The sequence below is a fragment of the Myotis myotis genome, unplaced genomic scaffold (assembly GCF_014108235.1).
Source record: "Myotis myotis isolate mMyoMyo1 unplaced genomic scaffold, mMyoMyo1.p scaffold_m19_p_1, whole genome shotgun sequence".
In the NCBI taxonomy this organism is placed as follows: Eukaryota; Metazoa; Chordata; class Mammalia; order Chiroptera; family Vespertilionidae; genus Myotis; species Myotis myotis.
Window position 1 is genome coordinate 81325396 of NW_023416313.1, and position 288358 is coordinate 81613753.

Consider the following 288358-nt stretch of genomic DNA (forward strand, 5'->3'; position numbering starts at 1 on the left):
AATGCAGAAATCATGAACTCTCCAATAAGAGAGAGCTTTCTTTCTAGAAGGAAATGTGACTCAGGATACAGAACCCCCTTTGTTTAGAACAAGTGAGCCAATAGGAAATCAACAGGCACAGATTCATGGGACCTGGGTTTTCTCCTTATTTGCTAGGTGACACCCAACAGATGATTCTCTGTGTCTCACCTTCCTCATGAGTTGTTGGGAGCATTTGCCCAGGTACTGCTCACTCTGGCTGTTACACACCTGTATATCCCAGAACAATTAGGCAGCTGGAGAAGGTATGGTTGGGGCTCCTGGAGCCTGAGGGAAGGACTAATTTCAGGGGCCTGGGGAAAAGGGTGGGAGCCACCATGAAGGGCCTCTTGGGCAGGGCTTGAGGATGGAGTTGTTGGAGGTCAGACCATGCTCCGGCTCTTTCTTTGCTGCCTTAGGTTGCTGGCCACCTCTATATATTGTCCAACACAAAACAACCTATTTAAGATTTTGATAGAAGAATAAGGGTATAAAAGAAACAAATGGCCTAAGTACAGGCAGACAGGAGTTGACCCGGAACAATCTGTCCTCACACCCAGGCTCATTGCTTCTTCTGGCCAGGCCTCACTTCCCTGCTCTGGCTCATGGTTTTGGGGAAAAGCTCTCCCAGTCTCAGAACCCCAGCTTCTTGAGCTTCAGTGCCTCCTGTGGTAAACGTAACAAAGTCTTCCCCTTCTCCTCGGGCTGTGGGCTCAGGGCCAAGCTTCTTTCCCTCCACCCCTACAATGGGCTTTATGGGGCAGAGTGGGTGAAACAAGACAAAATTGGAGAATTCGCAGGGCTTGGGGGACTTTCCTCCCATTTCATCCCAACCTGTAAAGAGGAATATGTGTGTGCACCAATTGTATTAGTTCTCCAGACCATTGTGTAGGAGAGGTCTTTTGTTTCACACCAGCAATGACAAGTAAATTGAAAAAGGGAAAAGAAAGGATTTAAAAGGTTGGTGCCTAGACAGATGGTAGGTCTCTCCTTGTTTATTTCTCTACTGTGAAATGCCCGGTTCATTCAAAGATGACGGAACTACACATTTCAAAGAATCCTGCAGTCCTGCCTAATGATGCCAGCACCCTCAGGTGTGTTGTCCCACGAGCATAACCTGTCTGCTGCCTTGCTAAGCCTTGTTCCCCTGACCTGGGCACCCAAAATACCACCCTTTTTTTAAACCACGGGTTCTTTTCCACGGCACTATACTGGCTTTGTTTTGCCACTTCAGGTCAAATATAAAACATAAATGCAACCTTCCCACAAAGGCAGCCCACCTTCAAATCGCCTGCCTAACAGTAGAGGTAAACGGCATAAGGGCTTTAAGAAAATGTTTGAACATTTCTGATTAAGGCTGCTCCAGGAAATTCACCCCACTCATTCTGTTCCACACCAAGTCCTCCTCGTTCCTCCTCCCTTGCACACATTTCCCTGACAGCTGAGTTACAGTTGGAGGCTACAGTGGATTTTGGCAGGTGTCAGCATTTGCTAGTCTTTTCCAGCATGTACGCTACCTGCCCAGGATGTCTTCACAGAGATTACAATGCATCCAACTCAGTGATGTAACTCATATTACAAACCAACCTACTGACAAGTGAAGAAATAAGCAGAAGGCTAGAGTGGAAGGTCACCAAATCCAGAGCATTGGTTGACAACTTAGAGACCTCAAAAGACTTAGCTAAGGAAAGCGAAACTTCCCAGAGCCCCTGATCATTCCCTATGAGTCACAAAGGGAAATGAGCCCAGTATTTTTCACAACAGAGACCTGCCGAATGCATAGAGAGACAGGAAGATGCAAAGGGATCTTTGGAACTCTGAACAGCAAGCAGTTCGTTAGGTATAAGAAATCAGCACACTTCACATGTTACTCAAAAGATATCAGTTTAAATTAACTTAATCCAAATGACATTGGTCAAGTGTATCTATTGTGTTCCAGGGCAAAGTATAGTCTCTGTGCTCTGAGAAGATTAAAACTTATTCAGGGAGAAAAAAATTTAAACAAATGCATGTCATTTAGCATAATATGTCCTGAGAAGCAGGTGGTGAATGAGGTACAGTGAGATGAGGAGGGGACAACCATGACCAGATTATACCATCGTGGAAGCAAATGAAGCAGCATAATGAAATCTCAGTTCTTGTGTCTACAAACCAAGACAAATTACGGAATAATGCAATGTTTCCTTTGACCAGAAAGCCTTAAAATACCCAGGAGCAGGACAGAGCTCCCCTTCTCTTTGACGTCTGGCCACCCATCATTCTATTGTTTCTCCAACCAGTACTAAGGGCTGGACTCACATACACACATACACACACACACACACACACACACACACACACACACACACACACACACTCTCACACACCAGGACATGAGGAGGAATTTCGTCCTCCTGTTCCAGTGATTAGCTTTTTTTGTGCAGCTGCTAAATGCCTTTGTAAAGGTTACGTTGAAATTTCAGCTTTAAAAATATCACAGTTGATGTTCCTAAGAACAGCTGGCAGTTTCCGCCACTCGCTCCCGGGTGGCCAGAGTTCCAATTTGTGGCTAGCCTTGTCTTCAAACATCTCGGGGCAACCAAAATGCGACAGGATGACAGATCGTCCTCTCAATGGATACTGACAAACAAATTAGTGCAAAGATGCTTTTCGTAGCAGACCAGATGTGTTGAGTTCTATCATATGGAACCAGCAATGAGAAACTGTCCAAACCCCATCTGTGCCTTTATTCTCTCTCCCTCCCTTTCTCTCTCTCCCTCTCTCTCCCTCTCCCTTCCTCCCACTCTCTCATTTTTCAACCTCCTGGTAAAGGCGCTGTGTTTACACATGCACTAAATGATCATGTTGGAAAGCTGGCCTTATTGCCAGGTCTGAAACTTTCCTAGGATGGGATCCAGGAAAATTCGGCCAATCTTTGATAGGACTCTCCCGAAGCATAAGAAAATCATTTGTAAATACCCCAGGAGGACGTGAAGCTTTATCACAAGTCAGTAAACAAGGGAGTTTACTGCCTCTTGTGAGAGTGAGAACCATGGCTCGGGCACCCACTCCCATGTGGGATCACAGCATTTCTTCTTGCCCCCAGACAGACAAATAGAGGGTCCACTCGATTAGGAGGTAGTGAGGAAGTTAACTTGGCCCTGGACTCCTCTTACTCCCAAAGCCACACAAAAATTTTGATATTCTCCTGTTTCTCAGTTGAGATCAATCAACAAAGCCTTTAAGGATCTACTGTGTACTTAAAGCCCCACTAGGTGCTGGGAAGATGTGAAGATGAGTCCCTCCCTCCTCTCAAGAAGCTCAGTGTCCCCTTCAGTACAATGAACACACACGAAAGATGCCTGCCATGCAAAGCATTGCATGAGGCAGGATGGAAGCTTAAGACCATGAATGTTTCAGGAGAGAGGAGGGTGGGGAAGTTTCTGCAAGGCTCATAGAATTCCTCAGAGAGGACCCTGGAATTGAACTAGGTTTATAGATGGTGCCTTCTCGCTGGGTCCTCGCATGGTGGAGGGGCCAGGGAGCTCCCTGGGCCTCTTTTATAAAGGCACCTATCCCATCATGAGGGCTCCACCCTTGTGACCTCATCACCTCTCAGAAGCCCCACTCCTAACAGCATCACATTAGGGATTGGATTTCAACATATGAATTGGGGGGGCAGGGAGGACACAAATTTTCAGTCCATAACAAAAGCTTTGACTCATCTCCAGTGTGGGAGATTCCTTTTGTCTAGATTAAATCAGGGCAGATCCAAGGAAGTGTCTAACTCCCTTCCTCCACCACCCAGTATCCCACCCGTATGGGTGACAGGGCCACCATCATGACTCCTATCAGCATCAGCGGTTTACTCAGAAGTGGAGGGTGTGAGCTTGGAGCACCTTTTAAAGGCCTGGCTCTCATAAGCACCATGGATGGAACTCAATAGAGGCCACCACGGTGCTATGAGATCAAAGTGGAAGACAGAGCGATTTGGAGCTGATGAGTCATTTTCATCCCCATCTCTACACAGACTCACTCAGAATAGATGCACAGTGCAAAGTGCTGGGAAGCATAAGGTACCGAGGAAATGTGAACGCTGATTCCTGGAGGACTGTGTTCTCATTTGTGTTTGGCCCTCGCAGCTATTAATTGACATGGCCCTTCAGAATTCATCATCCCGCCCACATCTTCCTCTTCCCAGAATCCCACCCTGCAAGCAGAGCAGCTCCCGAGCGGGCTGCCCCTCGAAGCGGGAACACGGCATCTCTCTCCCTCAATTTCTCAGCCAGGCTATTTCATTTCCTTGCCTTTTATGTTGATACCTCTTTCTGGAAGATGAGGACCTGCCACCATCCATCAGAGATTTTATTCTTCAGCGTGAGAAACCACAGCCCCGAGGCCAGCTTCTATTTGGTAGATAGAGTCAGGAGATCAGCCCCAACTCCCGATCTTAGAAACCTCTTCTAATGAAATCCCCTCGATGTAAATGTGCTGTCTCCATAATTAGATAAAGGCCCGTCCTCTGGTTACCAGCCTAGTGATGGATCTAATCATATCATTGTCCATGTCTGCTCTGGCCCGACCGTCCCGCATCGGACATCTGTCTCTGCCACTTTTTGTCAGCCTTACACGGAGCTGTTGATGTAAAAGTACTTATAAAAGTAACTGCACACACATGGCAGGAGCTCATTAAACAAAGAAACGGCATGAGCTGTGCAAGGTACCAGATTAGAACTTTAAGTGATATTTCCTGCACCCAAGGCAGGGACAGGGCTTTTAAATATTATTATTCTCATGTAACCGTGCACCGAATGCTCCTGCCTAATTGCTCAGTGTTTTCTCTTGTGCTTAAATTCCATGCCACATGTTATTAAAAACTGACTTTACAATATTTATTTTACTTATCTTCCCAAGCCAGGTTGGGCTTAACCCATAGATTCTGTGAATTATTAATTTTTAAAGTCAATTTGTGCTACATTTTACACTTGGATGGTGTCCAAGGAGACACTGATTTCTAGTCCAAAACCCAAGCGCTAAATCCCTTTGATTCATCTTTAAACAGTCTTAAAGCACAATCCCAACCATGTCAGAGCTAATGAATGCCTCCGACATAATGTGAAAAGCTAACAAGTACTTAGTTAACATTTAGATCCCTGCGATAAGAGAGGAAAACTACCATTTTCTGTAGATTATCTGAGCAATAACCTTGGACAATATAATTCGCTTGCTTACATAACAAGAATCAGGGGTTCTCAACCTTCCTAATGCTGCGACCCTTTCATACAGTTCCTCATGGTGTGGTGACCCCCAACCATAAGATTATTTTCGTTGCTACTTCATAACTGTAACTTTGCTACTGTTATGAATCGTAATGTAAATATCTGATATGCAGGATGTATTTTCAGGGGTTGCGACCCACAGGTTGAGAACCTTTGGTAGAGGCACGATGAGGAGTTAATAAAATCACGGTGCCAATATCATCTCCGTGTCAACCTTCATTCTCCAAGGTGGCTGCACCCTGACCTTCTAGACATGGTGTCTGGTGAGGCTGTGCCCTCCAAAGAGTGGCTCTTAGTTTTCCTAGAAAGCAGCCCACTTGGTGAGAGCCAAGGTAAACCTCTCTGAGACTGATTCCCACCTGATTTTTTTAAGTATATTATTGATCTCTCCACATGCTAAATTCTAAATTAAAATTATATATTGAATGGAGAGTTGATTCCTAGACCCTGAAAAGGATGCTCCACAGCCAAATGGCATGTCCCCTGACATTCGGTGTCTCTATAGACCCTGCTCTGTCTACCTTCCTTAAGACCAAATTTGCCTTCAGACCCTTTTTCTGAGTTCCATTATTTGCCCGAGATCAGTGTTCAAGGAGAACCTCTTCCTCCCCTAAGCTATGCAGCTACACGTAGGAAAGGAGCATGGGACATCCCAACTGGTTCACAGCATAACATACATGCCACAGAGGAAAGTCACAAAAATGGAAGTGTACATTCTTCCCCGTAGACTGAATTTTACTAAAAAATAAAATGACTAAAACCAGGCATCATTTGACAATGCCAGCGTCCTGTTGTGTGTTTCAGGGTGTCTTCAGAAACTTATTAAATTTATATATATTTGGAAGACTTCGCATATTTACAGAAATTTGAATGCTTTGTGAGCTTAAAAATCACTATTTTAATCGATGTTGTTCAACCCAAAACTAGCTGGGCACCACACCAGAGGTGTTAGGATCAGTGCACCGTCCACAGCTGCTCTTCCCAAACACAAGGCTTACCCTCGGCACCCCTCCATGTCACCCTGGATCCTGCTCAGAGCCACATCACCAGTCCCGAATTCACTCTGACCCCCTCTCCTGCCTGTGGCTCCTCAGGGGGAGCGGGTGTTCACTGATGCTTCCAGACTATTCCAGACTATTCAGCACCAAGTCTCGGCCAAGCTGCCCACAGCTTCACCTGCTGAGAAGCAGCCGTGTCATGAGGATCACCTCAAGTCCACAGCCCCAGGGTCCAGCGCCTCCTGTCGCCCCAGACAAGGAGCAGGCCCGTCTCTAAGGGATGGGACTCAGGTGGGAGGACGAGGACATGCATGGAGGAACAGGAGACCATGCCTCCAGAGCAGTGGTTCTCAACCTTCCTAATGCCGCGACCCTTTGATACAGTTCTTCATGTTGTGGTGACCCCCAACCATAAAATTATTTTCGTTGCTACTTCATAACTATAATTTTGCTACTGTTATGAATCGTAATGTAAATATCTGATATGCAGGATGTATTTTCATTGTTACAAATTGAACATAATTAAAGCATAGTGATTAATCACAAAAACAATATGTAATATATATGTGTTTTCCGATGGTATTAGGCGACCCCTGTGAAAGGGTCGTTCAACTTCCAAAGGGGTCGTGACCCACAGGTTGAGAACCGCTGCTCCAGAGGATGCCACCACACACTAGGCATGGATTGCCTTATTAGATGCTCATGACAACTTATGAGGCAGCTGCTCTTTTTATAGAAAGGGGAGAAAACTGAGATTTAACGAGGGAACTGGGCTTACAGCCCAGAGGAGTGAAGCCGGCAGCCACACCTATATTTCAGTGGAGACCCAGGGACCTCGCCCAGAGTACAGAGCCCAGTGCCCTCAGCCACTGTTGATTTGCACGGTTTCACAGCCCATTTCTCTTTGAATCCTTCCACTGCTCCAGAGCTGCTTACCTACAACACTGCCTGATCTATTCTCTCAGTCAGGGGGCTACTGGGGATTTTGTGCAAAGAATATTTTCTGCTTTTGAACATTTTTGAATGTATAGATATAGTAGCTTTAAAGAAAAAATGGAGAGCTCTCTTAAAACAAAAGTCAAGTCCCAAATACATAAAGTTAAAGCTCAAATGGAATTTAGATTTGCATGTATAGAATTTTAACGTTCATTTGTTCAGCGAGCACTTCTATTAGTGACACACCTTGGCCAATCAGCCCTCGGTGAGAGCAACCAGGCTGTGAAATACAGAGGCACCAGGGTCTGGACGAGACACTCAGTCTGCTCATGAAGATAAACCCTCCCAAGCAGGCAATTTTGGAAGGAACTATTTGTAATCAAAGTCTGTAGGCAGAGGGTTTAATAAACTGTGCATTGTGGCACATGGCTTCTCAGAGACTAATATTCATTGTGAACATGTGGGTGTGATGGTACATTTGCCCGAAATACTTCGCTCATGGAGACTCATTAGTGGAGATCTCTGTGGAGGCTGGGAGTCAGCAAATTGCTAATCCCTCCACCCTTCAGCTTTCTTATTAATGAAAAGGAAGATTATAATAGTGGCTGCCCTGGCCGGTGTCTTAGTTGGTTGGAACATTGCCCCATCCAGTAAAAGGTGATGGGTCTGATTCCCAGTCAGGGCATGTGCAGGAGGCAACTAATCAATGTTTCTCTCTCTCTCTCTCTCTCTCTCTTCTCTCTCTCTCTCTCTCTCTCTCTAAAACCAATAAAAAGGCATGCCCTTGGGTAAGGATTAATAATAATTAATAATAGCAGCTAACTCATAAAGTTGTCAGGATTATTGGTTGAGGTATACATGAAAATCTATGCTTTATACCTTTTTTGTGAGACATAGTCAATATGCAATAAATATTGGCGCTGATGAGCACTGTGCCTGTCACAGACATGGAGCACCATGAAATGTGCTCTCTCTCATCAGCTGCTAACTACACTGTGTCACCCCAAGGGCTCTGAGCCACAGCTGGGGGAAGGGGGCAGGCATTGTTCAAGAGATGCAGGAGAGCCCTAACCGGTTTGGCTCAGTGGATAGAGCATCAGCCTGCGGACTGAAAGGTCCCAGGTTCGATTCCGGTCAAGGGCATGTACCTTGGTTATGGGCACATCCCCAGTAGAAGGTGTGCAGGAGGCAGCTGATCGATGTTTCTCTCTCATCGATGTTTCTAACTCTATTCCTCTCCCTTCCTCTCTGTAAAAAAATCAATAAAATATATTTTAAAAAAAAAGAAAGAGATGCAGGAGAGGTGGGTGGAGCTCAGCATCCCTTGCTGGGCTCCAACACCAGAAATGCAGTGTATGATGCTTCTGCCTGAGATTTAATTTAATTTGGGCTAAAAGGGAGGTAGGGCTTTGCTGCTTACACAAGTCACATATTCTTAAATGATTTAAACAAAAAGAACCACTAAGAAATATCTGCTCTGGGGGATTAATCCACTTCTTCCTTGGTGATGGGGACCATGGTCCTAACTATATTTTGTTCCATCTCACATCTCACAGCTGTCACCACGTTGCCTTTGGGGGTCTGCTCAGCACCCCTTGGGGAGCACGGATTCCCCTGAAATGATGAGAGGCTCTCTCAGTGACCGGAGCCAGGTGCTGGGCTCTGCGCAGCGTTAGTAACTCACAGTGAGGCCAAGAGAGTGTGCCCCTGAGCACTGTGGCCATGGGAAGGGAGTACAGTGATGTGCTTTCACCATCAGCACAGGTGGCAAAAGAGGAGTCAGCTCTCTGAAACATACATGGGTCCCCACCACCCCACCACATGGCGCTCTCCGTGGCCGCTCCCACCCTGGCACACTATGCACCGGGACGCTGAGAAAGGCCAGCAAGGCAGTGACACCCAGCAAATGAGTAGCTTGGTCTTTGCAGAGTTACTCACCGTCTTGACACTCCAGGGAAGACAGCTCCATGCCCTGGGACCCAGACCCACAGCCCCCATTATCACTCCTGATGCGCATCACAGCGAGGCAGGGCCCACCAGACACACTCAGAAACGCGTCCCCAGAACCTTGACAGGCCCCGGGAAGGCTCTTCAGCTGCGCTCTCTCCGTGTGAATCTTTCAAGTTTTAATACAACCCTCCCCTGGTGGCGGCTTTCTGCACAGCCATGCTCCAAGGCAGCTCCAGGCAACACTCTGTTCCTTCCAAGGAAAGGACCTTCCTCTTGTTCATCCTCTCTTTGGACCAAAACACTTATGTTTTAATTAAATAAAACATAGGTCCCTCTAGACCTGTCGTCAAGAAGACACTGATGGTGCCCTGTGTTGTGTGGCTCAGTTGGTTGGAGCACCATCCTGTGCACCAGGTCATGGGTTCAATTCCCAGTCAGGGCACATACCTAGGTTGTGGGTTCCTTCTGGTTGGGGCATGTACAGGAGACAACCAGTGGATGTTTTTCCCTCACCTCTCTCTCTCTCTCTCTCTCTCTCTCTCTCTCTCTCTCCCTCCCTCCCTCCCTACCTCCCTATCTAAAATCAAAATTAAAACTTACCTTTTTTAAAAAGAAGACACTGATGGAGCATGAGCCCGTTGGCTGGAAGGTAGTTCTCATCCTGGTAGGCCTCCAGCTTCCAAGCTTGGAAAAGAGGATGAGGCCTCCGGATTTCTGTGAGCCCCAGGGGTGGCCAGCACCCCAACACCTGAGTCATCACCGTCTTTGACTGACATCACTGTGACAGCAGCTCTACAAACACACCCAAGGCACCGTGTGCGCCACCTACCAGTGTGTCAGGGACTGGGGTAGGGGGGAGGAGAAGGGAGACAGGGCCATCCTTGTGATGCAGACAATATGACACCCGCCCTGTCAAAGGTGTGTGTATGGTGCTGAGGAGCCAGGGGAGGCACATAATACTGCATGAAAAGGAAAAGCACGTAGGGAAGAAAATAAAGCGAGAGGAAATGCGCCCATGGCTTGTGGAGCGGCTCCGTCACAACTCTGTGAACGCCTCCACCATCTCCAGACGCGGCTGCTGTGAAGCCCTTGCATTCTTGTGTTACTCTGAGCTTCTCAAACCAGCTTCTCATTCCAGCTTGGCCCAAGTGGCCGCATAGGTCTATTCATTCCGGCATGAATAATCCACAGATAAAGGCAGGATTGGAAGATCATGGCCCCTACTGGCTGCAGGAATAAAAGATCTTTTAAAAATCACATGGCAATTTCCAGGATAGTAGCCAGACTAAGCAATGATTCCTACATCTTCATTTGAGGTTCCAGCCTTCATCCAGCACATGTCGGACGATGAACCAAACAGACTTTCTCAGGTGGAGCAGTAGTCAGGACACGGTCCTTTCTCACCAACTGACCTGTTAGCAAATTCATCCTTTTGTATCTACTTGTCCTTTGGACATTAAGTGACTCAGGGAGACAAGTTAATTCCCATTTTACAAATGAGGGAAATGAAGCCCATAGAAAAAGTGTGAATGTTTTAGTAACGAGGGGTTCTGTGAGGGGATATCCTGGTTGCTGGTGTCAAACACGGGTGGTGGCTCATGGGACTGGTGAGTGTGTGCAGGCTGAAGGCAGACCCCACCCCCCGCCAACAGCCTTTCTCTGGCCTAAGCCCCTTCGTTCCACGTGAGCCAGGCACAGTGGCCTGAAGGTCCCAGGCTCTCCCACAGCTATGGGGCATCAGCTCCAGACTCACAACCTCACTCCCAAATTCAGTGAAGAAGGGGCTGCTTTTGCCCATCAGCAAAATAAATCTTGGATCCCACGCTCATCAGCCTGAATGGAGCTAGGTGCCCACACGTAAAACAGCCCCCAGGCGAGGAGCATGGCCTCATGGGCATGGGCCCCTTGTCACACTGCACCCCCACTTAGAAAAGCCTGCTCTTGGCTTAATGCTCTGCTGTTGCCCTCTTGAAACTCTTAATGATTTTTGAACAAGGAACCCCACCTTTTCATTTTGCACTGGGCTCAACAAACCCGGTGGTCTGTTCTGGCCAGGAGGGAGAGGTTGTGCTGATTAGGCCATCAGGGCCCCCTTGGAGCTGAGAGGGGGTCGGCCTCACCCAACCAGTAAACCAAGAGTCAGAAATGTGTGTTCCCAAGGACATGGAGGTTCTGCTGGCTGAAAGGAAATAGGTGCTGAATGAAAAGACAGCATAACCCCCTGAAGTGGGAGCCCATATGTGACTCTTGAATGTGAGCCTTTTCCTCTGTGTTAGCCCGTTTCAGCAGATTTCTATATACAATGAATATAGTTTATAGCTAATGGTTAATGCAAAACACACAACAATAGTAGAATCATTTTCAGGTTTGTGTGGGTGCTAGCCCTTGTGCCCAAATCTGCATTGCATGGCTGCTAGGGGAAGCATGTCCCGACCTTAAACAGACTAAAGTGTCTGTTCTGGAGAGAAGGAACATCCTCTGTTCTGTTTTCTGCTGCCCCCCAAACCCCTGCCAAGCATACAGAGCAGCACCTGGCACGTAGTAGGCTCTCCACAAATACACATGGAGTGGCTGTTGGTGAATGAACCACTCACAATTAAGACTTGAGACCCCCTGACCATACCATCTGCACATGTACTCCCCTTTTAGTACCAAATACAAAGTTATTTAGGCTCCATCCACTGCCCCTCATGCTAAGCTCAGACGCACAGGAGTGTCTCCACTGCCGGACTTGGGACATTCCCGCAGGGCGGTGCTCAGGACATGGGGCGAGGCCTGCCACCACCCATCTGGCAGCACTCTGTGAAAAGCATGCGCCAAGGTCATGAGAGAGGCTGTTTTCTCACTGAATCCTGGAGAATTTCAAGTTATATGAGCATGTCACACATTACAAGCCCTCGGTGGTGAGGTTTGGCCTCCCACAGTCCCACCAGTTAGAGCGAGGCCCCAAACCCTCCTGGTACCCATGGGGCTTGGTCCCCTTTCTCATTACAGCTCATACTCTTTCCGAATGATTACCCTGCTGAAAAGTTGAAAACTGGAGAACCAAGGACCCTCCCCTGGCTGCCCCCCTCCAACCACATGTCAGTCACCTCCCTTCCAGGGCCTCTCCCTGCCTTTGAAGTGGGAGGATGCTGCTGGCCTGGCCACGGTCAGGGCTGGTAGACACTCTGTCTGTGAGACACGGGCGGTCCAGCAGGGCCTAGGATCCTAGCAGAGTGCGAGGTTAATTCTAACATTACCATCAGGAGAGAAAGGTACTGTGGTTACAGCTGGTGCCTGCCAGGTGTTCCTGGAGCTCACCAATCATTCAATTATTGTCAGAGCCCCAAATGTGGAAGCTTCCCATTGCAGAAGTAATGATCTGAAATCACCCTTACTCCTGTTTTTTTAAATATATTTTTATTGATTCAGAGAGGAAGGGAGCGGGAGAGAGAGAAACATCAATGATGAGAGAGAGTCATTGATCAGCTGCCTCCCGCACAGCTCCTACTGGAGATCGAGCCCACAACCCGGGCATGTGCCCAGACAAGGAATCGAACTCGCAACCTCCTGGTTGCCATGCTGGCCAACACTCTTGTTTTTAAGCATCATCCCCAGGCCAGACCAGACTGGGCCCTCCCTCCCACACTCCCCCTCCTCCGCTACCCCAACCACCCATCCCCCAACTAGTTAGTCTCTAGAGCGTTCATTTTAGAGGGTCTGACTCCAAAAACAAAACGCATCCTCTGGCAAATTAAAACCATCCATTTGCCACATCTTATTACCAATCCATGTGGAATGCAAAGGAGCATAAAAAATGGGCCTTTCGGTGCTGAGGAAGGCTTCCACTTAATCCCGGGCGCCAGGCCACGGAGAAAACTCACAGCACTGTGTGCGTCTCTCCCAGACAGAGGTTCGGTGTGCGGGCCGGTAATAACTCAGGGTGTTTTATCACTGTGTGTCCTCAGGCTGGGCATCAGATGGGGAAAACACTCTTGAAACAAAATTAAATAGTTTTAGATCTAATTTTACCAGGCTGAACTAGGTTGCAGATTGATTTTCAGAGAATCTAATAGAGAACAGTTGCCGGTCGTACAGAAAAATCCATCCACCACTGCTTTCTACTCACTCTGCTGTTCAGAAGTAATAAGAGCCTCACATTTTACAAGGCTGTGTGTTTCGCCCTGTAAACCGCCTTTCATTCTGAAGGCACCTGACCGGCCTCCGAGGCAGGACTGCTCAAACGCCCGCTGATGCTGGGAACTGGGGCCAGCCTCGCTGTCGTCCCCTCCAATGGAGAAGTCTACAGGGTCTGCCTAGGGGCCTCCCATCTCTCCATCCCAGTCTCACCGTCATCCCTGTCTCACCAGCCCGAGTTCCTGCCGGGCTGATCCGCGCCCACGTCCCGCATCTCTGGCAGCGGTCACCTCTGCCTGCCACATGCCACACGCACTCTTTTCCATTCGTTTTCCCCTCTTTCCAAACCGGCTAGGTTCGCTGCTCTTACTCTTCCCCATCCTTCAGAGCCAACAGATCCAGAGGCGGAAGGCGCTGTGGTGCTGGCCTTTCCGTGTGCCATGACCATGGCCACTCTACCCGCACGCCGTCAGTTCCCGGGCACAAACGCAGCTGCCTTCGAGGGTGCACCCCCTCTTCGTATGGTGCTCCCTAAGGGCAGACACCCACCTGCTTCTCTCTTTGTTTTTTATTTTATCATCACGTTCGGTCCTGATTACATGACAGGGATAGGTCTTATCTGGTGAGTCATTTCCCCAGTTTTCTCAGTGACAGAGTTCAGGCTGGTGCACCTCCAAAAAACGTCACAAAGCCTTCGAACACGTGAAAGCTGATTTACAGTCAATCCTGGGGCACGGCTTATCCATCCACACAGCAGCGCGGTGGCAACCCCCTTCCGTGAGGCGGGGTGAGGTGCTGCTCCTTGACCAGAGTTCATCAGAGAGAAGGGACATGCTGCGTCACGGTGAACACTGGGAGTGAAGGGAAAGGACGTGGCTGACCCACGTTCTGTCCAAACCCATTCACTGATGCCCTCCGCCCTGTGACATGGTCCCATCTGCAAATGGCAGGTCTTCTGCACCCTCGGGTGGCGGCGTCTTAGCAAAAGGGAGGCCAGTGTCCCCTCTCTTCCGATTCTAACGGTGAAGGAGCCACCTGAGCACAGACAGAGCTCTCCCAGTAGCCCCCTTCCGCTCCTGAACCCTTAGAAGACGCGGACACTCACACATGGTGATGGGACTCTGAGACTGCGTTCAGGAGGTCGGGACTTTTTGTCCTGTTTGCTGACTGGCGGCCACCTCCAGCAAAACGGTCACCTGAAACCAATGACTGGGGACCTTCTGAATTCATTTGAATCATTTTTCCTGTGTCTCGCATGTTTCATTTATTTATTTGGGGAACATTCTCGGGCCTGTGCTGAGTGCTAAATCTGCACTGGGGTCTGGGGTCTGAGGGAAGATTTTCCGGGGAAATTGTGCTCGGCAGGCATTCCTGGCTTAGCTAGCAGGCTGTCCCTGGTTCTGCAGTAACTTGCTCCCCATTGAGTCCCCGTAGATCGCAGCCTGCTTTTCTGGGAGCAAGACTCGTGCAGGCTCTGCTGCTGACGCAGGGGAGAACGTGTTTCTTCCCCTGGTGTAGACATGGGCTTTCGTATAAACTAGGACACAGACCAGCTCCCAGGCCATGTGCAGGCAAGGCTTGAGGATCACAGCAAGGTGCGAAACCTCTCCCCCACTATCCCAGCGCCTGAAAGTCCACCATGAAAACTTCATTTACTCGTATTAATTGATCGTTCCATATTCTGTTTCAAATGCTCCAAGGAAAGAAATGGCAAGTGAATATGTTTTGTGGTTGTTTTACCTGCATTCCAGAACTGGGTTCTGAAGGGTTTTAGGGAAAGCAAGGAAGGTTAGCCTGGCACATGAGGCTGGGAGACTCATGGAGGGGACTCTAGTCCACTCTGCAGGGGAGGGAGGAGACTGCTCATCCTACTGGGAGACACGGTCAGCACAAAGAGGTGGAGTGTTTAACATATGAGACGGAAGAGACCCAGAAACCAATTTGCTTGATTCAAGGTGAAATGTTTCCAGTGGCATTCATTCAGTCATTCAGAAAATATTTTTGAGCACCAACCATGTGCCAGGCAGTGTTGCAGACACTGGGGATATGGCAGCAACAATGAAAGTGGACAGAACACTCTGTACATGTAAAGTCTGTCAGGAGAGGTGGACAGTCACACAAGTCTGACACATTTCATTGAAAATGATGATACAGGCTGTGCAGAAAAGAGGGCAAGAACAGGGAGTTCTAGGTTCTTCTGTGCTGGGTCCTGGGGCACAATAAGTGCTCATGCATCTTTGTTGAATAAACAAATGATGGAATGAATGAATGACAGGCTGTTTCCACTCTGGGTCCCAGTAGCCAAAACTGACCAGGGAGCATACTTGACATGATGGATATGCACCAGAGTGGCACAGAGGCCAACATGGATTGGGGGCCAGGACTGAGGGGATCTTCTCAACATTATGGAGGACCTTGTGTTTGCCAACACGTGTGAAGCCACCACATATGACTATCATAGACCATCACATGCATGGAAACAACAGAGGGCTGTTAATCTTATGGTCAGCCTCAGGTCAGCCTCTGGGAAGATAATCTAGCAACATTAGCTTTGAGATGGGCTGCATGAATAAACCAGTCTGTTAGGGAGCTTAACAATAATGAATATTATTTTCACACTTTAGCCAGGAGTTCCATTCTAAAGGGAAATAATTCAGACTTGCCAGTTCAGAGGCTAACACTTTGATCTGCTCTCTAAACAATGACTTATGTGCCGAGTGTTCTATTTTTGTTATAGGGCATCTAATTCACATAAGAGATGAGAAATTAGCAAATTTTATACACTATTGAAGAACACATTAGTGCTGACAATGGGCCTAGACAAAGTCAGCGGGGCACAGGGTAACCTGCCAAAGGCTCTATAATATATTACTTCTAGTTGTCAAATGAGCTCAAGTCAATACCTTAACCAATAAAAGCAATGTTAGAAAATAAAATAAAGGCAGCACTACTAGTAGATCCAATGGCCCTCAGAAATGCTAGAGGACATAAACATCACTGCAAACCTCACAAGTTGAAGAGAATGATTATATCCTATGAGATGTGGGAGGTTAGTCATCATGATCATCAATCACTGCTCACTGTACCGAGTATGTGTCACATGTCAGGCACATACTGTGTCACTTCCCCATCACATTTAATTCTCACAGAGCCCTGTGATGATGACGATGACAATGACGATGATGATGATGATGATGATGATGATGATATATAATAGATAAGAGATTATTGCAGAACCCATATGAGAGCAGCTGTGGAAAGAGCAAGGTGAGGAAGCAGGAAATGGCAGGAGGAACACTGCCGGAAGCCAGTCCATCCTTGCTGCTTGACACAGTCGCTGCAGGGAAGAAACATCTGCACAGCATATGTTTCAAGGGACCTGGCGTATATGGCATACTGTTCTTAATATGTTTGCTCACCTTCTTGGTGCTATGTGTTTTAACCAAGGTCACCTCTCTGAGAAAGGTTGTTTTCCCAGGTAAGGATTTTTCCCTGAAGTTAGGGAGGGAATAAAACCCCTTAACTAAGTGCCAGGAGGGTAGTTAATCACTTTACGAACAATCATGCTTAAGCTACATAATCTTTACTCCCTGGAATGGAGATAAGAAACACCCTAACCTTTGGAATAGAAATTGACAGGATTAAAATCAACTGGTATAAATACAGATGTAACAAGACAATAAAGAACAGAACCTGGCTGGAGATCCTGGACAGAACCTGACTAGAGAACCTGGCTAGGCTGCTGATCAACTGAACGCTGTCTCCATGTCATTCCTTCTTCGCCGACTCTGTCCACACCTTTGGGGACCCCTGGACCTGCTGGGGCTGGACCCCAACATTTGCCACAATGTATGATGCAGATGAGGATGAGTACTGCCGGAAGCTGGTCCAGAACCTGGATGGTCGCAAGATGACGGCACTGAAGGAGGATCAGAGCTACAGGCTGTCTTTTGGGAGGGTGAGCAACAGCAGCAAGGTGTCCATGTTTCACGTGTGCCACGGAGAAAGCATTCACACGTGAAGCTCACCGACAGTGCCCTGAGAGCCTTTGAGACCTACCGCGCCAGCCAGGATTCTGTTTCACTGAGACCATCAATTCGATTTCAAGGAAGCCAAGGGCACATCTCCATCCCCCAGCCGGACTGCCCCTCAGAGGCTCGGATCTTCTCCTTCTACCTCTCCAACATCAGCCGTGACAGCCCCCAGGGCAGTTTTGACTGCATCCAGCAGTACTTCTCCAGCTATGAGGATGTACGCCTGGACTGCCTGGGTAGCATCCAGGACAAAATCACAGTGTGTGCCACCGACGACTCTTACCAGAAGGCACGGCAGAGCATGGCACAACCCGAGGAGGAGACATGGAGTCGGGGTGCCATCGTCATCAAGCCTGGAGGCCACTACCTGGGCAAGAAGGTTCAGTTTAGGAAACCAGCCCCACCGGTGACGATTACTGTGCCCTCCCAGAAGTGGGTGACCCCCATCAACCTGGCAAATGTCCTCAAGAAAAGAGGTGTTAGCAGGGGCGTTGGGGTATCTCAGAGACCTTTCCATGACCGGGTGCTACATCTTCTGGCACTGAGGCCCTACCGGAAGGCTGAACTGTTGCTGCAGCTACAGAAGGATGGCCTGGCGCAGGCAGACAAGGACACACTGGACAGCCTCCTCCAACAGGTGGCCAACATGAATACCAAGGATGGTACTTGCACACTGCAGGACTGTGTGTACAAGGATGTGCAAATGAACTGGCCTGCCTACTCAGAGGGGGACCAGCAGCTGCTAAAGCACATGCTTATCAGAAAGCTGTGCCAGCCACAGAGTGCAGGTGGCCTCCCTGGAGACCATGCTGCCGCCAGCCCTCCAAGAGAGCATGGGAGCTCAGTCTCACCCCCCCAGAAACGTCCTCAGCCTCCTGTTTTCATTGACCCCCTGGCCAAGAAACCAAGGATATTGCACTTCATCCAGAGAGCTCAGTCCGCCGCCAATGGGAAGTTGAATGTGCCCCATGGCCGGGAGGCCCTACTGCCCACCCTTAGCCCACTGGCGGGCTCAGATGCCCACCTACCCCCATGGCTGGATCCTCCGAGGGCACATGACCCTCTGGCTGATGTCAGCAATGGCCTGGGCCACAGTGGCCGGGACTGTGATCACTGGGAAATGGCCACACCAGCCCAAACTTCCTGCCTTAGCCTTCCCCTGCTGAAGGACTGTGCCCAGCCCAGCAGGCCCCACAGTGGCTTGTCTCACGGCAAGTCCAAGAAGTCCAACAAGCACAAGGACAAGGATAGGGCAGCTGGGGACAGGCATCGAGCCAGGCCGCCAGAACTTGTGTCTGGCTCCCTTGGAGCCCTGCCAGTCAACCTGGGTTTAAATGGGACCTGCAACAGTTCAAGCATCCCCACATCAACTTCAGAGACACCAGACTACTTGCTAAAATATGCCACTATCTCCTCCTCAGAGCAGCGCCAGAGCTACAAGAATGACTTCAACGCCCAGTACAGTGAGTACCGAGACCTGCACGTCCGCATTAAGCCCAGCTCCAGCAGCTCTCCCAGGGCTTCGAGGAGTACAAGACTACTCGTGGGCAGATTTTACAGGAATATCGCAAAATCAGAAAAACCAATACCAACTACAGCCAGGAGAAGCACCGTTGGGAGTACCTGCACAGCAAGCTGGCCCACATCAAGAGGCTCATTGCTGAGTATGACCAATGGCAGCTGCAGCCTTGGCCCTAGCCTAGCCCCAGCCATAAGGCAGGAGCTTGCCCTCCCTGGATTGACCCTTCTGGATGGCAAGGGAGCTGGGGCTCTGGGGGTGGGGAGAGCTAAAAAAAAGGGGGAAAATTTTTATTTAACAAAATAAACATGAGGAAGACACGAAAAAAAAGAAAGAAAGAAAGAAAGAAAGAAAGAAAGAAAGAAAGAAAGGAAGGAAGGAAGGAAGGAAGGAAGGAAGGAAGGAAGGAAGGAAGGAAGGAAGAAAAGAGAGAACCTGGCTGGAGATCCTAGCTACAGAACCTGGCTAGAGAGAACCTGGCTATGATGATCACCTGAACGCTGCCTCCGTGTCATTCATTCTTCACCGACTCCGTCCACACCTTGGGGAACCCCTGGACCTGCTGGGGCTGGACCCCAACAGAACACCCTGGAGACCCACTTCACTTATGGCAAGAGGAAAACAGGTGCGTCAGAATGACTCAAGGGTTTCAATTCAGCCCCCTGTGTGGATGGCATTAAACGGATCAAAGAAACACTGGGCAGGTTAGTTCTTGACAGGAGATACCCATTCAGTTTTGAGCGAATGGACTCAGAAATGCCTCTAAAGCAGCGGTTCTCAACCTGTGGGTCGCGACCCCTTTGGGGGTCGAACGACCCTTTCACAGGGGTCGCCTAAGACCATCGGAAAATACATATATAACTACATATTGTTTTTGTGATTAATCACTATGCTTTAATTATGTTCAATTTGTAACAATGAAATTGGGGGTCACCACAACATGAGGAACTGTATTAAAGGGTCGTGGCATTAGGAAGGTTGAGAATCACTGCTTCTAAAGCAATCCAGTACAATATCTTGGAGGAAGTGAGGAATTTGGATTTCAAATTGCAAGGGAGTTAGAGATTCAGGCGTCCAGTTGCCTTCAGGCTACCCACCTCCAAAGGAAACCTTTGTTAGTAAGTAGGATGGCCTTATGCTTCACCGTCCAAACTGGGACACTCCTACTCATCATTACACCAGATTTACAGGGACAAACTGGGCTGGCCAGGGCACACTGGGCAGCCTGGCACAGAGTATCTGGATAAGGAAGAGCGGCAGCAAAGCTATGGAGATGCTGCTCACAACAGCCTCGCCCTCACTATGCCCAAACTCCTCACTCAAACGAGGACACGCACCCGTACAATCAAAAAAGACATTGTACACGTTAAAGAAAACTTAAACATACCACCCACCCTGGCCACCATCCAGGACAGTGAACAGCACTCTCTGGAGTACACACCCAGCTCCAGGACTGAACTACTATGGCTCGAGGAGTGGGGGTGGGGGGGAGGGGATGGGTTATGAAGAGGAGGCAACATCTATGGTTGACACCTGGGTTCTTCTACTAGAATGCTGTGATAGCTTGTGTATAAAAAACTCTATCTCAGGAATATTGGTTCAGAAAAACAGAACCAATAGAATAAGAGAGAGAGGTTATAAGGAATTGACTCACTTGATTGTGGAAATTGAGAAGACCCACAATCTGCCATCTGCCATCTGCAAGCTGAGACCCAGGAAAGCATAGTAGAGACCCAGGTGCAATAATTGGAAGATCTGGAAACCAAGGGGAGACAATGGTGTGGATTCCAAGACTCTAGTCTGGGTCTGAAGACCCAAGAACCAGGAGGGCAAAGGAAGATGGACATCCCAGTCCAACAGCCAGGCTGAGTGAGAATCTTTCTTTCCTCCATCTTATATTCTATTCAGGCTCTCAACAATTAGATGAGGCCCACCCACATTGGCAAGGGCCATCTGCTTTACTCAGTTTACCAATTTAAATGCTGCTCTCTTCCAGAAACACTCACACAGACACAACCAGAAATAATGTTAAATCAAATACCTGAGTATCCCATAGTCCCATCAAGCTGACACATAAAGTTGACCATCACAAATACATGACAGTGCTCTAAGAACCTGCTGAGCTGGAGTGAGTGATCAGACACTCATACAGGAGTAATGATTTAGGGTTGAAGCTTCTAGCACAAGAAAGATAGGAAGTGTCCAAAAGAACTGGCCAGAAGAAATGAATTAGGGCGATCTTTATAAAATAGAAATAGGATATAAAATTGCAAAATAAGAGTATTTGGATTTAGTACATCTCCAAAGAAAAGGGAGCAGGGAGGCAAAAGGATGCTAAGCGAGGAGGCCGCAGGACTTATAAAGAACCAATGATATTGAAGAAGGGCTTTGGGAGAAAACATGTCTATAGGGACAAGAAATTCAAAACCAGTGTAGGATTAGCACTTATTATGTGGAGAATTACATTTCTCATTATCTCTATGGTTCAATAATTATAGTCCTCAGAGGATCTATGTAGGTGTGTGGGGTTAAGTGTTTGTTTTGTGGGATTTTCCAGCTTTGAGCTGATTATCTAATACAGCGGTTCTCAACCTGGGGGTCGAACGACCCTTTCACAGGGGTCGCCTAAGACCATCGGAAAACACATATATAATTACATATTGTTTTTGTGCTTAATCACTATGCTTTAATTATGTTTAATTTGTAACAATGAAACTGGGGGTCACCACAACACAAGGAGCTGTATTAAAGGGTTGCGGCATTAGGAAGATTGAGAACCACTGAAATAGAACTTCTGACCAGAATCATAGCCCGAGCACGTCTTGGAGACTTTCTCATAGACTTGTTGGTCCTTGAGCCAGGTGAGCAATGAGGCTCTTCAACTTGGCACAAATTTCCTGTGATTTAATCCATCACTAGAGCCCTTGGCCACCTGCTCTCTCTAACCAAAAACTCTCTCAACCCCCACAAACAGTCTCACAATAGGAACAACTACTCACAGAGTCAAAGACAGACACAGTCAAGTTGTTCTTTTAGTCTCAGACCATTCAGAGCTGACCTCAACCTTGTCCCCAGTGAGAAACAATAACTACCAACCGAAAATGAGAAGGTCCCAGAGCTGTGGGGAATTCTGACAACAGATGCAGTGCTCCTTCCAAATTAGGGCAGGGGCCATATCTAGGAAGCGAGTAACATGAGGGCGAGTGTGTGGTCATTTCAGTGTGTGAGGGCTGGCGTGTGGAAAATGAGTTAAATAAAGCAAGAACACATCTATTTTCCCAATTTGAGAAATGCACTTCTAATTTTTGCCACTTTCTTAACTGCCCAGAAAATTCTAGAATTCAGTTACTATCAAAAACAAATTGCCACCCAGCCACACATTTGCATGTGGAGCATGAGGGGTCTGCTGAAGGAGTGACTCCAGTGGACCTCAACTCCACTGGTCACAGCAGAAGGAAAATCTTTTTAAAGAAGCTGTAGGCTTTTTTTTTTTTTCTTTTTTGTCTGGTCTCAGAGTCTGGTGGCCTCAAATAGTGTGACTGCTGAACCCTGACCTTCTCACCTCACCACATTATCTGTTACTGGGGTGGACCTTCTGCTGCCCCAAGCAGAGAAGGCAGTATACAACCATGCCCAGGCTAGATGGCCAATAGGTCTGAAACCACTAGCTGTCCAGCATGACTTATTGTCCTTGCAGTAAAGCGACAGAACTTAAAGTAACCCTCAAACCTCAAAGTTCATGGAGGATGCTGAACCAACTCAGCGACTGTCATCCACTTCACCATGCATCCACTCCCCAGTGGAGCATTAAATGAAAAACACTTAGACTTTGCAAAGCCCCTGAGTGCCTTGGCAGATGATTTGGAAGGCTATGAGTCTCTCTAAGTGAAGTCTGAACACATCTTTAGATATATTTGTATTTAAATACACTTTCTTGCGAAGAGTCACCTTGCTCTGTCAATCATTTGACAGACCATCTGTGTGTGTGCCCCCCATTCACGTCAGGAGAGCATACAGTACAATCTGGTGTGAGCTTGTTTTTTTTTCCCCTCACCTTCCAAAAATAAATCAAGTTTCGCTGGGCTGTGGCATACACAGTCAAGCCAATGTGGTCTACAAGAGCTTGGTCAAAAACCTGCCCTGCAATGTGCCCCACGATGGTATGGAAATGTCTTAATGCTGTGACTTTGTGGGGAAGCAATCTAGGAGAACAACATGCCTTCGAAATTAAACTGTGACAAAAGTAGGGATTCCATAAGAGACCCCTAATTTTGCCAGACAACTCATTGAGAGCCATGCTTCTAATTCCTGTGAATTAGAAGTCATATTTTCTCATGTGGTTAGTAGATCTCAGAACTGCCAGGAGCTTAAGCAGCCTTCATATGGGGACTGCTTCCTACAGAATTGAGGAACTTTACAGAGAAATTTACAAGTTCTATGTTCCCTGACTTTCTTTGGATCTGTACAGAATAAAAAAGACCTCTCTCCAGGCAGCAAGGCAGCATGTGGGTCCTCACAGAGCAGACTCGCTGGTTCTTCCTGAAGTTTCCATATTGGAGTAGAAATCTGGAACAATTAGTGTGTCTTTTCCATTTTGCTCCTTTTAACCACACTCTGTTCCTTCCCCCTTTTACTCTCCCTCAATGAACCTCAGGCAGAGCCCATGACTTTCTAATCATTTTCAATCTGTGAAATTCAGTCCAGTCCAGGTTGGAATGTACCATGTCACAACCAATTCAAAGCCCATCAGGGGAGAGGAAAATAGGAGGAAAGAATATCTGTTTAGTTGGCCAAGGTTGCAGTATGACCACCCGCAGGTTCTAACTGGCCATTATGTCCCCTCAGTAACAGTAGCATATGTCCAAGTGTTGGTTATCCCATGGGACAAGTGTGGGATGATTCTGAGGACCCATGTCTGGGTTTCAGACTGATCTTGAATGAGATTTTCTCTCTTTCCTCTATCTCAATCTCTTCCCCACTCTGACCCCCACCCTCCCTCCAGCTCATTTCTCACAACCCAGAGTTTTATGTGCTTGTCCCCTGGGGTCCTCAATTTAGAATCAAGTCCTATATTACTGTCTCAGGTTTTATGTCCAGGGTAATTGGGGAGCCACTCAGACAGTGTTGTCAAGTTTCAGAAGCTTAACTAGGTCCTGGGGAACTACTCAGAGCCTTCTTCCTGGAGTGAACTCCCCTCCCTTAACTTGGTGGACCCGTACTTGCCCTATCAGTGGAAGTATACTTGTCTCTGGAGCCAGACCATGTAGTTCAAAGATTGTCTCTGTGCTTAATCAATGGTAGACAATATTATTAGCTATTAGGTCTCAGCTAACCAGTCTCCTCCTGAAAGATGCCTCCCTGACATGAGGTCCCCATGGCCAGATTCTGACTCTCTGCATTGGTTCTTCTTAGTCTCAGACTTTGAATTATTTGCATTCAGTAAATATTTGTTGATTAAATATATTAGTCTGCTCTGGCTACCATGAAAAGTACCACAGGCTGGGCGACTTAAAGACAAACATTTATTATCTCACAGGCTGGAAGTCTGAGACCAAGGTGTGGGCACGACTGGTTCCTTCTAAGGCCTCTCTCCTTGGCATGTAGCCCTTCTTCTCTCTGGGTCCTCACATGTTCATCTCTCTGTGCATGTCTGCATTCTGATCTCTGATTCTTATAAGGATACTAATCCCAAGATCTTAGGGTTCACCTTAAAGACCTCATTTCAACTTAACCACCTCTTTAAAGACCCATCTTCAAATTCAGTTTTCATTCTGAGGTCCTGGAGCTCAGAGCTTCAACATGAATGCTGGAGGAGAACATATTTCAGCCTTTAACAATGCGTGAGAAACATACTATGGGATGGATGGCTGCCTGTTTGCTTAGATCCTTTCAAGACCAAATTCATGATTTTTATCTATCTGGAAACTGCCAGGAGAGATCCTTGCTTTCCTGTGAAAATCGAACCCTCTCATGTTATGAAGCTCAGGGCAGAGCCAGAATCTTTTTTCCACTGAACAACCCTTGTGTTGCTCATAGAATGGCAGCTTGAGAACAGTGTTTTGAAACGTGTTCCTGAAAATCTGTGAGAAACATTCTTTACCTTTACTCAGAAACATTCGTTCTTTCTTCTGCCTGCGTGGACATTAATTATTTTCATATTCAAACTGACTTGCATTTCTGTTTGGGTAGAAGCTGCATTTGGTAACACACATACCTGAGTTTGATTAGATTGTACAGTTTTAAAAGAAAGTGGGTCAGCTTGAGGGAGGCCATCTGTCAGAGTGCATTTGGCAAAAAGAAAACAGATGGGGGGGACTTATAAAAGAGGCTGAGGTTTGTAGCCCAAAGGTACCAACGGAGTTCTGTGGCTTCCAACTGCCTCCTTTTTTTCGAGTTATGTAACTGTTCGAGACAGCTGAACTGCGCTAGGTGTGGGATGCGTGTGGCCTACAAATGCCAGACATGGGACAAAAACCTTACTTTCGGTTATTGAAATGAGGACAGAACGAAAATGCTCAATGTATATAATTTTCTCAAATAAACTATTCCAGAAATATTTAGTGCTTTTCAGGAGGCAGAGTATAAGACCAAATCCTTGGGCATTTTAGCAATTAGTGTGTTTTAGTTTTGGTTTTGTTTTAGTTCATATATCCATTCACCTACTGAAACTCATCTTGGCTGCTCTGAGTTCTGGCAATTATGAATGAAGCTGCCGTAAACATCAGTGTGCAGGGTTTTGTTTGTGGACATAAGTTTTCAACTCCTTTGGGTAATCACAGATATGCTCTTAAATTACAGTTTTTGTTAAAATTTCTAACAAACATGCTATTTCACATGAATGGATTTTCTGGATAACTGACGTGTGGTGTGTTCACACACCAGAGGAGTTGTTCACATTTTCATCTTCCTTGGTAATAATTATTTGATCAATTGTTTATAAACAAAACAGTTTGTGAAAGCAATTGCTTTCACAACATAGGCTCCAAAAATTTGACCTTTTCACAATTTCTCAAGTTATCATTGTGGGTAAACTGAGTCATCCCCCATCTCCCAGCCCCTGGAACCCACCATTCCATTTTCTGTCTCTATGAGTTTGATTGTGGTAGGGACCTTATATGAGTGAGATCATACAGTATTTGCCTTTTTGTGTTTGGCTTATTTCATACAGCATAATGTCCTCAAAGTCGGTCCATGTTGTAACATATTACAGAATTTCCTTCCTCTTCAAGGCTGAATAATATTCCATTGTGTGTATTTACACCACATCTTGTTATCTATTCTTCCATTGATGGACACTTGGGCTGCTTCCACCTTTTGGTGAATATTGCTGCTATGAACATTGGGGTACAGATGTCTCTTGTAGTCTCTGCTTTCAGTTCTTTGGGGTATATAGTCAGAAGTGGGACTGCTGGTTACATAGTGGCTGAACCATTTTACAGTCCCATCAGAAGTGCACAAGGATTTCAACTTCACATCCTCTCCAACCCTTGTTATGCATTATCTTATTGATAATAGCCATCCTAATGGGTATAAGGTGGCATCTCATGGTAGTTTTGGTTTGCATTTTCCCAATGACTATTGATGCTAAGCATCTTTTCGTGTGCTTATTGGCCATTTGTATATCTTCTTTAGAGAAATGTCTGCTCAAGTCCTTTACTTTAAATCTAAATTTCAGATAAATAATACATTTTTGATAATATGTCCCAATATGAGAGATGTATATGCTAAAAAAAAAAAAAAAGCATATTGCTTATCTAAGACTCATTTTTAACTAGTTGTCTTGCATTTTTATTTGAGAAATCTGGCAACCCTAAAAAGCGAGAACTTTGATGGATCTAAAACAATCTTTAAACATCTCACATTTTGCTCAGGTGAGCTCCGAAATGGCTTAGTGTGTTTTTGTGGGTGTTGGGCTGGTAGCCTGCTTTATTAGAAAATTGTAATTTCATTTTGAGATGCTCCAGACTAAATCATTTGAGCTTCACACTCTTTGTGTAATATTATTGGGCTGCCTTAATGAAATTATAACTCAAGCAAGAGATTTCATTCCCTGGTAGTAAATTAGCTTGGGCCGTGCAGGCTCGGGGAGAGCCAGTCCTCCCTGGCTTATTCTTCTTGTTCAGGGAATGAAGAAGGAGCAGGCGTTTTGTATTTGAGTTATTTATTGTTCTCTTTGAGTGAACGTTATATTGTTACCCGTCCCTACTGGAAACAACAGCTGTTAACAGGCTTCAGAATGAATTTCAATGTGAACTCCCCTGGCCTCTGGGAAGCTTGGCTAAAGAGAAAACAGGCTCATAATGGAAAGAAAAAGAGCGGGATCCAGGCCTGGGTCTGGACGCCTCAGGCCAGCTGCATATAAAACCGCCAGTCACGGGGTCCTGGGACATCCCATTCAGACGTGTGCTGAAATGGGAGTGCTGTCAACAGTCCTTTCTGACCACAGAGGCAGACAAAGGCAGCCTGAGGCAAATAGTGACCTTGCTCAACACGCTGCCCTCATATACCAGAGGAGACAGAAAGTGTCCCGCAGGGCAAAGTAACCACACCCCTGGCACCGGGGCCCTGGATAACCTAACCACAGGGGGAACAGGGATGACTCTTTCACAACAATGTAACACAACGGCTGAGCAGTGGTGGCGTTTCCAGCTCTCATATTTTTAATAATGCGGTCAAGATGCCTATGGGATATAATGAATCATACAGACTTGGGGGGTAAGAGGACGCAAGAGGCAGGAATCTGAGAACAGCGGAGGACTCCTCTGCAAGGCCGTCGGTTCTGCTTATGGACAAGTGCTCCCACCTCCTCTGGTTAAATCTAGTCGGTGGAACCCCTAAAAGCAGGAGCTTTCCTTTGGCTCCCTTTATTAGTCATTTCTTTGTGTCTCCCAATTGTACATGCAACCTGCAATTCCTCCATCTCTCAGCTGAAGAGAGAAATTGCTGAGACCGTGGAAGGGACATCTCTCATTGATCACGGGTGGTACTTCCCACTTGGGTCCATCTTCCCGCCGGCGGTACTCAGGGGTGTCCGGTGCCCAGGATGCCTGACCAGTCTTGCTTGGCTCACCCACCACTGGGGCTGCAGGCAGAGGGCATATCCGGGGAGTCCTTCCACTGCTGCAGTGACACGGTGCCCCTCCCAGGAAAACCTCCTCCGGGCAGGGACCCCGCACTACTTCCTCCTCCACCTGCCATCTCTCCTCTCCCTTCCTCTTCCTCCCCGAAATTCAACTTCTCAAATGCACACTAAGTATATTTTACAGCTTTGAGTCCATTATTTTCATGCATGTCAAGCCCACAAAGCAAGTTCACTAATGGTGGGAAATAGTGTTGGCTTTTTTTGCACAGATGCTCTTTTCATTGTGGAATTTCTTTACTTGCTTTAGCCACTCTCTGTGAAATGACCTCAGTCTAGCAGACCCTGCCCCACCCAGCATCCTCTAAGCTCCTGCAAGGCTGTTGCCCTGGAGACGATTACTTCGAGTTTTGAGGGACATGGAACAAAAGGAGGGGAGATGCCAAAAATAAGAAAAGAAAAAAGATAGAAATCATAACGTTTAAAATTGAATGGAGAGGGGAATTTGATAAAATGCTGTCAGAAATCCAATAAAAGACTGAACCAGAATGAAGTGGCTGAAACCAAAACGACCTTTCAACCTCCCTTGTCCAAACCTTCAGTAATAAGAGCATATGAAAGCACTGAGTTTTTCTGAAACTCGATGTCAAAAGAGCATTTCTGTTCTTTTCTTCCCAGACAAAGTGAGCATGTTGTCAGCCTTCATCGCTCCCTTCAAGCACTTGAGCCCCGGGGCCACTAACACGGAGGATGACGACAATCTAAGTAAGCAACCCCATCCCTGACAAGGGGGTTCCCAGCCTGATGTCCCCAAAACTGGGATCTTGGGGTGATGTGGGGGCGGGGAGGGAGAGAGGGGTACTATCTGGGTTTCCCAGAACAGGAGGTTTTCTTCCTGTCCCCATCTGGAGTCCTACCCTCACCTGGGGGGTAGGGAAATACTAGTTGTATGATTGAGAACTCCAGGGGTTTTGTGTGTGTGTATACACTTTTTTTTTTTTAGTTATCTTAGGCCATTCTTCGTCTCTTTCCTGTGTTTTTCCTTCAAAAAAAAGAAGAAGAAAGAAAAAAGAACATAGTCTCTTTGAACACAGTTCATACAATTATTTAACATGGGAAGAGCTGGCCGGGTGCCTGCCTGTTGAAACATCTCTGGCACGTGAAACTGGAGAGACACCCGCAGTGTGGTGCGGGGACCGAAACTCTGGCTTGGGGAGTGGACCTCAGCAGTGTCCCTGCGCAGACTACTGAGGAGGCAGAGCCCAGGGACTGGGGTGGGAGGGTCTGGGTGTGACTGGCATGCATTATACTCGCCTGTGGTGTGTAGCATATTGTCAGGCATTTAAACAAGGGGGTGAACATTCAAAGCCATATGAACACCTATTACATTTCAACATTACCTAACAGAGGGGTCACCTTCTCAGCCAGAAAGAGGTGGGAGTGTGTTTGCTGTCCTGGGATGGGAATTACTGGCGGTCACTAGGATCATTGACCTAACCAAGCAGCAGCAGTGGGTGTGGGAATTGCACGGGAATGTTGTCCATTTGCCATCAGCTCTTAAAAAGCACGACACATCTGCATAAATAGCCCCTTCCCACAAACATAACTATCAACAAGACTGAAAACCGAGGTGATTGCCCTGGGTTATCCCACTGAAGCAAAGTTGAAGAATCACTGGGTGTCAAACCAGAGCAAACCCTAGAGATGCTCTAGTTTTAGTCCTTTGTTTTCTAGATAAGGAAGGTAAGGTGTGGAGGATGCAGAGAAAGTCATGTAGGAAACAGAACACAGGTGTCCTGGCTATCTGTTCAGGGCTCCTTCCTCAGCGAACACCTAGGTCACAGTGGAATGTGAACAAACAATTGTTTCTGTCTCTCATGACTGGAAAACTCCTAGAATGTAGTCAACGTATTGCTAGCAGGAGGAATAAAATCTTACTGTTTCCATGTCTTTCCCACCGAGCTGTGGAAGCCCTGGCTGTTAGCCTCTCCACGTGGAAGTAGCTCTCTCCTTCCAACGGCTCCCAGGCTAATGACTTGTGATGCCAGAACAGTTCTGAAAGCAGAAGCCCAGTGGGCACACCTCTGGTGCCATCTCCATGTCACTAGCCCTGTGCTCTATGGTCACTAGCCCTGCTATGAATATCACTGCTCAGACTCTCAGAGACTCGTTCCTAAGACAGGGACAGTGACATGGAATTGAGATCAGAATAAAATAAGATAGCACATGAAGACATTTTAGACAAGGACCTGGGACATATAAATGCTCTATCCAGGTTGGTTAGTACCAGTAATTAAGTCTATTTTTTCCTAATTCAGCTCACTGACTAGTAGGTAAAAACTTACAGATAAGAGTGAATTTTAGAGAGAACCAAGATGGCAGCATAAGGTATAAACTTGTACGTGCTGCCCCCCACAACAACATTAAAACTACAACTATAAGACAAAGCAGCTATCATCCAGAACCACGGGAAAGCTGACCAAGTGGAAGTTCTACAACTAGAAGGAAAGAAAAAAGTGCATTGAGACCGGGTAGTAGGTGCAGAGGCACCAAGAACAGAGGTACAAAGGCACGTGCAAGGCAGCTGCACCTGGGTGCGCGGTTTTTTTTCAATTGGAAGGGGATACAAGCTCTCAAATGCACTGAACTCATTTACGGGGAAACTCTGGGGTCCCAGACTCCTACGGGGAGAAACTGGACTGTCTTGCAGAGGGTCAGAAAGCTAGGGTGGCTTTCTCACAGAGCTGCTCATAGGGATCATTGTTGCTGTGGGGGCACGGGACTTGGGGATGCAGAGGGACTAGGGACGCAGAGACGCGGAGTCGCGGGAAACTCTCAGAATCGGGGAGAGGCTGATGACAACCACTGTTGTTTTCTCCGCCCTGGTGATTCTCTGAGACCCCGCCCCACTCAATTTACATCCCCACCCAAGCAAGGCAAAGGAGCCGCCTGCCCTTTTGCAGCCTAACTTAACAAACTGCAGCTGGGTCAGAGAGCTCCAAAACTTCCAAACCCCAAACAAAGAGAAGAAATCTGCTGATATCGCTGTAGCTCCTGCTGGGTGGACTCACACAGTGGTTGACTTGGAGATCCAGGAGCCAGGGTACCCCTGGTCCGATACCAGATTTCAACTCCTCACATCCATAAGGGACACACTCAAGAAGCAGACTCAGTGAGCACCAAAGCCCCACTGAAGCAAGTCTTACCCCATAAGGGTGTCTCCAGCACAGAAGTTCTTCCACTGTAGACACAGTGGGTCATCACAGTCAGCCAAAAATGCAGAGACAAAGAAACATGTCACAAATGAAAGAAATGGAGGAAAGCAAACTAATGGAGGACATAGAGTTCAAAACCACAGTTATAAGGCTACTCAAGAATCTTCTACGAATCTCTGAGGAACTCAGTGAGGCCTTCAAGGATCTTAATGAGAATGTCAAAAAAATGGAAAAGGACCAGTCAGAAATTAAACATACACTGACTGAAATTAAAAATAATATACAGAGATCCAACAGCAGACTAGAGGATCCCAAGAATCAAGTCAAAGATTTGAAATACTAAGAAGCAAAAAACACCCATCTGGAAAAGCAAAAAGAAAAAAGAATCCAAAAATATGAAGATAGTGTAAGGAGCCTCTGGGACAACTTCAAACGTACCAACATCCAAATTATAGGGGTGCCAGAAGGAGAGAGAGCAAGATACTAAAAGCCTCTTAGAAGAAATCATGACAGAAAACTTCCCCTACCTGATGAAAGAAATAGACTTACAAGTCCAGGAAGCGGAGAGAACCCCAAACAAAAGGAATCCAAAGAGGACCACACCAAGACACGTCATAATTAAAATGCCAAGGGCTAAAGACAAAGAGAGAATGTTACAAGCAGCAAGAGAAAAACAGTTACCTACAAGGGTGTACCCATATGACTGTCAGCTGATTTCTCAACAGAAACCATGCAGCCCAGAAGGGAGTGGCAAGAAATATTCAAAGTGATGAATAGCAAGAACCTACAACCAAGATTATTCTACCCAGCAAAGCTATCATGTAGAATTGAAGGTCAGATAAAGAGCATCACAGACAAGAAAAAGCTAAAGGAGCTCATCACCACCAAACCAGGATTATATGAAATGCTGAAGGATATTCTTTAAGAAGAGGAAGAAGAAGAAAAAGGTAAAGATAAAAATTATGAACAACAAAGTGACAACAAATAAATATCTATCAACAAGTGAACCTAAAAATTAAGTCAGAATAAACTCGTGAATATAATAGAAGCAGGGGCATAGAAAGGGAGTGGACTGACAATTCTTGGGGGGAAGGAGGTGTGGGGGGTGCGGGAAGAGACTGGACAAAAATTTTACACCTATGAATGAGGACAGTGGCAGGGGGTAAGGGCATGGGGTGGGGTGGGAACCAGGTGGAGGGGAGCTATGGGGGGGAAAAGAGGAACATCTGTAATAATCTGAACAATAAAGATTTATTAATTTTTTAAAAAGTGAATTTTATTTATTACATGTTAAAATGCCTTTGAAATGCTTGGAAAGTCTTATTTTCTATCAGTGGATTAGTCATCCCCTTTGTAATATGTGCTGTTAATATACTTAGAAAACCCTATTTTCATACACTGTTCAAAGATACACCTCCAAATGAATGTGTTTGTCTTACTCAACATTTCTCGCTACTATTACCCATGCAGCTCCTCAACTTACTGCCCAAATGCCACTGGGTGGTGAAAGAGAAAGAGTGCACCTCCCCTAAAGAGTGTGTGTATGTGTGTGTATGTGTGTGTGTGTGTGTGTGTAAAGTATGTGCGGTGTGCATGGTGTATTGTGATGTGTATGTGGTGTATGTTCTGTGTTTTGTGTGTGTGATTTGCACATGGTATATAATAAATGTGATGTGTACGGTGTGTGTGTTCATAGGTATGCTGTATGTGCAAAGTTTGTATAGTGTGTGTGGTATGTATGTGTGTCTGTGTGTGTTGTATATAATGTGGGTGCAAAGTGCGTGTGCATGTAGTATGCATGGTGTATGTAATGTGTGTCTATATGTATGTTGTGTGTGGTGTATGTGGTGTGTGTGATGTATGTGTAGTATGGTGTGTATAATGGATGTTCACTGTGTGTGCATGTGTGTACACACACATATGCAGGGAGGAAAGGTGGGTGGTAGAGGCAAGTGTGTCCTTGCTTTGAAGTCTCTTGTTTGTATCTACAAACTAGGTAACGGGTGTGTCTGGGTTGATTTAGGATGAAGTTCCACGATTGAGGACCATTTCCCTCCCGTGGCTCCGGCGCTCACCTCTGCTCCTTCCCTCAGGCTGAGCTCCAACGTCCAGGGCTGAGCGGGGGTCGGGGATCCATAGCCAGACAGAGACTCGGCCTGAGAGGGGCCAGTGCTGGTGAGCCCACCTGGCAGCCAGCCATCAGCAGGCTGGGTTCTGGCTCACAGTCAGCCAGATAATGCCATGTTTCAGCCCACGCCTATGCTGGGAACCCTGAAAGCTTTCTACTTTGGACACTGAGGAGAGTGGTTGCTGGCCCTGCCCCATCGCCTCTGCCCCTAACACCGACCAGAGGTGTCACCTGAGGAGGGTTGAGATGCGGATCCGGGCAGGGCCACAGGCCTGCACAGTCCATGCCCTTTGCATGGGTCTGAGGGAGGGCAACCCCGCCACCATGAGATGCCGGCAGCTCAGCTTCCAGGCAGCAGGACAGGTCTTGGAAGGAGGCCGTGCTGTCCTACTGCAGAGCCTGATCCGAGAGCATCAGTGACTGGCCAGTGTATGACCACACAGCCGGAACCTTGCAATCCATATTGCGAGTCACCAGGCCCGCCGAACTGGGCGCCACAGCCTCCCCGCTTTCTTTTTTCTTTCTTTTTGTTTATATTTTATTGATTTTTTACAGAGAGGAAGGGAGAGAGATAGAGAGCTAGAAACATCGATGGGAGAGAAACATCAATCAGCTGCCTCCTGCACATCTTCCACTGGGGATATGCCTGCAACCCAGGTACATGCCCTTGACCGGAATCGAACCTGGGACCTTTCAGTCCGCAGGCCGATGCTCTATCCACTGAGCCAAACTGGTTTCGGCCCTCCCCGATTTCTTACCCTGAAGCACAAAGACCTTCTTCCTGCACAAATGGAGAGAAGGCCCCCATTGCTCCTGTCACTGCCTGGTCTGGGTAGGATGGGTGGAGCGGACGTTGCCCTCTGACCTGCAGACACAGTAGTGTCATTATTAGTGAGGCAGCATGAAGAAAAGTTCCCAACAACTCAACTACTGCAAACACCAGCTGCATTTTGACCAGACAGGGACGTGGTGGAGGCAGATGCTGGCACCTCACAAGGGCGCCTGCATTCCGAGCGGTGATAACACAGCGAGACGGCAGCCGGGACCTCGCCCCAGCAAATGCAGCCCAGTCATTGAACTTCGTTCTGAAAGATGTATTTCACCTGGAAAACAAATGTTTAACCACAGCCATGATATATAAAATTCTACCCTTTCTCCCCAAAACGCCCATTAGTCACTTATCAGATAGGTTATCAGAGAGAAAGAGAGAGACACATCCACCTAATGTTCATTACAGTATAATTGTTATAATTGTTCTCTTATTGTTATTGTTAATCTCTTACTGTGCCTCATTTGTAAATTAAACTTTGTCATAGGTAGGTATGTATAGGAAAGAATATGGTATATATATAGGGTTTGTGCTATCTGAGATTTCAGGTAGCCACTGAGGGTCTTGGAATGTACCCCCCACCAATAAGGGGGAACGACACTGTTTTCTGATGTGTCAGGGTTTTTCCTGAGCCTATTATACGTGTTCCTTCAGTTCAACTTCATAATAATCCTGTAAGTCAAGCGTTATTAAAACCCACATGTTCCATCTTAAGAAAATGGAGTGTGGGTAGTTTGAGAGACTTGTCCAAGGTCACACCTACAGGAAGGATGGAGAGGGCTTTCCCTAGAGCCAGTGGAGTGGCCCCAGCCCCCCTCTGCCTGGTTCAGGCTCAGCACCCCAGCGGAAACCAGCATGTGGGCTGTGCTGGAGGGAGCTGGGCCCCCAATCTGCTCACTTGCAAAACCCAGCGGGTAACATCGCTCCAGAGATTGTAGCTAGTGGATCCAGGAGAAGGCCAGAGCTCTGCCTTGTTATCAGTTATTAGATATTGATCAATTTGGAAGGATGCTTCCTGCCACCGTCTGATCATCATGTCTAGGCCGTTGAAAACTAATAATGACCATCGTCATCGGATACTGAGTGCATGGGAGAGAAGAGCCCAGAAGCAATCTTGGTGAGGGGAGGGGAAGTCCCCACCGGGAGGGCTGTTGCTCCAAGATAAACCTTTCTACTTGAAAAGGCAGCCGAGGTCATCTGATACGCCGGCCACCTTCATCACAGGCACGGCTCCCTCCATCCCCACATCGTGAGAAATCAATAAGAAATCAGAGCACCCAGTAAGTTTCAGGCAATCTGTTGTGCAGCTTTTTGGCCGGGTTATTTTTTTTTTCCATCGTTATGTCCAATCTGGGAAGCTGTGTGGTTAATCCGACCCACTGCCCTGGGCCTGAGACACCCACATGGCGGAGCTCCTGGCAGCGGGACCCAGGTGCGTAATGACGCAGAGAGGGACTGAGTGGGCGCTCGATACCTGCAGGTAATTATTCATACAAAATAGTCTGAGCGATGCCATCCACCTCTAACTTATAAAAGGCTCGGGTTTACTTCTTTGGACAGAATTAGCTCTACAGACCTAACATCCTATAGACACAAACCACCAGGGGACATATAACAGAGCCGCCTCGCAACTTAGAGAACAGAGCCAATACGCAGCTGACGGATCTGCAAACAGCCCTGACTCTCGCCACAGCCCTGACTCTCACCACCGCCTGGGGACTGCCAGGGCTGGTGGCCAAGGTGTTACCAAGAGCCCCCCGAGCTGGGAGGACGCACAACCCGGGACCCAGAGAGGAGCCTTGCCCAGTGTGAGACACCGCCCAGAGGCACCCATTGGTACTTTCCCATTATTCTCCACTGCAGAGCCATGAGGATGAGGGTCTCCCCAGCTTGGGCCAGGCTGAGGGGAAAGTGCTCAGCGTCCATTTATAAGCTGCAGGCTGGCTGTAAAAATCACCCCAAATTCCCACTTGCTTCACAAGAGAAAACTCATTGCCAACCTGCTGCCCAGCCACCTGGAGCCCCTGAGATCCTGGTTCCCACGGAGAAATTGAAGGGCTCAGAGGTGCGTCTGCCTGGGGTCCCGGCTCTGCGTGGAGTCCCGGCCCTGCCTCCTTGCCTCACACATCCGCCCTCTCCAATGGCAGGCTATGCACTCTCAGCACCTCATCCCCTCCCAGAGGCGGGCGTCCCTGTGAAATGGCGAAGGAATGTGGCACTGTCGGTGCCCATACATCCACCTTCAGAACAACACATTCCCAGGGTGAAATGCTTCTCGGCCAGGTATCCACCTGGTCTGCCTCCCTGAGCCTGGGTTTCCCCTCCGAGAAAATGCTGCTGTGACACCCACCACCGCAGAGAGGTGAGGAATAAGAAAGGTGCCGGAGTGGAGGCGCTCTGGGCTCGGTGACAGGGACCTGCACGGTGGGACCGTCACCCCGGAGCGTTTTATAGGACACTGGGTCAGCATTCCAAAAGCATCTTCGCCAGGGACTCTGGTCCTGCGTTCTGTGACAATCCAAGCTGAGGTTTTCTAAACAGAACAGTTTCCCTTGCCAAGAGTGACCCAAGGGAGCCGAGAGCCTGTCCAGAAAAGCTAAATCCCTGCACACATCCACCACGTGTAGTTTGCAAGGGATGACTTTGCTAAATTTAATGCCTTCCTCTTTTTTTTGCAAAAGATTAAAACATCACAGATACAAATGAAGCCTCCACCTGGGTCCGCATTAGTTCCCTCCTTTTCTCCCAGGAAGGTTAGCATCTAAGCTTCACCATTGTGACTGATCCCACAAACCGCATGCAGTGCCTGTGTGGTTATAATTTATATTAACGGCATCGCACTCTGTGTATTACTTTCCAAGTTGCTTTTATGATGCAAATTATGCTTCTGAGCTTCCTCTATGATGAAGCAGGTAAACCTGGCTCATCAACCGTGAGTGCTATCAAGCGTTCCATCCTATGATCGCGCCACAACTCAGTTACCAGTCCCCACACAGGGCAGGCCCGTGTGGCTCTCAGCGCTGGCAGCAGCGGCTAGAAAGGGCCACCTGTGATTTGGTTTGGGGGAGGCCTTAGGAGAGGGGAGCAGAGGGCCTACGACAGACATCTCAGCCACACTCAGAGTAGCAGATGGGCGCCCCTGTGAGCAGGTCAGGCTCACCACATCCACACGCCACATTCTCAGAAATGCAGGAACTGCTCAGGGCTGGGTGTCCTCCCTCCTCCTGAGCAGTCGGCCCCACGTTCAGGGAAGCTTAGTAACTCCTGTCAGCCTAGAAAGGAAGTGGCTGGGCTCCTGTGCACAGCGCAGTCTGCAGAGGTGTCTGTCTCCAGGTGCGCTGAGACCCCTGGTCACCGCTGTCTGTTCTCACCTCCAGGTACCAGCAGCGCAGACGTGAAGGAGAACCGAAATGTGAGCAACCTGGAGGCACGGCCACTGCCCGCGGGCGACAGAGCCCGAGGCGGTGCGCCTGGCGTGAAGAGGAAAAGGCCCCTGGAGGAGGGCAACAGCGGCCACTTCTGCAAACTGCAGCTGATCTGGAAGACGCTCTCGTGGTCGATGACGCCCAAGAACGCGCTGGTGCAGCTGCACGAGCTGCGGCCCGGCCTGCAGTACCGGATGGTGTCCCAGACCGGCCCGGTGCACGCGCCCGTCTTCGCTGTGGCGGTGGAAGTGAATGGGCTCACGTTCGAGGGCACGGGGCCCACCAAGAAGAAGGCCAAGATGCGGGCAGCCGAGCTGGCCCTGCGCTCCTTCGTGCAGTTCCCCAACGCCTGCCAGGCCCACCTGGCCATGGGCAGCAGTCCCAGCCCCTGCACGGACTTCACCTCCGACCAGGCCGACTTCCCCGACACGCTCTTCAAACAGTTCGAGCCGTCGGCACCCAGTGCAGCCTTCCCGGGCCACCGCCCCGCCGAGCCCGAGCTGCTGTCCCCCGTCTGCCGGCGGGGACGGCTGCTGCGCAGCACGCTGGACCTGGTGGCCCCGGGCGAGGGGAACCCGGTGGTGGTGCTGAACCAGCTGCGCGCCGGCCTGCGCTACGTGTGCCTCTCGGAGCCGGCCGACAGGCAGCGGCCGCGCAGCTTCGTCATGGCCGTGAGCGTGGACGGCAGGATGTTTGAAGGCTCGGGACGCAGCAAGAAGCTGGCCAAGGGCCAGGCGGCGCAGGCGGCCCTCCAGGCCCTCTTCGACATCCGGCTGCCCGGCCACGTGCCCAGCAGGAGTAAAAGTCACCTCCTGCCCCAGGTGAGAATTCTCAGGTAGCTCCCGGCAGGTGGCATCTCCCGGATGCTAGGAGACCATGAGCTGGGACGGGCAGCAGGCAGCCCCCGCTCCAGTCGCTGTAAGTAGAGAGCGCCCACACGCACCTCTCCCAGAACAGCCAGCTCAGCCCCGGTTCAGCCTCACCATTAGAACATTTGTCAGGCTTAAGGGGAGAGAATCGTGTGCATATAAAGAAAGAACGTCAACATTCGGACTTAGCAGAGGGGCGGGGGAAGAGTGAAGTCAGGTGTTGTCCATGGTGACACCAATGTTAGGAAACAGGGCAGGGCGACAGCAGGGCCCGTCCCCAGACGGGCTGACAGGGAAAGACAGCGGTATCGGCGGCTCTGCCGTTCAGTGACTTGGTTGCTGAGTGTTCTGCAGCAGGAGCACTAGAGGAGGTGAAATGCATGTTAGGTAGCAGTTTGGGTGGAGTGTCTCACTGGGGAGTCTGGAGAAAGGGAAGCGAATGTGATCATTGCCTCAGTCATTCCACCCAGAGGCAGGGGCCTGAGCGGCAGCCACACGGAGGGAAGGGTCAGGGAGTCCAACCCTCACCTGGGAGCAGAGGGCTCCGAACAAGGGCAGGCTGGGACCTGGTGTCAGCAACCTCCCTCCGGCCCTTTCACACCAGCGACAGGTCTGCTTTCTCACGCTGGTTCACCTTTGCTCATGCAAAGAACACTTTCGTAGCGCCGTCCATGTGTCAGGAACGAGTCTTATCCCTTGTCCTTCCAAGTCTTGTAACTGCTTATATATGCAAATTACCTTCTGTCTTAGCATTTTCAAAATTGCCGGTAGGTATCACTAATGTATTAGAGGCAGGGAAGTATCTTTATTCACTTTGGTGTCAATCACGGGGAGGAACATAGTTCAAATGCACTCAATGCAGTGCAGGTAAGTCTCCGGTAACTGTGAGGTGTTGCTACCGTGGCTGTCCGGATCACCTACCTCGCAGCCCTGGGACAGAACCTGCCGTCACCTTGGGAAGCCTCGTATCAGTGGAAGGAGGCAGGGTGCCGCCCAGACCTCAGGGAGCAGGAAGGAGCTACAGCGACCAAACCTAACGCAGAGGACACATGCCTCGAGCTGAGTCACAGTGCTCAGTAAGCACTGATGGGATGGGGGTCCTCTGCTCGCAGCTCATTGAGTGAGAGAGAGAGACCGTCCAACAAGAGCCCAATCAAGGGACGGCTGTTTCTCCTGCTATCTCTGCCCCCAACGCCGTCAGTCATTTCCACATATTTGTTGAACCTTCTCGAGAGCGGGTTGCAGGGATTTAGACCATCATTTCCATCGGTCTTGCCTTTCAGCCCACCCCCAAACAACACACAATCCACGTAGAAACAGGGTGTTGGAAAGAAGCTGGGGATCGAAGGTCCCTGAGCACCTCCTGCCAGAAGAATTCAGCCTCATTTCTCCCTCCTGGCACCTCCATTTTATGTTGTTTTCTCTCTTTTTCCTTCTGATCCTGTTTCTCCATTAACTGTAGCTTAAGCTTGCCACCACGCCCAAGGAAGCCACTAGGCGCCCCGCAAGCTGGCTGAGCCCAGGTGGCCCAAGGCCTCCACATCACCTGTCCTCTCACCTCCTCCCCCAGAAGGCCCCCCTGCAGGGCGCACAGTGGTGTGTCCCCTCATCTTCCGTCCTGTCGTTCCTGGTGTGGCCACCCGGCCAAGGGCCCTCACGGCCCCGCATTTCCTGTTCAGTAAGAACCGCTCGTTCCCCCCCTTGCACCCACTCTCCGCCCACCCGCCCCAAATGAGCATTGAGGGATGTCAGGGAGCTGCAGCCGAGACGTGTTCCTCTCGTGTCGTCACCCCCGAGCTCGCGCGGTGGAGGAGCCAGGCAGCACCACTGCTTCGTAACAGTCGTTTGACCCCAGAAAGCAGCACATCAGTTAAAGCCACGGCTGCTAAATTATTTTTCTCTGACAGCCTGCTAACCACGCCAACGGGATGATGGAGGGCTCGGAGCAGCGAGAGGGCTGAGGGCCATCCATCACGCCCGGGCACTGCCGCCCTGAGGCTCGTTACCGGGCCCTCGACCCGTCCCCGGGCTGGGTGGGGCCCAGTGGGTCAGGGGACCCAGGACCAGGCGCCACCAGCGGCTTCATTAAATTCGAATCCTGTCTGGCACACAGTCTGGATGCAGGGACTGATCTTTACAAAGCAATTCCAAGAGTCCCTGTAAAGGCTGCTCTGCTCTCCTGCTTGGCCCAACACTGTCTATGTAGCAGGCGCCTGGTCTGGCTGGTCCTGCTGGCACCGTGGTCCTGAGCTCCCGTTTCTTTTGCCATCCTGCCTAGCTGCACTCTTCGCACCTGCTCGGGGACATCATGCCCGGGCACCCTGTCCTAGCTGGGGTCCCAGAACCACCACCCACACTCCCTGAAGGCAGGTCCCCCCACCACTGACCATGGAGGACACTCCCCAAGGCCATCCAGGGGGAGGCAGACAGCCGACAATGGAGAGACGTAATTTCAGGAACTTGGGTACCGGCACCAATATTTAATGTCCTTTGCCCCAAGTCCCAGGTTCTCTCTACACAGGGGACAACAAGCCAAGCGTCTGGTTCTGACACCCATGTTGGTCACACGTGTACAGAAGCAAACATGTCTCTGCTTTACCCAAAGGCTCGGTCTCGTGTGAATGAAGCTTCAGAAGCAGCCCTCATGTTACCTCTGTAGGGAAGTAATGAAATTAAGTAATGCTGCCGCTTTAAGTAGTATCAAGAAAAAAACATTTCAGACGTGACAGTGCCTAGGGGCACCCACGAAATGCAGGGGGTGCTAGAAGGAGGGCCAGGGACCTGCCCCGCGATTCTCAGGCGGGTGGCTCAGACGACTGCACTGCCAGGTAACCTGCCCTTTGGAACCTCAGGGCTCCCGGCCTCGGCCTGGGGAGCAGGACCAGCAGAGCGGGCTGGACGCTTGCTCGTCATCAAGACAATCCTGACTGAGCATCACTCCCAACGCCCCTCAGGTAAAGAGGTTGGTGCCACTGTACTCGTCGTCCAATCACCGACTTTCATCATCCAGTCATCGAAAGAGAGCAGGCCTCCTCCCGGGTAACACCGCATCCTTCTCCAAGCAGCTTGTTTCCGCCTCGATTTTGGGCGGAAAATTCCGCCAGCGATTTCTAAAGAATGATGTTCTCCATAAAGATGAAGATCACAGGCTTGGTTTCTCCAGGATCTGGTTCTCACCATGTACTCTCTCAGAAGGAGGCTAGTTCTGCTCCTACAATTTCATGAGGTATGGCTTCAGGTCTCATAGGCAGAATGCTGAGGTCAAGGCTTTATTGGTTTTTTTAAACCGCAGTACAGACCTAACTGTGCAGGGTCTACACTGCTCACCCAGTGCTCCAGGAGGCAGCTGGGCCCAGCCCCTCAGACACTTTCTTCATCTACGGTGCTGTCTCCTCTGGCACAGAATTCCTCTCGGTTAACGAGATACTTGGGAGTAATAATAAGACCAAGTCAGATTACAAATGCCCATTTCCTGGAAGCATCATCTTAAAATAAAAGAAGAAAACCACACAATTTACATCTTTCTCCTTCTTCATTTCCCAGCCTCTGGCATGAGAAGAGTTTAATTCATAACAGCATTAAATTCACCCAGAAATGGCATATCTCTATGTTCCCTTCCCATGGAAACAGGTCATTGGGGGGAATAACATACATGTGATGGGAGTAAACAGAAAGTGAGGAAAAGGCAAGCTAACGCTACAAAGGGGGAGACATCATGAAGCATCACCCATTTCTTCTAGGAGGGGCAGAAACCGTGGGATTATATAACTAATGTAAAGGAAACCATTTATTTTTAATTTTCAATATTTCATAGTAAATTGGATCAGAACTCCGGCATGGGCCCCATTCCATGGAGTCCGCCCCCAGAATTAGCTGCAGAGATAGATGGAGGACTGGCTCTTGCTCCACGCGTGACAGCTGTGCTGCAGGCGCTCACAGGATGGTTGCAAAAATTCGGTTTCCTTCTCCCAAACACCAGGGTGCCCAGCTGCCTCTGGTCACTTGACAGACTGCCTTTCCAATCTCGTACTCCCGCTAATCTACTCGCTCAGTAGATGCAGCACCCTAGCCGCTGTAACAGGACTGGTCATTAATATTGCTGTAACAGACTAGCAGTAGAGGGTCCTCAAATTTTCAATAAGCTTCCATTAAAAGTGATTTGATGTGGAAGCCACACACACTGGGCTTCACACTGCCCACCGTGTGCCGAGGACACCCTGGAACAGCGGCCGATGCCACAGCGACATCCCCTGCTCTGCCAGACCTTCACCAGGTCCCTGTTCCCTCAGAAGCACTGATGGCAGGAACGACAGTGACAGTTACTTCACTGTCATTGCACATGGAAATTTCTTCTAAAATCCCTCCCTCATGAGGGTTTTGCAGGCTTTGTAGATGCTTAACAATACATTTATACAATATACTAGAGACCCGGTGCATGAAATTCATGCACAGGGGGTGGAGGGGGGGGGCGGTTCTTCAGCCCTGCCTGCACCCTCTAACAATCCGGGACCACTGGCTCCTAATCGCTTGCCTGCTTGCCTGCTTAATTGCCCCTAACCACTCTGCTTGCCTGCCTCATTGCCCCTAACCACTCTGCCTGCCTGATCACCCCAACTGCTCACCTGCCTACCTGACCGCCCCTAACTGCCTCTGCCTGCCTGCCTCATTGCCCCTCATATTACACTTTTATTATTTTAGATATGAAGTGTGATATAATAAATATTTATACAACACATTTACACAATGTATATACAGAATGCACATATAAATAAACACTTATACCACGATATACAATGCGCAATATACATTGATAGAATAGCCTCTACCATCTGACTTCCTACTGAAACAAGTTTGGTGCCCTTTTGGTAAGAGCTAAATAGGTATTTAAGTCTGTGTGTTCTCAATACTGTTTGGCATTTTCAAATGTAGTTAATATTTCTTAAGCAGAGTCTATAAAGCAGGCCTTCCCACTTGCCTTGTTATTCTGCAGCCACGATTCATGCTGGTGACGGTGGTGACTATGGGGAGATTTTATTAGGAGCTGATATTCTCAGGCTCGCTGGGCCTCGTATTGTTCTAGGTGCTTTACATACAATAACACTTTCAAGACTGATAAACACCTGGGAGGGGCACATTCACGTTCCAATCACCCAGATGAGGACACTGAGGTGCGGGAAGGCTAAGTCCTCTGCCCAGAGTCCAGCTGGTGAGAGCGGGGCCTGGAGGGCAATAAGGGAGCCCTCAGACGCCAGCCTGCCTCTGCCCCGACTCCAGCACCTGCACAGGCCTGTTCAGGAGACGCAGCACCGTGTGACTGGCCACCGTGACAGTGACTCAAGGGTGCGTGTTGCTCATTCAAGACAGGGAGCAAGAGGCGCTGACTGACTGAGAGGTCCCAGAGCTTGGCCACATGATCGGGAAGTGGGCCCCCAGGGCCAGGGCCCCACTCCCACAGCTGAGTCCCACAGATGGAACACCGGAGCTCAGGATCGGGCGGACTTGGGGGCACGTTCAGAACTCTCTGTCAGGGGATCCCTCACTGGGCTGACCCCCCTCAGAGCCCGGGGTGGCTGGGAGCTCGCCAATGGCCCCACACTGGGAGACCACCTCCGTCAGTACAGAGCTTGCCCTTCTCTGGGAGGCTTTGTTGGGCGACCAGGTCCCCTCTTCCTCAGGGACACATTCTTACACTGAAAGGAGAGGGACGGCCAATGGGAGAATGCCAGCATGTAAATGAGCCAGAGACAGCGAAGAAGACTGGCCAAGAGGGGGAGGGGCTCCTGGCAGCTGCAGGGCACCCATGAGAGATGGGGAAGAAACGCAGGGAAGGGAGAGGTCCAAGCTTGCCATTTGCAACATCTTGGAAGGGCTTTGTTCCTTGCAAACTTCAGCTCCTTGGCCCAGCAGTGACCTCCCGCTCTGTGCTATCCTGGGCTGTGGGGGCATGTTGCTACTTGCATCTGGCCTCTGGCCTCTGCTCCCCCAAGGCCCCAGGAGTCCCACGGGGAGGCCAGCTGCCTGTAGAGAAACCCCTATTCTCAGGATGGAGCAGAGAGCTCCCCGTGGTGCTGACCAGCTGAGCAGCCCTACAGCTGCTCCATCTCCATCAAGCATGTCAAACTCAAAGGCTAACACGGGTCAAATAAATAAGGCATGCAGCCCGCAGGCAGCAAGTTTGACATGCTTCACCTACATGGGTGGTGCATGGTGGGCTGTGCACACTGGGTCCAAGAGGAGGCACTGGAACCTGGCTCCTCCTTGTCTCTGCTTCTCCTAGGCCTCACATTCCAAACTCTTGTGTCTTCCCACAAGAGTTCTGGTTCCCTGGGAAGAGAACGGTAAGGTGCAAGAGAATGGTGGGGTGCAGGAGGTGTCCTGGGTGAGAGGGAGTAAGGTGTGTGGCGCATGCAGGCCGGAGCAGGATTGTGCAGGAGGCCCGCCAGCCACGATGCAGAGGCCATGTCTGGGCTAGGCCACGAGGCGGCACAAGTCCAGCCACAGGGGCAGGGAGGCCGGCTGCAGATGTGGCATGGCTGGGCAGCTGCCACTGGGACTCCTGCAGGCCTGAGAGGCACTTTTCTGGGTGCTGCCCAGTGTTTGCTCTGCAAGGGGCAGGGCCCTCTCAGGAGTTAGAGCTCTGTTCCCACCGGCCCATGTGGGGGACCCACACCTCAGGCCCCGGCCCTGTCCTAAGGAAACGTGAGCAAAGCAGGCAGTGGTGATGCCTTGAGAAGCATTAAGGCCGGCTTCCCTTCTTGGAGCTTTTAGACTCTCAGGAAGCTGCAAGGAATGTTCTTCCCATCAGACTATCTGGTAGTCACTCCCACTATGTGGTGCTCAGCCAACCCACCAGCCACCATGAGTGCCCTGGGGCCATATGAAACCTCTCTCTCTCTCTCTGTCTCTCTCTGTCTCTCTATCTCTCTGTCTCTCTGTATCGCTCTGTATCTCTGTCTCTGTTTCTCTGTCTCTGGCTTTCTGTCTCTCTCAATATCTCTATCTCTCTACATATCTCTCTGTATCTCTGTCTCTGTGTCTCTGTATCTCTGTCTCTTTCTGTCTCTTTCTCTGTCCCTCCCTTCACTTTTCCACCCTCACTTTTCAATTACCCTGAGTTTATTCATCCCCTTTCAGCCATCCTGGTGCACATACAGTAGCAGTATACAGGGGTTCGCAAAAGTAGGTTCACAGCTGTAGTATGTTAAACAGTTTATTTTGTATTATATCTTTTTCCATATGAAAAACTGTAAACCTACTTTTGCCCATCCCTGCATTGGGTGCTCTACATACATGTGATTCTATGTAAGTGCTGTGTCAGGGAGCATGTATGCAGCAGGTACTATGGGCTTGGCCTGACGGACGTGCCTCCAGGATTACCCAGGTTCTGGCAGAGAAGAGCAGACGATCTGAGCATCGACATCGTGTCCTGGGCTTTGTGACCTGTGTGTTTGCATTTCCATCTCGGGCAGCTGATAGGTCACAAGATGCCCATCCTGAGTCAGGGGGTGAACATGGTCCTGGGAGATGGGAGTTGGCATGGCCTCCCCCATCAGACCGCCTGCGCCCTCACTCACTGTAGGGCCTCCCCCTTTCCTCTCAGTACCTCGTTTCCTGGCCTGTAAAGTGAGATGATCGTGAAAGTGTTTACCTTGCATAATGGTGGGAGAATGAACTGGTTAATATATGCAAAGTGCTTAGAATAGCACTTGGCACAGGGAATTCCCGTGTTTGTCATTCTTACTCCAGGGACGCTGGCTGTGGGCATGTGGACACACAGGTCATCGGGAGGAGGCAGGGCAAATGCTCCAAGAAAAATTTAGATTTGATCCTCTAATCCCATTGAGGGGGGCGGGTGGCAAGGGGAGAGAGTGGGAGTGGGTGCATCTTCTAAAATACCAACCTGGGGCTCAGGCTGGGTGAGGAGTGGGGAGGTGGGAGCCGGGGCCTCGACTGCCCTTAGCTGCACTAAGAGGCCCTGGGGCTTCTTTGGGCCTCAGTTTCCTCGTCTTGAAAAGACAGGACTGTGAGTAGATGTTCGCTTTCTGCCGTCATGCTCCAAGCAAACAGAAGCCAGTGTGAGAGGCCCGTATGTCAGCACACTGTGTACAACATGGGCTCAGTATGCTAGCGGCCACTTACTGTGTAACGTCTGAGAGTAACACACACAAACACGCCACCGTGTTGACACGCATCTGCAGCATTCTGTCCAAAACCAGAGCTTGCATTTTCTCACTCCAGCAGTGTTTTCCATTACAGACTAGTTTCCCAGACCGAAGGGGACAAAACTGGGGACAGCAGCAGGTGGAGGAAGCTGAGGTGACACAGCGATCTGTGCTCATCGTGGCTGTCCCCGGGGGCCTCCTCTCCTCATGGTGGTGTCCAGAGAGGGACGTGAGGGAGAAACCCCCTCCGATTCTCCTACCTTTTGCTCCTTGCACCAGGGTCCTTGATAAGGCTTGCAGACTGGCTGCGTGTCCAGGCTGTTTAAATCTATTGCATCCTGAGGTCATTCATGTCTGTTCCACCCTCAGCTCTCTGGAGCAGTCTGGAATGCAAGGACTCAGCGATGTTCAGATCCAGTTTCTCCTTCCTCATATGGCCGTATTTTTTTTTTTTTTAAGTAAAATGCAGTGACTACCCCTGTTCTCCCAGGGCTGGAGTGAAACCTGGGTTCACAGTGTCAGTGTCCTTCCTGTCACTTGGACCTCTCTGAGCTCACATGCCCTCCTGCCCCCTCCCCATCTTGTCACCTCCATCTGCACTTGCTAGGGCTCAATGATGGAGGGTGGAACTACAGTTTGTGACAATAGCACCACAATTAAACATTTTTGAAATGCAGTTTTCTAAATTCATGCGCCCAGTGGAACTGTGCGAGCACTTGAAAACGTAAGCCTTCAGAATAAAAACCACCCTACAAACCCCACGCACGAGAGGCTGTTGTAAGGGAGGTGGGGGGGCACTTTCCCTGCGGTGGTGATTCCAAGAAGGCAGTGAAGACGCCGTCTTCTGCCCGCAGGGTGCGTCTCTCCATGGCTTAGCCATGTGTGATGGTGTCAACGTCAGCATAAGGAAGAGTATTTGGTAAAGTGACTCAGTTTGCCTGGTTTGGGGAGAGTTTTGATTCGTTTATCTAGACTGAAAAGCTGGAGTGAATAGGACGCTTCCGTTAAATGCCCGTGTTGGCCGGCAGCTCCCATGGAGTGTCACTCAGGGCCCCAGCGCCAGGAGACAGGAAGCAGGAATGCCCAGGACATGGAGGCAGCTATGCAGCGACTGGCCTTCCTCCCATAGAAGCTCATCCCCACTAGAAGGGACACATCTGAGCCCCAACCATAGGAGGGCAGGAAGGCTCAGGCACTTCAGGCCTTCGGATTGGGGTCCCCATGCCTGGAACCTCCAGAGGGCCAGGGAACAAGTGCCCCCCAGGAGGACAAGGCAACAGCTACAGGGGCCTTTGCTGTGAGAATGGCGTCACAGGCAAATCATGGGAAAGTGAAGGGTGGGGGAACCTGATGAAACCAGGGAAGAAGAAAAGCCTTACCAGAGGAGGGCAAGTTTGACATGCAGGTCTGGAAGCACCCCCAGACGACTGGAACAGCGTGAAGAAAGGCCCGGGGAGGATGTGTGTCACAGCACAGGGCCGAGCTGGCAGTGCCCGCTGGAAGGAGAGGCATCAGTGGTTGCGGAGGGGCTGGGTCTTCCCAGAGGAGTTGTTTACAGCTGTGGGAGCCCCTGAGGAATCTGTGGCCAGGAGAGGACTCGGGGGGTGTGTGGGGATGGACAAGAGTGGGACAGAGACTGCAGTGTGGTTTTAGGCCATCAAGTTTTAGAAACCTGTGGGACAACCAGGTTAAATCCAGCTCCACCCCATACAGCTGGGTGCCCTTGGGCACCTCCCTCAAAACCTCTGCGTGTCCTGGTCTGTGAAATGGGCAGCTTCTCCGCAGAAGGAGGGGCTGAGCGCCTCTGAGGCTGAGGGCAGTGGCGTGGGAAGGCTAAGTGACTGGTCCGTGTCTACTGTCCTGTGACTTGGTCTTTGGTTCACCCAGGAGGTCAGGCAATGGTAGCACCTTAGAACCGCAGACCCAGCCCCTAATGGGATAGAAAAGGTCCCAGGTCCTGTGGAAGGGAGAGAGTTGCCCACAGACGGGGGCGAGTGAGTGGGAGAAGCAGGGTAGTACCTTGCTGGTTTCATGAAGTGAAGTTTGCTCCTGCAAAACTTGGATTTTATGAGGAGGCTTCAGTGACTTCGAAGTAAGAAAAGCCCAGAATTCACTTTGTATAGGCACTGTGTCTAGTAAACCTAGAGGCATCTTTATCCAGAATTTTACTTTGCACTTCAGATTCCAAGGAGGTAATAACTCCAGCAGCCTGTGCCTGGTCACCATGCAGACAGCACCCTTCTCTGTCTGAACCAAGACCCACAATCAAAGAAAAACAAAATTCTGACCCATGGGGAGAACACAGTGAACTGAGACCATGTGTTGGCAGAAACACATTTTTAAAATCCGACCTCTTTTCCCAGTTGACTTCTCACCCAGTTGAGATGGAGGCGCCAGGTAGACAGGGATCAGAATGTCAGCTGCTGATGGAGATGCTGGACCAGCTCAGGTGCCTTGAGGACGGGCTTCCTAACCCTAACTGCGCCAGGTTCCTACCAGTCACAGGTGTAGCTGGACGCTGCAGACACTTCTCCACCCAGCCCAGACCCGCCTGGGCATCGCGAGCACGCCCTCTGCAGGTCTGCGACCCCAGAAAGGATGAGGGAACACCAGGCCCCGAAGACCCTAGTCAGATGAATCACTCTCCTTCACCCCTAAGCCCAAACCACAGGGCTGTTTTAATGAGTAAATGAGACATCCTAGCACACTTAGCTGCGGGAAGGAGTGCCATAGGACAGGTGGTTTTCTGGATGATGCTAATTGAGTTCTAGACCACTGTGTTTGGGGCCAAAGAACACGTGAAGGCTGACAATCCCATGTGTGACGTGCTCCCTTTCCAATTAGCTGTCAGTGTCCCAGCTCTCTCAGGAAACCGCGTTAGAATGCAAGAGAGTAAACGTGATGCCACAGAATAGCCTCGAAACGCCACGGTTTATGTCAAAAGCAGATCATCCCAAACCTTTGTGTTTTGTTGTTGGGAATACTTTTTGCACTCTGCACATGACCTGCGAGAGGTGGGTGCCTGTCATAGATGAGCGCTCCCTCCGTCTTAGCCGGACAAGGACAACCTGTGGGGACAGCACCTGCTCAGCTTTGCAAGGTGAGGAAAGCTCTCTTTCTTACTGAAAGGACTGACTTAGAAATTATTCAAACTTTGGCACCAATCTACTCTGAATGCCAGATATTTTTTCGTCATTTGTCTGTGTTAATCCCTTTTGTAATCAAAGCAGGTGGGAGGAGGGAGGCAAACAGGAAAGTGAGACCAACCAAAGCGCAGGCCCTGGTCTGAAAGAGCCACTTCATAACCTCTAAGCGACAGAGGTTCTGACGACCCCACACAAAAGTAGCGGTTGGCAGGACTGGGATCCAAAAGGGTGGCCTCTGTCATCTCCTCTAAGAGCTGGGTCAGTAGAAGGGAAGGGAGACACTTTGCAGCTGTGACTGTGTCATGGCTGTTTCAGACTCAAACCTTGTCCATGTTTTCAGTAGGGAAGCCTGTTAGCTCTGCAGAAAGGCTGCTGCGGGCTGGGCAGGGAGCCAGGCTGGCGTCAGGGCTACACAGGAGAGATGCTGGCAGGCAAGGAAAGCTCCAAGATATCCAAGCAAGAATCAGAAAGGATCGCAAGAGAGGAATGATGCTTCAAATCCAGAGCACAGGGCCCTACAGAGACTGCTGGCGACTGGGATGTGGACGTGAGTTAGAACTGAAGTGGACGTCAGCGTGAGCGAGCTGGCAGGCAGCCTCCGAGCCCTGTAAAGGAGCAGACAGCCTGTCCACCACTGGGCACCACTGGCTACAAGAGCAAAGGGGGCCACCAACTTGTCCTCTCCCAGCTGAGAAGTCCCTCACCGCACCCCTCCCTTCTCTCACGCCGGAATTCAGGAGCCATCCAGAGACTGGGACTCTCATTAAAGGAACCCACCCCGTCCTCATGGGAGCCATCCCACAGGGAAAACTCACACAGTTTTTAAAGTCTGCATCATTCTAGACAAAATCATTCTGATTTTCTTGATTTAGTACTTCTTCTATACAGTATAGGGATATTGGGGGCAGGGGGCTAGAAGAAAGAGGGAATGGTTAAAGCAAAACATTTTATTTGACAGCAATTAGAAGAAGAGAAATTGGAAATGGGGAAAGAATGATACAAATAAAGTTTTTCTGAAATGCAGTTCTTGGGGAGCAGAAGCAGCGAACTGGCTGACAGTCCATTGAAACCGTGCAGCTCCAGGCAGCTAACTTTGGGCCGGATGAGTTTACTAGTAAGTATGCAGGGCTGGGCTTGGGCAATGGCCTGTGATGAAGTGCTCACCAGCCGGCAGGACTGAAAGGAGAAATGGCTGTCATGTTGTCAATTGGCTTCCTGTTCCCAACACTACGCCCCAGAGTTGGGAGCTGTGGTTCTCCCTCCATGTTTCTCCACGTGGGCCTGCCTCACTGACTGTTTCTCGTTTAAAATAGATGGTTGTGTTCAGGACACGATATAATGTGTGCAATGATTCCAGTTCGCTGTGCAAAGCACCATGGCCACACTAAGGGACAAGGCAGAGCAAAGGCAGTCCCAGCAGAAAACACCCATGTGCAGTGTCACAGTACATGGAACTGGCAGGACCCAGAGACGCCGGGATTGGACTGTGACTCAGACATGAACTCCACGATTACACATCTTCATGAATAAGGGGTCCTTTTTATAGTCTGACTGGTCATCTTGGAAGATTTTATGATTCACTCCCTTAAGGTCTCCTGGAAGTTGAAAATTGGAATTAAATACAATGAAGTCGATATAGTAAGATGGTATGGATGATTGGAATGACCTAAGAAAAGAATCAGTGACATAGATTCCATTCTAAGCCTTCCACCCACCTCCATGACAATGATGAGGAGAGGAGTTGGGGGAAGGGAAGAGCAGTGAACTCCTGCCTGCACACAGGCTGCATGGCATCAAAGAAACCCGACTACTGGCCCAGCACCTGGCAATTCACAACAGCCCCTCGTTCACCTGTCACAGGAGCCGTGTCTACCTGTCCATTCCCTTCAGTGACACAGCTGTGCCACTAGTTTGTAGGGAGAGTTGGGATCCTGAGTGGAAATCACTCTGGGCATTGTGTCTTTCCCAATCCGTGTTGGGTTTTGGGGGGGTTTTTTGGCCAAGTGTTGGAATCTAATTTGTAGACAAGTACACACACACACACACACACACACACACACACACACGGACACACTCGTTAACATGGACTGTATGGCTGTACTTTATACTTCTCTCCCAGTAATTAAAAACTTTGTAAAAGTAAATATTTGGTTATACATAAAACTCACACAGCAAATCTTACATACAAAAGAGAGACCATTTTCTTTGAATTCATGCTACAGTCGCCCAGTTCCACAGGTTCCTGCTGGCTGATGTCTCGGGCACCCTCTGCTCCCAGGCTCAACTCTGCTTCCCTGGGAAGAGGAGAGGAGCGGGGTACACGGCCACGGAGGCAGAGTGTGCCGCAGAAAGGCCACTGCCACTGAGAATCGCTGGTGAAGACCAGACGTAATGAGCTGAACCTTCCTGGCGGTAATTCTTCCCAGCACTGAGGACCGTCATAAAACTCCGCCTGGCAGCCCTCAGTGGACGAGAAGTGTAATATGTTCTACAGAGAACTTCTGTGGTCTCCTGGGGGCGAGCAGACCACGGGAAATGGCCTTTCCTGGAGGAACACCTTGTAATTCAGAAGTAGCTGAACCTAAATGGAGTTGCAAAGGTCACTCTTATTTTATAACAAGAAGAAATATCCAAGGAACCTTCAAACCCTTCATTCCCCTTCCACAGCCATGCGGTACTCATACATCATAATATGGAATTATCTGCCTTTCTACAGCAAGGATATGCATTTAATAAATATTTGGGGTGGGGGTCCGACAATGTAATAAGAATCTCAAGGGATGCAAAGATGTGCAAGAATTCACTAATTACAGCATTAGACACCAGTGTTTAAGAAACTAAGGAAACAAAGGTAAACCTGATAAAGCTTATTAAGAAACTCACGGTAAGCATGAGACACAGACCCAAAAAAAATCACCTGACAATGAGATAATCACCTTCATGGAGGTGCTACTACATCCCATAAGTGTCTGATTATTGCAAAGTGAGTAACATTTTAAATGTGTTACAGAATCCAGTTGTGTGAATGCCCCCTGAAGTGAACAGCCTAGGGTACAGCAAAGAAATTTTGAAATGAGTTTGCGCTGAATTTATGCATTCCATAAATTTGAATGTTTTCCTGTTGGAGTTTCTTGAAATGGGGGACACGTTTAGAAATCAGTGGACTTTAAAAACAAATTATTTTTGAATAAGGGCTAATTATGTTTTCATTTGTTATGAAGATATATGGAAACATGCTGTGAATGGTCATATTAACCACAATAGCCAAATGTGAAAACACATTTAGCACCATTCAAATCCAAATTCAGTGTGAAGGCACTTGGAAGGCAGTTTATTTGTGATGTAAACATATCTCTGACTTGTTTGCACGAAATAGGATAAACCAAGCAGTAAGCTAGTTGCAAAAACAATGAGATAATCAAGATGTGCAAATTTTGCTTTGATGACTTTTGAAATCTGAGAAAAGTGACAGTGTTTCCTATTTAGACAGGAACTTATTTATTCTTATTTAAAACATATAAAAATGTTCCTTGCCCGGCCAGTGTACTTAGCAGTTGAGCATCAACTCCGGAACCAAGAGGCCACCAGTTCGATTCCCCAATCAGAGCACAGGCCCAGGTTACAGGCTCAGTCCCCGGTGGGGAACATGCAGGAGGCAGCCAATTAATGATATTTCCCTCTCATCTTTCTATCTCTCTATCCCTCTCCCTTCCTCTCTCTAAAGACAAAAATCAATAAAAGATTTTTCAAAAGAAACACAAAATTTATATTTAAAAAATGAAATAAAAATGATCCTTAAGGTTTAGAAAAGACATGAATGACTTCCAAAGTTTGTTCATAGCTCAACTAATGGGTTGCAAACAGTCAGGCGTTCTTGCAAAGAGACTGGTTCCATGGATCCATCCATACATCTGCCTATCCACTCATCCATCCATCTATCCATCTACCCATCTGTCTGTTCATCCAACCAAACATGCATCTATCCATTTTACAAATACTTAATGGGCAGGACTCTGTCATAGGTCACGTGCCAGGTCCTAGGAGTACATAGAGGTGAATAAGATAAGATCCTTGCCCTCGAGAATTGCTCATAACTTGGTCAACAGCTTCCCAAATTGTGGCCAAAAAACTCCCTGCAGACGCTCTGACTGGGTATCCTATTCAAAAACACAGACACTGGGCACCAGCCCTGGACTTGCCAAATCAGAATACCTTGGGCTGCATTTTTAACAAATACCTTAAATGATTCTTAGTCGTGCTAAAATTTCAGAATTAAACTCTGGGAAAGGTTTGAAATGAAAACAAATAATTACATTTCATTGTGTTGCTGTAGAGATGTGTTAAGAGTTTGGTAAAAGCGAGGAAAGAGGGCTAACTCAGACCCCACGAAATAAAGACCCTTTGTTAGCGATAGATAACACAGCTTGGCTCCTACACACAGGAGCTGCACAAAGAAATTCCACACACCCTGTAAAAACTCAAATGGTAAAATAGGAAGTTAATTTTAACTCTATACAAATGTGTTTGGCTTTGTGGAACAACTTTTCTTATCAAAGGAAAACCCCAATACCCAAGAAATAACCCACCTTGAGATCTTAACGATTCATTTATTAAGGTGGTAAATCTTAATAAAAAAAAATCCTTATGGAAGTACCCAAATTGGCAGATGTGAATCACAACTATAACTGTATATAAACATATGCTGCATGCAGCCCAAGGTATGCATGTATAAATTGTGTGTGTGCAGATGCAAGGACATATTCTTAACTCTTCTGAAGCACACTCTCGTTAAGAATCTCAGAGGATTGATCTGTGAGCTCACTTATGACAGCTTCAGAGATTACTGCTGACGGCAGGCACCCAGCACTAGTCACAACAATCAAGGCATTTGACAAAATATTTTCAAATGTACGTCACCCCAAAGAGGACCTGATCTCTTTCTTACTACATGTCGTCAACTAGTTAATCAATAAGAAACTGATCATCTGGATATCTGATGAGCACCCCCTCAACAGCACACATTGTCCTCCTCCTCTATATTCTCCATCCATGGCTGATGCAAGGAGGTGATGCAGCCAACAGCCTCTCTCTTGTCCTGGTCTCACCCATCCAAAGGTGAAAGGCACATTCTCATAGAAAACACTGTCATTGTGCTTCTGGTCTCATTGTTCCCACTTTTTCCAATAACCTGATGTATAAGCATTTCCATTATGAGGTTATCTGCATCTGTGAAAAGAGCATTGGTGTCCGTTTTTTTTATTGTTTGTTTGTTTGTTTGTTTTAAATATATTTGTATTGATTTCAGAGAGGAAGGAAAAGGGAGCTAGAATGGAAACATCAATGATGAGAGAGAATCATTTATAGGCTGCCTCCTCTATGCCCCCCACTGTGGACCAAGCCCACAACCCAGGCATGTGTCCTGACCAGGCATTGAACTGTGACCTCCTGGTTTATAGGTCCATGCTCAACCACTGAGCCACACTAGCAGGACAGGTGTCTGTTTATTTCATCTGGTTGGTGGCAGAGGGAACAGGCCTTGTATTGGAGTTGGGCTGCCCTGGTGCCCTTTGCATCCATGATGGCGGTAGCATCACCAGCATCGCCAGGAAGCCTGAGTGTGCAGGAGCGACAGGGAGGAGCTGACCTTCAGCAGCAGGTATTCCCCAATCCAATTTTTGCAAAGCAGCTGCTCCTCCTGATGCAACATCTCCCTTTCACCTGCTAGACTCTGGTCTGAAGTTGGTGACTTGCCTCCCTCTCTTCCCCAGCTGTCACCTTCCCACCGACACACACATTTCTGTGTTCCTGTGTGACCTCCTCTCTGCTAATCACACATTTTCCCTATTTATAAGAACTATGTCTTAGCATGATGAGAAGAACACGCTGAGATAGAAGGACAATTACCTTCTGAGGCCAACCCCCTCTGAGTTACATGAGCAGACAGTCTGCACAAGGGTGAGGACCACAGACTTAGGAGCCCGCAGTCCTCGTCTCAATCCTGGCTCTGCCCCGTGGCACTCGGCGTGACATTGGGCACATTGCTATTCACTGTGTTCTGAAAGGTTGGGGATGTAGGAGGACCTACTTCTTAGGGCTGTCGGAGGGCAAATGCAAGGGCCTGGTGCACAGGGGGATGCAACATCCTGCCCAGGATGCAATGCCAGTCACTTAGCTATTGTGTAATATTGGATAACTCCAACGTAAGCCATTATGGCACCAAGCTAATCACAACCAAGGGAAAAGTTAGTAAAAATTGAGTATACTCAGCTAAGCCTGGGGCGCTTCTAATGAGCTTGGCAACTGAATGAGAAACGGATCAAGCACTTTGTGTTAATGAGCTTAGGGACTTGGGTTCTGGGCTGGTCACTTGCCATTGGAGTTAGGCACGGGTTCCCTACAAACAGTTCTGCGCTGTCAACAAATGCAACTGCTAATAGGTTCCTGGGTTTTTCTGATCTATTTTTGAGGACAGGGAAGGAGATGGTGTGGGTTAGGTGGGAGGAAAGATCAATAACCCAAAATCTAGAGAGAGGGGAAAATATCAAGTGTGCTTCCCTATGTAATCAGATCAATTATTTTGACTTAATAAATCGCCCTAGCTGGTTTGGCTCAGTGGATAGAGTGTCAGCCTATGGACTGAAGGGTCCCAGGTTTGATTCCGGTTAAGGGCACATGCTTGGGTGGCAGGCTCGATCCCAGGTAGGGGATGTGCAGGAAACAGCCAATCAATGATTCTCTCTCATCATTGATGTTTCTATCTCTCTCTCTCCCTCTCCCTTCTTCTCTAAAATCAATAAAAATATATTTTTTTAAAAAAATACAAAGAAATTTAAAAATAAATCAATTTAGTCAAACAAATCATTTGAAAGTTTGGGGAATTTTTTTCTCAAATGAATTGATAGTCCTATCTGAAGTAACTTAACCAGTTTTTCTGTATTGACTAGGTAGTATCACAGAACCAAAATTACAAAAATTTACAAAAGAGGGGGAGGGACGGGTAGAAGGATTTGTTGCTTAACTTAGTGATTTCTCTCTTATATTTCTCTCCTCCACCCTCAGTGGGCAAGCATCTGTGCTATCTTGAAGTCCCTTAAATTCTATGTCAAAATATCAAAAATACAGCATTCTTTGTTGGAAGGATTTTCATTAATCAGCCAAAGGTATTTCACATCTGTCAGATGTCAAAAAATTATGCTGGCTAATAAGCATTTCCATCCTTGCCTGTTTGCAGACTCGGGATTTTAAGTCGCAGGTGCACTAATCCTACGGTTCACATGTATAACCAGAGGAAAAGGAGGGGCCATTCTGAGTCAGATCAGATCCAAGTCTTGTAGCCTAGCTGACAATCATAAAGGTAGCTTTTCTGAAAGTTAACAACCACTGCGTCCCAGGTAAAAGAGATTTCTGACACACCCCTAAAAGCTTGCTAAATAATTCCAATGGATGGGTCCATAATCAAATAGCTTAGTGTGGTAAAGTCTCCAGAGTATGGAGTGGATAGATGGTTCACTGGGGTTAAAAAAAAAAAAAAAGGAAAAAAAAGAAAGAAAGAAAACCTAGAACTTTTAAAACTTTGTATTTAATATCATTCTGTATAATATAAGGCTAATATGCAAATTGTCCCCTCAGGAGGTCGACCGACTGTGAATTCAACCTCTCGCTATGACATGCACTGACCACCAGGGGGTGGTGTGGAATGAAGGCAGGCCCTGATCGGCAGCAGGCAGCCAGGGGAAGGAAGATCAGCCCTGATCACTGGCCGGGCCTAGGGACCCTACCGTGCCTGAATTTTGTGCACAAATTTTGGGCCTCTAGTTAGTTTCATAACTTCATTGAGATATGAATCAGATACAGTCAAACCTTGGTTCACAAACGTCACCCATCTTGAACAATCTGGACCTGCTTGTTCATGGAAAAAATGTCTCAGTTGTTGAACAACCCTTTCACGCTGATACATCGTCAGCATGGCAAAAAGGATCTCTCAGGCCACAAAGGAGAGAATGCCAGTCAGTTTACCGCTAAACCTCAGCTTGTTGGCATCTCGGGGAAATTGTGTTGTGAATACTTTTGTAGGTTTTTTGCTTTTGCTGCTGGCAAATGGACAATTAGGACAGTTTTAAAACATAAAGAGGCCATCAAGAGTGCTAATGTTGCTAAGGGTGTGAAAGAAACAATGATCACAGGCAGTTGAAGAGGTAGAAAAACCATTGTTGATTTGGTAAAGAAAAAGCAGTTAGCCATTGACAACAGCATTTTGGAGGCAATGATATGTGAAAAAGCAAAGATTGTGCATACTGACCTGAGAGACACCCCTGGAATGAGTGCTGAAAGTGATTCCTTTAAGGCTAGAAGGGAATGGTTTGATAACTTTAAGAAAAGAAGTGCTTGTTTATAACGTAAATAGTACATTAGACTGTTCTATATGTAAGAAAGGCTAAAACAGGGAATCATTTGGGGGTCTGGAATGAATCAATTAAATTTGCATTATTTCAAATGGGGATAATTGATTCAGTTTTCAAACAAATCACTTCTCAAACAACCTTCCAGAATGAAGTAAATTCAAGAACCGGAGTTCCACTGTACCATAAAATTCTTCCTTTTAAAGTATACAACTCAGTGTTTTTTAGTATAGTCACAGAATTGTGCAGCCATCACTACTACCCAATTTCAGAACATTTTCATCACCCCCAAAAAAAACCTATTAGCATTTTCCCCTTTCCCCAAACCCAAGAACCCCTAATCTACTTTCTATCTCTAAGGATTTGCCTATTCTGAATATTTCATGTAAATGAAATCATACAATTTTTGATGTTTTATGGCTGGCTTCCCTTCTCTCATTAGCAGAATTTTTTTCAGTCTATCCATGTTGTAGAATGTATCACTATTTCATTTACTTTTTATGACCTAATAATATTCCATTTTATGGATATACCACATTTTATGCATCCATTCATCAGTTGATCCATTCCATTTGGGTTCTTCCACTTTTTGGCTGTTATGAATAATGTTAAATTTAAATACACATTTTTATTTAGGCATATGTTTTTATTTCTCTTGGGTATATGCCCAACAGTGGAATTGCTGTTTCAAATGTATTTAACATTATGAAAAAATTCCAAACTGTTATTCCAAACTGGCTGCATCATGTTACAATCCCACCAGAAATGTATAAGAGCTTTTTTATTTTTTAATTAAATTTATTGAAATGACCTGGCCTCTGTGGCTCAATGGTTGAGTGTCGGCCTATAACCCAGGAGGTCATGGTTCAATTCCCAGTCAGGGCACATGTTCAGTTGCAAGCTTGATCCCCAGTACAGGGCGTGCAAGAGGCAGCCAATCAATGTTTCTCTCCCATCAGTGTTTCTATTTTTCCCTCTCCCCTCCTCTCTCTAAAAATCAATAAAAATATTTTTTATTTATTGGAGTGACATTGGTTAATAAAATTATATCAGTTCCAGATGTACAATTCTATACTACATCATCTATATATTATACTAGAGGTCCGATGCACAAAATTCATGCAAGGGGCTCGGCCCTCGCAGCCCCACCTGCCTTGGCTGGCCCTCACAGCCCTGGCTTCGTCCAGAAAGTCATCTGGACGGTTGTTCTGCTGTTTGGTCTAATTAGCATATTAGCTCTTTGTTATATAGGACTAGAGGCCCAATGCACGAAATTTGTACCTGGGTATGGTCCCTAGGCCTGGCCTGCGATCAGGGCCATCTTCCCCAGCTGCCTGCAGCCAGCCCCGCCCCCTGCCACCACCCACCCCCAGTTCCCCGTTCACCATTGGGTGATCAGTGCCTGACAGCCAGGGGAAGGGACTGAGCAGTCAGCTGCTCCTGCCCACTTGCTGGCCCCACCCCCGCCACTGATGGCCATCAGGCAATCAGAGCCTGCTGGCCAGGGAAAGGGACCAAGAGGTGGTCAGTGCACCTCATAGTGGCTGGTCCAGCAGTCGTTCTGGTCATTCTGCCCTTAGGGTCAATTTGCATATTACCCTTTTATTTATATAGGATTGTCTGTTCACCACCCAAGATACTGGATATCTTTAAATGTGCCTTTGCCATGTATACTAGTATATATTCTTTGGAGAAATATCCATTCAAATTCTTGGACTGTTTTGATTTTGATCTTTTTCTTACTAATAAGATTTCTTTATGTATTCTGGATGCTAATCCCTTATCAGATAAATGACTCCCATTCTGTATGTTGTCTTTTCACTTTTTTAATGATATTTTTTGTTGAAGTACAAAAGTTTTCCATTTTGATGAAGTTTCATTTATCTATTTTTCCTCTTGTAATTTGTTCTTTTGGATTCATAGCTAAGAAAACTTTACCTAACCTAAGGTCATGAAGATTCACTCCTAGGTTTTCTTCTAGAACCTGCAGGAAAGTAGTCCCCCCTGATTCTAGGTTTTGCTTTCTGTGGTTTCAGTTACCATGGTCAAACTGAGATCCAAAAATGTCACATGGAAAATTCCAGAAATAAACAATTCATAACTTTTAATTAGCATATTTGCTCTTTATTATATAAGACTAGAGGCCCAGTGCATGAAATTCATGTGTGGGTATGGTCCCTAGGCCTGGCCTGCAATCAGGGCCATAAACAATTCATAACTTTTAAATTGTGCACTATTCTGGGTAGTGTGATGAAATCTCTCACTGTCCTGCTCCACCCCTCCCAGGACATGGATCACCCCTTCTCCTGTGTACATGCGCTGTATATGCTCCCCCCACCCCATCCCATTAGTCACTTAGTAACCATCTCAGTTTTCAGATCAACTGTCACACTGTCACAGTACTTGTGTCAAGTAACCCTTATTTTATTTAATAATGGCTCCAAAGGGCAAGAGTAGTGATGCTGGCAATTTGATATTCCAGAGAGGCTGTGAAATGTATGTAGGTATAGGAAAAAGCACAGTATATATAGGATGGTGTACTATCTGTGGTTTCAGGCATCCATTGGGGATCTTGGAAGGTATCTCCCCTTGGATAGGGAGGATAACTGTATACTGTTGAGTAGAAGGGGGAGAGCAGACACCCTTGTCTATTCCTAATCTTAGGGTGAAAGTGATTGGTCTGAGCATGATGTGAGTTGTGGGTGTTTGCAGAGGCTCTTTATCTGGTTGAGGAGGTTCCCTTCTGTCATTCTTTTTTGAAGTGTGTCTCATAATTTTTTAATGTCTATGTTTGTCTAAGTTTAACAAATTATATGAATAGAGGGGTCATTATTATCTATAAATAAATTCATATGCATATGTGGAGTAAACGTTCAAAGCTACGTTAGGCATAATCACATACAATCAAAAAGTTTGAAGATCGCTGGGGTCAAGCTTGGCATCTTCAAGGCCATGGCCATGACTGGCCCACAGCAGGACAGCCGTCTCACGGTTCCACGTCATGCTCCAAACACCACCAACTTCTGTGCAAGTGCCTGGGAGGAAACCAAGCAAGCGTGTGGCTGAATCAGCCCTAGCTCATCCCTCCTTGCTAAAGGAGTCTTTTTCCCATCTTTGGACAAAAAAGAACATGGATAAAATTCAGCAATTATCTATTTCCCACTTTTAAGGAAACACCCAAATAATAAGGTGTCATTCAAGGGAAGAGACCATTGAACACTGAACATGTCACTTCAGTCCAGGAAAAACACTCCAGTCACTTCTCTATATATAATTAGGAAAAACAGAAGAAAAAAAAATGTTTTCTCTCCTTCACAGAGCTTGACTAGTTCTAACCCTGAATCACAGCCCTTACTCGAGCCTTCTCAGCAAGCAGCAAGAAATCAAAATAGGCAGCCCTCCATGGCGCCCTGCTCCGCCACCCCGAGAGCACTCTGTCCAGTCCGGTTTCCAGGAGACTAATCAAGTGTGCAGGCTGGTTTGTGACACCCAGAATCTGGGGCCTATGCTTGGCTGAGATGCTATTTGCCCCAAACTGCCACATATGGACCTTAAAAGGGGCAAAGAGTCAGTGTTTTGGAGAGCAATTAACAAGATATCTATGCCCTAGCTGGTTTGGCTCAGTGGATAGAGCGTTGGCCTGCGGACTAAAGGGTCCCAGGTTTGATTCCGGTCAAGGGCACATGCCTGGGTTTCGGGCTCGATCTCCAGTAGGGGGCATCCAGGAGGCAGCTAATCAATGATGCTCTCTCATCATTGATGTTTCTATTTCTCTCTCCCTCTCCCTTCCTCTCTGAAATCAATAAAAATATATTTTTTAAAAAACAAGATATCTAGACAGGTGTTCTCAAGACCCCTCAGCTTCCAAAGTAACAAGGTTGAGCAGGGAAGTTCATGTGGGAGCTAATGGGGCAGAAAGCATGGCCAGAGGGAGAGTAAAGGTGTGAACCGGAGAGCAAGCAATGGGGAGGCTGGAAATGGTCAGCTGGTCAGCATCAGGATCTTTCTCGGAAATCCTAGGGCCAAAGGAGCTGCTGAGGATGCCAGCCAGGCCTGGCCCGCCCTTCCCAGGTAAACAATTGCTTTCACAGTTAAAAATGCCAGGATGTTCCGTTTCCAGTCTAAAAAATTGTGAATAAGTGATACATTTTAATAGATTTAATTATTCAAATTCTTAAGAATCCCTGGAACAAATTGAACAGCAGAGATTTTTCTCATTATTTTATCCACATTTTCATTATTGTCAGTGCCTGGCTTTCCATTTAGAAATAAATAGCCTGACAATTTTTACATCTCAACTGGCAGCAGACACAGAATGCGAGGCAGCTGCCAAAAAGCTCTCTGTCATGCTGGAATGTAGTATTGCCGCGTGCTGTTAAACCCTTTATCGGCATAGCTGCCACACGCTGCCCGCCTCAGAGTGTGCACTTTGTACTGGCTCAGAGCAATGTGTCTGAGCTCGACATGTCATAGGTTAGCCCAGCGACAAACTTCTGGAACCCCCTTTCTCTCACGCCGGTTCTTGATAAGCAAAGTGAAATAAGGGTTTTATGGGCCACTGTTCTACATGGTGATTGAGACACAGACATAACTCTGTGGGGAAGGTAACAGGGCCTTCTCCTCCACTTTAGAAAAAATCTGGGGGAGCCACTCCCTACTCTGGAACACCTGCAAAATATAATGGTAACAGTAATCACCAACTAATGGAATAATATTTGAAATGCTCCACAAAAAGAAGCATTAAGTTGAAGAATTGAGCCTTCTTGATTTATTTCCAACTGATACTAGTAGCACAGGCCACCGTTTTCCCTGTCACATTCTAACTACCAAAGGGCACATATATCCTCTCCATTAGAAGGTCTCCCCTGTCTTCTGCCCATTTTCTCGTTCGACTGTTTGTTTTCACTGAAGAGTTTTGCGAGTCCTTTGCATCCTCTACACACCAGTTCTTTGCCAGACCTGTGATTTGCCGATGTTTTCTCTCAGTTTATACCTTCTCTTTCATCCTCTTCAGAGGGTTGTTGTCCACAGGGCAAAGGCTTTCAATGGTGATGAAATCTAATTCTTCAACTTTTCCTTTTATGGATTGTGCTTTTGGTGTTGAGTCTAAGGATTCTTTGCCTTGCTACAGATCCTGAAATTTTCTCCTATTTTTTTTTCTAAAAAAAGTAATTCTAAGATCTATTTTTAGGTAATTTTAACATAAGGTGTGATGGAGCTTGGGGTTTTGGGGAGAGGGGGTGCCTATAGAAGTCCAGTTGCTCCAGCCCATTTGCTGAAAAGGTGATTCTTCCTCCATGGAATTACTCCTGTACCTTTGTCAAAATTCAGTTGGGCATACTCCTGTGGGCTGGGTTCTCTTTATGTTCTATGGTGTACACATCTGTCTCCTCACCAATACAAGCTTGATTACTGCAGCAATACCTTATTTTCTTAAAAAGAGTGTATCAAGACTATTTTCTGCAGATCATCCATCATTTTGGACTTAGAAGATCGTATTCTATTACAATGGAATGAGCTCTCCATAGCTATTAAGATCTATTTGACTCTTTCTTATTTTTCTTTCATTGAAGAGTCCCAGATGACAAGATGTTTTAAATTTTCTTGCCTGATATTTTTTAATGCTTCTTTCTCCTTCCTCAGTATTAGCCTAGTAGACATCACTTTGTCACTGTTTTAAATTTTCTTGCCTGATATTTTTTAATGCTTCTTTCTCCTTCCTCAGTATTAGCCTAGTAGACATCACTTTGTCACTTTCTCATCATTCCTCATTTCGGTGAAGCTCTCTAAGCTAACTAGAATAATCTTTGGGTGGCCTAAACCAAAAACTCATGTAGTAAGCAATGGGGGGGGGGAGAAATCAGCTCAAATACTTAATAGTTTAAAGAATTGGAAAAAATATAAGGACATAGAGACCAAGAGAAAGACATGGAGAGCAAATAAGAGCAGAATTTGAATTTACAATTAAAGTATACCTGGCTCTGAAGCCCAGGTTTTTTCTTCTATCTTATACTGAGCTTGTTGGAAGGGACAAAATAGTTTCCAAGATAGAGAATGTCCACCAAAGTTTTTATCAAATGGGTTGAAGTTCTTCCTACCCGAAGAAAGTGAGATTTAGCACCAAACTCGGGAAATCAAGTTTATGGGCCATCCTTAATGATCTCCATCTCCCAAGGCCTCTCACCAAGCTTCAGAGACTTGCATTAAACAGATAGCGAGAGATGATGAGACCTGCACTTTTCTCTGGTACTGAGTTGTTTAGAAGCATCACCAGGGACCCATTTCTGTCTCCCGAGCCTGATGCTTGGGTTGATCCAAGGAGGAGAGAGGACAGCAGGGAAAGAAAGCAGGAGGAGGGCCCAGCTCTGCTCCCAGCTGTTGTCTCACCAAGAAGACGAGGAACCCCTCTCACTCCCACTCTCTCCCCCACCCCATGTCCACTCCACAGGTAGATGTTGGTCCCTGAATCATCCCTGAGCAGCTTCCTCTCGTGTTGGAGCACAGGGGTCCCTGGACCTGTGCTGTTTTCAGCCCTGGAGGAGGGTCCTAGCAGCTAGGAAAGTCTCCTGAGAACAGAGCATGGTGTTTTTATTTGCAAGGAGGGTGTTCACTGCAGCACCATCCTGTATCTGAGAATGGCAGGTCGTGCCATAGTCTTTGATCACAATAGGGCTTTTTCAAGCAGTGTGGGGTATAGTCTTTGAAATAAGGACAATCCCTCTGGGCTGGTTCTGGGTGGACCCCAACTACAAGGGGAAGGATGTGGGCCTGCCCTGCAGTGTGTAAGCGGGGGGGGGGGGGGGGGGGGGGGCCAGGGGGAGACTCACATGATCACAATCACATGGGGCACCTGTAGCGAGCCAACCCATGGGCCTCAGCTCCAAACCACTTATATTGGTGTTTAACTACAGAACCATATGATACATCTGTCTGACAGGTGGAAGTCGAAATGAAACCTGTTGTCTAAGAAATGGGAATTTTATATTTTGGGTTGTAACCAGAATAATTGACAATAAAATACATTCCTACTGAAGAACTATCCCAATAATCCTATGCCGTCAAGGGATTTCAGTCTTGGGCCAGTTCCGCTCTGTGTATAGTTACAATATCACACTGCATGTCCACACCGCCTACCTTCCAGGTGCCTAAAAACCAGGACACAGATATTTTATCACTTGCCTGGCAGTTCCTAAAGGAACTGTTGTATCAGCTGTCACTTATTTTGTAGTTCACCAAATCATCTTCTCCCATTAAGGAAAACGAATGAATTTATAGGGCCCAGCAGCTTGTCCACAAATCCTATCTTATCTGGGAAAATGACAGTTGTCAAGTCAATACCAAAGTGACTAAATAACTCGTTGTGCAAATGCCCTCTCCACAGGAAGTGGTTACACTGTGTATGCAATGACCTCTGTCTTCACTAAGGAGACCTCTAAGACGGAAGGTCAGCCCTTGCCTGGGCTCATCGTAAGGACAATTCACCCAAAATCAATACGGCACCTGTAATGTGTCACTGCAGAGATGCTGGTCACCAGACCCTCAGTCTGCCTGATTTATTTATTTAGACAAGTCACTGCCTCTCTCTTTTAAAATTTAAATACTCCTGGGAGCCCACTTTGTGTCAGCATTCATTGAGACCTGCTATGTTCTCCATAGCATGTTGCTCGAAGCCGAGGTTGGAACGACGGGAAACATTGGTAGCACCTCATGCCAGGGATGGGTGACTCAACTTCCAGATGCCGTCTCCATTCTGCCAGGAGGGAGGGGGCAGCTGGGGACCACTGAGTCTGAGCCGATGAGACCAGTGGTACAGGAACGGTGCAGATGCTGAAAGGGCTGGGATGGGGGATCAGAGGCAGAGCCAGCATGAGCCCCAGGCCCACCAAGGGTGGGAGTGCCATGCGGTTTAGAAATGCCCACACACACACACACACACACACAGTGATTCCACTCTGGGAGCCCATCCAAATGAAGTAATTTATGCTGGTAAGGAAAAAGAAAAGACAGTCACTGTCTAAGCAACAGAAATTCAACCACAGCATCGGAGAGTATTTTACTCCGATTCCCAGAGGGATGGTGACATCCCAGGAACTAGAAATAGGAGCTACAAGGGAGCACAGGGCAGTTAACATTCAAGGCAAATCAGGAAATGTGAGTTTCAAGATTCCCATTGCTGTATAACAATAATAATAATAATAATAATAATAATAATAATAACCATAACCTGTACCCATTGAAATTTGACTTTTTTTCAAATTCTGATATGAAAGGAATTTATGCAGTGAGTTCTTACCAAAAACATCATGATCATAATTGTTGTCTTTTGAGATCTTTCTAATCCATTGTCATTGAGTGCATATATCTTTTGTTTTGCTTTTTATCTTGATTACAATGGGGGGTTTTTGGTGCAGAGAAATTTTTAATTTCTAAGTAATCAATTTGTTGAAGCTATGATTCGTTCCACTGTTCTGACACTTTGAAAGATCTTCTCCACCCCCAGGAAGTTTAGTAAACATTCTCTTTTGTTTTCTTCTGCTATTTTCATGTTTTATTCCACCCCCTATATATATTTTGAGGCATGATTCAAAGGCCAGATTACGCTTGCTCTCCAGTCAGCCTGGGAGCCTTCACTGAATAGTAATTTCCTTCCTGTTCCATCATGGCCCTCCCCTCCTGTGACATATATTGCATGTCTATATGTAATAAAGCCTGTTTAGCACAACGGTCCCATCTCACAGGCCTGGGCTTATGCTTGTCCTACTTCCACATTGTCTTAGTGGCTGTTACTTTATCGGGTGTGTAACGGGGAAGGATAGATGTCCCTTTTCATTCTTAGATTCTGGGATTTTAAAAAATATTCTTCAGCCAGTATTTTGGAAGGAGCCATAGGACAGACATCAGTAAACAAGGCCAGTAGCCACATTTATAAGTTGTTGGAGCTGGCCCTGTCCATTCTAAATAATCTTCTACTAATATAAGTGTGCGTTGGAGACTGGGACTTCACAGGGCATGCCTGAAGAGAGCCCTTTCTAGTGGTCAGGGCGAGGATAGGTTGCTCTCTTTTGTGGATACTGACACAGTCATGAGGGACCCCACACTCGCTGTTATTTTCTGACAAGAATGGATTACATGTGAAGAGACTTTAGAATTCACAAACTTTCCCCCAAATGTTGTCTCACCTGGTCTTTGTGTCAACCCTGAGTGGAGCAAGCACTGACAGATGAGTAACTGAGGCGCAAAAAGGTCCCCTGGACTGTCACCTCCACCAGGGCAGGTGGCGCTTTCTCCTTCGCTCCCTACCTCCCCAAAACCAGCACAGTAATGCCGTGCTGAGCTGAAGATGAATAAACAAATAGCTGAATAACAGACGAAGGCGTCAAAGCCACTCTTCTGCTCCAAACCAGGAGGCCATCTGGTGTTTCTTGTCTCCAGCAAAGGGTTTGCCTTTCTGACATCACCTGCTGCCTGAACATGGCCACTCTCTTCCACTTGGGGGTCGCTGTCAAGTCCTGCAGGGAGCACTCAGGGCTGGAATTTAATAGGAACTCCTGGCTGTTCTTTGTGTTCCTGTGGAGCTCGTGTCATGATAAGCCCTGAGAGGTCATGTGTGTTTACTTGGGCAAAATTCCACATATTCTTCACCGTCTTCAATGGCCCAGCCAGGCAAAATATAGATATATGGATAACAAACATTTCAACCCCCATTTGGCCATAGTGGGGCCCTCTCCCACTGTTAATTAGCTGGGGTCAGCAGGAACCCCCACACTCACACTGGGTGGAGTGAGGGGACCTCTTACCAAGGTGTGGCCTGGGCTGGGAAATGACAGAAAGGGCATGTGGTAGGGAGGCTGGGGATGAGGGAGGGCAGCTGCAGGTGCTAAGGATGTTCCTCACCCCAGAGGCAAGCTGACACCTGCCCAGGCCCCCAGCTCCACCTATGCCCCCACTTCAGGCTCCGAGGATACAGGCCTGGGAGGCTTGGCATGCTCTCGGACCCCCAGCAGGCATGGAGGGGCAGATAGAAGCAGCTAGCAGTGCTTTGGGCTTACAGGCACCTCAAGTTCCTGCACCAAACCCAAGCCTGAAGATGGTGCCCAAGAAAGGAGTGTCTTCTGAAGGGTGAACTTACTTTTACAAGAAGTCCTCCAGATCCATTAACCCCAAGTCATATTTACTCAGGTCTTTAACAATTAACCTACCCTGGGAATAAAATTATGTGAAATCCCCACTCTCCTGGGAAACGCTAGGCCACGTGATCACTCACAGAGCCGCAGACTCTGATGCTGGGGATGGCGTGACACCCCAAAATCACACTCATGTTGTGTGACCACCAGATGCCACGCGGTCACTGAGTCTCAGGGCGCGTTGCCTCGTTCCCGGCGTAGAAGATGTGTATGATCACTGTTTTTAAATTATATCTGCCTGCCTCCATTGTCATTTTTTTCTAATAAAGCCGAAAAGTAAGATGTAAGTGCAACTGAGAAAAATACAAACCACAAAATAGGCTGAGATAAAAAGTACAGCAGAGACAGGCAGTCAGCAGACATGCTGGGAGGAAGGGCCCGTTCCACACACTTTCTAAAAATGGCATTACTTTATTTTGCCACGGCGATGCACACAAAAATGATTTTCCTTGCAGCCCGAGCACTGCAGCGCAGGAGGAAATGGACCAGATCTTAGGCTGGAGGTTTAACTGGGAGAAAAATGGCAAGGCTGAATTTTGCACACACGCACGCACACGCGTGCACAGGCATGCACAGACCTGCCAACACCTGCAGCCTGTGCTTCAGGACAGGGAGCGGCACTTGCAGCAGAAAGACTGGACATCGATCATTTTAGTATTTGTTTTCAGGGCTCAATGCAATGGCAATCTAGTTAAGTTTTAGCCAGATGGGGTTCTCACTCATGCAAAATGCAGACTTCTGGGGCCCACCACACCACGTTCTTTAGGCCCCAGTCGTCGAGCCACAGGAAGGGAAACCAGGAAACCCCGCTGCACCGTTCATCCAAGGGTCGCCCGGCTTTTACAGATTGTTAGTGAGTGAAAAACAACCCTCTGCTTCCTGGATACAAAGGGTTTAGAGGCACTGCCGTTTTTTAAACCGTCCTGTTCAGGGCAGGAGGACAGTTGATAACGCAGAGCGGTGGGATCGTGTCAGGCCCTTGGAAAACAAGAGCACAGCCCAGGACGCGCGTGCCAGGGCCAGATGCTGCTCCAAGCGTCCGACCGGCTCCCTCACTCGCGGCACCGCAGCCCCACAGCCCCACAGATCTTAGGGAGGAGGAAACTGATTGTCACAGGCTGTAACTGGCCCCACGGCCCCCAGGCAGGGGCGGGCTCCGGCCCCACCGTGCACCCCACCTAGAAGGAACGCAGGAACTAGCTTACAAGTAGAAGTGGATTTACCTTGGAAATACAATGACGAGTGGGAGCATCTCCATTTTTCAACCTGAGCGAGAATGAAATTAAGAACTGTAAAGTTCAGGCCGGTGTTTCAAAAATTAAACTTTCAACATTAATTGCTCCTGAACATTTGTGAGTGCCCAGAAATTCTGACATAAAAGCTTTAATTTCTATGCAAAGCAGATAGGATGATTGAGTTATAATTAAAATGGTAATTATACCCTTAATGCTCCATATTTGACTTTTTAAAAAAAAAAAAATGTTATGCTCCAAGAAAAGCTATTTAAAGATCAGAGGAATATGCTTGAAAATGAATGTATTCAAGACATTTTAAATCTTTTAAAATCAAGTTATTGATTTTTACATGCTTCCAAGTGCAGTCTAAAACATTTTCTTCATTTATTTTGGTTGATGGAAATAATAAAAAAATCATTGGGACGTGAAAAGCTTAAAGGAAGGCAATATTCTGAGGTTGATATTTAATGTGATAAATATTTGAGATGTGGGGGTGCAGGGGAGGCCTGAGCTCAGGCTGCTCTGAGCCCCACCAATGGTGGGTGGGGAGGAGCGGTCGCCGGGAAGCCAGCCCCCTCTCTTGCTTCCCAGGTGTCACTCTGGGCTTGCAGGCTGCAAATATGACATTTCCTTTGATCCTTCATTGACTGTTTAGAATTAAAAAAGAACACCTAAAGCTATAAATCAAATGTCAGGGGCAGAAGTCTAGTGGAACCATGTCAATATTTCATGATGTATGGCTGGCTGGGAGCCTGGACACGCCAGCCCCGACAACAGTGGTTCTCGGGGTGCTTTGCGCTCACTCAGCCATGCCTTGTGCCCTGAGCAGCAGTCAATGAACTTGGAAACCAGGGAAACCTGCTCGTGGGCCGGACCTGATGGCACTGTGGGCCCCGCACAGTTCCAGCTTCCCTCCCGTCTGCGGCTGGCCAGCTCAGCTGGTGCACAGACCCCACTGCTCCATGCTCCCTGAGCTCCCAGGCCTCCGCAGAGTGGAGCGGGAGCGTCCGTGTGCCAGTGCTGGGGGGCGAGGAGCAGAGGGAAGGGAGAGGGACTCCGGTGTTTCCATGTGGGGAGGTGCTTGGGAGGGGGATTGTGATGGTGGGGGAAGGGCAAGGCATCCGGTTTATAAGGACTAGCAAGGGCCTGAGTCACCAGAGCAAGGGCCCCTCACCACCCTCATGGGGCTTCCCGGATGGGCCTTCTTCCTTCATCACAAGCTGGTGCTAGAAATGGCCCCACGGGGCATGCTAAATGATTGCGGTCCAGACACAGCGGCTTTCAGGAATATCACCCCTTACCCAGGCTCGCGTGTTGCCAGTGGCAGGGACCATGTGAGAAGCAGCATGCACGGCCACGAGCATTTGGAGTATCTACCGACTCCGCAAGAAAGTCTGAGGACCAGCACATTTTTCTGAAAGCTTTGCAGAACAGAAGTGGGGCACAGCTCACGGCCCTGGAGGGAGCTGCCTGTGGCCTCTGTGCCATGAGGATCCTGTGCCCAACACCTTCCCTGGACCGGGGGAGCCCTGCTGTCTGTGCAGCTCACTGCTTGTCTCCTGTTTGTTCTTCTTTCTCCTGCTTTCCTGTTGACTAAAACTGAGGCGGTCCTACTGCTGGAAATGTTTGTGACTACATTTAGCAGGGACCCTTGTCACCAGCGTTGACACACACCTGAAAGGTCATGTCTTAGAGTCCAGCAACACTTTGTATGACGAGCACTTATATTCTGCTTCAGCGCTTGGCGACCGGAGCCCAGACGGGCCCAGCAAATGTCCTGCTCCTCACACACAAATCCAAGCCAGCAGAAGTAGACCCCGCTCCAGTGAAAAACTCGGAGAAAAGTTGCACAATGTCAGATCACACGCTTTACCTGGGAGCCGTGTATTGTCCATCAGTTCTACCTCAATACAGAAACAGGAGCATTGGGGTGGAGCCTGAAGGGTGCCGGGCTGGCTTTGAGTCCTGGATCCAAACGCTATCGCCATGAGGCTCTGGTCAGCCGCCCACCCTCCCTCTCTGCCTTCCCCTCTGCTGGTGGGAGAGTAGCAGTGCCAGCCTGGACGGGTTATTGCCACAATTAAATGAGAGGATTGTATAAACTGCCCGCATAAAATTAACCTTAGTGCTTTTCCTGATACAACAGGAATGGGTAATCAAGGAGACACCTCAGAGAGGGTGGGGTTTCAGCTGAGCTTTGAAATCTGATCAGGAGTGAGACAGAAATGTGAAGACCTTAAGAGAAACTGCACAGTGTGACCTAGACCTGCGGTGGCCTCCATGGGGTGGCCAGACGGAGGAGAGTAGTCAGAGCCCGCCCGGGGGCGGGGCCCATGGCTCCTGAGGAAGTTGCTGCTGGGTTTCCAGCAAGTGCAGGGTCAGAAACGCAGACCCCACACCAAAGCGCGGCGGGAGTGCTTTGCCCGCATTCTGGGGTTCGGCCTGGGCCGCCTGCACGGCTCTCTGGGGGCAGCGGCGTCAGTGAAAAGTGGCCGCCCGGGACCCAGGCGCAGGCCAACGGGCAAGTTATTTTTCTGTTCCATTTCACCTCCAAGTTGAATTATTGATTTTAATACTTTATTTTCTCATGTGTGTGTTTGAGCGACAGATGCTCCTCAGGTCGTGCCTCGGAAGGAGGAATGAGATTCTGGTAATTAAGGATTCCACCCGGGGTCCGGGGCCGCGGGGATTAAGCTGCTCACTGGAGTGAGCACAGACACTCTCGGGGGATTAGGACGCGGACTCAATCACTTCTTCTCGTTTCTTAAATTACACTTCAATTCTCAGGAAGGCTTAGGACTCGGCCCATTGGTTCCAGAAAGAAGTTCATTTAACTACGCCTCCATCATTTCAGCGAGGGGGTGGGGGCTCCGGCGCCCGAGAAAGCCAGTCCCCAGGAGGCCCAGGACTCGAGATGAGAGACCGGGCTGGTGGGAGGAGGGAACCGGTCCTGCCTCCCTTTCTCACTGGAGCTAGTGATCTGGCTGTGGTGGGCCATCAATAGGTGGGCAGGACAGGTGTTCCTGAGGGGTCCCTTCTACTTCCTCATGTTCAGGGAGAGGCCCCAGATGGTCCCTGCAGAAGAGGTGAAAGGACATTGGTAGCTTTGAGTCACTCGTTTTCATAGGACATCTGCCTACTGACCCACCGCCACCAGCAATCCGTCTGGAATGAGTCAGCCAGTCCCACAGCCGTTCAGAAGATGCAATGGTCAGTCTGACCCCAGGTGCCTGGGGGCCTTCGAGGCCACTCCGCTTCTTGCCCAGACCTGAGCCCCAGTGGCCCATCGGGTCACAGGCCAGCAGCCAGAGCAAAGCTCCGTGGCACCTCTGCCTGTTTCATCAGAGTCTTGTCGGCCGGACCGGACCGCGTGACAGGCCCAGGCAGCAAACCCGCCTCCTGTGGTGCCACAAGTGCATCCCTGCACTTCCCATCTGCCCTCAGCTCAGGGTTACCACGGCAGGGGCAGGTGCTCACAGATGCGACATCCTCTTTACAAGATGGAAACACAGGCGTGATTTTTCTCCCTTTTCTAAAAGATCTCCCTCCGGGTTTGCTGACCTGTTTTTAGGGAGCAGCAAGGGTATGGTCCTTGACACAACCACCTCCACAGCCCGGCAGTGACCTAGATAAGACGCCTTAGGACCCTCCCTGTTCCAGCCTCAGATCTTGCTGTGTATCTATCCCAAAAGCCAAGTAAAAGTGGGCACCAGAAGCAAAAACGATGCCGCCTGCAACAGCACAGATGCCGGCAGGGGCACTCGGGCATTTGCAACTGGGTGAACTGGGCTGACACCAGCTCCAGGGCCATGTCCACCAACCCACTTGCTCTCCACATTCACATGGGCCAACGCGTCCTCTCCTCACAGAGTGAGATGTAGATGGTGGCAGCATCTGCCCAAATCACACAACTACAAAGCCGAGCTCAGGCTCGCGCTCTGCTCTCCTGATGAACCTACAGCTACAGTCTCTGTACAGCTCCACGACTCCACGGGATGGACTGTATGGCTGTCTTACTTTTTGTTTGCAAATCTGGATGTTGATGGGCCACTGCAGACATCACTGAGGAACTGAAATCCACATTTATTCCAAAGCACTCATTTTAGCTTTTAGGTTGAAATATATACAGTTGCCAATTTTATAAGTCAAAATATGGCCAATTATATATGGCTCAACTTAATGCTAAATAAACTCAACTTTAACTTCAATTTTTAAAAATCCAAGTGACTGAAACTATTTGTTGTCTTTAAAATACTGTCTCCTCCAGAGAAAGTGAAAGTTGGGGTGAAGGGGACATGGAACAGGGGCTGGGTGAGAGTCCGCAGTGATGGGGACCCCTTTGTACCAGCTTATGTCCATCCCAACCACAGGGTCACATACCCAGGGCTTCCCAGAATTCTAGTCCTCAAGGAACTGGAGAACTCCTATCCATCTCCTGCCTGGAACAGTGCCTAACCCCCAATAAACACCTATTGATTCAGTTAATAAACCGATTCAGCAATGGATCCTTTTGCTTCTATATCCCTGAGGGTTTGGAAAGGAAGTTTGGGTTGATTCTTCTCTCTTCTCCCTTTTTATCTTTCATTAGGAGCCACCCATATGCACACACAGAGAATAAGAAAGTTTTCCTCCCACTGGTCCTTATACTCCCTAGTTCATCAGATGTGTTTCACCTGTAATTCAGACAACACCCCATTGGGGCTGCTCACCTAGAATTAGTAAGTAGCAACACCAGCACCAGTTTTGCACCATGAGGTCATGGGTATCAGAACTCATGGCACAGTGGGAATGTGAACATCTTCACATCTCTCACCCAGTATGACAAACAAACCATGTCTTATCTTTATTTTTTCCCAGTACATGGCATAGCACTTGGTCCAAAATAGCGCCCCTCCCCCCCCAAACCAGGAAACATTTCTGAATGAATGAACCAAGGAACACAGCAGGGAATTATAGAGAATTTGCTGAATCAGGAACTGCGAACCAGGTTAAAATGGCAGATTGAGGGTGGGAGGTAATCAAGGGAAAACACTGAATTCAGAAGAGAGCAAAAACAGAAGGATGGAAATGACACAGGGACCCAAAGGACCAAAGATGCTGAAACTGGAAATCCCAGGTGGAAAGTGCCTCTAAAATCAGGCCAGCAGGAAGACACTATATGTCTGCAGAAGGTAGCAACTGAAGGAAGACTGATGAGTAGCTTGCATTCCTAGAGGGGGAGCAAGAACCCTAGAGGACAGTGCTCTGAAGGGAGCAGATTCCACCTCCCAAAGAACCCCCTTCACCGCCCAGTGACAATCAGGATACGTCCAGAATGTGGCCTGCCCGGAGGCTGTGCCAAATCCTACAATGTGAGTGCACGTGCTTACTGGGAAAGTGAGAAAGTGTAATTTTACTGGAATCCCTGTTGTTGTAATGGCAGTACTAGCACATTTCACTTCTCAAATATTAAATCTAAGCCAGAAATAAGCAAAAGGGGGAAAAGCATCACTACTAATTGCAGTTACTTGTCCACTGAACCCACTGTGACACCCACGAGGGCCTTAGAGACGAGCCCTGCAGAGTCTCCGTCCTGGGAGCAGACTCTGGGCCACTAAACGCGGCCTGTGCTTGGCAGAGGTCCTAAGGCCTGGTCCAAGCGGAAAAGTGTTTTTGTGATGGCCAAGCCATAACCTGCACAGAGGTAGGTGGTCTGTAGAAAAAACAGGACTGAATCATGAAGGATCCATTTGGAATTCACCTCACAGCGTATTGGCAACAGCACCATTTTTTCTTAATCAAGTCCATTGCTCAGTGCCCTCAAAGTGACAGTCAACATTAATCAATCACCTCTGGGTACAGAGTTCTGAACTCCCCAGAGGCGACTTCAGAAACATCCCAAAACATCATCCCAAGTGCAAATTCCTACAACCCACTACAGTGTTACAGAGTTTACCAGGGGGGTGTGGTTTAGTCTAAAGATCTGTTAGTGAGAAAAACCAATGGTATAGAAGAATTATTGCCTATTTTGCTTTTCCCATAGGAAAGCTCAGTCATGGGTCTGATAGAATTCGATCCTTGCTAAAAATCAATTTATAAGAAACTACGTCTATTTGTCCTAGAAAACCACTTTTATAACCCCTTTGCAGCTGAGAAAATAAAATGCTAGAGGAGTATGTTCATTCCATGGTCTTCACCTAACTGCTCTTTCAAAAGAGCAAAGTAAAAAGAGGTGATCTATGGTAACAGAGTTCCCCAACCTGCTAATCGCCACAAAAGTAAATTGTATGGTCAAAACCGAGTGATCTTGAAATGCACATTAAAACAATGAATACCACTACATACCTGTTGGGATGGGCATAATCCAGAGCACTGACAGCACCAAATGCTGAGGAGAATGTGGAGCCACAGGAACTCTCACTCGTTGCTGGTGGGGATACAAAATGGCGCAGCCACTTTGGAAGGCAATTGGCAACTTCTTACAAAACTGAACATCCTCTTACCATGCAATCCAGCGATTTCATCCCTTGGTATTTACCCAAAGGGAGTTGAAAACTATGTTTACACAAAAACTGCACATGGATGTTTATAGCAGCTTTATTCATAATTTTTAAAACTTGGAAGCAACCAAGATATCCTTCAGTAGGTAAATGGATAAATAAACGGTGGCCCATCTAGACAATGGGACATTATTTAACTAAAAAGAAATGAACTATCAAGTCATGAAAAGATATACAGGGACCATAAATGCATGTTACTAAGTGAAAGAAGCCAATCGGAAAGGTTACCTACTGTATGATTCCAACTATATGACATTCTGGAAAAGGCAAAACTATGGAGACAGTAAGAGATCAGTTGTTGCCAGGGGTTGAGGGAGAGGCATAAACAGGTGGAACACAGGATTTTTAGGGCAGTAAAAATACTCTGGTTGATACTATAATGGTGGGTACATGTCACTATACATTTTCCCAAACCTAATGTCAACTATGGACTTTGGGTGATAATGTATCTGTGTAGGTTCATTGATTGCAACAAAAATACCACCTGATGGGATGTTGATAGCTGTGCATGCGGAGGACCTGGAAAGACATGAGAAATCTCTGTAACTTGCCCTCAGTTTTGCTCAAAACCTAAAACTTCTCTGAAAATTAAAGTCCATTTTAAAACATTAGTTACCTGAGAGGGTTATACTAGAGCCGTCCACACAGAATTCAGTGACAGGAAATAAACCACAAGGAATTCTATAATGAATTCTCAGAGTCGCCTGATAGTCACTCTCAATTCTAATTAGTCACCCTGGTATTTAATCAGCCAAAGTAATGAACCCTAGGGAGGGAGGGAAAGAGGGAGAGAGACATCAAGAAAAGAAAAGATTGCCTGTGTCTGTATGAGGCCGATATTCTTGATGATTTTATATTAGGCACTGGTGTTCTATATTCTAGTGGTTGGTCTTGGTTTTAATAGCATATATGAGTACTTCCCTTTACCATCAGTAGGTTCAGAAGCCCATCTGTTCAACTCTAAGCCCATTTAGAAAGCTTCATCGCCCTCTGTTGGTGGGAGCCAGGCCAACAATTTGTGCTTGGTCACTAAATTTTGTTCATTCCTATGAACATCAATTCTTAATGCATTAAATAAATAGTTCCACGCTATATCTTGTACCTTGAAGCTCAGTGCACAGTTTGTAGGTCCGTCGCCCTGGTGACGCTGTAATTGGACAGAAAGGAAGGCAGGAGGAAGTGTCTGTGATCCCACACGCTTACCCTGGGGCCTTCCACCAAGTCCTGCCGTGTCCTGGGACTGGGGCTTGATTATCAAGGGGGATGACACGCTGGGCTGGGAATGGAAAGGACAGGATCTCAGGAGGAGGTCATCTGCATGAACCCTGACTTCATGAGCAGAGACACCTGACACCTGACCTCCCGCACATGTGCATGTTGCTTTGTCTTACACTGTATTTCCTGTAACATTCTGCCTACATCTAGGGGGAGAAGCAGGGCTATTCCACAGCTTTTGTGAATGAGAAATAATGGGTAGAAAGTTGTTCAGAGCCACCAAGATTGTGCGTGGCAGAGCTGATTCAATTTGGTTGTTTTCGTTTCAAACCCAATTGCCTTCCCAGCATATATTTATGAAGGCACGAGGTATGTGAAAGAGAAGATGACAAAATTACTGCCCTCAGGGAGGCACCTAAAATAGTATTTTGAATAAGTATTTGGTAAATGTTTAATGAATGCATGAACAAACTACACTGGGACATGTCAAAAGCTAATTTTTAAATATCATAGGAGCACAGCTGAGGGGAATTAAATCATGGAAAAGGTGGTGTCTGTTTGAGCCAGGTGTTCAATGAAACCACTGAGTCCTGGGAGGAGAGGAGGGAGGGCCTGGGGAGAGGCTGGCCTGAGGCACCGAGTGGCAAAGGCAGGTCAGGGAGAGGCAGGGCCAAAATTTGCCTAAAGGATCTGCCTGTGAGGAGCTAGAGGAGCCGACCCTGCAGGGACAGGCAGGGGAAGGACCACCTGATGGAGATGGAAGGGGTGACAGGAAGCAATAATAAAGTGCTCACATCGAGGTAGCCACACTTAGCATCTCTCAGTGATCACACCCTCCATGCTTTTGGCATGGGGGTGGGGGGGTTCCTCCTCCTTTTACAGACCAACTCTCACCCATCTGTCAGGTGTTTTCTTTAAGTCACCTGGTCTAGGGCAGCCTTCTTGATCCCCACACAGTCAGGTCCCCTTCTAGATGGCCTCCCAGTAGCATGTGCCTTTCCTTCTTAACACTGAGCTCATTTGCAAGCACCTCCCTCCAGCTGGCTTGGCTGTGCCCCAAGGAGGGTCAGTGCCCATCCTTCAGTATGCAACAGTATTGACAGGAGAGGCCCAAGAGGTCAGCAGGGAGGGGTGCGTGCACCTGGGACAGGGTCTGAGACCTGCGTTGTGTTCTTTGTCCATGGTCCTGCTTCTTCCGAGCAGCTGGCTGCTCGGGGGCAGGTTGGTGCCGTCTCTCCCGGCTCCCACATGTGAGCTTTGCACAGACCGCAGTACCTTCTCTGACGTCACCACACCATCTCACAGAGGCGCTGACAACGTGGTGGATGGTAAACCCTACTGTCAGCTGAAAAGAAATGGCAAACTCCAGACATGTTCCCCAGGACCCCCCACCCCTGTTATCTCAGGATCCCCATGGCCCTAAAGTCAGGCCATTGCAAGTACTTCTCCTGGCAAAAATAAATAAATAAACAAACAAGCAAGCAAACAAACAAACAGCTGGTGGTTTCCCACATGCTGTGTTCACAGAGTTATCACAAGGAACTTCATTTTATCTTTATAAATAAATCTGTGTTATTTCTTATGTAATGGCCGCCTGCCCCTGCGTCTTCATCTCTCAGAAGAAAGGTCACTGCCTTCTCTGTCTGCGCCTAGCACGGTGCAGGGCACACAGTAGGCATTCAATACGTATTAGTTGAGTACATAAAGGAAGGAACGACTCGTTTTCCGCAATCTCAGATGTGAGGGGGAGAAGCTAGTACCCTGAGGAAGCTTGCCCAGGAAGGGTGTCCTGGCCACCCACCACCAGGGATCTTTCTAACTGTAGTGAAAACATGCCCCCCACCACTCTGGACACAGCAGAGACCCCGAACACTGGAGAGAAAGGTCATGTTTGTTTGGGGATTAGCTTCACAGGGCTGCTGTAATGAATTACCACAAACAGAGTGGCCTTAAAACAGCAGAAATTTGTTCTCTCTGCTCTGGAGGCAGAACTGGGGTGTTGGTGCTGTGGATTGGTCCCTCTGGGCCTGAGGAGGGGCTGTTCCAGGCTCCCTCCAGCCTCTGCTGCTGCGGCCACGCTGGTCTCGGATTGTAGACACCTGGCTCTGACCTCTGCTTCGGTCCTCACACTTGTGACATCTCCCTCGCGTGTCTGTGTCAGTACGAGGTGCCTGGGCAGATACAGGAAGAAGGTGTGGCCACAGTTCTCAAATCAAGCTACATTCTGCGGTGCCAGGTGAACATAAATTGGGGGGGACACAATTTATCCCAGCACAGTTTATTTAGTTAGATGGGTAGTTGGGGGGGGGGGGGGGGAGACAATCGTAAGAGATACACAAACAAACCAAAGTAATGGAGAGACTGAACTTAGAGAAGACAGGCAGTTACTGGACAGAAGGCGTGCACTTTTCTGATGAGAAGGAAGGAGAAGGGATAAGGGAAGAGGCAGCTGTGATGTAAAGATGGGGGCAGATAAAGATGAGGAGAATTGGAAAATGCATTAGAAAAGTGCTCCTCAGTGAAGGAGGAAGCAAGGCCATCTGCTGAGAATGAGAAGGGCCATGGGGTCAGGGAAATTGGGAGGGAAGGAAATAGTTTGGGACAGGTGTCCTGGAAAATCGAACAGAGTCATCAGGTCAGAATTGAGTCAGAATCAGAAAAGCTTGTCTAATGCAGTCATTTCACTTTTGAGATAACAAAACTGAGGCCCAAAGACCCTGATTGACTTGCAAAGTCAGACCCAAAGGATGGTAAACTAAGTCTCTCCAGGAGGCCCCCTGGAGGGGGAAGGTCCTGGATTGGAAGGGGGCCGCCCATCCTGATGCCATGACTTCTCCGATTCTGCTTTTCAGCTGAAGTAGAGGTAGCTGGGCTGCCCCCTCTCCAGCACAGGATTGTGTGCAAGCAATTTCACAATTGTTGAGACAGGAAGTCGCTAAAGACAGAACCCCAGGCACATGTGTGACAGCTGTCTTGCCACCCTCCTACTTGCTCTTTTCCCTCTGCCTACTTCCCCTCTGCCTACCTGACACTCACGACCCCAGCTCTGACCCTCTGTTTCCCAGGACATCATAAGAAGCCCTCCACCCCCAGATCTATCACTGTGTCCATCCTCCCGGCCATTGGGGTCTCACCCCGGGCTGTTGGAGAGGCCTTGGATATCCCAAGCCCTATGGAAATGTCCATAGCCAATGCTCTTATCAATCACTTCCTCTGGTGATGGTGTGGCAAGAAGGCTAAAACTGCCTGGCGGGCGTGGCTCAGTGGCTGAGCGTCAACCTATGAACCAGGAGGTCACGGTTCCACTCCCAGTCAGGGCACATGCCCGGGTTGTGGGCTCGATCGCCAGTGTAGGGTGTGCAGGAGGCAGCCAATCAATGATTCTCTCTCATCATGGATGTTTCTATCTCTCTCTTCCTCTCCCTTCCTCTCTGAAATCAATGGAAAGAGAGAAAGAGAGAGAGAGAGAGAGAGAGAGAGAGAGAGAGAGAGAGAGAGAGAAAGAGAAAGAGAAAGAAAGAAAGAAAGAAAGAAAGAAAGAAAGAAAGAAAGAAAGAAAGAAAGAAAGAAAGAAAGGGAAAGGCTAAAATTATTGAACATCTACTACAGAACAGAGCCATCCAGAGGGGCAGGAAATGCTCAGTACAGGGTATGGAGCCTTTACATTATTCCACACCCTGTACTAACTAAACCTGTTGTGATAGATCAGATTATAGGCAGCAAATAGTTGCTTCCTCCTGCCTCCTTCATGGAAGGAACATCCTGCCCCATCCCACTGATGTTAGTCCTGTGCATGTATCTTGCTAAGACCAGTGGGATTTAGGGGAACTGATGAGCAGATATCTAAAATTCATCTGACCAGTTGGACTGGACTCTCACACACCTGTCATCACCACGATGAGAACGGGTCGTGGGTATCTGCTCACACAGGATAATAAGACACTTGTGAGCAGAGCTGATCCCAAACCACATGGAAGCCTCGCCCACAGAGCCCAGTCCAGATCAGTCTGCACCAGCCAAACTACAGACACCTGAGTAACTAATGCATGCTTACTGATTAAGCCAGTGGTTCTCAACCTTGGCTGCACATACAATCACCTGGGATGAGGCCCAGAAATCAGGATTTTAAAAAGATTCCCAGGTGATTCCAATGTGCAGCCAAGGTTGAGAACCACTGGATTAAGCTATTGTGTTTAGGATGGCTTGCTACCCAAAAAGCACTGACTGATACATCGTATTTAAAACCATTTTTGCTACTAAAGTCTGTGAATTAAGATTTTTAATGAAGCTGTAGTTCTCCCATACTAAATGATATTAGAGAATATTTCTCTAAAAAAAATACTTTGAAATAACAAATAAAAGAAAACCACTTATTATTGTTATTCCATATTTTAGATTTAGGTAGCTATAAAAAACAAAAATTCTTAATGAGTCCCTTCACTTACTGTGCTATTTCCTATCTCTAAATAAACCAGGGTTTTAAAGACAGAACCAATCCTATCAGCCCACTTAGCAGCTAGAGAAACAGAGGCCCGTGGAGCTGGTCTACCTCCCAGCCTGCCGCCTGCGACACCTCTTGTCCGGCCCAATGACTGCGCTCTGCTGTCCAAGTCACATCAGAGATATCTGATATTGCCCCCAATTTTTTCTAATGAAATTGTGGTGCTCTGCTGCCGGGGTCCAACCCCAGCAGGTCCAGGGGTCCCCAAAGGTGTGGACGGAGTCGGCGAAGACGGAATGACACGGAGACAGCATTCAGTTGATCAGCAGCCTAGCCAGGATCTCTAGCCAGGATCTCCAGCCAAATTCTGGTCTGGATCTCCAGCGAAGTTCTGCTTAGGATCTCCAGCCAGGTTCTGTGTCCATGTTCCCTCGCTAGGTTCTCCAGCCAGGTTCAGTCACCAGGTTCTAGTCAGGTTCTCTTGCCAATTTCTGTAGTCAGGTCAGTCCAGGATCTTTTGCCATGTTCTCTCGCTAGGTTCTGTCTCTAGGTTCTGAGGCCAGTTTCTGTCCAGGAACTTTTGCCATGTTCTCTCCAGCGAAGTTCTTCTGTCTCTAGAGAACGTTCTGTGTAGGTTCTGTGCCTAGGTTCTGTCTCTCTTGGTTCCGTATTCTAAGTTCTGTCTCTTGCTGTCTTATTACATCTGTATTTATACTAGTTGACTCAATCCTATCAATCTCTATTACAAAGGTTAGGGCGTTTCTTATCTTCATTCCAGGGAGTAAAGATTATGTAGCTTAAGCATCATTGTTCGTAGTTAAAGTGATTAATTACCCACCTGGCACTTAGTTAAGAGGTTTTATTCCCTCCCTAACTTCAGGGGAAAATCCCTATCTGGGGAAACAACCTTTCTCAGAGACCTTGGTTAAAACACATAGTGCCAAGAAGGTGAGCAAACATATTAAGAACAGTATGCCATATATGCCAGGTCCCTTGAAACAGCAAGGATGGACCGGCTCCCAGCAAATTCCCCCTTTTTTATTTTTTAAAATCAGGCATTAAAAAGAAAAACCCCAAATGCTCTCTTGTATCCATTTTAAGAGTAGGATTGGCTCTTTCCGCTATTACCTGAGTCCTGATCTATCACCCCAGGGAGAGCTTGCCAATCCTGCACTTTCCCGGGGTGGAAAGGCTGCAGTGGGGTTAAGGATAAGGCTCCTTGGGCCTACCTTCTCCCATGCCATTACATTTACCTTTCCTTCCTCAGAAAAGCATGGACATACTTCTTGTATAAAACGTTCTGTCTGACTGGGAGTAATCTTAATTCCTCTGCTAGCAAGCATATGTGTTAAAAGATCAATACAGAGTCTTTTTTCTTTAGACTCAGTATGGCACATCTTCTTAATCTAAAGATCAATACAGAGTCTTCTTTCTTTGGACTCAGTATGGCACATCTTCTCAATCTAAGAATAACACATAGTGCCAAGAAGGTGAGCAAACATATTAAGAACAGTATGCCATATATGCCAGGTCCCTTGAAACAGCAAGGATGGACCGGCTCCCAGCACTCTGCCTTTGTGTTACCTAAGTGGCTTTAAAAGACCAAAAAGTACACATCGATGCATTTCAACACATTTCTGACTGGTGTCCAAATGACATGTGATCCCCACAGGTTTTGTAGTACACGTGAAGTTCACTCCTTGGTTCACTCTTCTGACTTTCCTCACTCCCATGTCACCTTCGTGCTCCCAGCCCCCATCAAGCAGCCCACCAACATTGACAAATGTCATCGTTTCAAGCTCTGTGCTAAACGTGATGGCCTGATCCCAAACGGAAAGGCAGTGTGCTGGCCGTCCAGGGACACTGGAGTTTAAAAAGCTAAAACAAGCACCATAATGAAGACATTCACATTGTTTTCACCAGGAGAGAATGTAAGCTTTCCAGCAAGAGTAGCTTCTGAGCTCCATCGGTGGCTCTTCACTCTGACTGCACACTGAAACCTGCCGTAATTTTATAATGAAGGTGTCCCGGCCTCTCTGCCAGGCATTCCATTATAATTGGTTGAGGTTAGGGCCCCCGCACAGGGGTGTTTTTAAATCTCCCCAGGAGAATACAATATGCAGACAGGGCTGAGACCCACCGGCTTATGCTGCGATGCAGACATTGGTCAGAATTGGGTCCAGCTAATGAGGGATGGCTTGCACGGTCGAGGTGAAACTTGACCAACTGAAGGATATGATTTAACTGGAATCCCATTAAAGGTATGATAATGGGTTCAGCAGCTTTGAAATTAGAAGTGAGCGAAAGAAAAGCAAGAAAGCTTCATCTAACGGTTGTCAACACGAGGCACTGATGTAGAGGAAGAACTCGTAGATAGAAGCCTCAGTTTCTCCAGGTGTAACACAGAGTGTCATTTCTCCAGAAAGCCAAGGGCCTCGTCAGCCATGTTTGCAAATGATTTGATCCTCCCAGATTCTGCTGTGGCAAAGGAACAGCAAGCCATTATTACTCACTCTGGTAACGAGTAAGAAGTGGCTAAAGACATCACTCCGGCCAGCCAGCTCCTGTCACTCTCTCAGTTTTTCCTGGGTCCCTGTTCTTGCACACCCTGCAAATGACAAATTCCAGCATGCCCGCCTCCCAGGACATCAGAAGTGGAACCTCCCAAAAGAGATGCCGAGAGAACACTTGGATTGAGAGACACGGCAACACACGTTACTGATCACACCAGCAACAGTGCATCTTCAGGGGTAGAAAAGGTACATTTTCCCTCACCTCGAATAATCCATTTTTGCACCATCTGGGGCTGATTTTCAACATCTTCCCTGAGCTCACCTTCCCACCTGATGGAATTCTCATTCCTGCAAGATGGTCTTTCAAATGCACTCCAAGATTTTTTTCTTTGTTTGCACTTCCCTTCCCAGCAACCGCCAGCCCCTGACGCCCTCAGCCCCGCCCCAACCACAGATGCCATCTTTTGTTTTGCATTTAAGTTGCGGGGAAAGGCATTACCCTGCTGACACCTCAGCGCAGCATCAGTGAGTCGAGTCTGTTATCCAGGCTGCGGAGCCATCTGGACTTCCTGCTGAAAAGGTTGGACATGGTTTCAGGCAAGATTTTTATCAGATCGAAGAGGGGGAGAAAAGTCTTGAATGCATTACCGTCTTCCAAGGTTGATGTCAGATATTTTCTCCCCTTGTCAGTTGCAAAACAAAGCAAAAAAAGATGACAACCCAAAGCCAAAGGAGCTGGGATAAAGATATACATCTCCAGAGGGAGCTTTGTCAACGGAAATGGAGTATAAACAAGAAATAAATGAGTTTCGGTTTTTATCAGAAACTGGACAGACTCCCGTTGGTATAACAATTTGCCCGCCATTTCCAAGCCTTTGAGGGAGTGCCCTGAAAACTTGGAAGGAAATCCTCAGTGTCAGGACAAAGGCAAGATTTACTTTCGAAAGCCTATTAACGGTGTTTAAAATGCACACAAGAAAAAAGGCAGAGGGGACGGGAACACAACAGGCCTCGTGAAAAGTAAAACTGCTTTGAACTCTCTCTCTCTCTCTCTCTCTCTCTCTCTCTCTCTCTCTCTCTCTCTCCCTGTCTGAATGCGATATAGACTTTTCTAAAAAGGTTCAAGTTTTTAGTCCAAGAATGTTGGTATCTTAGCGACATACTTGCTACCACAAGGCTTTGGGTGCTTTTTCTCCACCAGCTAGTGAAGAAAAGTCAGAATGAGTTCTTGTGTCAGAAGCATCCCTTTAACAAGGACCTTTATTGGGAGAACAGGCTACATGGGTGGCCGGGGCCTCTGCGCTCAGCTCTGCATCTGAGCCCTCGGGTGGCAGGTGCTCTGTAGGTGGCCGATGGCACATGACTGCCCTGAACCCCAGATCGCGGGCTGAGTGCCGGCTTCATCCTAGAAAGCACGAAACCCATGACAAAACGGTGCCTCTTATCCTGAGAAGCAGCCACAAGGCTTCCTCGGCCCAGGCCTGGAGACCCATAAGCCACCTTCGATTCCCAGTGCAATATGAATAGGTGAACAAAACACCTCCTGACTGTGCGGAAGAAACTACTGAGTTTCTAAGTGTGTAATGATTTGGGAAGAAAATGTCTTCATAGAGAAGGGCCCGAGCTTGGCCTCAGACCAAGAACACTGTCTAATTAAGGGCTTACATAGGCTTTACAGTAGAGTGATGGTTATTGATCCTGAAAAAGTCATTTATGTAATGTTTTCCATTTCTCGCTAAATATTTTACTTGGACAACCATTTATGTTGTGTCTACTAGGCTCCTGCGCTCTGTGGCTGAAACCAAAAGGGTCCTCCAGCTTCTCCTTACTTAGTTGAAACTCTTTTGGACAGATTAGAAAACTCAGGACAGATCCCACACATCCAATTAAAGCCGAAAGTGGCCACATTTCATGCGGTGAAGCACAGATGAGCAGTGCTCTGGGTTCTGGAAGGAAGGGCACAGCCCTGGGGAAGTTCCCAGGAGGATGCTGTCCCGGGAGGAGGCAGGCCTGGGAGAGGACAAGGACACCACAGGAATAAGACAGCCAGAGCCGAGCCCTGACCGCGACCTGGTGCCCAGGGCAGTTGCCCGAGTAAGGACAGACCCGACCTGGGGACCTGGGCCATCGGCACAGGGGCTGTCTTGCTGATGTCACAGCCAATGACATGAAGGGCAGGGGACAGAAAAGATCTTTCATGAAAGCCTTGTTGGGTTGAGGAGGACATGACACACCCAACCAGGGACAACGTGGGTTTGCTTCCTGTTACACATCTGTGCTCGGGCACTCACCCAGTTGCCATGGAAACCTGTATTGGCTCCCACCCACTTGTGAACTTTCTCTGCTTGGACCCTCCCTCCCTGCCACTGGCTCTGTGCCTTAGAAATGGAATGACCTCACCTCATAACTGTCCCTAAGTGAGAGTCCAGGTTTGAGGCAGGAGGCGGGGGGGAAGGGGGAGAGGGGAAGAGGGGGAGAGGGGGAGCGGAGGTCCTGGGAGGAGGGCAGGCCTGGAAGAGGGGGAAAGCTCCCGACTCATGAGCAGACCCGACCCCCCGGTGCCCAGCGAGATCTGTGGGATGAGGCACAGGCTGTGGGCGAGGAGCACAGGAGGTGAGTGGGTTGGCGTGCTAAGTGACTGTGTGAAATGTGGACAGGCCCAGTGGCCATGTGCCAACAGGACACCCTTGCACCCTGGGGGCCGAGTGGCAGAGGGCTAGGGAGGGGGACAGACACTGACCACTGTCCAGTGTCACCCGGCGGACAGAAGATGACGCAGGGGCCTTGCGAGGTGCTCGCCGCTCCACACTCCCAGAGCCGCTAATAAGTCCATCTGTGCGGCTCAGACAGCCTGGGAGACCTGGTGACATCATCTGCCACAAGGGTGCTTTATTCTCTCGCCAACTCAAAGAGACACTCATCAATGCCTGTGAGGAAGCCAGGGAGAGTGAACTAGACAGGAAAACAACGCCCCTTTTATCCCAGATAAAAGGCCTCTGTGGGAATTTTAAGTACAACCCTGTTTCTGAATCCAGGTGTCTCTAGCCAGAGTTGCCAGGCCTAACAGCTACTGCCTCACCAAGCGTTGCTAGAGGAGAAGAAGCTCGTCAGCTCTCTGGGGCCACACACCCAGCAGAACAGGTACTTGCCCCAGAGGCTGACTGGAGGCAAAATAGTTGTCACAGGAGAGGTCGCCTCCTCTTCTCCCACTTCCAGACCAGCTGGGCACATGCCTCATGCAGACTTCCTCAAGTCCACCAAATGCCGGCACCTATGGCTGCAAAATGCTCCTGCGTGGTGCTGACCAGATCCAAGTCTTAGAGGAGGTTCGTGGAGACACAAAGAAAATGCCCTCTGCATTTCCTGTTCTGCATTTACAGCAAAAGAGGGCTGGATAGAAATGTCAAATTCTAGAGGGACTAGGAAGTGCTTTCCGTGGAGCCTGGCAGACTGACACAAACTACGTGACACACAAAGACCCACCCCAATCACCCCTCAGCCTTCTCTTCCGCAAAACAAACACCTCTACTCTTTGACCATCGAGGCTGCCCTCGCCACCCTCAGACCCCTTTCACCTTTAGACTAAAATCTAATAAAAACCTATTTAATAAAAACCTAAAATACCATATTATCTCATGCTTCCACAAGAATGCAACCCTAGGGCAGGGGGGGAAAAAATGGGCACATATGTAATACCCTTTGTATTACTTTAAGAAATAAAAAAAAAAAAAAAAAAAAGAATGCAACCAACAGAGTCACTTGGATTTTGTATTTGTTCTAAACCAATATGACATATTACCCAGCTGAAAGAGACTATGCCTGCTGCTTCACTGGGATGCTTATTTCTTCACATGTTGGTTGAGTTCCACGATCTGGCCAGCCCCTGGCCAAATGCAGGGATCCTGAGATGAATTTGGAGCCTTCCAGGAGCTTCCACACCAATGGGGCCTTCGGATATGTAGACAATCTATCAAAATAAATGGCAGGAGTGCCTTCAGTGTCTTCTACAGATGTAGTCGTGTCAACTACAAACAGGTATTTTTCATTTTTCCTCTTCACTTTGAACGGCTTCATTTCTCTTCAGTGTGATTGCTCGGCTGGGACTTCCAGTGCTGTGTAGAATAGGAGTGGCTGCAGTGGACATCCTCGTGTGTCAATTATATCTCAGTCAGTGAAAGAAAAGAAAGAAGGAGGGGTGGTCCTCCTCGCCTTGTAAGTTGTAGAGGAAAAGCTTTTGGTTTTTCTGATTGTGATGTCAGCTGTGGGCTTTTCCTGTATGGCCTTAATTATGCTGTTACACTCCCTTCTGTACTTATTTTGTTGAGAGTTTTATCATGAATGGATTTTGAGCTTTATGAAATGTTTTTACTGCATCTTTTCAGATGATCATGCAGTTTTTATCTTTATTCTGTTACTAGAGGCCCAGTGCATGAATTTGTGCACAGGTGGGGTCCCTCGGGGTGGCCTGCAGAGATCTGGCCCCAGCTCACACCCCAGCCTCACAGCCCACAGCCCCGCCTGGCACCCCACCTTGGCCTGGCCTGGCGCTGCCCCCTCACCTGCTCCACCATCCTGCCTGCTGGGTGATCGATCAGGGCGGGGGGCCGGGGGGGGGGACGGGGGGGGGGGGAAGGGAGGGCCACTGCCGCTGCCAGTCGTCTTCTGCAGGGTGATTGGTAGGGCCCACTCACCTGCTCCACCATCCCGCCATGGCCCCGCTCTCATCAGAACCCATCAGGGCTGGCAGCACCTCCACTGCCACCGCTACCAGCACTGCATCGCAAACATCCACCATGTTCTGCACTGCCCCCTGGTGGTCAGCACACATCATAGTGAGCAGTTGAATGTCCTGTCTCCCTGTCGAACAGCTGAGGGGACAATTTGCATATTAGGCTTTTATTATATAAGACTAGAGGCCCGGTGCACAAAAATGTGTGCACTTGGGGGGGTGGGGGGGTCCCTCAGCCCGGCCTGTGCCCTCTCTCAGTCTGGGACCCCTTGGGAGATAACGACCTGGTGGCTTAGGCCTGCTCCTGGGTGGCAGAGGGCAGGCCCAATCCCTAGGTGCAGCCCCTGGTTGGGCTCAGAGCAGGGCCGATTGGGGAGTTGGGGCGCCGCCCCCTGTCATGCACAGAGCAGGGTGGATCGGGTGGTTGTGATGCCACCCTCAGTCACGCTCAGGGTAGGGCCAATTGGGGGGTTGGGGCGCCGCCCCCTGTCACCCACAGAGCAGGGCCAATCAGGGGGTTGGGGCGCTGCCCCCTGTCACGCACAGAGCAGGGCCCATCAGGGGGTTGGGGAGCTCCCCCCTGTCACGCACAGAGCAGGGCCCATCAGGGGGTTGGGGAGCTCCCCCCTGTCACTCACAGAGTAGGGCCGATAGGGGAGTTGGCACACCGCCCCCTGTCACACACAGAGCAGGGCCGATCAGGGGGTTGGGGCGCCACCACTGTCACACTCAGGGCAGGGCCGATGGGGAGGTTATGGCTCTACCCCGTCACACACAGAGCCACAGGGCGATCAGGGGGTTTGGGCGCTGCCCCCTGTCACACTGATCCCGGTGCCAGAGGCCTCTCAGTTCTGCTGATCCCAGTGCTGGGAGGCATATTACCCTTTTACTATATAGAATAGAGGCCTGGTGCATGGGTGGGGGCTGGCTGGTTTGCCCTGAAGGGTGTCCTGGATCAGGGTGGGGGTCCCCATTGGGGTGCCTGGCCAGCCTGGATGAGGGGATGATGGCTGTTTGCAGCTGGTCACACACCCTTCAGGGTGGGGGTCCCCACTGGGGTGCCTGGCCAGTCTGGGTGAGGGGCTGAGGGCTGTTTTCAGGCTGGGACTGAAGCTCCCAACTGCTCCTTTTTTTCTTTTTTCTTTTTTTATTCTGAGCTAGCTTTAGCTCTGAGGCTCCAGCTCTTAGGCCTCTGCTCCTGAAAGCAGGTATCTGGTTTGTTTAGATTCTATAATCAAAACTCTGTATCAACTCCAGGTCTGAGATCCCGGCTAGCTGAAAGCTGGTTTCTGGGGTTTTGTTTAGCTTCTATTTCTGTAACTATGTTTCAAACTGCCAGCTCAGAGGCCTGCAGCGGCAGTCAGGGAACGTTGGTTTCCTCCGTCACTGAAGCAAGCAAGCCTCATGTTAGTTTCAAGCTGCCTGGCTGCTGGCCGCCATCTTGGCTGGCAGTTAATTTGTGTATCGCCCTGATTAGCCAATGGGAAGGGTAGAGGTCGTATGCCAATTACCATGTTTCTCTTTTATTAGATAGGATGTGTTGTATCACATTGATAGATTTACATATGTTGAGTCATCTTTGCATCCCATGGATAAATCCCATTTGGTCATTGTCACTTTTAGTGTCCTGTTAAATTTGGTTTGCTAGTATTTTATTGAGGTTTTTGCATCTATGTTCAGGAATATTGACCTGTAATTTTTTTTTCTTACGGTGTCTCTGGTTTTGGTATTAGGGTGATCCTGGTCTCATAAAATGAGTCTGGAAGAGTTCTCTCATTTTATCTTTTGGAGTAGTGTTAAAAGAATTAGTATGAACTCTTTGAATATTTGGTGCAATTCACCAAAGAAGCCATATTTAACTGAGCTTCTTGGTTGAGAAATTGACATTTTTTAAAATTGAGATATTGTTGAGAGATTTTTTTATTACTGACTCAATCTCTTTATTTGTTATTGTTCTATTCAGGCATTCGACTTCTTCTTGATTACATTTTGGTAAGTTGTAAGTTTCTAGGATTTTATTCCTTTTCACCAGATTATCCAATTTGTTGGTATATAATTGTTCATAATAGTTCCTTATGATCCTTTTCATTTTTGAAGTCTCCATTGTAATGTCTCCTCTTTCATTTCTAATTCTATTTTAGTCTTCTCTTTTTTTTTCAGTTAGTCTAGTTAACAATTTATTGATTTTATCTTTCAAAAAAAAACAACTCACTGATTTGTTATTTTTCTGTTCTCTATTTTATTTATTTCTGCTCTAATCTTTATTATTTCCTTCCTTCTGCTAACTTTGGACTTAGTTTGCTCTTCTTTTTCTAGTTGCTTGAGGTGTACAGTTAGGTTAAATATTTGACATCTTCTTTGTCACTATAAGCATTTATTGCCATTAAATTGCCAATTATTGGTGAATATGCCCTAGTGTATATCATGCCACCAACATTTTCTGGGTATTGTTTTCTGAGCACATTTGAGGTAGGTGAGACTAAGCTATGATGTTTGGTAGATTAGGTGTATTAAATGCATGTTTTACTTAACATTATTTTCCACTTACCATAGGTTTATCGGTGCATAACCCATAGTAAGTTGAGGAGCATCTGTATATTGTGTCTCTATGTACACCACTTTATGTCTAACTTATCTGGTATCCCTTTGGCTTCTTGAATCTGTATATATATATTGTTCCCCAGATTTAGGGAGGTTTTTGCCATTGTATTTTTAAATACACTTTCTGCCTCTTTTTTTCTCTCTCTCTGCTTCTTCTGGACTCCCATAATGCATATATTGTTCCATTGACAGTGTTCCATAAATCTCATAGGCTTTCTTCACTCTTTCTCATTCATTTTTTCTTCCTCTGATTGGATAATTTCTAATGACTTTTCTTTGAGATCACAGATTCTTTTTTCTGCTTGACAGGATCTGCTGTTGAAGCTATTTCTTTTTTTTCTTTTTTTTTTCATTACATTCATTGTTTTCTTCAGCTCCAGAATGTCTATTTGATTCTACTTTATGATTTCAATCTCTTTGTTAAACTCATCTTGTTCCTGTCTTGTTTTCCTGATTTTATTGTCTATCTGTGTTCTCTCGTAGCTTACTGAGCTTCCTTAAAACAACAATTTTGAATTGTCAGGAAATTCATGGATCTCCATTTCTTTGGGGTTTGTTACTGGAAATTCATTGTGTTCCTTTGGTGGTGTCATGCTTCCTTGACTTTTTCTGTTCACTGTAGCCTTAAAGGAATAGTCACCTACCCCAGACTTTAAGAACTGTCTGTGGTGCGGAAAGGTGGTACAAGGGTGCCAGCTGGAGGTATGTGCTGAGGTGCCAGGTTTGGCACAGGTCCCAGGGCCTGTGACAGCACTGGGCCCAGATCACATGTGAGTGCAGCAGTGTGAGTCCAGGACGTGGGGAGGCAATGACTATCTTGTTTGTGAAAGTTCAGCTGAAAGCACAGCATTTTCCGGGCCATCTCTCTCCTGTTCGCTGAGTGCATGTAAACAGAGCTGGAATGGGTCCCTCTGGCCTCAGGTCTCTTTGTGAGCCTGAGGAAATACTCCATGATGGTCTCACCCTGGCTTGAGTCAGTGCCTTAAATGCATTGTTTGGAATTATTTAGCTTATTTTCTCCTCTCCAGAGCCTATTTTGAGGGTGAAAGCAGATTGAGGGTCAAAGTCATAAGATAAAAAGGTCTGCGAGTTTGTCCTTTATGGCAATCAGAAGTCAGGGTGACATGGACTTCAATGGTAATGTTGCAAAACAGGCATTAGCATTCTTTATTTAGGCAATAACTTTAAAACTTCTCGTAAAGTTAACAAAAACTGGGAAAGTAAATATGACATCTTTTCAATGGAACAACTGCTTTTTCCACTGGGAATCCTTTTCTTTTTTTATACACTGAAATGGTTCTTCTTGTTTATGTCTTTTTAAATCCAGATGAACTCAAACAACCATGAATCAAAGCCAAACAAAGGGCCTCATCTGTTAGCATCCCCATATTAGCACACTAATGAGAATTTAAAGATTCTAATTAAACCCAGATGCAAAATATCTTCCTGAGTACATCCGAAAGCACCAGTTTAACAAAAACAGAAATATTACATTCTTCTAATGTGGTTTCAGTTTATTTTCTACATTTTTATTGTACTCCAATTTGAAGTTGATTGTTAAAGCAGTAACTACTGCTTTAACAGATTTGTGAATATCTAACAATTTAGGTAATTGTGAATAACTATAAATTTACTTAATCAGAGAGTAGATATAAAGATATCTCTGCACATAATCCTCAACTCTCGGCTAATCAAGGTAATGAACATGGATCTCTTACTTAGGCTTTGCTGAAATCCTCAATGAGTAAGAAGACTTTGGAAGGCACTTCTGACATTGTGGACAAGAGCCCAGATATTAAACTAGAATTCACACACCTGGATTTGAATTCTAACCCTACTACCTACTGGCTGAGTAGGCTGTGACAAGTCAGCTTAGCTTTCTCAGCCTTGGTTGCCTCAGCACAAAGCGCCCACCCCCCTGGTGCCTCGTCCCTAGGGAGCAGCCTGGGAGCAGCTGTAGGTTGTCAATCATTCCCTTCCCTCCTGCCAGCAGAAAGGGGCCCCCACCTGCACTGCTCATAATAACCCAACCATTGGCGCCCCTTTGTCCTCTAGTCACTCTCCGCTGGAGGTGCCCGTGGGCTGGACAATGGCTGGGCTAAATCACTAAACAGCAAAAAGGAGAGGATGCCATCCATTTCTCAGACCTGTGGAAAAAAGAAAGAGAAGTTCAGCTCCTGATATTGCTAAACCTTTGTCACCAACATAGCACACAACCCATTCATATAAATATGCCCCACCTTTTTATTTTATTTAAAAAATAATTTATTTATTTTCCTGTTTTTTTAAAAATATAACTAATCATGTAGAATTTTAAAATGTCAACAATGCAAGATTTGAAATGCTTTCACGTCTCTGAATTTGGAATGTACGAATGTGGCCAGCCCCCAGTCCTGTCTATTGAAATCCATCCTATCGTACATATTGAGGGGCCTTTTGGTCCACAGGCAGATAATTCCCTTGTTCAGCAAACAACCCACAGTTTCGAGCCCAGCCCTAGGGGAGCAAAGGTGGGCCCTCGCTGACCCGCTCCTGGGTCTGCTCAGCTGGTTTCAGCATATTCAGAGGTAGGAGCGGGGACACTGCTCTTCTCAGAGAGGCTGCCTTTGGTGGGGGCCACATTGTAGCTCTGCATGGGGGAGGTCTGCATAGACCAAAGAGAGAGAGAGCTGGCAAGAGGAAGCAGGACACCAGCCACGTGGAGGACGGGCTGACTGGGAGAAGTTGACATGAGGGGTTAATATCACTTTATGCGCAGCTCATGGCTCTTGCACAGAGACGTCAGTCCTTCCAGTTTTCTGACCTCAGGAGGCGTAGGTGGGGCACCTGGCCTGCCTGTCACAATCGCCCTGGTCATCCCAGCTCAGCCAGCCCTGAGGACGACTGGCTTCCTCCCTCGGTGTTTTTGCAGAAAGAGCCCCACCCCCAGTGCTCTGACCTTCAGATCCTCTCCAGGTTTCAGGCAATGTTAAAGAAAAATATTCACTGGCACTTGTTTAGCACAGTAAGGGAGACTTTATTGAGGGCGGGGTGGCTGTAGTTGAAGGGACCCCCTGCCATGGAATCTGCAGGGGAGAGACTGGGCTCAGCTCTGAGTACAGCAGGGAAAGTGGTGATCTACAGTGAGGAGCAGGTGGGCTTGGTGGGTAAAAGCTCACTAAGAGGAAACATCAGGGGATGGGACAGGGGACAGTCTCTGGCTAAACAGAACTCCCGGACTCCTGCAGAACACAGGCCCTGTGATCAGACATCAGCTGGGGGCGGTGAGAGGTGAGGAGTTTGATCAGAGATGGAGGGCGGGCCCTGGACTTGCGCTAAAATTGGAGGATGCAGAGAGAAACACGAAAAGCCCAGAAGACACGGGAGCCTGAGTAGAGTTTGGCCAATTAGAGAATCTTTTTCACAATAGGTTTCAAATTCCAGTGTGACTGTGATCACCTGAGCAGCTTTCAGAATATGCCAACGCCGGCTGCACTGCCTGAAACTCCGACTCGGGTCCAGGAAGGGCCTGTGGACCCAAAGACCATTCCCTGGTGGCTCTTCTGCCAGGAGTGGTCGCCTGCCTCCCCCAGGAAGTCCTTCTCCAATCGCCAGGCGTCATTTGCCCCCTAGACTACTCAGCGAAGGCAGCCATAAAACCCGCATCTGTGTAAGAGGCGGAAGTTCACATTCCCACCTGTCATCTCTGCAACACAGTCGTGCGCCTTAGGCTGACCGTGTTCACTGTGGTCTGAGGAGGGGTCACTCCCAGGGCACCCACCATCCTTCTCCCTACAGGGTCTCTCTTGAGACTTCCAGGGGTTTAGCATGTGCCCTGGGGTCTGCCCAGACCTGTGCGTTCCGGGCGAGGAAGTTTACTTCTCTCAGCCTCTGCTGGTTCCTCTGTAAAAGCAGTCATAAGAGTGCCTGTCTCCCCGGGTGATAACGCAGGTTAAGGAACGGGACGTCCAGCACCCGCAAGCAGTTGGCCCTTGAGAAACATCGGCCACCATCTGTCACGCAGTTTCATACTTCCTGGTTTCCGTTATGGGCTTTTTTATAGAGAGGACCTTGTCTTTTCATCTCTGTATTTCATTCGTGTCTTGCTCTATCAATTTTGATTGATTCTTTCCCCCAGCGGACAGGGAAGGTGGTGGAATAAAAGTGGAAATGTTTGAGGAACAGTCTCCACACTGGCTTCTCCCCCGGCCATCGTGGGCACAGCACGTTCCACGGCCAAGGCTCGGCCAGCACCTGCCTGGCCGCTCCAACCCCAGAGGCAATACACACCTCGCGACACACCTCGTGTGCGAGCTGACCTTGCGGCCAAGGTGAAGAAGACGGGCAGCTCATCCTCAGGCGCGAGGAGGGTGGTGTTCATGTCAGCAGTCAGAAGTAATGTGGCTGGAGGGTGATGTCAGAGGGGACGGAACCCAAAGTCAGGAAACCACGTATAGACAGCCAAGTAGCCAACGATGTGGGTCAGCATGATCGCAAACATTTATTTAATGCTGGAATGTATCGTTGCCAACAATACTGTCTTCCAAGTTAAAAACATGATAACAAATTTAAAGTTGGTAAAAGATCAAGTACATAGTGTAGCCAGTGAGCATTTCCTCACCCCAAATTGATGATTTCACTAAAATGACTACATGAGACAGCTGACATGTACGTGATTTCTCTTTAAGATCCCAGATATACCCAGTGTCTGTGCCTGGTGGGATGGATTAAAACTCGTTGATGCAGCATTCAGAGTTCCTCACTGTTTGGGTCCTTTTAACACGCGCTGCACTGGGAGCGTGGACGTGGGGCTGAGTCAGAGTCCGTGGACAGGATGGTGGGAGGACCACAGACAGCACTCCCCACACACCCCGAACAGAGCACACACCTGCCTAATTGTATCAAAAAGTACCCTTTAAGCAGCTCACTCCTGAGGAAACTTTCATTTCACTAATGATGTCAATAAATAGGAAGTGTTTCTATGAAACTGTCTTTGCACAAGTTTGGACAATAATAATGACAACAGTTAACACTTGAGTACCAGATACTGAGTATACAGTCCTGGGTACTGTATTAAGCATCTTAAATCCACAATCTCATTTCATTTGTAATAATTCTATGACGTAGGCATCGCTCCTATTTTAGATATGAGGAAACCGAAGCCTAAATAATGCTCACATTACACCACTGTCAAAGAACAGCACCAGAATTTGAGTCTGAAAGAGCATGAGTTCAGTCTGGTTTTAAGTCCTCGGCTGAGTAGCCCCTCACAGTCTTAACTCAAGGTTAGTCACCACTGCCAACATTTCTTCCTTGCTCTATGGTTGGGACAGTCTCCAAGGAGAGGCACAGGGCCAATCGCTGGATGGGGATGTATGGAGGTTGCTGGTGAGATGGGCAGTAGGTGGGTGATGTTGGTCCAGAAATGTTCAGTGGAACGCCGTAGGTCTCTTTGCCAAGAATCGGGATTGTGGACTTCAGAGGTAGTGATTATGATGCCTCTTCTACACACAAGGAAACCAACAGCTCAGAGATGCCAAGTGCCTGTTGGCAGTTGCACAACTGGGAGAAGATGTTGACAGAACTCAAGCCCCATTCTTCTGATTCCAAATGCGGGGCTTTGTCCACGATGCCATGGCTGCAATTAAGAGTTTTCATCTTTCACACCTTCCTCCAAATCTATTACTGGCCTCTGGGTAATTTGAGATATAGACTAATTAAAGCGTCGAATCATTTAAATTATGTGGTCGGACACTGGTTTGCACCAGTGCCTGACTCTGAAATTAATGAGGCTTTATTGCCATTGCCAGCAAACAGGAGTCATGACCAAGACCTAGAGACGGCCTTCTCCATCGAAACACAGAGGAACATTGAGATGTAAGTTGGGGAAGAGCATCTCCCGTCCACTTTTATTTCTGAGGCTTCGAATTGCTGGAGGCTGGATAATGCTTCCAGCAGCTTTTCTCCAGCCTTCCCAGTTCAGAGTGGAAATTGGGGAGAGAAAGGTGGCATGTGCTTTATGGAGGATGAGCTCCAACAAGCCTGGCACAAGACCTTCACCCCAGTGCTGCCCGCCATCCACAGGCCCTTACCATTCCTCTCCTCAGAGCGGCACCATGCACCACCATGCCCTACAGAACGAGGTTTGAAGAAGGGACGACAGAAACTGCCAGCACTGGTCCCCAGCCCGCTCTGCCCCACCCACATGCAAATCTAACCTTTCTGGTATTCCAGCACGACAAACCCAGAGACAGGATTTCAACAGGAAAATATTTACTGAAGGATTTCTCCTTCATAAGCTATCGATTTTAATATCCTTACCACTTTGGCTGAATGTCAGTTTTACCCTGAGGACTGCCATTGCAAATTTGAACACATTCTGTTTATTTATGGCATTCAAAGTATTAGTGTTGGAAATGAGTAAAGCTTGAGCCTTTTGGTGCGGCTGCGTCAAGTTCATTTTTTCTATTTGAGTAATGCTGGTAATTCGCCATGGTAATTGGGGCCAGCAGGCAGCATGTGGGCCCCAAGCAGAAGTTAAAGTAGTATTTTGGCTTAGTTTCTCCGTTAAGTACAATAATACACAGCTCATTGACGACGGGGCCACTGTCTCCACTTAACCTGTGGAACCAGGAGCACCTGATTATCACCATCATTTCACAGAAGCCAAATCCTCTCTCCTCTGATCAGTCCCGTTCCAAATGTCCATCGGTGCCAAGTTGTGCATGAACAGCGTCAGCTCTGCAGCTGTCAGATGGAGCTCATCGGGGCTCCGTGCAGACATTTGGGGCGCCCATACAGACTCTGCAAGCCCCCAGGCCCAGTCCCAACTGCCCACCCCTATACCTGCCCTGAGAGAAGCGCTGTGAGGCTTCCGCAAGGAGGAGCCTCAGTGGGATCACACCCCCACCCAGCCTGCCCCGGTGCAAATGCTCCAGGCGGCCAGGAGTGAGGTGTGAAAGACACAGCCCTTTCCTCATACCCAGCGACCCTTTAGAGGCCCCTTCTAAGTTACTAAATCACCAACAATAACGAGGACAGCTAAATGTCTCTCTTTTTCATATTTAACAATGAATTTGTTGCAAATGACAGCAGGCCATTATTCAGGATTTGGGAATGGGCCTTCAGAGCCTCTCTGTGCTGGGCTTTCTGTACCACAAAGCTGGCCTCTCACTTGTCCCTGTGCCCGGCCTCTCCTGTTCACCGCAGGAAGCAGGGGCATCCGCTGCGCCAGACCACCCCACCCTGAGTTGCGTGCAGGGCCCACCGCTTGCTTCCTGTGATGATGTGTCCCTGGTGCTTGACAGCACTGAGCCCAAGGAGGCAGATGAACTTGGCCTGGAACCGAGGTCCTCGGCTCTCACCCAGTGGCTTTTCAGTTTAAGTTCTCATGACTGCTCTGCATGAATCCTTCACTCAGGACATACTGAACTGCTCACTGCCGAGCCAGAAATAGATTGTTCAACCTCTGAACTTCAGGCCATGGTTCCCCAAGACTTCCCCACTCTTCTAATCCCTGCCAATATAGATTGTGAGAGGCCTTCGGGCCCAGGTTTATCCTGTCTGTCTCCTCCTCCGGGAAGCCCTCCCTGACTGCCTCACCCGAACCACTGCCCATATGTGACCTCTCCTCTCTGTATATATCTATAAACCTCCACCACTGGCCACATGGAGGACATGCATCATAGGCTGTCTACTCTGTAATTAATTAATTCACATGATTGTTAACAGAACAGAGCTATGATAGTCCCTGCCGTATATGAGGGTTAACTGCAATAACACACAAAGCCTTTAGAATGTGTTTGACAAGGAGTGACCTTGCAGTAACATTGGCTATAATTACTATTGCCAACAGAGTCAATAAAAACATTGACCCCTGTCCACAATGGGGGGAGCTACAGTACATCGCATAGTTACGGCATGCGTAGGAGAAAGAAAAACAACTTGTTCAGGTTGTACCAAAGAGGACACAGCATGTAAGTGCTACTGGGGCCTAGCGGAAACACACCATCACCATGGAAGCCATTACAGGACCTGGAGGGTACTTGTCTACCCTCTATGACATCCCTGGACAGAGATAGGAATGTCTATCTGTAGGTACCATGGTCCCTGCCACCAGGCCTGGACCCAGCCCCCAAGTAAAAGGCTGTTAAGTGAAGATGCGCATTGCTCATAAGATATAGTAAGGGATTTCTGTGTGCTCAATGTCAGGGGAAACATCTCACATTAATTTTAAAAGTGATGATACAATATAGCTTGGCCCAGGTGCTCAAAAAAAAAAAAATGCTCTTCATATTAAGTAGTTTGCACTTATTCATCCTCAAGACTAGAATGACCTCCTCACAGCCCCAGGATGGACCCTAAAATCCGATTTGATAAAAATAGCCAGAGGCACGAGCTTGTTTTGAACACTGTAGCTGCTTCTCCCATGAAGAGAGTGCCAAGTGACAAAGAAAATGAAAATCAGATTATTTCAGAGTCTTATGAGTTGGGTTTGCAGTAACCCCAGTGAAGTGTATATATTAAATCCCAAGTGATTAAAAGTGATTAAAACATCAATAATTTCCAGTGTTAAATCAGTAAGTATATGTCTCCCAACTCGGATTCCAAGTCTAGCTTTTAACTCCCCAAGTCATCAACGACAATGTCATTTACATACACAGGCCCAACTACAGAAGCTACCTGCAGCTGCAGTCCTGTATGTGATTTAATTAAAAACCAATCAAGCACTTAGCCTGGTGGTGCCACCAGAGATGTGGGAGTGAGGGGCAGGCACCTGCGACTCCATTGAGGAAACACAGGACACAGAGCAGAAACCTGGAAGTTTGGGTTTCTCTGGATGTTCCCAAACCCAAAATAACTCTCCTTCCTCAGAGACTCCCTGAGTCCCTGTAACTGGTGCTCTATCTTCTGAAGGCGATTATTAGCCATGATTTCTCTTCCTTGACCTTTAAAAACCAGAAAAACGAAGGGTGATGGTTCAAGACATAAGCCTGCTATAAATTCTCCCTCGAAAAGCCACAGCAAGACTTTCCAAAGCAGTCCTAGGAAATTAAAGAGATTGTTTTGCTTTTCTTTTTACATTTGCTGCCTCTATAAAATGTTAATTGAGAAATGTGCTTAACATAAATGTCAAGGACCCCTAAAAAAAGGAATTTTTTAAAAAGGATAGTGGGGAGGAGATGTTTAACAAAAGGTCCCTATGGAGCATGCCTGGTTCAGGGGGGAGAGAGGGCGGCTCAGCACGCAGCCCACCCCGCAGACCTGGGCCTGAGACGGGTGCCTGGGAAGCCCGTGGGGCTCTGGGTTGACATCTCTGCGCACCGTTCAGAGCTGCCTCTCAGCCCAGCCGCGCCACTGTCCTCACCACCATCCACTGCTCAGGTGGCTTTCATGGAGCACGGCCTTGCAGGGGTTTAGACAGATCCTCAGAACAAGTCCAGGAGTGGTGAGTCCCTCATCTCTCCACCTGTTCGACATCAACTGGTACAAAGGCAGGTGAGCATGAGCTACCTTATCTACACTTCCTACTGCATATTTCAATCCGCCAACCAGAAACAAACAAAAATAAACCTTCCTTACGTGAAGCCCCTATTGTAGCTTAACTGGCAATAGAACTGTGCAGAGAAGCTGACCCAGGGTGTCCAGGGGCCCTTACCACTGGCCCTCACACAGAGACCTTCCCCAAGGCTGAGGAGTCCCTAGGGAGCACGCAGGTCAGCTGGTCACCTGGATCCACATGCCTGTTGAATCAGCCCTAGATCTGCTTTAGATCAGGATCCACCATACCTGTCAGAACAGCTGGTCATCTGGATCCATCTGGATCCATAATGTTTATTGGATCAGCTCTAGATCAGCTGGTCATCTGGATCCATCATGCTTACTGGATCAGCTCTAGATCAGCTGGTCATCTGGATCCATCTGGATCCATCATGTTTATTGGATCAGCTCTAGATCAGCTGGTCATCTGGATTTACCATGCCTGTCACTTCAACTGTGGGGTATGGTGCAGAGCATTTGCTATTCATAATAATACAGTACAAGGCTTTGTGCACTATTTGCTTTTCCTTAATTGATTGTCAGGTTTTATTTGCCTTCTTATAATAGATTCCTCTCCTTCTCTATTACTCAGAGTAAATAATGCCGTTGCTGGAACCTACAACCTGAAAAATCAGTGACTTATAATCCCACGCAATCATCAGCAGGTGGGGAACTCACAGCCCCGGCCCCTCTGTGTGGAGGCCCATTCCCGAGGTCTCAGGTGGTGGCTTCTACATGGGCCTCTATTCTTTTCTCAGGGGTCCTGAACATTTATGTTAAGCCTATTTCCTTGCATCCAGCCTGGGCGAGGGAAGAGAGAAGTGAGGGCTTGAGGGGAGGGGGGAGGAAACCGAGAGAGGAAGGGGTGCACTTAGCACTTAGTGTATAGCACCATCATCAGAAAGGATGTTTGTCCATGTGACGTGTTTCCTGTGCCTTATGGGCTGAATGCTTGTGTCCCCCAAATCCATGTTGAAGCCCAAGAGTGGCTGTATGTGGAGATGAGCCTCTAAGGAAGTGACTAAGTTAGATCGATCATGAGGGTGCAGCCCATAGGAGGAGGCTCCAGAGCTGGGCGGCTCTCTCCACTCACCCTGACCAGGGGGCCATGGAGCTCACAGTCAGATGAAGAGGCCCCCGGGTGAGGCCATGGCCTGGACCTCTAGGCCCCAAAGCTGTGAGAAATAAATGTCTGTAAACCAGCCAGTCTCTGGTGCTTTGCTATGGCATCTGAGCAGATCAACAGTGTTAGTATCAGAAAAAATAACCTGTTTTCCCCTGGAATGTTTCCCCTTTCACCAGCCTGCGTGTCCCGGGGCCATCCTTGAGAAACTGCAGCAGTGGCTTCCTTGTCCGGAGGAAACGGGGACTGCTGGCCCCTGAGGCTATTTTGCATCTAAGTGAGGAGGGTGCTCTCTGGGTTTCCACATGAAAGGGGGCTTTTGTGTGCTTTCTATTATTACTTAGTGGTTTGGAGCATCCTGCTCTGAGGGGCCTACGGGCAGACACAAAGTGACAAGCTGCTCCTATTGGCAGTCTCATCACTTCTGGAACATTCAGAAGTCTCCTTTTACACAGAAGGAAAAGGACACTTGAAGGCACCTTGAGAGCAGTTTCTTGTTCCCACAGCACATGGGGGTGGGGGGGGGCGGGGGGCGATGAGGGGGGGGGAGTCCAGCACTTTGAGGCGATGGAAGACACAAAGGACACCAGCTCTGCCCCTGAGGCGCCTAAATCTCAGGGAGGCGAGGTGAACCCACAGGAAGCCGCTAGAACTGACTCTGGATGTGGTGGCTGCCCCACCAGGGAAGGAGCCCTGTCATTTGGGCCCCTGTGTTCATGCCAGCAGGATAGTGGCGGATGACCCCAGTCAGCGGTGTGCCACAGAGCCCGCCAGGGAGGAGACATCGCTCAGCCTGTGGCCTGAGAAACACTCAGCTGTGGAAGGAAGCCCGTGAGTCCCGCTTTCCTTTCAAGGTCATCTCAGATGTCAGCATCCATGAGGCCTTTCTGGATGGTGCCCTCGGGCCCCACCCCGGCAAGGACCCTCTTCCCCACGGTGCGGCTGCAAGGGTGTGGGTGCTGGGTCTTGCTACCGGTCCTTTGAGAACAGAGCTCAGAGGCCCTGCTCCAAATGCAGGCCACCTGGCTCTCAGATCCTGGGCTCCCTGGCTACTCCAGCCCCACCTTGGTCAGAGGTCCCCCTCCCCCCTCCACACTGGCCTCCCAACTGAAGGACGACTTACTGTTTGGTCAGGGCCCATCGTTACAACAGGGAGGATAAGACCAACCCCTCGTGCTGAGGGCTCAAAGGGCACCGTGACCCCTCCCACCCATGTCCACACCTGGTGCGCATTCAAGCAGTGGCAGCGACTATGACCACTGATGTCATGCCCAGTGACAGTGTCCTGAGAAGAAACAGCACAGTAAAGACAGAGACAGAAGCCACGTGAAGGTGGAGGCAGAGAAGGGAGGGATGCAGCCACAAGTCAAAGGATTGCTGGAGCCCCCAGAGGCTGGAAGAAGCAGGAAGGACCCTCCCCTAGAGCTCCAGCTCCACAGTTTGTGGTCATTTGTCCCAGCAGCCCCAGGACACTCACACACAGGTGCCAGGGACATGTGCAGCCCTGTACGGACCCCAGTTTCCAGGTCACAAAGGGACAGGACAGCCTCCAGGGTTTATCTCTAAAACTCTATGACTCTGTGACTCTCACCCCAAGGTGAGGCATCTCTCCAAGCAGCCTGGGTTCCCTCAGAGCTGAGCCAGGGAGAACCCCCAGGACACACATCCCACGCACAGCAGGCCCACAGTCGGCCCCCATCTCCAGCCAGCCATGCCAGGAGCTCACAGCCCAAAGGGAAGCCAAATTTGCATGGCATGTGTCACCTACGGGTTTCCGGAGCAGCCACAACAGCGCAGGGCAAGGCCCCAAGCCCCACAGGTACTGGGAAGAGGGGCGCTGGCCCAACTCCCCTGCTCTCTATCTGAGAAGCAAGAGCTAAGAAGCCTCTAGCTGTTTCCATGGCAGGTTTCTGGTTTCCAGGAGGCAGGCCTATTTTCACACGAACATGGGGTTTTTTTTAACTATTTATCCTTCGTAATGTACTTACCTGAGACCTGTTCTTATCTGGAACGAAATAGCCAAACATACCTGGTGAGACGGTGAAAACCCACACCAACAAAAAATGACCTGTTTGCCCACCTTCTGGAGAAGTGGTTATTGTGATTTGGCTGCGTGTGATTTGGCGGCAGTGACGGGGAAATAATAGTGATGATGGGACAGTAATAATAATGACAGAAGAAGAAGAATAGCCGGCTTTGTTTCTGAGCGCTCCCTGCCAGAGGCCCCGTGCTAAGCGTTTAAGAGCCATCCACCCACTTAATCCTAACAAAAGCACCGCCAGATGGAAATTAAGGGGATTACCTTACAAATTAGAAGACCAGGCGCAAGCTGATTCACACCAGGTTTCTCTGAGTCCAAGGCCTATGAAGGTCACTGCCACCCAGCTGCCTCCCACAAAAAGTAGCCATGGGCCATGTGCAGGAGAACAACTTGTCAGCCATGGATGGGGGACCAGGGGAAGGGAGATGGCTCTGAGCAACACCAGCCATATTATTTCACATGTGCTGCTTTAGCAGGCATGCGAGGTCACTTTAGGGATTATATCAAGTTGCTGTGTGTGTGTGTGTATTTGTCTTTATGTGTGTGTGCATGTGTACAGGCATGTGTGTGCTGTGTGTATGTACGGTCTGAATAGTATGTTTGTACGTATGTGCAGATATATATTGTGCTTGTGTGTGCATATGTGTGTATGTGTATGTGTGTATCTCTGTGTACGTGCGTCAGTGTGTGCATGGGTGTGTGTGCACATGTATGTGCATGTGTGTGTGTTTAAGTGTGCAAAGACATGAAGAGAGAAGGTCATAAGTGAGCTGTAGAGAGCAGTTCAGCCAGGAAAGTCCCTGAGATGAGTGGATATTTAGAAACTGGCTCTGCCAAACTAAGCAGAAAGTGGGAACCGATTGTCCCATGTATGCAGGTCCCTCAGGCTCCCCTCAGGACACAGCTGAGCTTGCTCCTCTGAGAGGCAGGGCAAGGGAAGACGCAAACACAGACACATTTCCCTGCAAGGGTTCTGCTCAGGAACAGGCAGGCTCCTACCCAGGGGCCGAGCTGGGGGTTAATTCCTCAGAACCAGGGCCCACATTGATCCAGTAGAGTATTAGAACCTTTCCCAAGGCCAGGGGGTCATGGTTCAGTGCATGTGGTGGAGGAGCGCCGTGTGACAGGGTGACCTCCAGACTCTGCACATGGAGACGTGACTTTGAGAAGGAGGGGATGACATGAGCATGAACCACTCAGTGTCAAAGCAGCCTGGTGCTTCTGTTTTGCAGGAATTCGCCGACTCTGTGTCCCAGATGGTCACGCAAAAGTTTCGTGAGCTGACCGTGGGCCTGACATCCGTGCACGCCCGCCACAGAGCACTGGCAGGGATTGTCATGACCAAAGGTAACGCCTCATGATTTTGCTATGAGATTTTCATCTCAAGGAGAGGAAATTAGCACTTTCCTGGTCTTAGGAAACAAAGGATTCTCCCTTCCATCTGAAGACGTGAAAAGGAAAACAAAACTAGACAGAGGGATCAGTGACAAAGTGTGTGACCAGCAAACCTTTAGTGCCAGTGGTTGTGTAACTATACCTCCTTATAGCCATCTCTGCACAGGCTTCTCTCAATTTCCGTAAAAAGTAAACTAAGAACTGGCCGGTCCCTTTGCTATTGGGCATTTCCCCACATCTCGTTGGCAGGAAGACTGTGCGGTGCTGGAGGAACCAGTAAAAGCTGAAATGCAAGACCAGGCCAGGCCACCCGATAGGTCACTGCAGGCTGGTGGGTGAGGCTTCCATTTCTTCCCACTCTGCCTTTCCCTCCCCCAGTGCATTTTCTCTGTGCTCAGCCCGGTCCAGAGAAGCCACTTCACCTGAGAATTATGAGCCCCTCCCTCTGGGGTGCAGACCGTCCGGGAACCCTATCACAGAAGAATTAAATGCATCCCTTCCTGCCAGGACACCCTCCACTCACAATGCTCACAGATGGATGTCCATCCTCAGGCACAAATGACAGAACCAAATCACGGTCATGGCTGCTTTTATAACCCCAGGTGGGAGAAAATGGTGGTTGAATTTAAGCAGTCAGTACTAGTGAGAACATTACGGACCTATTCATGATAACTAACCAGCTAGTTATTTGAATTCAAATGTTTTTGTTCCCAAAGTTTGGCGTAAATTGGTAACAATATGCTACAGAATGGTTATTGTAAAAAGAATTAGCTGAGTTGAGTTTCACACATACACACTGCATGTGTAGGAAAAATCTAAGACCAAGAAGGACCATCTACCTGATGTCCAAATATATTTGTATTAAAATCTATTTAAAACCAGGCTATTGGTACATTTCCATTGTTCTCGCCCCAGTGCCATCCCCGTGCAAGGACACAGGAGCAGGCACATTGAACTCAGGACACTGTCTTCATTTCAGCCAGAGGATGTCACTTATCCTTTCTGTTTGGGACATCTTTTATTTATTTTTTATTTAAATTCTTTGTTGTTGAAAGTATTACATATGTCTCCTTTTTCTCCATTGACCTGTCTCCACCCACTCCCACCCCCCAACACATGCCCTCACACCCCTACTGTCTGTGTCCATTGGTTATGCTTATATGCATGCATACAAGTCCTTTGGCTGACCTCTTACCCCCACACCCATCCTCCCTTGCCTTCCCTCTGAGGTTTGATGGTCTGTTTGATGCTTCTCTGTCTCTCTATTTTTGTTCATCAGTTTATGTTGTTCATTATACTTCACAAACGAGTGAGACCATGTGATATTTATCTTTCTCCAACTGGCTTATTTCACTTACCATAATGCTCTCCAGGTCCATCCAAGCTGTTGCAAATGATAAGAGTTCCTTCTTTTTTACAGTAGCGTAGTATTCCATTGTGTAGATGTACCACCATTTTTTAATCAACTCATATGCTGATGGGCACTTAGGCTGTTTCCAAATCTTAGCAATTGTAAATTGTGCTGCTATGAACATAAGAGTGCATATATTCTTTCTAATTGGTGTTTCTGATTTCTTGGGATATATTCCTAGAAGTGGGATTACTGGGGCAAATGGGAGTTCCATTTTTAATTTTTTGAGGAAACGCCATACTGTTCTCCACAGTGGCTGCACCAGTCTGCATTCGCACCAGCAATGCACGAGGGTTCCTTTTTCTCTGCATCCTCACCAGCATTTGTCGTTTGTTGATTTGTTGATGATAGCCATTCTGACAAGTGTGAGATGGTACCTCATTGTTGTTTTGATTTGCATCTCTTGGATGACTAGTGACTTTGAACATGTTTTCATGTCTCTTAACCTTCTGTATGTCCACTTTCAAAAAGTATCTATTTAGGTCCTTTGCCTATTTTTTGATTGAATTGTTATTTCTTCCTTTTGTTAAGTTGTACAAGGTCCCTGTAAATTTTGGAGATTAAACCCTTATCAGATGTAACACTGGCAAATATGTTCTCACATGCAGTGGGCTCTCTTGTTGTTTTGTTGATGGTTTCTTTTGTGATGCAAATGCTTTTTATTTTGATGTAGTCCCATTTGTTTATTGTTTCCTTAGTTTCCATTGTCCTAGGAGATGTGTCAGTAAAGACATTGTTACAAGATACGTCTGATATTTTGCTGCCTATGGATTCTTCTAAGATTTTTATGGCTTTCCAAAGTCTTATGTTTAAATCTTTTATCCATTTTGAGTTTATATGAAATAAGAAAAGACCCCGAATAGCCACAGCAATCCTGAGAAAGAAGAACAAAGTTAGAGGGATCACAATACCAGATATCAAGGTATATTACAAAGCCACGGTTCTCAAGACTGCCTGGTACTGGAACAAGAGCAAACATATAGATCAAAGGAACAGAACAGGGAACCCAGAAATTAACCCAAGCCATTATGCTCAATTAATATTTGACAAAGGAGGCAAGAGCATACAATGGAATCAAGACAATCTCTTCAATAAATGGTGTTGGGAAAATTGGACAGATACATGCAAAAAAATTAAACTAGACCACCAACTTACACCATACACAAAAATAAACTCAAAATGTGTTTGGCATCTTTTAAAAGAGAAATAAAAAACGCCTCTTCCAGGGCAATTTGGTGAATGGGATAAAGTATATTAAATGCTTGAAAGGTAAAATCACCTTATCGGGATCATGTTCTAAGTCAAAGGTGATTCTGTTTCATTGAGAACACCTTTATATTTGGTGGCACACATCTTCTGAGCTGCAACACTCGCCCTCCTTCCACACATTTGAGGACATCTGCACATGACATAGTCCCCTCTGTCAGGACCACACTGTGGATCTGGCCCTCCTGTCCAGACCAGCAGACATTAATCAAATGCATCTACATAGTGGACACCATTCTGCATGCATCAGGGGTGCAAGAAAAGGCACAGCCCCACCTCAAGACATAGGAAACAATGAGAGGTGGTATAGGCAAAAAAGCAACTGCCTAGGTTTCAATCCCAGCTCCACGGCAACTAGTGATGTGACCTCAGGTCAGTCAGTCTCTCGGACAAGGAAGCACAATAGCACTTACTAGGAAAGTCATTTCAAAGTCAAATGTGTTCATGTATCCAAGCACTTAGAAAGATTCCAGCCAGTAATATGTACCACACAAGTGCTATTAATAGTAGTCATACTCTTTTATTTGTAAACTAGAGACCCGGTGCACGCAATTCATGCAAGAAGGGGGGGCGTTCCCTCAGCCCAGCTTACACCCTCTCCAATTGGGGACCCCTTGGGGATGTCCAACTTCTGGTTTAAGCCTGATCCCTGGAAGTTGGACATCCCTCTCACAATCTGGGACTACTGGCTCCTAACTGCTCACCTGCCTGACTGCCTGATCGCCCCTAACTGCCTCTGCCTGCCAGCCTGATCACCCCTAACTGCCCTCCCCTGCCAGCCTGGTTGCCCCCAACTGCTCTCCTCTGCTGGCCAATTTAGTTTTGATTGGTTGGTTTCTATGCCAGTCAGCATCAAAAGCTCCACCTCCTAGACAGCCATTGGTTCTTCATGGCACCCACATTTGGTTCTATTTGGTCAGTTCCTATGCCAGTCAGTATCTCCGGGCCTGATCAGAGAGGTGGGGCTGAACAGCAGCCCACGGAGGCTGTGAGAGAAAGAAAAGCCCAGCTGCTGGCAAAGCCTGAAAAGAAAGAGGGAGAAAAAGAGAGAGGCAAGTACTGATCAACAGCTGCCACTGAGGTTGCAGATCAGACCCTGCCTCTCTCTCTGGGTCTCAGCCCCCTGGGCAGTCAGTGCTGGGTCACCAGGCTGCAGTGGGGCAGTCAGTGCTGGGTCGCCACGGCAACCCAGAGCTGACTGAAGGACTTCCTGGTTGGTCAGCCTTCGGTTGTGATCAGTCATTACAACCCTGGGCTTTTATATATTAGGATTAATCACAGAGTGCTCACCAGCACCAGAGCCCATCCTAGGTTCTGGGAAAACCACAGAAAACAAAATACTAGTAAATGAACCACCTGCCTGTGCAGGTTTTGCATCCCAGTTGGGAAGGGGTCATAAAGAAAAGTTTAAATCCAATGTAAAAAGTGTGAAAGAGTTATATGCACAGAGTTGTAGGATCACAGAAACAAAATCTTGGCAAATTTTTAATTTTGGAGTGTCATGGATTTTTCTGCCACAGATTCCAGGATAACATATCTTAAATGAGCTTGGTCTGACCCATGAATGCAAAAAAGAAAGGGTGGAGGAAGGCAAGGAAAGATACCAAGCAATGTTTCCTCTTTATTGTGCAATATATTCCCAACCCCAAAAGCATACGTCAGTATGATTCGGTAAGTAGTTTTTAATATTTCTCATCTCTGGAGCTGTGATTGTTCAATATTTTTCCACTTTTTGAGGAAACTCAAAGACTTCCCTTGGAAAACAGTGATGTCTTACAAAGACTTGTGGGAAAATGGTACTTAAAAGTGCCAGTGAATGCACTGCTTTGTGTGCAGGCAATTTATCTATATGAACTAAATTTATTACATGAAAGTGAGATTTTACAAGGTAAGCGTCACTAATTAGTAATTTATGAATATTGAAGAATTGCTGAAATTTACTTTCCTATTATAAAGAGAAGATTTAATAAACATGTTGATTAAAAAGATATTAGAGGGAAATGGGCAAAATTACTAATAGAAACATTTATTTACTTAAAGTTGATTTTCCATTTAATCTTAACTCTAGTTCAGTTATTCAAGCAAATTCCTAAGACTCTCTGAGATGGAGCGATGTGTCTTAATATATCTATGTATATAAAGAGCCAGGGGCCATCACATCTGAAAAAACCAAAGGGACAACCGAACAGGCTGAGTGGGGTGACCAGGCCGGCAGGGGGGTTAGTGAGGGGCGACCAGGACAGCAGAGGTGGCAGTTGGGGGCAACCAGGCCAGCAGGGGGGTGGCAATGAGGGGCAACCAGGCTAGCAGAGGGGGGCAGTGAGGGGCGACCAGGCTGGGGGGGGCAGTTAGGGGCAACCAGGCCGGCAGGGGGGTTAGTGAGGGACAACCAAACAACTGAGAAGCAGACTGCATGGGGTAACCAGGCCGGCAGGGGGGTTAGTGAGGGACGACCAAATGACTGAACAGCAGGCTGTGTGGGGCGGCCAGGCCAGCAGGGTGGGGCAGTGAGGGGCCACCAGGACAGCAGAGGTGGCAGTTGGGGGCAACCAGGCCAGTAGGGGGTGGCAATGAGGGGCAACCAGGCTAGCAGAGGGGGGCAGTGAGGGGCGACCAGGCTGGTGGGGGGGGGGGGCAGTTAGGGGCAACCAGGCTGGCAGGGGGGCAGTTGGGGGCAACCAGGCTGGTGGGGAGGCAGTTGGGGACAACTAGGCTGGCAGGGAGCAGTTGGGGGCAACCAGGCTTGCAGGGAGGCAGTTGGGGGCAACCAGGCTGGCAGGGAGCAGTTGGGGGCAACCAGGCTGGCAGGGAGCAGTTGGGGGCAACCAGGTTGGCAGGGAGGCAGTTGGGGACAACTAGGCTGGCAGGGAGGCCAGTGAGGGGTGACCAGGCCAGGAGAGGGGGGCTGTTAGGGGCAACCAGGCCAGCAGGGTGGGCAATACGGAGCGACCATGTTGGCAGGGGGGGCAGTTAGGAACAACCAGGCCAGTGGGGGGGGGGGGGGCATTTTGGGGTGACCAGGTTGGCAGGGGGACCAGTTAGGAGCCCACAGTCCTGGATTGTGAGAGGAATCCAGATTGGAGAGGGTGTAGGCTGGGCTGAGAAGACCACCCCCTTCCTGTGCACGAATTTCATGCACCAGGCCTCTAATATATATATATATATATATATATATATATATATATATATATATCACTTTCAAAGGCTGTTAAATTGCATTGTTTACCCATATCTTCAGAAAAAAAATCACTTCTACTGTCATGGTAAACAACCTGCTTCTCTATTTATAATGGTCTGGCCCTCTAGCAACTTCAGTGTGAAATTATAGCTAATTTGCCTACAAACGTCAGGTGGTCATAATAATCTGGCCACTCAGTGTATATATAAAACAATGCTACAAAATTACATTTATTTTTAAATAAAATAATACAATCGCCCCTGCATTTTTTGGTGAGATACTAATTCACTCATATCAATTAGTTCATGTAACATCCATTTTGTTTATGAGCCTCAGACCAATTTATAGACATTATGACAAATATGATAGCAAAAAAGTACACTTACGAACAATTATTTTTATTAAAATAATGCAGTCATGTGGTAAAAATTCAAGCAGGAGAGACTATGAATGAAAAACAATATTATCCCCCTACTCCTCATTTCCCTTCGCTCCTCAGAGGCAGGAACCTCTAGTAATTTTCAACTTTTGTTCTCGTGACCGTAAATACTATATTGGTTCTGCATTTCTGGATTTTCAATTCTAAATGCTATCTGCTGACTCACACTGTTAAAATTTTGTGCTTTTCATTGTTTATGTGTGATATTTGTACTTTTAGATAAATTCTTAAACTTTATTTCTTACACTATCAAGTTCAGATGGCCCATCCTCACTTTCTGTTCATAAATTAGGGATGAGCCATTTACCCACCCTGATTAGTTTAGCTGCTTATTTGTGCATTTTTCCCTTCTACGGTTTCTTTGATCAATTTCTTCCTCCATACACATTTTTGTGGAATTCTCGATATTCTGAATAAATCTTCCATTTTTTTACCTTTTCTTCCTTATTTTTACTCTGTGTTATTAGAAATTTCTTAAATTTATCTGACAACTAAACTGCCCTTTCCCCCCTGATTTTTGCAATCTATTTTTATTGCTCAAGACATCTCTCTTGTCCTCAGTTTTCTCCTTTTCTAAGGGACACTCTTCTTGTCTTATAGATGCCATGCCTCCTTCAATTTCTCCAAGGTGACTCGCTGGCAAATCCCTCACTCCCCCCTGCCCTGGGGGCTGTGCTTCCTCTGCGGCCAGGCGCCCCCTCTTCATGCTCATTCCTTCTCTTCCATCTTGCATAGGATTCTTGTCTGGATAATCTTACTGGGAATAAAATTTTAGACTGATTATCACGGGACCAGGCATGGATTTCCAGGTGTGCGAAATGGTCACTTTCTCCAACAAGCTGTCACCCACACGGGAAGGCTGCCTGGCTGGTCTCCCTGTCAATAACAGACAGGTCCTTGGGCTGGTGCACAGGCGCTGGCCGCTGGCGAGGGACCACTCAGAGCCACAATGAGGGAGTTTTGCCTGTGAGGTAACCCTCCCATCAGACCCCTGACTGTCTCAGGCAGTTCCCCCAGTTCCTTCAGCCTAAGACTCTCCATTGTTCACCCTAAGAGGCTGCTTCCAGTCAGGTGTCCTCTCCACGGACACTTGCACCTGACAATGCAGCTGCATGTCTCTTTTCAGTCCAGGAGGACGCCTGTGAAAGTCCACCTTCACAGGGGCCTAGAGGAGGGGTGTGCGGGGATTGTACCCCCCAATATTCCAGAACCTCTATCTTTCAACTTTCCCCCTTCTCGAATGACTGGTAATTAATTACTTTAGCCATAAAATCAGAAGCAGTGTCCTTTTATTTACGCCCAGTGGCGATGGATGGGGCAGATGAGTGGGAAAGTGAACTGAACAGGAAGCCCTGAACCAAAACTCGTGCTGGACCCAGAGACGGTGAATGACCATGTGGATTTCAAGGAACTGATCTTAATGACTACTAAGTGGGGACAGAGACACATGAAGTGGGTGTGTCAGATTCATGAGGGTCGCTCCTCGAACAAGGAGTAGGATGCACAATTGATTGTAAATCTGTTAAAACCACAAAACGCAAAATAGATATTACCCTGTGTCACATGGATGCTGACTTGTATATACTAAACGTCCCTCCTTAAAATCAGTCCCTGACTGGACATTTGGCCAACACACACACACACACACACACACACACACACACACACACACCCTCCTGCTCATGGAGAGATAAATGGTAGTTTAGTCCAGAATAATTCACACGGGGCTGATCAATGTCACTGAAAATAAACCTGCTCAAGAGAGGGCAAAATCCTCACAAAATGCCTTAATTTATTCCTCCTCAATAAGGAAGTGCATCTAAGAAAATACATAAAAAAGGGAAGACAATATTTTCCTGGATTCTTTCAAGATCAGGTACCCCCACCAAAGCTGTTCAAATACTTCAATGTTTTCCTGATCATTAAGTCATAACCCAGCATTTAACTGCCCAAAGGTTTTATGGGGGGGGGGGGGGGGAATAACCTCAACACTGTATTTTATTTTTTAAGAAAAGTAAGGAAGGGAGGGAGGGCAAGAGAGAGAGAGAAGGAAGGAAGGGAGGGAGGAAGGAAGGGAGGGAGGAAGGGAGGGAGGAAGGACTAAAGAAAATGAGCTCAGGACAATTCTTGCCTGTTACCTGTTTTAGGAAGAGTCAATTATCTTTCCCCGTGTATGGCTGGAGATGTAACAAGGATATTCTGTAGGACTTGGACTAAATAGCAAACAAATGTGAAGCTGGGTACAGCCGTAGCCCTTTGACATCCTCTGGATTTCCAGACACGTGCACTGGGGGTCATGGTTTCTACTCCTTTCTTATGTATATTTAAATTGTTGCTGAAACCAGTTTGGCTCAGTGGATAGAGCATCGGCCTGCGGACTGAGGGGGTCCCAGGTTCGATTCGGTCAAGGGCATGTACCTGGGCTGCGGGCACATCCCCAGTGGGAGATGTGCAGGAGGCAGCTGATCGATGTTTCTCTCCCATCGATGTTTCTAACTCTCTATCCCTCTCCCTTCCTCTCTGTAAAAAATCAATAAAATATATTTAAAAAATAAATAAATAAAAATAAAAATAAATAAATAAAAAATAAATTGTCACTGAATCAACATGCAGTAGGTGGCCCTGCTGTGCAGCAAACACTGGAGGAGCAAGTGGTGCTGCTCTCTGACCCCCCAATTCAGACCACGGGGAATCACACCAAGGAAATCCAGGGTCTCACCCAGGGCCTTTACACCAACACCTCATCTTCCTCTCTCACCTGTGTCCACTCAGGGCACGCCTTCCTCATACCCCTGTGTCTACACCTGTCACTTTCCTTACACTCCCCTGTCTACACCCTGTCACCTTCCCTACACACCCCTATGTCTACACCCTGTCACCTTCCCTACACACCCCTGTGTCTACACCTGGTTTCTTTCCTCTGTGTTGGGCTTTGGGAGTTCTCCAGGAAGGAGGGCTCTGGACACACACCAGAAAGGGCCTGGGGCAGGGGGCTGCCACCTGTGCTGCCCAGGTCAGGATCCCTCAGGCTGAAGGTGAGGAAGGAAGGAAACATTAGCTCCCACTGAAGGTGAGGAGTCAGCTCTGGGGTCATTCCTGAAAACGGTCCAATAAAAGGACGAGCCAGCCGTCAGCCGAGTCAGGAGAGGGAGAGGATCAGGGATGAGGGGTGAGGGGGTGAGCACACATACACCTGCCTGTAGTACCTGCCATTAACCAAAGAGTGTTTTAAGTCACCAACCCGATGGACACCAGACACTTGTGCCCAACCTCAGTCTCACAGAGAAAAGAAGAGACCGAACCAGGGGGTCATCAGAGAAGTGCCCGTCGGAGAGACGGGATCCAGGGGCTGATGAGATTCCCCCTTTGCACCCTTTCAAACATGTCCCACAGCCTCCTTCCTCTACACGGAGATCCTCCAGTGACCACTTGCCAAGAGGAAGGCTCCTCACTTAAAATATTTAGCTCATGAATTATGCATGAGTTCTGCTTCACACTCTCATTATTTCTGGGTTCAGCTCCAGCCAGGCATCCTGTCAGTCATGCTGCTTATCACACATCAGCGGCTGCATCCCTGTCCCTTTGACCTAAAAGAATAAGTTTTTAATGGGGCGCGTCTGCTCGGCCAGTCCACCTGGGAAGATAAAGAGTTGATTGCAGAGTTCCTGTCATCCTATTTTGGGGGGACAAGATGCTAAGTCACCATGTTTGCGTTTGGGGATACAACTGATAACGAACCTCCTTGGAAGCGACCCTGGCCACCTCCGTCTTCTGGCGATTGCCTTGTCTTGCCTGAAGTTCTTGTATTCGGAAGTTTATCAGTAATGGGACATACGATGGCAGAACAGCAGCGTCTTAAACCAAGTCCCACCTTATTAGTCTCACATAGCTGGCGGGCTGGCCACCGCTGGGGGCTGCTGGCTCCCGTCGGGCCCCTCGTGGCTTCACGTCTGTAATTCACCTGGCTTTCTCTCCTCCTGTCCCAAAGTGCTGCTGCCCCGCGTCCTGGTCAGAGCTTGACTGAACCAGGAAGGGAGGGGCTGGCCCGTGCCCAGGGAAGCGGCTGATAGTGAGAGGTGCCTATCTCACGGCAGCCTCCACTCCCCTGTCACTGACTTGATAGTGAGCACCACCTGAGTCCTCAGCTCTGATGAGAAGAGGGGAGACTGGTCCGTGGGGCAGGAAGTAGGACTGCAGTGGGTCTGACCCATCCCTGACCCCAAAAGTGAAAATTTGAAAGGTTGAATTAATTTGTTAGGGAAAGTGCATCAGACGCATTATTATCAGGTAGACAAAGTCAACTCAATGGCTGAAATGTGACTGTTAACTTCTCTGTGTTGGCACTAGACCCCATGTTCAGCCCCCACCTCCCCTGCCTCCCTCAGGCACATGCAGTCACTGTGTCGTGGGGTGCACCTCCCAGAAACCTCTGGGACAGCCATCAGCCCCCCACAGCCTCTGCTAAGATTTCCCCCATGCTCACCTCTCATCTTACCTAAACCCCACTGAGTTAGGGAGCTCAGTTCCATGAGGGGAACACATCCACCAGTCAGCCCCTCACGCGGGTCAGGATGCGTGAGTGATTGTTAGTGTCCGTCCCTCCACTGTCTCTGCATCTCCTCGGTGGCTCTGAGCTGTCGGTCCCGGTCCCAGTCCCGGTCCCGGGGGGTGAGCAGCATGTCCGGTCTGTACCTGACACAGCAGACTCAACCATGCCCACTGTCCCTCACTCCTCCTCAGGTTATGTGGGGAGCTCCATTTACAAAATAAGCCGAGCCATTTTGGAAGAGAAGAGAAGGAGCAGCCCTAAAACCATCCATGTTTTCGTGTGGCCCAGTGCAAGCGCTCCATCGCACCCTGGCCCCGTGTGGGCCTCAGAGCAGCGGGCCACTCTCAGGCCTCACCAAGCTGGCAACCCCAGAGGAGGGAGCCACTCCTTCTGAAGGAAAGTAATGAACAAGCGATTCTGTACTTGCTCTAACCACCGAGGGCCACTTAGAAACCCAGGCTCACGGCTCACTCACAAAACCCACCAGTGTCAGCACTTAGGACTCACTGTCGTTTAAAACGTGGAGACAGCAAACAGCGTGTCTCCACGGGCCCCCACACAGCCAAGTCTCTCTGCAGGCGCCCCTGAATCTGGTGAACTCCAAACGGGGCAGTTACACGTGCAAACGCGCAATGTCAAAAAAAAACTGCTTCCGATGCTTAGCCAAAGCTTCCCCTGCAGGCAAAACCACCTGTCCCCAAACTGTCCCTACGGCATTGAACAGCCAGTCGAAAGAGTGAAAATTCTGCACCTGCCTTTTCACGTACCACACCCCTGAATCACCTGGAAACATTGCTCAGAGACTGGTTTTCAGGATCCTCCAAAGAGATTTTCATTCCAGTCTTGGGGTTTCACGTTCATGGGGATCAGTGTCACATCACTGGTTCCTAAATGTGCAAGAGATTCGTCTACCAGGCGAATTTAGAAAAACACCCAACACTAGCTTCCTGTCTCTCATGCCTGGAGCAGATCTTACTGCCGGCAAAGGCAGGCCTGGAGGCTCTGTCCCCGCCTCCCAGGATGAGGCACTGAGAGGGAAGGTGGTTGGTCCAGGTACCGCCCTCCATGGTCCTGGCATCAGGTGCCGGGCGCTGGCCGTACTCCACAAACACACAGACACCTACCTAAGTAGGCATCTGAGATCATTCAGAAGCCCAAGCCAGGGGGACACCCTGCACTTAGCCAAACACAGCTCACTCACTGAGACCACATCCCTCGGACAACTGGCCATTCAAGGGTCTTTCAACACCGTCTTTGATTCCCAATTGCTTATAAGACGCGCCTTGACTTGTCCCATCACCCATCCCCTCAGGAGCATCTGCCGACGTGTCACAGCCTGCGTCGCACTGCGGGCCCTCTCTCTAGTGTGCCTGCCCACTTCCCCAGCTGTCAGCCAAGCTGCCAAAAGGGGCCTTGGGATTGTAGTTTTGCATCCCCACTCCCTCCAATAAGTTGGGTGTTCAATGCACAGTGAGTGAGTGACATAGATAAATATATGCCCTTGAGATGATAAGGTGGGAGCTGTCAGGGAGACTCGTGACCGATTTTGGTTGCGCCTGTAGCCCAGCGCCACGGTCAGATTTATTTTTAAACTCTGACCGCGCTCTGTTTACCAGCTGCTCCAAACAATCCCTCTTGTTCTCAGATGAAGAATGTGAGCTTTATAGTCCATCTAAGTAATAAAAGCACATGTGGCCTTTACTGTCATTTCAGCAATAGGAGTCACAGAAAAAGGTCTGGCTGCAGATAAGGAAGACAAATGTGATCACAGGGGAACTGCAGGGCATGCAGTACTAACAGCTAAAATGATGGCATTGTTATGCTATTCGGAAAGCCACATGTTAAACATGTGACATGATTTTCTTTAATCTTCAAAACCTTGGTAGCACCAGTTTTGTCCCCATTTTCCAGATGAGACGATGGATAAGGTCACATGACCAAAGTCTCAAGCAAGTAGAGACATGGTTATCCAACCCCAACCTTGTGCCTGGGGACGGTCAGACCCAGCCCATCTCGTGGTCCAATGCCCTTTACAGACATATCGTCCTTCATTCACAGGGCAATGCACACATAACTTACTGTCCTCCTAAAACCCACCCGTTTGCAACACTTAGAGAGCAGAAGGCCTGGGGGCCACTGGTGTCTTCGGGCTGTGGAGACGGCCACAAATGAGAACCTGAGCGGGAGAAAACCTCCCCTGTCCAGAGTAAAAACACCGTCCTCAGTCCTGGCCCAGGCAGTCCCCACAGACCAGACCTGCCTGTGAGGCACTTTTTAGGCCACTTTATTTGCAGTTAATTAGGGGAAATTTAGAGAAGATAAACAGCAACTTAGATGAGGAAGGAATGGATTCACAGGAGAAGACTAAGAATCACAGACTTTCAACAAATAATGCCTAGAAGTGAAACTGCAGGTAGTACTCTGCAAATATTCGCAGGCTGCAAACCACCAGGGGCTGGGGACCTGAGTAAGGGAGTGGAACTGGAGGTCACTTAGGCTGACTACTGAGGAAGGCTTCCCAACGCTGAGCTGATAGGTTGTGGAAGGGAAGTTGTGTGTCATTAAACCCAACGGGCACAGCTCTGGATAACAGGGATCTGGAATTCATTCTACACCACACTCTCAGACCATCTGCTAGGGGGATAAAGACCATGGTTTTCTGTCTCTAATTTCTATTGTTTTGATATTTGTTTCTCTGACGCTGGTTGCTATATCATTTTTTATTAATAAATTTTTATTGTTGATAGTATTACAGATGCCTCCCATTCCCCCCTCCCTTTACCCCTTCCCAGGTCTTCACTACCCTATTGCCCGTGTCCATGGGCTATGCATATAAGTTCTTTGGTTCATCTCTTCTTGTCCCTCCCTAACCCCACATTGAGATATGTCAGGCTGTTCCATGCCTCATATTATACTTTTTTTTTAATCCTCACCCTAGGATATTTTTTCCATTGATTTTCAGAAAGAGTAGGAGAGAGAGGAAAAGACAGTAAGATACATCGATGTGAGAGAAACACATCAATTGGTTGCCTCCTGCATGAGCCCCGAACAGGGCTCGGCCCAGGGAGAGCCTGCAACCAGGTACGTGCCCTTGATCAGAATCAAACATGGGACGCTTCAGTCTGCAGGCTGATGCTCTATCCACTGAGCCAAACTGGCTAGGGCTCATATTGTACTTTTGAAAGAGAAAGCAGTTTGGCAGCTGCCTGACGAGGCCAGAAAGTGGCCCACTGCTTCCAAGTTTCCAAGGAGCCAAGGTCGGATGGAGAGCTTGCACTGGGCCACATTAAAAAAAATAGATGGTTTTAGTACTGCTCCTTCTCTTTTCTTTCAAAATGACTTTTATGCTTTGGATCTTATTTTAATAGATCCTAAAAACCCAAAACACCAATCAGAAAGAATACATACACCCCTATGCTCATAGCAGCGTTATTTACAATATCTAAGATTTAGAAACAGCCTAAGTGACCATCAGTAGATGAGTGGATAAAAAAAGCTGTGGTACATTTACACAACGGAATAGTGTGCGGCTGTAAAAAAAAGAAGGATCTCTTACTCTTTGGGACAGCATAGAGGGACCTAAAGACTATGTGCCAAGTGAAATAAAGCAATCTGAGAAAGACAAATGTCACATGATCTCACTTATTTGCAGTTGCTACGTCTTGCCTTCAGTTTTAGGAGACCTGGGCTTAGGCATCAGGGCAAAATGAAGGTCCCCAGGCCACCTGCTGTGCTGTGAGTAATGATGGCCCCTACCTCTGACCTAGGAACTCGTGTCTTCCTCCTGCACCCATGAGATGGTAACAGGCTGACTTGCCAGCTGATGGGTAGGATAGAGTCCCAGACCCTGACAGACACCCTCCCAGAGTCTTGACACTTGTGCAAGAAATACACATGTTCTTCTCTTCCCCTTTTCAACACAAAAGGTAGGCTATTACACATGTTGCTCTGAAACTTGCTTTTTCTACGTAATAATAATAATGTATCTTAGAAATCGTCTTACGTCTATAGAGAAGGTCTCTGCCCTGTCTTACAGCCCCACAAGCCCAGGGGACAGATATCTATACTCTAACCAGTCCCTATGAATGGGCATTCAGGTCATTTGTATTAACTGCTACTAGAGGCCTGGTGCACAAAATTCGTGCATGGGAGGGGGGGTCCCTCAGCCTGGCCTGCACTTCCTCCAATCCAGGACCCTTCAGGAGATGTCCAACTGCTTCTCACAATCCGGGACCGCTGGCTCCTAACCACTCACCTGCCTACCTGCTTGATCACCCCTAACCACCACTGCCTGCCTGCCTGATCACCCCTAACTGCTCCCCTGCTGGACTGATAGTGCCTAACCGCCTCTGCCTGGCCCTACACCTGGGACCCAGGATTCCCTCTTCTGGCCGGCTGCAGGCACCCAGCACCCAGGCTTCCCTCCCTCTGGCCGGCCGCAGGCACCCAGGACCCAGACCGGCTTTGCCTGAGCTAGCCGCAGCCTCAGGGGACTGTGGGTGGGCAGCTTCACCTGGGCCACAGCCACAGGCACTGGCGCCTGGGACCACGGGGCGGGCATCTTGTCCCTCTCCCAGGCCACAGCCTGGCTGGTCCCCATTCCTCTCTCGCAAGCTTGTTTGTGCCTGGCTGGTCCCCATTCCTCTCTCAAGAGCTCATTTGTGCCTGGCTGGTCCCCATTCCTCTCTCAAGAGCTCATTTGTGCCTGGCTGGTCCCCATTCCTCTATCCCCAGTGTTGAGTGTCTGAGCCATTATGGCGTGACAGCATGAGGGCATGACGACCATTTGCATATTAGCTCTTTATTATATAGGATTACAAATGTTGCTGAGGCAAATAGCTTTGTACACACATCATTTTCACATGTGCAGGTATATGGGTAAGATAAACTCCCAGAAAGAGAATTGCTGGATCAAAGGGTGTATTCATTTGTAATCTGATACGGTTCCATTATCCTTCAAATGTCCTTTACCCATTTAGATTCCTGCCAGCTAGTTACAGGGAGATGATTCCCCACAGCCATTTCAACTGCACATTGATAAACTTTCAGATGCTTACCAACCTGAGAGATGAAGAATTATATCTCATTGCATTTTTAACTTGATTATGTATATATATTTTTTGTTTTATCAGAAGTTGAATATTTTTACATATATTTAAGAACCATTTTATATATTCTTTTGTGAACTATTTTTACATAGCTTTTTCCTATTATTCTATTGGGGTATTTTTTTTTCTAAACGTTTTTTAGATATTTGAGAAAGAGTGCTTTTTTTGTGATATAAAGTGCAAGGCTTCCCAGTTTTTAATTGTCTTTTTACTCCTTTAAGATATTTGTGCACTCAGAGTTTTTCTTTTTATGCATTTGAATATAACAATTTTTACTGCTTTGGGACTTTGAATTATAATTAGAAAGGTCTTTCACCCACCAAATTTATAAAGAAATTATCCCATGTTTTCTTCTACTATAGTTACAACTTTTTTTAAAATCACCCAAAGTCCATTACATTAAGGCCACTCTTAGCGTTGTACATTCTGGGGGTTTAGACAGATGAATAATGGTGAGTATCTACCATTGGAGTAACACACAGAGTGGCTCCCCTGCACTAAAGTCCTCTGTGCTCCCCTGTTCATCTCCTACCTCACCCCTGACAACCACTGATCTTTTCACTCTCCGGAGTTTTGCCTTCTCCAGAATGTTACAGAGTTAGAATCATACAGTATGCAGCCTTTTCAGATTGGCTTCTTTCACTTAGCAACATGTGTTTAAGGTTCCTCCATGTCTTTTCGTGGCTTGATAGCTCATTTCTTTTTCATGTTGAACAATATTTTATTGACTGAACATATCACCGTTTATCCATTCACCCACTGAAGGACATCTTGGTTGCTTCCAAGTTTTGGCAATAATGAACAAACCGCTATTACCCTCTGTGCATAGTTTTTCATATTTTGCATCTAAACCTTTGATCCACTGGGATTTACCCTGGGACATGGTGTAAGGTGACGATGCTTTGTCAGGTGGTTCTTCGGTTATTAGACAGCGTTCATGGAAGAGCATCTCTGCCCCTCCGGTTGAGAAGTAGCTAACTTTACCCCACACTAGATTCCTGCATGAGTTCACATGGATTTCTGGACTCACTGCTTCCTTCCGCTTGACTTGTCACTGAGCTTTTATCACCTGCTTGATGTCTACTCGGGGCTTGTCTTCAGAATTCCCTGGGTGACCCATTAGAATAAGCTTGTGTGGCTCAGAAACAAAAAACAAAACAAACCCATGCTCTGAAGCAGGCTGTCTTTGCCAGAAACAAAGCCCATGATGCTGCTCCTATTGGAGTCACCCTAACCTCGTCGTCACTTCAGAGAGGACCCAGGGTGTCAAGTCTTCCAGTCCAGGAATGTGGCCTGTCTTCTGTCTGTGTGAGTTTTGTTGGTATCTTTCCATCAGGTTTTAATGTTTTATTCATTGTGGTTCTTGCTTGTTTATTGTTAAACTTCTTCCTATTCCCTTCTTTGCTGCTGCTATAAATGGAGTCGTTTCTCCTTTATGGTTTCTCACTAGTTGTTGGTGTGATATGAAAGCTATTGATTTCTGTATATTAACTTGCCCTGCCACCTCATCGACTCCCTGACTGTTTCCAGCAGCATTTCAACTGCATTCTCTGGAGGTTTCCACATGTACAATCACAGTGTGTTCAGTGATCGTGTTACCAGCTCCTTTGCAATTATCGTACCTCGAATTTCTCTTGTTGTGTTGGCTAATAGCTTCAGGAGATGTTAAGTAATGGAATGAGAGTGGGCATTCTGGTCATGTTCCTGAGTGCAGTAGAAAGCTGTCTAGTGTTTCCCATTAAGCATGATGCAGGGTGTGTGTGTGTGCCTGTGCACCATCCTACATAAAATATATGTGCCTATATATGTATTTATATATATATGTACATATATATATAATTTACATATGTGTGTTACCTCTATGTATGTATCTCTATACATGTGTGTTTATTTGTATAACTCTTGTGTAGCAAAAGTAGGTTTACAGTTATGAGTATGTGAAACATAGAGTTTATTCTTGTATTGTTATTTACTAATTATTGTATTATTTCCCATATGAACAGGTGTAAAATTACATTTGCCTCACCCTGTATGTGTAGATGTGGGTGTGTATATATAAAAAATCACATTGGAAACAATCATCTATTCTATTTATTGAGTTTTTATCCAAAGTAGTTGTTGGATTTTGTAAGGTGCTTTCTCACTGTCTGTGGTTATAATCATATTTTTGCATTACACTTGAATTTTTTAAGATAATCTATTTTTGCATTTCAGAATAAACCTACCTCACAGTGGTTCAGCATTGCTTTTTTTCCCCTGATGCTTGGTGGTCGATATTTTAAAATTTTAATATCCATAACTGAGGCCATCTGTAGTTTTCTTCCTTGTTTAGTCTCACTCTAAACAAGATAATATAGGCATCCTATATAATAAAGAGGTAATATGCAAATTGACTATCACTCCAACACACAAGATTGCCCCCCCCCCCCATGTGGACACAAGATGGCTGGCAGGGGAGGCAGTTGTGGGCAATCAGGCCTGCAGGGGAGGACTGTTGGGGGGGACCAGGCCTACAGGGGAGGGCAGTTGTGGGGGGCCAGGCCTGCAGGGGAGGGAAGATGGAGGGACCAGGCTGGCAAGAGAGGTCAGTTAGGGGTAACTGGGCTGGCAAGGGAGGGCAGTTAGGGGCAATCAGGTTGGCAAGGGAGGAAAGTTAGAGGTGACTAGGCCAGCAGGGGAGGGCAGTTAGGAGTGACAAGGCTTGTAGGGGAGGGAAGTTAGGGGCAACCAGGCTGGCAGGGAGGACAGTTAGAGGCAAACAGGCTTGCAGGGGAGGGCAGTTAGGGGCAATTGGGCCAGCAGGGGAGTGGTTAGGGGGTGATCAGGCTGGCAGGCAGAAGCAGTTAGGGGCAATCAGGCAGGCAGGCAGGGGAGCAGTTGGGAACCAGCAGTCCTGGATTGTGAGAGGAATGTCCGACTGCCGGTTTAGGCCCAATCCCGGAGGGGTCCCAGATTGGAGAGGGTGCAGGCTGGGCTGAGGGACACACACCCCCTCTCCCCTGCATAAATTTTGTGCACCAGGCCTCTAGTTTTATAATAAAACAATTGGAAAGTTTTCCTCATCTTCATAGGCTCTGAAACACATCAGGTGGCCTTAGAATCGTCTGCTACTTGGTAGAAATCTCCCACGAAACTAATGGCTTAGTGCTTTGGGGGTGGAGGGGAGCTCTGATCACTTTTTATACTTATTCTATACCAATCAACGTGTTTATATTTTCCGTGACCATTCCTCATGTTGTCAGCATAAGAGTTTTAGTCTCAATAGCCATTTTATGGGAAGAGAAATAACCACTAACCTCTGTGTGCTGAGTCCTGCTTCTACACCAACTTGAGTTCCATTGGTTGTAGCTGAGTTGTAGCAACAGGCTGTGTACTAGTAGGTGCCACTCCCAGCTCCTCACTGACCTCGCCCCTCTCCCCAGCGGGGGGGGGGGGGGGGGGAGCAGGCAGCACCTTCCCCCACAGCAGGGTGCCTCCGTGGCGCCCTGCACATTCCAGAGTTTTCTATCAGATCAGCTGAAATGAAACCCAAGTGACACCTTCTCTTTGCCTGGCTTCATCCCCATCCTAGCCTGTCTCCATGCTTGTCTTCCAGGTTCCTCCTGAGGAAACCCTCTCAATAAATCACTGCCCAGGAATCGCTGACTCAGTCTCTGCTTCCAGGGAGCCCATGTCGGCAGCTCCACCCCCCTACCCGCTGCTCCTTCTCCGGTTTTAGTGACATTGGGTGCAGCACTTAGTGATAGGTATCACACAGTAACTTACCTGTAGACATGTCTGTCTCTGTCATTCCCTAAGTTCATGACAAATCCTCTGAAGGACAGGACAGTGTCTTAGACCCCTCAGTGTTTCCTGCTCCTTAGGGTGGGCTGGCACCCAGGAGGCGGGTTAACAGAGAGCGGATGAGCAAATAGCGCATTTCTTGGGCCACAAAATTGTCACGACTGTGGCAGCGCCTGGAGTGAAGCGGAGCACGGACTAATGAGGGGTGAAGGGGAAGCCGTTTCTGTTTCCAGCAGCTCTAATTTCCCCAGAACCCAAAGCGGAGAAGCGGACCAGCCCCAGGAGAGGCGGGGCCAGGTCTCAAACCCTTGTCTGTAGAGAAATTATACCGCAGGTGCACCAGACATCTGCATGCTGGAAAACTTCAGGAAGTAGTTGTAAATGTTAACTTCCATTACTCTGAAGACCTGCTTAAATGAAGCTGGAATCTGTAAAAGGATTTCTCTGTCAAGACAGCTGCTCACTGGCTAGTTCTCCACAGTGCCACTGGGTAGGCATTTCAGTTAGAATGTGGCTCCCTCTGGAGTGAGGTGCCATGGACAAATGTCTTTCTAGTCCACCTAGGGAGCCACTGCCGTAGGGCCGGGCCCTGTGGAAAGGGGAGCAGCTGCGTTTTGAGCTCCTTCTATGTATGTTGGCCGGTCCTGGGGAAGACTCCACAAGGGGGTCGTTGTATTCTGTTTCCACTTGTCTTACAGCAGCATAGCTCGTGGCTGCTGTTTTGTGACCGAGACGTAGGGAGGTAAATGTCCAGTTGCTTCCTGAGGTCTCCATGTGGCCAGACTCAGCAGAGAGGGGTCAGCAGCGACCAACCCAGCCCACACCCAGGCGGTTTTCAGGGCCACAGAAATGGGGACCGAGGAAGGAGGGACCTGGACAGACAGGAAGCGACACTGTGCAGCTCTCGTCCATCTGCCCGGCGGTCTCACCGCACACATAGCGGGCCAGCCCCTGACACAACCAAGGGAGCGGACTTCGGCTCAGTCCACCCTCCTCTCCCCATTCCTGCCTCCTCCCACCTGCAGTGCTCAGTGGGCCCTCTCTCCTCTCTCCTCTCCGCTCTGTCTCTACAGAAAGAGCCCGGCTGTGCGGAGTGGGAATGGCCGGGAGCTTGTAGGCTTTTGAACTAAGCTCTCAGGGTAGAACTTTCAGCTGAGCAACATGCATGTATAAGGAACTTATTACCTGCCCGGCTCTGTCTGGCGTTTGGAGAAGTAAATGTCATTAGACACGGAAGGTTCACTCCAGCATGTGCTTGGTCTGCAGGACTCATGGAGTGGGGCCCAGCAGGCCGCAGACGTCTGTTAAAGGTGCAACTGGCTGAGGGTGGCCTGACCACATTCTCTTGACATCAGGTGGCAGCACCAGAAAATAGAATCTGCTACTCACTCCAGTTGCCCCAGGCAATCCATCTAATTACATGGACTTGCCCAGGCTGGTTTGGCTCAGTGGGTAGAGTGTCGGCCTGCACGCCAAAGGGTCTTGGGTTCAATTCCTGGTCAAGGGCAGGTATCTTGGTTGCACGTTCACTCTCCAGCACTGACAGGGCACATGCAGGAGGCAATCAATCCATGTGTCTCTCTCACATCAATGTCTCTCTCTCTCCTTCTCTCCCTCCCCTCCTCCCCCAATCTCTCTCTATGGGGTCTTGAGTTTGCACAGGAAAGTTGCCTGGAGCCCTAGGCAGCCTCAGAGGCAAACACTAACTGGGATGGGTGGGCAGGATTCAGGGAGGCCAGGCAGGGCCTGTTCTCTCAGAATCTGCTCCTTTCTTGGTCTCCTCCCCCATCCTGTGCACAGCATGTTCCCATCAGCATATCTTTCCATTAGGATGCGATTCTCAGCCCACAGGACCAGGGGGAGGTAGTGGCAAGATCCCTGGAGTCACTGGGTAATCACAAAGATTGTGGCCAGGCTGGGGGCCCTGAGCTCTTCAGAATTGCAACCCAAAACCCAGCAGCCCGCCAGCTTCCTCTCCCTTCAGGTAGAGGGTGGCAGTGCCCTGTATCACTTGTTTGGTGGCTGGTCACTGCACTGACTCCTCTGCCTTCTCTTCCCAAGACCCTGTCCATCAGCTAGAGACCCCTCGGGTCCCCCTGCTGATCCTGGTTTGAGAAGTCAGTTGAGTTCTGGGAATGAGCATTTCAGCTGGCGGTGCCGTCCTGAAATTAGGCGGGCACAGGTCACCCAGCACCTGCTGTAGCCCCGCGAAGCCCCGCCTCCCAGAAGCTGGGCGGTGCTCCTGGCCTGAGCTGTCCCCCGTTTAGTACAGTGAACATGGAGGCTCGCCGCTTACAGATCTCAAAGCTGAGGGTGGCGGGCCCCTGGGTCGGCTGAGGCAGGGGGGCGGGGTGGACGGGAGAAAAGTGGAGTCACCCCATGGAGCAGGCAGCGCTCCGTGTTCTGACTGACGCCTTCTCTGCCCCCAGGCCTGGATGTCCGGCAAGCTCAGGTTGTCGTCCTGTCCTCAGGGACCAAGTGCATCAGCGGCGAGTACATCAGTGACCAGGGCCTGGTGGTCAACGACTGCCACGCAGAGACCGTGGCCCGGAGGGCGCTGCTCCACTTCCTGTACGCGCAGCTGGAGCTGCACCTCAGGTGAGCGCTAGTCCCAGGGGCGTGTGCACTGGGTGTGAGCTCAGGCTGGTGGCCGGCGACCAGCTCCGGTGTTAATCCCTGTATCCAGGCATGGTGGACGGCTGCCCCTACTACACACGTTTTACCCAGATGGGTGGCATCCTTCAAGCGCCAGCAATGTTGCTGTACAGGATGGTCAAACGTTGAAATTGCAGACACCTCCCCGGGATTCTAGGGCCTCCTTCCAGGAAACCCCTGCTTGCCCGTGAGTGACCGTGACTGCAGCAGACCATCTGCAAGGTGCACATCCCCCCACACATATACCCACACGTAGGAACATGCCTTGTCACACACCCATTCCATCCGATGACATTTTCTATTAAAACCTTCAGGGTATCTTAGCTCAGGCTGCACCACAGCTTGGGACCTTAATCACTGATGCTCAGAAGGAGGCTGATCGTCCAGGGTCAAGGTGCCAGCAGCCTCCGTGTCCGCTGTCTATTAACCCTCTTCCTGGGTTATGAAGTGTCTTCTCACTGAGTCCAAGCATGGAGGGGTGAGGAAGCTCACTGGGTCTCTTTATAAGGGCACTGATCCCATTATGGCTAAGGCCCCACCTTCATGACCTCATCACCCCCCAGAGGCCCACCTCCTAGTGTCAGCAAATGAGTTTGGGGGACACAAACGTTCAGTGCATGGCAGGGGGTCTCTAGGTGACAGCACAGCACACTGCTGTAAAGGCATAGGCAGCTGGTGCGATGCTCTATTCATGAGTGCGTGCAGGGTCAAGGGCACAGTTCAGAAAGAGGGCTACAGCCACCCCATGGCTCCCCATCCTGCCGACTGTCATTCAGGGTGACTCACCCTCCGAACCCCACACACAAGGAGATGATGGGAACTGTGGGCTGTCTGGAGGGTGCAGAGGTGTCTCCGAGGGGGCAGCCCCCAGCTCTGACGTAAGGTGCCCCTTTCCTGTGGGCTTAAGGGAAGGCAATACTCTTTCCACCACCAGCTCCCAGTTGCTCATCTCAGAACTAGCCTTGCATTTTACAAAGAAAGAAAACCTCACAGAAAAGCCCGTCTCTGGGAGATGGCGCTGTCCCTCCTGGAAGCAGAGTGGTGGCGAGGGAGTTGAGGGAGGGGACTGTGCTTGTTACCCAGAGCAACGCCCCGCTCCCTGGCCCACTGCATTCCAGACGTGCCCATGACATCAACACCCCAGCTCCATTTTGACAAAGTCGTGCCCACTTCAGAGGGGGCCCACTTCCAGTACATCCAGGAATTTCACCTGCAACCTGCAGAACCGCTAGGGTTTGCACCTGCCTCTGCCCGTGTCTGTCTCCTATTCTGACAATTTCTCAGCCAAGGACACTTCTTACAGAGCAAGAATTTATTCTGCAAGACTAGCTGCTTCCTCTCAGACACTGGGCTGTGAGACAACCTGCCCTTCAGTTTCCCTTCCCCAGGTCTCATCCCATCCCGGGCCACGGGGCTCAAATGCCACCAGTCAAGCCCAGGCCAACTTCCCATGTCCCAGCCAGCAGCTCTGAGTGCACCTGAAACCTCAGCCAGGTTCAACTCCAGCCCCCTCCTGCACCCCACAGCCCCGGTGTGCCCACTCCCAGACCTTGTACCCTGCACCACGACGGAAGTGGCCGGTGGTGGGCCTTAGATGCTGTCTCCTGCCTGCCACTCCCCTGAGCATGGCTTCAGGGGGCTCTTCTAAAAGCAGAAGAGCTTTTAGAAGAAAAGGGCTGTTCAGACCCTGAGGAGGGTGCTCCCAAGTTGGGATGTCCCGTGTTCTGGGCAGCCTGCTGGGGCCGCCAGGATGCCCTGCACTGGCATCTCCACAATACGGAGGAGAACTGCAGGTCACATGAGCCTTGTGCCCAGCTGTTTGGTCACCGTGACTTCATGGCTATGTCTTTGTCAGAAACGCGTCTTCCTGCCCCTCCAGCTGTTCTGCATCCTTTGAGATGGCGTTTCTCCAAGCCAAGGTTTCGGGGTGCCAGGGGCACAGGGAGTGACTCCTGCATGTCGCTGGCATGTGCAGTGCCCGCACAGGGGCAGGAAGGGCCAGAAGCATGCCGGGCTAGCCCAGGGAAGCGATGCCTGACCCTGGCATTGAGCTGCAGCCCTACCGTGGAAGTGGCCGGAGTTGAACATGGGGGGCAGAGCTGCAAATCTCTCCAAACGTTGAAAGGGTTTCTCCTAAATCTCCAAGAGCTCCAGCAGGAATATTTCCAGATATCCCTAACTTTTCTGTGTCACCGAAGGCACAGGGCCCACATGGACCTTGGGCTGGCTGCATGCTGGCACCAAGCCGCTGGCTGGCAGGGGTTCAGCCCCACCCCACCCCCCAATCCCCCGGGGAGGGGGGGATTAAGCAAAGGTTGAAGAAAGTCAGGAACAGCCACCCAGCAAGCCAGGCTCTGCGTTTGCTCCAAGGTTGGGGGTGGCGTTTTGAGAGAGTGAGGGGGTGCCTGGCTATGGAAGGAGCAGAGGCAAGGAAGCAGAAGGCTGGTGGGATGCCTCCAGGTGCTGCCTGTGTGAGCTCAGATCCCACAGAACAGAATCCATCACCAATGGGGCAGGACGTGTGAAAGCAGCCAGAGCGGCAGGAATAGGGAGCCTGTGCCGGTGACAGTGGTGTGTGTAGGGGGCGGGGGGGGAGCAGGCAGGCTCAGCACCCAGTGGGGCCTCAACACCTCAGGGAGCCAGAGGTGGGATGACTGTGGGAGGCATCCAGGGCAGAGGGCGTGCCCTCAAAGGCTGCAGGCCCTCAGTGCTAGAGAAGCCCCCTGGCCATGGCTGGACGCAGAGCAAGAGGGTCCGTGCACTGGGTTCCTCACTGGCTGGCAGCCGAGCTCTGCCTCCTTCAAAGTTCCCTTCCTCTGTGTAAACAGAAATGAGGTGCCCATGCAGGCCGTGCAAAACCCACAGTGCCCACAAGAGCGTGAATCCGCAGGCTTACACGCATACCCACGAGAGCCGGGCTTGGGGGAAGATCAGCCCGGAGATGAATGCTGGGGGAGGCAGACAGGACGGGTTTCTGCTGTGTGTGCCTTCACATGGTTTCCCCTACTCTAGAAGTTTCCATGCAAGGGTGAAGAGGAAAAAACGGGGGAATAACAACAAAATGGGACAAAAGCACCCCCAATCAGGACGTGTCCATCTGGTCCACAGTCGTGACTCAGCCTCTTTCTGCCCCCAGCAAGCGGCGAGAGGACTGGGAGAGCTCCATATTCATGCGGCTGAAGGACGGCGGCTACCGGCTGAGGGACAACACCCTGTTCCACCTGTACGTGAGCACGTCCCCCTGCGGAGACGCGCGCCTCCACTCGCCCTACGAAATCACCAAGGACCGTAAGCAACAGCGTTTTTACCTTTTTCACCAGCCCATGCTCTCCTGGGTCGGGGCCTCGGGCCCGGGCTATCTGTGCCCAGACCCCGCGCGTGTGGTGTGGCCGGGCCCTGAGACACTGGACACAGCGGGTATCTGCCGTCCTGTGTAGTCATCCCTCTCAGAGGTCAGTCCGAGAGCCAGGTCACGGGAGAAGAGTGATGTGAAATCTGAAGTTAGCTCTTTCATTGCATGGGTCCCCACTCCATCTCAATCGGTCAGAAACTCCCCGGCCCAACTGGAGGACAGGATGACAGAGGGCGGGGACCGGATTTCACGGAGTGGCAGCACACTCAAGCTGCTTTCTTTGCCTTCTTTGCATCTTTGGGAGAATAAAACTCAGGGTTTTTTTGTTTTTGTTTTGTTTTGTTTTTAGTTTAGTTTTTTTTGGTTTGTTTTTGTTTTTGTTTTTTACAGAGGGGAAGGGGGAGGGATAGAGAGTTAGAAACATCGATGAGAGAGAAACATCGATCAGCTGCCTCCTGCACACCCCCTACTGGGGATGTGCCCGCAACCAAGGACATGCCCTTGACCGGAATCGAACCTGGGACCTTTCAGTCCGCAGGCCAACTCTCTATCCACTGTGCCAAACCGGTTACAGCTAAAACTCAGTTTTTTAACAAAGCTTGATGCCAGGCAGCAAAGACACCTCCCCAGGGTAGCTGGCATCACCCACAGAGTTCGCGCTGACCCCCTTGTGAGACCTGCCCTCTGGGACTTCTCAGAGCAGGTGCCCACGGGCCCACTCACCTCCACCGCCAGGGGGGTGCCATGTTCCAGAGCGAGGACACAGCGGGGTCTTCGTGTGGGTCTGAGGGTCAGTGTCTCCATGTGTAATAAAGAGTGTGCAGCTAAGAAAGTCTATTACTGATAGTATGTGCGTGTATATTGTGCATACACACCACACACATGCACATGCACGCACATCTTCCCAGAAACTGCATGAGGCAACTCTCCTGACGTGGACCACCCATTAAGTGTATGTGCGCGATGAGGGATCCGCTCCTAATGAATGGTGGAGGCTGAGGGACAACACTCTGTTCCACCTGTAGGTGAACCAACCTTCATGGCCTCATCTGAACCAGATTGCCTCCCCAAGACCCCACCTCCTCATACCATCTCCCCGGGGGTTAGGGCTTCAACATGAGAACTGCAGGGACACAAACATTTGGTCCATACAACACCCCCATGGAAAGTAAGTGGAAGAGCCAAGTCTAATGAGAAGCAAGAGAGTGGAATCCACTAAGTACCCGGGACCTTTCCAGGTGCTTCCCTGGCGTGAGAGGTTGGGGTGGGCCTGGCCCCAGCGGTGGACGCAGCCCTGCCTCCCAGGAAAGAGTCACACCAGGGTTCCTTCACTCCCGCGCCAGCTCAGAAAGAGAAAGAGGAAAAAATAACATGAAGTTGTTCATTTTTCTTGAGAGGTTCATCAGACCAGGTCTGCATGACCCCAGCCCCCCACATAATACTGTGAAATGTGGTCCATTTAGCTGCTGGAATTATCTTTCCATTTCCACTTGAAAGGTTTGGCATCAAGAAGACCCAGACAAGGGCTCTCGGGGTTTGGAGGGAGGCCCTTCAGGCATGTAGGGCCAACCCTACCATGCAGCCTCCTCCCAGCAGGAGCCCCCATCCCGCTGAGCCCACTGGTCCCCACAGAGGGTCAGTTCTAGCTCATTGGGCTCCCGCCTCTGCACTTCGGGCACCTGCTGTGGCCTCCCCAGCCCTTGACTCCAACATGCAAAGCCGGGGGTTTAGAAAAACAAAACAGATATGTCTCGGATGCACCCTGGGGTTTGCTTCCAGACACAGGCATCTTTTATTTCATGGTGCTTTTTAGAAGTGGCAGGTGCTGCTGAGGGGTGGGAATAAAGCATTTCCTCACATTTTTGTCTGCAGATATGCCAGGCAAAAATGAGGTGCTGCACCCGAGTTATTGAGGCTGGCGTTTCTCCCAGTGCATTCTACTGGGGGCACTGAGGAGGGGCCCCTGGTCAGCTTGTCCTGCAGACCAGCTGCCAAGAGTCCTACCATCATCATCATCACCATCCTCAGCTTCACCATCATCATCATCATCATCACCATCCTCAGCTTCACCATCATCACCATCAGCATCCTCAGCTTCACCATCATCATCATCACCATCATCATCATCACCATCCTCAGCTCCACCATCATCATCACCATCCTCAGCTTCACCATCATCATCATCACCATCATGATCATCACCATCCTCAGCTTCACCATCATCATCATCACCATCATCATTATCACCATCCTCAGCTTCACCATCATCATCACCACCATCACCTTCCCTTACCCGTTCAGTAAGGGCAGGAAACCCAAATTCCTGCTTGAAAGGGCAGGACCTCCTGGGAGAGTTCTTAAAATGCAGGTTCCTGTCACCTGTGCTTTCCCCAAGACTCTGGTACGTTTGGTGTGGTGGGGCCCCAGGGTCTGTGCTTTCACCATTCCCCCTGTGCTTCTGAGGATAAGGATCGCCCATGTTTTGAGCCACCAGATTGGAAACCCCTAACCTGCCCCCTGCCCCGATTGGGCTTGTATCTCCTGCCGGTGTCGTGGGAAGGTCTGCATGCTCAGCGCGTGTGCTGGGGTCTCTACAAAGGCCAGGCAGACGGGGCAGCAGCAAGGCTTTTACCGGTGAGGCCAGAGCAGCTCCAGCCACAGGCTCTGCCTGCGGAGGTCTTGATCTGACCCGCTCGGAGTGACTAGCAGGAGGAGGCCAGACAACCACGCGGATAATTCCACTTCCTGTGTGGCTCTGGGAGGCCTGGGCTAGACCCAAGGCAGTGCTGACGAGACCCTGAGCTGACCAGGGTGATGCTGGGCACTTCCCTGTGGCTGTAGGACAACTACTGTCCTCCCTCTAGCTCACCAATATTCTTAATTCAAAGTTCTCTCTCTTGCTATGTTCTTAAATAGCCTGATAAAGTCCATTCTTACTGCATTTTTCCAAGAATTAGTGCAATTCTCCAACCTGTTTCACACAAGACACCACAAGAAAGAGCACAGTTGTGTCATATCTTACACATGTGTGCTAAATGTCTTGTATGTCCTATTCCATGTATTGTACATTAGGGTAGTTCAAGAGACAAGCCCACAATCCCATAGGAAATCAGGGAACCTAAGATGTACTTCCTGAAGTCCCTGTCTTCAGATTTGCCTGCTGAGTTACAGAAACATGCCCTATGTGTCTGTGCATCATAGGATTAATGAATGTAAATGGCCTCATTATGCACTATCCTCATACACTGTCTTCATCAAGTAAGACAAAGGACACCCACGTGATCAAATGACAAATACTGTAGACATTATTAAAATAAATTCTAGATTGCTTCACAGGTATACTTTCTAGAATATGCCTTTTGAAGATGACTTAAAACTTAAAAGTTTATTTGGTGTTTAAAAGCATTTTCTCTCTTTCCTATACCTGCTTTCCCATGTCTGACTCTCTTTCTCTCCCCTATTGACTCTCTTTCTCTCCCCTATTGCTGCAGGTGTTACTTTTTAGCTAGACCTTGGCTCCTAGGTGGACTTCTTCAACTGTGATTTATCTCCCCCTCTCATTGATTCTCTCCTAAAAAATAAAATAGTCACCTAACAGTTTCCTAAAGAGTATTACCACCCTCACCCTATGATGACATCAGTCTCCAAAGGTGAGGGTTTAGATTAACAAATACCATAATGAAGAGTCTGGTGACTTGGACAATTAGAATTAGACTAGAATGTACTCATGGATTTGGGAGTGTATATGTGTGCACAGCAGGCAGGATTTTCACGTTTCACATCTCTGCTGTAGGGCACACCGTAAACTCCCTACAGGTTATTGAAGTTCCATTCCCTGCAGTTTCTGGTTCACTTGGCATTTTGTTCTGCTTGAAGTAGCATCTTTGACTCTCTCCTGCCTCTCACAATGAGGCACGAGAGAGCCAGAGGAAAAGGGCTCCGTAAGATCATCAACACTCAGAGCCCAGGGACTGATCATGCTCATCAGGAAGCTGGCAGAGAAGGCAGCCTGAGAGTTAACACCTCCAAAATAAACACTTCTCAGGAGCCTCTCCTGCACCTGACTCTTCAGGAAACATTAATGTGCCAAAAACTTTGGGTTAGCTCCTGAAACCAGCTCTTAAGTCAAGTCAGGCCTCCCTGTTGTCATGGCATTACTAACTGTAAGGTCTATTTCATGGGAAGTTAGTTGTGCAGAAAAAAGAATAAAATTTGAGAAAACCCTACAATATAATAAGCGCTTTTAAGCTCTGGAAAATGGCACAGTAGTAGAAGCATTGAGAGAATGTTATGAATACTATAATCACCAGAAAGAGAGGGACAGCAAGTACCATATTCCCTGAGAAACTATCCCCCACATGGAAGAGGCAAGGTACTAACATGTGGTAAACTGTGGAAACTGTTAGGTATGCTCGTCCTCTACTCTCCCAAGGCTGCCGGCTGTAGGAAGTGATGTGATAAAGACCCTTCCTGGACAGTGTAAAAAGCTAGGTCAAACCAAAGAGGGCTCACGTGTTTTTGATTGATACGAACTATTCTATGTTCAATTTATCATCCTCACTCTCATCATCTTTGTCATGATCAACATCACCATCATAATCACCATCACCATCATCACCATCATTACTATCATCAGCAGCAGCTTCACCATCACCATTGTCATCACCATTACCACCATCACCATCATTACTGTCATCAGCATTGTCACCATCATCATCACTGTCATGATTCATGGTGCCACTTAAAGCTGCAACGAGGGGCGAGGGCTGGGTGTTCCTTGTCTGTGCCCACCCAGGCTCAGCCTCTGACCTTGGTTCTTCCTTCTGTGGATGACTCACAGACCAGTCCAAACTGGATCTCATTAAGTACTCGCTTGGTAGCAGGATCACAAAGCAATCTGAAACCTCTTGAATGTTTACTTTCTCTGAAAAGTATGGCGATCTTTCTTCCCATGAGATGGCCTTGGGGTACTATGGGAATGTAGTAAAAGAACTTTAGCTCTTAGAAATGAGAAAACATACTGGAAGTTACTTTGAGATCTGTAAGAGAAGGTGCCTGCATAAACATGTATGTTATCTATTATTTGATGTATTTGGTAAGTATACATGAGAGAGAAATCCCATCTCCACAACTTCTAAAACAAAAATTGAAGCTTTTTAAAGAAAGCATCTAGAATCCATCTATGTCATCATATGTAAAGTAAATGTAGAAATCACTGTACTATTTTGTAAATAATGTGAATGCAAAGAAGTTAACCATTTCCAAATTACAGTATAATCTAGACTTAATATACAGAACTTCTTTAAAGAAAGAAAAAGTAAATATAAACGTCCCCTCGTTCATGCTAGTTCTTCAGATTACTATGGGTGGGGGTACATTGTGTGTGTGTGTGTGTGTGTGTGTGTGTGTGTGTGTGTGTGTGTGTCTGCTTGTGTGGAGAGAGAGTTCTGGAAAGGAAAGGAAAAAGAACGCAGAGCACAGGCATTAGGGACCCACAGGGACCCATCCCTAGGCTCTGTCACCTCATTCCTGGGCATAGTAGACCCCTGCCTCACACAGCCCTGCCCTTCAGTAACAGCCGGTACTGTGCCCTCTCTCATGTCATCCCCACAGCCTAGGAGGCAGGCACCAGTATTACCCCAACTTTAGTATGAAATCACTGTGTCACCATGGTTTTAAGCTATGATAGGGCCAAGATTAAAATCCAGACCAAGGAGGGCAGACCACAGCCCTCAGACCAGTCCCGCCCACTGTCTTTTCTGTGTGGCCCATCAACTAAGCATGGTTTCACAAGTTTAGATGTTTGAAAGGGTGACAAGAATAATACTTCATGACATGTGAAAATGACAGAACTCAAACCTCAGTGTGAATAGCGAGCGGGAACGCAGAGCTCCTGGCTGTGCTGGCCTGGCTGCTGCTCTGTGCCTGGGGCAGAGCTGAGCGGCTGTGACCAAATGGCAGCAGCACCTCAGACACGTGCAGTCAGTCGGCCCTTTCCCAGCAGGTGGCTGAGCCGCTCCAGGTGGTGCCCTGGAGCCCAGCTCTTCACCACGTCACTGTGGGAGAGGAGAAACTCCTCCTGCCCTGGCGCTGACTTGTGCTTCCCTGTCCTAACACATCCACAGTGGCACTTGAGATGTTTCTGAGTGCAGACCTCCCCTCCCTCCGAGCTGGGAGCCTGTGTGTCTCTGGGCAAACAGGGTGCCAGCCACCTCTCACACCACCTCTTGTCTCCTAGTGACCAGCAGCAAACACATCGTCAGGAAGTTCCGCGGGCACCTGCGCACGAAGATTGAGTCCGGGGAGGGCACCGTGCCGGTCCGGGGCCCCAGCTCCGTGCAGACCTGGGACGGCATCCTGCTGGGTGAGCAGCTCATCACCATGTCCTGCACAGACAAGATCGCCAGGTAACGCCCCTCCCCCTCCGGCAGCCCGAGGGACAGCGGGCACAGGGAGGGCCTGTCCCTCCCTCACAGACCACTCTCTGAGTTTCCCGTGTTCCTGGAGAGGGTGCCCTGAGCAGGTCCAAACTGCCGCTGCAAACACGCACAAAAACACACAGGGCAGGTGCAGGTCCCCGTCTGACAGGTTGGGCACTGCCAGGCTCATGGCATGATCAGGAGGCAAGGCGGGCCCTCCACTCAGCCCACCTGTGCTCAGCACACCCGGCCCCACCTTGCCTCACACACACACACACACACACACACACACACACACACACAGCCCTCCCGGCACACCCTGCCCCGCACAGTGTGGGGAATGCCCTCTGAGGTTCTGAACTTCCCTGAAACCTGACAAATGTGTGAGAAGCTGGCGCACCTGTGCTGCCGGCTGGGAGGCCCCCACCCCATGGAGTGGTCTTTTAGAAGGCGTCCTCCAGAGGCCCCCCTGGAGGCTCTCGGGGAATCAGCCCCACCAGCAGGGGGAGAGGGACTTGCAGGGCGTGGTCCTGAGACACTCCGCAGTCACAGTGAATAGACTCCAGGAGTGGACACCTCCCAGGAGCCCTTCTGTGACTGTGTGTGGAAAACAGGCCCCACCCCCTGGAGGGAGGGAAGGGGCCCCTGGGGGGAGTCAGCCGACCTGGCAGCTGCCCCCTCCACCCGTGGTGATAACAGCGAGGTGACGCTGAAAACCCTGTGTTAAGAGTGAATCAGAACTTCTTTTGGAAACCTGGAGGGATTCGCTATTCAGCAATCTATCAACCAAGTAAAAACAATGCAGTCTCATCAAATGTGGTCCCACTGCCCCCGAGATGCTCCACGTGGGGAGTCCTGGGGTCAAACCTCAGCAGATGAGAAGGCTGCTCTCACGTTTAGGGAGAGTGAGGTGGGGGAGGGATGCCAGGGCAGTATCTCAAACACCCCACCCACGGGAGGACAGGGGGTAGGGTGAGGGGGCCGGGTGCCCACAGCACCCAGGCCACGGGCACTGTCCCAAGCGTGTTCCCAGCAAGTGGATGCCCACGAGCTGGGATTGTCTGTCCTGTTGTCACTCAAAGAGTATTTTACCCAGGCCTGGCATGTCCCTCTGCTCCGGAAACATGTGCTGAGGGTTGAATGACTTCTTTACCTGTCGTAATTCAAATCATTCATCCAATGGCCGCCTTTCTCCTAGACACCAGAGAGCAGAGCAGTCAGAGGCGGCCACAAGGGTAAGGGTCCCTCCGTGGACTCATGGGCAGGGCAGCTCCGGGGTGTGGGGCAAGAGCCGCAGGTGTTGCAGACCCTGATGAGGCCCCGCCTTCTCAGGGCCTCCCTCCCTGCTCTCAGATAAAAGCCCGCCCCCCCCCCCTGCCGGGGTCCAACCCCAGCAGGTCCAGGGGTCCCCAAAGGTGTAGACGGAGTTGGCGAAGAAGGAAGGACACGGAGACAGTGTTCAGTTGATCAGCAGCCTAGCCAGGATCTCCAGCCAGGATCTCCAGCCAAGTTCTGGTCTGGATCTCCAGCGAAGTTCTGCTTAGGATCTCCAGCCAGGTTCTGTGTCCATGTTGTCTTGCTGGGTTCTCCAGCCAGGTTCTCCAGGTTCTCCAGCCAGGTTCTGTAGCCAAGTTCCCTCACTAGATTCTCCAGCCAGGTTCTGTCCAGGTTCTCCAGCCAGGTTCAGTTACCAGGTTCTAGTCATGTTCTCTTGCCAATTTCTGTAGTCAGGTTCAGTCCAGGATCTTTTGCCATGTTCTGTCTCTAGGTTCTGAGGCCAGTTTCTGTCCAGGATCTTTTGCCATGTTCTCTCCAGCGAAGTTCTTCTGTCTCTAGAGAACGTTCTGTGTAGGTTCTGTGCCTAGGTTCTGTCTCTCTTGGTTCTGTGTTCTAAGTTCTGTCTGTAGGTTCTGTCTTCTTAGTTCTGTGTTCTAAGTTCTGTGTCTTGCTGTCTTATTACATCTGTATTTATACCAGTTGATTCAATCCTATCAATCTCTATTACAAAGGTTAGGGCGTTTCTTACCTCCATTCCAGGGAGTAAAGATTATGTAGCTTAAGCGTGATTGTTTATAGTTAAAGTGATTAACTACCCACCTGGCACTTAGTTAAGGAGTTTTATCCCCTCCCTGACTTCAGGGAAAAATCCCTACCTGGGGAAACAACCTTTCTCAGAGACCTTGGTTAAAACACATAGTGCCAAGAAGGTGAGCAAACATATTAAGAACAGTATGCCATATATGCCAGGTCCTTTGAAACAGCAAGGATGGACCGGCTCCCGGCAAATTCCCCCTTTTTTATTTTTTAAAAAGCAGGCATTAAAAAGAAAAACCCCAAATGTTCTCTTGTATCCATTTTTAAGAGTAGGATTGGCACTTTCCGCTATTACCTGAGTCCTGATCTATCATCCCAGGGAGAGCTTGCCAATCCTGCACTTTCCCAGGGTGGAAAGGCTGCAGTGGGGTTAAGGATAAGGCTCCTTGGGCCTCCCTCCTCCCATGCCTTTACATTTACCTTTCCGGCACCTTTCCTTCCTCAGAAAAGCATGGACATACTTCTTGTATAAAACATTCTGTCTGACTGGGCATAACCTTAACTCCTCTGCTAGCAAGCATATGTGTTAAAATATCAATACAGAGTCTTTTTTCTTTGGACTCAGTATGGCACATCTTCTCAATCTAAGTTCTGTACTATCCACCTTCTTACCCTACTTATTCTTTATAGGGGGGTCTGTAGCACCCTGGTGGAGTCCTATCCGTCCCGAATGTGGGGGTTCTCAATGGTGGGGGGGCTTACCAATGGGAATCCTGTTCCAGGGGTTCCCAAAGGTGTGGACGGAGTCGGCGAAGACTATCCACCCTCTTCCTACGGTGGAGTCCGATCCATCCCGAGAGCGGGGCGCTTACCTAGGGGTCCCTGTTCGGGCGCCAGATGCCGGAGTCCAACCCCAGTAGGTCCAGGGGTCCCCAAAGGTGTGGACGGAGTCAGCGAAGAAGGAATGACATGGAGAGGGCGTTCAGATGATCATCATAGCAAGGTTCTCTAGCCACGTTCTGGTCAGGATCTCCAGAGAGGTTCTGCTTAGGATCTCCAGCCAGGATATGTGTCCATGTTCTCTTGCTAGGTTCTCCAGGTCCTCCAGCCAGGTTCTGTATCCATGTTGTCTTGCTGGGTTCTCCAGCCAGGTTCTCCAGGTTCTCCAGCCAGGTTCTGTAGCCAAGTTCCCTCACTAGATTCTCAAGCCAGGTTCTGTCCAGGTTCTCCAGCCAGGTTCAGTTACCAGGTTCTAGTCATGTTCTCTTGCCAATTTCTGTAGTCAGGTTCAGTCCAGGATCTTTTGCCATGTTCTGTCTCTAGGTTCTGAGGCCAGTTTCTGTCCAGGATCTTTTGCCATGTTCTCTCCAGCGAAGTTCTTCTGTCTCTAGAGAACGTTCTGTGTAGGTTCTGTGCCTAGGTTCTGTCTCTCTTGGTTCTGTGTTCTAAGTTCTGTCTGTAGGTTCTGTCTTCTTAGTTCTGTGTTCTAAGTTCTGTGTCTTGCTGTCTTATTACATCTGTATTTATACCAGTTGATTCAATCCTATCAATCTCTATTACAAAGGTTAGGGCGTTTCTTACCTCCATTCCAGGGAGTAAAGATTATGTAGCTTAAGCGTGATTGTTTATAGTTAAAGTGATTAACTACCCACCTGGCACTTAGTTAAGGAGTTTTATCCCCTCCCTGACTTCAGGGAAAAATCCCTACCTGGGGAAACAACCTTTCTCAGAGACCTTGGTTAAAACACATAGTGCCAAGAAGGTGAGCAAACATATTAAGAACAGTATGCCATATATGCCAGGTCCTTTGAAACAGCAAGGATGGACCGGCTCCCGGCACCCCCCCCCCTCCCGAGGACAGGGGATCCGAATTCTCGAAGGACTTGCCAAACGAGACAGGGCCATTTGCTGCCCAGGTCGAGAGCATCTAGCCCAGCAGAGGGGACAGGAGGGCCTAATGACAATAAACCAAAGCACGGACTCTGCATCTTCAGGAACAGCCGCTGTCCTAAGCCAGCTCATCTTTCAGAGAAGATGTGTTCCTACTGTGTGATAGTTTCACCTGCTCACGAAGCAGGAAAAGGGAGCCCTTTTCACCTGAACCAAAATCCTCTTGGTCACATGGGGTCTTATCTAAACTAACTCTCTGACTCCCTAGAAAAACAAAGTGAATGAATGCTGTAAAACTGAAAGTTCATTGTCTCTGGGACCTTAAACGTCAATAGGCAGCAAATGAAACGCGGCTACAGAACCCACGCTGCATTTGTTGTCACGGGTCTGCCGACGTGAGGTAGCTGCTCAGAGCCAGGTTCTGCTCTTTCTAATAAAACCTGCTGGGAACAGCAAGTCCACAGCGCACCCCTCCCGGAGTGCTCAGACAGTGCCCGGATGAGAAAGACTAGCATGCTGTTGAGGAAGCCTTCAGGTGTGCAGGCCAGGTGGCCTTGGGCTCTGGGCCACTGGGGGACAGCCCTCCCTGAATGGATCCGGGAATCCACCCACAGTGCCAGGTGGATTCGAGCTCAGTGGGGATTCTCTCGCCTAGTTCTGGCCCCCAAATCTGGTGGCGACACACCGAGAGCCACCGTGAGGTGGGGAGGAGCCCTAGAGGAAGGGCTGGCCCCAAGTTCCCTCTCCCCCTCACTCAGTCCCCGAGAGCTCACCCCTCCCTACTGCTTCCTTGTCATTTGTTTTCTCCCTCACCCTTTCCTTTCCCCTTTCTCTGTCGTTCCTTCTCTCTGTCTATCTGTCTCTCTGTGAGTCTCTGTCTGTCTCTCTATTCTATATCTGTCTCTCTGACTCTCTGTTTCTGCATCTGTCTGTCTGTGTTGATCTCTCTCTATCTCTCTGTCTCTGCTGCCTATTTCCGTCTGTCTCTCTCTGTGTGTCTGTCTCTCTGCCATCCATCTCTGCCCTGGTCACGCCGCCACCTCTGCCTCTTCTCACACTTCATGCTCACACTCCCGGCCTCCCACCAGCCCACCCCACACCCAGGACCTTGCCCTGCAGGCTCTGTTCCCACTGCTGACACACCAGGAATTTCTTCTACTGGCGGCTCCTGTGTCTGAAGGGGTTCTGTGCGTCACAGTGAGGTGCACATGTGGCTCCTCAATGACACTTGCTGGTGAGAAGGAGGAGGAGGAGGGGTGATGATGAGGAGGAGGGTAAAGAAGGAAAATGTCACCAGTGGAGAAGGGGCCTGCCTGGGCCAGGCCCTGGCAGCTGGCAGCCTCCTCACCTTGGCATGTGGTGTCTGTGCATCCACCAGAGTCAGACCCGGCACAAGGTGAGGACATAGCGCTGAGGCACCAGCTATCTGAAAGCAGGGCCACCGTCGCCACTTTTGAGTGGGAGCATATGTTATGCTAATGATTCAGACCAGAAGCATCTGTGGCGTGCATTATTTGTGCACGGGCTTCGAAAAGAGACCATCTGATACTGTGTGTTCATCTGTCCTGTGCAGAATCAAAAATTAAACCTGGGGTTTCGGTAACGTTCCAAACAAGACCCTTCATCCACAAATGCAGACAAACTATTCCAGCTCGGCAAGTGGAGGTCAAAGAACACAGAGATGTGGAGGTCATGGTCCCTTCCTCCAGAATCTACATGATGGTGGCAGGACACGCGTGACTATAAAACCTAGAACCAGGATGCACTATTCCCAGCACAGGGCATGCTGGAGCCAGCGTGGCCCACAGAGCCGACCATTTTAAGGCAATTTTGAAAGGCAATTTCAAAATTTAATTGAAATTAAATTAAGGCAATTTTAAAAGGCAATTTCAAAGGCTAATTGTTAAACACGGCCATTATTAAAAATTAAACTATGTAAACTTACAACTAAATGTGTTATATTAAAACAAAGGCAATAAATACCCAAATTTCACTACATTCCTAATTACTTTACTACATTTTTTTATTAATTTTGTTCTTGGTGTTATTAGCACCCACTGTGTCTGCAGGGCGAGGTGCGTGTCACTGCTCATCTCAACCCAAACCTGCGCTCAGTGCCAGCACGCTGGTATTGACTTGAAGTCGGCCACAGGGATGGTATTTACACCATGGAAACTGGCAAGACCTACAGATCAGTGTCTTTTTTTTTTCTTTTTTGAGCCGACTCTTACCAGCCTACCACTGAATGTCAGGTCATGAGAGGTCTTAAACTTGTGTGCACAGAGGCTGGAAATAGCGTGTTTGAGGCTGGCTCTGCTGTCTGTCCTCTCTGTCAGGAGACAGTGTGAATTCACGGATCAGGAGCCCAAACTCGGCGTGTGTGAGGGCAGAACACAGGAGGACAGTGGGACTGGACAGACCCCTTTAACTCACAGACTTGCGGAACCAGCTGCGGCCACTCAGGGATGGCCCTTGTCCCACGTCAGTGGGGAAACAGAAGCCACAAGTGAAAACCCACCTCCAGCTCTCCCTCACTTTGCAAGAATGTCATCATCCCATTCCTCATCCTCGCTCCACCCAGCCTATCGCTTCTCTGGGGTCTCCTCCACACACGCCTCCTCCGCCACACCTCCCTGTCATGCCTGCACCCTCTGCCGGCAGCGGACCATGTCATCATCACATCAGCTCATCTTTCTCATCCTCAGAAGTAAGTCCCGAAGCCCCACGTGCTCCTGGAGTCGCAGCCGGAGACTTTCTCTCTGAGCCAGTCTCCTGAGAGCGCTGTCCACGCTCACCTGGCTCTCCATGAGCCTCTGGCCTCCTGTGCACTGCTGGGCAGTCACGGTCACTGAGCTCAGGAAGGGAGTCACTGCCTTCCTCCCAGTCCCTGGGGCAGGTGGCTCCTTCCACCTGGGGCGGGCCCAGGGCCTGATCCCTGAGAGCAGAGGCTCTGGCTTCTACTCAGCGCCCAGTCCGGGCCCGCCTCCCTCCTGAGAACACCTCCCGCCCAGTGACCTCGTGGCTCACGTCCCATCAGCACCTTGCACACAGGCACGGCGAGTGTGGACCTAGGAGATGGTGAACAGTGGGCAGTGGACTCAGGGACAGGTGGACTCAGGGACAGGATGAAACGCTGTCCTAACATGCGGCCACGATGGTGCTTAATCCCCCAAAGCCGGGTCAGGGACACTGTCAAGCGGCAGAGATAGAGCCGGGCGCTGTAGAGCCGCTCACAGCTGTGCTTGTTGCTGACATGACGCTAGCGTCGAGATCACAACTCAACCAGTAGTGAGTGTGAGGAACTGAGACCTGTATCGATCACGGAGCGTGGATGCAAGGGAAGACAGAGGCCTGCTCTGACTTTCAATCACACCGTCTGTGTGATTGAAACGCTATGCTTCTCTGCACCCCTCACGGGACACAGACGCTGTACCGAGGGCCCAGCGCTCAGGAAATACTGGGTGAAGGAAACCTCCTCTTCAGAATGGCTACCATGGGAACCGTGAGTGGTGTGGCAGCACAGAGCCCACCAGGAACTGACCCCGTGGCCCTCCCAGCGCCCCCTGTAGACGGCCTTGGGTAGGTGAAATCCGCGTCTTCTGCCAACTCCCTATGCCTGCCCTTCTCAGTGGCCACAGCTAAGAAGTTAAGTGCGCTGCCCATAAACATTAGGGATGTGTCTATCAGTAATGAAAATGACTGATCTTCTTTCCCAGGAAATCTCTGGGGATCTTACCCCACCTGCTGCCAGGAGCCCACAGCCATACATACTTAGTGATTTAGCAAGGTCTCCCTGAACACAGGCTGTTTCATTTCGCAGCCAGGAACCAGGAGTGCCAGGCGGGCTGCCTTCATCACCTATTCCATGTGACGCTGATGTATTAAAATGACAGTCAGTGAATAAAACCCTGTCTTTAATTAAGGTAGGCGAGATGCAGCCACTATGCAGATTTGCAATTCTCTTTGCAAACCTTCCCTTTGAGGTCGGTGAAAAATGGACTGGAGCGGTTATCTCAGAAGATCTACTAGTGAGAGCCCGCACAGCTCGGTCATTCCCCACCTACAGATCACAAGTAATGCACAGGTCTCGCCGTCTGGATCAATAATTCCTAAGTAATAATATAAATTAGACCACAACAGGCATTCTGAGTACGGAATCCCATGAATAACAATTGATATCATTTTGCAATGTCAGTAGTGAGGCAGGTTTACAGTACAACATGTTAGAGAAGCCCTGAAACTTTCACAGTGGTCTAACTGAGCAGTAAAACATTGTGGAGAGACTTCCTAGCGTTCCATCAATGGGAGCATTTTCCCCATTCCCTTACATGTCAGCCAATGTTTCCAATTACCCTCCCCTTGGTCCTCTCTGCACTGGCTTTGGGACATTCTCTATAATCCCCTGCTACAGTTATGAGTCTTCAGGAAGTAGGTGTGACGGAAAAGGGTGACTGCTTAACTGATTGGGGCTCACCTCTGTCCCTATTCTTTATCAAGATTAGAACCCAACTAAAAAGAAGGCCAGTTCCCTAAGCATTGATTTCCCTCACTTTTTCACAGACCTTTATTTACGTTTCTCCGGGAAACACTTAATGAACTAACTTCTCTCCATCATAGGTAAAAGGGTCAGCCCGCATGAGCAAGTGGGAGACTCTTGCACATCCCCTCTGTCCGTAGATAACATTCCTCCCCATTCAGGAAAATCCTGAACTGTCACTAGACCTACTCCCCCTAATCCACTTGAAATGCCACCTTGGCCACCACCCCCCTCGAGGATCCCGATTCAGCGGCAGGTGGGGGCACCCGCTCAAAAGAAGGGGACCCCATCCTGCACAGCTTCTTGAGGTCCCACCTGCCTCTGCACCAAGAACCTCACCGATTACTCATCCTGGGCTCCAAAGGACTGCTTTCACCTGATAAGAACCTGTTCTTCTGAAGCTGTTGACCTGGTTTACATCTCAACCCCTAATAGATGACACTCTGAGAGAGGCAGCCTGAGTCCTATGCACCTCTGTGCCCTCCCCGCGGTTCTAGAATACTCTGCAGGGCCTGGGCAGATGCCCACGATGTGACACTTACATAGCCATACTGAGACACAACGGCCATTTCAGGACGGCGGGCTCAGTTCAAGGAGGCCAACTGGAAGCAATGGGCAAGTCCAGCCCCGTAACCTGAAGAGTGTCGTGTGAACACAAGAGGCCTCCCACCACTGAATGTGAAGGTCAGAGCACCATCTCTGGGAGGTGGCACTGCACCTGTCCATTGCCTATGCCAATCGGAACAGGCGGATGGAGGACAGGGATGGAATGCCCTGCTCTGCAGAGGAGGCATGTGAAAGGCTGGCCCTGAGCCACAGTGGGTGACACGTGGCCTGCACCTGGTGAGAGGACTGTGGACTCCCTTTTGTGGAGATGCTTGTATCTCCAGGGCTGCGAGTGCTCCCAGAATGGGAGGGTAGAGTCTTTGTGGTCTGGGATGGTAGAGGGGTGGTGCCTGGTCACATAGGAGAGTGAGATGAGGTCACACAGGCTGAACATTGCCTAGGCGCCTGACCCAGGACACCCTGAGTGTGTGCAGAGGCTGCACCTGCAGACACAAATGTTCCACAATGTTTTCCATTTCTCTAAGTCCAGTACGCAAGGTGACTGGCTCTCCAAGGTGAACAGGGCTGCTGCTGTTAATGATATTGTTGTTCAACACATTTCAAAGTCCTGGGCCCGAGGCCCAGGGGAAATGTGTGATGTGCCAGGTGTGTCCACTGGTAGGCACAGCCAACGATGTCTGCTTTCTTGAATGCCTCGGTCAGAAAGCAGGCGAGTCCCCAGGCTTCCTGAGCAAGGTCACACTCAGCTCCTTTGGCAGCAATGCCTGGGACATCACTATGCAGTGGGAGGAGGGAGGTGCCACCCACAGCCCAAACGCCCAACTCGGCTAACCAGATGCGAACATAACATCCTGAGTTGCAGCCAGAGCTCTTTCTCCCCCTTTGATGGGAAAACACCCCGGAATCTTGAAGTGGGCTACACCAGGTAAGTTTTTCTTCCTTTAAAAATAATGTTTATTTTGAACATAGTAGAAAACAAAATCTGATTTCTTTTTCTTATGAACAGAGTCACTGGAATTAACAGGAAAATTCTTAGGCCATGAGTCTTTTGATAGTGAAGTAACTTCTCCTGTCTGGATTTTTGGTCAAAAAGAAATTTTAATTAAAAGCCTGGAGCTAGCCGAAACTGGTTTGGCTCAGTGGATAGAGCGTCGGCCTGCGGACTGAAAGGTCCCAGGTTCGATTCCGGTCAGGGGCATGTTCCTAGGTTGTGGGCACATCCCCAGTGGGAGATGTGCAGGAGGCAGCTGATTGATGTTTCTCTCTCATCGATGTTTCTAGCTCTCTATCTCTCTCCCTTTCTCTCTGTAAAAAATTAATAAAATATATTTTTTTAAAAAAAGCCTGGAGCTAAAGACAACCTTGAAGATAAAAGCCATTTCATATGATTCTTATGGGTTAACTGGCTTTGTGCCAACAGCAAAACAAGAACACAAAGTCCCCATGGCCACAGACAGCCCTGCACGACCAGGAGCTGGGCCTGGTGAAAAGGGAACAATGGAAACAGTATGAGGAGACCCACTCGCCACCTCTGGACAACCAGCTAGATCAGCTGTGGGCAAACTACGGCCCGCGGGCTGGATCCGGCCCGTTTGAAATGAATAAAACTAAAAAGAAAAAAGACCGTACCCTTTTATGTAATGATGTTTACTTTGAATTTATATTAGTTCACACAAACACTCCATCCATGCTTTTGTTCTGGCCCTCCGTCCAGTTTAAGAACCCATTGTGGCCCTCGAGTCAAAAAGTTTGCCCACCCCTGAACTAGATGCAGGTGGTCCCCCATTACAAAGTGAAACACAATAAGAAAAAAATTAAAGAAGATGAAAATCAGAAAGTAACCAATTAGCCAACATCCCAGTAGCAGAAAATGGCAGTCAGCTTTTACATCTGTGTTAATCTTTTTTCTTAAATGCACATTTTTTTTCCTGTTGTCAGGATTTTGCTGCTTAGAGCAGTTTGCTCAAAAGCCATTGCTTAATGCTACAATCATGGCTCCTTTTAAAATATAACCTTAATCAATATAACACTGTGTCTCATAATCCTACCTAATTGACCCTCACACCATCACAAAGATGGTGGCACTGACAGCCAATAAGGAGGGAATATGCTAATTGACTGCCCTTCCCTTAAAGATGGTGGTGCCCACAGCCAATAAGGAGGGAATTTTCTAATTGACTACCACACCCTCAAAGATGGCGGCACTCACAGCCACAAGATGGTGGCGCCCAGTCCCCTTAGCCCCGCCGGGGTGGCAGGCGTGCCGCTCTGTGTGCCTGCCTCCAGAGTCCCCCAGTCCCCTCAACCCCCCAGCCACCCAGGGCCGGCCTGAGGTGCAGTCAAGCCTTGGATGGCAGCTGCCCAGCTGCACAGAGCCAGCCTGAGGCGCAGGTAACCAGAGCCAGCTGAGGCTCAGGTAACCAGGGCCAGCTGAGGCTTGCACTGCTGGCAGTGGCAGCAGCAGAGGTGTGATGCGGGCGTCGCCTTCCCCTGATCGCCAGGCCGCCTCCTGCCCCTGAGGACTCCCGTACTGTGAGAGGGGGCAGGCCAAGCTGAAGGACCCCCGTCCAGTGCATGAATTTTCATACACCAGGCCTCTAGTCTATATATATAAAAGCCTAATATGGAAAGTGTCCCCTTGAGAGTTCAACTGACTGGGAGCTCGATCACTTGCTATAACATGCACTGACCACCAGGGGGTGGCACAGAACAAAGGAAGGCCCCAGCCAGCAGCCGCTAGGCACCCTACCTATGTATGAATTTCATGCACTGGGCCTCTAGTGCAGTGATGGTGAACCTTTTGAGCTCGGCGTGCCAGAATTTTGAAAAACCCTAACTTAACTCTGGTGCCGTGTCACATATAAAAATTTTTTTATATTTGCAACCACAGTAAAACAAAGACTTATATTTTTGATATTTATTTTATATACTAGAGGCCCAGTGCACAAAAATTTGTGCACTCGGGGGGGGGGGGGTCCCTCAGCCTGGCCTGTGCCCTCTCGCAGTCTGGGACCCCTCAGGGGATGACCACCTGCTGGCTTAGGCCTGCTCCCTGGGGGATTGGGCCTAAGATGGCAATCAGACATCCCTCTGGCAGCCCGGCAGCCCTCGGGGGATGTCCACTTGCCAGCGGGGAGCAGACCTAAGCTGCAGTCGAACATCCTTAGCGCTGCTGAGGAGGCAGGAGACGCTCCCACCACCACCACTGTACTGGCAGCCATCAGCCTGGCTTGTTGCTGAGCAGAGCTCCCCCATGTGGGAGCACACTGACCACCAGAGGGCAGCTCCTGCATTGAGCGTCTGCCCCCTGGTGGTCAGTGTGTGTCATAGTGACCAGTCATTCCCACTCTTTCTGCTGTTAGGGTCAGTTTGCATATTACCCTTTTACTATATAGGAGAGAGGCCTGGTACACAGGTGGGGGCCGGCTGGTTTGCCCTGAAGGGTGTCCCGGATCAGGGTGGGGGTCCTGCTGGGGTGCCTGGCCAGCCTGGGTGAGGGGCTGATGGCTGTTTGCAGCTGGTCACACCCCCTTCAGGGTGGGGGTCCCCACTGGGGTGCCTGGCCAGCCTGGGTGAGGGGCTGAAGGCCGTTTTCAGGTTGGCCGGCTACTGAAGCTCCCAGCCTCTCCTTTTTTTCTTCTTTTTTATTCTGGGATTTATTTACCTTCTATAATTGAAACTACGTTGCTGTCACTGGAGCTGAGAGCCGGCTCCAGCTCTAAGACCACAGCCTGCTGAAAGCAGGTATCTGGGGTTTGTTTAGCTTCTATAATTGAAACTTTGTTGCTTTCAGAGCTTAGAGCCAGGCCGCGGCAGGCAAGGAACCTTGGCTTCCTCCATCACTGGAGCAAGCAAGCCTCCTGCTCGCTTCAGCTTTGTGGCTGCCGGCTGCCATCTTAGTTGGCAGTTAATTTGCATATCAACCTGATTAGCCAATGGGAAGCATAGCAAAGGTATGATCAATTACCCTTTTGGTCTTTTATTAGATAGGATTTAAATGCCATTTAACAAAGAAAAATCAACCAAAAAAATGAGTTCACGTGTCACCTCTGACACACGTCATAGGTTCACCATCACTGCTCTAGTGTGTCTATAACATTGTACATACACTGTCTCATATTGTGTCTATACCTTGTGTGTAACGGTGTCTCATGTTATGTCTATAACATTGTGTCTCATATTGTAACTACAACATTGTGTATTATATGTACCTCATATGCCAGTCGGCAGTTTCCTGAGGCTCCCAACTCTCCACATCCATACTTGGGACATACTCCCCACAGTGGAGCATGGAGCCCATGGTGGAGGGTAAACCATAGGTCGTCATAAACAAGAGATGGGGCAGATCACTTGATGGACCCCCAGCAGGTGTGCTGTGCTGAATGGTGGCCCCAAAAGATATGTCCATGTCCTCAGGCCCTGTGACTGTGACCTTATATATAAGGTGACACTAAGTTAAGAATGGTGAGAGGAGGTGTTTATGCTAGGTTATTCGGATGGGCTTACAGCACAACTACATGTATCTTGTAAGAGAGGCAGAGGGCACTGGGGACAGGCACACAGGGAGAAAGCCGCGTGCAGATGGAGGCAGAGACTGGAGCGCTGTGTCTCCGAGCCGAGGGACAGGAAGGATGGCACAGCCCCTGGGAGATTAGAGAGGGGCCTGGCACTGACTCTCCCTAAATCCTCAGAGGAAGCACAGCCCTGCTGACACCTGGACCTCCAGAGCTGTGAGAGAATAAGTGTCCTTTGTTTATTAGGTCACCCTGTTTGTAGTGGTTTGCTGTGACAGCCCTGGTTGAGAGATATTACTCAGCCCAACTCATTCAATCTTTGGAAAATCACAGAACAAGAAAAAGTCATAGTGCCCTGGCCCATGTGGCTCATGGGTTAGAGCATCAGCCCATGCACCAAAGGGTCACGGGTTTGATTACCGATCAAGGGCACATACTTAGGATGCAGGTTCATACCCCGCCCCCGGCTGGGGTAGGTGCAGGAGGCAGCCAGTTGATGTGTCTCTCACAGCAATGTTTCTCTTCTCTCTCTCTTTCTCTCTCTCTCCCTTCCTCCCTCTACTCTCTCTGAAGAGCAAAGGAAAGGATGTCCTCATGTAAGGCTTAACAAAACAAACAAAAAAGTTACAGTAAAATCTATTCCTAAAATGCCACCGTTAACATCACCCAGTGAAGATGGAAGGAAACTACAGAAAAGGGTCGTGTCCCCACATCAATGAGAATTAACCTTCAAAACCACAAGCTGGGCTGGGTGGCACACCAAAGTCACAGTAGTCCCCCGTCTTTCCACTCAAAGGAGCCCAGTCAACAAAGTTCCACGCCTCCATGTGACAAGGACACAGACAACAGCAAATGTCACTGTCGCTACCACGTCCCGTGGACGCCACCTGCTTTTGTGGCTGTGAGAGGCTGACCTGCACCTCACAGCAGGCCAATGCCGGCACCCTAGAGAAGGGGGACACAGGGAGGTGTTTCTGGCTTTTGTCTCTAGGAATCAAAAGTTGAGCAGCATATAAAAATCTAAACCTTCTGGAACTAATGCTCTTTTAGACATGGTTTCTAATTTTAAGTACCTGAGCTTGATTATTGATCGCAATGGGTCTTTAAATGAGCAGATTAAAACTTTCTCCATAAAAATGAGCTGTAAAAATTCCAGCTGCTCCCTGGGGAGGCCGGCACTGCCTGGCGTCTGGACGTGGATTTCAGGCTGTGGAGAGCGGGCTTCTCCTGACGGCACGACTGCCGCTCACAGTCCTCAAGGTGAGCCTCTCCTCTCGGCCCCCAGCCGCGGGGGCCTGGGCACTTGATTTACTGGCAGTCACCTGGCCTTGAAAGAGTCACCCGTTCTCCTGAAATCAGATGAGAGTGCTGGTCATTTTTCCAATCTCAAAATGCAGGTTCTTAAAAAAACAACTGTTCTTCCCAAACACCCAGCCCCAAATTTTCATAGTTTGTTTAATCACCTTTTCCTCTTTCTTTCCCAAAGACTGTGTGGGAATCTTATAGCTTCTAAGTTAAATCTTACTCTACTAGAGGCCCGGTGCACAAATTCGTGCATGGGTGGGGTTCCTTGGGCTGGCCGGTGATCGGGGCCGATCGGGGCTGATTGGGGCTGGCTGGGGGAGGTTGGCTGTGGGAGCGCACTAACCACCAGGGGACAGCTCCTGCATTGAGTGTCTGCCCCCTGGTGGCTAGTGCGCATCATGGCAACTGGTCGTAAAGGTCGCTTAGGCTTTTATATATATAGATTCCTAGTGGTGAAAGCAGGGAGTGATAAATTCAATGATACTGATCCAACATAAAAGTAGTAGCAACCACTAACAATGCTCTGTGCCTGCCCCCTGTCACCCTGCCACCCCATGGCAAAGCGCCCAGGTCTGAGGCAGCAGCCCACTGCCTGCCACCCCCCACCCGCCACCACCATCCGCTGGACCCGGCAAAACTCTGTGTCTGCAGAAGGGAAGCTAGAAACCTCGTTAGTCCAGTGAGAGACAGCAGGTGTGGTAACAGGAACAGGCGTGGCCTAAATGACAATGTAAGAGAACACACAGACAGTTCACAAAGGCCATGATGTCAGCTGGACACAGTGGAGACCGCGAGGCCGAGGTCACAGGGCAGGAGAGAAACGTGAGCTTGCGCGATGCACACATAGGTCAGATCTCCCTTTCACCGCTTCCACCGTCACAAAAGAAATAAGAAGTCGCCACACAGGGTGAGTACAGTTTGCCACCCAGGAATCACTAAATTGATGCAGCAAGAGCCCGTGGCCAGGCCTCAGGGGCCCCTCTCCAGACTCAGCCACGGGAAAGGCTCTCTATCCCAGAGCCTCGCCCGGTGCAGGAGGCTGGGATGAGGACTGACAGCACCTGGGACCAAGATACACAACTGAGAACAATCTAGGCCCGAGTGGCGTTGCTGTGCTCCAAGATGTTCACACTTTAGCAGTGTGGGGGGTGTAGACTAAGCCAGAGAGGTCATGGCAAGAGAGAGGACATTTTTTTAGGCGGGATTAGAAAAGAGAAATAGGACCGTGTGTGAAGAGGAAGTATTCACTTTCAGCCAACATGACCTGAAGTGGCACAACATCGTCCTGACCCCAAGTGATCCCTGGTAGAATGACCCTGTTTCCCTCCCTGTCGCTATGGAGAGCTCCACTTCCCCCTACTCTGCCGCCAATAGGAACAGCCACCCAAGGACTACTGCTTGGGTGGCTTTTAGTTCTGTGACATATATGGACTTACTAGGGAGCTCCTGGAGGCCACGGGTCCACTCAGAAAATGTAACCGACTCCGCCAGGCATCTGCTCTGTTAACAAACCACCCCAAAGCTTAGGGGCCTGACAGAGGTCGTTTGTTCGGCTGCAAACCTTCATGGCACGCTCTCAGGGCAGCATGTGGACGTTGGCCGGCAGCCGGGGTTCCCTTCATGGGCTATGGGGACCCTGCACAGCCCAGCGGCTGGGGTCCAAGAGGAGGCTGGTGGAGGTGACATCATGAGTGAGGGCGGGCGACACACATGTGGGTTCTGTGGCAACACTGTGACTGGCCAGCTTGTGGCCTACAAAGGGCATGAGGAGAGGGGCACCAGCAGGATGGCCGTTGGGAGAGAAGAGCAGTCCAGCCGGGAGGTGCAGCCAGGAGGTCAGGTGCGTGGACAGGGCACCTGGTGAGTCATGCCCCAGCGTCAGGCAGGCTGTGGGCAGTCATATCTGTAGTCTTTCTGAGTGTACCATACTTTACTTAGCCATTCCCTGCTAAGAGGCAATTCTATCATTTCCAGTTTTATTTTGTTCTGTTTGCAATTGCAAACAATCCTCTTGTGATTCTGCATATATATATGTATATGTATATATATATGTATATCCTGGCCTTTTATATGCCTGGGATGAATTCCTAGCAATGATATTACAGAGTGGAAGTGTCACTGGTCTTCTCTTTTGCTTAGAAAGGCCCAAGGAGAGCTATCAGGAGACTGGCAATGGGATGGGCCGTTGTGCAGAAATGCCTCTGACTTGGCATCATTGCCTGTCTTGGTCAAAGAAGTGAGGAGAGAATTTGTGAGGTTGGGGGTGGGAGAGGATGTGAAGGAGAGAGTGTCAACCCCTAGACAACAGCCTTCACAATGATGGAGACCATTGCTTAATGGAGAAGTTACATTACTGCTAGGACCATATGACCAGCACAGGGACCATCAGAAGCACCTGCAGCCCTGCCCCCGCGTCGGAGCACCTGCAGTGACTAGCGGAGCAGGAAGTGGTCAAGGGTAGCACAGCTGACTTCTGTCAGGACCCGTGTTCCCCCTAATTTTTTTACTCTGAAATCTGTGCTGGGTGTTTTGCTGCAGTTCTGAGCCCTGGTTCCCGTTAGCGTCGCCTGGGGGCACTGAAAATACTGGCCCATGCTGCCCCCATCCCCCGCACCAGCCCTATCAGAGTCTGGCGGGACCCAGCACCAGGAGAGTCCCAAAGGTTCTGATGGGTCCAGTGTGCCCTGAAGTTAGAAACCACTGCTGTGAGGCCATGCCTGAGTACTTGCACGTCTATTAGAGCTTATTTCTGGTGTTTCCATTCTGCTCTATTGATCCATGTGGCCAGTCTTATGCTAGGTTAGGTATATGTTTTTCATGATACTTGAACGATGCACCCCAGACTTCACTGTCACAGTGGAGAGTTACATGTCCTTTCTGGGCTGTGTCAAGTGGCTAAAGCAATAGGCAGGAAGAGCAACTACTCAAACGTGCCCAGCACCCACTGCTCTCTGTCGGCGTCCCAGGCGCAAATGGGCAGTGACCGTCGGAAGAAAGATCCCTCCCTGAGATTGTCTCCACGGACCCTTGGAGCCAGGGTTTGAACTGTGAGGAGATTGCTTCTCTTGGTTAAAGGAAGGCAGCCTTCTCCCAAGATCTCTCCCTACTTATCTTTGGTATTTCAGTGATTGACAGACATGTTTATTTAGGGAATATCTATATTGAAAACTAGACATGGGGTTTTTTTTTTCTCTGTCAACATGGCAGTAATATCGGCTGTTTAATCAAAAGGAGAGGCATTTTTCCATTCAACCCTGGATGCTGAAAATCCTCCCGTCTACATCAGGAAGACATTTGGTTTTATTGATCGTGGTCGCTGAAGAGCTTTAAACTCCTGTAGCCAGGCAAAGAGAAGGTTGGTTTTCTCTTTGTGGTAAAAGTTTTTAGCAGAAAACCAGATACAGAAGTTGTCTTTAGACAATCCCGTAGAGTCAGAACCAACCAAACATGTTTCAGTTCTGTTCAAAACCAGTACGCGGGTGGCCTAACGTATCTCTTCTAGGAATATTTTATTGTTCAAGACATAGCTTATTTCAAGAAAGTGCTTTCTTAACAAGCGAAAAACATCCACTTCCCTGCTTTTAATTGATAAGAAGTGTTAAAACTTCCCTACCTATCTGAGAAATTATGAGACACCCACTTAGGTCTGCACCCCAGAATCCGTCGCCATAAATCAGCAGTTCTCAACCTGTGGGTCGCGAACAATGAAAATACAACCTGCATATCAGATATTTACATTACGATTCATAACAGTAGCAAAATTACAGTTATGAAGTAGCAATGAAAATAATTTTATGGCTGGGGGTCACCACAACATGAGGAACTGTATGAAAGGGTCGCGGCATTAGGAAGGTTGAGAGCCACTGCCATAAATGGTAACTTACCATCGTACCTGAAAATCTACCACATCTCAGCCCCTCACTGCAAGAAAATCTTCTCTTGGAGACACCAAGATGGCAGCATAGGTAAACACCGGAGTTTGCTGCCTCGAACAACCACTTCAAAAATACAACTAAAAGATGGAACGGATATCATCCAGAACCACAGGAAGGCTGGCTGAGTGGAAATTCTACAACTAGAAGGAAAGAGGAAAGCATACCAAGACTCAGAGGAGGCGCAGTGTGGAAGTGAAATACTAAGGTACGGAGGTGCATGCGGAGCGGGCTGGCGGCTGAGGGTGCAGTTGTCGTTTTCAATCGGGAGGGAGTCTCAGGCTCTGAGCTCCAGTTCCTGGCAAGTCTCTAGGGACCCAGACTCATACGGGAGAAGTGGGACTGTCTGGCATCGGTCAGAACTTGAAAGCAGCTTTCTCTCCGAGGGGCTTGCAGCGATTACCGGGACACTGAGAAGCAGAGCCTCTGAGGGCAAGACTGAGAGCAGCCATAACTGCTAGCCCTGCCCTGTTGATCCCGCCCCACCCAAGCCCTGCAGGGAGGCTTTTGCTGGATAGCCTCAGACAAAGGCTAGATTAGCACCTACCTCCCTAGAGATCCAGGAGCCAGTAAACCCAGAGGTCAGATTGGGACCATCCAGTTTGCAGCTCCATGCAACCATAAAGGACACACTCAGGGGGCAGACTCAGTGAGCACCAAAGCCCCATTGAAGCAAGTCTTGTCCCAGAGGGGTGTCTCCAGCACAGAAGTTCTCCCACTGCAGACACAGCTGATTCTCACAGCCAATTGGCCTGGAGGTCAATTCCTCCCAGTGATAACTACAACAATCAAGGCTTAACTACAACAAGACTGTGCACAAAGACCACAAGGGGGTGCACCAAGAGTGTCCTCCTCAGGTAATTGGGGAGGCTGAACCACTGGGCCCTAGAGGACACTCAGTACAGAAAACCACTTTATCAACACAGGGAAGCATAAAAAATGCGGAGACAAAGAAAAAGGACACAAATGACAGAAATGGAGGAAAGCAAACTACTAGATATAGCGTTCAAAACCACACTCTTAAGGTTTTTCAAGAATTTTCTAGAAACTGCCGATAAACTTAATGAGATCTACAAGAAATCTAATGAGACCCTCGAGGTTGTGATAAAGGACCAACTAGAAATTAAGCATACACTGACTGAAATAAAGAATATTATACAGGCCGAAACCGGTTTGGCTCAGTGGATAGAGCGTCGGCCTGCGGACTGAAAGGTCCTAGGTTCGATTCCGGTCAAGGGCATGTACCTGGGTTGCGGGCACATCCCCAGTAGGAGATGTGCAGGAGGCGGCTGATCGATGTCTCTCTCTCATCGATGTTTCTAACTCTCTATCTCTCTCCCTTCCTCTCTGTAAAAAATCAATAAAATATATTTAAAAAAATAATAATAATATTATACAGAATCCCAACAGCAGACCAGAGGATTGCAAGAATCAAGTCAACGATTTGAAATATGAAGAAGCAAAAAACACCCAACCGGAAAAGCAAAATGAAAAAATAATCCAAAAATATGAAGATAGTGTAAGGAGCCTCTGGGACAGCTTCAAGCGTACCAACATCTGAATTATAGGGGTGCCAGAAGAAGAGAGAGAGCAAGATATTGAAAACCTATTTGAAGAAATAATAACAGAAAACTTCCCCTACCTGGTGAAAGAAATAGACTTACAAGTCCAGGAAGCACAGAGAACCCCAAACAAAAGGAATCCAAAGAGGACCACACCAAGACACATCATAATTAAAATGCCAAGAGCAAAAGACAAAGAGAGAATCTTAAAAGCAGCAAGAGAAAGAAAGTCAGTTACCTACAAGGGAGTACCCATACAACTGTCAGCTGATTTCTCAACAGAAACTTTGCAGGCCAGAAGGGAGTGGTAAGAAATATTCAAAGTGCTGAATAGCAAGAACCTACAACCAAGATCACTTTATCCAGCAAAGCTATCATTCAGAATTGAAGGTCAGATAAAGAGCTTCACAGAAAAGAAAAAGCTAAAGGAGTTCATCACCACCAAACCAGTATTACATGAAATGCTGAAAGGTATCCATTAAGAAGACGAAGAATAAGAAAAAGGTAAAGATACAAATTATGAACAACAAATACATATCTATCAACAAGTGGATCTGAAAATCAAGTGAATAATCTGATGAACAGAATGAACTGGTGATTATAATAGAATCAGGGGCATAGAAAGGAAATGGACTGGCTATTCTTGGGGGGGAAAGGGGTGAGGGGGGTGCGGGAAGAGACTGGACAAAAATCGTGCACCTATGGATGAGGACAGTGGATGGGGAGTGAGGGAGGAGGGTGGGGCGGGAACTGGGTGGAGGGGAGTTATAGGGGGGAAAAAGAGGAACAAATGTAATAATCTGAACAATAAAGATTTAATTAATAAAAAAGAAAATCTTCTCTCATCAATACATACTAATGCAAGAAAGCCTATATTTGGATCAAAAATGAAAAACGAACACCAAGAACTTTTATAGTGAAGCAGACTTAAGTGAGTTATGTTGTTGTTGTTGTTGTTGTTGTTGGCATACCTTCCCAGCCTCTTCAAATCTAAAGGAGATTTGGCATTTTGCAGCCAATCTTACTGCAAAATGCCAAAAGGTGACTTTGTTGAGTTTTCCCTCGCTTTTTGGTCTGTTCTTAGAAATTCCGGTTTCCGACTTAAGGGAAGGAGCCAAACCCCATAATCACCACTCAGACACTTGGGGGTCGCTCCTTCCAGAACATCCCAGACACCACACACTCCTTGTGGGGATTTCGCTGAATTGGCTCCCCTCCTCCCCTCCCCGCCCCCAGCCCCGCAGACTCCAGGTCGCCATGTCAGACTGCACTGTCCACGTGAAAACAAAGGTCTGTGCAGAAACGGCATCGCCAAACGAAGGGGTCCCGAAATCCGGGATAAGCTCTTGCGCTGCTTTCAGAAACGCGTGCCCCTCCAACACTCTCTGACATTCGCTCCTTGGCGAAGTCACAACACGCAGAGGACAAGCCCTGCGGTTCCCTCCAGAGAGAAATGACGGCCGGGGCCTGCAGAAACGGCCACCCTCCTTTTGTGGAAGGGAAGCTGTGCAAATCTGATAAAGTAAACGTTTCATAAAACCAACGGCTGTTTAAATCGTAGCACTAAATTGTTTGTGTATAAATATTACCCTTTATATTCCACTGGAGCTTTATGTAGATGAACACATTACGTTAATGACCCGCGCCTGCGCAGGGGGCGGGGCGGCGCCGCCCTCGCCGGCCAGATGGCTGCCTCTTCTTGCATGAGATTGAAAGATGCTCTTCATTCACCACGGTGCTTCCGAGGCAGATTAATGTCGCCGGCTAAATTGCTTGTGTTTTTGGAATAAAATTTAAGGAGAACTTTTTAAAGCAATCGGTGTCGCAGGTTCTGGGGCAGATTGCTCTCCAGGTAGGGCAGGCTGGTGCGAACGCGCGGTAATTAACGGGCAGGGCTCTGTGGTAATTGACTGCTTCGGGAGAGGGGAAATGTAATGACTCCTTATTAATCATGAAAAGAAACGTGCGGCTCAGCGGCCCCACAATAACCGCTCTCACGCGGAGAAATGTTAATTAATGAAAAGAACAATGATGTAAGAAATTAGCTGCATAACGCTCGCTGCTGATGGCGGTGGGGCTTTAAACGCGTTATTTAGAGTGGAAACCACAGCTCGGTGCCTTAAGTATCGGACACATGTAGCCTTGCACCGCCGAAATGCAGGGAGAAAAAAACAATCTTAAAGTGCCCCTGTCATCTTTGCTTGAAGAAGCAGACACACTCAGCCAGTACTTAGCTATTTCAGAGAAAATGGGCTCCCCTCCATCTCTGATCTGGCATCTAAAGCCACCCCAGCACAAAACAAGGCCGCTTATTAATGTCACTTAATTCCAACACTATGGGTCACGCTGACTGCGGAGGACGGGGATTGGGGGAGTATGTCCCCTAAACTGAAAAAAACTAAATTTCTGAAACTTCCCAGCTAATATAAAGAAAAACGCAGATTCACATCAGGGACTGAGTGTCTTCCATCCCTTTTAATCTAATTTTAAGTCCCTGAGAAAATACGTAGCTTCCAGTCCACCTAGCAATCCACTTCCAGAAACGGAGGCCATGTCTATTAAAGCGCAGAGCCCCGTCAGACCCTGTCCCCAGGAGTTAGGAAGCTCGGCTTATTCACAGCAGGAGGCCAGAGCTGACTCCCATCAGTCTTGGCGGTGGGGACAGGGACACGCAGGGGCAGAGCGGAGGGAAGAGAGGCACAGGTACCTTACACAACAGGCCCAGCTGGAGCCCGCCTGGGGGGGGGGGGGACCTGCGAGGCTGCCCCTTCCGTCCTCACCAGGTGGGCAAACGCACTGACTCCTCCCTCTCCCTCCCCCCAGGTGGAACGTGCTGGGGCTGCAGGGTGCCCTCCTCTGCCACTTCATCGAGCCCGTGTACCTGCACAGCATCGTCGTGGGCAGCCTGCACCACACCGGCCACCTCTGCCGGGTGCTGAGCCGCAGGGCCGAGGATATCGGCCAGCTGCCCCCCTCATACCGGCACAACCGGCCCCTCCTCAGTGGTAAGAGAACTCCTCCTCAAAAACACCCCCCCCCCCCCCAGCTGGCTGGCACAGGCAGGCCCCAAAGGGGCCAAATCGGGCAGATTCTATTCATTTTGGCCAATAGATATTTAAGACGTAGCAAGCAAAATTACAGCTACCCAAAACTTAACAAAGAAGGAAGGCCTGAATGTAGGCCGGGCCACGTTTCAGAGAATGTACAACAGGATGCGAGGCACATCCGTGCGCCCTCGTGTGACTGCAGCCGCGGTGCGCACAGTGCCCAGTGGAAGTAAAACTAATGGTGCGCATGTCCAGTAGGACAGCAACGTACCTGTCAGCAGAAGCCTTTCCGATAGAGGGCCTGCAGGTTTGAGGCTGGGGGGCGAGGGATGGTACAGGGCCTGGCTGCCCTGGGTCGTGGGCTGGACTCAGGGGCCCTGTGTTCTCCGCACCAGCAGGCTGTTAGCACACACTGGGGAAGCACATTCTGGAGGCAACGGAGAAAGCCAGCAAGCTCTGAGCATCCTACGCCCAGCTTCGCACACCGCCCATGTCATTGGACCCCAGCGTCCCCACCATGACACGGGGATGGCCAGCCCAGGCCGCCCAGCACTGCGGTGAGGGTCAGGAGGCCTGTGGCCTTGAAAGTGTCAAGTTCTGTGATCACAGGGAGGATCGGTTTGGGAAGGACACGCCTCCACTGTGACGCTGGCCTTCCACACACAGGCCCATGGGGGTTCCTGGAACTGCCTGGAGCGTGTGGAAGCCTCCTCCAGGGCCTGCAGGAAAACACCACCCCTGAGGCAGCTCCCGGCCCAAGCAGGGCGCTCTGAAGGAGCCGCTGGCACCGGCTGCAAAACCAGGCGGGTTGGCCAGGCGGGGAGTAGTGCTGGCGGGTCATGAGGACTGCAGCCACTGACTGGTTTACGGGTCTGACAGATTCTCTGACACAGAAAATTGGAAGCTGGGAGACCTGTTCCCACTGTGTGGCTAAGAGTTGGGCCTAAGATGTATTCCCAATGTTATAAAATCGTTCTAAACTATAAAATCAGGGCAGTAAGAATGCCCCGTGGGGGTGGTAGTGAGAACCAAAAGAAGTAATTCATGAAGAGCACTTACTTAACTTTGCTGAGCAAGCATTCAGGAGCAGGCTTCTCTGCTCACTCCACCACATGGGGGGGGGGGGGGAGGTTTACGGCTGTTCGTACGGAAATAATAATTAATACAAGCATAAACTCTGGGTTTCGCCTACTTACAACTGTAGACCTACTTTTGCCCCATCTGTACTTGACCAGTTCTGCATAGACCAGCCAACACCTATGGGCAAAGCCTGAGGAACACAAGCCCACTTCTTGGCTGCCCTGAACCCGAATCCTTCAGCCAGAGCTGCGTGTTTGCCAAGAGCCGCCCTGACGGTTTGCCTCTGGTCCTTCTCAAAGAGATGGGGAGAATGACAACAAACATCTGGGCTTTGCACACTCATCTTTTGAAAAACATAAAGTGCAATGGAAACTGACTGTGGGTCCTCACCTACCAGGCTGGGGGGTCGGGGCGGGTGTGTCTGAGCCTCCAACCTCAAGGCTCCGCTTTTATTTTTCTGGATCAAGAAAAATAATGTTATAACCAACGGCGGAAATCTGGAGAGGACAGGTCATGTCTTTGTTCGGCTAATGACACATTTAGCAGATGTGATTTTTAGTAGTGAGCATTCTTAGTCCACACTGAAGATTAAACTTATGATTTGCTCTACAGCCCATGACACGGTCTTGGCAATGAGAATGAAATTGAGAGATAGACCAACGGAACTGAATGTTAGAACTATGAGTTCAGACTCATGGCTTATGTTCACATGACAAAAATATCAGGAGCAGTGACAGATCGAAAAGAGCCTCGGTCATCTTCCTTCACAGCACATATTTTCCTGAAGTAGTAGGAATGATTAGTCGGTGTCTCAGAAGACTCTTCAGATTTCATATTTTATAAGCAACTGAATTTATCAGAGAGAAGTTTGCTACTTATTGTAACGCCTGCTGACAGTCGGCTGTAACCCCTGCCCAGCACCACCTCCCGGTCGTGTTCCAGACGCCTCCCTTTAGGGAACAGCAGTGGGTGTGGAGGAGACCTGTTGCCGTTTATATCCACATTTTTTCGTGAGTTTGAATTTCCAAAATATTGTCACACTAAGCTGTAGAATCTGATAGGGAATCTCCGGCCTCTTTAATTCAGGAGAAATTTCTGATAGTAATGATCATTAATAGTATCTTGCAAAATAACCCAGTGGGTAGAAGCAAACATTTTCTTTCATGCAGATAGTAAGTAATTTGCAATATTGTCATATTAAAACAAACACAGAAATATTATGGAATGGCCTACAACTTTTTCAAAAGTGTTTAAGAGCTTCAAAAAAGCATCCGACAGACTCCTTTGTCCTCCAGTCACCAGAGATAGGAATTTATCCTCCTGTTCCCTTGAAGGAATTGGAGATTATATATCTTGTTAGAAAAATCTAAAAACAATGCTAATATCTTTGCATGAAGATCAAAAAATTAGATTCAACAAAGAAATATTTAATAAGATATTTACATACATTAGCACTAATCTCCCGAAGCAAATTAGCTCATAGCTTATAAAAAATTAAAACTATAGAAAACACTTGTTTCAGTTGTCTGGGGAGTTCTTTATAAAATATTTGTATATTAGTTAAGTTTCATTTAATTTCCATCATGATTTCAAAGAATTGTTTCACAAAAGAACTGAACATTAAACTTAATTGCATTGCTTCTGAGAATTTTACCATTTAAGGAAAATATGTCCATTGTCAATACATTTCATTTATCCAAACCTAAGAAGTTGTTCAGCATAAGCCAGGCACTCATTTAATCATTCAACAAATATGTATTGATCTTTATGATGTGCCAGCAACAATTTTGCACTGGGAATAGAGCAGTGAATAAGATGGTCAAAAACCAACATACCTTAGGTCAGTGGTCGGCAAACTCATTAGTCAACAGAGCCAAATATCAACAGTACAACGATTGAAATTTCTTTTGAGAGCCAAATTTTTTAAACTTAAATTATATAGGTAGGTACATTGTTATTAACTTAATTAGGGTACTCCTAAGGCTTAGGAAGAGCCACACTCAAGGGGCCAAAGAGCCGCATGTGGCTTGCAAGCCGCAGTTTGCCGATCACGGCCTTAGGTGATTACATTCCAGTGGGGAAAATAAAGTATAAATGCCTTATAGAAAAGTAATGCAAACAGGCTCCAGCCAGTCTGGCTCAGTGGATGGAGCAGCTGCCCATGGACTGAAGGGGTCACAGGTTCGATTCCAAGGCATATCTCGGCTGCCGGCTCCATCCCCAGCCCTAGTCAGGGGCATGGGGGAGGCAACCAATCAATGTGTCTCTCTCACATCAATGTTTCTCTCTCTCTCTCTCTCTCTCTCTCTCTCTCTCTCTCTCTCTCTCTCCCCCCCCCCCACCCACCCACCCCACTTCCTTCCACTCTCTAAAAATCAATAGAAAAATATCCTCGAGTGAGGATTAACAAAAAACAAAATTAAATAAATAAATAATAAAAATAATGCAAAGAGGAGATTAAAAAGTGACCATCATGGCCAGGGAGGGGTCGAAGGGGGAAAAGGAGACATATGTAATACTTTAAACAATTTTTTTAAAAAAGGTATTTATCATGGAAAAAAAGTGACAGTCATTCCTATCAGAGGGTCAGGAAAGATCTGAGAGATGACATCTGAGCCAAGTCCTGGAGGATGAGAGAAGGAGCGTGTGGGAGGGACACAAAGGAAGAGGGTGGAGCGCAGAACTGAAGGGGGTTCCTGGGGCTCAGGAAGCAGGTGGGCTGCAGCTGCGCTTAGAGGAGTCGTCAGCCAGTCTGCACCCCACAGGAGCAGGCCACTGCGGGGCTCACAGGGCAGCTTAAAATCATCTCTATTTTATATATATATATATATATATACACACACACACATATACACATATATATGTATATATATATACATATATATATATTTCTATTGATCTCAGAGAGGAAGGGAGAGGGGAGAGAGAGATAGAAATATCAACAATGAGAGAAAATCACTGATCTGATGCCTCCTGCACGCCCCACACTGGGGATCGAACCCACAATCCAGGCATGTGCCCTTGACCAGAATTGAACCCGGGACCCTTCAGTCCACACGCAGGCTGATGCTCTATCCACTGAGCCAAACCAGTTAGGGCAAATCATCTCTATTCTTGAATTTAGATTAAGATGGTTCTACTAAGAGTTAGAGCAAAATAACCCCACAGAAAATTTTCAAACACAGCAAAAACAAGCAGGCCTGGGAGGGGCTAAGACCACCTTAACAAAACCCAGCAGACAGCAGAGGATGATGGACACAGACTCACACCTCCAGAGAGTGGGGTTCATGGACACAGACTTTCGTAGAACCATACCCAGCAGGGTAAAAGGGGTTTAATAAACAAGATGGAAAACATAGGGGAAGAGATGGAAGCCAGGAAAAAAAAAGAACCAAATGGGAATTGCAGAAATAAAGAAAATAAAACAATGTGTGTAACAGAGGAAGGGTTTAATTGCAAATTAAGCACAGCTGAGGAGGAAATTAGTAAACTGGAACATCATTCTGAAGAAGACACTGAGAATGCAGCACAGAGACCGAGAGAGGATGTGGCTGTCAGGGCTCTCCAGAGAACAGAACCAACGGGAGGTGCTCATTTTCCTACTAGAAAAGAGATGTATTCTAAGGGATTGGCTCCAATGATCATGGGGGCTGGCAAGTCTGAAATCTGCAGGGCAAGCTGTAAGTCTAGAAATTCCAGCTGGAGTTGATGTTTCAGTCAATGCAGAGGTAGTCTGTAGGCAGTATTCCTTCCTCTTCAGGGGACCTCAGGCTTGGCTTCTAGGGCCATTGTCTGCTTAGCTGAGGCCCACCTGCATAATGCGGGGGCGGGGGGGGGGGGGGTTCTGCTTGAATCAGCCCACTGCTTTCAATGCCAGCCCCAGCTAACACACTCTCACAGCAAGGCCAGCTGGTGTTTAGCCAAGGATCTGGGCAACTTAGCCCAGCCAAGTTGACAGTAGAATTAACCATCCCAGAGGGAAAATACAAAAAGAAACAACAGTAAGAGATGGAGTGAGAACATATAATCTACATGTAACAAGAGTTGTAGGAGAGAGAGAGAAAAATGGAGTGGGAGTGATATTTAAAGACAAAATAACAACTAAGGACTTGCAGGACAGATGGAAAGCATCCAGCTACAGATCTAAGAAGCACATTATATCCCAAGAAGAATTTTTTTAAATCCTCCCTCAGCAATAAAATTACCTTTAAAAAAGAAAATCTAAAAAGCAGTCAGAAAATGAAAGAGAGACCAACTTCAAAGAAGCTAAATAAGACTGAGAGCTGATTCTTGGAAGACAAAAAAAAGAAAGAAAGAAAGAAAGAAAGAAAGAAAGAAAGAAAGAAAGAAAGAAAGAAAGAAAGAAAGAAAGAAAGAAAATGATACCTGTAAAAACTGATAGAAAACTAATCTCAACCTAAAAATCTAGACCCAGTAAAAGACTCCCTTAAAGACAAAGGTGAGGACATTCCAGGCAGACAGACACAGCACTGATTCAGCTCTAGCAAAGCTCTCACCAAAGGTGACACTAAATGCGTTATTTGGGCGTAAGAGAAATGATCCCACGTGGATAATGCAGCATAGACAGAGATGAAAATCACCCACATTTTTATGAAATTTCATAAAACTTGGCTTATTACTACATTTTGGATACTCTAGTCATGAAAAATATATAATTTGAGGCAAAATCAATCATATTCTGCCAAAGTCCCTTTATCCATATCTTTTGAAATAATGATAATCATTACAGAAACCAAGAACCATGTCATTATGAAGTTATAAATGATATATTCAAATTTTCCCCCCACCATGGAGGAAAGGTCCCATTTTTCAGAGCGCCCGTGAGCCCGTGTTCCTTACACTATGAGGAATACAAACCACAGTCATGTATGCCCACAAATAAGGTCGCGTTCCTATTGACTCTGGGAAGTCCCTGACAGTCAGTGTGGCAACTCTCATTAGAGCAGATGCCCCAGCCTCCCGCGTGGGCGACATAGCTGCCACTCTCTCCAGAACCTTCTCAGATATATGTGTGCTGTGTATGCATGGTGTGTTTGTGTGTGCATGTACTTGTCTGTGTGCTTCTGTGTGCTGTGCGCGCATGGGTGTGCATGGTGTGTTTTGTGTGCATGTACTTGTGTGTGTGTTCTTGTGTGTGGTATGTGCATCTGAGATGTGTGGTGTGTATGTGTGGTGTGTGTGGTGTGTTGCATGTGGTGTGTATGTGTGGTGTGTGTGAATGTGTGAATGTGTGTATGTGTGATGTGTGTGTGTGCGTGTGGTTTGAGAGGTGTGTGCATTGTATGTGATGTGTGAGTGTGCATGCATGTGTATGTGTGCATGTGTGTCCATGAGATCCCACAGGTGTCTGGTCATATATAAAGCTCAAGTGGCCCCTTCTATCCGGCACTTTTGTGATTCTGTGCACGCCTGGAAGCGGCTTCATTCATTTCACAAATTAAACATAGTGCTGCCCTGTAATACAGACTTGCCTCACTTCATGTAAAAATTATAGCCCTGAGTGTCTTGTGCAAATTTAATTTGGGGAAAGTGAATTACATTTTAAATACAGTAGGTCCACTAGCTATTTAAAGAATTCCATGTCTCTCTTACACACTGCTTTTAAAAAGGTATATAGGATTTTCTCAAGGTAAGGCATCTAATAGCTACATGAGCAATGATAGGACTCATTTGCACGGCTGAGCGTGGATTCACGCTCATTGCTCTAACACACTGGTGGGAGCAGGAGCAGGCTTGGTGGCAGTGGTGGTAAGTGAGGTCGTGGTGGTGGTAGTCACAGTAGTTAGTGGTTAATTGACTAACCAGAGGCCACGCTGCTAGTAAGTCACAGAAGAGATCTCTGAACATGAACCATTTCCAGAGTCCACCCTATTGACACAGTCATGTGCGCTGAAGTGAAACGTCAGTCAGGGGTCCTCAAACTATGGTCCGTGGGCCACATGCAAATACAAATATTGTATTTGTTCCCGTTTTGTTTTTTTACTTCAAAATAAGATATGTGCAGTGTGCATAGGAATTTGTTCATAGTTTTTTTTTTAATTAAATCTTTATTGTTCAGATTATTACATTTGTTCCTCTTTTTTTTCCCCCCATAACTCCCCTCCTCCCAGTTCCCGCCCCACCCTCCGCCCTCACTCCCCACCCACTGTCCTCATCCATAGGTGCACGATTTTTGTCCAGTCTCTTCCCGCATCTCCCACACCCCTTTCCCCCCCAGGAATAGTCAGTCCATTCCCTTTCTATGTCCCTGATTCTATTATAATCACCAGTTCATTCTGTTCATCAGATTATTTATTCACTTGATTCTTAGATTCACTTGTTGATAGATGCATATTTGTTGTTCATAATTTGTATCTTTATCTTTTACTTCCTCTTCCTCTTCTTAAAGGATACCTTTCAGCATTTCATATAATCCTGGTTTGGTGGTGATGAACTCCTTTAGCTTTTCCTTATCTGTGAAGCTCTTTATCTGACCTTCAATTCTGAATGATAGCTTTGCTGGATAAAGTAATCTTGGTTGTAGGTTCTTGGTATTCATCACTTTGAATATTTCTTGCCACTCCCTTCTGGCCTGCAAAGTTTCTGTTGAGAAATCAGCTGACAGTCGTATGGGTATTCCCTTGTAGGTAACTGAGTTTCTTTCTCTTGCTGTTTTTAAGATTCTCTCTTTATCTTTTGCTCTTGGCATTTTAATTATGATGTGTCTTGGTGTGGTCCTCTTTGGATTCCTTTTGTTTGGGGTTCTCCGTGCTTCTTGGACCTGTAAGTCCATTTCTTTCACCAGGTGGGGGACGTTTTCTGTCATTATTTCTTCAAATAGGTTTTCAATATCTTGCTCTCTCTCATCTTCTGGCACCCCTATAATTCTGATGTTGGTACGCTTGAAACTGTCCCAGAGGCTCCTTTTTTTTTTTTTTTTTTAATATATTTTTATTGATTTTTCACAGAGAGGAAGGGAGAGAGATAGAGAGTTAGAAACATCGATGAGAGAGAAACATCGATCAGCTGCCTCCTGCACATCTCCCACTGGGGATGTGCCCGCAACCAAGGTACATGCCCTTGACCGGAATCGAACCTGGGACCCTTCAGTTCGCAGGCCGACGCTCTATCCACTGAGCCAAACCGGTTTCGGCCCAGAGGCTCCTTACACTATGCTCGCATTTTTGGATTCTTTTTTCATTTTGCTTTTCCGGTTGGGTGTTTTTTGCTTCCTCGCATTTCAAATCATTGACTTGATTCTTGCGCTCCTCTGGTCTGCTGTCAGGAGTCTGTACAATATTCGTTATTTCAGTCCGTGTATGCTTAATTTCTAGTTGGTTCCCCAATATAAGATCGAGGGTCTTATTAGTTTTCTTGTAGATCTCATTAAGTTTATCGGCGGCTTCTAAACAGTTCTTGAGAGACCTTAAAAGTGTGGTTCTGAACTCTATATCTTCCATTGACAATTTTGTCCTGTTTCTTTGTCTCCGCATTTTGTTATGCTTTCTTGGTGCACCCCCTAGTGGTCTTTGTGCGCAGTCTTATAGTTAAATCTTGATTGTTGTAGCTAATTCCAGGGAGGGTTTGACCTCCAGGCCAAGTGGCTATGAGAATCAGCTGTGTCAGCAGTGAGAGAACTTCTGTCCTCTAGGGAGGTGCTAATCTAGCCTTTGCCTGAGGCTATCTGGCAAAAGCCTCTGTGCAGGGCTTGGGCGGGGCGGGTCGCACAGGATCAACAGGGTGGGCCGGAGAGAGCAGTTATGGCGGCTCTCAGTCCTGTCCCCAGGGGCTCTGCCTCTCTGAGTCCCAGCACCCGCTGCAAAGCTCAGAGAGAAAGCTGCACTCGCTCTGACCGAAGCCAGACAGTCCCGCTTCTCCCGTTTGAGTCTGGGTCCCTAAAGACTCGCCTGTATCTGGAGCTCAGAGTCTGCGACTCCCTCCCGATTGAAAACGCCAACCGCGCCCTCCGCCGCCAGCCCGCTCCGCGCACTCCACACCTCAGAATTTGACTTCAGCACTGTGCCTCCTCTGAGTGTCCGTATGCGTTTCTCTTTCCTCCTAGTTGTAGGACTTCCACTCAGCCAGCGTTCCTGTGGTTCTGGGTGCTGTCCCTTCCGTTTTTTGGTTTCACTTTTGAAGTAGTTGTTCAAAGCAGCAAACTCCGGCGTTAACCTATGTCGCCATCTTGGTTCTCCCCACTTATATCCCATAGTTTTTTTTTAAACTATAGTCCAACCCTCCAACGGTCTGAGGGACAGTGAACTGGCCCCCTGTTTAAAAAGTTTGAGGACCCCTGCGTCAGACCGTCTTCGTGAATTAGTCCACCTCACAGGGTATTTGTGTCGAAGGCTGATGGAGACCTGACCATCCTCCTACAGATATGCTTTAGCATGAAATGCTTCTCTATAATGTTCACGCATGTGGGTAGCCCGCGCGTGTACGTACAAATGAGCAGCAGTCTGCATGTCTCTGAGTCTGCATCAGGTTTCACAGATTCTTATCAGCATCGTCTCCATGAGCGGTTGCTCTGGTAGAGACACTGTGTCAGGGTTAGTCTTCATATCCAGGACCCTAAGAAATGGCTAAAGGAAAGACTGGTTGTCTGTCCTTCACCAGGTTACACCACCTTTAGGGACACCTCTATTCTCTCACTCTTTTGTGGGCTTCTCACCAGGTTTCCAAACCGAAGTACTAGCTGGCTGAGGCCAACCCCATGTGCCCGGCCGGGGCTCTGCGTCCCTCCATTCTCACCAGCCATTCGTCCCCGAGAGGAGCCTCACTGAGCTCCCCACCACACTCCCAACTGAGAGCAGCGGAACCCTCTCACCACCACACCCAGCCTTCCTGCAGAAGTGGTACCAAAGCCAGATTGCTCCTTCCCCAGAAAGGTTCTCACTCGGTTCAGAGACCAGTTCCAAAGTCAGAATTAGTGCTGGTGATAGGCTGAATAATGGCCACCCAACCTATCTGGAAAGAGGGTCTTTGCAAATGGTACGAAGGTAAAGATTTTGAGGTGAGATTATCCTGGGTTATGTCAGTGGGTCCTACATGCCATCACAAGTGTCCTTATAAGAGAGAGGCTAAGGGACATGGAGGGAGCGAGGGAGGGAGAGAGAGAGAGAGAGAGAGAGAGAGAGAGAGAGAGAGAGTCAAAGAGAGACCAAGAAAGAGAGAGTGGTGCTGATGAGGGTTTGGATGATAAAGAACTCTCCTGTTGTCACAATGATGGCGAGACCACCTCTGGCTGCACATGGTCTAGCCACTCGGGCTTCCCTACGAAAGAGAATGCATCATTTAGATTGACAGGGACCTTCTGAGATCATTATGTTTCCTGTGCATTGGCACATTTGCACGTTAGAGTCAGCTGAGTCTGGCACACTGAGCCAGTCTCCTCGGGTGTAGTCAGCGATAGTCACTCATGACAGGGACATCAGAAAAGTGCCACCGGCAGGAATATTTAGCAAGTGTTCAAGGTGCTGTCTATACAGGGTTGAGTGGGGAGAGAGTAGGAAGGGAGGGAGGAAGCACTGCCATTCTTCCAAGTTGCTTTGGGAATTTCTCCTTGCAAGCAAAAGATAAGAAAGGAGAGGTCATCCTTAAACCAGAAGCTCAAAGTGTAAGACAGACAATAACATCTCCAACAGAGGAATCCACTGAAGAACAAACAAATGAAACGAAACGCTTCCTGTGAAGGCCCTCTGGCCCCAGTTTGCGGGTAGTCATTCCACTCCCTGAGCCCGTCCCGTTACAGCGACACTGGGGACGTCCCTGTGATCTCATGGGAACAGTTTTGATGTACAATGTGGAGATCATTCAACAAACCAAACTGACCTTCATCCCTTCAAATGAAAATAACAATAACCACAGCACTGGACACTGTTACAAGTTCTCCTATGTGGCCCATTTGCCCTTCAGCAAGAAGTTATCTTTGTTGGTGAAGACCCAGAGAAAATTAGGAGCAAAGTCGGGACTTGAACTAAGTTTCTGGATTCCTACAACCCCACATTTCCCCCCTCTGGTCATGGAGACTTCTGTAGAGAAGGAAGAGGAGCAGGAGCAGGAGGAGGAGGAGATGGAGGAGGTGGAGGAGGAGGAGATGGAGGAGGAGAAGGGGGAGGTGGAGGAGGAGGCTGGGGAGGCAGTGCGGGTCCTGGAGGGGCCGTGCCTGGAGGCATGCGTGCAGCTCTGGAACAGTACGAACCACCTTGTAGCTGGTCACCCCTGACCTTAGCCGCTGCCTTCTGCTGCCCTGTAGAATGGCTTCTGCAGCCAACATGCCAGGTTGTCCCCCTTCCCACTCCCTTGCACAGGTAGCTGATGGAGACCTGACCCACAGAGAACCACTTCAAGGGAAAGAAAGAAGCTGACATGGATGGAATTAGCCTGGATGCCCAGCACAGCCCGTCTGTGACCAGGAGAAGGTCACTGGGTGATTTTGGTCTGTGCAGGCAGCAGATGGCAAACTCCAATAGCGCCTGGGCAGAGGGTGGGCATTGATTTACCCAAGAAGCCCCTGGACAGTGGGGGCAGTGGGAGGGCCCTGGAGTCCATAGCTTTGCCTTTGGCAGCTGCACAGAAGACACTGCACATGCACTGGATGCAAGGGTCGCTTCCCCACGGGGTGCCTGCTGTAGGCCCCCTAAGGGCCACCAGACCTTGCTCCACAACACCATGGCTTCACCACTGTGGCAACTCTGCCGTGACCCTGAGCTGTCACCTGGTGGCTTAAGAGCCCCACAAGCACCCACTCTCCAAGGACACATGTCCCATTGGGGAGAGGATGGCTGGGGGGTTAGGGGGCAAGCAGCACCAGAATTGAGCATGTTTCAGAATCCTCAGGGCGTTGCAGGGGAGGCTGACGAGGTGCCATTGGGGCTCATGTGGGTCCAGGCATCTCACTGCCAGCATCTCTGAATGGGCGTGAGGAGCCTGTGGGAGCGGATGGGACGGAGACTGAGCTGAGGTTAGACGCTACCAAGTGTGGCAACCAAGTGTGGTAAAAGGAATGTGTCAGCCCAGTTAGAAATCAGTGTGCACTCTGACCAGGGGCGTTGTAAGGACTTCCTGCCAATTCTGGAGGCTTTCTGGACAGGACCAGCCTCAGCGTGTGGGACTCACGCAGTCACACGGGGACCACGCTCAGAAGGACCGCAGTTGCTTTTACACTCTCATCGTCCTGAAATTTTCACTAGCGTGGCCACGGGCCCATGTTTTCCTGCGCACTGGGTCTCCCAGATGCTGGCGCTGGCGCTGTCTCTGGGTCATACACTGACGGACGGGGCTGCACTCTTAGGGCATCTGGTCTTCATTAGCTTCTCTCTCTCCTGACCCAACTGGGAACCACAGGGCCCACCTGGTACTGAGCAGTATCGGGCCTATACCAGGTCCCAATGAACCCACATGCTCAGGCAACGTCCGCTTGGCTCCATGGTTCATTAATCCATCAACAAGTCTTCATAGGCAGGAGGAAAAAGGCAGAGCTGCTTTATTACTAGGCTGCCTTGCAATAATAATCTCTTAAAAGTAAAAAGTGAGCCCTAGCTGGTTTTGCTCAGTGGTTGCTGGCTTAATCCCCAGTAAGGGGCATGCAGAAGGCAGCCAATCAATAATTCTCTCTCATCATAGATGTTTCTTTCTCTCCCTCTCCCTTCTTCTCTGAACCTCTCTGAAATCAATAAAAATATTTTTTAAATATATTTTATTGATTTTTTTTTTTTTTACTGAGAGGAAGGGAGAGGGATAGAAACATCGATGAGAGAGAAACATCGATTCAGCTGCCTCCTGCACACTCCCTACTGGGGATGTGCCCACAACCAAGGTACGTGCCCTTGACTGGAATCGAACCTAGGACCCTTCAGTCCGCAGGCCGACGCTCTATCCACTGAGCCAAACCGGTTAGGGCTCAATAAAAATATTTTTAAGTAAAAAGTGAAAAATTAGTTCCAGCAATAACTATCTCTGCGAGACCTCCATTAGGGTCAAGCTGAAGGGAAGCCATAACCTGGCCAAGGGTTAAAGGTGAGAACAGTGCACACAGATGCACCATCCTGGGCAGACGTCTCCCACGGGCGGTCTGGCCCTGGCAGCGTAGGGTTGGAGCATTCATGCCGCTCCTTCCACTCTCTCCCGACAGGCGTGAGCAGTGCCGAGGCTCGCCAGCCGGGGAAGTCTTCCCACTTCAGTGTGAACTGGGTCGTGGGCAGCGCCGATGTGGAGGTCCTAGATGCCACCACGGGGAGGCGGAGCTGCGGGGGCTCCTCCCGGCTCTGCAAGCACGTGCTCTCTGCCCGGTGGGCGCGGCTGTACGGAAAGGTGGGTAACACAGCCAGCCTAGGGCTCTCGCCTGTACACAGGCCAGGGGCCCGAAGAATGCCATGGGGCCTGCAGCCAGTGGGACGTGTGGCACAAGAACTGGCCCCAGGTCTGCTTCCTTTTCCCCGGCTCACCACAGACTTCTGCCAGGCCGGGCCAGGCCAGCAGCCTTGAGAAGTCAGATGGAAAAGGGGCTTGTTCGGGACACCTGGGGTGGCCAGCACAGGGCAACATAGAAAAGTCCATAGAAGGCTTTTCAGTTTAGATATAAGGAAACTGGTGCTCAGGAAAGGGGGGCGATTTGCCCAAATGATGCCGGTAGTGAGGGCCAGAGAGGGGTTGCCTCTCCTCTCCAACCCTGGAGGCTGTGCATTGCTACGGCACCAATTCTGGGCTTGCTTTCTCCTCTGTGAATCGTGTAATGACGACATTTCTGGGTTCTAAATTGTGATATGCATTTCCATGTGTTTCCAAAGCATAGCAGATTGTAACCAAAAAAAAAAAAGAAAAGAAAAACACATTAAAACTGCTGTGCTGGTCGTCCCACTTTCTTATCCGGGGAAAATGTGAGCTGTGGCTGACTTAGCCAGTAGAAGAACAGGACGGACAGGCCTGCTGAGGCTTCAAATAAACACTGTGTCCACTCAGGACCCTGAAACGGCACATCTCAGCTCTTAGCCTGGCAGTGACCCTGGCAGTGACCCTGGCAGTGACCCCGGCGGCACGCGGGCCCTGGGAACCTGGCCTGCTCTGACCCTGCAGCCTGGGAAGCCTGCCTCTTTTCCCGCCTGCTCTGGGCACTTTGCACGTGTCCCTTCTACCCCCTGGTGGGGACTGGAAGGTCGGAGCAGGCCGTCGGTGCTGTCTTACTGAACAAAGAGGCCTCTTCTTCTGCCCTGGCTCCAGGTGATGGTGGCAGCAAATGGGTGGGCTGGTCTCTACTCACCAAGCACCCTGAAGGGGGATTGGGAGACTTTGATCTCTTGCCCTCCCTGTGCACCCTGACCTCCCTGCTGGGTGGGTAGTCAGGCCCCAATTGATCCCACCTTATGTAGGCTGCCCAGCTGTGCCTATCATGGAATTCTAGACTTGCCTGATAATTCTAATAGTTATTTTTAGAATTAATAATTAACTGTAACTAATACAGGGAATGTTTTTTGGAATGTTATGTGATATTTTACTTTATCAGTGGGTCAATTTAGGGAGAATGGGTATTCTGTTTTTAACAGCTTTATTGAGGTATAACTGACATAAATATTGCATACAGGGTGAGGCAAAAGTAGGTTTATGGTTGTGAGTACATGAAACACAGTTTGTTCTTGCATTATTATTTATTACTAGGGGCTGGTGCACGAAATTCATGCACTGGGTGGGGGGGGGGTGTCCCTCAGCCCAGCCTGCCCCCTCTCACATACTGGGAGCCCTCAGGCGTTGACCCCCATCACCCTCCAATCGCAGGATCGGCCCCTTGCCCAGGCCTGACACCTCTGCCAGAGGTGTCAGGCCTGGGCAGGGGACCCTCATTTCCCCCCATCACTGGTTCTGCCCCAGCCCAGGCCTGATGCCTCTGGCCCAGGCATCAGGCCTGGGCAGGGGACCCCCAGACCCCTCCGATTGCTGGCTCTGCCCCTGGCCCAGGCCTGATGCCTCTGGCCCAGGATTCAGGCCTGGGCAGGGGACCCCCCTCACCCCCCCCCATCACTGGCTCTGCCCTTGCCCAGGCCTGATGCCTCCGCCAGAGGTGTCAGGCTTGGACAGGGGACCCCCATCTCCCCCCATCACTGGCTCTGACCCCGGCCCAGGCCTGATGCCTCTGGCCCAGGAATCATGCCTGGGCAGGGGACCCCCATCTCCCTCTGATCGCTTGCTCCACCCCCCGCCCAAGCCTGATGCCTCTGACCCATGCTTCAGGCCTGGGCAAGGGGACCATCATATCCCCCCAACCCCCGGCTCCGCCCCCTACCCAGGCCTGATGCCTCTGGCCCAGGCATCATGACTGGGCAGGGGACCCCCAACTCCCTCCGATTGCTGGCTCTGCCTCCCTCCCAGGCCTGATGCCTCGGCCAGAGGAGTTGAACCTCACGAGTTGAGGGCGTGAGTGCGGTCGGACGCCACAGCCGCCCCGCTGGCCCGCGTCCAGGTCTGCCGGCGGGATCGGGTCCCGGGCGACCACCGGCACTCACGCCCCCAACCCACTCTCGGATGGCGCTGTACCATCCTGCCTGCAATATGCAAATTAGCCGCCATCTTTGTTGGCGGTTAACTGCCATCTTAGTTGGCAGGTAATTTGCATATCTCGCTGATTAGCCAATGAAAAGGGTATCGGTCGTACACCAATTACCATTTTCTCTTTTATTAGTATAGATTGTACTAGAGGCCTGGTGCACAAAAATTTGTGCATTCGAGGGGTCCCTCAGTCCGGCCTGGGCCCCCTCAGGGGATGTCCACCTGCTGGCTGAGGCCCACTCCCCGGGGTATCAGGCCTAAGCTGGCAGTCAGACATCCCTCTGGCAGCCCGGCAGCCCTTCGGGGGATGTCCACTTGCCAGCGGGGAGCAGGCCTAAGCTGCAGTCAGACATTCTTAGTGCTGCTGGGGCGGCGGGAGAGGCTCCCTCCACCACCGCTGTGCTGGCAGCCATCAGCCTGGCTTGTGGCTGAGCAGAGCTCCCGCTATGGGAGCACACTGACCACCAGGGGACAGCTCCTGCATTGAGCGTCTGCCCCCTGGTGGTCAGTGTGTGTCATAGTGACCAGTCATTCCCAGTCATTCTGCTGTTAGGGTCAATTTGCTTATTACCCTTTTATTATATAGGATAGAGGCCTGGTGCATGGGTGGGGGCTGGCTGGTTTGCCCTGAAGGGTGTCCCGGATCAGGGTGGGGGTCCTGCTGGGGTGCTTGGCCAGCCTGGGTGAGGGTCTGAGGGCTGCTTTCAGGCTGGCCACACCCCCTTCAGGATTGGGGTCCCCACTGGGGTGCCTGGCCAGCCTGGGTGAGGGGCTGAGGGCTGTTTTCAGGCTGGCCGTACCCCCTTCAAGGTGGAAGTTCCCTTCTGGGGTGCCCGGCCAGCCTGGGTGAGGGGCTGATGGACATTTTCAGGCTGGCCACGCCCCTTGGCGACCCCAGCTCCCAGCCTCTCCTTTTTTTCTTTTCTTTTTTTTCTGGGATTTATTTATCTCCTATAATTGAAACTTTGTAGCCTTGAGTGGAGCCGAGGGCCGGCCAGGGCAGGCAGGAAGCTTGGCTTCCTCCATCACCAGGGGCAACCCAAGCCTCCTGCTCACTTCAGCTCCTTGGCTGCTACCATCTTAGCTGTGTTAATTTGCATACTCACTCCTGATTGGCTTGTGGGCGTGGCTTGTGGGCGTGGCTTGAGTGTAGCAGAGGGATGGTTAATACGCATGTTTCTCTTTTATTATATAGGATTCTTTTCCATGCAAATAACTGTAAACCTACTTTTGCCCCATCCTGTATATTTAAGGTGTACAATTTGATATTGTGATGTAGATACTAGTATATGTGAAATGACCACCACAATGGAGCTAGCACATGTAGAAGCTCCACAACCTTACTATTTGTGAGTGTATGTGTGTGTGTACACGCAGTGAGAAAACTTAATCTAAGATCATCCCTCTCATAAATTTCAAGTATATTGAAACAGATTGTAACCAAGAAAATTAAAAAATAAAAGCAGAAGGTGGAACCAGGAGCTAACGTTTGCTTGTCACGCTTGTGCGGCTGTGCCGTTCGCCTTGGGGCTCTGCCTCTGCTCGCTTCTCACTTGTCCTTTCTCACTCCTGTCCCACAGCTGAGCACGCGGATACCGAGCCACGGAGACACGCCGTCCATGTACTGTGAGGCCAAGCTGGGGGCGCGCACCTACCAGTCAGTTAAGCAGCAGCTGTTCAAAGCGTTTCAAAAGGCAGGCCTGGGCACCTGGGTGCGGAAGCCGCCTGAGCAGGACCAGTTCCTGCTCACCCTCTGAGCGGCTGCCCCGGGCTCGCGGACAGAGTGAGATGCCTGAGGAGGCCGGGCGGGCGTGAGGAGCAACGAGACTGTGCTGACCGGGTCTGTGCGTCCCTTGTCCTTTGGTGTTCCAGAAACACGCGAGCGTGCCATGTTCAGATGAGCAACTAGACTTGAAGTGCTGCTTCTCGATGGCTGCTCCCAGGCTGCTGGGACCACGCCCGCCCGCCACACCTACAGGCACGAGTGTGCTGGCTCCCTCTTCTCGGTGTGCCAGAGGGGACATGACTATTCCGGCTGCAGGGTCTGAGTTGCAGCCTCGAAAGGTGGCACCGGGGCATTGCCAGTTAGAAATGAACCTCAGGCACCGTTCGTTCCCTGTTCCCCTCCCCGACGCGCCGCTCGAGCGTTGCACTTGGTTCTCACTAGCACAAGGTTATAGACACTTCGAGATAAGCCACAAGTGAAGAGAAAAGCCATGGGCTCCTCCCCAAAGAAGCCAGTAAGAAGTCCTCTCGTTGTCATCATTCGTTTCGTGTTTTACTCTGTCTCCTTTCGAAAAGCATTTGGGATGCATGATCTTAGCTCCTAAAACAGGGCCAGAGAAGTGAGACCCCTGCTGCAGAGCAGAGGCACTAGATGTGACAAAACTGTCCCTGAACGTCCCAGGACCCGACTGTCCCAGGCGGTCCCGGCCCGTTGTGCCCTTCACTGCTCGGCGTCGCTGGCAGATAATGAGGCTTGAGCTGTATAAGGGCAGCCACCACCCCACTGCCTCCCGCCAGATAATGAGGAAACCCCATCCTAGACCAAATTCTGACTTGGGAACTAAATTGTTCTCAGAAAGCAAGCACCAGAAGCTTCCAAACAACCTTGACTCTGAGCTTGAGCACCCACCAACTCTCGGTTCCTTTAGGTTCCCCCTCAACATCTTGCATGACAGAAAGAATTCATTGAAAGCAGCTGTACAAATGCAGGAGGCAGGATCCTGTCCCCTCCAGAGCGGGCATCAGACGGCAGAGTCCTCCTCCACACGCTGGACGAGGCCAGGGCACCGTCCTGAGAGTGAGAGGCAGGATGGTACCCCTGGTCGTGCAAAGCGAGGTGCCCCCCCCCCCCAGTGTACTGTATCAGTCCGTACACCTGGACCTGTTACTGTGATCACTTGAGAGTCCATTTCTAACACCCTTCATGCTAGTTGACAGGTCTCTAGTTTCTCCAGTTACAAGCCCCATATCTGAACTCATTGTGCTAAGTAGCAAAGCTTAGTAGTAGCCACAGCTCTGGTATCGGGGCTGCCGACCAGGGTCCCAGCTGCACCCCTGGGGGAACACCTTGAGAACACAGGCTCCCATTTAACCCAGGAAACACGAGCATAACATCAGACTCTATATATTCTGGTACAAATTACAGATGTCATACCAGTGAGTCAAAAATGAAACAAATCGAATTGTAGGTAGTTGTTAAATGATAATAAGTAGTCTGGAAATAGAAGCTTTTCCTGGGATTTCATATAACGTCAAATTTATCCCTCGTGTTTTTTGGAAAGGAAAAGGGCACTGCAGTAGACGACTTCTTCAAGATAAAGTTTCAAAAGATATGAAAATGTTTTGCAAATATGGCTCACATTAGTCATTCATAAAAATTTAAATCTTAAGTTAGTACAAAAGCTGTGATAAAACGGCCAGTTTATATTATTAGTTTCTGATAATCTGATGTGTCATTAGGATGGGGGTTAAAGAACCAAAAGCCTTGAGAGCTGATTGATGACTTAGACTCTCAGCCGCAATATCTGGAGCCCCTCTCCGACAGCAGCAGGCGTGAGCGATCCCGGCTGGCGTCTGTGGCCTGAACCCAAGCTGCCAGCATCCTCACCTGCTGCCTGGAGAAGTGTGCTTCCGCTTTACACCAACTGCTCCAAATAGCACTCCCTCTCCTGTGAGGAGCGAGCACGGGCGGCAGCAGTCCTAACCGCCACAGGAGTGACGCCGGCGGGACCGACCTGCAAACCACACAGTGGGCCACCCTCACGGTCCATCCCAGGCCCCTGGATGGCATTCTCCTGCCCCACAAAGACCACGCCCACAGCTCCTGAACTGCACCAGTTTGGTCACAAGTCCTTTTGCCTACAGCTCCGGCTCTCTGGAAACAGCCCAAACTTGACTAAGCTAGAAACATCTTCTTCCGGAGAAAGCCACCCACGAACGTCGCTATACCCATTAGCACCAACATGCAGAGTCGTCTGCTGGGTCCGCAGGGACGCTTCAGAGGCAGAGATGAGGCTCTGCAGAGGTTTACAGAGAGAAGGTTCCAGTGTAGCGGGAAGTCTGTCCAACAGCCTGACACGCCACCGCAGAGGCACCTGTCGGTGAGCGGGAAGTGAAGAAGGAGCCCAGGGAGGAGGAGACACTAGCAGGCTGTGGGCACAGAAGGGGCAGCCAAGGTAGGTGCGCTGAGCCGCCCGGAAGCACCTGCCGAGAGCCCGGGCTCAGGGTGCTGCCCGGGAAGCATCTGGTGCAGCTGGAGGGGCGGTCATCAGCCCAGAGACAGAAGATCTTGCAGGGGAACCGAGGATTTCACTCTCTCTCTCTTCAAAGTTCCAAAGGACATCCCAACACTGCGTCAGGCCAGGTCTCCCCTGCATTTTCTAAATAGAAAATCTGAGGAATCCGAGTCCTGAGAGGAGCCCACATCCACCTGACCACCTGAGGTTTCCGTAAGGAGGACGAAACAGGAGCAGGTGGCGTGTAACGTTTAGTCACCCTGAAAATGTGACGAGCAAAACAGAGGGAAGATGGACAGACATAAAGTCAGGGTCTCCCCTGGTTACCCCGACCGCCCCCACCACCCATCTGAATTTGCCTCAGCATCACCATCCTGCATCACCAGTGGCTCCGTCCCTTGCTCACAACCTTCCCACGTTCTGTATGTATCGCTCTTTAGCGCTGATACTGAACTCCAAGTGCAAGCCACACCATCCTTATCTGCCTCCAGAGCACGTGTTGCTCTCCTGCTGGGGAGATAAACCCTGGGAGCTCCCCTGCCTGGCTCTCAGCCAAAGGGCTCGCCGGGGAGAAGGCCACGGGTCGCATGGGCTCGGCCTGCCCCACTCCAGCGGTGTCACAGCAACCTGTGACAGCGTGTTATGGGATTTAGGATTTCTTTGGTTCTGGTTTTTGCCAAGGAAAGGATTTGTGGGTCTGTAGCTATGATTTGTTTTTATTCCTTGTGGTTCTCTTTGAGTCTGTATATAGTTTTCTTGCCACCACTGGTTTTGTCTTGCTCCTCAGACACATCCAGTTGTGTTACTTGTCAAGCAAACACAGCTCATGGTTTTCCCACATAATTTCCTTTTCAGAAGAAGCTGTTCTTATCAATAAAGTTAAATGTGTGTTTTTTCCTTTAGTTTACTGTTTACCACACCTGGAGAGCCATAAACAGTAAATACATGGTATAGCAATGCCCAGAGTAGAAGAGATAGAGTATTTTGATGAAATCCTATTTTTAGATTATAAATTTTAAAATGTGTCTATATATCTTGTTTAAAGAATTTAAAAAGACATTTAAAACGTAGACACTTTTAATTTGGGGAAACTTCTACACCCATTTTTTAAAAGCCATTCTAATGACATCGTCTGTGCAATTGGCCCAAAATACAATAAATTTCACTTTCTAGTAGAGACCAATGGGAGTTCGGGACCGTCTCTCTGTGCCCCAGCACTGACTGCCAACTCAGCAAACCAGGTGGACCTGTGCTAGTTTCTCCACTGCCCTCCTGAGCAGAGTTCATAGAGCCCATCACTCCACCCAGGCTCAGGACAGTCCACACCGCTCACGTTCCCAGCTCTGAGTGCGTGTGGAGTTTGGGGTAGAGTGGGAAATTAGAAGCTGTGTTTCAGAAAGGGCTGTAACACCATCAGGCAGCATTTAGCTGGGACCAGACCCCTCTGCGGTCTTGCTGGCAGTTTATGCTCAGGCACAGTGATGAGACATGTGGGGTGCCCTCAGGACAGGGCAGAGGGCGGGACTGGCAGCCTGCAGAGCTAGGGACCACTTGCCGCTGTCCGTGGTCCTGACCTGGTTGCTGCCTGCGGCACTGCGTGTCTGGGGCCACTGGGATACTGTTGGCTCCTGTCAGATGCTCCCACAAATTCCAAATTGGGTGAAGGAGAGCAGACTGAAGGAGAGCAAGGATGCCAGCTGCAGAGTGATGGCTTTGGAAAACAAATGCAGCACCCGCGATTCTGGGAATCCAGACAGATATGTGACCATCATCCGCCCTGTGCACTTTTCCTCTCACCAATGCTGCTTCTCTGATTTTCTTTCTCATATTTCCTCTCCCTCCCCTTCCTGTTCCCTTTCTTATTGCCTATCCTTCCCTATCCAAACACCTCTGACTCCTGAGATTCAAGTCTCAGGCAGATGTCTGCCTTGAGCTCCACTCAGCTGATCTGTGAATCAGCTGGGCGCCCAGGACCAGGCAGGAGCCCCGTGTGACTTCTTGTCCAGAGGACTTTATGAGTTCTTTTCTGGGCTCCTGGACCATGCCCACTCGGTCTGACCTTCCACCAAAGGGGACCCTGATGGGCCACAACCCTAGAAGTTTAGACCAGAGGACACCACTCCTGCAGGGAACTGCAGACAGTATCGAACTCCGGAGAAAGAAATACCTTACTTCCCAACTCAGCATTTCAAAGTCAAGTCGGAGGGACCCAATATCCTCTAAGATACAGATAAAAGACCTGGGTTCTAGGGCCTCTTTTCACACAGGCACTAGATTTCTATCACTCTGCAGTGTGTGCATCAGTAAAGACAGAAGAAAAACACTAACCCAGCAGTGCCCAGTGAACTTTCCGCTAATTTTCAGCATTTTTTAAGCAAAATGAACTTAATGAATAGTATTCTTAAGAGAAGGTTTGTACATAAAAAGCATGACTGAATGGCAATATTGTACCAATGGATGTACATTTGTAATATTTGTAAAAAAAATCCAAAATCTTAAAATATGAATTTAGATATGTTAATTTTCCTCTAAGTTCTGTACATTGCACTTCAGTGATATCTGATAAGTGAATGTTTCTGTTAAGTGAATAAAAATATCAAGTAAAATTGTGTGCCTCCGTAGGTTGTTGAGCCTTTTTTCATCGATTAGCATTCGGGGAAACTCTGTCGAATACACTGTGTAGGTTTAGAATCCATGAAGAGTCCACCCATTCCAAAGAAATGGCACACCCCACCCTACAACCCTTTTCTTTTCATAATGATTGTGCCTGTTAGTGGATCCTGCCTGATGTTACCCTTGTAGATTTTATGTAAATGAACCACCGAAAATATCACAGGGCCTGGGAATAAAAGACCCCCCAAGCCCTGACTCAACTTCTATTAATTGCATAAAATGCAACAAATCTCTCAGCAGGTGACTTGGCCCCCCCAGTTTCCTCGCTGTTAAGTGTGGGGAACAGCCAGCCCGCTGCATCACGAGCGCATAGGGGGATGGGCGGTGTTGGGGTGCTTCCGGGCTTCGAGGCGTCGAAGAGAACATTGAGATGTTCAGTCTTCCGCCCAAACGTGCCCTCACACAGAACGCACAGGTGTGGCTTGATGGCTTCCTATAGGAGACAAGGCCAGATGGGCATTGGGCCATAAGAAACACCTAAAACCTCACTCAGAGTCCTCAGCTCCACTCTACAGCATGACGCAGGGAACTTCCCACCAACACGCATGGTCCCCTTCCTGGGTCGGCTGAGGGACTTTGAAATTTCACCAATCCCAGGAGCAGAGCGAAGTCACAGACATGCTGCGCACAGGGCTGACGCTCCCAGTCAGGTTTCTTGTTGCGAGCACGCCTCTGGCCCGTCACGGCTCCTGCAAGTTCCCTCACGGGCCTCTCAGGCCGGGGTGGAGGTTCTTACATTTTGTTCAGTCTGCACTGGTTTGCCACTGACCACGGTGACACTCAGCTCAGGTGTGAACATGAATCTCGGGGTGGGTGCACGCTGGAGTGTAGGGAGATCTTAAAATCAATGCCCCAGGGACATTCTGACACGTCCTGTCACCCTCAGGTCTGGTGGGGAGCGCTGGGCAGCATCTCCTGTTTCAAGCCAGACAGTAAGTCGCCCCTAATGGAGAGGACACTTAAGGCCACAGTCACTTGTAGGGAACAGAGGGGATCTGAAAGCATAAATAAGTTTCAAGACAAAACCCAGGCATCTGAGTGCCGCGCCTCAGGAGTCAGGAGTGGGATCACCGAGCCCGAGAATTGCGTCGTCGGGTGGTAGCATTGCTTATGGCAGGAGAGTGAAAGCTCCCAGACATCGCTTCACGGTCCTCAGAAAGGACTCTAGCTGGCACCCAGACCCGCTCTCACTCAGAGGCCTCCCCTCCTACGAGAGAAGACCCCTCATTCCTGGAAATGAGCAGTCTGGTTCCTAGTCACCTCCTTGAGCTTAATGGGCCTGCATATTCACCCAGATCATTCTTCATGCCTGTCGAGTCCCCGCCTGCCCTTGCTGGGAGCACGGCGGCCTCATTTCTTGTGGCATTTTTCTTGCTTGTTGGGAATTTTTTGGGTGAAACATCAAGTTTATGATATATTGGCTCAGTAAAAGGTTTTGGTGAAGTGCACATTTCCCAAGGAGAGTAACAAGAGTCTACTCCGACTCTTGAAGCTGGGAAGGCGAGTGTGAAGCATGAAGGACACACGGCCAGGCCAGCGCAGTGATGCACGGCGCCGGGCCCCTCCGCAGCTGTTCAGTCGGGTTGCCTGGACGGCAGAAATGCACTCTGTCTGCCAAGCGAGTTTCACAAACCAGTGCCCTTACAGAGCCAGCCTTCTGGAAAAGTCTATCAACAAAGACGGAGAGTGGACAGGCCCCAGGGTAACAGCGATGGACTCGACGATGACCTGCTCCAAAGTGGTCACAACCGTGCCCTTGCCTTTCAGAATTACAAGTTAATTCTGGACTGAGCCTGGGACTGAGCTCACTAAGAAGGTCAGTATTTAACGTAGGTCCCCCAGCCGCTCAGAGCTCGAGCTCCCTACAGGGTGTTCTGAACAGCGTCTCTCCCAACCCTGGGAAACAACGTCCCTGAGCAGTTCAGAACCTGGGGAGGGGATGCTTCTGGAGTCAGGGAACCCGACGTCTCGTCCGCTCTGTGCTGGTGAGTGCTGAGGCCCAAGCAAACCGCGGCCCTGAGCATAAAATGGCTAATAGTTACCCCAGAGCAAAGAGCAATGCAGGCACAGTGAACTCTCTCAAACCAGAGGGTGCTGTGCAAACATCAGTGGCTTTTCTTCATAGACGTTGAGTGCACAGGGCAGGTGGCCCCAGTGAGCTTCTGGCAAACCAGGTCCGCTCAGAGATTTCAGGATTTCAGTAGCAAGTGCAACACAGCTCTCCAGGGTTGCAAACTACTGGAGAATGGAAGAAGGAATTGGATCCATGGCGGGGGGGGGGGGGGGGGGGGGGGGTAACTTGTCACAGAGACAAAAATGAGGCGATGCCACTTTTATAGAGCCCGAGAGAAATGAAAACATCAGGAAGATGATCAAGCATGTAAATATATTATATGTATACACAATACATAAAACAGTCTGAATGCTTCTGTCCCCAAAATTCGTGGTGAAACTTAACCCCCAAGGTGATAGTGTTAGGAGGTGGGTCTTTGGGAGCTGATGAAGTCAAGAGGGTGGCACCCCCTGAAGGGATTAGTGCCCTTATAAAGAGCCTCAGGGAGCTCCCTCGCCCTCCACCATGTAAGAGGCGAGAAGACACCTTCTGTGAACCAGAAAGAGGCTCTCAGCAGGCACTGAATCTGCCGGTGCCTTGATCTTGAACTTCTAGCCTGCAGACTGTGAGAAATGAATGTCTGCTGCTTACGCCTCCATCTGTGATGTTTGTTATGCAGCCCAAACAGATTGAGACAGAAAACAAGGGGAAGGAGGACTCAGAAAAGACCTGACGACCAGAAGTCTGTGGGCTTTGAGGGAGAAAATTCGTGACCAGTCCGGGGTGGACGTGGCACAGTGAGGTGAGTGGGGCAGGGATAGGGCAGGAGGAAGGCAAATGCAGGTGGGGATGTGGGAGAAAGGGAGAGAAATGGAGGTGTTCGTAGGAGAGCCCGGCAGGGTACTCAGCACAGGGGAAGTCGGAGGGTAGATCCTACAAGGACCAGGGCCACCAAGGGGCCTCCTGGAACTGGCCTGGCACACAAGGATGGGCAGAGGTCGCTGTGTTCCCCAGCCTTCAGAAGAGGCCACCAGGACATGGGCCCCACCGGGACAGCAATTCGGGGCTGCTTTTCAAAGAAACGAGTGTGTCCCCAGTGGCTAGTATATGGTAGGTGTTCCATAAAGATTTGCTAACAAACGAATGAGTCAGCATTTCTCTGGGTAAGGAGGGAAGGAAGAGGGACCAGGACTGAGCAAGAGAAAGCATTGAGCACTTCACATCCAGTTACACGGCGAGGAGAGAGTCGGAGACCCCCCAGCACACAGCGTGTCCTTGCCTGCAGGACTCCCCACGCCTGCACACCATCTCCCTTCGCTCTCACACACACACACACACACACACACATTTCACAGGTGCACAAAATACAAAGGCAGTGCTCTGGAGCCTCTTCCTTAGAAAACCGCCCGCTCGCCCCTGTTCTACTTGAGGAACCATCATCCTGCACAGCAAATGTCACTTCCACTTTGCTTCCCCTTCAATTGGGCTAAGTGAGTAACTGTCCCTGCGCCCAGAGCCCTGCCATCTGTCGGCACTGCCCTGGATGCAAGTGACACTCCGCAGGAGTCACCGGGTCTCTCAGGCCTGAGGTCGCAACGATCAGTTCCCATTTGTGTGAAACACCTTTACAGCCTCACTGGGAGGCTCACACAGGCTCCGGGACACACGGCTAATGATGGGCCCTGGGGAGAGCCACACAAACACAGGCACAGGCACAGGCTGTGGGCCTCACACACTGGGGTGGGGGAATGAGGGGGTAGAACAAGGACCCACAGGTCAAACCTTGGGGTTGGGGGTGTCACACTGGGGCTTGGGCCACCGTCAGCATAGGATAACTGGCTCCTTTCCCAGCAGCTCTGGCTGCAGTCCGGACGCAGCACTTGCCTGCTCTGCACATAGTCTTTGACAAAAGAGGCTTCATTACTCTCCATTTTGGTTACCTGAAATGGCTCGTTTAAGAATAAATGGTAATGTACTCTCCAATATCAAAGGAGGTCAGCCAGAGAGCCCAGGAGGGTCTGGAGGCAGAGGGGTGTGGGGCCGTCCTGAAGGTGGGGAGGATAATCCTGCTCACAGGATAGGCCCCTCCTCACCTCCCCACACGTGTTAAACACGGAGACACGTGCCCTTTCTTAGAATGCCAAGTGCAGGCCCCAAGGAGAACAGAACCCGAGTGTCACAGGCTTCGTGCCTGATTCTGGAACCCTGCCGACGGCTTCACACACTCGATGCGCAGTGAACACCCCTGTCTGTGCTCTCAGGCTGTGCGGACTCGCGCAGAGCGCCCTCCGCAGTGTTTGCAGAGCTAGTTTTCAGTGAGTCAGGGCAATTTTCCCACAGAGATCTGTGTTCACTAGCTCTGAGTCACCTATGCCACTGAACCCCAACTCTTCATCTTTTAGTAACAGAATAATACCTAAACTGAATAATTATTATGAGGAGTCAACGAGATAACGTGTAAAAAAATGGGTGTTCAAAATTGGTGCAGCCAATTTAAAATTGGAAACAGTATGAAAGTTCCTCAAAAAAATAAAAATGGAACAACCATATAACCCAGTGATTCCACTTTGGGGTATTTATCCGAAGAAATCCAAGACACTCAAATAGATATATGCATCCCTTTGTTCATTGCAGCATTATTTACAACTAGAGGCCCAGTGCACAAAGTTCATGCATGGGGATAAGGGGCCCCTCAGCCCGGCCTGCACCCTCTCGCAATCCAGAACCCCTTGGGGGATGTCTGACTGAGGGATTGGGCCTAAAGTGGCAGTGGGACATCCCTCTCACAATCCAGGACCACTGGCTCCTAACCACTCACCTGCCTGCCTGGTGCCCCTAACTGCTCTCCTGCCTGCCTGATCGCCCCTAACCACTCTGCCTGCCTACCTGATCACCCCTAACTGCTCACCTGCCTGCCTGATCACTTCTAACCACTCACCTGCCTGCCTGATCGCTCCTAACTGCTTACCTCCTGCCTGATCAACCCTATTATGCCTGCCTGCATGATCGCCCCTGACAGCCTGTGCCTCAGCTCCTGCTGCCCTGGCTTCATCCAGAAGGACATCCAAAATGACATCCAGAAGGTCGTTTGGCTGTCTGATCTAATTAGCATATTATGCTTTTATTATTATATATAGCCAAGGTCCAGAAGCAGCCTAAGTGTCCATCAGTAGATAGATAAAGAAGAGGTGGTACAATGGAATATTACTCAGCCATAAATAAAGAATGAAATCTTGCCATTTTCTACAGCCTGGATGGACCTAGGGGATATTATGCTAAGTGAAATAATTCAGACAGAGAAAGACAAATATTGTATGATTTCACATATTTGTGGCATCTAAAAAACAAAATAAAGGAACAAACAAAACAGAAACAAACTCATAGATACAGAAAACAAACTGTTGGTCACCCGATGGCAATGGGGTTGGCGGGGGGAGGGGGGGGGGCGGGTAAAAAAGAGGAAGGGATAAATATGTACAAATTGGCAGTTATAAAAACAGTCATGGGAATGTAAGGTACAGCATAGGGAATATAGTCAGTAATATTGTAATAACTATGTATGGTGGCAGATGGGTACTAGACTTATTGGGGAGGTCACTTCATAAGGTGTATAGATATCTAATCACTATGTGCTGTATGACTGAAACTAATGCAAAATTATGTTGAATGTCAATTGTAATTCAAAAAGAAAAGTAGGGGCTCAATAAAAGGTAATAATGATAATGGTTGTTATTAGCATCAAGATTTGTCTCATTTTACTACCCAACTAGGAGATCACACTTTTCCCACCATTCCTGGGATTCAGCTGGTCACTGAGAGGGAGATTCAAAGTGACTGCTCTTCCCAAATTCCTTAATAAACAGTATTTACTGAGCCTTGCTATGAGCAGTCATCATGCTCAGGCCTTAGAGATCATAAAAATGTGCCATGATCTCTGGTCCCAAAGTGTTGACAGATTCATTGATGAAACAGGACATAAGAACATAAATAAATTAAATAGTGAAGACAACAGGAAGAGTTGTCATAAGATAGAACATAATTAGTAGCTAGATAATAGAGTTTTCAACTTAAAGCAAAGGACAGTAGATAATGACCAGGCAAACTCCATGTCTGAGGGACTGCCAGCAATGAATGGCTGATGGTATTTGAGTCAGCTGGGAGGAAGGTAAAGGGCACCTGGTGGGGGCAGGTGCAAGGTCAGAGGCCAGGATCATAGTGAGCAGGGTCCATAAATAAGAAGGATAGGAGGTAAGACCACAGGCCTTTTTATCAAAAGAAAAAGGGAAATGTAAGTTGTCTCGCCTCAAAAAAAGCTATCTGAAATTCTGGATTTATAAATATTTGTAACTTAGCTAATAAATGCCATCTTAGGGGAACTCTTTAAAGGCAGCCACTGCATGAACTGTCCAGAGATTTGAAGATAAAATCATAGGAACTCCAGCCCGGCTAGTCTGGCTCAGGGGGTGAGCATTGACCTATGAACCAGGAGGTCACGGTTCAATTCCCCATCAGGGCACATGACCAGGTTGTGGGCTCGATCCCCAATGTGGGGCGTGCAAGAGGCAGCCGATCAGTGATTCTGTCTCATAATTGATATTTCTATCTCTCTCTCCCTCTCCCTTCCTCTCTGAAATCAATGAAAAAATATATATTTTTTAAAATCCTAGGAACTCCTTAAAGAACCCACACCTGATATAGTCACTCAACTTCTTTGACTGGGTTGGAGAACCTACAACTGGATGAAGCAAAGGGTATGGATGTGGCTACACTTTGGGGAAGATTCCAGCAGATGGGCCCTACCACCCATGGACTTCACTGTGGTTGGCAGGTCTGAGGTGGAGCTTGTGGTTGGGTTGTGGAGATGAAGAACTCAACACCCAGCCTATCAACTACACAAGCTGTGAGGGAAGCCATCTAGTCGACCTTCACTGCATCCCACAGCAGTATCAGGAGGACCCAACTGGGTATGTGGTTCTAAGACCAGGGAAAGGTACTTAATGGTAGTGCAAAGCCCTGGCCCATGGCTCAGATGGTGGGAGTGTCAGCTCATGCACCGAAAGGTTCCTATTCAATTCTCGATCAGGGCACATACCTGGGTTGTGGGTTCAATCCTCAGTCAGGGTGCATACAAGAGACAACTGATAGATGTTTCTCATATAGTCGATGTTTTTCTCTCTCTCTAAAAAAAAAAATCAGTAAGACATATCCTCAGATGATAATTTTTTTAACATTGGAAAATTGTTGGCAAGTAGGAAAGAACTGAGGAGTAGAGAGAGAGCTGTCCATGTCTGACAGCTTCAAGGAGGGACTCTGTGAAGAGAGAGAAAGAGCCAAACAGGCTGAAGGAAGGTGACACTGAGACATCAGAGGTGGGGAACCCCCCAGCTGACACACAAGTAACAGGATGTGTACTCAGAGAGGAACTCATCAAAGAGTGAGGGGCGCCCTAACCGGTTTGGCTCAGTGGATAGAGCGTCGGCCTGAAGACTCAAAGGTCCCAGGTTCGATTCTGGTCAAGGGCATGTACCTTGGTTGCGGGCACATCCCCAGTAGGAAGTGTGCAGGAGGCAGCTGGATCGATGTTTCTCTCTCATTGATGTTTCTAACTCTCTGTCCCTCTCCCTTCCTCTCTGTAAAAAATCAATAAAATATATATTTTTTAAAAAAGAGTGAGGGGCATGACTGCTGACCTTCTGCCTCTGAGAGGGGGGTTATGAACAAAGGGCTGTTAGACACCCTGGCCATGGATGTCCCTGCCGCAAGCACAGAACTCTCACATGGAGCCCACATCCCAGGGAGACCAGAAAGCTACACAGGTGGAAAGAGACCCAAAGTTCCCAGAGTTAGGGACTGTGACAGTGGTCAGTGCACCAGCTCCCGAGCTGGGCTGGGTGGCCTAGCATCCCTCCACCTCTTGCACTCCAGGACGAGACCATGGGAAAGCACTGGCTCTTGGTGTCTTGGTTTCCTCATCAGTATCCTGTGTCCTACCCATGGCACTGGACGGTTGTGAGGACTAAATGACATCATCTGGTCAAGGGCCCCTTCATGAGGAGACCTTCTGAGCAATGCAGCCGTGGGGTGATTCCGTTGTACAAACATCACAGAGTGTACTCACACAAAACTAGATGTCAAGGCCCGCGGCTGTAATGGTATGTGCTATACTTTTATACGACTGGCAGCATCGTAGGTTTGTTTCCACCAGCATCATCACAAACACGTGTGCAAGGCATGGTGCTATGACATGTTGACGGCTCTGACATCAGTAAGTGACATCATAGCTCCATTAAAACCTATGGGGTCACCATCACATTTGCTGTCCATCGTTGAGCAAAATGCTGTTGTGCAGCACATGACTGGACACAAAGCCTGAAACATAAATACTGGACGTGCATTGGTCGCTGCTGATGGTGGGAGGGGCTAGTGAAACAGAAACCGCATCACTGGGCGGCCTGCTGATCGACCTCCATTATCAGGCAGTGGGAGGAAAACCCTGCATGTGTCCAGGTTTATATGACTCACCTCGCTGTAGAGACATTATCCTGGGACCCAAATCTAGGAGCATCGCTAGAGGACTGAGGACACCAGGAACCTTAGTAAGTCGGAGTCCTGCATGAGACGGTGGAGCAGGAGCTAATGAAGGCGCTGGCTGCCATAAAATTATGGCGGTGCTGCGGGGACAAATCCCTTCCCCGGCAGTCGTCCTGCATTTGTTGAGTGCGCGGTGAGCAGAGCCAGTTCCAGCAGCTCAGTGCTCGGCGCTCTTCTTCCTCTTGGTAAGATGCGCACGACTTCCCTCCCCATTGTCATCAAAGAGCTTTCATTGCGCACTGGAGGAGTGCTGTGCTAAAGGACAAGTGCAGTTCCTGTCAGCCTGGACACTGGCATTAGACCATCAAGGCTGCCTGGCCTGTAGCTTCAAAAAAAAAGACTTTCTCGTGACTCAAGGCAGTTAAATCCAACATAAGCACCAAAAATGCTCAATGAACACCTTCTGGGCATCGCTGGAGATTTAAGAGACAAAACAGATAACAGCACAGGGAAGAAACTCAATACATGTTTTATAGAAAACCCCACATCTCCCTTTGAGGAAGTTCAAACTAGGGAAACGAAGTAGCCACTCTATTCCCTCCTCTTCCCAATTCTAGGTCTACAACTTGTCCAACTTTTCCTAAATTAAATCCCCCAAACTCAAGAAATTGGCCAGAACCATGCTTCAAAATCCTGGCACAGGAAGGGCGAGGCACAAGGTTGTGCAGCCATCAGCAATGTCTAATCCAGGACATCTACCCTCCCCCACCACCACCCATGGATAGAAACGCTGTCCCTCCAGCAATCACTCCCTACTGCCAGCTCTCCCAGCTCCTGGAACCACAAATCTGGTTTCCATCTCTACAGATTTGCCTGTTCTGGCCATTGCATATGGAAACCTCCAGCTGGTGGCCTTTGTATCTGGTTATATTCCCGTAGCAGGATGTTTTCAAGGTGGTTTCTGAGTCATATCCCACTGTGCGGATATGAGCACACTTCGCTCTCCATTCGTCAGCTGACAGGCATTCATGTTGTTCTCACTTTGTGACATCAGGAGCGATGCAGCTTTGAGTGATCACATACTAGTACAAGGTATGGACAAGCAGAGCCAACTCTTCCTGGGGGTGAAAATTCACCACAAGGGGCTCCTCCCAGGAAGCTCATTTTTCACACTCGACCAACACAAGCAGGATTTTTCACAGGTCATGTGTTCTTTTAAAATTCCTCATGCAGCCCTAGCTGGTTTTGCTCAGTGGATAGAGTGTTGGCCTGTGAACTGAAGGGTCCCAGGTTCGATTCCAGTCAGGGACGCATGCCCGGGTTGCAGGCTCGATCTCCAGTGGGGGGCGTACAGGAGGCAGTAGATCAGGGATTCTCCTCTCATCGTTGATGTTTCTATCTCTTTCTCCCTTTCCCTTCCTCTCTGAAAGCAATTTTAAAAATTAAAATACAATTCCTCATGCAATGTCCTAAACTTTAGGGCCTAAAGCAAAACATGGGCACCTGGTGGAACTTGGGAGAAGTTTCATTGAAAGTTTCTGAGGCACCTGCTTCCTGCGAGACCCTGTACTGGGTGCTGTGGGGATAGAGACGAGGTGGTCTGTGCCAGGGCAGGTCCTGCTCCAGTGGAAACCAGTGGCGAGTCCTCCACTCCAGGCCTGCAGAACAGGCTCTGTCATGAGCAGTTCTTCATACAGAAAGAAGCAAAGGCAGCTGAGGGCTGTCACCCAGAGGAAAAATCAGATGAGCTGGGGTGAGGCATCCCAGAGAACTGGTGCAGGGTTTGCTCCTGCTATAAAACACCTATGCGAGACCTAAGACTTCACAGAATACCCAAGACCTTCACCTTGCAAGATGTGAGGATGCCTACAATTCAATAATCTTTCTTTTAATATCAACCTTATAAAAAATCCAATTCCTACATGTTCTTTAGTCTCTTAGTGGACTTTCCCGGCCCCCACTTCTTCATTCTAGTGGTCATACCCTAGTAATATGAAGTCCTAATTATTAAAGATTTAAATGTTTTTTAATTTCTAGTAATCCTCTGAATTCACCTGGCATGTTTTATGCATTGCTTATTTTTGGATTAACCTGTCTATAATCCTATGGCTGTTTTTATTGATTACCTTTAAATTTATGGAATAATTTTAGAATTGATGTCTTTGTGATGTTGAGTCTTCCTTGCCAAAAACACGGAGTACCTTTCCATATATTCCATATACCCCTCCCAAAAACATCCACATCTTAATCCCAGGTCCTGTGAATATGTGACATCCACTCAAAGCAGAATTCATGCTGAAGATGAAGTTGTGGGCGCTGACCATCTGACTTCAAGCAGGGAGCTTACTTTGAGTGTTCTCACCACAAAAAGAAGGGTAACTGCAGGAGGGGATGGAACCTTAGGGTGGTGATCACTTCTGGTGTGTACGAACATCAGATCACCAAGTTTGTATGCCTTAAATATGTACCATTTTTAGTTATCAGGTGCACCCAAATAAACTAGGGTAAATAAATTTAAAAAAAACAAAAGGGTGTGGGGTAGAGTCATTTGCAGTTGCAGCAGATGGAGCCACAGAGGCTCACATGTGCATGCATTATGTGTGTATGTATGTGTATCCATCATATGTGTGCATGCTTCCATCACGTGTCTACTTATGTACATGTGTATGCTTCTGTCATGTGTGCATGAACCTCATTTGTGCATGTGCATGCCTGCACGTCTCTATCACATGTGTTCATGCCTGTCTCCATCATGTGTGCGCATATTCCTCCATTATGTGCCTATGTATGTGCTCATGTGTGCTTCTATCATGTATGTATGCATGCATATGTGTGCATGCCTCCATTGTGATATGTGCCTGAGCTGTGTGCATGTGTGCTTCCAGGCAGGTGCATGTGTCCCTACACATGTGCATGTGTGTGCCTCTATCACTTGTGCATGTGCATGTCTAGTTCCATCATATGTGCCTGCCTCCATCATGTGTACGTGTGCATACCCCATCATGTGTATAGGTTCATACTTGTATGTGTGTGTGCCTTGCTTATATCACATGTGCATACCCATTCATGTGCATATGTGTGCTTCCATCACAAGTGTGCATGCCTCCTTCATGTGTGCAGATGTGCAAGTGTGTGCCTTACATGTGCATACACATGCCTATGCATGTGTGCCTCCATCGCATTGTATATAGGCCTGCATATGTGTGTACATGCCTCCATCATGCATTGAATGTGTGTCCATGCATGTGTGTGCATGTGATGGAGGAAGGGCACAGGTACCTGAGGTAGATCAGAAAGGGAGAAGCACCGGAAGGAGCTTGAGGACAAAGATGACAACCCTGAGGTGGCCCTGGCAGACTGTGCCGGAAACTCGAAGCCCAGACTGTCCACTGTGCAGACCAGCTAAATGTCCCTCCTGTCAGTCAGGATCATGGTTTCCAAGTGGCAGAGATTGTGAGAGATATTCCTCTTCCCTTATCTCTCCCCCTTCCACCAAGAGACTGCAGAGCCACTCACTCGAACAATAGCTGAGCTTCGGGGCCAGGCAGCAGCTTGCAAAGGGACTAATGTGCAGATTAAAACGGACACTGCTGAGTGAGGCGCCTTCCACCCGAGATGTCCAAAAACACTGATAACTGCTATAGCCACCCTCCCGCTGCGCTTCCGCTGCCTCGCGGAAGCACCGGGGCTTCTCATGTGGTCAGGAGGGGACGATGACACCCACTCTCTGAGTCCAGGCAGAAATGGGTCTCAAACACGGCACAGGAATTCAGTGCTTCCACATTTAAATTGACTTAGGAGATGGTACTGACTGGTTAGGAGCTAAAAGGTGTGGGTTGCTGTTTTCGTGTATTAACAATAGTTTTCCAAAATTTAGAGGCGTTTACTGTGATATGAAATAGCTGCTGATGCAGTAAGCAGAGGACCACGAGTCGGGTCCTTCGGGTTAGGATGGAGGGGAAGGAGCCTCAGGGGAAGTTGCCAGCGAGTGCACGCTCTAAGGGGCGTGGTCATGAGGTCTTAGGGTGGGGAGTGGGAGGTGAGGAAGGTGGAGGTGGGGGTGCAATGCAAGCAATCCTTGACATGAGCACGGGGGATGCAGGAGCTGGGGGACATTTTGTCAAGTCCATGTTCACACACTCACCCAGCATCTCCCGAGGGCTGCCGTGAGTTAGGCCTCATGTTATGGTTCCTGATAAATCTTACCATCTGTATGACGGTAAAAAATCTAGCCAATGTTACAACAGTACAATGTTACCAATATTATGATAGTGGTTTGGAGGGAGTATCAGTATTATTACCACAGATTCCTCAGATATTAAATGGCAACAAGGGGGAATAATATGAACAACTTTATGCCAATAAGTTCAACAGTTCAGATGAGAACACATTCCTGAGACACATAAACCAACAAGGCTTACTCAAGTATAAATTTAACTTACAGTTTAAAATGCTGTTTCCCCCCAAACACAGACTGTGAGAATAAAAATTCTTATTCTGATATGTGGCCGCTGCTCAGCACAATTTTTGGACTGTCTCCTGGATTTGAAATTATCTCCAGTCCCAGTTTATGAGCAACATAAGAAAACTACTTTTACAGTTTTATGATCGCACCTGGTAAACGAATCCTTATTACATTTCCCACTTTCAAGCTGGAATTTCCCAAACATATTTGAAAACAACCCAATTTAGACACAGTGCAACACTGCTGGTTTGCAATTTCCTCAGTGACTATGTTTTTCAAGAACATTATCCTGGAACAAAATTGGCTTTCATTTCCTCCTATGGACTGTACACACCAACTGAAAATCAGACATTTTAGAATAATAATACTACCTGTTTTTAAGTGGGAAAAGCACTAATATTTGAAGTGAATAAAGTATGGTTATGTACTAAGCTTGAAACTAATGTGGTTAAAAATATTACTGTAAATCTCCCATTTTGTTATCAACATTCACTTTATCCAACTTTGGAATAATACACATTTTTCTCTTTAGAATTGTTTTATTACTCTTTTAATGATATTAGATGCATTAAAGGAATATTTGTAAAGATAAAAGTATGAACACTGGAGCAGAGATTTGTGTACTCATCTAAATTAAGAATCAAATCAGATGTTGCCAATTCTGGGCTCATACGGATCCTGCCCTCTGCCTCCCACCCATACTCCTCTCCTGGCCCAGAGAATGCCATGCTGAATTTTGGGTTTTCATGTATGTGAACATAATCAGACATATGTGGCTGGGCTTGTGTGTACTTTGTAAAAACAGTTTCACACTGCATACTCCAGTGGCTCATGTCTTCATTCACCACTGTGCTCCTAAGGTCAACACTGGTAAGCTGTGTCTCATCCGTGTTTACTGGTAGGTAATGTGCCATTGTGCAGATGGACCGGTTTATTTACCAGTCCCCGTCGACGTGCTCAGGTTGTGTCCAGGTTGGCAGCACAACCTTGCCTGTGTCTCCCAGTGCACATGTACCAAGGTTCCTCAGGACAGCCGCGCTCAGACTGGACAAGATCACGCGCAGGAGCTTGTCTGCAGCGCAGATTCTTGCGTCCTACTGAAACGTTCTGGGTTGGCAGCTATGGAGTCAGACCCAGGAACCTCCATTTTAAGACTTGCAAGGTCTCCGGATACCACACTTTAATAAACCATGTTCTTAACTGTATCCCTATTTTTTGCTGGAGCGGGAAGCATGCACACATCCAGACGTACAAACAGTACTTTCCAATTTCCAATTTAGTTTATATACAAACCAGTAAGTGCATATAAAATATTCCAACAATTTATGTGCTTGGCAGAGCTTTTATCAATCTAACAGTTCTGAGATGGTACTTTGTTTTGGTCTTAATTTTCATTTTTAAAATTTCTGTATGTATTTATTGGCTATTTAGCTTTCTCTTTTGTGACATACTTATGTTTGTCCCATTCTCCTGAAAACATGTAGACTTTTATTATCCTGAATATTCATCTTTTGTAGATTATATATGCTACAACTACAATTTGTGATTTATCATTTCACTCTAAGGTGTCCTATAATCTTTTACTTTTAATATACTTAAATGTATCAATCTTTCTAGTATGGCTAATGCATTTTTAGATATTTAATAAAGTCAAAGTCACAAAAATGTTTTTTAAAAAATATCGTTTTTCCTTTAATATATAATGTGAAATTTTCTTTTGGTGTGAGGTAGGGATCGAAGTTCCTCGTTCTCCCCCAACCCCTCAAATATGGATAACCAGTACCATTAGAACCATTACGAAAATAGGCCACTTTCTTCCAGTGATCTGTGATTAAATAAGCAGAAATATTTCAAGTTTACATATTGGCAAGAGTCAACCTGGCATACTATTCCACTGGTCAGTTCTTCTGTTTCCAGTGCCAATATCACACTTTATGGGCCACAGCCCTTCCAGGTCTAAGGTAAATCTATTGTTCTCCTTTCTTCCTCCTCCTTTCTCTCCTTGGACATCTCATTAACCATGGCCTTTTCTCTTTCTAATAAATTTAAGATCAGATTGTCATATCCCTCAAAACACTAGGGTGAGCTGGACTGGAACTGCACTTAATCTACTTGCCAACATGAAGAGCTGACATTTTTACAATATTGACTCTTCCTATTAATGCACACGATAGTCTCTCATTTTGTCTTTTTCAATGTCTTTGCAACACTTTATGTTACTAATATTCTAATGGATAATTTCAAGCCTTTTTTCTTTGTCAGTTGTTCCCCAGCAGGTACCCTATGTTTTTGTCATTAGCATAAAATGTGAACTTTTCAGATAATGAGTGATGCATTTCAATGGTTCTAAAATTTAAAAACTGTGATACACCAAAAAGTCACTTCTACCCCAGTTCTTACATTTCCCAACCCCCCCTTACAATAACCACTTTTTATCATTTTTTTTCTTTCCAATGTGTTTTCCTTCTTTGTAGTGACCCTTGAAATTTTGCAATATATATATATATTGCAATATATATATATCATATATATATACATATGATAAAGACTAAAATGAATCATTATTTCATTCTTCCAGCCAAACAAAAACAGAAATTTAAACCAGTAACTCCAAGCATGTACAAGTGAGAACTCTGACCTATCCAGAACCAAAGTATCACCACACACACACGCCAACACATACACCCAAAGGCCCGGGACATAACCAAAACCTGAACACCAGAACCCTTTCTTCAGAAGCCCTGTTGTCCAGGAAAATCTGGTGTTGATGCCCCTTAACATAAACGGCCAAGTTCCAGGGCCCTCCAATTAAAACTTCCCCACCAGCACTTCTGCATATGTGTTCCCACTCAACCTTTAAAAACCCTCAACCTAACCCAGTGTGGCTCAGGGATTGAGTGCAGTCCTATGAACCAGGTCACGGTTCAATTCTCAGTCAGGGCACATGCCTAGGGTTGCAAGCTTGATCCCCAATAGGGGGCGTGCAGGAAGAAGTCGATCAATGATTCTCTTTCATCATTGATGTTTCTCTCTCTCTCTCTCCTTCTCCCTTCCTCTCTGAAATCAATAAAAATATAAAGAAACCCTCAAACTAGTCCAATGAGCAAGCTGGATTTGAGAGGCACAATTAGTCTCCCATCTTGTTTGGTGCCTTCTCAGGCAAGAAAGTTTTCCTTACCCCCAAAAATAAACCACTAAGTCCAATCAGACACTATTTTATATGGCTGTCTGCTGAGATGTTTGTCTATTTTGAAACCATTCTTTTGTGACTTGTTCTCCCTACATTATCTCAAAAAACTCCATCAGAAAAGGCGATCTAGTGAAAACTTTATCCCCACATTATCTGTATTTCACACATTCTCCAGAGGCAGTTTGCTGAGCACACAACTCTAGTTATTTTCTCTTAGTACATTAGCATTGTTTTCACTCAGGTGAAGCTATTGAAAACTGAGTTTCTCAGTTCTAGTTCCAAAAATTTCAGGAGAGGATCTTGAAGGCCCAGTTTGGATTGGATGGAGCATAAAATAACCACTCATTCAGAACCTGTGATGATGAAGGGCAGGCATGGCACCCAGAATGTGAGAGGAAGTGTTTGTGTCATGGTGGTGACAAAATGCCCAGCAGTCAGAAGTAAACAAATTTAGCTAAGGTAACTGAAACCCAATGTTTCTAAATAGTGATTAAAATTTCCTAACACACCCCATTACCATTTTCTTTAGGGAAAAATCCTTCTCATACATTCTAGGTTGTGCTCGATTCATCCTTTGGGTAACTAAGGAACGCCCGAGGGCAAAGCTATACGCTCCGGTAACAGCATTTTCTGTCACACACCTAAATTATGGAATAAACAGCCCTGCCTTCGAGCAAGACCTGCCTGGTCTCCTTCCAAGTCAGACCTCAAGGCCATGCTCTTCCCCCACCGCACTGTGGCCATGTCTTCTACCTGCACGGCTCCCGGTGACCCCTCAGTCTGTCCCAAGTCAGTGAGCGCACGACATGGAGCAAACCACTCTCCCCGAAGCTGCTTGCAGGACTCAGGGCCCGTCCCTCCCCCTCCTCACCTGGTGTCCTCCCTTGGTTCTGTGTGCGACTTCCCTTGCTCCTTGGTCACCCTTCAGTTCCTGCCACCCTCACCAACCTTCATGCTCAAGATTAAACCTCAGCTCTTTGGAGATATCTGGACCAAACTATCTGAAGCAGCTCCCTTTGTTGCTCTCTACCCAAGCCCACAAATCACAAATGGACATCACTTGCCAATCACACAGACTTTTAAGATCCACAGATCTGCTTAGTCTTTTATTTTTTACCAAAAGCTGCTTAAAGATATTTCATTAGAATTAATTTTAAATTACACAACACTTTTATCTGACTTCTGATTTCATTTGTAGCTTCTTCCCTCCGTAATATGGACTATATATGTTGTACATAGTAACTGAGGTGTTCTCAATTTTTGGAATAATTTAACTTCTAATTTATTAAGAGAAAACAAAACTTATGAATAGTAGAGGAGACATAAATCTTGGTGGCATTTTGATGACATCATAGTAATACAAGTCTTGCCTTCTTGATTCTTTATACTAATATGTGAAGTTTTAAATGTAACTGAAGATGTAATTTCACCAATAATCACGTTTTTGAAGAGTAACGTAGAGGGTTAAGCAAGCAGTGGAGAGTTTCTGAATGTACAGCCAATGCCTGTGCAACGAGCCTTCACACCTGAAAAGGGGGCCACTGGCAGGCAGGACACACCAGGGAGTGTTAACACCTCCTGAGGTTCCTGCGGCCAGCACAAGGCTTCACTCACGTGGGTAAGAACAGAAGGGAAGACCGGCAGCCGCCACAGATCCTGACTTGCACTCACTCTCCTGCAGAAAATGCGGTCGACTTTCTAAAACTGCAATTTTTAAAACTTTCGAACAAGCTTACCTGTCTATGAAAAGAACCAGACAAGCATCTTATGAGACGCTGAGGAACTTTGAGAAATACCTGTATTAGGTCTAATTGTTAATGCCCTTCAGAAAAATTTGAGATAGGAATAAAGGAATGGAAAAGCATAATTATGTATCGCTTAATATTAGCCTCTAACAAACAGATAGAAAATATAACACAATTGCTCTTTTAAGTCTAGAATTTATATTTTCAAATCTGCAATCCTATAATTAGAAATTTGTTCAATTTCTACATCATTGTGATATCCAGTAGCTATTAACAAAATTGCACCAAAATAAAACATAAAAAAGGTAACATAATAAAAAGAGACTCCTAATAACAAAACTTTTACAATAGTAATTATGGAACATGGATTTTTAATGAATTTCATTTTGCAATGAAGACACTGAACACTTAAAAACAATTACATCAATACAATAAAAACACTTGCTTCTACACAACACTTACAAAGGTGTACTTCCTCCAAAGAAACTTGTTTTTCACAGATTTAAGCAACAAATAATTTTACAAAGGATTCTTCAGATGGCAAAATATGTACAGAATCTTTGACTCTACAGAAACCAATGTGCAGTGGTTGAAAAGGAGTGTTGCTTTGTCCAATGCATCTTGTACAAAATTCTCTATCAACGCATATTTTTCAGTAACCACATTCTCTTTGCATTATTAAATGAAATTCTGGACATCATATAGGAGAAAACAATTCCCATTTCAAAACACTATTTCAGATGAGATCACTTGTGGCTGATGACATGACAATTTCAGCCACACAAACATTCATACACACACACATATTCAAGCACATACATGCACACACTATCACTAATCTCCTTCATGACTCCTGAAATCACCAGCAATATGACCAGAGCAGCTGGAAGGATGCCCTCAGAGGACACACAGCAGGTAGCAGAAGCGTGTCCTGCTCCTGGGAACAGCCCCAGCTCCCTGAGGCCTTCTGCACTCAAGGAGACAGGGAGGCTGGCCCCTCCACTTAGCAACGTGAGCAGCTGTCGGCCATGAAGGGCATTGGTCTGCACAGAATTAAATGGCCATCACAACATATATTTTAAAACTTCAAATTTTTTTTAATCTTTTTATTGATTTTTTCAGAGAGCGAGGAAGGGAGAGGGATAGAGAAATGGAAACATCAATGAGAAACATTGCTCGGCTACCTCCTGCACCCACCCCCTTACTGGGGATCGAGCCAGCAACCAAGGGCATGTGCCCTGACCAGGAATTGAACCAGGGACTTCTTGTTTCATGGGTTGACACCAGGCAAGCTAAAAGTTTCAAATTTTTTAATCTGGAAGAGATCTGGTTCTTAAGTTTGATTTACCTATTTGTATACATTTTTCAGTGTTCCTAATGGTGATTCTAAGACAGCCAGACATTCAAATTAAAACACAAGAGGAACCCAAGAGTGCGGTTACGCAACTTATCATTAAGAACTCACTGTGCTCATGTCTTTGGGGTGAGGTGCGGTAGAGAAGGTGTGACCATCAGCCATCTCAGCACGAGACCACTCAGGAGAGCAGTGCCTGAACCTGGTGCTTAGACCCATAGTGACCAGCTGACTTGGTTCTCAAACAGTGTGCTTAGGGCAAATGTCACACTTTAAAAATACAACCAATTCTTTAGCTTTAAAAATAAAGTCGCTCTAAAGCATTGTTTGTCCTTCGTTAGCAACCTCAACTCTATTATTATTACTGGCTTTTCCTGGTCTCTCTCCCTTCCAGGCTCTGTAAATCATTTCAGAATCACCAAGGACTCAGGGCTGAAGTTTCAAAAATTAGCTACTGTAGGACCGAGCCCAGGCGCTCCACCCCAGGGCAGCCTGCAGCGAATGGTGCCCAGCTGTGTCACTACAAAATAGGAGACACAGGAATGGGTCGTTTTCAACGTTACCCTCTTGTATCTCTCCAAGGGGCCAGTTTCCGACATATTCAAAGGATTAAAAATATGAGGAGCAGTACACTGAGATGTCTTCTTTATCAAAACTGTAACTCAACAATAACACAAACTCACAAACATCAAACACAGTAACTGCTAAGAAGGCAAGGGTGACAGGCCCACTCCAGCAGTGGGAGGGTTGGCACTGAGAGGTGTCCTGGCGGCTGAGACAGGAGCATCTTGTCACCTGTGAACTATGGCTGCGGCTGCCACCCTGGTAGCTAGCTAATGCAAGTGCCTTTCCATTACATTTGCTGATTGTCTTTCTTGCCTTCTGAACTGAACTCAGTATTCCAGCTAAAAGCCAAAGTGCTTAGTTAGCTAGGCACAGTAAGACTCCCAAGTTTTCCAAACATTTATTTTTGAGGTAGTACTCATTTATTTGCATTGTTGGCTCTCAAATACCACCAAAGAAGTGAACCCATGTAGAAATATGCAAACCAAAGGTGTAGAAAATAAATAAGGTTTTGTCTTCAGGTAGCACAGCCTTCTTAAAAAGGTCAAGTCACATTTAATGGATAAGTTATTTGAAACTTCTAAAAATTGTTTATAACCACAGCTATAAACTAAAGTGCTTTAAATTTTGCTTACGATCTGAAATTGGTGATTAGAATCATCATATTTTAGAATTTGCTAATATGAGACCTCAGGGTATTGAAATGATTTTCTATAAAAAGAACAAACTTTTTCTTAAAAAAAAAAAAATGAATCCTGCAAACTCAACATCTGATGCTATTTTTTTTAACTTCTAAGATCCAGGTTAATTTCACAGAACTGTAAGAGGATGAAGAGCTGAAGCTGAATTACAACAGAACGTGCTACAACTTCACATGGAAGTAAACATAAAATTTTTTGCCAATCCCACCATTCATCAGCCAACGCAAACACAGCTCTGCAGTCTCCCAGGACAAGGTAGATATGTAGGATTATTCCAGAAATGCCACAGACTTACACTCACAGTAAGTACACAGGTTCACATTGAACTCACACAAGTGTGATGCCCTCCTGTCATTATGTCAAATGCCACGTGCTAAGGGAGCGGCTTTGTTCCCACTGACCAGAGGATGCCAGCACAGACAAGACGGAATAAAAACATAACCACAGTTCTGTACATCATGCAAGCTGGGTACAATGGGAAAAGGACATATACAAATCACCCTTCTCAGGGTCCAGCTCTCACAAAAATGGCTGATCGGTATGAGAAAAGCCTGCTCCAGTCACAGGTCCGTGGCAAACTATGAAACTAAGGAATGCCGGCACCTTATTTTTCCTGTAACAATGCAGGGATGTTGATGTTCCAGCCTATGGCTTGCCTGTCAAACCCGCAGGTGAACAGATTGCAGGTGGGGTGGTCCTCGCTCCACGCCGAGCAGCACACCATTCTTCTGTGGCCCTATTACCAAGCACACAAACCAGAATTAGTGTATTATTCCTCAAACATAAGGGCTGTAAAACCTCAACCAAATTAACAACTACATCACTCAAAGCAACCAAATTGAGAGAGAAAAAATTAATGCTCAGGATTAATCAGAATGAGACAAAAATACTGAGTTGGCAGCAGGTTCTCAGGGATGAGCTGGTGGAAAGGCCATGATGAATGAATGAGGTCAGACACAACATGAATCTAGTGAGACACACCAAAAGCACTCATGATTCTTTAAGAAAATGAGTAAGATTACAGTCCGAAAGAAAAAATAATCAATTTTTTAAATTTTAATAAATGAATCTAGGTAAATTTGGGAATAAACTCAATAAAATTCACCCAAAGACCTCAAATATCATTTTAACAAATAATTGGTTCAGATGTTCAAGCAGTTAAAAACACATTCGGTGTCAAATGTAAAAAAGGAAAAATGAATGGCCTTTCAAGTAGATTCCCAATAGCTTTAGAAATTCCGGTTCAATACCACAATGTTGGGAAAAATTACTGCAAAACGTACAAAGTTTACAGTGTGATGTTTGGTATATACAGGCAGAGATGCAAGCAATGCCTTAGGACATAGTCATTGTTACAGTAATACTTGGCTGGTGCTATATCATACAATAAAGTACAAGAAGGATTAGAAACAGCTAACAGAAATTTAGTAAAAGAAACCCTCAAAAGAATGGCACAACAGCTCCCTCTGGAAAACATTCGCATTTGAATGCTGCTGGTTTTAGAGAGAATCAGGCCACAAAGGGAAAGCCCTGCAAGAAAGGAGCCCCAGAATGAAGGGTTAAGGGCGCTCTCCTACACCTCTTTGTTAGGAACTTGAGAAGAGAGAATGCATAAGCATCCACTAGCTGGCAGTAAAAATCAAGCCTCTAGAAAGAACTAGTTCAAGATGATAAACTCAAGACACTCACTGGACCAACACTGAGATCACGTCCTACTACCTAGTGAGGGAAAGGACCAGGCAGCACCTGCAAATGTGGGTCCAATCCAGGATCTCAGTCCTGCCTGAGCTGGGAGCCCGCACTAGGTGAGTCATCCTTTCATCTCATGTACATCCCCCGCCAGAGTGCACACAGACATGACCCAAAAAAGGCTCAGGGCACATGCAGACTTTGAAACCACTCTGGGCCCTCCTAGTCACAGAGCCACGCTAAAACTTCTCTGCTCCTGCAGCACAGATCCTGTGCGCCGTCTGTAGATCACCTTTCACTGCACACGGCACCACCCCCTCCCTGAGCTCCTGATCACAGTCCACACTCTGGGAAACGGCACTTACACTTTCCCCAAAGTAAAACAATTCCATATCGTAAGCCCCTGACCCTCTAGTGACCAAGTTGAACTGAGTTTCGTTGTCTCCTTATAAAGCTGTCAGCTGAAAGAAGCTGGGACAACATGAACCGGGGATTTCTAGCTGTGGTTCTGTGAGACCAAAAAGTATACTGATTCATCTGAAATGTTACAGGTTCAGAATGAAATGAAATGTGATTCATTAACCTTAAAGATAAGTATTTTCACAAACTACTTTAGGAGGAAATAAAGCCAAGCACAGCGGAATTCTACAATTCCAACAGGGTTGAATGTTAACAGATAATTAAAAATAAAGTTGTGCCCACAGAATTGGCCCCACCAACAACTGCTGAAATCTCCCTATTTTTTGAGAGGAAACATTCTCAAAATAATGAAGTCATACACACTCATACATTTGTTTGAAAATGCTGGCTTTCCATGTTGCACAGCAATTTTATGTACTACACAGGCACAGCTATAAAAAAATAAAATAAAAGAGTAAAGAGACAGAGCCCTTCTATGTGAGAGACACGTTTAGGATACATCAGTGATGCTCAGCAGTTACCAAAACACAAAAATCCCAGACAAGCAACTCTAGCTTTGTGTGGTTACTCTAATTTCATGAGTAGTTTTTCTGTGCCCTGCACTCATAATTAAGAAGCTCAGTCACTAACTTCAAACAGCACACGTAAGGAGCTACACAGAGAAGAACCAACCGTGTCTTGAATACACAGGGCTTTTGGAAACTTGGTGCCATTGCATTTGCTGCTCTGTTGGTAGCAAATGCCACTTGACCACCTACCTCTGGAATCGCCTGGGTCTGCGGTTCCTGAGCCCTACCTCCCACGGGGACAGCCTGCAGCTCATGCCTACACTTGGAGGCTCTGCCCTGAAGGGGACAGGAGCAGCCACCGAGTTGCAGCCATGGTGGGAGAGCAAGGTATCACAGTGACACACAGAAAAGGCCGAAAGAATCAAAGGAGAGTGTGACTGTGGTGGGGCTCGGCTAGGCACAAAGGCTGCAGAGAGGCTGCCTTCATAAGTGGGAAGGGGAGGGGAGGACACTGGCTGTTGTTACTACAGCTACATCCATTTCCCCCACAAAAGGAGCCAGTATGTCACTCACTCAAATGTGGAACCACCCAGGGAACAAGTCTAAACACAGGTTCCCAGGCTTCCCTCAGAGACCGAGTCAGCAGGTCTGAGCTGGTACCGCAGCCCAGGTAGCTGTGACAGGTGGGGCAAAAACCCCAGTATACACCGACCCAACACCCCTGCACGGCACCATCTGGGCCAAATGCAAGTCCTAGCGCCCAGGAAAGTCTCTTCTACAACGGAGTTTATCTCGGCAACCCACCATGGAAAGGGGTTCCTGGCTAGGAGTAGAGGGTCCTTTCTTAAGAAGCTCCCACAATCCAGGACACCACTCCTGCGTGGCCACGCATTGTCCTTTAATATATTTCCAATTTGCACAAGTTCAACTGAAAATATCTAAAACTGTGCTTTCCAGTACGGCGGCCACTAACCCACGCAAAACTGAGCTCCTGAGACGTGGCTACTGACACTGAGGAACTAAACATTGGATTTCATTCATATTAAACTTAAAAACTAATATTCAGTTCAGGTACTGGGAAACATTTTAATATTTTCAATGATAAATTTTAGGAACTCTAAATACAGATCAAATATATCCAATATATAGTAAGAAAGTAGGAGTGTAAATTTGCTAATATTTTTATATCGATGGCATGTTCAAATGTTATTATTTTGGGTTTATCTAGTTAAATATACTGTTAAAATAACTTCTCGCTTTTTTAAAGTGGCTATTAGGAAACTAAAATCACACGTGTGGCTCCCAGTGTGCGTCCAGGAGTCACTGATGACAGAGAAGAACTGAGATTCTGTAAATATGCATCAGCAGCACAGTTACCTGCCGGCTGCTGCGGGGGAGCCGCGCCAGCCGCACGCCGGACATATCGAACAATCTGACTTGTCGGTTGTCATGGGGGAGGGCGATGATTTTTTGGCCAACGCATACATTGATCCTGCAAAGAGACAAGAAGGTTCCATATAAAACAGTGACAGCACCAGGGTAGGGTATTCCATACCATGCACACTTCATGGCAAACACAACAGTGAGTATTACATGTCTGCAACTTTAGGATACAGAGACCAAGCTGCTTATATGCAACTCACATGTACAGCATGTCACTAAAACAGAGGGGCCGTAATGGGCTCATTTTTATTCTCAAAGCCCATTACACCAACCTGATTCTATACTTAAGTTTCAGTGTTTATAGATAATGAATTTGCATTAGAGGATCAATGACAAATATTTTCCCAGGAGTCTAAACCACTTTCCCAAGGTAATTGTCACATGTACAAGACATTGTACTACAATCAACCCTATCAAGTCAAATAAACATCTAAGCAATGTGCAGCTTCCCTCACCTGTTGATGGCAGAATCCGTACGAATGGTTGCAATGGGGGATCTCATGTTCTTTAAATCCCAGACCTTCACAGTGCGGTCGTCACTGCCTGAAACGACGTTATCTCCCACGGTGAACACGGCAGAGGTCACGGTGCTACAAGTAAAGGGCACAGGGTCAGAACTCATCTAGTGTTCAGCATGGTGACAACAGTTGGTACCATAACATGTTCTTGAAATTTGCTGGGAGAATGGATCTGAAATGACCTCACCACACCTGGGAGATGATAGATGTGCTAATTAATTTGACTGTGATCATTTCAGTGGAAACGTATATAGAACATCACATTGTATATCTTAAATATGCTCAATTTTTACTTGTCAATTATACCTCAATAAGAAGGAAAAAACTTTAAAGATAACAAGAAAGGTCAAGAAAACAATCTCACCATTCCAGACAACTCCGGCCCTAAATAACAGCTTCCCAGAATATTGAAGAGCCATATTTTTTCAGAGGCAAAAAAATTAACTACGAATAAATAATATCTTATATATAGAACCGTATCATTTCTCACAATAATTTCAAACTACTTTTATTTCTCTTAGAGCTTAAAACAAGAGATAAACTCGAATTTAGAAAACGCAGGTACTACCCAGACCTTAGGCCTAAAACTGCACCACCAGCGTCAAATCCATACTGAGTCCCTGTCAGGTGGGTTTCAACCCGGTACTGTCAACGTTCAGGTGACCACTGCTCATGGGGTGCCCTGTGCACCTGGGCTGAGCAGCCTCTACCTCTGCCCACCGACACCAGTCACATCTTCTCCCTAGGTGTTAAATCGCCCAACATCAGCCGCTGTGCTACACCTAAGGACACTGTGTGTGACACTGGCAGAAAGGGGGAAAGGGGAACCTGTAGCACCAGCCCAGTGACCCATTGGAACTCCCTATTTAAAAAACAATGCCAGAGCTTAACTAGAATGAGGTGCTGCTCCTCTTCCATGCAGAGGTCACAGCAAGGTGTAAAGAAACTGCCGCAGACCTCTGGGAGCAGCTCACGACTAGGGGCTGTTCTGAAGATTCTAGTCTTTAGAGGTTTGGGCCAAGTTAAACTTCACTTAACATTCTGCTAAATTAATGGGAAAAGTCTCCACAAAAGACCATCGAACCCTATGTTAATGAAACGCTCAAAGACATTAGGTTTTTAATAAATCACAGCCCTGACAGGTATTGTGGGCCATCAAAGGGAAAAGCTGGCACAGAGACAGCACCCTCAACTCAGGTCCCATAGGGAGCGGGCCACCACGGCCGCACACGGGAAAAGCTCAGACTCTGCCAGACTCCAGTAGACTCATTTATCTTGTCGCCGCGAGCAGCCGACCATGTGCTTCCAGCTGACAGTGCAGTACCTCCTCACCGCACACCACTGCCCGATCTGGAACATTCCGCTCCCTCTGAGGGTCTCAATCAACGGAAAGACTGTAATGCTAGCACTCCTCATTAGGACTAACAGCTGTCTTCCCAGTCACACAGAGACACAAAACTGTTTTGCATAACAATCTGCTGGAATTTCATGGCTAAGGAAAAAAATATATGATGTGGAAAATGCTGGCCCATGAAATGCTGAAGCAGGGTGCTTTCCTGGCTCCGAGTCAGGGCCTGACTGCAGAGCACCCATTTCTTACTGTAAGGTGTATTCCCTACAAAACAGAGTCATCCTTTTGCATCTGAGGTACAGACCAGAGCAGCGGTGAACCACTAGTGGTCCGTGAGTTCCAAAAGGTTGGTGACCGCTGGACTAGAGAACAGACACTCCATCCGGGAGAGAGAGGGCAGGGCACCCTTCCCTGGAACACAGGCTGCATCTCCCCAGTCCACAGAGCCATCTGTGAAAAGCCTATCAAGCAGCAACCAGTGTGGCCTTCTCAATGGCCATCCACCTGTTCAGGTGCACTGCAGTGTTGATGTGAACATGCAGGTCCAACACTTGTGTGTCCAGCAGAGGCTGATGTGACAAATGGACCTCAGCACTTTTCCACCAGCCAAGGTAGAGCTCACACACCTACACTGGAAACCTGCACACGTCACCTGACCCTGTCGTGGCCTCTGTGTACAAAGCCAGCAGATGACCACATTCCTTTCCAGGTCATCACCACTTCACAAGCTGTTTTAGAAATTAAGCATCTAACAGATGACACCATTCAGGAGACATGGCAGGATCCTGGAGAGTATGCCCTAATCAGGGCCTTTCCTACTGTGGCTTGGCGGAGTATAAGAAGCTCATGTCAGCCTGTCCTGTACAACCCCAGATACCTCAAAGAGAAACAGGAAACGTCTTCAAATAAACACACTTCTGAATATTCCTTGATGGCTAAGTCCCCAAAAAATAGACCCAAAGATAAAAAAAAAAAAAACATTCAAAGGAAGAGTCAAATTGTATCACACGTGATTCTTTTCCTGGACTGAAAATTCCACTCTTGAAAAATGATGTTCAGGTATCTACCACACCAGCCACTAAATATTCTCACTTGGTTGCTCTCCTCTCTACACCTCCCTCTTCAGGACAACCGGGAGATTTCCTTTCTAATTACTGAAAGAACTGTCTATCCGAGGAGGATTCAGAGCACTACGGTGTGCCAGGCCTGCTTTCTGTGAGAGAAACCCTAACAGAGAGGGGTGAAACCACTCCTGGTGATGCTGACACTCTAGTGGAGAAGATGGCAGTGGTCCTGGCTTTAAAGAAACACGCTGCAGTTTTAGGGCCTGCAGTCTAATTCTAGTGGCTGAAATGTGCTGCTGATTAAAAAAACAAAAACCCTGCAATGACCAGCTTTACTACTGACCAGAGAGAAGGGCTCTAAAAGTAGCTTTAAAAGTGTGTCAAGCCCTAGCTGGTTTGGCTCAGTGAATAAAGCGTCGGCCTGTGGACTGAAGGGTTCTGGGTTTGATGCCGGTCAAGGGCACATGCCTGGGTTGCAGGCTCAAACCCCAATAGGGGGCGTGCAGGAGGCAGCCGTTCCATGATTCTCTCTCATCACTGTTTTTCTCTCTCTTTCTTTCTCTCCCTCTCCCCCCACCTCTCTCCTTCTCTCTTTCCATTCCTCTCTGTGTGAAATCAATAAAAATATACTTAAAAAAAAAAGTGTGTCAAGCCCTAGCTGGTTTGGCTCAGTGGATAGAGCATCAACCTGAGAACTGAAAGGTCCCAGGTTCGATTCTAATCAAAGGCACATGCCCGGGTTGCGGGCTCGACCCCCAGTAGGGGGCATGCAGGAGACAGCTAATCAATGATTCTCTCTTATCAATGTTTCTATCTCTCTCTCTCTCTCCCCCTTCTTCTCTGAAATCAATCCTATATAATAAAAGGGTAATATGCAAATTGACCAAATAGTGGATTCACTGGTCACTATGATGCACACTGACCACCAGGGGGCAGATGCTCAATGCAGGAGCTGCCCCCTAGTGGTCAGCACACTCCCACAGGGGGAGTGCCACTCAGCCAGAAGCTGGCTCAAGGCTGGCAAGCGTAGTGGCAGTGGCAGGAGCCTCTCCCGCCTTGTCAGCAGCACTAAAGATGTCCACTGCCGGCTTTGGCCCGCTCCCTGTGAGTGGGCCTAAGCCGTCAGTCAGACATCCCCCAATGACTCCTGGGCTTCGAAAGGCCGCAGGCCAGGCTGAGGGAACCCCGCCCCCTCCTCGAGTGCACACACACACATACTAGTGGCCTGCTGCACGAAATTCGTGCACATTAAAAGGGAATTAACCAAAAACCGGTTTGGCTTGGTGGATAGAGCGTCGGCCTGCAGACTGAAAGGTCCCAGGTTCGATTCCAGTCAAGGGCATATACCTTGGTTGCAGGCACATCCCCAGTGGGAGGTGTGCAGGAGGCAGCTGGTCGATGTTTCTCTCATCGATGTTTCTAACTCTCTATCCCTCTCCCTTCCTCTCTGTAAAAAATCAATAAAAATATATTTAAAAAATAAATAAAAATTAAAAATTAAAAATTAAAAAAAAGGGAATTAATTAGAGGAAAGAAAATTAGTAAAATGTATATAAAAATCTTCCTCCTGTCAGAGTCTGGGATACACCACGGGACCCAGAGTCAAGTCCCCTCCCACCCCTGTGCACCTCGAAATCGCGCGAGACCCAGACCAGCGGGCCCCAACCCCATTGGGCAAGATCCAGACCCGGCGGGTCCCACCCCCGTCAAGCCCCACTGTGCGGGGGGCACAGCCTCAGGTCTGGGTCTCCTGCGTTTTCGGAGCATGTGGAGGGGGCGGGGGGGAGGGGCAGCGACTTGACTCTAGGTCCCACGGCGTGCCCCAGACTATGAAAGGAGGGAGATTTTCATACACATTTTACTAATTTTCTTTCATCTCTGACACTTCTATTATAGAGAAAGGGCAAATAGCAATATTAAAATATTTCATCTAATTAATTCTCTTTTAATGTGCACAAATTCTGTGCACTGGGCCACTAGTGTGTGTGTGTGTGTGTGTGTGTGTATATACATATACGTGTGTATATATATGCATATCTTCGTGTGTGTGTGTGTGTGTGTGTGTGTGTGTGTGTGTATGCCTAGGTGACAGTTACAACCACTCAACCGGTTGCTATGACAACACACTGACCACCAGGGGGCAGACGTTCAACACAGGAGTTGCCCCATGATGGTCAGTGCACTCCCACAGCCAACCTCCTGCAGTCGGTCAACCTCCTGTGCTCCCTCCCCCCAGCAATTGGGGCGGGCTGGTCAACCTCCCACGGTCCCTCTCTCTGGCTATCTAGCCCCAATCAGCCCCAATCAGCCCCGATCACCGGCCAGGCCAAGGGACCCCATCCGTGCATGAGTCTGTGCACCAGGCCTCTAGTAAAAATATATTTTCTTAAAAAAAGTGTGTGTCAAAACAGTACGTTCAGTTAACTTGGCTAAATTCTCTTCCTTAGTATCCTATTAATTAAGAACCTTTTGCCATAACCGGTTTTGCTCAGTGGATAGAGCGTCAGTCTGCAGACTGAGGGGTTCCAGGTTCGATTCCAGTCAAGGGCATATACCTTGGTTGCGGGCACATCCCCAGTGGGAGGTGTGCAGGAGGCAGCTGATCAATGTTTCTCTCTCATCGATGTTTCTAACTCTCTATCCCTCTCCCTTACTCTCTGTAAAAAAATCAATAAAATACATTTTTTAAAAAAGAACCTTTTTCCACAGATTTATTCAAAGATGACAGTTCCAGAGAACCTGATTTAAAATGATTACAGAGAAGATAAAATGAATAAGGTTTATATGCTGATTTCCTGCTTGTGATACCAAGGTCAAGATTCACTTCCTTTCTGGGAAAACTGAACCTTGTTTCATTTTTACTGAATAATATAACAGAGAACCATAAGTTCTGAATAGCTGCAATGGCTTCGGTAATTTTACAGAAATCTGAGAGAAATGCATTCCATTTAAATTAGGTGAGGAATGATTCTCTCTGGTTTTAATCATCTGACTTTCCATTCCCTTATTTTCTGAATCCAAGACTTTGCTTCTTATATACTCACCAATTAACAACAGCCAGTATTTCGACATCACTATGATAAAAATTGGGAAGAAAGTAATTTCAAGGGTTTTTCTTAAATCTTCAAAAGGAAAAAACTTTACATCAACTTTGAAGGTAATATGATACAGACAAACCCTGTTCATCAGAATAGTTAGAAAAATAAAAGTCAGAAATATATCAAGAACTGCAAGTTTTTTACTCTGAAATATACTAGATTAGCCAAAAATTGCCAAGTTGAAGGAAAGTCACTGTTGCTTTATTGTTAAGACGTCACATGGAACCACATTCCCAGTCCTGGATGTTTAGTGACACCCCACCCTCCACCCCAGGAGACTCTTTACTTCACTGGTAACAGAGGAAGCTTGACCTGAAGTGTTGCTCAGACTAGAAAATGGGGTGACCACCACACACAGCCTGAGATTGTGTGCAAATAGATGCATATATGCCCACAAGAAGTGGCACAGGCTACAAAGAATGTGACATGTGCAGAGAGGTATAACCGTGTGCAGGGTGCCCATGAGAAGTGACATGGGTTACACAAATTGTGATGTATGTGCAGATGTGCACATATGTGTGAACATGTTCATCAGAAGTGACACCAGCTACACGAAACATGACATGTGTGCAGATAGGTATATACATATACATATAAAATAAGCCATAGCTAATGTTTTTCAAATCAAGTATTTGAGTTGATCTCTGAAAGACTGAAAGGAGCAGAATCATGTGGCCCCAGGAAGCATCCTTGGGTTCCACATGTGCCAGGGAAGATGACTGAAAGTAAAATTTTACTTTAAAAACTTCAGAATTAGTTATTATCACAGCCCTTCAACACCGTGTTTCCTTATTCATTTAGAGGAACCACCCAAGTGGTAGCTGCCTGGTTCTTTTCTAGGTCATGTGTAACTCACACATTTTACATGTTGGTTGTCTGAGGAATGACTTTGAAGGGCCCAGTGTGGTATTAGTTCCCACAGGCAAGGGCTTAAAAACTATCTCCAAGAGTAATGAGCTTACAAACCAAGTGCAGTCTACCAAAACTTTTAAAAAGCACTTAGAAATTATAACTGCTTTAAAGTTATGACATTTTCATATGTTTTATGCCAAACACCCAGGGGAGATATTTAGTACAAATACAAAACCTCCAAGGCAGTGTGCCAACAGACGGCTGCCCGTCCCCACCACAGGCCTGCACACACCAGACTCACTGACCAAGCACACAACTCAACACAGTGAAAAATCAACCACCACCTGGTTATAAATGTCATGCTATCAAAACACATTTTCTCTTTAAAAGCATACAAACAACTTAATAGCACAACACAAAATTCAAAGCGCATAATCTAGACCTTAGTATTTAGTACTACATATCTCCTCTGGGTATTTGAGAATAAAAGCATATGAAAATGTCATAACTTTAGAGCAAACATTATAATTTTTTTAACTAATATTTTTAATGTCTTATTAGATGTGGTGTTTTTCTTTCTTTAGAAGTGCTGAAGTTCACATGGGGAAGTAAAGTTGCAAGCATATGGAAAGAAAGCAAAAAAGAAAAAACTTGGTGTTTCAAATATTTTATCCATGTTGAGCTAATTTCAGATTTTTTTCAATGCCAGAGTTTATTCACACATGTAAATACCATCAGTTGGGTATAGACTAGAGTCATCGGCCACCCATGGGGGAAGCTTAATGGCCCTGTGACAGCCTCAACTGTCAGTTCCTTTTTATAGTAATTGAAACAAAACAAAACTAAACTAAAAAAGGGGGGTGAGGGAGCCTTCTACCAAGCTCCACAAGGAAGGCACTGGTGCTGGAAGGCAAGAATCTGGGTCCTCCTATTACAAAACAATTTAAATGGGAATGTCTCACACTCCTTTCAAAGGGCAGTTAACTGGATTTACCTAAAAATAAGTTTTATCATAGCAAGAGGTTCTTGCATAAATGTCTGTGCATCCACAGCCCTCAGGGCGATAGTCCTGGAATGACCTTTGTGTGGAGTCCCACCCCGGAAGAGCTTGTACCAACACACAGCAAACGGGCAGGCAGGCTACCCAACTAGACTCCTTCAAATAGTCAGCTCACTTACTGAAGAATGGCATCGGGTGAAAATAATGACTATATGAGGGTTTGGCTTATTTCAGATGAAACCACAGGATTTTAGCCCTAGTTTTTGAGGATGAGGACAGAAATATATGAGAAATAAATGCCAACAGCTGAAGAATTCCAGGAATCTAGGACAGTCCCAAATTTCCCCATTAAACATTTCTATTATTTCCAAGACAGTACACACTACAGTTTCTCATTCCTGCTACAAGGGAAACAGTTATATAAAGTATCTATACTTACTTTTCATATAAATTGGTATACCTTGGGTCACTAACAGCCAGTCAAATAACAACAGCCACAGTTACACAAGTAAATCCTGTTATGGTAAAATTCCCTTTATAATAAAGAGATTTCATAATACAGAGTAAAAGTAAATGTAACACATCAAAAACGAAAAAGACATGTGCATGTTTGTCCTTTCTAACAATCCTCGATGAAAGCCTAAACAGAGCTTACATCAAGGAGCTCCGACCCTGTCCAGCAAAAACGATGCAGCAGAGAGTTCAAGGGGACCCACTTGGTAACATCTTATTAGCAAAGTGTTAAGTCTCAAACTCTATTTATTCAGAAAAAATCTCGAATCTATGTAAAAGTACAGAGAAAATGAAAAGACAAAAATCATCTCCCTCCCAGCTCCTAGAGAAATTAGTTATAAAACTAGGCCAGTAATGTTTGAAGCCTGTCTGGCTACATCTTTCCTTAAGACAACACACAGAAATTCAAATTAACTGGATGGTTAAGTGAATTACATCATGAAAGACATGAGATTCTAATATATGTCACTAAGAAACTTGTGTTGAGTTCCTGGAAATGACAATAGGCTGAGATATAGTTTTCCAAAGTGTATTCTACAACAAGTTACCATGAAATATACTAGTGACCCGGTGCACAGATTTGTGCACATTGAAAGGAAATTAATTAGAAGGTGGCTGGCGGGGCGGGACTGGGCAAGACGGACAGAACACGCCCTGGAGCCAACCTCCCGTGGTCCCTCCCAAGTGTCTTCGGAGTGAGCGGGGTCCCTCCGGCAGGTGGGGTCCCTCCACCTGGCCTGCGGGGATCAGGCTGAAACCAGCTCTCCAATATCTCCCCAGGGGTCCCAGAGTGCAAGAGGGCACTCTGCAAAGTTGTTGTCATACAGAGTGTGGAATGCAAACACAAGTGTGCCGTAAACCAGATTCGGGACCGACAGTGCCCCAGCAACACCACCACCCACAGCCAAAGGTGGAATCGTGCAGCCCCACAAGGAATCAGGCTCCCTCCTCTCTGGTTTCAGGGTGTGTCACCTGAGAACCACCACTGCCAAGGCAATGCAGCTCGGCAGTTCCTGCATTGAGAGTCTGCCCCCTGGAGGTCAGTGCACGTCACAGCGGCCAGTCAAACAGTGGGACACTTAGCATATTAGCCTTATCCTATCTAATAATAGACAAAGATGCAAACTGAACATACCTTCGCTACGCCCACCAATGGCTAATCAGAGCAATATGCAAATTAGCCACCAACAAAGATGGTGGCTAATTTGCATATGCCAGCTGGGAGTGAAGACTGAAGACACCATAGAAGGAAGCCAAGCAACGGAGCCGAGGTAGCGGAGATGGGCGGGAAAGAAGCGGCAGAGACGGGTGGGGTAGGAGCAGCAGAGACAGGCGGGGTAGGAGCGGCAGAGACGGGAGCAAAACCCTATTCTTGCAGGAATCTTCCTGCAAACGGGCCTCTAGTCCTATTTAATAAAGAGGGAATATTCAAACTGACCATCACTCCACCACAAAGGTGGCTGCGCCCACAGCGGAGGCAGGGTTTCCATAACACAAGATGGCTGCACCCACAGCAGAGGCCAAGTTCCTGTAACAAGCCTTAACGAGCAATCAGCAGGGACCTGAGGCTGCAACCCTCATCTCGCCCCCGTGGGGCTTGACAGGGGACCTCAGGCCATGCCCCCCACCCCAACGCCAGGACAGGGGACCATAGGCCGCGCCCACCACCCGGCACCAAGCCAGGGGACCTGAGACCGCACCCCCTGCCCCAGTGCCAGGCCGGGGGACCTGAGGCCACGCCCCCGCCTGGCAGGGCTTGACAGGGGACCTCAAGGTGCCTCCCCCTGCCCCAGAGACATGACTCTGGGTCCCGTGGTGCACCCCAGACTCTGATAGGAGGAAGATTTTCATATACATTTTACTAATTTTCTTTCATCTCTGACATTTCTATTATAGAGAAAGGGCAAACAGCAATATTAAAATATTTCCTCTAATTAATCCCCTTTTAATGTGCACGAATTTCATGCACCGGGCCACTACTATATATATAAAAATACATGACTCTCTCTCTATATATATCTATATATATATAGAGAGAGAGTCATGTATTTTTAAGAAATACTGATCCACTAAAACAACACTCCACATGAGACTTTTCAGGGCAACACCAACAAGTAAAGAACAGCAAAGCCAGAAGAACTGCACACCTGAGTTTTAACCTATATATAAAAGCCCAGCGACTGAATGGTGGAATGACCAGAACGACTGAGACCTCTCCCCTGATGGGGGCGGGGCCAGTTGGCAAACAGCCCACAGCCCCTCACCCCATCCAGTCCCGCCCCCAAGCAGCCCCCAAGCAGCCCCCAACACCCCTAAATCATAGCCTGGCTCCCTAGTGCATGTACATTTAGTGAAAGCACAAGAAAATAATTATCAGTCCCTTCTGTCCCCAACCAGAGTCTCCAGAGGGCTCTGCTAATACTGCAGCCAAGGTGTGGAATTCTCCTTCCAGAGAAGGCAGCCCCAGGAGACCTTCCAAGTTAGCCAAAAAGGCAACCTAAGCATTAACAGGATGGCAGCCTTTGCTGAGGAATGTAGAGAGGCTGGGTGGGGGTTTTGTGAAATTGCGGTGCCTTGCAGATTAGGTGAGTTTTCAATCTCTCTTTAAAAGGGGCGGCGAAGAGGACCCACCGGCTGCCAGGAGCAACTGCAAAGGGTAGGCACATTCAAAAACAGAAAAACTTTTAAACAAACAAGATCATATTGGGAAACTGAGGGCAGAGCCCCGGGAAGAATGCAAAAATCATTAAAGGGCCATCATCCATCTTGATATACCTTTGCAAACAACACATAAACAACTTCATCCCATGGCACATGAAATGCAAAACAGTTCTGTTGTGGGTTTTCTTTTAGCCATCCTTAAAGTATAATTAGATCCAGCTGGGGGAAATCCAGCATTAGACCCCACAGCCAACCCCACCCAACAGGCCCCCAATGGGATGACCCCCCATCGGGATGGGCCCGACGGACCCCATCCATGCACGAATTCATGCACCAGACCTCTACTGTTTAATATTCAGCAAAGGATTGGGTAGAAGGATTCAAAAAATCAGCTAGGAATACAGAATTCCACCTAGACTAGGAGGATGAACCCGACTTGCTCCCTGCGGTGGCAGAAACTGTGCTTGATGCTGGAAATACCAACAGCACAGCTCACCCCAACCCTGGGGGGGAGAGGGTGCAAAGGGGGGCTGGTAGTGCAGTAGCCCGGCTGGTGGGCATCCTCTAAGACAGAAACCTATTGGTCTGAGGGGAAGCAAGAGATCCCAGGAGGGCTGGCTGGAGAAGCCACACTCAGACCATCAGAGATGAGCAATGAAGCTAAATACACACTCAAAATCAGCCACTGCTATGCTCTTCTGTGAGACTTAGGGTCTCATGTTTGGTTGTAAGAGAAGCATGCCTTTGCATGGGGACACAGGTCTACTTGCAAAGGCAATGAATTCTAAAAGTTTTATTGGTCATATGGGTGCAAACCTACAGGACCCATGCAAGAGATTAAAAAAAAAAAGCAACAGTTATGGAATAAGAGTCCTCAGCAGAAGACTGTAAAATGTCTCACTTCCTGCCCTAGCCAACATAGCTCAGTTGGTTGGGCATTGTCCTGGGCACCAAAAGGTTGTCAGTACGATTCCCAGTCAGGGCATGTCCAGGTTGCAGGTTCCACCCCTGGTAGAGGGCATGCAGTAGGCAGCTGATCAATGGTTTGCTCTCGCTCTCTCTTGCTCTCTACCTCTCCCTTTTCTCTCTAAAAATCAATAAAAATATTTTTTAAATAAAATGTCTCACTTCCTGCTTTTCCAAACTGCAATTATTTCTAGAGGCTTCCTGCTAACAACACAGGAAAGTACTGTAGTGCAGGATAAAGAGCCTGCAGCCTTTACCTGCTGGCCATGCACTGTGGGGTCTCACAAGGCAGGGGCCTCTCTGAGCAGAGATGGCAGAGGCCCTGGCATGTCGTCCTGGTGCAGCTGTGACTGGGTGACAGAGGAGACACAGCAAACCAGCCCCTGCAGATTCTCAAAAACTTAACAAAAGATAAAACATCCCCCTGACACTTTCTACAGTAAACTAGCGCCAAAGAGAGAAATTTTTTAAACTTATTTTTTTATCTACATATCAACAAAGTATGCTAGTTCACCCTAACATGAGTAAAAGAGAAAATGTAAATAATCTGAATGACAGTGCTACTTGTACCTATATCTTATTTTTATTCAAAAGCTTATATGCCCTCAGAGTTACGGTTACTGCAGCATCAACTTATGTCTTGGGAGATCTGGATAGAAGAGGCCCCCGGGACAGACACAACTTATCTATAAGCAACTCCTGATCCCATCAGAGAAACAAATCTAAGAAACTGTGTCAAAGGTCCACACTAGGAATAAGAATTCCTTTGTAACTACTTATATTCCTCATAGTCATATCACTCCAAAAACAGCGATTATTTCCTATATCCACCAGCTTCAAAAACGTGTCACAAATTAAATAGATATTTTAAACCTGACATCAATATCTCCTATACTCCATAATCAGAGGGAGACAGAAAAGAACAGACTTTGTTAAACCTCCTAAAGCTAAAACTGGCACTTTCATCAACTACCTGCAATATACTAGTACATACAGTCCTGGCTCTTTTAGCACGAAAGATACATAAAATCTTTCAGATAAATAAAGCAAGTAAAAACATAATGTGATTAAAAAGTGTTAGAAAGGCCCTGGCCGGTTTGGCTCAGTGTATAGAGCGTTGGTCTGCGGACTCAAGGGTCCCGGGTTCGATTCCAGTCAGGGGCATACGCCCAGGTTGTGGGCTCGATCCCCAGTGTGGGGCGCGCAGGAGGCAGCCAATCGGTGATTCTCTCTCATCACTGATGTTTCTATCTCTCTTTTCCTCTCCCTTCCTCTCTGAAATCAATAAAAATATTTTTTAAAAAGTGTTAGAAAGACTCTCTGGAATCATAGGAGTCAAGGCCCACCTAGGACCCAGGCAATCTTCAAGAAATTACCTCATCTCCCTGTGCCTCAGTTTACCTCCACACAACAGAGATAGACTCACTGTGAAGATTAAACAAATAGGACCAAATTTTCACTGTGCCTGGTGACAACAAGGACTCAATAAAAGCAACTGCCACCATTCTCCATTTCTGTCCCCCTTCCCAGACATGACCCCAGTCCTCCCTGGTTCTCCACCCTCAGGTCTTTGTGTGCATCCATGCTGCACAGGACAGTTAGTCAGTGTAGCAAAGGTCACTTACATTCTGTCTCCTAGAGACACAGCACAAGTACTGACTGCCCTTTCTCTACACCAAAACTCCCTTCTTCACACAGTCCTCAAATCCCTGACCACATGTAACTCGGTGCAGTAGCAGTGAGCAGAGTCAGTTTAGTGGGAAAACTGCTGGCACTTTCCACTGTTGGGTAGGGAAGTGCAGGGTGAGGCTAGGACAGACTCCTACTGTGCCAAAGGCAGTATGTACTCAAAGATGAGAGGGTGCTGTCGAAAGAGACAGAGAAGCCACAAGAGGGTGCACTGAACCTGGAACAACTTGAGCATCAAAATTGTGACAACAAAGACTTTATAACCATCAAAAAGAAAAAAGTCCTTGAGTCTATACTAATCCTCAACTACACTAATGAAGAGTGCCAGCTAATGAGTGTAGAAGAATGACAGAATTAGCACGATCACCCTTTGCAACACTCAGTGTAATAACTGATTCAGGCAAGGATCACTGATGATGTCAGACCTTCCACAAGACGGGCTTGGTTTCATGACACAAAAATTCAATGTCATAAATATCAATGAAATGGTGGAGAATTGTCTTAAATTAAAAAAGACCAAAGAACTTTTCAACAAGTCTGTAATATGTATGTCTTAATATTAGTTTTATAATTTAAACTACTAAAAAAATCAGTAGTAAAATTTAAAAATATAAAAAAAGAGAGGGGGAGAGGGGAGAGGGGAGAGGGGAGAGGGGAGAGGGGAGAGGGGAGAGGGAGACCAAAGAACACAATACCTAAATGTAATTAATGAATCCTGATTAAATCCTTTAAAAAGTTTCAAAGATATTTGGGGACCACAAGAATAAATCTGAATATGGGCTGGACATCAGGTGATATTAGAGAACTTTTTTTACTTTTCTTAAGTGGATAACGCATGATTATTTAGCAGAATGTCCTTATACTGAAAAGATGCATCTGAGGTATCAGGGCAAAGTGTGATAACATGGACATTTCCTTTCCAAAGGCTCAGTCAGAGAAAGTACGTATTTTCATAGCATAGCATGTGTACATGTATAGAGACAGAAGTGGATGTATGTGCTATATATTCATATACGTATACACAATCCAAAGAGACAGAAGTGCACATGTGCTATGTATTCACAGGATACATTTGTACAGGTATCTATAGAGAGAAGTGCATATGTGTGTGTGTGCTATATATTCATTCGATATGTGTTCATGAATCTAGAGACAGAAGTGTGGGTGTGTGCTGTATATCCTATAATACCTATGTGTATACATATCTATAACAAGGCAGACAGCCCTGGCTGAAATGGATCTGTGGATAGAGCAACAGCCTGTGGACTGAAGGGTCCCAAATTCAATTCCAGTGAAGGGCACATGCCCAGGTTGTGGGCTTGATCCCCAGTAGGAGGCGTGCAGTCATAATTTATGTTTCTATCTCTCTCTCCCTCTCCCTCCCTCCCTGAAATCAATAAAAACATTTTTTAAAAAAGAGACAGACAAATGTGGTGAAATAAAAACAATTGTGCTTCTAAAAGGATTAGTGGGTTTGCTTCATTTTTTTCAACTTTTACTTAAGCTTGAAACTTTTCACAATAAAAACTTGGGAGAGGAAACTAAGATGGCGGCATAGATAAACACCAGGAAATTGCTGCTTCCCACAACAATCGATAAATGCATCAAAAACACAAGGTGGACATCATCCAGAACTACAGGAGGGCTGGCTGAGTGTAAATTCTACAACTAGAAGGAGAGAAAAGCACACTGCGAGCGGGAGGAGCTGCGGAGGTGGAGTGCAGAGGTACAGGGGCTCGCGCGAGGAAAGGGTCTGGCACCTGAGGACGCGGCTGTCTTTTTGAATCCGGAGGGAGACACAAGCTCCCGACGGCTCTGAAATCCGGTTCCGGGAAGTCTCTGGGGACCCAGGACTCATACGGGGAGATACTGGACTGTCTGGCAGCGGGCGAGCTTGAGAGCGGCTTTCCCTCAGAGGTGCTTGCAGCCATTGCTGGGACACTGGGACTCGCGACTCCTTAGGGCAGGGCTGAGGCTCTGCCATAGCTGCTTTCTCCGCCCTTTGATTCCTTGAGACCCCACCCCGCTCAGGCTGCGGCAGAGGCTTTTGCATATGAATGCCCCGGCCATTTGCAACCTGTAATTACCTAACCGCAGCCGGGCCAGATAGACCCAGAGCTTCCAAGAGAAGGCCCAAGGCCCCACAGCGGCTTGCATTCCTACACAGCTGAGCATCATCAGGGCACTTCCAAATTCCAAAAAAAAGGAAGGGGAATCTGCAGTTCTCTTCGTAGTTCCTGCTGTGTAACCTCAGGCAGAGGCTAAATTAGCACCTCCTTAGATCCAAGAGCCACTGTACCCAGTGGTCAGAGGGGAACCATCCAGATCACAACTCCTCAGATCCATAAGGGACACACTCAGGGTGCAGTCTCAGTGAGGACCAAAGCCCCACTGAAGCAAGTCTTGCCCCAGAAGGGTGTCTCCAGCACAGAAGTTCTCCCACCGTAGACACAGCTGATTCTCGCTGCCAATTGCCCTGGAGGTCAATTCCTCCCAGTGATCCTACAACAACCAAGGCATAGCTACAACAAGACTGTGCACAAAGCCCACGAGGGGGTGCACCAAGAGTGTCCACCTCAGGTAACTGGGGAGGCTGAGCCACTGGGCCCTACAGGACACCTAGCACACAAAGCCACTCTATCAACACAGGGAAGCAGCCAAAATGCGGAGACAAAGAAACAGGTCACAAATGGCAGAAATGGAGGAAAGCAAACGACTGGATATAGAGTTCAAGGCCACGTTTATAAGGTTTTTCAAGAATTTTATGGAAACCGCCGATAAATTTAATGAGTCCCTCAATAAGTATAGTGAGACCATGGAGGACATGAAAAAGGACCAACTAGAAATTAAGCATACACTGACTGAAATAAAGAATAATATACGGAGATCCAACAGCAGACAAGAGGATCCCAAAAATCAAGTCAAAGATTTGAAATACAAAGAAACAAAAAATACCCAACTGAAAAAGAAAAAAGAAAAGAGATTCCAAAAATATGAAGATAGTGTAAGGAGCCTCTGGGACAACTTCAAGCGTACCAACATCAGAATTATAGGGGTACCAGAAGAAGAGAGAGGGCAAGATATTGAAAACCTATTTGAAGAAATAATGACAGAAAACTTCCCCTTCCTGGTGAAAGAAATAGACTTCCAAGTCCAGGAAGCGCAAAGAACCCCAAACAAAAGGAATCCAAAGAGGACCACACCAAGACACATCATAATTAAAATGCCAAGAGCAAAAGACAAAGAGAGAATCTTAAAAGCAGCAAGAGAAAGACAGTCAGTTACCTACAAGGGAGTACCCATACGACTGTCAGCTGATTTCTCAACAGAAACCATGCAGGCCAGAAGGGAGTGGCAAGAAATATTCAAAGTGATGAATAGCATGAACCTGCAACCAAGATTACTTTATCCAGCAAAGCTATCATTCAGAATAGAAGGTCAGAGAAAGAGCTTCACGGATAAGAAAAAGCTAAAGGAGTTCATCACCACCAAACCAGCATTATATGAAATGCTGAAAGGTATTCTTTAAGAAGAGGAAGAAGAAAAAGGAACTCTTACCATTTGCCACAGCATGGATGGAACTGGAGAGCAGATAAATACCACATGATCTCACTCATTTGTGGAATATAATGAACAAAATAAACTGATGAACAAGGACTGATCCAGAGACGGAGAGGCATTGATTGGACTGTCGGGCTTTGGAGGGAGGGGAGGGGAGGGTGGGGGTAAGGGGGAAAGATCAACCAAAGGACTTACATGCAGGCATATAGGCCTAACCAATGGACATGGACAACGGGGGGGGGGGGGGGGGGGGGGTGAGGGCATGAGCGGGGGGCGGGGGGGGGGGTAGAGGGTAACGTGGGGACAAGGACACATATGTAATATCTTAATCAATAAAAATATATTTAAAAAAAACAAACAAAAACAAAAACTTGGGAGAGCCCTAGCCAGTTTAGCTCAGTGTATAGAGCGTCAGCCTGCAGACTCAAGGATCCCGGGTTCGATTCCAGTCAAGGGCACATGCCCGGGTTGCGGGTTCCGTCCCCAGTAAGGGTCGTGCAGGAGGCAGCCAATCAATGATTCCCTCTCATCACTGATGTTTCTATCTGTCCCTTCTTCTCCCTTCCTCTCTGAAATTAATAAAAATATATTTAAAAAAAAAAAAAAACTTGGGAGAAGCCCTAACCAGTTTGGCTCAGTGAATAGAGCATTGGCCTGCAGACTGAAGGGTCCCAAGTTCGATTCCGGTCAAGGGCATGTACCTTGGTTGCAAGCACATCCCCAGTAGGGAGTGTGCAGGAGGCAGCTGAATCGATGTTTCTCTCTTATCAATGTTTCTGTCTATCCTTCCTCGCTGTAAAAAATCAATAAAATATATTTAAAAAAAAAAAAAACTTGGGAGAAGAGATGTGCAAGCTGCAGGGTAAGGATGTATGGGGGGTCCCATTTGCCTTGCATATGGTCTATAAGAAAACCACAGACAGTTACTTCTGCTCTCTGGGCCCACAGTGGCCCCACCCTAAAAGCAGATGAAGAAGAGCTGCTTAGCTCCACTCTTTTCAGTTCAGTGTTCTCATCTGGGCTGTGCTGGGCTAGTTAGAAGTTGTCCCCTCCATGACCTCCAGAGCAACCAAGACTGGACCATCGGGACACAGGGAAAGCATGTAGGCCCTGCTCAGTCCCCAGCACTGTATGAACCCCTGAGAATCCGGCATTTTCTATTTCGGGGCTATGGCTACCCTGGCTGGTGAAGAAATGCCTCCCTTGTCAGAATGAAATAATTTCTCATTTGGAAGCTCTCAGAACAGAGCCGGTGGTACACTAAGATTTCAGTATGTGCTCGCTGCTGCTTACTCCTAACATTTTTGCACACCTTAGGTGCAAGATGCCAAATTGTTTTCCAATCTCAAACTCCTTAAAAAATTCTGTCCTAGCGTTCCCTTTTGTATACTTTATGACTTTTGAACATTAAATCTAAAACTTGGTATCTAACATTCAACACATAAAACAGACTCGTTTGCTACATCACATGATAAAATTAATAAAATCCATATTTTGGAGAAACCAAATGAGCAAAAATTCATACATGAAAAAGTGTTTACTGAGCACTAATGTGTGTAGGACCTTTTCTGGATGTGCAAGGGCTCAAGCAGAACAACACTGCCATCTAGGAGAGAGATAGGGATGGTTTGGTGGGGACAATGGTGGCCTGAGGAGCAGGTGAAAGACACATCAGGAGGTGTAACTGGACAGGAGTCCTACTCCTGGTCTGGATGGGGCACAGCTGAGGGAGTGGAGAGGTTTGTGGGATGAATAACTAGAAAGATAGTCACTTTCTGTATCGGGAAAAGTCAGACTAGGAGAAGAACAAGTTTGTGGAAAGAACAAAGTTCTGTTAAGATATGGGTACGCCTGAGCTGCCCAAGAGACAACCAGACCGAGAAAGGTGAGAGTCAGTGTGTCTTCTCCTGGAACAAAACAGACCATGCAAATATATGGAATATCAAAACTAGATGAAAACAACCCAAGGGCAGGGATTTGGGAGCGGCTGTTAACAGTTCCAGTGTGATCACCTCATACCGCCAATGCTGGAGTACTTCCTGCTTCCTCTCTGATCCCCTCTCCCAATGTCCCATTCTGTCTCCATCCAATTTCTTGAGAGAACTTTGGTGACTTCTCTTATTCTCCTAACTTCTTTGAAATCTTCAAAATGGAGTTAAACATTTAGGAAAACAGTAGTCATTTTGAAAGACAGTGGAGTTGGAAATTAATATTGAAAATTAAGACAAATATGAAGTTTTCATATCCACCCATAAAGCCTTTTTCATGAACAATTAAAAAGAGACATATGAATGACTGTGACTCACTCTGTATGGCCCTGGAAAACATTCACAGAGTGGATGGACGGGTCCCTAAAATCCCACAGACGGAAGGTCGTGTCACGGGAGGAGGTTACCACGAGCCGCTGGGTGGGGTGTGTACAACAGTGCGTGAGTTCTTGGTCATGCCCTACAATACAACCAAAGACGACAAAAGTGCAAGGTCACCCATCTGCAGATACAGTTAGAGTAAAGCTTTCATAAAAAACACTGGAATCAAAAAAACAGTCTTTATGGTCTCTAGTGCTAGTATTTATTCACCGTAAAAGTAAACACAAGGAATCATTTAATGACAGCATGTGTGGTCACAGTGGGACCAGTTTTCCCTCAGGAGCTGGAAGTCCTTTCACTTGTACATTTAAAAGGATCATGACACTGAGTGAGTGTAACCCAGTTCCTGATCCAAACAGTTAAAAGGTCTGGCAAATCTCTGTTAAAGGCTCAGCGTGCAAACTAATTAACTGTTAGTTCTTCACTTCCCAAATGACTGCTAATAATATTTGTGGAGCCTTCTGTGAAATACAGTCTTTCACAATCAATCAGAAAATGCACCTACTGACAAATTTGAAAAATACTTGTGATGGGCAGAATTCTAAGATGGCCTGGTATACACATCCTGTCTGATACCTTCCCTTGAGTTTGGGCAGAATCTGCAAATGTGATGAGCTACCATTCTGGTAATCTCAGTACGTTATAAGGCAAAATAGACTTTACAGCCATAACTAAGGCCTCCAAACGATGTAGTTTTGAGTTCATCGAATTCAAAAGATGTCCTGGTGGGCCTGACCTGATCAAATGCACCCTTTAAAGGGTCCAAGGCAGCCCTGGCTGGTGTGGCTCAGTTGGCTGGACCATTGTCCCATAGACCAAAAAGTTGTAGGTTCAATTCCTGGTCAGGGTTGCAGATTTGATCCCCGGTCTGGGAGTGTATGGGAGGCAACCAAATGATGTTTCTCACATCTGTGTTTCTCTCTTTCCCTTCCTCTCTCTAAAACTAGTAAAAAAAAAAAACAAAAAACAAAAAACAAAACATATCCTCAGGTGAGGATTAAAAATAATAAGAATAAAAGTGTCCAGCAGAGATGCTCTCTTGCTGGTGCTGGTCTGGAAGAAATCAAACGGCCATGGTTAATATACTAGTACCTCTCGATGGGGACCATGCTAGATGCTAAAAGCAGTCCCCAGCCCAAAATTCCTGGCCAGGGAAACTATAAGGTTATAAATTCATGTTATTTTAACACACCACCTTTGTGGAAATCTGTTATAAAGCAACGGAAAACAAATACACCAGCATATTTCAAATTTCTAGATACTACACGCTACAATTAAATCCCCTAAAGACACAATTAGCTACCAACAGTTCTACTAGAAAGGATTTCTGAAAAATCACAACCTGAGCATCCCGAGAACTAAAACTAATTCTGGACAGAGAGGAATTTGCCAGGTAAGATATGAATAAACACAGGCACACAGATCACACACACGCGGCTGGCAGGCCAGGGCCGGAGTACCTGTCAGGGAGTGCACGAGCTCCGCCGTCTCCACGTCATACAGGTTTGCTGTTCGGTCCCAGGAGGCCGTCACCACCTGCTTCCCCCCAACCAGCCAGTCAGCAGCTATGACTACTCCCTGGTGACTCTTAAGGGAAGTCAATGGCACCCGGATGGTAGGACAGTCACTGGACACGTCTCCGTCCACATCAGGCTCATCCTTGTCAGAGCACTCAACTTCATCCTCGCCACATATCTGCAGATAGAGGTGAGAGCAGAGAACTCCTGAGAATTGTGGGTCTTTCCTGGCACGGCTACACAATCAGACTGTGTCACTTGTCTTTCTAGGACTTGATCATCATTATCGCAATACTGGCACAGTACATGGTACGTAATTGGTGCTCAATAAATGTTTATCACCTTTATGATTATGTGCTTGGCTAAAACCAGGGCCAAATATAAGGAAAGAAAAAAGTCAGGGGTACTGTAACATCATGTCCACTTCCACTAATCAACAAAATGGCAAATAAAGTGATTCTCAACATTTTAAGTTTTTTTCATGTATTAGATATTTAATAAAACTAAACAAATACAACTGAAAGTCAATAATTCATCATAATAAAAAAGAAATATTACAATTCTCAAGTGTCTGCCTAAGATATACTTAGAATTCTATTGCTATAACAATAGATATGAAAGTTCACTTTATTGTCATATAAACCAACCAAGTCTTTTATCAAAAGCTAAAGATAAAATAAAAACATAATAGTCACCATAGGCTTCAGCTCTTTAAGAAAATGTTTAGCCCTAACCGGTTTGACTCAGTGGATAGAGCGTCGGCCTGCCGACTCAAGGGTCCCAGGTTCGATTCCGGTCAAGGGCATGTACCTTGGTTGCGGGCACAACCCCAGTAGGGATTGCGCAAGAGGTAGCCAAATAGAAGTTTCTCTCTCATCGATGTTTCTAACTCTCTATTCCTCTCCCTCTCCCTTCCTCTCTGTAAAAAATCAATAAAACATATATTTTTAAAAAAAGAAAATATGTTTATCTATCCATTTAACAAATATTTATCAGGTGCTTACACAGTGCTATACCAAAGACTGGGCACAGAGCAGAGAAGGAGACAAACTCTGCTAACATGTATAAGGAACAATGAACAGCAAGGTGCACACCCCCTACTGCAATGAAGCCAGAGAATGGCAAAGTCCTCGCCTCAGGGAGCTAACATGCTAGCAAAGACAAGCCACACATGTGAGGGTGCATGCATGCACGCACGCACACACTAGTATGGACATATGTGTTATGTATATACACACACTAGTGTGGGAATACACACCATGTGTACACACAGGGATAAGTGTGACATGTACACACACATAGTATAGTGATATTTGTAATACACACACAGTCCTAGTAAAGGGATATGTGTCACATGCACATACACAGATTCAGGCAACAATAAGTGCTAAGAAGGAAAATAAAGCAAGATGAGGGGATGGACAGTCATAAGGGCTACTCTTTTATTCAAAATGATCAGGGAAAGAATCTCTGCTAAAGTAATATTTAACTTGGGATGTGACGAAACAAGAGCATATTTAGGGGAACAGTGTTCCCCACCAAGGGAACAGAAGATGCAAAAGACAAGAAGGGAGCAGATGAGCTGCAGGGTAAGAGATTACAGAGATGTTACCAGTGTAAATCAGGTAAAACTTGGAGAAACAGAAAGGACTTTGGATTTTATTGTGTGTGTGCTGGAAAATCACTAGATGGTTTTGAGTAAGGAAGAGAGATAGTCTGGCTCATGCTTTAAAGAACCAATGTTCTGTGTGAACATTCCAGATGGTTGAACTGTGTCTCCCAAAATTCATGCTGAATCCTCAACCCCCAGTACTTCAGAATGAGACAGTACGTGAAAATGGGGTCTTTAAAAAAAAAAAAAGTTTTTATTGATCTTTAAAGTGAGAGGAAGTGAGAGGGATAGAGAGATAGAAACACCGATGACAGAGAATCACCGATGGCTACGTCCTGCACAACCCCTACTGGGGATCAAACCTGCAACCCAGGTATGTGCCTTAACCAGGAATTAAACCCTGGACATCCTGGTTCCTGGGTCGCCGCTCAACCGCTGAGACACACCAGCTGGGCAAAATGGGGTCTTTAGAGAGGTAATTAGGGCCTGGCCGAGTGGCTCAGTTGGTTACACATCATCCTACGCACCCAAAGGTTGCCGGTTCGATTCCTGGTCAGGGCACATATCTGGGTTGCAGGTTCTATCCTGGTCAGGACATGTACAGAAGGAAGGCAACCAATGTTTCTTTCTCACATCGATGTTTCTCTCTCTCTCTCTCTCTCTCTCTTTCTCCCCCCACCCCCTCCTCTCTAAAGTAGTGAGGATTTAAAAAAAAATAAAAAAGGTAATTAGGGTTAAAATGGGGTCATCTGGGTAGGCCCTAATCTAGCATGACTAGTGTCACTAAAAGAGGAGAGGAGGACAGACACACAGAGACGGCCACTTGAGGACATTGGAAGATGGCTGCCTACACGCCTAAAGTCCTAGGCCTCAGGATGCCAGTAAGAAAAATTATGGATGATTTACTGGTGTTTAGTCTAAACAATAAGATGAAAGATAATGGCTGAAACAGGGAACAAAATAGAAGGAGCAGTTGTGGGAACATGCAGAGCTCAATTTCATACACATTAGTTTTGCAATGTCTGTAAGACACCAAGTAGAAATTGAGTAAGTAGTTAGATGTCATAGAAATCTGGAGTTAAAGAGTCGAGGACAGTATGCAAACCTGGGGGTCAGCAGCAAGGCATGCTCCTTAAAATCACAGGTCTAACTAGAGCAGTGATGGCGAACCTATGACACGCAAACTCATTTTTTTGGTTCATTTTTCTTTGGTAAATGGCATTTAAATATATAAAATAAATATCAAAAATAGAAGTCTTCTTTTACTATGGTTGCAAATATCAAAAAATTTCTATATGTGACACGGCACCAGAGTTAAGTTAGGGTTTTTCAAAATGCTGGCACGCCGAGCTCAAAAGGTTCGCCATCACTAAACTAGAGAGTAGTGTGGGAGGAAAACAGGAGAGAGGGTAGCAATAACCTACAATCAAGTGAGAGGGCAAGGAGGGGATCCACACACAGGTCAGAGGGCTGGGAGGTGACCCACACGCGGGTGAGAGGGAAAAGTGTCAGAGACCCAGGAGTCATTGGTAAGAGCAGGTGACCCAGCCAATGAGACTCAAGAGGAAGAAAAAAATGAAACACACAAGATGTGAGATGGAGAGAGGGTCACACTGTGATAGTGATTTAGGAGGAGCCTGAGGAGTGACTGCAAGTGTCTGCTGGGTGGGCAACATGGATGGGATGCTGACGAGAGAAGCCCAGCAGGGACACAGCCTATCCTAGAGAAGTGTGAGGGAGAGGAAAAGGAGTGCAAGGACAAGTCTGAGGTCTGCATAGGAAAACCAACACCCCACGGCTCCTGGTGGGATAGAAGGCTCAGGTGGGTTACAAGACAGCTACTACGCCCTGTCTGTGTGCTGCTGGGAACGACACAAGAAAATGAGGCAGGTGAAAATCTGCAGAAGGGAAAGTGAGGAAGTCACCCAGGAATGTGGCAGAAACGTGGCCTGGAGGAGTGTCACAGCCCAGAGTTGCCTGGTGGTGGGGCTGGTCACAGGGTGCTCATTGACAATGCAGGAGGGACAGAGGAAATGCCAGATTTAACACGGGTGGATTTGTCCAGGAGAGAACACACAATCTAGCGGCAAAGTTAAACATAAATGCTTACACAAAATTATCTATTCCACATGAATGTTAAATGCTACAAAAGATGCTCCGAGAGTAAGGCAGGCAGTCTGCAACACTGAGAGGTACCTGCAGGATGAGGAGTGGAGTGAGGGGAGAGTTCTAGGAAGAGAACCAGGAGGGAGAGAGAAGGTGGGGAGTCAGGGCAGCAAGCCCATCCAGGGGTTGGAGCAGGAAGGGGATGCAAAGAGAAACTAAGGGTCTACAAAGGCTCACTGAGGTGACTCACTGAGATTCGATGCTACAAAGACCAGGCCTAATTTCATAGAGAAGAGGCTGGACATGAGCAGTCAGATCTGAGATGGGGAGACTAGTTAGAAGACTAGTTAGTGATCTGGACTAGGGACGGTGACAGCAAATAAGAAAGGAGTGTTCCTGTGGAGTGTAGCCTGCTCAAGGTAAACCATTCCCTGCCTGGTAAACAGCATCTAGAAGGGAAAAACAACAGTCACTATACGTCCTGATGGAGACACTGTGGCCCAAACTCTCCTTCAGGGGACACTGGTTCCTAGGCAATGGGGCTTTCAGCCCTCACAGCCACTCCTAAGGAGCTTTGCTATCTCCTGGGCTGACAGGTGGGGGTGTGTGGAAGGGGGGTGGTGTCTGGATGGCTCTGTGGGAAATGCAGAACAGGGGTGCCAGGTAGAGGAAACTCAACAGAGACCTCAGGGTGGATGTCACAAAAGGAGTGTCACAGGGAGACAGAAGTAGACCCAAGAATTATTTAGGAACCAGAACCAGAAAGCATCAAGTATTAGGCAGAAATGGAGGTGGGGAGGTGATAGCAGGGAAGAGTCAAAGACAAGTGACAGTTCTGTCACCTAGACCTTCATCAGTTAGCCTAACAGGCTCTTCACTAACTATTCTAATGGAAGGAGTGACAAGTGGGCACACAAAGGAGTAACTTCTGCCAGGGGAGTGGGGACGTCTACGGCAGGCCCTGTGCACAATGTGGCCTTGCAACAGCACAGTGGAGACCCTGATGTGGGAAGAGTGCAGGAGTGCAGAAGAACGGCCTAGAGCTCCATGTAAAAAGCCCTAGTTATCAGCATCCACATTTGAGAGCTCAAACAGAGTCACAACATTTACAGAAGTCATTTTATCAAACTACACAAGCAATTAAAATATATTTAAAACACAAATGTAATAAGTCATATTAAAAAATAATTGTAAAACCTTTAACCCTAAACTGGCAAAGGGCAAGAGGTGAAAGGGTGAGAATTGTTTGCTTTTTGCCACTGTCTTGGAGGCAATCTATTTAACTTTAGTCATTTTTACTGCCAATGTCCAAGAACTGCCAATTTCATACTAAGAACCTACTGAGAACCAGCTGTCCACCGAACTACAAATCCCTAAATCACATGTTCTCATGTAAGAAGGGCCAATGGGAGCTCATATGTAACTCATATCAATTTTCACTTTCAAATGGAGAAAATTCACCTCACTAAGTTAAATTACTTAACATTATACAACTAGCATGATACAGTGATCAAACAGGCAATCTAAAAAACTGTTTACATGAGCCCTAAGCTGGTTTGGCTCAGTGGATACAGCATCGATCTGCGATTTGAAGGGTCCTGGGTTCAATTCTAGTCAAGGGTACAGGCCCGGGTTGCAGGCTCAATCCCCATTAGGGGGCATACAAGAGGCAACCAATCAATGATTCTTTCTCATCATTGATGTTTCTCTCTCTCCCTTCCTCTCTGAAATCAAAATTATATTTAAAAAAAGAAAAATGGAAAGGAATAACTTAAAAAAGAAAAACATTTTAAAACTGTTCACGGGATATCATCCAAGTATTTCTCTATCAACATGGTGGATGCCAAATTAAAAAGAGAAAATGTCTGTCCAAAAACTGTACTGATTCAAAATGATCAAGATCTTAAACAGACTACAGTTTATTTCAGAATCTAGAACTGCTAAAAAATCCAGCAGAAGCTTAAAGAGACTTGTATGCACTGGGTGGCAACTACAGAGGGGAATAATCGAGTCCTCACTAGAAAAGGCCACACAGAACCTTGGCAGCCCGCTGGAGCGGTTCCAGTCATGCACTATGATGAAGGCTCCTCTCTAATTCAGCCTAGGCTTTCCCCAGGTGCCCCAACTCCTGAGGCAGCAACTCCAAGCATGAAAAGTCCCTGTGTCTAATACAAGCAAAATCATAAAGGAGAAAAGTCAATTTAATATTCTACGTAAACTATTAAGTTTTTTAAATGTAATTACTCCTCAACACAAGGGTTTGAAAAACAATAAATAAAAAATGAAATAGAAAGTAATTACTATATATAATTTTCCCCTTTAAAAAGACTGGTGCTTTCTTATTTATTTTGAGGGGAGGGGGAACAACTTCACACAATGTTAACTCACTTTCTCAACTTTCTGAGCGTTCATCCCACCCTTTTCTCTGCCCTGTCCTCCATCATAACCCAATACTTGTCTCTTGAATGAATGAATCTGTTAAGTATGGCATATAATCAATAGTTTGGTAATTCCACATGGGAAAAACCTGTGTTAAAATAAAATACAAGGGGGGTAAGGGAGGCCAGGGGAAGGTCAAGGGGGGAAAAAAAGGAGACATATGTACTACTCTTTGTAATACTTTAAGCAATAAAACAAAATTTAAAAAATAAAATACAAAATATGCTCAATCAAAAATGAGCTGTTAATAAAAGCTCTTAACTAAAGAAAACTCATTCTTACTCATCACTGTGGTTATTAATTATTTAACCCACCTCTAAATAGAACAATTTTTAAAATGTTTTAGAAAGAAAAAATAAAGGCGTATTCAGAGGCAGAAACATCAAAACTAGAAGATTACCATTATCCACCAACAATTATGACCAAAAGTAAACTGAAATTTCATGTTTACACTAACTGCATGACATCACTGAATTCCCTCTGCCTGGTACCACTTCCACCTGTGTCAGCAGGACAGGGAAAGGGTTCACCACATGTAAGGACCAGACGGCAAAAACTAGATCATTTCACTCAAAAGAACAATTAAGATCTCTGCATGATTATAAATAGTATCCAATATTACAAGAGTAACTAAAGGATTTCTGGTTTAAATCTATTGATTCACTCTTCTTCTCAATATGCAAACTCTTTTATTACCTACATTAAAACTTTATCCACATAAAAATGATGTTATACATGCCACTGATTTTAGAAAGTTGTCTGAAATCAAATATGTGGAGCAGACGCCGCTGGCCGCGCGCGGGAGCCAGGCGCGAGCAGAGCACAGCCACGATGGAGGCGCGGGGGAGGCGAGCGGGAGCCGGAGCTGGAGCCAAGCAGCAGCCAGTGTTGGCAGGGAGCAGCCGGGCGCAGCTGGAACCGGGGCGCAGCCGCGATGGCCGTGGCTGTGGGGAGATTGTCTGTGGTTTTGGGCTTGGCTCTGAGAAGACCCTGAAGCACTCTGTACAGTTTCCAGCATGTAACTGACAAATGCAAGATCATTTCTCCCCTAGGGATGTGTCCACATTTTGGATGAATTAGTATTTTTGCATCCAAGTCCCAGGGCAGCTTTTATTTTTATTTTAAACAGAGCATGGTAATTACTCTACCTGGGAATCACGCTTTATGTAGTTGGTCCACTCTTAAGGTGTGGAGCTCATCCAGTTACAGAGTCTAGGAGTTGACAGGAACTTTAGAGCTCAATTGGCTCAGCTTCCTCCCCAGTGTGGAAATACTTATTCCTAGCAGAGGCAGCTATATGTGAAGCCTCCCCCCACCAGCCAGAAGAGCCACCACAGCTGTGAACAGCACCCACTAGAAGAGCTGCTGCCAACTGAGGAGCAGCTGCTACCACAACCGCCCAACAATCAACCACAGCCCGAGGAGCCACTGCCACCCAGGGAGCAGCCACTGAACGACTCAACATCTAGATAAGTCAGTGAGATCAAACATGGGTAGACAAAGAAACTCCCAAAGGAAAGAAAAGGAGGACTCGCCTGAAAAGGAGCTAAGTGATACAGAGGCATGCAACATGACAGAAAAAGAATTCAGATTAAGGGTCCTAGAGTGCATAAACTGGATGGAGGAAAAACTCAACAACTTATGCAAGAAGAAGAAGAAACAGATGAAAAAAATCAAAAACTTATGTAAGAACCAAGAAGAAATGAAGAGCAATATAGCGACAATAAAAAACACCATTGAAACTTTCAACAGTACACTAGGAGAAGCGGAGGACTGAATTAGTGAATTCAGAAGGCAAAGAAGCAAAACACACCCAAACTGAACTGCAATTGGAAAAAAAAATTAAAAGACAGGAAGAGAGCCTAAGGGAGCTTTGGGACAACATGAAATGAAACAACATACGAATAATAGGGGTGCCAGAACAACAGAAAGAGGAACAAGGATTAGAAAACCTATTCGAAGAAATAATATCAGAAAACTTCCCTAAGGTGGGGAAGAAAAAAGTCACACAAGCACAGAGAGTCCCAAACAAGGTGAACCCGAAAAGACTCACACCAAGACACATCATAATTACCATGGCAAATGTTCAGGACAAAGAGAGAATCTTACAGGCTGCAAGAGAGAGACGGAAAGTTACATACAAGGGATCTCCCATTAGATTATCAAATGATTTCTCAACAGAAACACATCAGGCCAGAAAAAAATGGATGGAAATTTACAAAGTGATGCAAACCAAAGGACTGAATCCAAGAATACTCTATCTAGCAAGGCTATCATTCAGAACTGAAGGGGAAATAAGAAGCTTCACAGACAAAAAAAGGCTAAGGGAGTTTAACACCACCAAGCCAGCAATTCAAGAAATGCCAAAGGGACTGATGTAAAAAGAAGAAATAAAAAGCTCAGAAAGAAAACAGCAACACAAAAAAAGAAATGGCTACAAACAAGTACCTTTCAATAATAACTTTAAATGTAAAGGGGCTAAATGCTCCAACCAAAAGACATCGAGTGGCTGAATGGATAAAAAAACATGACCCATACATTTGCTGTCTACAAGAGACCCATCTCAGAAGAAGGGACTCACACAGACTGCAAGTGAAGGGATGGAAAAATATCTTTCAGGCAAATGGAAAGGAAAAGAAAGCTGGGGTAGCAATACTTATATCGAACAAAATAGACCTCAAAGTGAAGGCCATAACAAGAGATAAGGAAGGGCACTTCATAATACTAAAGGGATCAATACAACAAGAAGATATAACCCTGATAAACATATATGCACCCAATGCAGGAGCACCCAAATACATAAAAAAAACTGGAAGATATCAAAGGAGAGATCGACAACAATACAATCATAGTAGGGGACTTTAATACACCACTGACATCACTGGATAAATCCTCTAGACAAATAATCAGCAATCCTAAATGACTCACTAGATCAGATGGACTTAATTGACACTTCAGAAGACTTCACCCCAAAGCCACAAAATATACATTCTACTCAAGTGCTCATAAGACACATTCAAAAATAGACCACATATTGGATCACAAACAAAGTCTCCCCAATTTCAAGAAGACTGAAATCATACCAACCATCTTCTCAGACCACAAGGGCATAATATTAGATAATAAACTACAATAAAAACAACCCAAAATACTCAAACACTTGGAAGCTGAATAGCATGTTATTAAATATTGATAACAATACAACACCTATGGGACGCAATGAAAGCAGTCCTGAGAGGGAAGTTTATAGCTCTACAGACCTATCTCAAAAAACAAGAAAAAATGGTAGTAAATCATCTAACTCTACAACTCAAAGAATTAGAAAGACAGCAACAAGAAAACCCCAGAGTGAGCAGAGGGAAGGAGATAATTAAGATTAGGGCAGAAATAAATGACATAGAAACCAAAAAAACAATACAGAAAATCAATGAAACCAAGAGCTGGTTCTTTGAAAGGATAAACAAGATTGACGAACCTCTAGCCAGGCTCACCAAGAAGCAAAGAGAGAGGACCCAAATAAACAAAATCAGAAATGATAGAGGCGAAATAACAACAGACCCCACAGAAATACAAATGATTGTTAAAAAAATACTATGGACAACTCTACTCCAACAAACTAGACAACCTGGAGGAAATGGACAAATTCCTAGAAAAATACAACATTCCAAAACTCAATCAGGAAGAATCTAAAAATCTCAACAGGCCAATAACTATGGAAGAAATTGAAGCAGTCATCAAAAAGCTTCCAGCAAACAAAAGCCCAGGACCGGACGGCTTCACAGGGGAGTTTTACCAAACATTCAAGGAAGAACTAAAACCTATCCTCCTCAGACTACTACAAAAATTCAAGAGGAAGGAACACTTCCAAGCTCATTCTATGAAGCCAGCATCACCCTAATACCAAAACCAGGTAAAGACAACACAAAGAAATAGAATTACAGGCCAATAACCTTCATGAACATAGATGCCAAAATCCTCAACAAAATCTTAGCAAATCGGATCCAGCAGTACATCAGAAAGATCATACACCATGACTAAGTAGGATTTATCCCAGGGATACAAGGATGGTACAATATCCGAAAATCAATAAACGTGATACATCACATAAACAAATTGAAAGAAAAAAAACACAGTCATATCAATTGATGCAGAAAAGGCATTTGACAAAATCCAACACCCATTTTTGATAAAAACTCTCAGCAAGGTGGGAATAGAAGGATCATACCTCAACATAATAAAAGCCAAATATGACAAGCCCACAGCCAACATCATACTCAATGGACAAAAACTAACACCATTTCCCCTAAGAACAGGAACAAGACAGGGATGCCCCCTCTCACCACTCCTGTTCAACATAGTACTGGAAGTATTAGCCATTGCAATTAGACAAGAAGAAGAAATAAAAGGCATCCAAATTGGAAAAGAGGAAGTAAAACTGTCCCTATTTGTAGACGACATGATATTATACATACAAAACCCTAAAGACTCCATCAAAAAACTACTAGACTTAATACATGAATTTGGCAATGTAGCAGGATACAAAATTAACCCCAAGAAATCTAAGGCATTTCTATACATCAATAGTGAACTTTCAGAAAGAGAGACTAAAAAAAAATCCCATTTACCATCGCACCAAAAAGTTAAGCTACCTAGGCATAAACTTCACTAAAGAGGTAAAAGACCTCTACTCAGAAAACTACAGGACGTTGAAAAAAGATATAGAGGAAGACATAAACAGATGGAAGAACATACCGTGTTCATGGATTGGCAGAATCAACATCATTAAAATGTCCATACTACCCAAAGCAATCTATAAATTCAACGCACTTCCCATTAAAATACCAATGGCATACTTCACAGATCTAGAACGAACTCTCCAAAAATTCATCTGGAATAAAAAAAGACCCCGAATAGCTGCAGCAATCCTGAAAAAGAACAAAGTAGGTGGGATCTCAATACCAGATATCAAACTGTATTACAAAGCCACTGTTCTCAAAACTGCCTGGTACTGGCACAAGAATAGGCATATAGATCAATGGAATAGAATAGAGAGCCCAGAAATCAGCCCGAACCAATATGCTCAATTAATATTTGACAAAGGAGGCAAGAACATACAATGGAGCCAAGATAGTCTCTTCAATAAATGGTGTTGGGAAAATTGGACAGATATATGCAAGAAAATGAAACTAGACCACCAACTTACACCATACACAAAAATAAACTCAAAATGGATAAAGGACTTAAATGTACGACAGGAAACCATAAAAATTCTAGAAGAATCCAAAGGCAACAAAATCTCAGACATATGCCGAAGCAATTTCTTCACTGATACAGCTCCTAGGGCACTTGAAACGAAAGAGAAAATGAACAAATGGGACTACATCAAAATAAAAAGCTTCTGCACAGCAAAAGAAACCATCAACAAAACAACGAGAAAACCCATTGTGTGGGAAAACATATTTGCCAATGTCATATCTGATAAGGGCCTAATCTCCAAAATTTATAGGGAACTCATACAACTTAACAAAAGGAAGATAAACAATCCAATCAAAAAATGGGCAAAGGACCTAAATAGACACCTTTCAAAAGAGGACATTCAGAAAGCCAAGAGACATATGAAAACATGCTCAAAGTCACTAATCATCCGAGAGATGCAAATCAAAACAACAATGAGGTATCATCTCACACCTGTCAGACTGGCTATCATCAACAAATCAACAAACGACAAGTGCTGGAGAGGATGTGGAGAAAAAGGAACACTTGTGCACTGCTGGTGGGAATGCAGACTGGTGCAGCCACTATGGAAGACAGTATGGAGTTTCCTTAAAAAACTGAAAATGGAACTCCCATTTGACCCTGTGATCCCACTTCTAGGAATATATCCCAAGAAACCAGAAACACCAATCAGAAAGGATATATGCACCCCTATGTTCATAGCAGCACAATTCACCATAGCTAAGATCTGGAAACAGCCTAAGTGCCCATCAGGAGATGAATGGATTAGAAAACTGTGGTACATCTACACGATGGAATACTATGCTGCTCTAAAAAGGAAGGAACTCTTACCATTTGCAACGTCATGGATGGAACTGGAGAGCATTATGCTAAGTGAAATAAGCCAGTCAATGAAGGAAAAATACCACATGATCTCACTCATTCATGGAAATAGAGACCATTATAAACTTTTGAACAATAATAGATACAGAGGCAGAGCTGCCTCAAACAGATTGTCAAACTGTAGCGGGAAGGCCGGAGAGAGTAGGGAGGCAGAATGGGGGGGTAAGAGATCAACCAAAGGACTTATAATGCATGCATATAAGCATAACCAATGGACATAAGACACTGGGGGGTAGGGGCGGCCAGGGGATTGTCAAGGGCAGGGGAAAAAAGGAGACATATGTAATACCCTTTGTAATACTTTAAGCAATAAAACAATTTAAAAAATAAAATATGTGCCCAGCCAGAATGGCTCAGTGGTTGAGCATCGACCTGTGAACCAGGGGTCAAGGTTTGATTCCTGGTCAGAGCACATGCCTGGTTTGCAGGTTCAATCCCCAATGGAGGGGCAATCAGGCAGGCAGGCAGAGGGGTTAGGGGTGATCAGGTAGGCAGGCAAGTAGTTAGGGGTATCAGGCAGGCAGGCAGAGGGGTTAGGGGCGATCAGGCAGGCAGGCAGAGGGGTTAGGAGCAATCAGGCAGGCAGGCGAGTAGTTAGGGGCAATGAGGCAGGAAGGCAGAGTGGTTAGGGGCAATCAGGGAGACAGGGAGGCGAGTGGTTAAGAGCCAGCAGTGCCAGATTGTGAGAGTGATGTCCAACTGCTGGTAAGTCTGACATCCCGAGAGGGTACAGGCTGGGCTGAGGGACCACTCCCCACCCCATGCACAAATTTCATGCACCAGACCTCTAGTATATAAATAAAGGTACTTCTTAGACAGAGCCTTGGTCTGCACAGGTTGCCAGAACGAAGCACCAAGACTGGGTGGCCAAGATCAAAGGATGGCCAATATGTGTTCTGGAAAGAACTTTCTTCCTGGCGTGCAGATGGCCACCTTCTCATTATGTCCTCACATGGCCTCTCCCAGGTGTATACAGGGAGAGATCTTTGGTGTCTCTTCTTGTAAAGGCACTAATTCTTTAGGATCAGGACCTTGCTCTATGACCCCATGTAACCTTCATTTCTTCCTCACAGGCCCTATCTCCAAATGCAGCCATAGTGGGGTTACAACTCCAACCTCTGAATGTTGGGGAGACACAAATATTCAGTCCATAAGATATTACAAAGTTATCCTAATATTTGCAGACATCCAGAACCCCACCAACATACCCCAGGTCACGTTTTCAAGTAAATGTGCTGCTTACACTAGTGTCGGCCACAGGCTGGGGTGTCGGCAGCTGAACCGCGTATCTCCAAATGTGAGCAGTCTGGTCTCCAGAAGCTGAGGAGAGAAATGGGGAAATCATCCAAGTGCACACCAGATATAAGAAGTGCCTCTGTAAGGCTCAGAGCATCCTCAGAAGTGTGTAACTTAGTGATCGTTACTGAGATGAATGTACTTCACTCAAGTAGCTATTTCTGAGACCGCATAATGCTATTGAGAATAGAGCAAATACACAAAATTAAGGTAATTACTTATAAAAATGTTCCCCTTTTAATTTTAGGGTGGAAAGCTATGAGAGTTCAGAGTAAACTTACAAATAGATTGTATTCTCCAACTACCGTCCTAACCTAAATAAACTGAAACTGAATTATACTCTAACTGGTGCCTATAATAGGTTCTGAGGTATTTCAGAAAAGTGAGTAACACACAAATGCACAGTCCCATCCACTCAACACTCATGGACCTCACGATCTGCCAGGCACTACATAAGTACTAACATCTCACTTTCACCAGCGAACTCTGCAAAGTGATGCTTGGACTTGGGACTGGAAAGAGAGGGCAGCTAAAGGCCCAGAAAGGCAGCAGATGTGCCAAACAGTCGTCTCCACTGACCCTCACAAGAGCACCTGCTAATCCCATCTTGTCTTCTGGCTGCAGAGCTTACCCAAAGAATTGGCCACACGCAGAGGGTGGTACCTTTCTCAAGTGTCAAATGCATTTACTGCCTGACTTGCCAATCTCTCTTCGAATGAGCACCAGCCCACTACTTTATCTGTTTCAGTTTCCATCAGTTCCCTTCTGAGTTGTCTCTTGATTTCACCCCCTCCTTTCCAACCTTTTGTTGTTGCTGGTCTCCCTCCATCTTTCCTCTTCCCGATTACATAACAAACAGTTGATTTAGTAAAGTCTAAAGTCCTCATCTACCTTATTCCCCAAATGTTTTTTCAGGTATCAACTAGCTACCATGGTCAGGCCTGTGACTCTCAAACTGACCTTCCCACTGTATTCCACTCACATGTAACAGCACCCAATTACAACTACTTTTGTTCTTTATCCCAGGGATCAGCAAAATCATGCCCACGGGCCAAATCCAGGCAGCTACCCCTTTTGCAAATAACATTTACTACACTCAGCCACGTCCACTACTTTCCCACTAACACAGAGCTGGGTAGTTATGACACTGACTCTGTGGCCCTCAAAGATGAAAACATTTACTTCTGGTCCTTTACAGACAAAGTCCTCTGACCTCTGGTCCATCCAAACACTATACTTCAAGATTACTGTCAGTGTCCCCAAAACACCATAGGGGTTGGAATTTTATAGGAAAATTTCTCAGTATAATAATGAAGGCGTTTTTAAAATCACTATGTAAAATACGATAAACCCAAGCTACCACAGCTTAGGAGAACTACCTAGAAAAGAATAAGAATGCAGATTGCTGTGACTTGGAACTACTTTTTTTCTCATTTTTGTATTTGAAGTGCTGAATCAGGAACTCAGCAGGAATAATGGGCCTTAGAGAACTGAGTTACAGTCTGCTGAGAATCATCATGGCACAAGCAGGGAAAGTGGGCAACTATGATGTCCTTCATAAAAAGACACCAAGAACATGGATCCATGTTAATCTCACAATAAAGTCAAGCTCATGTAATTCGCAATCCACTACTGATTAAAAGAAGTACTACTTAATGTATTTTTCTTATTTCTCACATAATTCATAAACGTCTACTAACACACATCTGACTTTTGTACAAGACATGGATAATCTTGATGCTACTGATAAGAGAATGATTATAGCTGTTTTAAGATTATCAACAACTTTGTTCAATAAAGAAATTAAGTCAACATACCAGTGAGAGCCAACTGCTCTGATGGGTGGAATTTTATAGAATTTACTGCAAAACAAAAATATTACATAAACAGGTTTAAAATAAAACATCATCAGTATCTATTATAGCTACAGAATGTATTACAAAGTTAAATTTAAAAAGTAAAAGAACTATGGTAGTTCAAAGTTAGATCCTCCCATTCAGTTAACTTTGATTAGACGTGTAAGTTACAGAGAACTGAGATACAATAAAAATACCCAATATCAGCTGTCAAATTGCCAAAGTGCAACACACAGAGAAAAAAAAATATTAATAATCCATTTATTTTTATCTATAGAAAAGGCATCTAGAGTTAAAGATAATCTGCAGAGTCCAGTGGGGGACACTGTACTGCCCACCCAGCTGGCCCTAGGCCATGCCCTCCTCCCAGCTCTCAGCACCCGATAGTCCAGTCACCCACGGAAGCCAGCCTTCACACCCACACCTGAAAGGAGATGCGAGTCCCCTATATGGAATATAAGGAAGTTTTGCCAGCCTTCAACAAATTCTCTCCTTCAGTGAGATTCAGTTAGCTACACCATTAAAATTATATTTTTCTAAGGACTGAAAAATGCAGAAGATACTGTTTTACTGTTAACACCAAACAGGTAGCTGCAGGAGGAGCTGGTGAAACAAAGAACTGTGATGCTTAGGCCATCACCACACTCCTAACAGATGAACAATATAAATACTCCCAATTTCAGTAAGACTCACTGCTAGAGAGGAAGAGCAGCCAGAATATGCCTGCACTGCTGATGGAGCAGAAGCAAAGGGTGGAAGCACACGCTCTGAGACTGTTTGGGAGTACCTGCTCATGCTGACCACCACGAACTGGCCCACCTGGAGACACTCACCACACAGAATAGCCACACATGTGAGCATCCTGGACAGGACTGAACAGGAGCTCATTGCATGTCAGCCCCCTCCCGCTCTCACCTTCACCTCCTCACTGCAGAAGACAGACACTCACTTCTCGATGGGTTGGTAGGTGGGAACACCTTTAACTCTACAAGCGAAAGGCAGATGCCACCTAGAAATTTATCTATGAGAGTTCAGAGGGGGGTGGTGGCTGGTGAGGGGCAGTGAGCTATGGGGCCACCTGACAGAACACTGAAGATGATGCATTCCAGATGGAAGGACCCACAAAGGAAGTGGGACAAGAGTGGGTGAAATTTGATCAGAACACTTGGACACACAGGGTATACACAGAAAGGGCAGGGAAGAGCTGCTGTGTTAACTACAGCATCAATGGCAGGCAAGGGTCTGGGGCAGACAGCAGCCTACATTGAGTCCGATTATAGGAAAGTGAATCTAGAGTGACTACGCAGTTTTTGATAAATAACACACGTATTTCAGTTTCAAAACTATCTACCTGTGCCTTTCTGTGCAACATTAAATAAAACACAGACAACTCCTATATGACGTTGTTTAGGGAGCTGAGCTTTTCCTTTGTGAAGCCCACACTTAGAGGAATGGCATCTGTCTGTCTATGAGAATGCCCCACTGTCCCGACACCAACTCAGCAAGCCTCCATCTGGAGACCTGTTTATGTAATAGCACTCACCTGACCCCACATGGCCAGTGTACTTGATGAGACACCTCCCCGTCTCAATGCTCCACAGCAATGCTGTGTGATCTGCAAATTGAAACAAATAAGAGGAACTGAGCTACATGGTCTTTTTAATAAAAGAGTAAGACAAATATTCTAAAAATGAGAAGTTACATTACTACTACTATCTCCTGCAACTCTGATTATAACTAGTTTGTAATTCAACTGATCAGTTTTAAAACTGTAAAACTTACAAACACTTCCAAAAGATGGGAGAAGCTGGTGACTTGTCTGGGGTCATTTACAGGCAAGGGGAAAAACCAGGGTCCTGAGTTCCTGGTTCACTGTTACAGACAGCACCCCACTGGAGACTTAAATATAGAGGTCATTTACATCTCAGGTTCATTTTTTTAGTGAAATATTAAAACTTTTCAGAACACCATGTGATATTCAAATGTAAATAGCATCTAAATACAGTTCTAAATTATTTGATATTTAATAAATATTCCTTTAGACCTTTCCATTTATGGGCATAAGGAAAAGATAAAAAGTAGACTTAATAGGGAAATCTGAAAAATAAATGCCAATTACCCAAGTGAGATTTCAGAGACATCAGAAAAGGACCTTTTTATTCTTCTTTATTAGTTGTAAATTCCATAAATAATCTGGGATGCTTGTGTGCAAACAGAGTTTTAATCAAGAGAAAAAAATTTCTTCGTCATTCTAACTAGCTTTACATTTTCTATTTCCACTTGAAAAGGCAGATTCTAGTGAGTAACTTGTCACAGCTGGAATTCATTTCCAACACGTGGGCAGCATTTTAATTTTAGCAATTTTTAATTGAAGGAGCATTAATTAGACAGCTTTCAAAAAATGCCTTTTCATTGGTGAAAAGATAGGAGTCTCAATAAGGCTCACCTGTGATTCCCACAGGCAAACTCAGGGCAGCAGTAGCCCCACTTCCCTAAATCCTGGGACAGCAGTCCCCTTCAGAGACCACATAGCACTTCCCTCAGCCACACCTTACAAATGGGAAAAATGGGAAATGTACTTTCAAAAGCAGATATACAGTTAGCATAAATAACAAGAAAGCTAATCAAAAAAATACCTAATATGTTTAAAAGACATTCCACCTCCTGCTGCCTCGAATAGTGATTCCTTAACAGAGTTGGCTATATACCCTGGGGAAACATGGCATCATACCCACAGACTAAGACAGGCCCGATAGGGGCATCAGAACTAAGCACTAAGTCAAGACTTTGTATGAATGACTGCTCGGCCACATGTCTGCTCCCAGGGTAACTCTGCTACCAACACCCAAAGGTCATTCAATCACACCAGCTGTTGTGCAATCATGCGTGACAAGCAGCGGGGCTAGCTCTGGACTCACCAGCAGATGCGGTCCCCAGCACCACAGGCTGTGTTCTCGCCACACTGACATCCCAGATGCCATCCCTGTGGCCGATGTACTCCTTCACAAGCTGGCACACAGCCCTTGATGTGGTGGCCTTGAAGCTGGAGACAATCTAAAATTGTGACAGGAAAGAATATTGTAGATGATTTACTGTGCAAATGTTTTCCAAGTTAAAAAAGGATGTTTTGAAAATGCATAAATCATTGAACAGAATATTAAAAACACTAAAGGAACACAACATATATGCAAGCAGTGGAACTCAACCAGCTGGATATCACAAAGCAGGAATGAAGTCCTTACAAAGGCCCCAAAGAGCCCCAAGTCCCCCACTTCCCATAAGCATGTCCTACTATGAAAAGCCTATTAATGTGTTGCAAGTCACTCTTCCAAAATCCAAATCATCAAAAAATTTCCAAATTCTGAAAGATACACCCCAAACCCTTAACACTAATTACTTTTATTATTGGGGACTTTCGCTGTGTTTCTTTTTGTTTGGGGTGACTGATACGAACCACGTTATTTTTGGGAAACACCAAACGATGGCCCTTCTAAACAGCATTTTTCCAGCATTGTTTGGTGACCACACCACACTAGGAGGAGGCACAGGGCAGTGATAGCAGCCAGGGTGCAAGCAGCTCACAGTCTAATGGGGACAGACCCGAGCACCACACAGGCCACAAGATGGTGCAGCATCATCTAACATGACACAAACAATTCTCCCTTTCCTTTTAGGAAAAGTGGAAAGCATGTGAGGAAGACACTAAAATTCAACACAAAGAACTCTTCAGAATTTCACTTGTAAAACTGTAAAATCGAGTGAAAAAGAAAAATTGGTGGCATTATACAGCTGTTTGAAACTCTGAGTTAGCAAAGCCCTAAAAAGATGTCTCAGTCCATTCTCAGTGAAAACACAACCCACTGTTGCATCAACTCGGGTGTGAGTACCAAGTTATTTCTAACACAGAAGGTAACAGAACAAATGTGTTAGGAGACCCATTCTCACCAGCACCATACACAGGTGCTGTCTGACTTGACTTAAATATACATGGAATTACAAAAGGACCAGGTCAACCTCAAACCTTCTTCTTTTTGAAAGCTCATATCCTACTCAACCTAGTAAGATTGTCCCTCCACGTGGAAACGCTGCTGTCTAGGTGCCATTCAAGTGTTAAATAATGTAACATTTAGAAAGGGGTGAGTTGAAAAACATGCAGAGCCTACCCCCACAATAAGTGGTAGCAAGTTTAATTTTCCAAATGTGCCATTTCTCACACAGACTGTATGAATATGAGAAATGAACAACTGAAGCCACATCCATCACCGGCCCCACGGGAACAGTAAAGACCAAGGGGCACTGACTCACAGAAACATTTCTGGTGGACTTCTGGAAGAGGTAATAGGCAGTCCATGAACATTAACACATTGCTCCATGTGCTGCTTCCTAATGCCATTACATGGTGACCAACTCTTAGCTCTGTTCTTAAAAGTGTTAACTGCTTAGCCACAATTGCAAGAAGGCCCCACCAAAGACTGAACTACTCAGAGAAAACATTCATGACAGAAAAGCAACATGATGAAGCAACAAATGGACACTCACACATCCTAACTATCATTTTAACTGAGATATAATCTATACTACTTTAACAAAATCCAATGTGTGAATGTTTTCGCAAGTTTCTTTCAAGTGGTTTGCGGATTAAACTGTCGTGCCTGCCTACCTCCTTCCTAGTTTGCTCAGTGAACTTTGGTTTTCTACTATGTCACCAACCACGTGACCTACCTACCTGCTGAGTCAGAAGGAGAAAAGTAATAAACCCAGAACACAGTGCCTACCTGCTGCACTGTACAAGCTCTACTACCCAGAACATGCATGGCACCAATCAGAATACATTCTGATATCAGATCATTTCTCCCATTTTTAAATAATATCATATATGTTCACTGTTATTCTTTAAAATGGGTACACTCACACTGTGCACAATGCTAGAAAGATCATTACCCACATGCTTCTCATAAATTCAGATCAATTTCTAGTATCCAAAATGATTGGGTTTTAAATACATTCGTTTTAAAAGCAAAGTATTATTGTACACACCCTTACCTTTGCCCCAATCTTATTTTTCACTACTCATAGTAAGGAATAATTTTGTATAATCCCTTATTCCTCTACTTCAAAAATTATTAGAGCCCTAGCCCATTTTGCTCAGTGGATAGAACGACGGCCTACAGGATGAAGGGTCCTAGGTTTGATTCCGGTCAAGGGCAAATGCTCAGATTGTGGGCTTGATCCCCAGTAGGGGACATGCAGGAGGCAGCCAATCAATGATTCCTTCTCATCACTGATGTTTCTATCTCTCTCTTCCTCTCTGAAATCAATAAAAAACAAAAAACAAAATTATCAGAAAGTTTTGGCATTCTAAGACCTTATATTATATACATAAGCTAAAATCACTAAATAAACAATATAATCTCTATATACATAAAAGCCTAAGCGAAGGTTAAGACTGAACGACCAGAACGACCATTCGCTATGATGCACACTGACCACCAGGAGGCAGATGCTCAATGCAAGAGCTGTTCCCTGGTGGTCAGTGTGATCCCACAGCCAACCTCCCCCAGTCCCTCCCTACAGCTGGCCGATCAACCTCCCGCGGCTCCCTCCCTCCCACCCTCTCCCCCGCTGGCCCAGGCCCACAGCAGATGGGCCCCAATCAAGGACGGGGCTGGCCAGCCAACCTCCGGCCCCACCCCTGGCCAGCCAGCCCCGATTCACTGGCCAAGCTGAGGAACCCCACCTGTGCATGAATTCATGCACTGAGCCTCTAGTACTATAATAAGAAGTTAAATGAGGAAGAACATAACCTCACCGCATTTGAAAAAAGTTTAACATTGATTTATTAAAAACTTAAAGTCTGGCCGAACCGGTTTGGCTCAGTGGATAGAGCGTTGGCCTGCGGACTGAAGGGTCCCAGGTTCGATTCCGGTCAAGGGCATGTACCTTGGTTGCGGGCACATCCCAGTAGGGGGCGTGCAGGAAGCAGCTGATCAATCTCTCTCATTGATGTTTCTAGCTCTCTGTCCTCTCCCTTCTTCTGTGTGAAAAATCAATAAAATATTTAAAAAAAAAAAAAAAACTTAAAGTATGGTTAAGTTTAAGCTAAATACATCCAAAAAAATTTAACCATTTACATTCCAAAGTTATTTAAAAAAAAAAACAAAAAAAAAAACACCCCTAGCCAGTTTGGCTCAGTGGACAGAGTGTAGGTCTACAAACCAAAGGGTCCCGGGTTCAATTCTAGTCAAGGGCATGTATTTGGTTGCAGGCTCCTCCCCAGCCTGGGCCCTGGTCAAGGCTTGTGCAGGAGGCAACCAATCAATGTGTTTCTCTCACATCAATGTTTCTCTCTGTCTTTCCTTCTCTCTTCTACTCTCCCTGGAAATCAATGGAAAAATATCCTTGAGTGAGGATTAACAACAACAACAAAAAAAAAACACACACACACACAAGAAAATGTCAGCAATACTCAGATTTTTAACTAAGAATTTCCAAAGACTTCCAAGTGAGCAGAAAGACCAAGTCTGCAACATTAATTGCAGTTAATCTCACTTTGGATGTTAAGGGAAGTAACTTTAAGCTCAGGGAACAAACTGGAAAAACAATAGCTAACAATAACTATTTATGTCTTTACTAGGGGCCCGGTGCACGAAGATTCATGCACTGGGGGGTGGGTCCCTCAGCCCGACCTGTGGGTCCCTCAGCCCAATCTGGGAGCCCTCAGGAGAGCCTCTCCAATCTAGGAGTTTCTGTCTTTGCAATCATATGAGCGAACTGTCTGAGACCCAGCCAACCCAGTTTGGTTTGTTGCTCACAGAATAATAGAGGCTTTTTTTTTCTTTGCTCCATTGGTGGAGATTTCCTGGAAGTTTTAGGATATCTTCCCTTTAATTTTTCCTAGACACTCTGATTTTACTTACGTCTCTCACCTTTGCTTTCCCTCCATCCCCCACCACAACAGTAACTTGCTCCAGGCTCACTTTGCTCTAGTGTCTCGGACAGGGGTCCTCAAACTTTTTAAACAGGGGGCCAGTTCACTGTCCCTCAGACCGTAGGAGGGCCGGACTATAGTTTAAAAAAAAACTATGAACAAATTCCTATGCACACTGCACATATCTTATTTTTTTTTTAATATATTTTATTGATTTTTCACAGAGAGGAAGAGAGAGGGATAGAGAGTTAGAAACACCGATGAGAGAGAAACATCGATCAGCTGCCTCTTGCACACCTCCCACTGGGGATGTGCCCGCAACCCAGGTACATGCCCTTGACCGGAATCGAACCTGGGACCTTTCAGTCCGCAGGCCGACGCTCTATCCACTGAGCCAAACCGGTCAGGGCTCACTGTACATATCTTATTTTGAAGTAAAAAAACAAATGTTTTTGGCGGGCCGCATGTGGCCCGCAGGCCGTAGTTTGAGGACCCCTGGTCTAGGAGATCCGTCTGCCACCAGAACTACAATTCCCAGCATTCCTGGTGCTCCCCACACTCTGGGCTTCCACTTATGGTCCTGGGACTGCCACCAGAACTACTATTCTCAGAATTCCTGTTGCTCCCCGTGCTCTTGGTTTTCCCTTCCTGCTCTGTCTCTGTCCCACGGCCTCCCACTCTGCCAAGTCCTCCAAGCCACCAGCTCTGCCTCTCTGCTCTCCATCTGGCGGCTTGGGGAGCCAAGTTCCCCAAGCTGCTCCACTCTCTGCAGGCTCTCCTGCTCTGCTCTCCACCTGGTGGCTTGGGGGAGCAACCGAGGGAGCCACGTCCCCCTAAGATGCCAGCTCTCTCACTCTGCTCTCCGCCTGACCCCTGTGTATGCAAATTAACCCACCATCTTTGTCAGGGTGATTTGCATACTCACTCCTGATTGGCTGGTGAGCATAGCGGAGGGACAGTCAATTTACATATTTCTCTTTTATTATATAGGATAGCAGACTCACCATAAATTTAAACTTTCCCTCAGGTTTAGAAAAGGAGTGTACATTTGTTAAGATTAGGTAATTATTTTATATTTTGTATACTCAAAATACTCCGAAGTACAGATGCATACAAAATTACCTCAAAATATTACTTCATAATAGTAATTCTTCATAGATATTTCCAAGCAATTAAATCCTGCCACTTTAAAAAGATTAGAACAAGGTAATTTAAGAAAAAGCAAAACACCACACCAAAAAAAAAATTGCCTTGGAGACAGACCTTCACTTCCTGATCATACTTGGAAAATTAGAGAAATTGAACTAAAACTTAACTAAGGTTCAGAATTAATTTTTCATTGCTTTATACCCATATATTAGTTTTCTCCAAATTCAAAGTCTCTGTATCAAGCCAAATAATAATACAAAATATGTTTTTCCTCAAAAAAAACACAAATTTACTGATGTATAATATATTCACCTCAACAAGTATTAGTATCTAGGTGTCAATACACTGTGGCCATTTAACAAATCTATCCTTCTAAAAACTGATTTAACACCAGAAGTTTATCTTTTCCTATCAGACATATCTAATTAAAAATATGCAACTTAGAGTATACATATGCCCACCTTAAGTACCACATGGCTGGCCCACGAGCCAGCGCCTTGCATACCTTACTGGTGGAGGCCTTGTAAGTGGTCTTCAGCTTCTGAGAAAGCTGGCTGGTACTGTGACTGGCTGCAGAGACAGAGAATCGACAATCAATACAGCCATACAACTAAGGAGCCACCAACTTTCAGAGCTGGGATATCACTGCAGTCATTAATGGGATCGTCCATTTCACATGGGAAGACAGTGCAATTGGGAGGGTTTGTCTGTCCATGTGGACATGGGGGCAACGGGAAATTCCTTCTTCACTCTGTGCCTACACCTAAATTATAGACTCAAGTATTGCTGATCACAAAAATCAATGAATCATGTCTACATTTAATTCCAAATTCCCCCCCATATAATCTGCAGGGCACCATTCACAAATACTCCCCTTACCTTTAGTTTTCAGTTGGCCCTTACTCAGTTCTGCCCCATCGATTACTTGTCCTTCAGCAGCTAAACGCTCATTAAGAGTCTCAATTTCTCTACGCACTGGAAATAAAAAAAATTTTTTTTGAAGTTAAAATGTGTCCCTAGCTGGTTTGGCTCACTAGAGCCTCAGCCTGCAGACTGAAGGGTCCTGGGTTCAATTCTGGCCAAGGGCACATGCCTAGGTTGTGAGCTCTATCCTCAGTGTGTGTGTGGGGGGGGGGGGGGGGGGGGAGGGCATGCAGGAGGCAGCTGATGATCAATGATTCACTCTCTCTCTCTCTCTCTCCTTTCCTCTCTGAAATCAATTTTTTAAAAATGTTGTTTAAAAAAAGAAAAAAGTTAAAAATGTGTACTTTTTGTTGAAATATATTGACTACTTCCAAACCTTGAGCATATAAAAATGTTATATATTGATATTGTCTAAACAAAGACCAGAATAATATCCTGTAAACAAAATCACAATTTATAGAGTTCTTAAAAAATTTAAGACATGATTCCAAAAATAGAAACTCCTATGCTCTTTCTACTCAGGTAAGACATGATGCTATCAAGGTTCTCATCAAGGTAGGAACCAAGATGGCGGCATAAGGTACAAACCTGTACGTGCTGCCCCCCATAACAACATTAAAACGACAACTATAAGACAAAACAGCTATCATCCACAGGGATGGGCAAACTTTTTGACTCGAGGGCCACAATGGGTTCTTAAACTGGACCGGAGGGCCGGAACAAAAGCATGGATGGAGTGTTTGTGTGAACTAATATAAATTCAAAGTAAACATCATTACATAAAAGGGTACGGTCTTTTTTTTTTTTTAGTTTTATTCATTTCAAACGGGCCGAATCCAGCCCGCGGGCCGTAGTTTGCCCACGGCTGATCCAGAACCACAGGAAAGCTGATCGAGTGGAAGTTCTACAACTAGCAGGAAAGAAAAAAGCGCATTGAGACCGAGTAAGAGGGGAAAGGCACCAAGAACAGAGGTACGGGGGCGCATGCGAAGCTGCTGCACCTGGGTGCGCCGTTTTTTTCAATCGGAAGGGGTCAAGCTCTCGAACCCACTGAACTCATTTACAGCGAGAGGCTGGGGTCCCAGGCTCCTACGGGGAGAAATGGGGCTGTGTTGCAGCGGGTCGGAAAGCGAAGGTGACTTGCTTCTCACAGAGCTGCTCGCAGGGCTGTGGGGGTGCGCGGCACTCAGGGAATCGCAAAGTTGGAGTCACGGGTCGCTGACGACACCGTTGCTGTTTGCCCTGCCCTGGGAACTCTCTGAGACCCCACCCCACTACATCCCCTCCCAAGCTGTGCTCAGCGGCACAAGGGAGGCATCTGCGCTTTTGCAGCCTAACTGCAGTGAATCAGAGAGCTCCAAAACTTCCAAACAAAGAGGAGAAATCTGTTGATATTGCTGTAGCCCCAGCTGGGTGGACCCGCACACATAAGGGTGTCTCCAGCACAGACAGAGGCTCCTCTCAGTCAGCCAAAAACACGAAGACAAGAAATATGTCACAAATGAAAGAAATGGAGGAAAGCAAACTAATGGAGGACATAGAGTTCAGAACCACAGTTATAAGGTTACTCAAGAATCTTCTACGAACCTCGGAGGAACTTAGTGAGACCTTCAAGGATCTTAATGAGAATGCCAAAAAAATGGAAAAGGACCAGTCAGAAATTAAACATACACTGACTGAAATAAAGAATAATATACAGAGATCCAACAGCAGACGAGAGGATCCCAAGAATCAAGTCAAAGATCTGAAATACGAAGAAGCAAAAAACACCTATCTGGAAAAGCAAAATGAAAAAAGAATCCAAAAATACGAAGATAGAGTAAGGAGCCTCTGGGACAACTTCAAACGTACCAACATTCGAATTATCGGGGTGCCAGAAGAAGAGAGAGAGCAAGATACTGAAAACCTATTTGAAGAAATAATGACAGAAAACTTCCCCTATCTGATGAAAGAAATAGACTTACAAGTCCAGGAAGCACAGAGAACCCCAAACAAAAGGAATCCAAAGAGGACCACACCAAGACACATCATAATTAAAATGCCAAGGGCTAAAGACAAAGAGAGAATCTTAAAAGCAGCAAGAGAAAGAAAGTCAGTTACCTACAAGGGTGTACCCATACGACTGTCAGCTGATTTCTCAACAGAAACTTTGCAGGCCAGAAGGGAGTGGCATGAAATATTCAAAGTGATGAATGCCAAGAACCTACAACCAAGATTACTTTATCCAGCAAAGCTATCATTCAGAATTAAAGGTCGGATAAAGAGCTTCACAGATAAGGGAAAGCTAAAGGAGTTCATCACCACCAAACCAGGATTATATGAAATGCTGAAGGATATTCTTTAAGGGATAAATACCACATGATCTCACTCATTTGTGGAATATAATGAACAACATAAACTGATGAACAAGGACTGATCCAGAGACGGAGAGGCATTGATTGGACTGTCGGGCCCTGGAGGGAAGGTAGGGGAGGGTGGGGGTAAGGGGAAGAGATCAACCAAAGGACTTATATGCAAGCATATAGGCCTAACCAATGGACATGGACAATGGGGGGGGGGGGGGGCATGAGCAGGGGGCGGGGGGTAGGGAATAACGTGGGGATAAGGACACAGATGTAATATCGTAATCAATAAAAAACATATTTAAAAAAAAGGTTCTCATCAAGCAGAGTTCTTGGATATAAATATAATCTTTTCCTTTGTATTTTATTCTATATATTTAAAAACATTATCCTGATATTGTCCAAAACTAAATGTAATATTATAGTCTAGCTGAACACTGAAATCAAGGGGAAAAAACATAAAATAAAAAAACATAATCATTGTTGCATGACACTACAGAGTACTAAGTGAGGATTATATATAAGGAAGATTAAAAACTGAAGTTATGGCCGAAACCGGTTTGGCTCAGTGGATAGAGCGTCGGCCTGCGGACTGAAGGGTCCCGGGTTTGATTCTGGTCAAGGGCATGTACCTGGGTTGCGGGCATATCCCCAGTAGGAGATGTGCAGGAGGCAGCTGATCGATGTTTCTCTCTCATCGATGTTTCTAACTCTCTATCTCTCTCCCTTCCTCTCTGTAAAAAATCAATAAAATATATTTTTTAAAAAAAACTGAAGTTATGAAAAATAAATAGAAGTAGAGGTATATGGGAACAGAAGAGGAGAGTAAAGAGGAAGGACATCAGCTCTGAAGAAGAGAATGAGCAGAGACACTGGAGGGAGGAAGCAGATACGGCTGTGCTATGGACAGATGCTATTATCCCGGTTTCCACACTATGCAGATGAGAAAAGAGACCAGTGGGAGAAGGGACTTATCGAAGGACACAACCTACTATAGTCTTGCAGCTGGTCCCAGTCTGGCCACTAATCCACCCAGCACTAAGGCTATGAGCCTGCCATGCTGCCTCCCAGGCCTGGACAAGATCAGTTCAGACTAGTGTGAGGCCAAGTGTCTGGGTGAAAGTGCAAATGAGATCAACTAGAAACAAGGCCAAGCGCAAAAGGCTCTGAATAAATCCAGTTTGAGCAATTTCAACTCTATCTCACAGGCAAGGGGAAGCCACTGACCCTCCAAAATTAGTCATCTATAAATCCTACAGTTTTTCTTGAAAGACTGTAAAAATTCATAAAACACAAGGCCTTAAATCACAATGGAAATTCAACAATACCTGGGTCCATACAACTGTGGTACTTAAAAAAATGTTTAAAATCAGATGCAGTAGTACATAGTACCTAATTTTATTTTATAAAATGTTGAAATAATTTCTTCCTCTGTAAATTTTCAAGATAGCTTTACAAGGAAAATCCAATTATCAAAACATTAAATTTTCTAATAGCAAAGTTTAAATGACATAGGACTATACTCTCTTCACTACTGACCCAACCACACCACTTAGTTCTAGAGTAAACATACTCTAATAATACAAAAGCTGTTTATTAGTATTCAATTTCTAGAATCAATTTATAAGGGACGAAAGACCTGATTATGGTTAAAAATTTTATAAACACAAACCCTGGAAAATAACAAAAACTGGAAAGTAATAGAGCAGTGAGGGGTAAAAGACACATCATTTCCTAACATTTTACAAAGTATGACTTCATGTGAACTAAAGTTGACAGAGCAAAAACAGATAGTTTATAAAATAATTACTAGAAGAACTAAAAGCAAAAAATGCAGCAAATGTTTTCCTTTGCACAGTGGTTTGGATCAACAGGAGGGATAATTACAGATATGTTTCTTTTTTACACTAATTGATTCTTCAAGGCAGCAATTTTCAACTGGTATGTCACATCAGGCACACTGGTGTGCCACAAGAATTTTTAAAATATGCAATACCTGACTATTTAGTCAGGGGCACTGACCTCTTTTCCCTTAAATTGTCACATAAAAAAAATAACAGCCAACACAACAATAGCCATCTGGTGTGAATGAATCAAAATTGTACCTATTTATTTGATCAGATTGGCAAAAAATATATTTTTTGGTGTGCCACAGCATTTAGTAATTAGTTTACGTGTGCCATGAGATGAAAATGGTTGAAAATCACTACTTTAAGGAAATAAATTGCTTCTAAAAAAAATTTTTTTTAGTGTTTTTTCAATTAGTTTACATACAGTATTTTATATTAGTTTCAGATAAATAAAATTGTTTTAAAAAACTAAAGACAAGAGAAAGAATATATGCATCCCTATGTTCATAACAGCACAATTTACAATAGCTAAGATTTGGAAACAGCCTAAATGCCCATCAGCAGATGAGTGGATTAAAAACTTGTGGTACATATACACAATGGAATACTACGCTGCTGTAAAAAAGAAAGAACTCTTACCATTTGCAACAGCATGGATGGACCTGGAGAGCATCATGCTAAGTGAAATAAGCCAGTCCAAGAAAGCTAAATATCAGACTATCTCACTCATTTGTGGAATATAATGGATAAATAAACTAATGAACAAAAATAGATCCAGAGACACAGAAGCATCAAACAGATCATCAAACCTCAGAGGGAGGGCAGGGAAGGGGGGTGGAGGGGGAGAGATCAACCAAAGGACTGTATGCATGCATATAAGCATAACCAATGGACACAGACAGTAGGGCGGTGAGGGTCTGTGATGGGGGGCGAGTGGGTGAGAAGAGATCAATGGGGGGAAAGAGAATCACGTAAAACTTTCAACAAGGAAGAGTTTAAAAAGAAAAAGCTAAAGACAAGCCCTGGCTGGCTTGATTCAGTGGTTAGAACGTCAGCCTGCTCTAACCATGAGGGTCTTGAGTTCGATTCTGGTCAAAGGCACATACCTGGGTTGCAGGTTCGTTCCCAACCCCAGTCAGGGCATGTGCAGGAAGCAACCAAATCAATTAATGTATCTCTCTCACATCAATGTTTCTCTCTTTCTCTTCCCCCCTCCATCTCTCTCCCCCCCCTTCCCTTCCTCTCTCTAAAAAAATAAATAAATAAATAAAATCAAAGACTGCCCTTGGGTGAGGATTTTAAAAAAACACCTAGCCCTCACCAGTTTGTCTCACTGGATAGAGCGTTGGCCTGCAGACTGAAGGGTCCCACGTTCAATTCTGGTCAAGGGCATGTACCTTGGTTGCAGGCACATCCCCAGTAGGGGGTGTGCAGGAGGCAGCTGATCAATGTTTCTCTCTCATCGATGTTTCTAGCTCTCTATCCCTCTCCCTTCCTCTCTGTGAAAAAATCAATAAAATATATTTTAAAAAAACACACTTAAAGACAAGATGGCCGACTTCGAGGATCAGGTGTCAAATGAGAAGGTACATATAGCTGCTAAATTCATCACTCATATACCCCCCAGAGGAATTAATGAAGCATTCAATAATGTCCAGCTACTCCTTAATAATGAATGGCAATTTCCTTGAGGAAGGGGCAGCACAAGCACTTGCTCAGTATAATATGGATCAGTTCACACCTATAAAGATAGGATATGAAGATCAAGTCTCAATTACAAAACACAGTGACCTGGATAATAACAGATTTTTCAATCCAAGAAACAAAATTTCCTTTAAGTTTAATCAGTTACAGAAAGAAGCAAGTTACTCCCAGCCAGAGGAAGTAGATGGAGGTCTGAAGTCTTGGAAAGAATCCTGTGACAGCACTTTAAGGGCCTATGTGAAAAATCACTATTTCAATGGTTTCTGTGCTGTTTATGTTAAAACTATAGATGGGCAACAGACCATTATTGCATGTATTGAAAGCCACCAGTTTCAGCCTAAAAACTTCTGGAATGGTCATTGAATATCACAATGAATATCACAATATCACTACCTAAAGCCCAGGAGGTTGGAGTACTTAAGATTTAGATTCATTATTATGAAAATGGCAGTGTTCAATTGATTAGTCATAAAGATATACAGGATTCACTAACTGCTTCGAATGAAGCCCAAACTACCAAGGAGTTTATTAAAATCACAGAGCATGCAGAAAATGAGTATCAGACAGCAATTAGTGAAAACCATCAAACAATGCCAGACACCACATTCAAGGCCTGTGCCAGCAGCTTCCAGTTACCCACACCAAAACTGACTGGAACAAGATACTCAGCTATAAGACTGGCAAAGAGCCCTAGCCGGTTTTGCTCAATGGATAGAGCATCAGCCTGCAAACTGAAGGGTCCCAGGTTCAATTCTGGTCAAGGGCACATGTCCAGGTTGTGGGCTCGATCCCCAGTAGGGGGCATGCAGGAGGCAGCTAGTCAATGGTTCTCTCTCATCATTGATATTTCTATCTCTCTCTCCCTCTTCCTTCCTCTCTGAAATCAATAAACACATATATTTTAAAAAATATATAAATCACTCCAAGTAAATAAAATCTGCCACAAACCAAACAAACAGGAGAAGATTCCTTCTCATGCCTCCAGAAGGAACACAGCTCTGCCCACACCTGATTTTAGTCTGCAGAGCTTTAAGATAATAAATTGTGTTATTTAAAGCCACTAATCTTACTATGGCAGCAGAAAAGAAAACAAATGCAGTGGTGAATGTCCACCCACAAATTTGACTCTCAAAGATTTTTAAGTGAAAAGTTATAAAAGTATATTAAGACAGGAAATACTCACATTCTAAATTTTCAATATAAAGGTTTTCAAATTCTCTTTCTATTTGACCAAACAGTTCCAAAAGTGTACTGCGAACTGAGGAAGGCAGTTTAGAATCCTGTAGAAAAAGAAGATATTGTTTAAAATGCATAATGAATGAGAAACTCTGATACCAAGTACCAATATATTTTTTCCAAAGTGAATTATCTTGTATCTTAAGCTTTTATATCTTTAGATGTTTTATTTCTTATACATAAAATGCTTACAGAACTTAAAGTCTCAAATTTCTATAGATAAAACTAAAATCAATATGGGATTCAAGAATAAGCACTTCTTCGAAACAACACAATTGTTTTTTTTACAAGGGAGGAAATAAGCCTACCTTATTTTAAAAATTCCCAATTTGTAGAGAAGGCATGCAGTTCTCACAAATAAAATTATATTATGTCCTGGCCGGTGTGGCTCAGTTGGTTGGAGCACTGTCCAGTACACCGAAAGGTCATGGGTTTGCTTCCCGGTCAGGGCACATTCCTAGGTTACAGGGAGCATATGGAAGGTAACTGACCCATGTTTCTCTCTCTCTCTTCCTGTCTCTATAAAATCAATGACTATATCTTTGGGTGAGGATTTTTTAAATTACATTATAAATAGCGTTTAAATCTATCATGTAGTATTACAAATTAATTTTAATAAGTTACATATTAATAGAAATTGTGCCTTATAGAATCCTCATGTCCACTGTAACTCTATGTAAAAGATTATCATGAGGAGAGAAAAAAGAAAAATTTCACCTGTAAAAGCAAAATTTGTATCAGTTAAATGAAAACATTACCATGTAAGTTCCCAGTTAGCTACTGGTGCCTGCGTGCCTCAGCACGTGCTCTGCACACCTTCAGTTCTGTCTAAACCTCATGGGAAGTCAGTGGGAAGAAGCAACAGCTCAGCTAAATTTTTAGGTATGGTAATGAGTAAGCAGTGCCTTAGGCACCAACTGTGTTCACAAGCATTTACCTTCCAGACACTGTTAATAACAGGGAGAATGACACAGTCTACGTTCTCCTCTAATTTCCTAAGGACATGGCCTATATTGTAGAGTATCTTCTGAGTGAGCCCCCCCTCCCAGCACTTAAGAGTATTCTTAAACAAAATTCTTAATAAGTATTTCTTAAAAAATGTTTTAATACTTTAACTGCTGACACAGTAATTTTCTAACTAGCTTTTCAAATTTATATGCAGAACAAACTTTTTGATGTTTAGTGAGTTGCAAATATATATAACATTTATTAAATTCCTTCAGATTAACTTCTTAGGAAGACAAGAATTTTGGGCAAAATGATCTCTAATGACATAAGCATTTTAGCAGTATGTTTTTAAGTAATCACAGAATGCTCAAGTAAATTTTACGAGCTACCTGAAAATATATGTGAAGCCTTGTTTACAAACTGAATCTGATAGAACTGGTTCATGCAGCCTCTCTCAATACCCCTCTAAAATACCAATTAAAGCCCTAACTGGTTTGGCTCAGTGGACAGAGCACTGGCCTGCAGACTCAAGGGTCCCAGGTTCGATTCTGGTCAAGGGCATGTACCTTGGTTGCAAGCACCTACCCAGTAGGGAGTGTGCAGAAGGCAGCTGATCAATGTTTCTCTCTCATTGATGTTTCTAACTCTCTAACCCTCTCCCTTCCTCTCTGTAAAAAATCAATAAAATATATTTTTTTAAAAATAATAAAATAAAATACCAATTAAAAAAACATGAAAAAAAAAGAAATAAAAACTTAAAGTAACAATGAAAAATAAACTAAACTAAACCAGCACAATTAATGTTTAACACACTGTCTGCCCCGCCTCATGGCCCTTGCCTAGTCGCTTCCCTCTCCGTGCCATGTTCCCGCAGAACCCCTCATTCAGTTAGCCCTCCTCAGAGTGTCACTTGGAAGCTTTTCTGACTCCCAAGGCCCAATCTCCTCTGATGTCTATCAATTCCAACTCACCTACACCCACAATGTTTAAGATCCTGATTCAGCCACTGAAATGTTACATTTACTTAAATAGTAAACGCCTCTCAAAATGTAATTGTAATGGAGATAAAACTAAGATGTCAGTGTTAATGTCACTTGATAAAATAAAGACAATCAAAAAGCAACGTGCAGTGAAATGAGAACTTTTCCACTGGAGGGCAAGTGGCCCGACAGAGCTCCTCCTGACCTTTCCTAACAGCTCTCCTAGTGCCACTTGACTTCACAGACCCTGAACTGAGGAATGTAACTTATGGTATCGCTTGAGAAAACTCTAACAGAAAAACTGCTATGGATTCAGTAAAGCTTGTAAAGGGAATTACATTTTACCACAGCAGCATGTACCTGGGTAAAAGATGACCCTCAATGCTCCATGCGCAGAGATTCAGTAGCCCTGTGCAAGTACAGGCTTCCCATCCCTGAGCTAAGCACGGCTTTCTAAACTACTTCCGACTCATGAATCTAAGAGATAACTGACTATGGCTTCTTCACACTAATCTTCACTATTGACAGTGCTCCCCAACAAACTCAAAGAGCATGACTGTAACCTCCTCTAGAGAGTGATGACCTACTGTTTAACTCAAACCCACTGGGAAAATCAAGCTGCTGAACCAGGCAAAGCACCTCACACCAGCCTTTCAGGACACTGGACTCATTGACAAGTAGGCACCATCCAAGGAACACTGGAGACACCACGATGAGGACCGAGGAGCAATGCTAGGCTGTGCAGCTTGGAGGGCTCTGAATGGCCTTCACAAAAGGTTACCCTGAGATGCAATTACCCATGGTGCTACATCACAATGGAGGGCAGGCCCTCAGAAGGCCAAGAGAACACACGTACCTCATACGGCAGTTCATGCTAGGAAATGCTAGCAAAGGTTATAGAATTTTTCACTGCTAGAAATGTAAATAAATCTAACAATTAAAAAGATATATCTTAGTCATGGCCAATGTGGCTCAGTTAGTTGGAGCATCGTCCCGTATACCGAAAGGTCAAAGGTTTGATTCCCGTTCAGGGCACATATTTAAGTTTACGGGTTTGATCCCCAGTAGCTCCATTTGACTATTTAAATGTAAGTTAATTAAAATTTTTTAAATTCCTCAGTCACAGGAGACACCTGAGGCTTGTGGCTCCCATATCTGATAGCAAAGATCTAGAACATTCCATCATAGAAGGTCCACTGCACAGCTCTGGTTCAAATTCTTTCCTAAGAGTTATGGGCTGTGTTTCCCCCCAAACTCATATGTGGAAGTACTGACCCTCCCGCATCTCAGAATATGACTTTATTCAGAGCTACAGTGATTGAGGCAAAATGGGGTCACTGGGGTTGGCCCTAATCCAATCTGATTGGTGCCATTATCAGAAGGGGAGATGAAAACACAGACACACACAGATGGACAACCATGTGAAGACACAAGTAGGAAACAACCATCTATAAGCCAAGGAGAGAGGCTTCAGGAGAAACTGCCCACACATTGATCTCCAACTTTCAGCCTCCAAGACTGAGGGAGGATAAAGTTCTATTAAGTCCACTCAGTCTATGTGGTACTTTGTTACGGCCACCCAAGTTCACTAACACACTAAAAATATCAAACCTATTTTGGAGGCTCCTTAAAGTCTATGGTTTTTATTTCCAATACTGTTAAAATACAGTTTCTTTTAGAAAGCAGAACCACATATTTGTTCATTTGTTCATCCATTCAATACGTATTAACAGGGTTCTAACTAAATATTTACTACGTGCCAAGCAATTGCACTAGGTTCTGAGTGTGTACTGCTGCCCTCCTAGAAGTTGCATCCTGGCGGCCCAGAAATCAGAGCCCCAGGCACGGTTCTAATAAGATCCAACATTCCAATGAGCCAATTTCTCAGATTTCAACCTTATTTTCCTGTTATATTATGGCTGTTGAATTAGTTATAATTATGAAGGGACAGTCATAAAACTGTATGTATGTATGCTTCTATACATGTTTACATATACTATTATCAATATGTAGTATATATAATTATAATCTATTTTATTATCAAATATACTTTTAGGTTTCACAATGTCCTTTAAAAACTAACACATTTTCATAATAAAGGAACTAGAAAAAGTGTAAGAAAACTTAACCTTATCAATAAAATATTAGTTCGTCTGAATAAAAGGGACATCAAATAAATAAATATACTCACTACAGAAAACTCAGGATAAAGCCAAGAAAACATACTGAAAGATCTGATTCCAGAAACTCTCCAGAGAACAGAAAGATCACTGAAATAATACCTGATTCTCCTTTTCTTGAGACTATTAGACAGACAATTAAAACTGCACTGTAGAATAAAAACTGTACTATAAAATAGCACAAAGAAGAAAAACTGATCCAAAGTGTCACACCCACATTTTTTTAATATTATATATTGTAAAAACATTAACCTGGGGCCCTTGCTGGTTTGGCTCAGTGGACTGAGCATCAGCCAGTGGACTGAAGGGTCCTGGGTTCAATTCTGGTCAGGGTAAATGCCCAGGTTGCAGGCTCAATCCCCAGTAGGGAGTGTGCAGAAGGCAACCAATCAATGATTCTCCCTTATCATTGATGTTTCTTTCTCTCTTTCTCTCCTCTCTCCTCTCTCCTCTCTCTCTCTTCTCTCTCTCTCTCTCTCTCTCTCTCTCTCTCTCTCTCTCTCTCTCTCTCTCTCCCTTCTTCTCTGAAATCAATAAAAATATATTTTTTTAAAAAAACAAAAAACATTAACCTTGGAATTGAATCCTGTCACTGTGTAGGCTATTGTATTTGACAGTAGTTTTATTTAAGGGAGGGGAAGTTAGGTTTGTTTTGTTTTTTGGTAACTCACAGTTTTTCTCTACTTTAGAGACCTGTGTATATTTGGCTATTTCTGGAACATTACAAACATGCTCAGCACTAACTTACTTGTCCTTCTAACATTTCTCTTGGCAAACCCGTTCTCTCCTGTTCAGAGCTGTTAGTTCTTCGTATAGAAAGGCTATGAGATTTGCGTTTCTGTTTTGCTTGGCGAGCAGTTGAACAGCTCCCGCTTTCTGTGGGCATTACTTCTATAAGGTGATATCCTGGTCACTCCTGCAATAAGCTAGACAAAAGCAGGAAAAACAAGTACTTTATTTCTGATCACAGCAAATTGAAATGAAGGAAAAACAGTGGACAAGACAATGACTACTTTTAATTCCAAATTTCCTTACTATGGTTAACATTGACTATGTAATTTAGAATATGACAAATTAACATTTTAAGGGAGAGACCACACACAGCCTTTGTTAAAAAGGTAATTTTTTATCAAATTTCATTAATATGTTTTAAAAATCCAATAGCAACAAAGACTTTAAAATACAGAACAACTCTCCCTTAACCAGCTTTCCCCAAACTCAGCCTACTCCCCAGGGGAACCAATTCTAACTGCCTGTCCTAGACAAGGGGTGGGGAACCTTTTTCCTGCCAAGGGCCACTTGGACATTTATAACATCATTCATGGGCCATACAAAATTATCAACTTAAAATTAGCCTTCTATATTTGGTCAAACATTTAATTAACCAACCCCTAATGCCTTGGCAGGGCCAGACCAAATGATTTCTTGGGCCTTACATGGCCCGAGGGTCAGATGTTCCCCATCCATCCTTGACTATAGATTCTAGAGCAGCGATTTTCAACACATGTGCTGCAAGAAGTTTTAAAAGATGCAGTACTAGACTATTTAGTCAGGAGCACTGACCTCTTTTTCCTTAGATTGCCAAATTTAAAAAATGACAATAGCCAACACAATAGCCATCCAGTGTGAATGAATCAATATTATACCTACATTTTGTCAGATCAGCAAGAAACATATTTTTTTTTTGGTGTGCCGCAGGATTGTAGTAATTAGTTTGTATGTGCCATGAGATGAAAAAGGTGGAAAACCGCTGGTCAAGAGGAATACAATGCAAGCCACCCATGTTACTGCAAATTTTCTAGTGGCCACATTTAAAAAAAAGTAAAAACAGGTGAAATTACTTTCATTTATTTATTTAACCCAGTATGTCTAAAATAGTCTCATTTTCATAACTGCAAAAAATACCACTGGGATATTTCTAGTTTGTAAGCTTCAACTTCAATGTATATTTCATATTCACAGCATGCCTTAATTAACACACACATGACATTTCCTTCCTCAATTGCAGCTTCACATCTTGGGCATTTTTCACTCGTATTGATCCTTCCTTCTCCCAATATATCTATGTTAGTTCATGTAATTTTAAGTAATACATGTATGTATCTTCCTTCTTCACCTCCTGACAGTATATTTTGATCCTCTCCATTCCCCACTTCACTTTTTTTTTAAGTAAACACATTATGTTTGACACCATCAATCACATTTAGTTAAAAATGTAAGCCTTGGAGATATGAAACATCACTAAACAAACTACATGCAAATGAGAGAGTCCCACTTCACTTTAAGAAAGACTGTAATGCCTTAGCTAGTTTGGCTTAGTGAATAGAGCGTTGGACTGCGGACTGAAGGGTCCCAGGTTCGATTCCAGTCAAGGGCATATGGCCGTGTTGTGGGCTCAATCCCCAGTTGGGGGCGTGCAAGAGGCAGCCGATATATGATTCTCTCTCATCATTGATGTTTCTATCTCTCTCTCTCCCTCTCCCTTCCTCTCTAAAATCAATAAAAATATATTTTAAAAAAAAGACTGTAGTATTCCACCTTTTCTTGAGCTCTCCCCCACAGCTACCCATCTCCCAACTTTTGTTCTATCATTTGAGATTATATAAATGTGAGAACAGAGTATGTGCCCTTGAGATTTTGAGCTTAATAACCTTGAGATCCACCGAAGTTGCTGCACGCACCAATAATTACTGCCATTTTTGATGGCTGGGTAGTATTCCATGGTATGGATGTACTACAATTTAACCTTTCACCTATTGCAAAAAAATGTGGTTCTTTCCAGATTTTTACTATTACAAGCAAAGCACTATGAACAATAATACACCGGTTTTTGTGTGAACTCCAGTTTCCATTTGTTTTGAATGATTGCCCAAATGTGAGATTGCTGGGGTAGAGAGAAAATGCGTATTTAGTTTTTAAAAAGCATTATTGAGCCCTGGCCAGGATAGTGTGGATCAGTTGGTTGGGCATCATCCTGTGCACAGAAAGATCAGTAGTTCAATACCCAGTCAGGGCACATGCCCAGGTTGTGGGCTCAATGCCTGGTAGGGGGTGTGCAAGAGGCAGCTGAATACTACCTACTCATTTCATGCTACTATCAATTGTCTCACATGGATGTTTCTCTATCTTCCCCTCTCTCTAAAACATCAATAAAAATAAAAAACATTGAGCCGAAACCGGTTTGGCTCAGTGGATAGAGCGTCGGCCTGCAGACTGAAGGGTCCCGGGTTCGATTCCGGTCAAGGGCATGTACCTGGGTTTCGGGCACATCCCCAGTAGGAGATGTGCAGGAGGCAGCTGATCGATGTTTCTCTCTCATCGATGTTTCTAACTCTCTATCTCTCTCCCTTCCTCTCTGTAAAAAATCAATAAAATATATTTTAAAAAATAAATAAAAAATAAAAAACATTGAGATGAAATTCAGATACCATATAGTAAGTCACTCCCACAGCCAACTCTAGACAACCACTAAAATACTTCCTCTACATTTAAATTTTCTAAAACTGGCCATTTAATATAAATAGTTCTATACAATTTAAAGCTTGATCTATTGTGACTGGCTTTTTGCACTTAGCATGTTTTCAAGGCTCATCCACATCACAGCACTGCATTAGCAATTTCTTCCTTTTTATTGAAAAATATACATTTTACTTATCAATTCAGTTGATGGACAGTTGGTTATTTCCATTTTTAGATTATGAATAATGCCACTGTGAACATTAGCATGCAAGTTTTTATATGCATTTATGTTTTCTTTTTTCCAACATACATACCTAGGAATGGAATTGCTGGGTCATAAGGTAACTCAATGTTTAACCATGTTGTTGTTTTTACAAACCATCAAATTATTTTCCAAGGTGGAAAATATTTCCATCAGCAATGTATGAGAGATTCTGTCTTCCACATCCTCACCAGCATTTGGTTATCTCACTATTTTTAATTTTAACTGTTCTGATAGGTGTACAACATCTTGTCATGGTCTTAGTTTGCATTTCCCTGGTGGTAGGTGATACTGAACATCTTTTCGTGTGCTTATTTTTTAAAAAACATATTTTTAATGATTTCAGAAAGGAAGGGGAAGGGAGAGAGAGGTAAAAACATTAATGAAGAGAGAGAATCATTGATCAGCTGCCTCCTGCACACCCCACAGCTGGTCTACACTCAACCACTGAGCCACGCCAGCCAGGCTGTATGCTTATTTTTGACATCCGTATATCCTCTTCAATAAAATGCCTTTTCATGCCTTATGCCCATTTTCCTAATATGATTGTTTGGATCTTTACTGTTAAGATTTTAGAACTGTTTATATTTTCTCCATATAAGTCAAATATGTGGACTGGAAATAGTTTCTCCCAGTCTGTAACCTGTTTTTCATCCTAATATGATTGTTTACAAAGCAAAACATTTTAATTTGATGAAATACAACTGACCAATTATTCTTCTATAAATCATACTTTGAAAGTCAGATCTAAGAACTTTTCACCAACCCTAAATCCCAAAATTTTTCTCATTTTCTTTTTTTTAAATATATATATACTAGAGGCCCGGTGCACAAAAATTTGTGCACTGGCCGGGGGGGGAGGGGTGGGGGGAGTCCCTCAGCCCCACTTGTGTCCTCTCACAGTCTGGGACCCCTCGGGAGATAACGACCTGCTGGCTTAGGCCTGCTCCCGGGTGGCAGAGGGCAGGCCCAATCCCTAGGTGCAGCCCCTGGTCAGGCTCAGAGCAGGGCCGATTGGGGAGTTGGGGCGCCACCCCGTCATGCACAGAGCAGGGCGGATCGGGAGGTTGCGATGCCACCCCCAGTCACGCTCAGGGTAGGGCCGATTGGGGGGGTTGGGGTGCCGCCCCGTCACACTCAAGGCAGGGTCAATGGGGAGGTTGCGGCGCCACCCCGTCACGCACAGAGCAGGGCCGATCAGAGGGTTGGGGCGCTGCCCCCTGTCACGCATAGAGCAGGGCCCATCAGGGGGGTTGGGGCTCCGTACCCTATCACACAGAGCAGGACCGATCAGGGGGTTGGGGAGCTCCCACGTCACGCACAGAGCAGGGCGGATCAGGGGGTTGGGGCGCAGCTCCCTGTCACCCACAGAGCAGGACCAATCAGGGGATTGGGGCACTCCCCTGTCACACTCAGGGCAGGGCCGATGGGGAGGTTGCGGCTCCACCCCGTCACACACAGAGCAGGGCCCATGGGGGGGTTAGGGTGCCTTCCCCTGTCACGAACAGAGCAGGGCGGATAGGGAGGTTGTGGCCCCACACCCTGTCACACACAGAGCCGCAGGGCAATCAGGGGGTTTGGGCACTGCCCCCATCACACTGCTCCAGGGCTAGGAGGCCTCGCGGCTCCGCTGATCCTGGTGCTGGGAGGCCTCACGGCTCCACTTGACACAGGGGAAGTGAGGCCCCGCTGCTCCACTGATCCTGGTGCTGGGAGGCCTCTCGGCTCCGCTGATCCCGGTGCTGGGAGGCATATTACCCTTTTACTATATAGGATAGAGGCCTGGTGCACGGGTGGGGGCCGGCTGGTTTGCCCTGAAGGGTGTCCTGGATCAGAGTGGGGGTTCCGCTTGGGTACCTGGCCAGCCTGGATGAGGGGATGATGGCTGTTTGCAGCTAGTCACACCCCCTTCAGGGTGGGGGTCCCCACTGGGGTGCCTGGCCAGCCTGGATGAGGAGCTGAGGGCCGTTTTCAGACTGGCGGGTGACTGAAGCTCCCAAACGCTCCTTTTTTTCTTTTTTTTTTTAATTCTGGGATTTATTTACCTTCTATGGCTGTCACTGGAACTGAGAGCCGGCTTTAGCTCTGAGGCTTGGCTCCAGCTCTGAGACCTCAGATGCTGAAAGCAGGAATCTGGGCATTGTTTAGCTTCTATAATTGAAACACTGTTGCAACTCCAGCTTGGCTGGCTGGCTGAAAGCATGGGTTTTGTTTAACTTCTATAATTGCAACATAGTTGCTTAGAGTGCAAGCTCAGAGGCCAGCAGCGGCAGGCAGGGAACCTTGGCTTCCTCCTTCCCTGGAGCAAGCAGGCCTCCTGTTCACTTCAGCTGCCTGGCTGCCGGCCGCCATTTTGGTTGGCAGTTAATTTGCATATCGCCCTGATTAGCCAATGGGAAGCTTGTCGGAGGTATGGTTAATTACCATGTTTGTCTATTATTAGATAGGATATATACACTGAGTGGCCAGATTATTATGACCACCTGACATTTGTAGGCAAATTAGCTATAATTTCATGCTGAAGTTGCTAGAGGGCCAGACCATTATACATAGGAAAGCAGGTTGTTTACCACGACAGTAGAAGTGATTATTTTCTGAAGATATGGGTAAACAACGTGATTTAACAGCCTTTCAACGTGGGATATATATTATTATGAGTGGCCAGATTATTATGACCACCTGACATTGCAGGCAAATTAGCCGTACATTGCATCATATGGGATATGGAAGCCGAAGGCCTGTTCGAACACCTTTGCTGTCTGCAGTTACCAAGATAAAATGTCTCCAATTCGCACAGGAACACAAGGATTGGACAGTCGAACATTGGAAAAAAGTCATGTGGTTCGATGAATCACGTTTCCAGTTGCATCATGCAGATGGCAGAGAATTTGGTGGGAACAGCATGAAAGCATGCACCCCACATGCATGACTACAACCCTTCAAGCTGGAGGGGGCAGTGTTATGGTTTGGGGCATGTTTTCCTGGCAAAATTTGGGCCCTTTAATTCGTGTGGAACAACGTCTGAATAGCACAACATACCTAAGTATTGTTGCTGATCAAGTTCATCCTATCATGCTGATGGCATATCCCAACGGAGATGGCTTCTTCCAACAAGACAATGCACCATGCCACAGTGCTCGTATTGTGCAGGAGTGGTTTCAAGAACATGAGGGAGACTTTACCTTGCTTAGGTGGCCCCCCACAATCACCAGATCTCAATCCAATTGAGCATTTGTGGGACGAAATTAAAAGAGCCATCAGGCAGCTGGTTCCACAACCATCAAATCTCACAGATCTGGGCAGTGCTATTCATCAGGCATGGTGTCAGATTCCTCACATCACCTTTCAACATCTCGTGGAGTCAATGCCAAGAAGAATCGCTGCAGTACTAAAGGCAAATGGTGGCCCAACGAAGTACTGATGGGATGGTCATAATAATCTGGCCACTCATAATAATATATATCCCACGTTGAAAGGCTGTTAAATCATTGTTTACCCATATCTTCAGAAAAAAATCACTTCTACTGTCATAGTAAACAACCTGCTTTCCTATTTATAATGGTCTGGCCCTCTAGCAACTTCAGCGCGAAATTATAGCTAATTTGCCTACAAACATCAAGTGGTCATAATAATCTGGCGTGTGTGTGTGTGTGTGTGTGTGTGTGTAATTGATTTCAGAGAGGAAGGGAGGAGAGAAACATCAGTGATGAGAATCACTGATCAGCTGCCTACTGCATGCCCCCTACTGGGGATCGAGCCCAAAACCTGGGCATGTGCCCTTCACCAGAATTGAAGCCGGGACCCTTTAGTCTGCAGGCCGACGCTCTATTCACTAAGCCAAACCAGCTAGGGCTCATTTTCTTCTTAAAAAATTTTTTTAATTTATGTGTATTATAAGATGTAAAGTTTAGATCAAGGTTTTTGGTTTTTTCTCATTTGGGTTTTTTGTTTGTTTCTGCTGATATTACCCAATTATTGCAGCACTATAAGTTTTGATCTACCCATTCTACACTGAACTGAGAAAGTTTGGCATACTAGTCAAAAATCAATTGGCTATACTTAGGTGGGATTACTTTTTGGTTCTCTATTTTCTTCCAGTGATCTATGTATCCATCCCTCTGAAAATACCATTCTTGATTACTGTGCTATCTCAAAATTAGTTATTCCTAAGTTGTCTTAGCTATTCTAGTTCCTTTGCCTTCCCATATAAATTTAGAACAAACTTTTCCATAGCTACAAAAACCTGATGAAATTTCTACAGGAATGGTGTTTAATCTGTTCAACTTGGAGATAATTGGCATCTTATGTTGAGCCTTCTAAACTATGAACTCAGTTTATTTAGATATTTTTTTCCTGTTTTGTAGTTTTCTGAATAAAAGTTCTCCATGTCGTCTCAGATTTATAGTTACGTTTATATTTTTGAGAAATTTTAAATATATTTTTATTTCCATTTCCACATTTTAATTGCTGGTATATAAATACAATTTATTTTTTTTAATATATTGAGCTTATATCCTATAATCCTGTTGAACTCAATTAGTTCTAGATTTTTTGTGTGTGTAGGTTATTTGGCATTTTCTACGTAGACTATTTTGTCATCTAAAAACAGCTTTATTGCCCTGGCTGGTTTGGCTCAGTGCACAGAGCGTGCCGACTAAAGGGCCCCGGGTTCGATTCCAGTCAAGGGCACATGCCCAGGTTTTGGGCTCGATCTCCAGTAGGGAGCATGCAGAAAGCAGCCAATCAACGATTCTCTCTCTTCATTGGTGTTCTCTCTCTCTCTCTCTCTCTCTCTCTCTCTCTCCTCTCTCTCTCTCTCTCTCCTCCCTTCCTCTCTGAAATCAATAAAAATATATTTAAAAAATAAAAACAGCTTTATATCTTCCTTTCTGATCTGTATGCCTTTAGTATTTCCTTTTATCTTACTGATCTGGCTAGAAATTCCAGTACTTAAAATAGTGACAACAGCCCAACTGGCGTGGCTCAGTGGTTGAGCACGGATCTATGAACCAGGAGGTCACAGTTCAACTCTATGGTCAGATTATGAGGTCACAGCTCAATTCTGTGGTCAGAGTACGTGCCCAGGTGTGGGCTTGATCCCCAATGGGAAGCATGCAGGAGGTAGGCAATCAATGATTCTCTCATCATTGATGCTTCTATCTCTCCCTCTCCCTTCCTCTCTGAAATCAATAGAACGTATTTTTTTTAAATAGTGACAACAATCTTCCTTGCTTTGTTCTGATCTCAAGGTAAAACTATTCAGGCCCTAACTGGTTTGGCTCAGTGGATAGAGTATTGGCCTGTGGACTGAAAGGTCCCAGGTTTGATTCCAGTCAAAGGCATGTACCTTGGTTGCGGGCACATCCCCAGTAGGAGGTGTGCAGGAGGCAGCTGATCAATGTTTTTCTCTTATCAATGTTTCTAACTCTCTATCCCTCTCTCTTCCTCTCTGTAAAAAAATAAAATATATTTTTTAAAAAATATTCATTATTTCACCATTAGATATGATGCTAGCTGTAGGTTATTTTGTAAATATTGTTATCCAGTTGAGAAAGTTCTCTATTGTTTGTTTTCTGAGCATTTCAGGAATGAGTGTTGAATTCTGTCATGTATCTTTCTGCATCACTTAATATGATTGTGGGGTTTTTGTCATTTTAGCCTGCTAACAAGTCAATTACACTGATATCATGCAATATAATATGAATGTAACATCAGTTTATTCAGTGAATAAACCCCACTTGATCATGATGCACAAGTCATTGTTCTCTCATTTTGTTTTGTTTTTTCCCGCCTTCTTGGGTTACCTAAATATTTTTCTCTGGGTTTTTTTGGTTGTTGTTTTGTTTTTGGTTTTTGTTTTTTATTGGTTTCAGAGAGGAAGGGAGAGAGATAGAAACATCAATGATGAGAATCATTGATTGGCTGCCTACTGCATGCCCCACACTGGGGGGTATCAAGCCCACAACCCAGGCATGTGCCCTTAGCCAGAATTGAACCTGGGACCCTTTAGTCCACAGGCCAACACTCTACCCACTGAGCCAAACCGGCTAGGGCTTACCTGAATTTTTTTTTTTAATATATATTTTATTGATTTTTTTTTTTTTATTTTTTACAGAGAGGGAGAGGGATAGAGAGTTAGAAACATCGATGAGAGAGAAACATTGACCAGCTGCCTCCTGAATACTACCCACTGAGGATGTGCCCACAACCAAGGTACATGCCCTTGACTGGAATCGAACCTGGGACCCTTCAGTCCACAGGCCGACACTCTATCCACTGAGCCAAACCAATCAGGGCCTGAATATTTTTTAAATTTCATATTGATTGCCGAAACCGGTTTGGCTCAGTGGATGGAGCGTCGGCCTGCGGACTGAAGGGTCCTGGGTTCAATTCCGGTCAAGGGCATGTGCCTGGGTTGCGGGCATATCCCCAGTGGGGGATGTGCAGGAGGCAGCTGATCGATGTTTCTCTCTCATCGATGTTTCTAACTCTCTGTCTCTCTCCCTTCCTCTCTGTAAAAAATCAATAAAATATATTTTAAAAAAAAAAATTTCATATTGATTTATCCATAGTATAGTTTCAGTATATCTCATTGTTATAACTTTTTCTAGTGACTGTTGTAGGCATTACATTATATTTTCATAACATATCCCAGGCTATTGATTATCAACATTTTACCAGTTCATGGTAAAGTGTAGAAACCTTACCTTCCTCCTCTATGTCCTCTGTCCACCCCTATTTCTAACATCACAATCTTAAAGATTTCCTCTACAGAGAACCACGTCAGACAGTTATGCTTCAACTGCAAAAGGGTGTCTATTGAATTTACCAATGTTTGTTCTTTCTATTGTTAATTCTTCCTTCCTGGTGTTCCCACATCCCTTATGTCATTTTTCCATTTAAAAACTTCCGCTATCTTTTATTTTAGGGTAGGCCTGCTGGGCACAAATCATATAAGGATTTTTTCCCTTAATATATTATTCTGAATTGACAGTTATTTTCCTTAAGCACTTCCTTTTGTCATCCATAGTTTCTAATGAGAGACCACTGTAATTCAAATTGTTTTTCTACTATAGGTAAAGTGGCATATTTCCTTCTCACTGCTTTTTTTGTCTTTAGTTTTCAGAAGTTTGACTATGATTGTCTTAGCACGGATTTCTTTTAGGTGATCCTGCCTGGGTACCACTCAGCTTCTTGAAACTGTATGTTTATGGCTCAACAAATTAGGCAACATTCAACCGGTATTTCTTCAACTATATTTTGAGCCCCACTGTCTCCTCTTTCTGGGATTCTGATAAGAATGATTGATAGGTCTTTTTTTAAAGCCCTACAGGTCCCTGAGGTTGTTTTTTCCAGCCTATTTTCTCTGTTATTCAGCTTGGGTAATTTCTATTGTCTTCAAGTTCACTGAATCTTTCCTCTGCCTTTTCCATTCTGTTATTGAGCCATCCACTGGTTTCATTTATCTATTTCTCAGTTCTGAAATTTCCATGTTTTTTCTTTATATCCTGTATTTTCTTCCTGAGATTTTCTATTTTTGTTTCAAGTGCTTGTAATTAATCATTAAAATATTTTTATGACTGCTTTAATATCCTTGTCAAATAATTCTAACATCTGTCATCACTGTCGTGCTGTCAGGTGACCTCTCATTCTCAAGTGAGGATTTTCCTGATTCTTCGTGTGACATGTGATTTTTTTAAAAAAATATATTTTATTGAATTTTTACAGAAAGGAAGGGAGAGTGGTAGTTAGAAACATCAATGAGAGAGAAACATCAATCAGCTGCCTCCTGCACACTCCCTACTGGGTATGTGCCCACAACCAAGGTACATGCACTTGGCCGGAATCGAACCTGGGACCCCTAAGACCGCAGGCCGATGCTCTATCCACTGAGGCAAACCAGTTAGGGCTGACATGTAATTTTTAGTTGAAACCCAACATTTTGGGTATTATGTTATCAGACTTAAGTCTTATGGCAGGTCTCTCTGCTGGCACTGCAAGAAGCAAGATGGGCACTACCTTGTTTCTGCCAGGTGCATATTGAAGGTGGAAGGAAACTGGGGCTCCACGCTCAGACTCCATTGACCCTAATGGGTAAGAGTTCAGCCTCTCTCGTGGCCTCTGCTCATACCACCCTGGCTAGACAAGGGGTTCCTAGTCACTGCATCTTATATGGCCTCATTACCACTGAGTGTGGTGAAATTCCTGGCTCTCTCTAATTCCTCTGACGCCATCCCAGCAGGAAGAGGGGTGGATGTGCTTTGTTACCACCCTGCAGATGAGACTCCCAGCTCACTCACCTGGCCTTCTCTGATACCACCCAGCAGAGTGTCACCTCAATATAATTATTGAGGGTAAAAATCTAGTCTCCCCTTCTGGCTTTTGCCAGCAAGAGTGAGGGGTGAAGGTTCCAGTTCTCTTAAAGTGTTCTGACTGGCCCTGACCGGTTTGGCTCAGTGGATGGAGCGTCAGCCTGCGGACTGAAGGGTCCCAGGTTTGACTCCAGTCAAGGGCATGTACCTTGGTTGCGGGCACATCCCCAGTGGGGTGAGTGCAAGAGGCAGCTGATCAATGTTTCTCTCTCATCGATGTTTCTAACTATCCCTCTCCCTTCCTCTCTGTAAAAAAATCAATAAAATATATTTTTTAAAAAGTGTTCTGTCTGGTGGGCTGGCTCTCCCTCTCCTGGTCTTTTAGCTAGAAAGCAGAGTTTTTCTGGGGGCTTTGAACCCTTTGGTGTTGCTAGGTTGTTGGCTTTTCCAGTCTCAGTCTGGGACATGTAGGCAAAAAAAAAAAAAGAAAAAGAAAAATCCAGGGAACTAAGTTCTGTGTCATTTCTCAGGTCCAAATACACCCCGTCTACTTCCTTATCTCCACCTTTTAGTCTTATATTTGTTTTATCTCTAATGTTCAGTGTTTTTAGCTTAGAGGAACAGGAACAGTACATATGCTCCATCCTTCCATTAGTTCAATGCCAGATCACCTTTTGTGTCTCACATTGTATGTATAAGCCTCGTAAAATGGCTACGAGTCTCACTTCACAACACAGGCAGACATTCAAATTGATCAATTCTGAATGTTTAGGTTTAATATTTTGAAAGTCATTAATTTGTTAAAATTTTCTGTAGCATTATGTAGACAAAATGTAACTCAGCCCTGGTCTGTGTGGCTCAATTGAGCATCATCCTGTACACCAAAAGGTCACCAGTTTGATTCCCAGCCAAGGCATATAACCCAGGTTTTGGGTTTGATCCCAAGGCAGGGCTCATGCAGGAGGTAACCAATCAATGTTTCTCTCTCACATCGATGTTTCTCTCTCTCTCTCTCACTTCCTCTCTCTCTAAAAGTCAATAAAAATATTTTTTTAATGTAGCAATCTTTAATATATTTTATTGATTTTTTGCAGAGAGGAAGGGAGAGGAATAGAGAGTTGGAAACATCGATGAGAAACATCGATCAGCTGCCTCCTGCACACCCACTACTGGGGATGTGCCCACAACCAAGGTACATGCCCTTGACCGGAATCAAACCTGGGACCTTTCAGTCCGCAGGCCAATGCTCTATCCACTGAGCCAAACTGGTTAGGGCTAATGTAGCAATCTTTAATACATCACATCTTATTTCACCATGAATTTTGGCTCTCCATTGAATAACATTCTGCTTCCCATCAGTATAATTAGCTATTTATTAATAAAGGACCTATTATCGGTGGAACTAGAGTTCTTAGGGTGCTGCGAGGAAAAGAATTCCTGGGGCTCCCAAGAAAGGATGGGGTTTCGTGGAAAGCTTTTTTTTTTTTTAAATATATATTTTATTGATTTTTTACAGAGAGGAAGGAAGAGGGATAGAGAGTTAGAAACATCAATGAGAGAGAAACATTGATCAGCTGCCTCCTGCACGCCCCCTACTGGGGATGTGCCCGCAACCAAGGTACATGCCCTTGACCAGAATCGAACCCGGGAACCTTCAGTCCGCAGGCCGACGCTCTATCCACTGAGCCAAACCGTTACGGCGAAAGCTTTATTGATGATGTAAAATTACAGGAGTTCCTCTTCAAGGTCCCATCTCTGTCTACCCTGCCATGGAAAAGTCCAATCTTGTCTTCAGCAGGGCCAGAATAGGCCACTGCCCAGCATTTCTGCTCCATATTCAAGTCCAGTCCAGTTCAGCATCTGGCTAGCTTAGCCTGTGTTCCCAGCTGCAGTCCATCACGTGCAGTATCTGCATGGCCCATGGCCATGCGGTTGCTTATGGTCACATGGAGAGAGAACAGGCCAGCGCACCGGTAAGTGTGGGTCACAAAGCAAGTAGGAACAAGAGAATAAGAGCCAGGGAACAAGAACAAACAAGAGGGAACTCTTTGGGGATTTTAACTTTCCAAGATTTCACGCACTTCTGATGGGGTCCACCCACTAGTTAATTCACTGTTCCCCAAGCCAGACTGACAGGCCAGCACCTTCCCTATGTCACCTGGACTTCACTGCGCATGCACCCATCTTGCTTTTCCCACCAACAAACCAGTAGTGGAAAGGGGAGGGGGGGATGTTAATTCCCTTGGAGGGACAATGCTCTGATTCCTTCGGGTGTAAAGCTGTTAGCCTCCTGGTAGCACAAACAGGCCTCTGCTTCCCAGCTAAATATGCTCAACAATGTCTGACTCTCCCTTTGCTCACTTATTTTATTAATATTATTAACTAATTACACCAATAACAAATTGAAGTATACATTTTGTCACTTCAAATATTTAGTGGAATGCATGTAAATAATTCAGTTAAGTTAAACACTTCACTCAGAATTAAGCCATAAAGCCCCAGCTTAAATGTTAACTCCTCAAAAAGGTTTCCTTTAACCACCAGTAGTCTTAGTGCTTCATGACCCTTACCCACATTTGTACTCTTATTTGTGGTTTTAGTCAATGAATGCTTCCCCCCTACACCTTCAACACCATGAAGTCTGGAGTGTGGCTATTTGGGTTCACTACTGTATTTGTAGAGCCTACCATGTTGCCTGACAAAAACAGCCTCAAACAATTGATGACTGCATAAGTGAATCAATGAATGAATGCATCTATCACTGATTAGTGTGTAGTAACCTTTGTCAAGTAACTTGACCACCTTCCTAAGGCTTAGTTTTGTCATCTTTAAAGCAGGGATAATAACAGCACTTTCATTAAAGTCATTCATCAAATATTTGTTGTATATCATCTAGGTACTAGGAATACAGTAGTGAACAAAACAAACTTGGTTCTTACCTTCAGGATGCATAGAGTTGGATTTTAAGCCAGATATTAAACATAGGATCTCATAATTTATTACAGCAATTAGAAATCATGATGCATACTATGAAAGAAATATATAGATATTGTGAGACCAGATATTAGCTAAAGTTAGGAACGTCATTCTAAGAAACTCATTTAAATGGAGACTGAATAATTAGTAAAAATTAACCATGTGGAAAATAGAGAGGGACAGGAACAGTGCATGCAAATGCCCTGAGCTGGGAATAAGATTGGTTTACCAGAGATACTAAAAATAGGTAATGTGGCTACAACATAGTGGAAAAAGGAGAGAATGGCCCTGACCGGTTTGGCTCAGTGGATAGAGCATCAGCCTGCGGACTGAAAGGTCCCAGGTTCAATTCCGGTCAAGGGCATGTACCTTGGTTGCGGGCACATCCCCAGTAGGGGGTGTGCAGGAGGCAGCTGATCGATGTTTCTCTCTCATTGATGTTTCTAGCTCTCTATCCCTCTCCCTTCCTCTCTGTAAAAAATCAATAAAATATATTTTTTTTAAAAATCAGTCTGGCTGCTGTGTGAAAAATACACGAAAATAACAGATGACTAGGAATGGGGAAGCTAGTCAGGAAGTTACTGAAGTAGTCTAGGTGATAAAATAATGACAGTTAAGATTAGAGAGTAGATAAACAGATTTGGGGAGTGGAGGAGCAAGTGAGGAAGGAAAGAGGTTATCAAAGAGTTTCCTAGTTTCAGAGGAAAGAGGTAGGTGAAATGGAGGCCAGAACACTGATATAAGACAGCAGATTTGGAGAAGTAATAAAGAACTAATTATTGAACGTATTATATTTGCAATGCCGTTGAATAATATCTAAAATACAAGGAGGCATGTGTAACTAGACTGTATTTATAAAATCTGGCAGAGGTCTGGGCATTTTGACCCCATCATGACTCTAGATCCAAAGCTTTGCCATATTACTTTCTTTGCAAGAAGGAAAGTTTATAATTCAGATTACTGGTGAAATAAGCATCACAAAATAAAACTGATGATCCCTTAAATGACATATGGAAACATTATTTTTGACTGAAATATGACAGGACAAATCTTTTGATGTAATTTAGATATGAAAATTTTGAGCTATAGAAATTAGAGATGGTTGAAATAAAGGGATAAAGAAAAACTCATGCCTGGCTGGTGTCACTCAGTGGTTGAGCATCAACCTATGAACCAAGAGGTTACGATTCAATTCACGATCACAGCATATGCCCTGGTTGCAGGCTCAATCCCCAGTAAGGGGTGTGCAGGAGGCACCCAATCGATGATTCTCTCTCATCATTGATGTTTTTCTCTCTCTCTCTCCCTCTCCCTCTGAAACCAATAAAAATATACTTTAAAAAAAGAAAAATTCACAATGGCAGAATCTTTAATTGGTGGGATTTTATTTAGAAAACAAAGGTTCTATTGATATTAAATTCAACAAATTTGAATATAATCTATATATATAAAAGGCTAATATGCTAAGTGTCCGACTATCCAAACAGTCGCTATGATGCGCACTAACCACCAGGGGGCAGACACTCAAAGCAGGAGCTGCTGAGCTGCAAGTGACTTGGCAGTGGCGGTTCTCGGATGACACGCCCCAAAACCAGAGAAGAGGGAGCCTGATTCCTCACAGGGCTGTGCGATTCCACCTTCACCCTTCGGTTATTTGTTGCTGGGACACTGTTGGCCCTGAATCTGGTTTACTGCCCACGTGTGTTTGTGTTCTACACACTGTACAACAGTGACTTTGCAGAGTGCCCTCTTGCACTCTGGGACCCCTGGGGGAATACTGGAGAGCCGGTTTCGCCCGATCCCCGCAAGCCAGGCTGAGGGACCCCACCTGCCGGAGGGACCCCACTCACTCCACAGACGCTGGAGAGAGACCACAGGAGGTTGGCTCCAGGGGATGTCTAGCCCGTTTTGCCCAGTCCTGCTCCGCCAGTCACCTTCTTATTAATTTCCTTTCAATATGCACTAATCTGTGCACCAGATCACTAGTAAATCTATGTTATGAAATAATTCACATGATCCCCCCCTTGAACTATAGCTTAGTGTTTTGTTTTGTTTTGTTTTAATATATTTTATTGATTTCTTACAGAGAGGAAGGGAGAGGGATAGAGAGCCAGAAACATCCATGAGAGAGAAACATGGATCAGCTGCCTCCCGCACGCCCCCCACTGGGGACGTGCCCGCAACCAAGGCACATGCCCCTGACCGGAACCGAACCCGGGACCCTTGAGTCCGCAGGCCGAAGCTTTATCCACTGAGCCAAACCGGTTCTGGCTAGCTTAGTGTTTTTTAATGGAAACATTTAGAAACTATTTAACTGTGCCATATACAAGAAGTGGCCAAGAAACCAAACTAATTTAATGGAATCTTCTCCAGAAATTATGTTCTTCATGAAAATATAGGAAGGTGAATATAATTCTCTTTACCAGTGTTACACATATTAATAACTTCATAAAGCATATCAGTTTCCAAAATCATTAACAGCAACTTACCAGTTACCTTGCAGTTTATAAGGTGTTTTGTAAAGAAATAAAAAAATCAAAACCCTGTGGAAGCTATCCTGGCTTAGACCTCAGAGAAAAAAAGGAGACTTTATCTATGGACATTTAAATCAAAAAAAAAAAAAAAAAAAAACAGTAAAGGGTTTCTCCTTCCTCTCTCAAGAACAATAACTGAAGCATTCTGTTAAGTATAACTGTGAGGTTAATGCACTACCAAGAGTCTATCACTGGTTATACAATGTGCAAAAATTTCAGTAATAACCTTCTTTTCACCTCACAGTGCTTTTCTCCTAATAGCACACCTCAGCCACTGTACCTTCAGTAGGAAATTAGCATTCTTCTTCTTCACAATTAATTTTAAAACCCTCACCTTCTGTCTTTCACTGAGAGCTTTTAACCCCTCACTCATCTCCATGAACCACATGGTGTTCTGCGCTTTGCCTACTTTTATTTGTCACTTCACTAAACAGTCCATACACTGGCAATCTTTCCCCACTGATCAACTTCCAACCATACATTCAAACTATTGTCAATTATAAATCTGGAAGAAGCTTGGTTCTCTGAAATCTGGCATCAAATGGAGCTTTTCCATACTAAGTGATTTATTTTTCTGTAACTTTCTAAAGTCTGTGCAGTCATACCTCAGATGTGAGTTCATGTGCCTATGCTGTACCTTGAATATTAACACTAAATTCTCCAGAAAATTCAGGTTCTGCCTCTTCCTCGAATTTCTTCAGCTATAGTTAACCATCCTTCCAAAACGAAGTCTGTAGGTTCCTCTAGTTTTAATCTGTTGTTAATCTGTCACAATTTTTTCCCTGAAACTTTTTTTTTTACTCATCTCTTCATTCACGTCCCACCTTTTCCCAGCAGGCATCACTGGCCCAGCACCACTTCCTTCCTTTCACAGCAGACCCTGCATGGAAAATAGGCTATTGGCCCAGGAGCTAAAGTATGTATTGTCTTCACCTCAGACAATGGGTCAGGGTTAGTTTAAATTCCATTTAAACATCTGATAAGGAGTTTAGAGCGAGGAAGGAAGCATACTTAACAAAGACGTCCTGTGTCGAGGTCTTCGCAGGGTCCTATCATAACACAACCTTCTCAGTAACAAAACGAGGCTAGGAATGGGGAGGCTGGGGAAGTTCTTTGCCGAAAGTCGCACTGCTATTGTTAAATGTGGCCAGGGTCCAAGGCCCTCCTGTTTCCCTGCGCAGTGCTAACAGAAATGAGGGGTGCCGGTCACTGCGTTACTCCACCTCCGTCGGAATTCCCAAGAGATGGGCTCACCAGCCATTGACCCGGGGGTGCCCTCGCCTCGACAGCGAAGGGAGCGTGCAGAAGGTGCCCAGAGGAGACCCGGGGCGCGCGACTACCTGGGGAATTTGCTTATTCGCAAGTGGGTTATTTCGGGGGCACCTCTAAGGTCAAAAGTGCAGACCAGCGCACTGGACTTAAAATTTTGACAGCCGTTTAAAACTGAATTACGGAAACTTCCAAACCAGCAGCGCTCTCTCCCGTCGGCACAGCTTCCCAGGGCAGGGCCGAGGGGCGCTATGGGGGAGCCGGCTCTCCAGGCCTCAACGCACCTGCCCGTGCCACGCGTGCAGCGGGGAGCGGTCTCCCGGGAAAGGCAACCGTAACCGACGCGCACGGCGACGCCAGGCACCGCTGCGGGGCTCAACGCATCCTCCCCGACCCTCACCAGCGGCAGGGCTGGCGCACGAAGTGGGGGACGCGTGGGAACGGATGGGGCCAATGAAGTCCGAGGGAGAACTTCGAGAGCGCGGAGTGACCGGGCCCCCACAAGCATGCCTCTACCCCAGGGCGAAGCCGCAGACTGCTTCACCGGGGCAATCCGTCCCGGAAGAAAAATGGCGGCCCGGCACTCACCTATCACGCCGCCGCCGAGCCCGCCGCCCTGCCTGCCGGGCCGTGCGCTGCCACCGTCGCTTCCCAGCCACACGGCGCCAGGGACCGACGCGGAGACACCGGAGACGGTCTCTACCCTAACGCGTCCTCCACCACCCGGCAACCTGATGATCCGCACTTCCGGCGCCGTCGGAAGTCCCGGCCTCGCCCCGCGCAAAGCACGCCAGCAATCCGGCCCATAACGCCGGAAACCCCGGAGACCACGCCCACTTCGGGGCCACAGGAAGTCCCGCCCAGCCCCCATAAATTCCGCCGGGTCTCCGGTGCCCGTGCCGCCGGAAGTCTCGCCTGGCGTCGACCCGCGCTCTCACCGCCGTAAATCTCGCTCGGACTCCGCCCCTCATCGGAACTCCCGCCTCCGCCTCGCCGGAAATCCCGTTCCACAGCCCCCGCCCACGGGGTCGATAGCTGGGGGACCGGGGGTCGTTTGCGACCTGGGCAGAGGTGTGATGGCGTTCCTTGTCCGCGATGATCACCCGGTCCTCGCTCCCACGTTGGCGCTGGTCTGGGGAGGCCCTGGGTGTGGGGCCGCAGATACTCACCGCGGCCGGGTTCCTCGGCGCCCCGGCATCGCTTGCTCTTGTGCATCGTCCCGCAGGCCCCTGGACTTGGGGCCGGGGCCGCTTGCGGCCCGGCTGCGGGCAGACGTTGCGAGTGAGGCTGGTTGCTGCTCGGAGCCCGGCGGAGATGCTATTAATATTTCAGCTTATCTGCAGAAGGTGACTCAGCCAGCGTCCTTTCTGAAGTATCCGTTCACCATTGGCTCGCTGGAGAAACGAAATCAGCTGCTCACTGCGAAAGGCTTTCTGGCTTTGAGCCAGCCTGGGAAATCTGCATAGCAGATGAGTTCAGCTCCCACTGGGCGTGAAAAGCTCGCCGCAGTGAATCAAAAGCATGAAAGCATTGCTCTCCTATCTGGGTCACCTTTCTTGCTCCTTCCTTTAAAAACTAAAGCTCAGCATTCAAATTCAGGAAGCACTAATATGATTGTTAGACAAGAAACAAATTTAACATATTTGGTGACCCAAATAACCAAAAAGTATGTAGAATTAAACCCTTAAGTGATGTCTGCATTAAGTATAATAAAAGCTTATCAATGGGAACAGTTATGGGAGATGAACCAAGGCCTTCGCACTCTTGGAGGTTGTAGAAAACATTCAAATAACAGTTTTTATTTTTTTTAATATATTTTTATTGATTTTTTACAGAGAGGAAGGGAGAGGGATAGAGAGTTAGAAACATCGATGAGAGAGAAACATCGATGAGCTGCCTCCTGCACACCCCCTACTGGGGATGTGCCCCAACCCAGGTACATGCCCTTGACGGGAATCAAACCTGCGACCCTTCAGTCAGCAGGCCGAGGCTCTATCCGCTGAGCCAAAACCAGTTAGGGCTCAAGTAACAGTTTTGTCACCTAATGTGCACAAGGACTTCTGCTGGGCATGGTCACTGATGAAAAGCTTTATGAACCACAGTATCTTCAGCTAATTCACATGCTAATGTGTGGGTTTATTTTGCAACACAGCAACCACAATTTGGATGAAACAGGATATTGTTAATTGAAGTAACTCTTCTCTGATATAATTAAGGTTCCCTAAAAGTCACTGTAAATAATGAGGTATCACAAAACTAAGAAGGGAAAGTAATCACTTTGAGGGTCTACTGTGTGTCAGGCACTCATTTGGTAACTTGTTTAATCCTCAAAACAAAAAATAGAAATGATTCTAATTAAAATTCATAATGGTACTATGCAATGACGCAAAGGTTAGATCAAAATCGAGGTCCATGTTCTTTCTACCATGTATTCCTTTTAGAGCTGCAGAAACAAAATACCACAAACGAGGTGGCTTAAGCAATAGAAATACATTAGAGCCCTGGCCTGTGTCATTCAGTGGAGCTTCATCCCATGCACTGAGAGGTCATGGGTTTGAGTCCCAGTCAGGGCACATGTCTGGTTGTGGGTTTGATCCTCTTTAGGAGACGTGCAGGAGGCATCAGATCCCTTTCATCAATGTTTCTATCTCTCTCCCCTTCTCCCTTCCACTCTCTAAAATCAATAAAAGCATATATATTAGAAGTCCAGGATCAAGTTGGTTCCTCGGACAGCTATGAGGGAGACTATTCCATGCCTCTCGTAGCTGCTACTTAGAGATCTGGCATCACTTGGCTTGTGGCAGCAATAACTCCAGTCTTCAGGTGGCATCTCTGTGTGCAGGTCCCTTCTCTTGGCATCTATAATAATAAAAGCGTAATATGCAAATCAACCGAACAGCAGAATGGCCATCCGGATGACCTTCCAGATGACCACACTATGACACGCACTGGCACCGGGCCAGCCAAGGCGGGTGCGATGCGATTGGTCCCGGGTGCCCACCCCCACCCCACCCTTACCCCCTACACCCCCTGCCATTGCCCCACAGAGGGAAGCCCAGGCTAGCCAAGCAGTCACGCCTGTCCCCCACAGAGGGAGGCAACCAGTGGGTGAGGGAGCGGGGTTAGTGTGGCACAGATGGCAAGCAGTGGCAACAGCGGGGGTGGGGCCAGTCCCCAATAGGCCCTGATCGCTGGCCAGGCCTAGGGACCCTACCCGAGGGGTCCCAGATTGGATGAGGGCGCAGGCAGGGCTGAGGGACACCTACACACACTCCCATACACAAATTTCATGCACCGGCCTCTAGTTTTTTTTTTTTAAGTATATATATATTTTTTTAATTTTTTTTTTTTTTTTTTTTTTTTTTTTACAGAGAGGAAGGTAGAGGGATAGAGTTAGAAGCATTGATCAGCTGCCTCCTGAACACCCCCCACTGGGGATGTGCCCACAACCAAGATACATGCCCTTGACCGGAATCGAACCTGGGACCTTTCAGTCCGCAGGCTGACGCTCCATCCACTGAGCCAAACCAGTTAGGGCTCTAGTTCTTTTTATAAGATCATATTGGAAGATCATACTGGATTAGGGGCCCATCCTATTCCACTGTGACTTCATTCTAACTAATCTACAACAACCCTATTTCCAAATAAGGTTACATTCTGAGGTTCTGGGGGTTATAATTTCAACATATGAATTGGGAGGAGGGTACAATTCAGCCCATAACACGCTGCATCCCGAAATAACTATATAGTTGGGAGAAAAAAGCTGGCCTCCATTTAAAAAAAAAAAATTGTGATTGTCATACTGGTATTTATTTGCTCTTGCAGAAACTGTATGGAGTACCCTTCCCATAAAATAAATTCCTGTTTTGTCACATGCCCATCAATGCAAAGGCATATAATTTATCCCCACCAAGAAGGAAATAAAGCTGAATTTAGTAACATTCAATTATGAGCATGGTTGATAGATAGATGAGGTTTGCTGGGTATTCAATCATGGGCTTCATCACTGATTTTATTTGATCTGTGCCTCAAATACCTAGGTATACCATAGGGTTGAGCTGGTTAATATGTTACTTCATGATCAGTCTCATGTCATTTTGTATGTAGGGTGTCCCAAAAAAATGTGTACACACACTTTAAATAATTATAAAGGCAGTGTTTATTAAAATACATTTCATTTTCAAAATTGAGCTACCTGCTATTAAAGTGTGTATACATTTTTTGGGATACCCTGTATGTGCAATATTATATATATATATATATAAAATAAACTTTTTTTCTTGAACTCCATGTATAGCACTTCATTCAGATCTCTGCTCAAATATCACCACTTCAGAAATGTTCTCCTTATCACTTA

At 46.9% G+C, this 288358-nt stretch overlaps 3 protein-coding genes and 1 pseudogene across 7 annotated transcripts; 3 read left to right on the plus strand and 1 right to left on the minus strand.

The window, feature by feature from the left end:
* The first annotated feature begins 17183 nt into the window (after positions 1–17183).
* On the plus strand, positions 17184–19011 carry LOC118672738 (RNA polymerase II elongation factor ELL-like). The gene is given in 3 exon segments (XM_036342454.1): positions 17184–17270; positions 17303–18803; positions 18806–19011. Coding segments are annotated over 3 exon segments (1788 nt in total). The 5' UTR covers positions 17184–17189.
* Positions 19012–28593: 9582 nt separating this feature from the next.
* ADARB2 (adenosine deaminase RNA specific B2 (inactive)) lies at positions 28594–183591 on the plus strand. The gene is made up of 9 exons (XM_036342469.1): positions 28594–28676; positions 37461–38329; positions 105457–105571; positions 127783–127951; positions 131145–131296; positions 137599–137767; positions 160944–161125; positions 174381–174559; positions 178366–183591. The coding sequence occupies exons 1-9, from the start codon at positions 28601–28603 to the stop codon at positions 178540–178542; spliced, it is 2088 nt and encodes a 695-aa protein (XP_036198362.1). The 5' UTR covers positions 28594–28600; the 3' UTR covers positions 178543–183591.
* An 18446-nt stretch (positions 183592–202037) lies between these two features.
* On the minus strand, positions 202038–285329 carry WDR37 (WD repeat domain 37). 5 transcript variants are annotated; one of them, XM_036342504.1, is made up of 15 exons: positions 280162–280495; positions 266840–266987; positions 265938–266115; positions 261029–261125; positions 253905–254000; positions 253531–253595; positions 247867–248002; positions 246492–246563; positions 244910–244954; positions 243040–243116; positions 229466–229700; positions 227943–228084; positions 208819–208953; positions 208298–208412; positions 202038–205038 (listed from the first exon to the last, which is right to left on the minus strand). In XM_036342504.1, the coding sequence occupies exons 3-15, from the start codon at positions 266073–266075 to the stop codon at positions 204907–204909; spliced, it is 1485 nt and encodes a 494-aa protein (XP_036198397.1). In that variant the 5' UTR covers positions 266076–266115; positions 266840–266987; positions 280162–280495; the 3' UTR covers positions 202038–204906. The 5 variants fall into 5 exon arrangements, with proteins under 5 accessions (XP_036198397.1, XP_036198386.1, XP_036198376.1 ...); XM_036342493.1 differs by lacking the exons at positions 266840–266987; positions 280162–280495 and adding an exon at positions 285171–285329; XM_036342483.1 differs by lacking the exons at positions 266840–266987; positions 280162–280495 and adding an exon at positions 284590–285111.
* On the plus strand, positions 259692–260539 carry LOC118666962 (annotated as a pseudogene).
* Positions 285330–288358: the final 3029 nt, after the last annotated feature.

Excerpts from the sequence above, each read along its gene's own strand:
- ADARB2 (XM_036342469.1), top strand. The coding sequence starts at position 28,601 with ATGTTGTCAGCCTTCATCGCTCCCTTCAAGCACTTGAGCCCCGGGGCC. Across the intron at positions 28,677-37,460 it reads GGAGGATGACGACAATCTAA|GTACCAGCAGCGCAGACGTG; the intron begins GTAAGCAACCCC and ends TCTCACCTCCAG. Across the intron at positions 161,126-174,380 it reads CAACCGGCCCCTCCTCAGTG|GCGTGAGCAGTGCCGAGGCT; the intron begins GTAAGAGAACTC and ends CTCTCCCGACAG.
- WDR37 (XM_036342493.1), bottom strand. The coding sequence starts at position 266,075 with ATGCCCACAGAAAGCGGGAGCTGTTCAACTGCTCGCCAAGCAAAACAG. Across the intron at positions 208,413-208,818 it reads ACGGATTCTGCCATCAACAG|GATCAATGTATGCGTTGGCC; the intron begins GTGAGGGAAGCT and ends GTCTCTTTGCAG. Across the intron at positions 205,039-208,297 it reads TCCCCCGCAGCAGCCGGCAG|GGCCACAGAAGAATGGTGTG; the intron begins GTAACTGTGCTG and ends GCTTGGTAATAG.